Below are 224,803 nucleotides of genomic sequence, written 5' to 3' on the forward strand. Positions count from 1 at the left end.
ATACCTACTATTTGATAAACAACTATAATAATAATTTTATCACTATGATAGAATACTTTTGATGGTATTTTATTATGGATTTAAATTTATAAGATAGAAAAGAAAATATTAAAATAATTCATTTAGAGTTTATGAATTTTTCGAGTAGTGGGATTATCATTATTTAGTAGTGGTTTTGAGCCATTGTTTTTGACTTATTATTAATTTTAATACCAAAAAAAAAGAAAACAAAGATCAGCAAAAAACATTGGATTGCATATAAAGTTAATTCATCAAAAAAAATCACTACTTCGACATTTGGTTACAGTAGAAACTAGAAATAATAGTAGTAGTCCTACAGTTTTATTGGCCAAAAATTAAAAAAAGGAATAAGAAGAAAAAAGAATAAAAAAATAATTTTAATAGTCATTCTAAGTATAAACATATCAAATAAGTGAATTTCATTAACATATTTAAGGGTAGTATTATCATTTTAAATGATAGGGGAGGTATATGTAATTTTTAAAACCTAAGTGGAGCTAAATGAAATTGTTAAAAACCTCAAAGGGAGGTTTCTGAAATTATCCCTTTTAATTTTTCGAAGAAAGTGGCAATTAAATAGAATTGTCAGAAGACAGACAAGGAATTTAAGTGCAAGGCCAAAGCGTCCTTGATTGACAATAAGGCTTTAGTTCTATCGATGGTTCTTTTTCTCAATCTGTGTTTTTTCCTTTTGCGGAAAATTCTCTCAATATCTCACGCGGGTGTTCACGGGTTGGGCGTAACAAATGTGTGACCCGATTCGGTCCTAGCGGTTCGACCAAAAATCGAACTATAGCTGCCTTGAAACTATAGGGTAACTATTCCAATGGTCGAGTACCCGACACACTATAGTTCAGAAAACTTGCAGGTACACGATCGAACATCTAAGTTAAAAAATTAATAATAAATAATTAAAAACTAACTAAAAGTCTAAAAAACTTCATTATTAATACATCATTCATCAATAATGACCACTTAATCATCAATCCTCACATATTCAGAGTAAACAAGTTTTTAAAATAATATTTATTTACAACAAAAAATAAAAAAATATATAATTGACAAATTTAACAACTTAACAACCTTAGTGTTGAAATTTTTTTCAATACACTTTATTTTAATTTTTTAAATTAGGAGAGTATGGGATTTAAAAAGTGGAGAGAAAAAAATTTTTTCAGTACACTTTATTTTAATTTTGTGAAGGGAGTGAAGAGGGATTTGAACTTAGGACGTGTAAGTGCTGAGATTTCAAACTTAGCCACTAAACCAAAATTTTATCAACTAAAATAATAAAGTACATTATCTCAAATATAAAAAACTTGATGAAAGATGATTAGATTTTTTCCTATTAATTTTAGTTTTAATAAACAAATTTACAAATTCACCCTTATATGTGAAGGTAGTCTTCTTTTTTTTTTTTTTTTATGTGAACCATGACCCAACCTTCTAAATTAGTATCCCAACCATAACTTGTCCCTCTCTCGAAAGCGGACTGGATACCCAATATTTTCGAGTTGGGTCAAATTTTTCGGTTTTCCAATTCAGTTTGAATAGCCCTAATGGCTTATAGCTTCTTGTCAAGATTTAAAAAATATATATATATTAGCAGAGAAGGTGAGGAATTTAAGAAGTGGGGTTAGGAGATGGGGAGATTTGAATCCAAAACCTTTAAATCTTGGTGCTTCTTGTCAAAATTTTGATTCTTAAATAAAATTATTCAGGTTGCGATATACAAGAATCATTGTAGTTCAAACTTCTCCAATTATCTTCATTATATTAATTTGTGTACACTTGATTCACAAGTCGATCAATAGGGTCTAATAAATTTTCTGAATTTGTGTTGACAAGGAACTTACCTACCATCTTCAACTTGGTATTTCTCAGTTTTGTCTACGACACAGTCAAATTGACATACTCAAATTACTCTTGGTCGTTTGCGTTTCTAGCTTGCCATTTTAGAAATTTCAACTTGCTACTGAGATTATTTTCATTCTTTTCGGGTGTTTTCACATCTCTCCAATGTTTTCCTTGTCTTTCAATAACATTAACCTTTCTTAGTCATTTTTTTCAATGAAATATAAAATTACTTTTTAAGATAAGACTTCTGCCGCAGCAGAAAGAACATTAGGGGAGAAAAGCATTCCACCATACACTACATGTTTTTGCCGATAATGCTATTTTGGCCTTTAAATGGGCAGGCACATTACCACTTCCTTTAATGTGCATTACATGTTTGATCAAACTCACCGGTCATGGCCCTGATTTCGTGAATCAATCATTGATAAATCGGTTTATTTACCAATCTTAATCTTTTGAATTCCCATTTTCAGTTACACATTATGTAAAATTATAAACCAACTAATCACAAGTTTAACCAATGAACCAAACCTCAGTGGCCATCCAAAAGGGACTAAATCCCTCTTTGATCTGTAGGTGGGCGGTTCAAACCCCACCTACAGTGAAAAAATCCAAAGGAAGTGTCGTAATACTTCTTTAATCTAGTTAGATCTGTATATTTGTTAACTCCTTACAAAATCTCTTTAGTCTCCCCTATCTGTTAGATTAGATTATAAAAATATTATCGTTACTATAAAAAAGGATAGATTAGGTTATAAACACAGTTATTTTAAACTCCCCCTCCCTGTAGAATATGATAAATTAGGTTATAGATATAGTTTCTTTAGGCTCCCCCTAGAATATGATAGATTAGGTTATAGAAATGTTATATGATAGATTAAATTATAAAAATGTTATCGTTGCTGTAAAAAAAAATGGATAGATTAAGTTATACCCATCCTTGTAGAATAAGACAGATTAGGTTATAGAAATAAAATAGGATAGATTAGATTATAGATATAGTTTATAGACATAGTCTTTTTAGACACTAATCACAAGCCTAACATATCATGAGCGTCAAGGTAATTAGATCCACCTAGTCATAATGCAAATATTTCTGTTGTAATTATAGCCGTCCATACGCTTAACGCATTTGAGGAGAGAGACATCATCATGCACAATTTTTATAATCTGAATAATGTCAAGTAATAGCAATTTCTAAATAAATTCCATATCTGGAAGATTAATTTTACATAAGAAAAGAAATAAAATTCGACTGTTTTCATGTCTTAACATCTAAGTTAAACACATTTTGTATGGTGCGAGAGTATGGTAATGGTCTATTTTTTCTCTTCAGTGAAAGCATAGTCTACTTCCATTAAAATCTTTCTATATATTGAGCATGGGGAAACTTATGATCGTATATATATATATATATATATATATATATATATATATATATTTTTTTTCATTTACAAATTTCTCTTAATATAGCGATGCCCAATGATTTAATTTAGAAAATGGCTCAAACTTATTTGAAAAAATTAACTTTTATTTTGAATTTTTGTTAGAAATTTTGAATTGCGTTAGTAACCACAATAATTAATAGATAACCACCATAGCACTGCCCATCTGTGCACACTTATTTTCATGAACTTCTCTCTAACAAATAAAATGTCAAACAATGTAACCAATTTTATAAATAATTATAGTTTTTGTATTATGTACACACACGTAGAAAATCATTATTGTGATCATTAAGCGTAAGAAAAAAGAAATAATAATGTAGATTTCTGTTGTTGGGGTATCAATGGCGGGCCAAAAATATATTGGTCCATTCGTCCGTAAAAGGTCAATATTCATCGGTCTATCACATCACTAACTAGACTATATTCCTACTAGTTGATATTTTTCTGCAACTCATCACATGTTGAGACATCACGGGTTGTTTTTCTTTGTTACGTATAAAGCGTTGACTGCGGTGCATAAGCTTGAAGTTTGACCTCATCAGCAGATATGAAAACCATGAGAATATTAACAGATAGATTTTCAGTTGGTTCAAATCACTTTCTGTAACTCCAAATATCCTATCCTTTTAATTATAGGGATAATTTCAGAAACCTCCCTTGAGATTTTCGATAATTTCACTTGGCTTCCTTGAGGTTTACATAATTATAGAGACCTCCCTTATTGTGATAAAAAGATAATAATGTCATTTATTAACTGTTAACTCATTGAAAAACTCTATCAAATATTAAAACTCTCTCACCTATTATTAACCAATAATTCAAATCGCAATCTTTTCTATTTAACTATCTATTATCTTCCTTATATATCTATTTTTCTTTTAAACTTATTTATTTATTATTATCTACCAAATGTGTAGTCTCGCTACTAATAAAATCGCCATACAAATTAAACCACCAATACTTTATATCTTGGTATCTATTCCCAATCATCGATTTTCCATTATTAGTAAATAGTTTCCTTGCGTCCATTTTTGTTTTCAATTTTTGATAGGTATTAGCAAATTAAAATTGTCAAATGAAAAATTGAGTGTTAATTTTATTATCAAATTAGATGGAGATGAAGATAGTGATAGTGATAAAAAAATAAAAAATAAAAAAAAGAAATAGAATAGGAACTAAATATAGGTTATACTGTTTTGGTTATCATGAGAAAAAAGTGTGCTTGGTATATATTTATAACTGCATTGTGTTCTATTTTTTATTTACAATTATTAATATTATTCCTATAGAGAGAATTTGATTGATTGTGTTCTCTGTGCCAATGGAATATATTGGATAGTGATATTAGTAGTGATGGTTTGGATTATTTTGTACTCCCTTTGTCCCATTTTGATAGTTCTAGTTTGTTTTCATACAGTTTAAGAAAAAAGTAGTTAACTTTATTGGAAAAATAAATTTAGATTGTTATTTTTCTAAAATACCCTTACATTAAATAGAGTACAACTTTATATTAATTAATTATGAAAAACTTGAATTGATGGTTTATGGGAACTTGAATTGATGGTCAAGAAAGAATCAATCCCCATTTTATATTATTTTACATTAAATCTAAATGTATTAAATGGGGTAGGTTAACAATCTATATTAAATAAGGTAGTTCATATTAATAACAACCTACATTGAATAAGAATATTTTAGATAAATTAAAAAATAACTATATTTTTTCAATTGAAAAGTGGACTGCAATTTGGGACTACAATTGGAAAGGAAAACAAGACTATCAAAGTGGGATGGATGGAGCATTAAAAAGGTGACAGCCATGGAATTGAAATTTAGGGATATTGATGAATATTGTAGTATATTAAGTAAAATATGATATTGTTATAAAATTGTAAATAAGTTTTTGGGTATATGATGTAGCATTTATAACTGATACAATGGTTTGCATCAGAAATTTTTAGGTAAAAGAGAAATATTAGAACAAAGATAAGTGTTTATTTAGTGGTTGGATGTTGATAAGTACGGAATAGTGGTAGAAAATAAATATAAATGAAATAGAGATTGTAAACCATTTTTTTTCCTTTACATTTTTGTTGTGAATTATAATTCAAGGGCATTGTAGGAATTTTGGAAAAAAGTATAGCCTTTTGGGTCGAGAATGTTACTTAATACTGAAAATAGGGGGTAAGTATAATTTTTAGAAATTGAGGGGAGTTTTCTGCAATTGTTAAAAACCTCAGGGGAGGTATGTGAAATTAACCCTTAATTCTAATGTTCCTGAACTGCCAAAATAATATCTGGTATTCGAACTACAAACTTGAAGATCAGAAAGGGATAACTCTAAGGATAATGACAAATTATCTGCAAAAATCTTGGAAGAGTGGAAGTAGGAGATACACTTTCGTATATAACTAACTACCACCATTCTTGAAGTTTGACCTCATCAGTAGATAAGAAAACCATGAGAATATTAATAGACAGATTTTTCAGTTGATTCAAATCACTTTCTGTAACTCCAAATATCCTTTTAATTCTAGGGATAATTTCAGAAACCTCCCCTGAGGTTTTCGACAATTCACTCGGCTCCCTTGAGATTTACATAATTACAGAGACTTCCCTTGTTGTGATAAAAAGACAACAATGCCCTTTATTAATTGTCAACTCATTGAAAAATTCTATCAAATATTAAAACTCTCTCATCTATTATTAACCAATAATTCAAACCACAGTTTTTTCTATTTAACTATCTATTCTCTTTTTTATATATCTATTTTTTAAACTTATTTATTTATTATTATCAACCAAATGTGTATTCTCGCTACTAATAAAATCACCATACACATTAAACCACTAATACTTATATATCTTGGTATCTATTCCCAATCCTCGATTTTCCATTATTAATAAATAGTTTCCTTGCGCCCATTTTTGTTTTCAATTTTTGATAGGAATTAGCAAATTGAAATTGTTAAATGACAAATTGAGTGTTAATTTTATTATCAAATTAGATGGAGATGAAGATAGTGACAGTGATAAAAAATAAAAATTAAAGATAAGAAATGGAATAGGAACTAAATGTAGGTTATACTGTTTTGGTTATCATGAAAAAAAGTGTTCTTGATATATATTTATAACTGCATTGTGTTTCTATTTTTTATTTACAATTATTGATATTATTCCTATAGAGAGAATTTGATTGATTTTGAACTCTGTGCCAATCGAATATATTGGATATTGATATTAGTAGTGATGGTTTGGATTATTTTGTATTAAAAAGGTGGCAGCCATGGAATTGAAATTTAGAGATATTGATGAATATTGTAGTATATTAAGTAAAATCTGATATTGTTATGAAATTGTAGATAATTTTTTGGATATATGATGTAACATTTATAGTTGATACAATGGTCTGCATCAAATATTTTTAGGTAAAAGAGGAATATTAGAACAAAGATAAGTGTTTATTTAGTGGTTAGATGTTGATAAGTAGGTAATCGTGGCAGAAAATAAATATAAATGAAATAGAGACTGTAAACCTTTTTGTTCCTTTACATTTTTGTTATGAATTATAACTCAAGGGCATTATAGAAATTTTGGAAAAAAGTATAGCCTTTTAGGTCTAGAATGTTACTTAATAGTGAAAATAGGGGAGATAAGTGTAATTTTTAGAAATTGAGAGGAGTTTTCTGCAATTATTAAAAACCTCAGGGGAGGTATGTGAAATTAACCCTTAATTCTAACGTTCCATGATAATATCTGGTATTCGAACTACAAACTTGAAGATCAGATAAGGATAACTCTAAGGATAATGACAAATTATCTGCGCAAATCTTGGAAGACTGAAAGTAGGAGATACTATATAACTAACTACTACCATTCTATTGCTCTGCTCCACATTTTCCATCTAAAACACCTCCTAAACCCTATTGCTCTCCTCGGGACTGTAGAGAAAGTAATCAAAAATGGCAGGTGGAGGAATTGCCCCATCCAAGGGGAAGGCTTATCCTGGAAATATGACATGTAAAGTCTTCGTGACTTGCATTGTTGCTGCAATGGGAGGCTTAATCTTCGGTTATGATATCGGCATTTCAGGTGTTGGATACTATTCTTGATCTTACATGCCTAAATTTTGTTACAACATACTACGTTTTTCCTTTTCGTGCCCATAATTTGGTAATGACACATATAGGATGCAGTCTTGATCTTACATGCCTAAATCTGTTACTAAATACTATGCTTTTCCTTTCCTTTACGTGGCCAAAATTTGGTAATGATACATATAGGATGCGGTTGTAAACACATGTATTTCGGCCATGATGAATTAAACCTTGTCAGAAATCGATTGGTGATTATGAGCTAGCATATGAACATAATTAATGACTAATTAATGGTACACTAAATTAATGGTACCATAAGCTGTGTATTATTTCTCATGATGTCTGCCTTCATTGCGTTAATCTATACCATCAAGATTTTGGTCATGAATATGGGATGGTTGGATTTGGTAGGTGGGGTTATATCGATGCCTCTTTTTTTAAAGAAATTCTTCCCGGACGTCTGGAGGAAGGAGCAAGGCATGAGTCCCTCAACAAATCAGTACTGTACATACAACAGCGAAACGTTGACATTGTTTACATCTTCGCTGTATTTTGCTGCTCTCTTAGCATCTTTTGTAGCTTCCAGTGTTACTCGTGCATGTGGACGAAGAGTCTCCATGGTGATTGGCGGAACGCTTTTCCTAGCTGGTTCTGCTGTCAATGGATTTGCACAAAATGTCTTGATGCTCATTATTGGCAGGCTCCTTCTTGGTTTTGGTATTGGATTTGCTAATCAGGTATCGTGTTCTTATAATCTCTTCTAATCGTGCGGACGTACTAATTCATTTCAATGTGATACGACTGTTGAAGTAACACAGCTGAAAAGGCAGACAATTACGGAGTACTAAAGTGGAAATGCGTATACAATTAACTTAAACTCTTACCTTAATTCTTACAAGTTTTGATACTACCAGATCATAAACCAAACATGCACCTTTTCACGAAATTGGATCAGATTAGAAATTCAGCGTTCTACCAAATAGTGCAACTAGATAAATTGTACAGAAACAAGTAACAAGAAATCTTTGCGTGTATCCTCATCATTTTAGTTGCTAAATGCACTACCTTTTCCTTTTCCTTTCATAACAAAAGATAGAATGGCTCTCTAGCACCCTAGCTAGCTAGTTGCAGTTGTAAATTTGTAATGCTGGTGTTGTCCTGAAGGAAGGAAATGAACATTTCATAGGATTTTTTGGAATAAAATTATTTTTTTCTCTTTTTCCACAGTCTGTGCCCGTGTACCTCTCTGAGATGGCTCCATACAGATATCGTGGAGCTCTGAACATGGTGTTTCAATTGTCAATCACAATAGGTATCCTTGGGGCCAATCTATTGAACTATTTTATGGCAAATTTGAAGTATGGATGGCGTATAAGCTTGGGGTGTGCAGCTGTACCAGGCATTATTTTCATCGTCGGATCCTTACTCCTTCCTGATACTCCCAACTCATTGATCGAGCGTGGCAAGCGCGAAGAAGCCAAAATAATGCTTCAGAAAATCCGTGGAATTCGGGATGTAGATGAGGAGTTCGATGACTTGGTTATTGCCAGTGAAGAATCCAAGAAAGTACAGCATCCGTGGGCAAATATTATGAAGGAAAAGAACAGACCCCAGTTAACATTTGCGATGCTTATCCCATTTTTTCAGCAATTCACTGGCATTAATGTGATTATGTTCTATGCACCAGTTCTGTTTAAGACTATTGGCTTTGGGAGTACTGCTTCGCTCATGTCTGCCGTTATAACTGGTTTAGTAAATTGTTTATCAACCTTGGTTTCAATAGCCATTGTCGATAGATTTGGAAGGAGAGGACTCTTCCTTGAGGGTGGATCACAAATGCTCATAATGCAGGTACCCAAAAAAAAAAGATGACGTTTCTTTAATGTACTGTCAGCGTAAAAGTTTTTTTTTTTTTTTTTGGTGAGAAAAACTTAATTTGACTTTTTTTTCCTGGTTATATATTTCAGCTGGCGATTGCTGCTGCAATTGGTGCTAAATTTGGGGTTAGTGGAAACCCGGGCAGTTTGCCAAAGGGTTACGCTTTAGCGGTGGTAGCAATGATTTGTGTTTATGTAGCTGGCTTTGCATGGTCTTGGGGGCCTCTTGGTTGGTTGGTGCCTAGTGAGATTTTCCCTCTCGAAGTACGGTCTGCAGGGCAAAGTATCAACGTATCAGTAAATATGATCTTCACGTTTGTGGTTGCTCAGATTTTCCCTGTGATGCTGTGCAAACTCAAGTTCGGATTGTTCCTGTTCTTCTCATTCTTTGTGGTGATAATGACCATTTTCATCTATAAGTTTTTCCCAGAAACCAAAGGAGTTCCCATTGAAGAGATGGCAATTGTTTGGAGTCGGCATCCATACTGGAGGAAGTTCGTCCCTGCACCTGACAATATTGATGATGATAGAAAGCCTGGCTCTGGACGAATTGGAATTGAGATTGTTAAGAAGGAACAAGATTGCTGAAGAAGGCGAGAGTTCAATATTGCTTTGGGTAATTGTTTGATTGTGGTACATTATTCATTATTGGGTTTCTCCTTTGGTTTTGTTTCCAATAATTTGATAGACTTTAGAATCTTGTTTTGTTCTAGCTTTTCAGATTTTCTGTGATTTTTTTGATAGATGAAATGAAATTTTTGTTAGGTTGGTCTTTGCTTTGGGTTATTTCTTTTTTGGTAATATCTAGCATGGGACTACTTTTTTTCCCTTGTAACACTTTTGACGCTTGAAGCCCTAAAACAAAGCTCGAGGATTAGCAGCCATGGGAGCAGCTATTTCTATATCTTTTATTGTGTTATGTCCCCAAAACCAAGCATAGCTGGTAGAGACTAATTCAACCAGATGAGTGTGAGATCCTTGCAACTTTTAAGCCTTTCCCTTTCTCTTTTTCCGTTGAAAGGTTTAAAGTCTCTAAAATCTAAAAAAAAAAAAAAAAAAAAAAAAATCTCTGTTGAAGAGTTTAATGTCTCTTCTTTTGTAGTTATTTCTGTTTTTGTAATTTATCTTTGTCTGTCCACTAATCATTATCATTATCATTATCATTATCATTACTATATAAAAAGTATGAATCTTGATATTTGGAAGTGCAAGTGTAAGCACTTTTTTTATCTTAGTTTTTGTTATCTCTAAATTACCCTCAAGTTTTTTAATTAGAATTATTGCATTTTAATGTGGCACTAATTAAAAGAAATAAAACACTTCAATTGATTTAATTATAATTAAAAATTGCTCATTAAAAACTGTTTACCTACCCTTGGACTCCATTTCCAATTATTATACGTATCAAAATTTCTTAATTGAAGTATGAAAAATTGTAAAAAAAAAATCAATTTCAAAAAATAGATATTCTCTAGAAAATGGAGAAACATATAAGGAGAAGAGAACCCTTATTGATCTGTATGTCTTTATACAAATATCACGAGTAAATTTTATAATTATGCTATTTTTTACCAATATGAAGAATTTTCATGTTACACCCAATGGAATTTCAATATACAAAAAATGATAACACCTTTATAACTGATATAGCAGTATTAAATTGAAAAAAAAGAAATCAGGAATAGCACTATACAAACCATTATTATTATTTAGGAATAGTACCATACAAACCCTTATTATTATTATTATTATTAATAGCAACCAATCAAAACAAGAAAATGAAAAAAATTGAAAACTATTTATAAAATGACGTAAAGTAAATAGCAAATGACTTAAAAAACTAGAATAAAATTCAAAAAATACCAAAGATAACATCCAAATTATTGATATCCTGGGGAAGACAAACATTATTGTTATTGACATAATATAGTAATGCTTCATTTGTATTGGTTTGAGTAAACCAAATCCATCCATCAAATAAGAGGCATCTCCAATAATAAAATAAGAATTATAATAAAAGTAATTTAAAATGAAGAATGATAACATGAAAATGATATCCAAATTATTTTTTGTGATGTCCAAAATACCCTTATTTTTCTAATGATTACATATATTTATTGTATTGTAGTATTAGTGAATAATGGAAGCAGTTATGAAATGAAAAGCTTTAAAATTAAGTAAATTTCATATATGGTAACAATTGTAATTAGACAGATTTAGTGCATTCCAATAATTGATAATAATGATACCAGTTATAGATTAAAAGTTGGCAATTAAAAAATAAAACACTGCAATATACAAAAAATTAATATTAAAATTGTTCATTAGCAACAATTCTCATTCCAATTCCATGATCATCAAGAAAACTAAATACTAAAACCAAAATATTGTGCTCGTATGAAAAAGTAGACTTGTTGCTTTTGTTTTGCATTGGATTGTGGTAAAAACATGAATAAAAGAAAAGAAAAATAGAAAACTTCTACTACCTCTATCTATAAAATTTCAATTATCAGAATATACAAGCCAAAAAAACTTTATATAGTGGATCATTTATACCTCTATTATTGACAGAAATAGAATTAACATAATACAAAGAATTCAAATTACATTTATGTTTATTTTTCTAACTTAATTATATTCTTCGTTTATAAAAATTGTGATGATTATGGTTTATATGCAGTAGAATCATGAATATACAATAATTTTGATAAAATATGATATTATCAATATTTGATATGTTAGAGTTCAAGTTATAAATCAAAAAGTGTTTGGTTCATGATTCCAAATTCAATCCTAAAGAACATGTCAACTATATTAGAATGTTTTCTGTCTTTTTTCATTTAATAAAATTTTTAAAAATAACTAGTTTTAAAAAATAAATAACATAAAAATACTATATTGTGATATTGATGATCAAATTTTCATAAAAAATTTTAGTAGTTAAAGTATAATATATTTTAAGATATTATAATCACGTGCAAAAAGCACGCCAGCCATTACTAGTTTTTATTGAAAAAGAAAGAAAGATCTGACATTAGTAAACTAGCAGCCATGCCGACATCACCGCGGTAGTTGGCGGTGTTCCCATGGCGGTTACAGTAGCAGAGTCGAAGAGGAGGTGCGGACAATATGGCCAATCATTGTATCCTCTTTGATTTCTAACCCAGAAAAAAAAAAAACAAATTGCATAGATTAGAGGAGAAAGATCCGAAGAAAAGGATTGATAAGTTGGGTATATGGGGCTGCTGGTTTCGTACCGTTCCACTTATATATATATATATATATATATATATATATAAAGAGAAAGGATTTCATGTAACATTTAGTATTTTGAATAAATTTTAAGTTTTTAACACTTAAAAAATTACTTAAATGATGGATTTGAAATCCAAATCATCCATTAATTATCCCTTTATTAGAGGATTTGGAATGAGGATTTGAAATTTAAATCCAACCGAATCCAATCTAAACACAGCCTAATTCTGCTAACCTCTCTTCGACAAGGACATAAGTGGGTTCTACTACACGTGTATTCAAGAAACTTGGGCGCTATCAGTACACACCCTTGGACTACTGGATAATTGAATTTTAATTTCAAAATCACAGCCCGATGTTTGATTGTCAGACGTTCTTGGGCGGTTTCAGTACATCCTTGTGGGCCGGAATGATGGCTTTCTTTTTGCGGAGGGGATTGGGTGGAAAATCAACTTCGCTTGATTGAATAAAAAATTGTCTTAAACGAATTGTTCGCAGCCTAGCCAGCATTTAGACTAGAAGAAGAAACTTATCCGTGGCGAAAAAAGGGGATTAATTTCCTGTTCAAAGAATAAGTAGAACTGGCTAATCATTATTGAATTAGAGCCGGCCAGAAGTTTCTTTTTTCTATCATCTAAGAGGTTGTTTTTGGCTTAATCTACCTAATAGAAAGAATCTTTACTAAAATGAAGCTTACACTTATATGGGAAAATTCAAACATTTTTAGGGGCTCAAATGCCGTTTCATCAGAAAATCATTTTTGCTTAGGTTAAGGTATCTTGCATAGAATTTACCCGCTTTCGCCGGTGCCCATCTCACCAGATATTACTGATGAGGGTATTAGATACAAGAAAACAAAATCAAAATGAAGCTTTGCGTTTGTATGTCTATATATATATATATATATGCTAGTGGCATGACGAACTACATGCAGTTGGAGTTTCTTGCAAGCAAAGTTTCGAGTTGACATTTAATTCCACGCATTTAATATAATTGAAGTCGAAAAACTAAAATTTGAATACTTTTTCTGTTCAAAAATTTCAACCAAAGTAATCCTAAATTGCGTTATAGAAATTCGAATCTTGTAAAGCGTATATATCGTATTATGACAAAATTTGAAGCTTCTTGATTCTGAAATATTGGAAGATATGAGGTGGTGACGCCCTGTCCGGTTAGTACACTCTTTCTAGGTTTCAACCTCCCATAGTGTTCTTCATCATGGAAAAATACTGAATACTATACCCAATTGGTCATTTCCAACTGATCTGTCGATTGTTAGAAGAGCAATCTTGGACCAAATCCTGAGATTTTCCTCGGTTTTGTGCCAATGGGCATGTAAATACTAGGCTTATCCACCCTAAAAGACAGATCCCTCGTTCCGCCTGCTTCAAGCCAAAATTCCAAAGATGCTCACGGAGCAAAAGGTTGAAATTACAGGTCTAAGAAAATAATGCCGGCAGTTACTTTTAAAGACCATTTGACAAAATCACCAAAACTAACAAAGAAAAATAAGAATTTTTTTTTTTTTTTTTTTTAAGAAAAAGGGATTTTGTTGACGAATTCAGTGGTTCTGTACGAGACTTTCAGTTGATTAAGCAGGCGATATAGCAAGAGATTTGTCGTGGCCACGTGAGATCTATATGCCTCAAGAGGCAACGTACAAAATTAGAACCAAAGAACAGAGCTAAATATGCAAAGACAAACAATAACAACGACAATATATGGTACTAGCTACTACCAACCCTTGTCGTTGTATTATAATCCAAGTATAAGGAAAATTGTAGTACGTAAAACGTTAATAGGCAGCAGCAAATTGTTACTAGCAGCGCCGCCTACGGCCAACTGTTGTGTGTGGACGCATGAGGAAAGGCAGGCAGCTTTGTTTGTATGTGAATTTTCTTGCCAGTACAAATCAAGGCGTGGATATATTCTCATGTCTGCAAAATTAATTCATGTGATGCTTTGAGGTTAAGAGTTTGTATTTATTTTTTTTTTATTTAATCTTGATCATCAACCATGATACGTGTGGCTGTTTAGTATTTTACAACATGCACGATCTGCACCGACGGCTGCATGGGGTTTAGATAGGAAGCGCAGGGGGCGGCCCAAAAAAAAAAAAACCAAATTTAGAAATTTTTTTTAAAAATTTTTCTTGAAAAAAAATTAAAACAATCAGTTATATTAGTTGGTATAGAAATTAGATTTTATTGTTCTAAGATTTTAAAAATCTTGTCCCCAAGAACCAACTTAACCAGTAAGAATATTAGCGAGGCAACCTTGAGTTCCCTCACTCTCAAGCCTTCTATTTTTTCATTTGTTTTTCTTTCTCTTACAAGGTTTAGAGTCTCCCTTTGATCAATTAAAAAAATATTTAAGAAAAAAAGATTTTTAAAATCTTTTCTATATCTCCTTAAAGAAATTAGATTTTCTACTCATATCCTTGTTAATATTAGGCTTTTGTCCCCAACATCACCTTAAAGAAATTAGGTCCCCTACATCTTTACAAAAATGTGTAAAAGATGCCCTTTGTAACTCTTAGCTCGTTTCACCAGTAATCTGATCCTTCTACCAATCTACTATTTGTTTTTTTTTTTTTTGGATAAAATAAAAAGAAAAAAGAAAGAAAGAAAGAAAGAAAAAGCCAGCCGCAGTATTCGATCGTGATGAGTGGTGGTTTTGTCTTTTTGGTTGTGCGTCGGGGAGGTCCATGGCAAGACAGGTGCAGACACCAGGAGGATCAATGCGAAGAAAAACGCCATTTTGCATGCCCCATTGCCTGAGTCAGCCATTTCCGCCGGTTCCATTGCCATTGGTTATCTTCAAAGTGAAGTTTATTATTTATGCTTTGAACTTTCGTTCGCTTTCGTGGCTGCATTGCTGGCAAGAATTATAGTGACTTGGCCGACAACTCTCAGTTGTAGACAAATTTTAGCTTAGCTAATGCTGAGGTATAGCATTAAAGTACATTAGTGTAAAAAAATTATTACTAATTCATATTATTAAATATGAATACATGATACATAATCTCTATTTAACTTTAATCATATATATATATATATATATATATATATATATGACCTGCATTAATATCTGCTAGCACAAAAAGATTATTACTATTACTAGCATCAACTTTTGTCAAATGGTACAGCGAGTGCTACATCAAACTGAAAAACTTATAAAACTTGTGGAATTGCATCCTTCAAAAAGCTCATTTAAGCATTTTTTTTTTGCTAATGCTTAATCGTGTAATCCCTTAATTAATTTGGTATTGGGGGCATGAATCGTGACACCACTAATTTGACTGATAGCGAACTTTAATGCATGATGCATGTACAGTAAATAGGATGTCGGCCTCATTCGGAGTTGAAACTAGTGCTGTTTTCAAATTTTCAACCATCGTGCCAGCCAGTCAAAGGCGAACATTTCTTGGCTTATCCTCTGTGACTTGGTGACTTCCTGGAACTCAAAATCGCTGACAACTATTACTACACGTAGATAGATAAACAGCTCCCTCCCTTCTTCAGTTTCTTTAAACCTTTTTCTGTTTTTGTGACTCCAGGTTAAGGAACAGCTGTAACTTTTGGGAGTGGATAAGAGAATTTCATCTCAATCCATTAAACGTACTTAATTGTTTGACTATTATTCCTGTAGAGTTTGAGGCTTTTACTTTTTACATGGGTCTATTCGAGCAACCGCCCAAGAACATTTTCAATGTGCCTTCTCCCCTGAAACGCCCATCTCAATGCTTAGCCGAAATGAAACTCCAAGCAAAAGTAGCAAACACATAAAATAAAAGACTTCAAGATGGAGACATGTCTCCCATACAAATTCATCATCAAATCGCCTGCTCCAATATCTAACACAACCGATATACATATCTAGAGGTGTTAATATGGATAAATGGTTCATAATTGATTTTGACTTAATGAATGATAGATGAAATTTATCCAATTTATTTAGATCCATTTATAATAACTATCAATTATTCATTTATAATCCATTTAAATATTTTGGTAATTTTTTTTTTTGGTCAGATCCCTCGGCATGCAGTAGCCACTTGGAGCCCTGACTAATCCGGAGTTGAGCTAGGTTGCACCCCATGAGAGGCGCAAGCTCTTCCAGCACCTGTCTCTCTATTCATAAGATTTTGAACTCGAGACCTTGCTTAAGGGGAACCAAGCGCCTTGCCAGTCATACTAGGTACAGCACTTGGCCTAACAGCAAGGGTGATCCCTCTCATTTCTCAACATCAGATGAAACTTTCATCATGAAAGCATTTCCTTAAATGCATGCCGCAATAGCATAAGATAGAAACATAATTTTTAAGTAAATGGATATATATGGTTTTTGTGGATAATTCATATAAATCCATTTAATTTAATGATTTTACTTTAGTCAATCATTTAAAACCAATACTATAAATGGATAATCCAAATCCATTTAATTATGGATTATATGGATGGATAAATGGAACTCAATCCAAATTGCCGCCTCTATACATATCCATAAACAAATTCTTCTTCTATATATCTTTTTTTCATCTCAACTGGAGTCATATATATCTCATCTTAGAAGCTGGTGATCCAATTTCCCTGTTTGCCGTGCTAGTAATAGTGATTGAAAATGTTTGGTCAAAGAACGGAAGCATGCTTCCGAAAAGACTAAAATACAATGGCCAGGTAACAAACATCCATTCATTTTGTGCGTGCAACAGCAGTCAACCAAATTTCAAAATCTCTATCAAAGCAAAGGCCGACCATAAAAGGTCTGTATGGAAACACCAACAATTTTTGTGTTTGTACCCCAACAACCCATTAAACCCTTCGGCCTATAAAAACCCCCTCAAATTCCAAGCCATCCAAACTGCCTGCAAACAACTAACACCCGCATCTGTCTTGGCGGTGTCCCTCTTAAGCCTAGAACCATGTGCCCACCACCTTCCCCTACGTGCAAATTTAACACAAACATCCCAAACCATACCAATTTCAGTGCAAAATTATTGCAAGAATCAGATATGTTGACTCCTTTGGTCTACGAAAACCCAACACTTAAACCCCAAGACACCCTAAGCGCCAAGAAAACTCATCTGTCCTTGGCAATTACAGAAGCCAAATGCATGGCAAACATTGCTATTCCAATGATACTAACTGGCCTGCTTCTTTATTCACGTTCCATGATTTCCATGCTCTTCCTTGGCCGCCTTGGCGAGCTTTCTCTGGCAGGTGGTGCGCTGGCTATAGGCTTCGCGAATATCACCGGTTATTCCATTCTCTCCGGCCTTGCCATGGGGATGGAACCTATCTGTGGCCAAGCCTTTGGCGCACAAAGATATAAGCTTCTTGGCCTGACTTTACAAAGAACTGTGCTGATGCTTCTCTGGACATCTATCCCAATTGCCTTGATATGGTGTAACATGAAGAGAATTTTGTTAGTTTGCGGCCAGGATCATGCAATTGCAACCGAAGCTCAATCCTACATTTTTTATTCCCTCCCTGATCTCATTGCTTTGTCGTTTCTCCACCCCTTGCGTATTTATCTTAGATCACAATCCATAACAGTGCCTTTGACTTTTTGTGCGGCACTATCAATTCTTCTTCACATCCCAATCAATTATTTTCTTGTAGTAGTGCTCAATCTTGGTATCAAAGGTGTTGCCATTAGCGGGGTGTGGACCAATTTCAATCTAGTAATATCCTTGATCATATATGTCACATTTTCGGGCGTTGCCAAAAAGACTTGGGGTGGCATATCCTCTCAATGCCTAAAGGGATGGAGAAGTCTCATGAATTTAGCCATACCTAGTTGCATTTCAGTATGCCTGGAATGGTGGTGGTACGAGATCATGATTTTGCTCAGTGGATTCTTATTAAATCCCCAAGCCACCGTTGCATCGATGGGAATTTTGATCCAGACAACTTCTTTGATCTACATATTCCCATCTTCATTAAGCTTTAGCGTATCAACAAGGGTAGGAAATGAGTTAGGCGCTAGTCGCCCCGAAAAGGCTAAGCTTGCAGCCATAATTGGCTTATCTTCGAGTTTCATGTTGGGATTGTCGGCCCTGTCTTTTGCTATTATGGTAAGGAACGTTTGGGCTAGCATGTTCACTCAAGATGCAAGCATTATTGCCCTGACGTCCATGGTTTTGCCCATAATTGGACTTTGTGAGCTAGGCAATTGCCCTCAGACAACAGGTTGTGGGGTTCTGAGAGGCACGGCTAGGCCGAAAATGGGGGCTAACATCAACTTGGGATGCTTTTATCTTGTGGGAATGCCTGTTGCAATTTGGCTGAGCTTTTTCTTGGGGTATGATTTCAGAGGACTATGGGTGGGACTGTTGGCAGCTCAGGGCTCTTGTGCAGTGACCATGTTGGTTGTTTTGGTTCGTACAGACTGGGATTTACAGGCCCAGAGAGCCAAAGAGTTGACTGCAACAATTGCCAGTTTTAATCCTATTGACAGGAACGAAGACGAAGATAAGTTGAGCAGTGAAAAGACTGATCATTCTTTGGATTCCTCGGACTGTAGACTGATTGATTCTTCACCTGTTTGATTAATCATTTCATTTGTTTATTCTTCTCACTTCTCAAAATACATGTACAGAGATTTAGGACGAGATTTGGGTAGAAGCAGCACCAATTATGTGCTATTCGCGTCTTGTTTCCTTGTAGCCTGTTTTGCTTCTTCTTTTGTATGGTTTCGAAACTGAAGTTTTGTCATTGTTTCAATTCGAATTAAGTATATACCCACAACAGAGGAATGCAATTTTCTCATTCATGCCACTGTCCAAATCTTTCATTCATAATACTCTCATTCTTTTTCATTTTTTGAGGTAAAACAATTAAGGGTGTTGTGGTGTTTAGCACTCACGTGCTTCAACTACAATTATCTGCATCGGCGGTTAGACATTTTTCTCTCTGTTACTAATAATACTAAGAGCTTGTTGTCATTTGCTACAGATTTTGCAAAGTTTGATTATGAAAATTGATTATCATAATCAAGTAATGCTCCGGACTACCTCAAAAGGTTAATTTTATGAGTAAAATCAAGATTAGTTGTATATTGAAAAAAAAAAAAAAAAAAAAGAGCCTCGAATATTCGAGCAAAAGGCGATGTTGATAGCCAGATAAAACTGAAACCGGCGCTAGGCGGCTTGGATAAGGTTCAAGGGAATATAGGGAAATATGGGGTCTCCAAATCTGTAGAGAGGAATATGGGAATTGGGTAGACCGTTCAACCTTTGCAGCTGCCGGCCACGTAAACGAGTGAAGGACCGACCAGCCAGCCAGCCAGCCTGCCTAGCACTTTCAGTTTATATTGGATTTTGAATCATATGACCTACTTGGTTTCTTCTTAATGTTTTTTTAAACAAAAGTTTGAATGGATTCAATTTTGATTATTACTTTATAAAAGTTTGGATGGATGGATTAAATCCATCCAAACTTTTATTTACAAAAAATTTAAAATTTTTTTTTTATAAATCGACCATCAATATGGCTCTCGTGGCAATAACACGATTTCAATTTCCAATGCCAGCACGGCTCTCATGTCGACAACAACGAGATTCAAAAACCTTTTATGAAAAAGTGTCCCGTTCTCCTGTCATGTTACATTTTTCGTATTAAGCATGGAATGGATCCTTCCTTGGATTGTTGCACTGAACCCGTCTCCCAACTTCTGTTTATCGTGCGTGTACCCGGTTTTGGAATTTTCGAAGATGCCTGTTAAGGCAAAGACTAGAATGACAGACATCAAACAAACTAATAATTCTTCTCGTCTCGTATTCATGCACTTGGAAATTTGTTACCCAATCTCAGACTAAATTCTAACAATTCTTCCAAACAATCATACTAATTTAAGAGGAAATGAGTTGTTTTGCACTTGTATCAGCAAGGAAATATATAAAAATAATAATAATAATAAAAGAGAAAAAAAAAGTCGTGCTGAATCTTCCTAAGTATATATTCTCAAAATGTCTCTTTGACTTTTCCCTATTTGGGATATAGTCTCGAGCCTAATGATAATACAGATTCTTCAGTTTAATCAAAATGACAGGGCACTTACAAGTGTAATAATCTCTGGTAGGCCCTTTGAATCATTTCACCTTCTCTCTCGTTAATTCATATAATTTTGAAATTGCAATTAAATTAGACACGTTAATTGCTAAATCCATGTTTGATTAGAAAATAATCTCCTTCATCTTGTGATTTTTCATTCTCCAACAATTTTGTTTGATAAAAATCACATTAACCTCTCTTTTTTTTCGACAAGAAACGGATTGTTTTATTAATAAAATTACTAGAATTCGCGCGTTTAGCAGTACTAATTGCTTTAACAAAATGTGGAAGCGAGTTCCATAGAGAATCAACGAGATTAATTTGTCAACTTTAGCATAACGCGCAAAGGCATGGGTAACGTTATTAGATTCTCTGGCTAGGAACCAAACATACATCAATTTCATTAGATCTAACATCACTGGAATGAAAAACGTGCATTGACTGATTCAGTCATCACAGCTAATTTGTTCGACTTTTTCAGCCTCTGATTAAGGCGAAGGACCGATCCAATTAAGAACCCTCAACCTGACTGCCTGCCTGCCATCGTTCTAAACTTTTTTTTAATAAGATCGCATGAACATGGACGCAAGCAGAAGACAACGTTGTATGGAAGGAGACAAAGTTTTATTTTGTTTTACAAAGCTGGCATGAATAATTCATCAAAGCTCACGTCCTCGTCTGATAACATAACAGTAGTATTATTTTGTTTGCTTTTTTTTTTTTTTATAAAAAAAATACACTTTGTTTGTTTGTCACTCAACTAATCTAATAGTAGCAAAGAATTAGATAAGTTTGAGATACCAAATTGAAGAAATTTAGAGGCTTCGACTTTACTGCTTCTGGTACCTCCAGCTCAATTTTGTTTGTTTGGATTTATTCACTTTTCGACATGTATAAGACGTTTTAAAAAAAAATTACTGGGTCACATACAAACAGAAACAAATTCTCTGAACATTTACTAAAATATATATAAGTTGTGATTAAAAAAAAAAAAAAACTAATCGACATTTAAAATATGCAATATTGAAATTCTTCGTCTTTAATTGAATTATTTATAGCCCCAAGCTTTGCCTGATTAATATACAAAAATACTACACTAGAAATAAAAACTTTGATTTGCTTTAATTATAATGTAAAGAAATATAAAGCCATGGTTTGCCATGTTCTCTATACTATACGAATACCGCATGTCTCAGTTGAAGACTCCACCAAAATTATACCGGGTCAAGAATTCTGTCTTTAACTATTTGGTCGGCTTATCCAAGACATAACAAGCAAGAATCTAATAAACATTCTCGACTGGTGAAAAAGAAGAAGAAGAAGAAAAATGGGTCGGCCAGCAGCAAGCTGATGAGAAAATGATTCGGCTTTTTTTTTTTTTACTTTTAGTAAATACTGTTTGACAAAACTTTTAGTTACATCATCATTCCTTCGTCACGCTTAGTGTACGTTAATTGTAAAATGAACATTTGCACAAAATCCATCGCTAATCATCAAATTACACTTTACCCCCTTGCAGTTTAGTATTTTTGTACATAACTCCCATATGGTTTCAAAAGTTATATATAACCCCTTTATAGTTTGGATTAAAGTGTCAAAGTAATGGAATTTGCAATTCATAACGGAGTCACCTAAAATGTTAAAAATATCCTTATATAAAGTTGAAAATTATTTATTAACCACAGGGGGGGTTATGTGTATATTTTGAAAGTCATAAGGGGTTATATGGTAAAGTATTAAATCTTATATGGTAAAACATAAAATCATACAGAGTTAGTGTGTCATGTATATTATGTTTATATATTTTGGTCACTTCAATCATTTTAATTTTTAAACAAGGATAATTTCGACATTTTTAAAGATTCTATTACGAATGATCATTTCCGTCATTTTAATACTTTAATCCAAACCATGATAGGAGGGGTTATGTACAAAAAATACTAAACCATAGGGGGGCAAAATGTAATTGCCTTATACTAAAATACATAATGATATTTATACTCAATCGATCATATACCTGATAGTTCTTATACCCTTAAATTGATATTCAGTACCTATTTAGCTTTTTCATCTTAAGAAAATGGAAAATTATGATGAAAGGTAATTCTTTATCCTTTAGTACAGAACTCGTAAATTCTTTATAATCATAAGTTTGGGAAGGTTCGAATCATAAGCTTGCATTAATTTAAATTGAAATAATATCGCTGCAACAACTGAATTTAATGCTTGCAACTTATCGCCATTTTAACACGATCAAGCCAATAGTCCTTTTTTAACAAATTAGATTAAATTATACATAAAATTACCGTGGAAGCAAATCTATGCATTTTGGAGATAGAGAAATTCCTGTGAGGTGAGGTTGGCTGTTAATAAAAACGCCGCCACAGTCTCACTTGTAATTGTATGATTATGACATAAGCAATTCATTGTTAACTTTGAAAAGTATTGTGGTTCAGAAAGACGAAATGATAATACGTGGGGTTGGGCTAAGCTGTAATGACTTTGTCTTTATCCGTTGTCTTCATAAAAATTTTGGAAGATAGTGAGAAGCTAGTTGATTGCATACTTTTCTTTCAAGAAAAAGAAAAGTCGCCTCCGATACAACTATACGCAGTCTTATATAAGAAAAGTAAGAAAAAATGTGCTTTGTTTGGATAGAGTATTATTCCAAATAATTATTTGAAATAATTGCCGTAGCACTTTTTGTGATGTGATGTATGTGAGATAAAAAAACAGTTGAAAATATAAAAAGGTGAACTAGGAAATGTGTTTATGATGCAAGCAAAAAAAATTTTTGAAAAAATTTGCTGTCTTAATTTACTTTGCCTTTAATTTACTTTGCCAATAAAAGCATAATAATATGCTTGTTTCAAAAGACTGAGGTGGTCAACATAACTAAATCAAACTAAATGAGTCATAAATATGAAGGGGAATTTTCTTCGTGCATGGTCTTTTGGAGACTACTTTGAGAGTCAAATTAAGGCTAGAAAGTAATCCCAAACCTCATTTATATCTTACCAACAGATTAAAGCTAGATGGTCCTGTCCAAGAGGTTATTTGGAAGGCACATATATATATATATATATATATGTATGTATGTATATATATATGTATATTTGTTTGTATGTATATCTGTGTGTGTGAGAGAGAGAGAGACAGATAAGCAAGTGATAACTGATAACAAGTGATAGCCTGCTTGGAATCTTTACTGCCAAACGATACCCGTGATTTTCGACTTTTCATTGGAATCTTTACTCTAGTTGGGCCGGCCCTGGACGTTGAAAACTTGTCTCTATACATTGGGTGCCTATTGACTTCTCTATTTTGGACTTGTCGCCGTACTTGCAAGTTGCAAGTCCCATCAAATTGGCTGATAAGGGCCCAATCCTAATCCTCTGTACGTAGAGACTGTAAATTGTCACCCAGCATACCCGCCGCCCTTGTGTCGTCAGAAAATTATTCTTAATTTTTAAATCAATAAGTAAATGAATAATGTTAAGTACCATTACAGCAGCATTGCAATTATTTAGGTGTTTTGATTAGCCGGCCGCCCATGTTTAATGCTTGGAGCGTGATCGATCGGGCCTGGCTTAATATTGATGATGATATGCGGCTCAGATCATAATTCCGTTGATGTGGATGCCTAATAAGATGAAGGACTAACTTCACTTTAAAGGTCCAAATTAGTACAATCATCTCATTTTGCACCCTAAACTTCAATTATGAGTACTTTGCGCTCTGAATTCTCAATTTTGGATTCTTCGTACTTTCAACTCTAAAAATTGTCTCGTTCAAATTGAAATCAGTGACAATGGGCTAAAGGTGATTAAAAGGAGCCAATGTATTGTAGCAAAAACAAAATGATTCATTATCACTAATTTGCACCGTCATTTGTCTCGTTGATTTTGCTAATAATATTAGTAATTGTGACTATGAAAATCAATGAAAATGTGCTAAAAAGTGGCTAAAATGAGTCAAGAGATCATGGTTAGAACAAGACGATATATTGTCATTAATTTTCATAATCCTTTGTCTAGTTAATTTTGCGAATGTTGTCATTAATTGATTGGATTTAATGGGATAAGTTTGAGAGTTTAGAATGCAAACTATTCAAAATTAGGAGTTTAAGATTCAAAGTGTTTAAAATTAAAATTTAAAATGTAAGGTAAAAAAGTGATACAACATCCATTGCGAAGTAAGGTCTATAAAAATAACGTTGTTCTTTAAATTAAGAATCACGCTTCCAGGTTTCCTGCCACTTGGATTTAATGGTAATATATCGTACTTAGTAAGCAACGAATTCTGGGACGAGGGTTTAATTTATCTTGCGTCAAAGATATAAACATTCACCTGTAACAAAAACTTGCTCGCGGCCCCAACAGTTGGCCCCGAAGGGAAATAGGCAAAGCAAGAAACTTGGCAGTTTCTAGTTTCTTTGCTTCAAAGCTAACGAACAAGAATGATTGTCCATGATGAAAAAATCCTTGAGAAGCCAAACCTGAATCCAAGTTCTTCTTCTTCTTTTTTTTGCCCTTTTTGTACTTTTAACCTTGAGTTAAAATCACTGTTGCAGTTTTTGTTGCGAATCTTTTTATTTTCTATTTGCTTGCAGCATCACTTAATTATAGGCTCCAATGGGGCACCTACTCTTGCGATTAATATTTTCATTGCGTTTCATTGATTTTGCACATCAAAATGAAAAAGGAAGAAACTGTGCACTTGGGTAGAGTAAACTGGTATAATCTTGGCTTCATTGAAATTTACGGTTCTTGTTGCAGGAAATAGATTAAGGAGTACTATTAAATATCTCAAAATGGAACCCAGAATGATTAAGCTTATAATCCATCCATCATCATCATCATCATCATCATCATCATCATCATCATCATATCATGCACTCAAAAGTCAAACTTGTTCTTGTCTATCACTATGGTATGATTAGATTTTTCCCAACCTATGATCATCAAAAGATTATGCTTTTGCCCAATCAACTATTTTATCATCTTGTGCGACCTCACAAGCAACAGGGATGTTTATGGTTCTAGTAAAGTAATCATTGTATCTCCAACAATTACATTTTTATAATAGAAAGCAGCCCACATAAACCACAATTTGCTGGCATGGCCCCGTGATCCTTAATTAGACAGCACCAGAAGGTAGGTGGGCTGGAGGTGGTTAAGTTTTGTTGTTTTTTTCTTTTGCCGGGGGGGGGGGGGGGGGCGAAGTAGCTTGGTGGGTACTAAGAAAAACAAGAATATTGCAGTCCTAAAGACCTACTAACAGAACCAGTAACTGATGCCCAAAAAAAAAAAAAATCCTTATGTTACATTTCTTTTATATATATATTTTTGTATTTTAATGTTTGATAGAAAATATGTTTTACAATACTTAAAGTATACCGGACCTTGCTTGCCAATTTTGGAAAACAAAAAAAAAACATTGAAGAAAATAAATATGGAAAGCCTCAACCTTATCTATCCACCCTTTGATATGTACAAGTTGGAACTGAAAGGCCACATAAAAAACCAAATCATCATCTCTTGAGCCCCAACAGGGTGGATGTCAAAATCTAGGTACAGAAAAGAATCGATGACCACAAACAAAATGAACAGGGCTAATATGATTCCCAGTACAGTTCCATAACCAGAACAAAAAATATTTGTACTATGTGCATATATCTTTATACTGGCAGCATCTCATCCCAACTTGCTAAGAAATATTCAATGATTGGCCATGCTATTATGATGCTTTCTGTGGCTGCCTCAGCAGCAGCAGTAAAAGCCATCAAACTTTTATGTATGCCTCACATTAAAAGGTTTCCCATTTTGTTGTTACCACAACTGGACCTGGAGACCTCTGAACAAAATTTGTCTGCCTTTTCTGCTCGTAGTGATTGTGAATTGGCACCTGCATCTGTCCAGTAAACATCCTATGGTCCTCCTGGAATGACACCCTAGGACTGCTATTGTTGCCAAGAGTAGAATTTCTCATCTTCAGCATGTCTAGAGTTTCAATGTACTTCTGCACCCTCTTCACCTTCAAGTACAAAATAAGAAACCGACAATTCAGCATACAAATACCTATCTAGAAAAATACTGAAGTGAGAAATGTTGCATAATAACGACGATCATGTATACCTGCATTCTTCTCTGCAATTTTACATCTCCATCAGCAGTAATCCCATCCAGTTTTATAAGTTGTGTCATCAGAAGTTCAATCAAGTTGAAGAGAACCGATTCCGTTACCTTTTTGCCAGCAGAGATTTCTAATTCAGTTGCTCCAACCTGCCAATTGTTTAAGAAAACGACATCCTGATTTTCTGCTTAGCAGCAATTAAACAAGAGTGGATGAAATGTTGCTAGAATTCCTACCTGCTTTGCGAGCTTGTCAACTTCAACTCTAATTGTTGAAATTTCTTTAGCTGCTTTCTCCATCTTTGCATTCTTTCGTGATTCAAGACACCGTCTTTCTCTGCTCAATTCATCCTCAATCAAGACAAGTTTTGATCCACCCTTCACACCAGCAATATCAAGAAACAATTTGGAATCTCTTTCCTTATCTTTGTATAGTAACTTCTGATCTTGTGGATGCAATCCAGTTGGTGCTGCAAGCATTTTCTTCAATTCACCTGCAATCCCACATAAACTTCCATCACCACAATGATCTTGACCATACAGAAATATCCAAAGAAACAAAATAAATAATTCATGCGCCTTAATTACCAAAACTTGCTTGAGAACTAATATTGACTTCATGATAAGATGAACCGTATTTGACCCTGACTTTAATCATTGGCACTACATTGAAATTTTGGTTGGAATCTATGTTTCTCTTCTGGACTAACATCCCCCCTGGCCTAACCTCCCATCCTCCAGCCTCTGAGTTGCCGCCGCCTTTAGCCGGTGATGACATTCCCGTGACCTTGGGCTTCATTCTTAACATGTCCTTGTTCATGATTGCAGAGAATTTGGCCTTTTATATGTTAGTGCAGAAAAATGGTAGGATGATAAAAACTCTAAACAGCAAGAAAACAACCAAATCTTGATGGGAGAAGGGTATCAAGATCAAGAACTTGTCTGTTAAGCTAAGAACAACCCCGTGAAGGAAGAAAGGACCAAGTTCTGACCCACTGAATCAGTGACTGTCAGAGAAATTTATATGGATATACACCACTGGCCTTGGCCTTGTACCTAATCAAATATTCAACAAGCAAAATTTTATTGGCTCATTTCAAGAGAGGAGAAGTTTCATGGAGATTTCTAGTGAAGTTCCCTGAAGTCTTAAACAATGATAGGATCATATAAGTAGGCAAAGGCAAGAAGATAATGTATGGACATTAGAATGGATGATGAGTACTTTAAAATAGAAGCACATATATGTAGAAATAATTGGAAACACAATATATTCCTTCTTTTTTTTTTTGGGTTTTCTTTATTTCACTTTCTGCTTTTGGTTGTTGAATGTTCTTTGTTGCGACTTGAAAGTTTGAAAAAGAGGTTTTTAATTGACATTATGGGACTGTAAATTGTAGTACTCAATGCGTTATTTCAATAATAATTGTGTTAGTTTAATGTGATGAGTAAAGAACGCATAGGGGTTTTTCTTTTTTTTTTCTTTCTTTTTTGGCACTAAAAGTAGAACAGTAAAATGAAAGGTCGGTGGCTGTTCTGGTTTCTGTCTATCTCGTGATTCTTTTCGTAAGAGTTGGAGTATGGACCATATATGACTACTTTTGCCATTGTAATTTTCCCTTTTTTGGTAGAAAAATAGGATAACTTTTCATTGATAATCAACTGAATCCGCCACCAGAAATGGCAATACAGAAACAGGAGGATAATCCAACCAGTAACTTTGATTTGAAAATACAACAATCATTGTAGTGGAGTATTTCTTTTTCTTTTTCTTATTCTTTTTTTAAACTAAAGGTCCTCAGTTGTAGTAATGGGCTTGAGATTTTTCACAAGAGACAGGAACAAGAAAAGTCACCGCTAATTTAATCCAAATTGCAATGATTGTTTATATATTATTTCTCCTCCTTTTGGGATGGTTTTAAACCACCTTTGATTCATTCACCGGAATAACTTTTGTCATTTTGCTTATTCTAATCTGATGCTTTGTAGCTAATTGCGCATGGATATTAAGGAGTGCTTGAAAAGATCTAAGAATTTTACACATACAAGTGAAATCGTCAGGATCAATTATTTTGCTATTGGAGCTTTTGAGGAAAGTAAATGTTATACTACTAAGATAAATTAAACAGAGCCCGTTAATATTCCATTTTTTAAGCTAACCTTAAAAAAAAAAAAACAAGATTCCTTTACATGAATAGGGTTGACTCCAAGAGGTTTAAATTTTAAATATTCTATCTCTCTGAATAGGTTAAGTTTTGAACCAATTCTCCTCCTTAGGTGAATTGACGAGCAAACAAAGTATGCAATGCAGTTCTGGTTACAAATCAGGGGTTAAATTCTTCGCACGTTAAATCCAAAGTAGACAAATAGGGTTGACACCTAGAGGTTTAAACTTCAAATAAACAGTTGATAACTTCGCTCCAAGCAGGCAGATCCAAGGACATATTCATTCATGGCGGCTCTTATTGAAGATATCTCGACACTAGCTAGTTTATTTCACTTGTGCTCTTTTTATTTAGACAATACCAACAATATGAATTTATGTACAAATCTTAGCATTCATGCGCTGAGTATTGTCAGTGATGAGGAGAGAATTCATATGATTTCTCGTTAGTGCAATATTGCACTGAACATGTAAGAATAGGACCCGATCCAACTTGTACAGTTACTGTTTTGTTTAATAAAATTTCTATCGTTTCGGGAAAAAAAATAAAAAAGAGTATGTTAAGTTTTGGAGAATTCAAGTGCGGATTTTAATCGTCGTCTCGCATGGACTCTCACAGTTGGGTAGTTGTCCATGTTTGTGGAGCACATAAGTTGCTCCAGATACCAGCCAACCATATCAAGAAAGATAGAAGAAAAAAACGAAAAAAAGAACCAATGGGACTTCAAAAACTTTTTCTTTTGGTAGGAGAAGTATTTAGCCACTGCGTCAATGTCTCACTTTAATAGCAATTGACTTTCTTATTAAAAAGTTATATTGTCTGATAAATTTTGCATGCCTTTGTAAGTTGGTCAATCCATTCACCTCTTAAAAAACAATGCAATTGTCCGAAGTTGTGAAGAGAAAAAAAAAAAAAAAGAATCTTTGGGTATTTTCTTATTCTTGCTCTGAAATTTTCAACTTTTCTTCTTCTTAGCAGCATGAATCTCTTCTTTATTTATTTTAGGCGTGAATACTGATGTTCAAGTTTCAATCAAGTCTTTCGTTCGTTATCCTCTTACTCTTTGCTTTGAAACTTTCAACCTTTCTTTCTCTTACAATGGCATCTTCTTCAGTGCAGCAAAAACAAGGCCAATTATTTTAGTTGGTGTGTTGCCTTTCATGACGAAGGATTCTAGTGATAATCTTAAAAAAATATGGTGCTAAGCATGAACCATTTCACTAATTAAAAACTTTTTATATGTGTTGAACTTTGTGACTTTCATAGTTTTACATACCAAAATTTTCCAAAATCACTATTTAATAAATAAGATCCACACAAAAAATACTAACCAATCTAACAACTTCAACTTGAGCTATACTTGTGTTTACGCAGCATGGTCAAGTATCAATCAAGAAAACGATTGCAGTTGGTTCTTTTTATTTCTTTCCTTATCTCTTTGTTTGGCTTTTCTATCTCATCTTGAATAATATCCATGGAAGAAAACAGAAAATTTCATGTGCTTCGGTCCCTTGGCGTTGTGTAGAACAGAATAAATAAGAAAGCAAAGGAGCAAATGAAAAGTAAGTGTAAATGATGGACCCATTTGTTGCTAACTGATCCAATGCTCACAACCAACACCAAAGTTACAAGCAAACGCCAAAAAAGGTCAATTAAAACTAGGTTGGCCAAATTGACACATGGCTAAAGAAAAAGAACCCCCCCCCCCCGCCAGATTGTCCCCTTTCTTTTTCTTTTTCTTTTTCTTTTTTTTCGGAAACGATAACTGTAGTATATATTAATCTATCTTATACTAGGGGAAGGAAGTGGACCTAAGGAGGTCCAAGGATAACTCAGAGGGGACTGAATCACCACCGGATCAAACGGATGTACTATGCACCCGCCTAGATTTTTGAAGCAAATCCATATTTTAATGTGGTAATTGGTATCAAGCCTTGAAGGCTTAACGGTGGCCACCAGACTTTGGGTGATGGTTCCTTTCCTTTCTATTGGAAAAAGCCATAATCAAAACTTGAAAAATTAAAGAAAAAAAAAACGAAAAAGAAAAGGCCAGCTTTCATCCCATAATGATTTACGCCCAAGGAAAATCTGCCATCATTCAGGATTCAGCTGCTTCTCCGCACGATAAGTTAGATAGCAGTCAGCTCATAGGGCCTCCCCTGTCACTTGGTTTAAGCAAACATCACAAGTGATTTTCTGTGACATGTATCAGTCTTTCCAGAGCTAATAAATGCATGTCTTCTCCACCTTGTTAGCATGTTTTTCCAGCTTTAAGCAAAATTCAAAATCAGATTCTTGAATCTTAAAAAATTTTCCCTTTGGACAAATGTAAAGGGCCTTTAAATTTCTGGTCCTGAAGTTATTCTCTTCTAGGGTCTTGGAATATACCCTCCCAAGAACAAGTTATAAATTACAAAATGGCTTACAAGATTTTATATCAAGCAATTCACAAATTGACTCTGCAGTGTGCAAATGCATTACCTACTCCAACATTCAAGTCCCCCCCCCCCCCATTGTACTTTGTCCACTTCGAACTGGAGACAGCCATAACTAAAATGGACTATGTGTTTTGAGCAGTCCTCCGCTGGACGGACCCAACAAGGAAGCAGTTAATTGAATTGTCACACATGAAAATTCTACCCCACAAAAAAAAAAAAAAGAATGAAAAAAAGAGGAAGAGGTGTTCCTGGTCAATGAACTTGTGGTGAAGCTATTTAATGATCTGGGGACCATGCATGTAGGTGCCAATTGCCAAGAACGAGAGCAATAGAGATGCCTTATCCTTCAAATGTGCAATGCAAACTCCCTTGCAGGAGGAGTTATCAAGAGGTGGGGCAGAATCCAGTTCATGATTCGGAATTTTGAGAATGAGTACATAATTATAGTGCCTGGCATTCTAGCTCGAAGTATGGATCAAATAATTCAGCACAACAAACACTACATCAGGGTTAGATGGACCAGCAGAACATGCCTTCTGGCATATTTCTTCAACAGAATAGGCCACCAAGTCAGCCATCCAGCTGCATTCCTCAAGGCATGATTAAAGACACCAACAATGCAGTGGGTCAAAAGGTCCTACAATGCTTTCAACTTATTATTCATTCCCCTGTTAATTTGATTCTCACTTATGGAACAAAAAAAAAATGATTCTAGCATACAAGAACAGAAAAAAGAAGTTAGTCAGGTGAATTATGGGGAAAAATACTCCCACATTTCAGAAGATAGGGCAAATACACACATTAAGATCATATAAATAAGCCAAATAAAGAGGCTACTAAATGTGGTACAACTGCAAACATGTCTTCCTTTAACCCCATGCTAGGCACTAAGCCACTAAAACCTACTTGAGAGCCAAGATGAGAAAGCCTTGCTCACAGAGGACACCATTCTGTTTTCTCTAGTGCATCTGCATCTGGGAAAGGTAACAAATCATCGACAAAATCCCATCAAATAATGAGTAGAGGATAAGATTGATGGAATCTACCAGAAAGCACCAATCCCGTGAAAGTTGTACTAGAAATGCACTTACTTCCTCACTACCTTGGTCCTATGGCACAAACTGAGGAAGCCTACCACAAATACACCTTCAATACAGCTGACATGAGGAGAATATAGCACAGTTGCAAATCGCACGTACTGTCTCACTGTTTCTGGTTTTCAGGAAATTCATTCATTCTTTCTTTCTTTTACGTTTAGTTGTCGCATTGCTGAACAAAGAAATACTAACAGTTTCAACACATCTCCAATGAAAATCCAACTCACAGTTTTAGCACTCCTAGAGCTTTCTTGAAGACAGAAACAGTCTCACATTAATCGCATCATTCCGCACCAAATCCAGTTTTAGGAGTTGAAAGACTATTATTGAAGTAATCCAACTTTGGAACAAGCACTCTGTATGCGTTTCTGTAAGCGAATATATTTTCAATGAAAACAACCGCTTGACAAAAATAGCCATAAAACACGGAGCTACAGATAGAACCAGCGACAACGAACTTTTTAACAGGAAAAAAAAAAAAGAAATACAGAGGAAGGGTGGGAATCCCAAGAAGCGTACAGGAGAGAACCTTATAATCAATACTAACATCCTTGTAGCATCCTTGTAGCATAACATCCTTGTAGCATAAATAAAAAAAAAAAAAAAAACATCCTTGTAGCATAACACAGAATGTTGGATACAATCATAAAAATCCTTGCCAGCCGTCAGCAGTACTTAAGACTGTAAATAATCTTTCTGTAGCTCCCGGAACTAGTGCACCATCAATATTATGAAAAATCTAACTTCTGAAAGTAGACTTTTCACCATTACATTGTATAACAAGCTTTCATTTTCTTTCTGTCCTTCTTTTCCAGGAAACTAACTTCCTATTTTCCCTCTTCCTTGCCCCTAGCGACAATTTTGTTAATTATCAGAATTCAAAACATCAAGACAGACCAACAGAAATAAGCACCTTGGATAGGTGAACAAGTACAAGCTTTAAAATCAAATGATCTGGTCCAATTCCACAAGGATGCTTCCTGAAAAATTTTAAGTTACAATGCATCATGATTGTTTAGACCATGCTGATTGGATAAAAAATGACATTGCTGAAATGCGCCCCTTGGCTGCATGCAAAATTTTTGAGCTATTGAAACAGATGTTACGCACTCTGATCAGCAACTGACTGTCCTCCTAAAGAATCTAAAGATGCAGCCAGTTCTTACACCTCACTGTTCTTTCCTAGCTTTAGATCTGGCAGGCTTTGCTGGCTTAATTATGTTACCAAGGAGGATCAATGCTATCGGGAGAATGGTTCCAACATAGTACACACTCCCATATCCAGCAAGAGTTTCATGTAGGCTTAGCACCTGTTATATATTAGCAAGAAAGTAAAGTAAACTTGTATCCTTGGATGTACTTCATATGATAACAGCCCCTCTTCCCATGGAAACTGATAACATAAAAGAGAAAAGGTGAGGGACTCACCAAAAAACCAATACAGGAGTAGTTAAGAACCAGAAGAGTGTAAGCGAAGTTCAAGAATACTAAAATCTTCTTAAATAGGGCCGCACTCGTAGCTTGCTGCCATCTGTAAATGACTGCTCACAGACCAATAGATATTAGACATCCAGGCAAATGATGAAATACATTCCTAAGCACAATATGCCAAAGTAAAGACCATATTCATACCTCTTGAACCAGCAATAAACAAAGCAGACTGAACAAAGAAAATCATGTACCCAGGATACAATCCCTGCGACACAACAGATACATTTAATTATGTAATGAGGTGATATTCAGATTATTTATTATCTAAAAAAAGGGGGAAAATGAAAGGTCATATGGCTAGTGGACATGTTACGTCTCAAGGGAAGGGAGAAGTATTATCACCAAAATTGGGGTAACAAAGATACATTTGCTTTCGGATGGCAATAATACAAAGGATAATGCAATTAGGAAGAAAATGACCTGGGGACTATTATAAAAGAATATAAGCATCAAACACAGGTCATCATAACAGCCCGAGATCAGAGCATCAAAGATATAAAGAAATGTGGAAACACATATTAAATACAAATATAAATTGAAAACATGCCTTCTTCTCTTTATTGCATTTGACAAAGTTTCCATGATGTTAAACATGGTGATAATCAGGAAGCCAAGAACACAACCAAGGCTTTATCCCATTCAATCTCACCCTTGTACATCAGCCCTTTACTTCTATTCTACCCTTTTTTGGTCATGCTCTTCCATAAGCAGCAAGACCACATGTTAATTAAATTACTAACATTCCACTGTGGTTTTAGTCCATCTTTTCCTCCAGCCTGCAATTGTCGTCCTATAACTCTTTCCAACATTGCAACTTTTGATTATATGGAAACATCCGGATTTCCATATCAATTTGTTAAGTTATCTTCCAAAGATAACAACTACATTCTTTTCTTATATCACAATAAAATCAGTAAATAGGACCAAATGGATGGCACCAAAATGTGCTCCATGCAGCTCAAGAAACAATAACATATTGCATCGACCAATATTCCTGATTCAGGAAAGCCAAGTATATAGCCAAATCATAGAAGATGGCCAACACAAGCAATCAAGTTTTATTTGCCAGTACCCTACAGAATCATGTTGTTGAAATTGTTAGCATGCACAGGTTATCAAAACTAATTAGACCATGCAAGAAAAATAAGCTGCCCTTGTTGGATTCAGCTTTTCTGAAGCTGATTAGAAAAGGTGATCATCCAAAAGGTGAACTCCAAAAATTTGGAATTACGTTTCACTTTTAAAATTTCTCCAACCTAAAAAGCTGTTTTCAAAACTAACTAGAAGACTGCTCCTCATAAATAGCCTTTCTGCATAAAATCGATTCTGTTACTCAGATGCTTTTAGCTTAAAAGAAACTATAATTAGCTGATTTTAAGAAACCAAGAAGAGAACCTGTATTTAGCTAATTAATATATATTTTACAATAAGGACCCATGCACCTGTTAGGAACATAAATGTTTAACTTCCATGAATACAACTACTACCAATTCCGATAGTGATATATGATCAGAAATATAATACTAAACTAATGAAACCATGTCTTCTCAAAAGAAAGGAAATGAAAGAAAAAAACTATAGCTCATACTTACATGCCATACAGCACTGACAGTTTGCGTAGCCAGCAACTGAAAGAAACCAGCTTTCTTACCATCCTGGACAAGCCGCTCATATACATCTAAAAAACAAAATGGAGATCAGGCACCAATGTGGCTTCTAGCTTTGCTTCCAAATTTGTGTAATACAAGATGGAAAGCATGACATGCATGATAATATGAGCTTATACATAGAGGAATTAGCTTACGAGATGGATATCAAGCTCATAAATTTGGTTCTTGCAGCAGCGAGCAAAAGAGTAGTTCCTTAATACTTGTGACCTCTCCAGAGGTCTAATTACCATGGCCTTGAAAAGTTATGTTCACTTAAAACGTTGTTGCATTTAACTCTAGTAAGGAGGAAAATTAAGGCATTATATTCTTATCATTGATGAAGTTCCTTGACTCTCATAGATGGTATTGAAGCCGATAACATGAGGAACAAGAACAGTAATCTGCTCTCAAGCGAAGCAGATAGCTCAAATATCCAACTCAATTGCAGATGATAAGAGTGCATTTCTAAAATGTATCATTCAATCTCAACTGACCACATGATTCTTCATGACTAAAATTTAAGATATATCTACAATTTCAGCTCCAAACCCTTAGATAAAATAACTTTGTATATTAAGCATGTCTTCTTAAGTATCATAACCATGTAATTTATTAGATAAGCGCTACAAACTCCTTTCTCAATCTGGTTAAGTTAATAAAGTTCCAGATATAGTTATAAAGCCCTCCCTTTGATTTGCGCACTTCAAACCCCTTGCCAGCCTCCCAAAACCCCACGCCTCCTAAAATGCCCATGTAGATATATCATATGTCATATATGTCAAATGTGGGTCAACAGTAAGCCATAAGCTAGCTTTACTTCCACAACATAATACACAAGGTCTAGAAGAAAATTTAACTCACAATGCCTTAACCAGGTGCTGACTTGTATATTCCATACAAGTGGTAATTGAACTGCACTCTTGGCAAACTCAACACCCAATATGTCAACATTTTTGGCACGGTCCCATTTTGGCTTGGGAGGTGAAGAATCTGACCAGCCGCTGAACCCCAAACCAGAAATGATCATTGATGCCTCTGAAATTGACCAAATGAAATAATACTTCCACCGAGCAGTAAAGCCTGACATGTATTGATAGCTCAAGCGCTTCCAAAATCCCCATTCTTGGTATATTGGCTCACTAAATCGGGCAAGAGGGTAATGGGGAACCAAGTACAAATACAGGCCCATGCACATGGCAGCTTGGACAATAGCTCTAATTGTAGCTCCATAAGGTGATGGTGATCCTTTCTCTGAAGCCTTCCAGATCTACAAGACATAAAATTGTAGGCAAATACTGATCAAATTATAACTAAATAACAATGACGCAACTTGATTTGTTGGAGCATAAAGCAAAACTTAGCACACTTACCCCTTTCCTCTCTGTCCATTCAAGATAATCCTTCATTTCATAGACAGGACCAGCAAAATGACTACCGCAACAGAGACAATAACCAAAGTACTCTAAAAATGAAGGCAACTTTTCCAACCGATTTTTCTTCTGTGCCTCACGCAGATTTTCTTCTTTCAATGATCCATCACCGTAATTGATAACACATGAAATTATTTTCAAAGTGATCACCATTAAGGCTCCTGTCAAATGAGAAAATGAGTTTAATTGCTTAATCTCGCATTGCAAACTAAAAAATTCTGCCAAAATAACATCATAAGACTCAATAAGATTGCCCTGTTCTCTGTAGCTTAAAAATTCAAAGATCTTCTGCTTTCAGCTAATCTTAAGCTTAAAAAGAGAGCACATTCTAAAGAGCAATGCCTAAGGTGCTTTCAGAAACCGCTTTAACTTTCCAAAACTTGGACACGAAAGCATGTTATGAACAACTTTTACAAAATAACTCGTGTAATCTTTAATGATAGGAACCCCATAAACAAATGCTAAAGTTCACCAACATTAGCAACATAAGACATGTTCGTGACTAAAACTTTGAGCTCAAAGCATTTCTGAGCTTCTTTCTTTTCCCTTTTTCCTGAAAGTAACTACCAACAACTCATGGTTGATATTCTTTTCGTCATTTGTACTAAGCACTGCTAACTAGCTATGTCCCTCAATGGTAAAGATACAATCTTTAAACAATGCAAACTGAAATAGGCCTTACCTGTAGCATCAATACCACCTTCCTTCCATGCATCACCACTCATATAATATACATGGCTAGACACGCATAATAAACAATCGTTAGTCTAAAAAATTGCAAACAGCAAGAAAATCAAAATTCACTACTAAAAGCATGCGAAGTTGTAACCTTTTCGTCCTCCGCTTAATCCCTCACTCAATTTTAGGCCAACATGGTTTCAAAAATTGATCCAACACGTCAACTTAAGCAAAACCCAAAATCAATTTTAAATAAATCCCAGCTCAAAAGGTGAACAGTTAATAAAAAGATCAAAACTTTGACAACCTGCATGCAATTGTTGCTAGAAAAAATAAAATAAGAAGAGCTTACCATCCAATGAGGTAACCAAAGGCTACGAAAAATGTGATGATCCCACAATGTTTCCGGCTGATGACCATGGAAGCGTAGCCCAGAAGCATGGGGACCAAGAAGTGAAGGTTCGACGAGAACCCAAACGACAGATATGACAAAACGGCGCCGGTGACGGCGGCGTAGAGGTGTCTTCCGGTGACCCCAGGAACAAACCGGTGGAGGAAGCTCACAGGAATGGTGGCAACGAAGCACAATAAGAATCGGAGCACCGGCACTGAAACTCCGATCGCCGACGCCATGCTTTCCATCTCCGGGAGCTCCATCACGGGATCCGAAACGGGTCAAGTTCGATCCTTCGTTTCTTCTGACCGCTGGGGATTGCGGAGGGGAATGGGTTACAAATCACACGACGGGACGAAAGAAAATTAAGTTCAAGTCACAAGTGAGAGAGGATCTGATGTGGGGTCCACTTGTACGTCTTGGTGGGAACTTGAAAGATGGTACCAAAGCAAAGTCTTGGCTTGAGTTTATTTATTGGAGAATGCAGAGGAGAAGAAAGGGGGTGGGGTCTTGAGTTTTCGAGGGATTCATTTACCAATCGTTTGGTTCAGGTTGTTGCCCTTAGATGGACCGGATTGCTCATGCCTGGCGATAGCAGCGGTCCAGGTTGTTTTGGGGATGGCATTGTAGCATTCTGGATGGGCAGGCAGTTTAGCTGCCTTGTGGATTTCTTTTTTCTTTTTTTTTTTTATATCTAAATAAGGAAAATGGTTCTTCCTTCATTGGTTTGGTACCAAAGTTCACTTAGCACTCAACTAATAGATTCAGTTTACAAGTCGGATCCTTGAGTCATCAACTCGTGTTCTATATGGTCTATTATGCTTCTATAGAAGATAATCCAAGCATGTCTTGTAATTGCATCCAATGTCAAATTTCGGATGAAATTGGGATTTTTCCCATTTTAGAAGTCAGAAACAAGCCAAGTTGGTCGCATGGTCAGGTGGTTTTCTGAGCCCTTTTTAAGCAAAGATTTTGGCAGACTAACTTCTTCACCTTTCTGTCCGTGAAAACTCTCTGATTCTCAGAACAGACGGGTTCTTTTTCAGGGCCCAGTCCAGCAGCAGCTATCCACTCAAAACAAATTAAGAAGATTTTTTTTTTTTTTTTTTTATAAAAAAGTTTGAATGAACACACGCCTTTTGTGAGAGAAGGGTCCGTTCGTGTAAATTAAGACAACTTGTATCGATGCCCAAATCAAGAATATGGTCGGATCAGAATCATCAGATACATGTCATGCGTAACACATGAACCTGATTTTTCTCGAGCGGAATAGTATTGTGAATGCTGCTATATATTATTCATATTCACTTACGCAAGAGAAAAGGGCTGGCTGAAGTCATTTTATTCCATTGTATCCCGTACGGCGCGGTGCTTTTGAAGTTTGGTGAACCCGTCTTGCTAAAAAGAAAAGAAAATGTTTTTGAATCTTTGACAAGGACCATAGGTTGGGTTAGGTGAACCTATAAATTATCGAACAGATTATTGAATCCGACAAGCAAATTATTGCAAAGCACTTGGCAATGCACCTGCTAAGCGAAACAAATGAAGAAGGCGTGAAAAGAACTAGGAACGAGACACATTAATCACATGTGAGAGAACTAAGTACAACAAGAACTCCTTCCAAACGTTGTGAATGTGCTTTGGTTGCAGTTGTCACTCTCGTATTCAACGAACAGCTCCATTGGGAAAAGGAAAAATCAGGAATTCAACCTTATCTGACCAGTGACCACTTCATCCGAAATTCGTACATTCATGACTCGCGAGCAAGTGAGGTTGCCTGTGCAGTAAATGCTTCCCCTTCGAGTATATTTCTTATCCTCATTTATCATCTAGAATCAGAGTTGGTAGTTGATCCAAATTGAAACTACCACCGAGGAAGATCTTTGATTGAGTTGGTGAACAAAACTGTTTTCATTCAATTTTCACTCCACCTGGTTGGCAAACAAGTTCAATATTGAAACTACTACCGAGTAAGATTTTGATCGAGTTGGTGAACAAAATTGTTTTCATTCAATTTTCACTCCATCTAGTTGGCAAACAAATTCAATAGTTTCTGCTATCAGATTTAAAGTTCGAATCTTATACTTGACAGTTGGGAATGGAAAGGATGTAAAAAGGGACGTGGAAAGGGGTTCCTCTTTAACTTTGGAAGTATTGTATATAAAGAACTTTATATAAAGTGGGAATGCCACTTGAATTGTTGGTGGTCTTTCGTCCTCTACTCCTGTGCAAATCACGTGGCGTGGAAATCATGCTGCTGGTCCTGAGTGGCTTGCTGCCTTTTTGCTCCTCCATCGTCATCCACCGTCATTTTTTGCATCCCTGCTTCTATTTTTCCCCCCCGAATTCAGCTTGCTCACTATCCATTATTTGGTTCTTTTTTAAATTATATACCCATGTTGTTTCTTTCCGCTCCTTCTTTGCTTTTCTTAATGTATTATATATTATATTATTTTACATATTATTATATATACTTATCTTCTATTATATTTATTATTTTGTCTATATTTTTTATATTTGTTATAAATTTTTTTAATATGTTTTTCACTATTCGGTATTTGCTTCTTTTTAAATATGGTACCCATGCTTTTTTTTTTCCTCTCCTCCTTTAAAATAAATTTTTGTATTTGTATGACTTTTTATATTACTTTTTTTTACTTTTAATTATTATTTTTACATATTATTATATATACTTATCTTCAATTATATTTTTTATTTTGTCTATATTTTTTATATTTGTTATAATTTTTTTTAATATGTTTTTCACTATTCAGTATTTGCTTCTTTTTAAATATGGTACCCATGCTTTTTTTTTCCCTCTCCTCCTTTAAAATAAATTTTTGTATTTGTATGACTTTTTATATTACTTTTTTTTACTTTTAATTATTATTTTTTCCTCTCTCCCGTTTTTCCATCTTTACTGTTATATTTATTCTTTTGCTGTTACTGGCTGACTATTTTTTGCCTTCTGCGTAATAATTTTTCGTATATTTTCTTTTCCCAATTTCTTCTTACCTATGATAATAGTGCTTATTATTATAAGCCTGGTACTAATGATACATTAGTATTATATCTTATCTATATTATCATGAATATATTACTAATCATAATGATAACAGTACTTATTATTATTATAAGTCTAATACTAATAATAGATTAGTCTGATCACGCTGAACACAAGACATTAGTAGTCGAGTCAGCATAAGCAGCCGCCTTGCCCGTTTCTTCTATTGGTCGGCAGTCATCTCTCAGCGTACGCAGCCTGCACTTCATTACTTTTTGGTGTCTCCATGCAACATTTGCACGTCTCTAGACATGTTTTCCCAGGTTCTCATGCATCCGAGAGCTTCCAGGTAATCATTTGAGTTTCTTCCGCTTGCATTTCGGCCTCCTTTCCTTCTTCTTCTGCTTCTTTACATGCATTGCTTGCACTTCTTCTTCCTCCAGCTTTTCTCCTTACCTCTGTTTCCTTGTGCGTCTTTCTTCAAACAGTGTTCTTGCTGCTTTCCTGCTACTGCTATTACATCTGCTGTAAGTGCTGCTGCAATTTCCCTATCCCTGTTCTTGTAGTACTGTTTGTATTTTCCCCCCTATTCTTGCACTTATCATGCTTGCTGCTTTGTTCTCCGTGACGATGCTATTATTATTCATCTTGCATTTTTTTTTTCGATTCTGTTTGTTCTACCATTTTCATTTTCATTCCACTGTTATCTCTTGCTGTTTTGTCTTTCATTTTTGCTTTCGGTTGTACCCAATTTTTTGTTGCCTCTCTTCCTTTTCGTCGGCTTTCATGCTTAAACATTGCCTCTTTTCTTTATGATTCGCATGCTTTGTTGGTCATCTTCGTTTGCATGCTATTATTGTTTGTACACTTTTTAGCTTTCTGTCGTTAATTGCTATTTTTCGTGGCCCTCTTCATTTCCTCCATGCTCTGGCAGCTGCAGGTTGCTGCTTATTTTTCCTTGCTTCAGGGAGGGGTACTTAACATTTTGTAATTGTAATTGAGCCGCTGTGTCTGCTGCTTTTTTGTTAGCTCTATTCCTTTATTCTGCTTTCCTGCTAAAACATTGTCTCTGTTCTGTATGTTTCGTATGCTTTCTTGTTGGTTTTTTTGTTGTACTTGCGCCGCTAAGTTTTATATTGTCTTTGAACCGCTGCGTTTATTGATTTTTGTTGCTTCTGTTCCTTTTTATCCTTTTTCCTGCTAAACCATTGCCTCTGTTCTGTATGTTTCGCCTGCTTTCTTGCTCAGCTTCGTTTGCATGCTACTATTGTTTCTACACTTTCTCTTTCTGACATTTATTGCTATTTCTTTTTGGTGCCCATCTTCATTACCTCCAGGTTCTGGTTGCTGGAAGTTGTTGCTTACTTTCCTTGCTTCAGCAGAAGGTACTTAACGTCTTCTTTTCCCAAGAATGCCTCAGTTGTTATGTTTACTGCTCCGTCTAACTGTGTCTCCTTTTAGCAAACATTTATTAGCTGCTTTGTTCTCTATTTCTGTTTATATGCCACGTTAGCTTCTTCTGCTTTTATTGCTTGTCTGATGTGCCTCCTTTTCCGTTGGAAATACCTGTGGTCCGTTTATGTAGTCCTCTCGCAAATCTCATACCATACCATACCATGGATAGAAATGCAAAACGCCGCAAACGTTATGCAGAAATGCCCCCAGAAAGGAAGGATGAACTTTTACGCTGCCAAAGGCAAGCTAGCGCGCGTCGTTACGCACAAATGCCACAGGATAAAAAGGATGCTCTTTTACGCCGTCGGAGGGAGGCTAATGCTTCAAAGAAGCAGAAAATGCCCCCTTCTGCCTCTGATTGTGTGTCAAAACCCGGCACTTCTAGGAGAAAACGTCCAGCTAACGCTCAAAAAACTCCGTTAGTTCCTGTAGGGACAGCCATTAGTTCTCCTGATGCTTTTATACACCCTGCTCCTGCTCAAAATACTGATCCTCTGGTCAGTGATGAGTTAGCCAGTACTAAAAATGCTGATCTTCTGGTCAGTGATGAGCTAGCCAGTAGAGCCTCACATTCTTTTGCCATTCAGTCAGAAGACGTGCTAGACCGCACCTGTTCAGCTCTACAAATACTTCATTGGAGTGTGAAAAGCATGCTTCCTCCTCTGTTCATGCAAATTCCGTTCCTTCTAATGGTCAACAAGGTAGACCTTAGCTTTAGTTTTTTCCCTTTGCGTTTAAGTGCACTTTACTGATCCTAATTACTATTTTTTCCCTTAGCATCTAACTGTTACGAATTCATCTGTTACATTTCATCTTTTTTCCTTCTACTTTGGTCTTTTAGACACCTCTTGCAATCTATCTCTACCTCTTTTCCCTTCACCATCCATCCATGTTACTCATTCCTTACAACCTACAACTTCTCTCTGTCTTATTTCTTTTTTAAAATGCTTAGCTCATTTTCACTCACAGGAAATGCAGCTTGCTTTACCACTGTCAAACGTGCTTCCCTGACCAGAAAAACATCCAGCTCAGGTTGCATTTTAATTGTGTCCAGTTAAATCTTTTATCATTGTCTTTTCAAGCTTAGTTCTTGTCCTACTTTTCCCTGGAACAGCAAGAGTCAACGAGTACCCTTTCTTCCAGGTCATCAGCGAAACTCTAGGAAAACTATTCGCTCTCGTTTAGAAAGGATTCCTGACCGTTCTTTGCTTCTCCCTGAATCTCCAAGTTGTCAGTATTGTGGAGCTATAAGGTTCCATTTAGAACCTCCTAATTTCTGCTGTTCAGGGGGGGAAGTTTCGCTTGTCACTTCAACAATGCCTTATGATCTGCGCCGCCTCTTCATCGGTGATGATGAAGAATGTGACCATTTCAGGAAGAATGCTCGTACATACAATAACAATGTTTCTTTCACTACTTTTGCTGCAAAGTATGATCCAGAACTGACGAAAAATAAGCACGGTGTTTATACGTTTCGCGTGCAGGGCCAAGTATATCACTTTCTTGATAGCTTGGTGTCACACCGTCGCAATCCATCTGGTATTCAGTTGTACTTTTTTGATACCGATGAGGAACTTGCAAGGAGGCTTGATGTTTCCTCTCGGCTGCGCGAAAACACCCTTAGATTGCTTATGCGCATTTTAGCTAGCAATCCTTATGCCAGGTTCTTTAAGGATTTGCGTCATGTTCCTGATCTCGACCACCATAGAATTGTGCTTAATTGCAATCCATCTCTTGATCAGCGTGTATATAATCTTCCATCAGCTTCTCAAGTTGCTGCTATATGGACTGAAACTGATGATGAATCAATAGATAAGTCTGTCCATATTCAGGTTTATAGTCATTCCGATCAAAGTCATATGATTAAGCATTATTATGCTTGCTATGACTCTTTGTAGTACCCTTTATTATTCCCTCGTGGTGAGTCTGGATGGCATCATGGAATTCAGAGGATTACGTCCGAAAATAGGAAACGATCACGTCATGTTTGTGAGGATGATATTCCTATTGATCCAGCTTCTATCAGTGGTCCATCTGATCTGATTAATCTGGAACAAAGAGGCAAGTATAAGCTAGACACCTTGAAAACATGTTTTTAATCTTTTCCTAGCTCATTGTCTTTCTGCCTCATGCCATTAATACGTACTTCCATTTAATTCCAGTCGCTGATCGTGGCAAGAAACAGAAAACTAATGTCACAGCTAGGGAATACTACTGTTATAAGTTTCAAATGAGAACTGATGATGAGTCCATGTTGTTACATGCCTTGAGATTGTTACAGCAGTATGTTGTTGATATATACGTTAAGATAGAGACATCTAGGCTTGATTTTCACAGAAGAAAACAAAATACGATTCGGACTAAAGCTCTCCAAGGAATAATGGATAGTGTCTCTTTAGGCCAAACCTCAGGTTCTAAAGTTGGCCGACGAATATATTTGCCAGCTTCCTTTCTCGGAGGGCCTCGGGATATGCGGCGTAGATATCTTGATGCAATGGCTTTAGTGCAAAAATTTGGAAAGCCTGACATTTTTTTGACCATGACATGCAAACCACTATGGCCAGAAATTCAGGCAAATCTGAAATACAAGGAAAAACCTCAGGACAGACCCGATCTTTTTGCTAGAGTGTTCAGGGCAAAGTTTGAAATGCTGAAAGCAGAGGTCATTACAAAGAAAATCTTTAGAGCCGTAGCAGCCTATGCTTATGTCATTGAATTTCAAAAAAGAGGTTTTCCTCATGCTCACCTACTACTCATATTGAAACCGCAGTTTAAGCCTCTTAACCCAGAAGCATATGATAAAATTGTTTCCGCTGAGCTGCCTGATCGTAAAGAACATCCTCATCTTTATTCTCTTGTTGTAAGGCACATGATACATGGACCTTGTGGACAAATGAACAAAAATAGTCCTTGTATGAAAAATGGTGTTTGCAAAAATCATTATCCAAAGGGGTATTCTGAGCATACGACTCACGGTGAGGATAGCTATCCAAATTATCGAAGGCGAAAGGATGGAAAAAATATTAGAGTCAAAGGCTATGATTTGGATAATAGATGGATCATCCCATATACTCCATACTTGCTAGCCTTGATCGATTGTCACATCAACGTGGAAATCTGTTCAACTATCAAGTTAGTTAAGTACTTATACAAATACATATTTAAAGGCCATGACCTTGTCAACTTCCACATCATAGCTGATGAAACACCTCAAGATGTTGATGAGATCAAGGAGTTTCAGCGCGGTCGATGGGTTTCTCCTCCGGAAGCTTTGTGGCGAATTTATGCATTTCGATTGAATAAAATGACCCCTGCTGTTTACAGTCTTCAGGTGCATCTTCCTGGTCACTAATATGTTTCCTTTAATCAAGATTATGATCTTTCGCAACTCTTAGAAAAAATTGATTTCTCAAAAATTATGTTAACTGAGTTCTTTAGAATGAATCGTGTCAACAACAAAGCTCAAAACCTCAGATGTTTGTATAAAGATTTTGCTCAGCACTTTGTTTGGACACCTGCTAAAAGAAAATGGACCGAAAGAAGTAAGCAGAAAGTTATTGGCAGGTTAGTCACTGTTAAACCAAGTGAAGGTGATAGGTATTATTTAAGGCTTCTTCTCTCCCATGTTCGAGCTCCTACCTCATTTGATGACTTGTTGACTGTTAATGGATGTAAACTAGCTTCATTTAGAGCTGCTGCTTTAGAACTTGGCCTCTTAGACTCTGATTCTTACATTGAGGCTACACTTGAAGAAGCGGCTGGTTTTCAAATGCCTTCTTCACTGAGATTTTTATTTGCTACTTTGCTCTTGCATTGTGCTCCAGCAAATCCAAGTCTTCTGTGGGAAAAATTTGAAGTGGAACTTTCTAGGGACTTTGAACGAGCGCAAGTACAGGCTCATTGTTCAGCTGCTGAGATAAGACGGAAGGTTTTGTTTGATATTAACAGATCGCTCCAACATATGGGGAGGCATATCAGTGAGTACAGGTTAGTAGCAGACGATGTTACTTTTAGCTGTCATGAGAGCATGACTAAGGAAGTTGACAGTGAAAAGAGTATTGTGGTGTCGCCGGAAGATCTCTTGATATCTTCAAAGTTAAATGCAGAACAAAAACATGCTTATGATTTGATATTGCAGACTGTTTTTTCATCCAAAGGGCAGAGCTTTTTCATTGATGGCCCGGGGGGGACGGGAAAAACCTTTTTATATCGCTCTCTTCTTGCAACACTTAGATCACAGGGATACATTGCAATAGCTGTAGCAACTTCAGGAGTTGCAGCATCGATTCTTCCTGGAGGAAGAACTGCTCACTCCAGATTTAAGATTCCATTGGACTTTTCCAAGAATAAAACCTGTCAGTTGAGCAAGCAAAGCAGCATGGCTCATTTAATCATTCAATGCAAGTTGTTCTTGTGGGATGAAGCGTCAATGGCAAAAAAGGAGACTATTGAAGCATTTGATGAATTACTCAAAGATCTAATGGAGACTGCTGATCCTTTTGGAGGCAAGGTTGTAGTTTTTGGGGGCGATTTTCGCCAACCTCTTCCTGTCATTCAAGGAGCTACTAAGGACCAGTTAATTCAGGCTAGCCTCCTGCATTCTTCATTATGGTCTAAGATGCACAAAATAAAGCTAACACAGAACATGAGGGCTGTCTTAGATCCTGCATTTTCACAATTCTTGCTCGCAGTTGGGGAAGGTTCAGAACCTGTTGATACAGATAACCAGATTTGCTTGCCAAGTCATATGGTTATACCATTCCACAACATGAAAGAGTCTTTTGACAGGTCCTCTATATTTCCTGTATTTCGCGCACACTCCTGACCTTTTTTCATAAGTATTACTACATATTCTTGCACAGACTGTTAACAGAACCTTTTATGACCAGGTTGGTAGCTTACACATTTCCAGATTTGAAACTCTATTCATCTGATCCTTATGAAATGATCAGTAGATGTATTTTAACCCCAAAAAACACCTCTGTGGAAGACATCAATGATGTGATGATTCAGAGGTTTCCTGGACAACTCTTTACTTATACAAGCTCTGACCAAACTGTTGATCAGAGATTTCAGGCAGATTACGAGGATTTTTTAAATTCTCAAAATCCAAAGGGACTTCCTCCACACAAACTCATGCTGAAAGAAAACTGTCCCTTAATCTTGCTCAGGAACCTAAATCCAGCTGAAGGATTGTGCAATGGCACGAGACTTATCTGTCGACAGCTAAAACGGCACACTATCTGTGCTGAGATTGCTTTTGGTCAGTATAAAGGGGAAACAGATTTTCATTCCCAGAATTCCATTGTAGACACCTGATAATGAAAAAAATGGCATTCCATTCATCAGAACACAATTTCTAGTTCGCCTTTGTTTTGCAATGACAATTAACAAGGCTCAAGGCCAAACTCTTGACTATGTTGGTGTATATCTAAAGGAACCCGTATTTTCTCATGGCCAATTATACGTTGCACTCTCTAGAGCAAAAACTGCTGATGCCGTTAAAGTTCTCATACTTCCAGGGACTTTTGCTGAAGTAAAAACTGACTGTAAAACAAGGAATATTGTGTTTGATGAAATATTGCAATTGTCTAATTGATCATTTGCACTCTTCAGAGGTATCTTGACATTTAATTGTTATTATATGTTGGTTTCAAAACTTATAATTTCCTCTTGCCTTCGAAGCAGCAATTCCTTGCTTATTTATTCTTATTATTGCTACTGATTATAGGATGGCCACTGTATTATCTATCGCTGATGTTGAGGTCGGGATGGAGAAGTGGACAGCGAAGGTTACTGTCCAGGAGAAACAGCAGGTTACCTCAGCGATTAGCACACCCACTAGGAAACAAAAATTTATCTTTATTGATTCTGAGGTATTTATTGCAATTTACGTTTTATACTTGTAATGCTATCTGTTAAACTTAGTAGTATACATACTGCTCATTTGTCCGCCAATATGATGATTATTTTTCAGGGATCAAAGGTTGAAGGAATCATCTTTAATTCTGACATTGCTATAATGAGCCCCAGAATAGAGGTTTACAAAAAATACCTCATCTCCAATGCTCAGGTGAAAAAGATCCCTGATAACTTTAGAACCACTGAGCTGACAAAGCAATAGATAATCACCAGTCGCACTATTATTGAGGAGATTGTAGATGATGAGGATGTTATAGTTGCAAAGTTTACGTATACCAAATTTAGGGACTTAGCACAGTACATGGATCGAAAGGACATTTCTGTTGGTCGGTATCTTTCTTTGCAATCATAACTGATCTATCTTAGTTATTATATGTTGTTAGGCTTACTTTTACAGTTCCTCTCACTAGATATTATGGGAGTTGTTATTGCTGCGTTGGATGAAAGGAATGTCACAATTAATTCAAAGGAAGCCCGAGTCCAGAAGCTTGTCATTGTTAATGAAGAGTAAGAAGGCTTAATCTTTGTATACACTCACTATCTGCTTTTACGGATTAAGGCATTTTTCAACAAAAACATAAACACTTGATCTGTTTCAAATATTTCAGATTGCAGACACTTATGCTGTCTATGTGGAATGCTTTTATTGATAATGAAGGCTCCAAGATTATCTCGGACATTCAGAACTGTCCTGTTCTTATTGGAAGAAGGCTAAAGGTTCAAAATTATAATGGTCGGTATAACAGTTGGCACTTACATGTTCTGAACGTATAGCCTTTTTCTATCTGTGCATTTTTCCAAATCACATATTGCTTCCCCTTTTCTTTTTTATAGGCGTAGCTCTTTCTACTTGGTTTGATTCAGCAGTCCTTGTGAATCCACCTATTCAGGAAGCAATGGAGCTCAAGAACTGGTTCTGCTCTTACAATTTTCAGTATTTGCTGCTTAGAGAGTTTTTAATTCATCTGTTTGTTTGACAGTCAGAAAGACTTAAGAGCTGGTTTCACTCTTATAATTTTCGATCTCAGGTGCATACAAAAAAATGATATGTTCCCTATTTGCCTGACCGTTTTAGTATCCTATATACAGGGCAAGTAGAAATGCCAAATGCCTTGCAGACATTGTCGAAAAGCGAACTTACAATCGCTACAATCCTGATATCTCTTGCCAAGCAGATCAAAAAACTACTGATATATCAAATATCAGCTCAAAACACAAGGTACTGTCCTGATTGCAGCCTCATCAGTAGCTTTCAGCCTACAAATATTTTGACTACTTCATGTACTGACTATATTTTTAGAATGTGTGGGTCAAAGCATCGTTTTCATTTGAAAACATCTTCCAAAAATTTTGGTACATCGGGTGCGAAAAATGCTTCCGCTCCACGTCTGCGGATTATGGTGCTCAGTTCATGTGTAATACTTGTAAACAAAAGCACAAGGCTGAACCAAGGTATAATGATCGTTAATTTATTTGTTACTTGTCATTTCTGCTGCTACTGCTCATTATATAATCATTTTTTTCCCTCTGCTGTGCCTTATATAAAGCTTGCATACTTAATAGGTGTAAATTTGATGTTGACCTCTCTGATGCCACTGGAACAGTCATAGCCACACTGTTTGGTGATTTAGCTGAAAAACTGCTAACGTTCACAGCAAAGGAAGCAATGGAGCATTATTTTCAAGTTTGCTCTTACCGTGCTGCATCAGTACATATGTATATATATGTCTTTATATATATATATTCTTTTATTTTGTAAATTGCAGAATACAGCCTTACCTCTTGAAATTCTGCATGAGGACCTAAAATCAAAAAAATTCCTTGCCTGCATAAGACCTGTACAAGTTCCCTTGGTTGATGCAAAACAACGCTTCACAATGGTATACTATAAAGAAGTTTCTCATGACCAAGTTTCTATTACAGACTCCGGTGAACAGACCTTGATTTCTCCTTCAGCAGGTTATGACCTATGCTTGGTCATCTTTGCTTGACATGTGAATGAATTACTCTGCAAATAAGAAGTGCATTCATTTCATCTGTACTATGTACATATTTGTTTTTCTATGCAAGAGACACCTCACTGAATCAGGTATGGTTACTGCTTTTCAGCAGGCGAAACGTCTTCTTCCAAAGCTAAAGTTTGTCTCCTTCCAAAGCTAAAGTTTGTCTCCTTCAAAAACTTGACGCGTCTGCTGAAAATATGCAATTAAGCTCTGAAGCTCTTCAGAGCAGCCCCAGGAAAAAGCCCAGACAAGCTTAGAGTAGTTCCTTTTCCAAACAAGGCATATTGTTTTTGCTGGACTCTCTGTTATCTGTCATTTTTAGCACATTTTTTTAGCACTGTCATGCTGCTAATGTGCCTATGAAATGCTATGAAATATCCATGCGGCTGAAGTATGTATCTGTGCACACTGTTAAGCATTGCCTATTAAACTAAATGCCTTTTGCAACTTAGTTTCAAAGTAGCATATTCTGCGTGCCTTCATGCTGTTTCAAGCTAACATTTATTGCCAACAGCAACACTTTTTCCCATTCAATATATTTATCAAAGCTTTCACTTTCCAGTCCATTTCTTCTGAAATAATGTGCCATAAAGTAATGTGAAATGATGTGCCATGAATTAACTGTTGCCTCCAAACATCAAACCGCATTGACCCTTTCCAAGATTGTCTTTCTGCATTCATTAATGATCTTACAGCTATTAGTTCAACCACTTTCAATGAATACACTGGTTACTAGATACTTTTACAAACCAGTTTTTGCTGCCAAAGCTTGTTATGGAACCTGTATATATATGACAAGAACAACCTACTAAAATCTACAGCCTCAGAAGGCCATTATAGTTATATAATACTAATAACAAACTAACATGGAGTTCTCTGAAAGCGTTGGATCCTCCAGTCTTCCACCAGATATTACCGGCAGGACGGAATGCTGTTTCTTCTTTAGGAGTATCAGTTCTAAGCAGGTAATTTTGCTTCTATATAGTTTTGCTTCCTTGTGCCATATGATTTCTTTGGTGATAACCAAAGATTTTCAAAATAATTAGATCTTCCCTGCTCAATTTCTGCTGCTTCTAAGAAACCACCAACAACGTACCATAACTATTCGGGAAGGATATAGAACATGGACTATCAGTATTTTAGAAAGTTGGTTTGGAGAAGGCTGGCAAGACTTCTGCGAGAATAATATCATCCGGGAAGATGACACAATGTTCCTTCGACATTCTGGAAACTTGATGTTCGACGTGCTCCATTACTCAGCAACAAAAACGCATGACTACTTACCTTGGACTCATCCACTACCTAGTCTGTTAGATACTCCAGAGCATGTTATGCTAAAAAGTTAGTTTTTCTCATGCTTAAACCCTTCCAGCTTTTTAGCATCATTCTTGTTTTATTTGCCACCTTTGTACGCTTACCTTTTTTAATTATACACAGAACAAAGAATGCAGTGTCAGAAAGTAGCATCGGCAATGAAACCAGATTTTGTTCAACACCTCGCTGATGGTCTATCATTCTATGAGATCTTCACTGAGCAAAACCAACATCATTTTGTGAGCTTTAGTTATCTCCTGTTCTATTTTTTCATTCACTGCTTTCTTTCCCACTGATAATTCTTCCTTTCCCTGTACAACAGAAAGTGCCCAAATTTGTATCCTTCTTCATACATGGTGACAAAGCTCCTCTGATCACCCTAAGAACTGGAAACAAGACAATCACTCTTGGAATGCGTCGGAGACAGTTTACAACAAATTGGAACACTTTTTGTTTTGAGCATCAGCTACAATTTGGCGACGCTTTAGTATTTATCCCTGAAACAGAGTTCTGCTATACTGTCCTAATATTCGACAAGCGTGGAGTCGAAAAGCTATTCCCTTGGTACAACAAGTTCTGCATCTTCTCTGATGCACCAACCAGTAGAACTTAGCCAGCTTCTTTTATATTTGTTCTAGGAGAAACGTTGTCCTTCTTATATGTTCACTAAGCATATGAATGCCAGCTTTTATTGTCCTTTTTTTCCCATACCAAATTTACCTTACCAATTTATCTAAAACGTGCCGCACATTTATTTCAACCATTTAGGAAATTTCACCCAAATTAATTGCCTTTAATTCTATTAGTTACAGGAAATTATTTTGCCTGCAGACAGTTATCCATCCACTTTAATTCCCTACAATTTTTAAAAAATCTGTTACCCTGAGGGTGGAACAAAAAATTACGTTTATTACATTCTACCTTAATTATCGACTTTTTAATTAATGCCAAGTTCTCCATATCGTTAATTTATACATGTAAAAAAACATTTCTACTAACTTTTGCCTTCTTAATTCAGATGGCAGTATCGTTTCAATTAGTGGCTTGTGTATTCTTTTTTTCATCTTTATAATTATCTCCCTTAATTTTTACACAACATATTGCAATTACAAATTATACTACTTTATTAAATTCATACTCTGTAATGCTCCTGGTGGGCATTACATTAATTCTTCACCGTGCGCAAACACGGTATATTTCTGCTAGTTTTTATATATAGGGGGTGTATATATATATATACATATATATATACAGACACGCACATTCAATAATTTCATCTTTTTTATTCAAAGTGTGGGGAAAGGTGGGAGGATAATATATATATATATATATATATATATATCCATTCAATAGTTCCCTGTTTTTTTATTCTATTACAGTGAGATTGGTAATTAAAGCAGAAAGTGAAAGAAACTGAACACTTGATGCTATACAGAATTGAGAAGATATAAGGAATTCTTTCTACTTAAAATTTCATTCTCTTTTTCATTGTACCAAACATAATTATCCTCTCTTTTTGTAATAGAAATTTTACAAACATTGAAAGAATTCTTTACACGGCGTTGGGCCGTATGAAAGTTTTTTAATTACCTTAAAAAATGGAGGTATTGGGCTTATATGGGCCGCTTCGTAAACACAACGAATTTGTCCAAAACTTCTGAACTCTGATTCAAATGCTGCCCTTGTGCAAAAAGGTTTGGTCCGAAATTTCAGACCAACCATTGACAAGAAGCCCATCGCAAATACGGCGTCGTTTGTTGATGAACTATTGCTTCTTCTTCATGCGCAGGGCAAAAGAAACATCGATGGATTGGGCAAAATTAGCGCTTCTCTGAAACCTCTAAACCCTAACTTCTATTTTTATCCCCTATCCACTTCTTTTTGTTTTTTCTTTGAATAGTGCTGGATTTTCAGTTCCTAGTTACTGAATTCTACTAGAAATTAAAATGACAAAACCGGATTTAGCAGTCGCGACGTCAAGCAAAATCAAGTTCGACGATAGCGATGATGATCACGATTCTACCTCCGAGGATGTATGTATAGCTTCCTGATTTCAGATACGTATATCTTTCCATTCTCTGGAATTGTGTAAATAATACTATTGAATAAATTGAAGGAAGGGGAAATAGAGAAGGAGCTGGCGGATGTGACGTTCGAGGAGCTGCAGCGAGCCAAGTCGGACGGGTCGGAGATGGTGTATAGGAAGTTCAAATCGGAGAATAAAGTCGGTGGAAGAGCGAATAAGAATAGGTTTAGTATTTTTTTGAAAATCTGTTTTTTTTTTCGGTTAATTTTTTTTAAATTCTTTTTGTATTCCATCCATTTTTAATGATTTTCTTTGCTGGAAAACCTGTGGCGTTAACTTTTTGAAGGCCGATGGAAATGAGTAGTAAGAAGCCGGTTAATAGATATAGAGAAGTCATCCAAGTTCCAAAGAAGGTGAGAAGCAAAGCTGAAATTTTGTACGAGTTTTTGTTACATTACTGATGGTTTTCCTTGTTTGGACTAAAATTATCGGAGAAAGATACTTTTTGTTAGTCAAGGGATTACTCTCATACTTTGTGAAGGAAATGAGGGTATAGATTCTCTATATGGGCAGTTGCATGCTAGGCATTCTACATTTTCAGCTGCAGCACACATTTATTTATTTATTTTGGGGCGGGGGGTGGTGGGGAGCTTTTTGTATTGTAGGTGGACCCCAAACCTGCTGCAGGTATTGCATCCTGCGGCAATTTGCATTGTCGACTACCTAGCTTAATATCTCCCTTGTTGAGGAGCTTGTCTCATTTCCTAATTTGAAATTTGTTGCTTGTACCCATATAGGGATATCTTAATTTATCTGCTTGACACAAAAGGGTATCATTTTGTGTGGAAATTCTTTTAGAGAGCCAATTTGATGTTTCCTGCAGTGAAATTAAGGAAATTAAGAAAATCATATATGGTATATATTTCTTTTGTCTGTTTTTCCCTTGTGTTGTCAAAATGATTGGAGATTGTATAATGCATGAATTGTTAGTTTCAGTGGTTGGACTGTCATCTTTGATCAGTTGATTGTATCACATAGGTATGCTAAATAGGTCTAGTTTTACTGGTATATATCGCTGGAAGCTTGTTATTTCCAATAATCTGATTTATTGGAGGATAAGAAGATCCTATTGGTTGCCTTTTTTGTTCAGGTTGTACGTGATCCTCGCTTTGAATCATTATGTGGCAGACTTGATGTTGAAGGGTAAGCATCCTCCTCTCTTTCCTTTCATATTGTTACCCTTTTTTGGGACTAATTAGGTTTTGATGATTTTATAAGATTGTAAAGTTGTAGCCTAAAGTTGTATCCTGAGATATGCGTAGAAGGTTTGAGTAGAACTAATGAAATTCATCATACTTTGCCTTTCTACAAAAAGGATCTTTTTTCGAGGGAATCGAATTCACTATCTGATGAATAGAAAGAACTGAAGATGCTTCTGGCAGGATGTATCGATTTCTTACTGGATGTTTATGGAAAACTAAGCCTGAAAGTAAATTAAGAAAGCTACAGAGCTTAAAATCTAGTAAAAACCGAATATTTAATTCTTTTTTTCCAGTTTTATTCCAAGCAAGCTTCTTGATGAAGCTGAGAATATATTTGTCTTTCAGTTTTTTATGCCAATCTGTCAGTCATAGCGAGACTTGGAGCAAGAGTAAGTGGGGTATATAGCTAATTTTATATGCTCTAGCACATTCATGTAATTGAAGATCCTTGTGGTGCAGAATAGGGGGTGGGGCTCTCTCTTTTTTTTTTTTTTGAGATGCCTTTTGTATGTCACAGCTGAAAATTATGCTTGTGTCCATCATGACATGGTAGTTTTCGTTATTCAGTCGAGAGATATTGCTAGGACTCAATTCTAGCTGGCCATAATAGTTTTCCCTTGAATAATTTGGTTGGAAGCTACATCTGATATTAATTTTGGTAATATGGACTTGTTACTTGCTTTCTTTTGAATAACAAACATCATATATGGATGTTGTAGGTTCAAGAAAAGATATGGTTTTCTCTATGAGAATGAGCTTCCTGGTGGAAAAGAGGTATATTTTGGATATTGGGAAACCATTGAATATCAGATTTCCTTTGTTTAACTGCATTCGTCATTCTAGGCGCTAAAGAAACAGCTGGAGAAATCAAGGGACCCAGAATTTTTGGATTGTCTTAGTTCTCTTTCGACATTTTTCGCTCGGTGCATCAGTTTGTTAACAAAAATGCTTTACTTATTTCGTGTTTATTTTTGCTATATATCTTAGGATAAACAATTGAAGAGTGCAGTATCAAGACGCACTGACAGAGAAATTTTAGCTGAACACAAGAAGAAAGAGAGAGAAGCTGCAAAGCAAGGGAAAAAACCATACTATCTGAAAAAATGTATCTCCCCTTTCTCTGTCTCCCCCCTCATTACATACATGCATGCACAGATGCCATTACCCACCCACTCACTCTCTCATTGCCCATTTCAGAAATAAATAAGCATCTCCTTTTCTTTTCGCTACCAACCTGATTTGTGACCGACGTAATTCTGTTTTTTTGTTGTAGCTGAAATACGAAAGCAAAAGCTTATTGACAAATACAAGGAACTGAAGGTACATGTCAAAAAAGTCTTTGATGACATGACAGATGTTTTGATTATGACACGAGGAATTGAAAACCTAACCTATTTGTTATCTTTCAGGCATCTGGGAAGCTTGAATCTTTTATTGAGAAAAAGAGAAAAAGGAATGCTTCAAAAGACCACAGATACATGCCATATCGCCGTTTGGAAGGAGGAGACCAATAATTTAAAAATGTTATTGGAACAACAGAGCCTAGTGTATGTGATCTGATAGGCTTGAGAACTTTGCTATGCCTATTAAGGTTGCAGGAGGGACGAGCATCAGTTGATGTTTTTGTTTTTGGCTCTTATTCGCTTGAAATAAGCCTTTTGTTGTATCGTAGTAGATTAGCTGTTTATAGCTAGCTTTGAACTTACATGTCATGAAAGAGCCCGGAATGGCTTTTAAATCCAGAAACTGGCTCCAAGGCTGAGTATCTTATATGTTCTCGACATCAAACTATTTTTTGCCATTCCAGCTTGGACTAAATCAGTATTGCCCATAATTTTTAATGTTCTTGCCCTCATTTTACGAACTGAACTTTTTTTTTTGTTTCTGTAGGCTATAGATGTTATTGAACAATTTCCTCCCATGTTTTGCTCACCACTCAGTTTAGATTGGTGCAGGCTGGTTCTGCCTTAAAGTTTGATGTAATTATAAGTGGAGGATGTTCAAAGTGGAATATGGACGAAGGGTACTTGATCGGACCATGTTAGGGAAATGTTATTAAACAGTTCTTTCTTTGGTTTACTTTTTGATCCAGGATACATGTAGACGTTATTAACTTTATATATTTAAGGTGCCAAGTCAAATGAGATGAGGACATATGGATAAAGTAAATTTAAAGTAAGAATTCTTTACAGGTAGAGTATCTTATGGACAACAGTAAATCTTTTCAAGCATAAATAAAGTGTGAACATATTGATTCGGTTTGTTTGTTGGACGTACGAATTTGTCTCTGGGCATGGAACTTATCTTGGCCAACTTTCTTGAAGCAATTGACATAAACGAGCGAATTGCATCATGCTATGAGTTAAAAAACTCATAAAAAGGTAATATGACGAAATAAATACTCATTGACAATATGGAGGCTTTTTTTGGTGGCTGAATACTACTAATTCATAAAAAAATAAATATTTTTTTGAAATTAAATTTTAAAAATTTTTATTGAAAATCTACAAAACTTAATGAGCAAGTAGTATATTATATACCCCGGAAGGACAGAGATTTAAGATTTATGACATCAGCCGTCCAATCGGAAGATGCGTTATAAATTTGTCCGACTCACACCGCATTAAGAACCTCCCGGTGCATTTGGCCTCCTATGTGACCGACGCGTGTCTTTATCAGTACCCTCCAAACCACTGTAAAGCATGGCCCCATCTACCGGCAATGGCCGGTCACCCCTCTCCTTCTTACACATTCTCATTTTCCCTTCCCGCGCCTCTTATAAGACGACACTCCCAACGCTTACTCGGAGCAGTGGACTATGGAGTTATAGACACCTTGGCGCGCAACTCTCCAAACCTTTCAGTTTCTTAAGGTTAGCATTTACTTGTGATTTCTTTTTTCTTTTTTGGGGGGTTAATTCTTGTTTCTTGGTTCTTTTTAGTTTTTGCTTTGGATGATGGGAGAATGTAAAAGCATCAAACAACATTTTCTTGAAGTTACTTGATTGAGTTTTTCTTTCTTTCTTTCTTTCTTTTTTTTTTTTTGTTTTTTGGTTGATTAGGTAGAGAAATATTGAGCAAGAAATGAAGGTTTGGAATTTGTAGTTTTTTAGAAAGATTTAAACGATTCGCTAAGAAGAAAATAATGGGTCGTACTTGGAATTGAGTTTTGGTGCAGGGTTAATGTATACAATGAAGGTGAGTTTGAAAATTTATTTTTTTTGGGGGGAACTTTTTAGTTTCCTTGAAATAACGATGTGGGTTTTGCTTGTATGTGATAAGTGGTGCTGAGGAGGAATTTTGTCATATTCCATTTCGGATAGGTATATAGGATTGCATGTGTTAATTGCGAGCTTCGCATTTTATAATCTTTTAATTTCTCTGCTTTTCATGTGATCTTTTAATTATTTTCTAATATGATCTTGTCTCGGGTGGGATGTCCTCGAGCATGTTATCGAAGAAAAAATTGATTTTTATTTTCTTGAAGGATTTTCCAGTAAGTCTTCAATTTCTGATAAGTGGCCGTGATTATGTGTCTGGTTGATATGGCAATTTTTTGTAGTGCCTTTTTGCAAGTATCGTATTGGTTCATTGAGCTTGGGGTCATCATCAATCTGCATGCGTGTAGATGCATACCTGAATTCCAACCACCAATTGGCTATACCTGCTGCAGTACATAGTAAGGAAAATGATGTTTTTCTCAAGTCTTCAAGTGCTAGCATTTCACATAGAAAAGAAGTTGTGGGCACTTTGCCAGGAGACTCGCCACTTTCAATATTTGAAATAGCAGAATTGAATGCAAATATGGCCTCCAGGAACGAAAATCCAACTAGTCTTGGCAAAGCTCTGAATACAGTTGACATAAATTCTTTGCATGCTGATACCAACTTGTTGCCTAGTGGAGCATTTTTGGACAAGACTGGCAATGCCAACATGGAGCCTTACCTTAACTTACTCTCTTCACTGGTGCCATTCTCATCCAGAAATTTAAGCGGTTTACCATTGGAAGCTTCTCCTGTGTGCCATCAAAATACTCTTGTGGATCAAAGCAACCAACAAGGGCATAAAAGGCGGAAATTACAGCAAACGGCAGGCTCTAGTGCTCTCATTGAACCTAAAACACAAAGCCACCTTCATTCACTTCCTATTGGGATACAACAGGAACCTAATACTCTGAAACAGGCATTGAACAATTCTAGTATGAATTTAAATCCAGCTTATTCATTACAGCAACAAGCGGTTCAATGCCTACTATCAAGGAATGACATTGATCAATTGCAAGATAATAGTCCACAGCTGAAGGCATTAATCCAGTATCAATTGCAGAATCAATTTCTAGATCAGATTCTGCATTCTAGTCCAAACTTGCTCGGAGCTCATTCCCCCCAGTCAGTACAGCAGATGAAGAATCAGTTGCCATATCAGGCCACTCATCAAACTTCTTCCATTCAGTCCACCGGTGATGGGATTTGTTCCCAAAGATTGACTCAATATATACATCATCTGTTGCATCGACCAAAGGTTGTTATTCCAAATGAGTTTCTTGCTCATTTATTTTATTAAGGAAGTTGTTTGGCATTCTACAAATCCATCTCCTCATGCATCCTCAAGATCATGTATCATATCTTTCGTTTCCCATTTCACTGATTGTCTTTCTGAAGCTTGATGGGGCTAAGTTTGATATCATCGTTTGCAGGATAACAGTATTGTCTACTGGAGGAAATTTGTGTTAGAGTTCTATGCTCCTGGAGCTAAAGAAAGATGGTGTTTATCTTCATATGAAAATGTTGGGAAAAATGTTCTTGGTGTTCTTTCCTTGGGGACTATGGTCAGTATCCATACAATACATGCAATCTGCCTCTAGGCTGACAAATTAACTTCAATGGTTCTCTGTACTCAATTTATGTCAATTTCATGCTTATCCATCAGATAGCTTCTTTTAGAAAATTTTGCATATTGTGCTTCTTAAGTTTTTTGCTGCTTATTTGCTTCTCAGGATAGCTGGTGCTGTGACATATGTGGTACAAAATCAGGAAAAGGGTTTGGTAAGCAAACTAGTTGTGCATTTGTAGTCCCAATTTGAAATAGTGAACAGAAAAATGTTCTATGGACCTCACTATTCTGTTGTGCTGCAATGAAAAATTATTTGTATTTTACTTTTGTCTTTCAGTCATTCCCTCGACCTGTTCATTGCAAATGTTCATTCACTTAGAAACCTAGCATTTGCTTTAGTGAGTAGAATGTGCAGTTTATGATTCCTCTTTACTTGTTCTTTTCTCGATTGGCAGAGGCAAGTTTTGAGATACTCCCCAGGCTTTGCAAAATGAAATTCGAGAGTGGTACTCTTGAGGAAATTCTCTTTCTTGAGTTTCCTCGAGAGTGTAGGCTTTCTTCTGGCATAATGATGTTAGAATATGGGAAAGCGATACAAGAGAGCATATACGAACAATTCCGTGTTGTCCGAGAGGGTAAACTTCGTGTTATTTTTAGACACGACTTGAAGGTGAGCTACTTTTCATTATGCAAAAGGCTGCTAAGCTGGATTTCCATTTCTAATTTCATTTGATGATCATCTTCAGATATTATCCTGGGAATTCTGTGCACACCATCATGAAGAATATGTGCCCCGTCGATTAGTTGCACCCCAGGTATGAAATTCTGTCAGATAGTCGCAAGATTTTCCTAACCTAGCTATTTTACACGTGCAAGGAAGAAGCTTTCTTCATTTTCTGGGACAAATAAAACTGATTTCAAAGACTTTTCTGTACACACTGAGGCTGCAATTAGTAAAGAGAAACACTAACCGAAGCAGCTGAAAAATTGTTGTTAAATAGTTAGATGAAATGGTTATAACATCAGGGGTCTCCACCAAATTTAAGTGTTAAGTGTAGGATATCAGTATTTTGCAATTTGCTTGCTTACTATAGGATAAGAGTTTGCTTTAAAGGCTTTGTCTACCTTTAATTTTGTTTTTCAAGCATTGATCTGATAAACATGGAAAATGATTTGTAAATGAGAGAAAGATATTAGCATCTAGTTCTTGCATAATGAGCTTTAAACAAAAATCTATGCCATTTTTCAGGTTAATCAGTTAGTCTATGCTGCTCATAAATATCAAAGCTCCCATGGCAATCCTGCACCTCGTAGGGTCCCAGCCGCGGAAGTGCAAGGAAATTGCAATATGTAAGTACAACATGTTGACTTATTTATACTAAAATCCAAGCGTTTCTATCTTGGAACAAATTTGGCAAAGTTGCATCTGGTAAAAGGAAACCTAACCGATCCTGCTCCCCCACTGAACCCCATCCTTGGGTTGACCAAAAAGGAAAAAAACTAACTCAAAAGAAGAATACATACATAGGCATACCATTCACATAGAAGGATAAGAACAAAAGAGAGAATCTCAGAGCACCACCAGATATATTTGAATGAGGGATGTACTCTGCGATTTCTTAATGTGCTGCAGCATTGTTTAGAATCCATGAACCTATTTATGATTGATGAAATGCTGGAATTGTGAACATACAAACATGAAGAGACCATATGGTGTTGGGACTTTTTTTTTTTTTTTTTCAACGTGTGACTTGTTTGTGCTTTAGCTATCTTTTAAGATATTTTGTTGATAATAATCAATGCATGAAATAGTAGTCATAATTCTGGGAGTGAACTAGTAAGTTTAAGAATATTGCATATTATAAGAGGCTACAACATGCTTTGGTGTTTGCAGTTGATGAGCCTCTCTGAGATGGTTGTGTTTCTGTGTCCCTTTGTTTATTTGTGAATAACACATTTTGCTTTCTATTGAGCATTTTACAAATATGGGAACAACTGTTAAGAGGGCTCAAACACCTTCCCAACTGTTAAGAGGGCTCAAACACCTTCCTCTTTGTCTAGGTTTCTTAAATCTGTGCATCAACTAGCAAAGCATTTGGATTTACCAATTCTGAATGACTTGGGATTTTCTAAAAGACACGTCAGATGCTTACAGGTAACTTCTTGACATTTCTTTGGTTTAGACCGAGATTTGTAAGTGAATTGCTCTGTTTCTTAATGTTTTATTTCTCGTTGTGTGCTTTGATTCCCATCAACAGATCATTGATGTTGTCAACAGCATGAAAGATCTCATGGATTTTAGCATTAAAAGAAGAATTGGACCAATTGGTATGCCCATGATACTATCCTAAGCATTTTTTTTTTTTGGCTAGGTTGTATCTCAATATAACTGCAGGCTTTCTATCCATTTTGTGGTGAGGGTTGGGGGGAGTTGTAAAGTACAGTGATGTAAGGGGAGATAAAGTATCCTAATAACTGGAACCAGCTTTGATAGTCCAATCTATGCGTCCCTAGAGCTGTTGCATTTTGTAGTACTTGTTACAATCATGTTTCCTTTCAAGGTATATCTTGTTATCAGCTGTCCATTTGTCATAAGCTTGTTAATGCAATCTTTCTTCTGCAGAGAGCTTGCAGACTTATCCTCATGCAGGCACCAAGACAGATATGTGGAGAAATGTACAGAATGTGAAGCAGGAAACATTGAAGCAAGGGAGCTCTCAGGACATGCAGACAGATGGGATTAGGTCAATGGCCATGCGTCTTGGTCCTGAAATCCACCATAGTGACGCCCATATGACCGGTGATGGAGTTTTGTCTGGCTCAGGAGATGTGGGATCTATGTTGGCTCATTACCATCAGAAAACAGCATGGGGAAATATATTAAACACAAAAGGAAGTACTACAGAGACAGAGCAGTCATGCTTGATGGGCAATTTTAGCCAAAGAGCTACATCTTCTCCATTTCTGCGTCAGTCCAATAATCCTGCACCACTTGACAACTCAATGCTCAGTAGGTTGCCCAGTGCACGGACTTCTGAAGCAATTAGTGACATAAAGAAACAGATGATAGATAAGTGGCTTCAGGAGATGGTGGCTGAGAGCAGAGCCAAAGGGCTGCAGAATACACCTGGAAAGCAGGACCAAGCCTTGCATGAGTTCAACGCAAATATCCTCAGTGGCTTGCCTACTATTGCCAGGGTTAGAGGTACAGCGAGGCCAGGTTTTGGTTATGGTACAGATGCTGCCCCAGCACAGGCAAATCTTTTGGCTGATGTCCCAGGGAGCGGTGGCATATCTAGGACTACGTCCAATATTAATACTCTCAAAATTAGTGGCAGCAACCCGAGTCCTGCAATCAAAAGAGAACCAGACCTTCCGGAGGTTCCTGAAGCTTTTATGGGTGGTCAGTTCTCGAAAAAGTGACTTGTAGCTATGCATATGGAAAGCTCATACTCATCGAGGGAAATTCATGATAGAAACCTTTGTGGAGTATAAATTTTGTAAATGGGATTTCATAACTTTGAAGTTTATGACATATCTTAACTGTTGGTCCGAAGTGAATCAAACCTGAATATAGTAATACCCATCTTTTTCAACCTGAGGCTGGAGCTAAATGTCTGGTTGTTGACATTCTTTTTAACTGCTTTTGTTTTATTTTATTTTTTTCAAATTCTGATGAATTTTCTTGTTAAGTTTAGATTACTAGGAAAATGATTGCTTTGGCTGAAATATCAGCAGCAGCCTGCAAACTAGAACTTGGATTATGATATGAGTTCCGGCCTCTGCGGATGGTGAATGGCAGCAAGCGTCCGCTGTTCTACATGGTTTGATGCACATAGCATTGGTATTTCTCTATACTTGCACGCTCTGCAAAAACAGAGGATCCTAAGAAGCGAATGTCTTCGATAATTCCTCTCTTGTGATTTGCTTTTTGGGTACAAAAGGAGCATTTTTGGTGATTTTGAGACATAAAGCAGAGTATATAAGCTGCCAGGGTAAATTAACAATCATTTGCTTGAAGATGAAATGCGATCTACCAGGACGAGGGGTCTTTTTTGTTTCTGCGATACCCATTGGAGCGAATATCTCGATGGTTCTTCCGTCATATATATATATATATATATATATGTATGTATATGTATATGTATTTTTTTTTTTCCCAAGCAAGAAATTCATCTAAGTCTATGCCAGGGTAAGTCTATCCAGACCTCCTTGACTCGTTACATGATACGTTGAGATAAAGGGATCTACCGACGCCAGAATCTAACATATGTTCACTGCTCTAGATCCCTTAGTTTACTCCACTGGAAGTTCATATGCACCGAAACAAGTAATGCTAGAAATTAGTGCCTGGATTCCAAGCGTCCGGCACTTCTGACACCACATTTTTAGGCTGAAAAAACTCCCAAATATAGAGTAACTTTCGGCTTAGCTTCGGGTGGAGTTGTTAGCACAAGTGACAGACGAACCATTTAAATCCACAGCTGTAAGAGATCCAAATCTGATTCATCCACAACATACGGGTAAATAATGCTCGGGGGTGATGGCACTTTATTTAAATTACAGGAAATCTAACATCAGAAACTTGTTAAGCTCGGAAAATCAAATCCACTCATTTATCTCATCCACAATTTTGATCTCTTAGAAGACCAAGTCATATTTATTGGATAGACAGAAAGGACTCTGCTAAATAGACAGGTAAGCTCCTTCTCAGGCGCTTAAAGTGATTTACAAAGATAAACACAAAAATGCCAAGGTATTAATATGCACATTGCCTTGGCTACTTAGGACTCTATTGGCTGCCATATAGGCTGAATCTAGGACCACAATCTAAATTACCAAGAGGGTTACTGCATTTAAAAAAGGCTTAACCTCTCCTTGAACTCAGAGGGCTACTGCATTTGACAAAGCTTTAACCTCTCCTTGAATTCACTAGGATATACAAACACGGAGTCCACACAAAGACCACCTTTTGTGTGTGTGCAATCAATCTGTGTCATTGAAAACTCGACCTTCATTGATGTGCTAGGATCAACAACAACAAAATCTCCCGCATGGTAGTAGATCCATCTTCCTGGTTCATTGATATAGCACTGTGTTGTGCCCTGCTGACCATCTGAAGTAGAAAGTTGGAACCTTACTGGCTTTATATCCCAACCATGAACATGCTCGGTGTTACAAACCCGACGACCAAATCGCTTCGAAGTACGTCCTAGTTGCAGCCGGAAAAAAAGGCTATAGGACCCTGCTGGAAAGGGAAACTCAACTTCTCCATCAACTTCAAGCCACCAGATTTGCTGGAGATATGCAACTGAACGGAATCTATAACAAACGGACGTGGTTAGGCTGTAACAATTGTGTAAGAAAGAACCATGAAGAAGTACATAGATCTCAAGAGCTACTAGACCCTTGTAAAAAAACAAAATTTGGAACTGTAGCCTCTGCAGCTAACTAAAGCATCTTTTTTCCTTGAAATGTTCTCATCATTCCTTTAGTAGATTATACAATAGCAAGATTTCCAATCATTATAAAGTGAAGTTTAGGTCCTGGTATAATGCTAAGAACCAACTAGCAAAATCGAGTATGTATACAAAGAAGGACATTTAGGAGCGCGCAGAAGTTTATGTACTTCATTCAAATAAGACTTGTCAAACCATGTAGAGGAGAGAGGTTAGGGTTGGGTGGTAAGATAGGGGGGAGAGGAACCGTAAGTAGAAGGTCCTTTCAATACCTCCCAGTTACCAAAAAAAAAGTATTGCCAAACCATGTAGACAGAATCAGACTTGAAGTCCAAGACAAGATTGCAGAGCATATGTACCCGAAAACCACATAAAACAATGAGAAATCACATGCTTGCAGAGCAACACTAAAGATGATAAAACTAGCACGGAAAGGGGGGAAAAAAGAAGCAAAGAACCTTTTACTGGGAGGATTTCAACCAAAAAATGCCGAGCAGATAGTTGAAGTTCGATCAGCTGATTTAAAAAGATGCATCAAGAAATTGTACAAACTTCAACTTCTGCTATAAGAACAACACACGAACAAAAACTCCAGATTCTCACCTTGATTCTTCGGTCTGCAAACGACTCCAGTATCTCCTATCACCAATGCCTGTTATGGCCAGCCCATTTGAAGAAATTGACAAACAAAACTTTCCACTACTTTTATCCAACCAGACCTTCTGCCAAAAAAATACATCAAGATCAATAACACAAGACAATATTTCATGTAATCTTGATTCCACAAATTATATCACAAAAAATCATCTCTTGGAATAATAACACACAAACAAGGGAAAACCCAATAAAGAACCAATTTGTTTTTATCATTTCTATTTTTATTTTTTATTACTAAAGATCAATACCAACTCAAAATAAAAAGCCCAGAAAACCAACAAACAAATACATAGGCTTCATAACAAATTCTTGTACAACAACAGACATGGAACCCAAATTAATTTAAAATAAAAGAGAAGAAAGTTGCTTGAGAAAGATCGAACCTTGGTGCCACCATCGAAAGATTTGGGTCTACAGAGCCTTGAATAAATGTCCCTTTTACACAAATTCTTAGGAAAATCATCACAACCCTGTTTCCAACCATCATCTGCAACTCTATCAATAACAGAACCATAATTGAGAGGCAACTTTGATTCCCAAACAAAATCAGCAGAAGAAGCCCCCCTAAAAGCCCTGTTCAACATTGCAAGCTTACAGATCTCTGGAGGGTCTAAGTACAAAAGAACAGAGGCCACACAACTCTCAGGCAAGTCCCCTAAGCCTAGCTTTGATGCTGGAGCTGCAGGGGTGTTTGTGCTTGAAAATAACATGGAAAAAGCAGCGCCCATCAATCAAGAATTTAGCCCCCAGATTGAATTTTTCTTTTCTTTTCTTTTCTTTTTTTTGCTGATTTTCTCTGCTGGTATTTCAGCTAGATCAATTGATTTTAGGTCTGCGGAATTTTAAGGGATGCACAGGATATAAAGAAAGTGGAGACAGAAATTTGAAAGGGAAATGGGACGAAGGAAGACAAATTGTGTCAGACTGCCAGTTAGATATACATAGTGACGATGCAAGGGAATTGCATATGACTTATTCTACTTGATTTCTTTTATTCTTCTACTGTGTATATATATATATATATATTTTTTTTTTTTCCCCCTTTTGTCGCGTTTTCCATTTCTTTTGTTTTTCTTCTTTTCTTCTGTCAGGAAAAAAGTTTGGTCCGGATGGCTAACCTGGTACAAGTGCCTTAAACATGTTTCCTGCAAAATCAAGGATTTAAATTCATGCTATTGAAGCATTTAATCTTTTTTGTTGATAAAGGAAAAATCGGAGGGAATTGAATTATCATCGGAGCGCAAGTCAAGAATTTAATTTCTTGATCTACATCTAAAAGAACTTAAGTGATGGCTAATTACTCTAGTAGTAGCTGATTTTTTGTTGATCATCACCGGGACAGACATCTATTTGCTTCCATTTCTCTGTCTTTATTTCTTTTCTCTACATTTTGTCATAACAATTAGGAGTTGTAGTTTTATTTATGAAGAGAGGAATATTATATTTGCTTGGGCACATAGAATCCCAGAATAGCTTTTTCATGGTCTAATATTCTTGTCAGTGCATTTTGCTCTAGAATATTTTGTAATCTTTTAATGGGCAAGAGCGAATGTCTAGGACTAATTTAGTTCTAGAATTCCAAGAATAAATAAAAGTGCTTTGAGATGGGCATAATATCTAGAATAGAATTAAGAACAATTTAGATCTATAATTCATAGAATAAATAAAAGTGCTTTGAAATTCATGTGCCTTGACATGACATGATTTATAGCAGCCTTTTAGTTGCTTGATTTTCAAGTGGGCAACCCAGAGTTTTCATGTACACTGCTCTGCCTAAATTGACGATTCATGAACCTCTAAATTTCTTAAAAAAAAAAAATGAATCGGGTTGGAGTGGGATTAGTCGGACCCGTAAGGATTGACCCGGACATCCATTCCGTAAAAAAAAAAAAAAAATGAACCTCTAAATTTCTATATGTTTCCTAGTAGTAGTATTATTATTAGGCTGGCATTTGGACATGTCTCACGTAAAAATGGAATCGAGAGAACAAAAGGATATGTTTTCCTACCAGATGCTGTTAAAATCTGTAGGACAGAAAATAAAGAAAAGATCAAAAGGGTTTGGTAATGGTGGCGCACATGGAAAAAGAAACTGGCAGCAGTTTTTAAAAGGAAAGTTGTTGTAAAATCTCAAATAATAAATTTAGTGTTTAACTACCCGATAGTTAGTTCAATAATTTGCAGTTCAAAGCATTTCCTGCCGACAATTTTCACTAACTTCATCGGTGTAATTACGTTTCCATCCGTGTTGTACGGTACCCACTGAAAAATTGGATAAAATTCAAGATGTTTCCTTTTTTCCGTCTTAGAGGATACGGGAATTTGTGGCTGTCATTATTGATTTCATGTTGGGCTAAACAAACAGTACTCAGATTTTAATTGCAGACTAGAATAATAATATGATTCTATATGCACCCAATGTTAGTTGCCATTCTAATCATAATCAATTCAGGTATCAATAATGAATCTTGTCACACTAAATTTGGTGAGTCCGAATTCGGCAGTCGTGTTGTAGGCTTTTGAGTCATCTAAACGCTATTTCGTAAACACAATTTCTAATTCAACTTTTTATATTTTCATTTCACATATATCAAATCACAAAAAAATGTTACAGTAACTATTTCAAATAATACTCTATCCAAACTATTCATTGAAGTGTAAAATCATCGATTATGGTGACTAATATCTACGACAGAAAACGATGACAATTCACAGCCAGTAGTAGCTGGCTTAATGTTCCTTTTGATTTGTGTATTTGATCACAGATTGAGAAAATCATGACTATGTCATAAAAATATTATACAACCTCAAGATGGAAACTACCCTCCAGATGTTCTAGGCAGAAAGCCGTTAATTTTGAGGGTATTTAACAAATTATGAAAGAAATTCTAAGCTAGGTTTCCAGTGATTTAAAAAAAAAAAAAAAAAAAAAACTACACAAACGAAACGTTATATTCCATTTCATATTATAACTTACATACAAGCCTACAGCTTCTATGAGGAAATACTACTAACTTTTTACCTAATTGTTGCTATACGATAATTAAGAATACAGAAGTCCATGAAGAAGATACTAGATCATATACCTGCCCAAGTAGCTAGTTTGAACTATGAAGAATGCTCCATTTAGAAACATTTGTCAAAAAGGGATGCTTAATATAATAGCCCTTTCAATCTCTCTCTCTCTCAATGATTTAATGAGTTAAAATCTCATTCTCAATGCGGATCCCAGGTTGTACGTATCTATCTATATATATATATATATATATATATATATCTATGTGTGTGTGTGAGATATAAAAAGAATTCCACTATAGATAGTACTAGGTAGGATCCTAGGTTGTATTATTGTATGGCCTGATCAGTCGTTTGGGATAACTGATAAAGCCATATTTAAAGTCTAAAGCAGTTCAAGGCATGGTGATGATCTAATGCCCAGCCACCCATCGTGTGCCTGAGTCAGCAGAATTTGTCAACCACATGAAGTGGGTGGATTTTGCTGTGTTCGACACGCGGAATCCATTTGGTGCGGTCTTCCAGTTCCAGATGGATGATAAGGAGAAAGTGGTCAGCACAGCAGCAGTAGTATTACTATTATCCTTCTGATATTAATTAGTGGATGAAATAGTTAATATGATATCCAAACAAATTTTTTATTTGTAGGAATGTACTACTTAACATTCTCACGTTGCTGAGCACTACTTAATATAAGGTTATTTATTGATGATTACTAGTAGTAGTCTTTGATCATTCTTCTTCTTGGGAGTTTCCGTCAACTGAAACAGGTGGGCAGGAATGCCCTTAAGCTTTAATGGAATCTTGAAATTATTGCCTTTTTGCTTTGAGGGTTAAAGAGTCTGAGACGACATTCTAGATTGATGTAGAAAAAAAGAATTTTTTTTTTCTTTCTTTTTAGGTGTTTACGTGGAGAGACAAAGCAGCGATTAGTAGTACCTTATATTAGTCATCAAGATGCTAAGTGCTTAGCACATGATGTCGATTTCTTTAGCTACTAATTATTAAGTAATTAATTGACCGACCGGTTGCCCTGCAATCCTTCCTGGACCACGGAGAAAGAATCAGAAAAAGAAAAGAAAGCCATGCAATTTTCAGGCCAGTAGTAGTCAATACATTTGATTACAGGCCCGCCAGCCAAATAAAACTTCGCCCGCCACAGGTGTGAATATGAAAGCACGAAGGGAGGGCACCGGGCATGGCAGCGGTCAATACGAACGAACGGTGGATAGCATAGCAGTACTTCTTGTTGATGTACGTCTATTCATCTGACTTCTTGTAGGTTTCTCTTGTAAAGACACTTATTTGGAAAAATTAATTAAAATAATAGTAGTATAATTATATTGATTGAATTTGATCGGTTCAATTAATTCTTTGGATTATTTATTGAATCTTTGGGTTATCCATTGAATCGAGCCGAAGCCATGATTGATTCGTGATTCGATCGATCGGACCGATCCATTCAGTTCATTTTCCAAAACATTGATTGAAAGACGAATCAACCTATTTGAAACTCAAATTAAGTTTAATTCAGCAAGAGTTTGTTCGAATCTAGTTTGTTCGTTAGTCAGTCAAATCAAATTTGAACAGTATATCGTATATGATGAACTTTTAAGTTTTGACTCAAATTCAACTCGATATATTAACATATAAATGAAATTTATATGTAAAAATTCAAACTATTTGAACTTGACTCGAATTCAAGTTCGTTCGAATTCAGTTCAAGAAGTAAACAAGTCAAATTTAAATAAAATTTCAAATTCGTAAAAATAATCGAACAAACTTGAACACTAGATATTATCCCGGACATCCAAACTATCCTATTTATTTTGGGCTAGTAACTAAATATTCTTGCTCATGTCCTTGGTCTTCATCTGATAATTATATATATTACGTACCCAATCATATCATCTTAGTGGTAATCGCATTGGAAGTGATGACATATATAAGATGTGTGGTCGTTCTTACACGGTTGAACTATGAAGATCATCCGCCATAGAATTGTCCATCAGAAATATCTTGCAAAATATGATGGTAACAATAAGCTACCAAGATGTCTATTACGTACCATCAAGTTGTCTATTATGTACCGTCTGGTTATCTGCATGCTCGACAGCCTGGGATATATATAGACCTCGCAATATCACCTATTCTCATTGGTGAACTCAAGACGAAACTTTTATAAGCCGTTAATTAGTTGCTATAAGATGTTGTACATTCATTCAATCCCCACGTACCTTTCAAAGAGTACAAACCCACGTCAAAATCTTCAGTAGCCAACCTAGCTGTAATGAGCAGAAAACGTTGTACGATCAAAAAAGACGCTGCAATAGTACTGGATTTATTTAGATAGTGTATTATTTAAAATATAATTTGGAATAATTAGTGTAGCACTTTTTGTGATATGATGTATGTGAGATAAAAGGTGATTGGGAATATAAAAAAGTAGGTTGGAAAATGTGTTTGTGATGCAAGCGAAATATTATTTGGAATAATTTTGATAGTGTGCTTTGGCAAAAGGGGATTCCTGTACTAAAGAGTATTTGGAAGATGAGATATTTATAAACCTTCCGAGAATAAAGTATATAAATGCAATGAAAGGTCATAATTTTTAGTGTATGTATTTATATTATAGATTAGGTATAGATTAGGTATGATTTAAATGTATTAATCAGTGTCTGTTAAACATTCGTTAAAAAAAAACCCTTACAAAAATTCTAATAAAAGTTGAAAAAGCAAGCATTTGAAGAGTTAGGAAATTCAAATTTAGTCTAGTAAAACATATGTCCATGCAAAAACTTTGGCTGCTCTTTTCAAAAAAAAAAAAAAAAAAAAGGCTGCTAATCCCTCGTTAAAGTTGCAACGTAATACAAGTTCAAGGATTCAACGGATGTGATTAATAGTTATCCAATCAGGAAGGCAAATTTCCAAGTCTATGACAGACACAGCTGTCTCAGCAATCACCATATGTATCTTTCTATTGGACGGACGTAGTTGTCTCACCATATATTATTATATTTATATCTTTGTACGCGAAAGGCAAGTCTTCATTTCTATTCAAATTGGAAAAGATAATCAAGTGCAGGGTTGATTGTGAAATTAGCGGTAATTTAATAAATAAAAAAATAAAAGTTTTAAGAAGAAAACAAAGAAAAAATAAAACCCAGAGAAGTAACCTGATTTACCAATATACTTTTAGGGAACTAATATTTTGTGGGCTTGATTAGGACACCAAGTAAGAAGTGTGAGTGTGCCTAGTGATGTTTCAAGCAAGACTTAAATTGCTAACAAGTGAGATGAGTCGACTAGCAACGGGGCTTGATAGGCCCAAGTTTTTCTTTCGAAATCTCACAAGGGATGGGGCTTACTTTCTAATTAAAATCGGGTGAATACGAAAATCTTAGGAATTTCCAAGTTCCACCCTTTATATACAATTTTTCATTCAAAAATTTTGACACTTTTCGTTAACACATCTCACAATCACCTTTTTATCTCATCGGATATACCTATGACGATCTCCTAACATCGGATAAAAGGCACTTACTCAAATGGAACACTTTACTTTTCACAATGGAATATTCTTTTGTCTCTTGACAACATCCAATACACCCGTGACCAACCGAGCTACCCATGAGGGGCGCACATAACCTATTCAAATGCAGAGTTGTTAAGTGTGATTGTGGACAGGAGATTCAGTATCCAGGGCAAGGTTTAGGGAATCCACCACAAGCTCCTAGCAATTTAGAAGTCCCTATATTAAAAAAAAAAAAAGCACAATAGTAGAAACACAAGAAAAACACAATAGGAGAAAAACTGAATGAATCCGTTTCAAATGGTCAATAACCAGCCTACTAGCAACAACAAGGAGAAAAATAAAATTGTTCAGTTAGAAAAGATGCTGCAAAAGTGTGCTTTTGGAAAGGGAATTTATGTAATATAAATGATTGGAAAATGATATATTTATGAACCCTTTTAGCTTCTTCCATGTACATAAATGACAGTAAAATTTATAAAGCGTGAGCAAGCAATTGAAAAATTTACCCAAACCCAAAATATTGAGGTTTCAACTTTCAACTTAGAGAACAAAGACTTCTTCAGAAGAAACGGTAGAGAATAATCTTTCTCATAGGTTTGCAGGAGAAAAGAATTACCGAAAATTTTAGCCACCGATGCATAAACTATAAAAAGCACCTTCTACAAGGAAAAGCTGGTTATTGTGACTAATGAAATTTGTCATAAAAAGTATGATACAAGTCACAAACAGATTTGTGATCTCCTTATGATTTGCAAATAAGGATCACTGACCGAATAATAAGAAGATCAATTGTGACTCACAAATAAATGCTATACTATTAATTGTAAATCAAGACTATAATTTTTTGTGACTTAAAACCTTACATACTATCACTAGTTTTATATCATAAAAAGAAAATTTTTTCCTAACTCGTAGCAATCTATTAAGTCACCAAAACTTAAATTTTTGTCATAGTGTATTATAGATGAATCCAGTCATAAGAAAGACAAGATATATCGGACAATTAAGGTTGTCCACACCTTGTACCAGTAAAGCTGTCAGCACAAGCGGTAAATGTCAGAAAACATTACTCCCTCCGTCCTATTAAAAAGTATCATACTTTTCTTTTCGATCCGTCCCAAAATTATGTCTCTTACTAAAAATGGATAAATAAATTTAGTTTCTTTCCAAGCATTGCCCTTTGTTCACATGGTCAGAAGAGGTTTTAATATTTATTGTGGGTCTCAAATGATACATCCCATCTTTACCAAGATTGTTAAAATAGCGGAGCGTCTTTTGCACGAAACTATGATAACTCTAGAGCTTGAAGCTACGTAAACTTCAAATGGTTATCAATAGATTACCAAAGCAATTAAGAGCCCACAATTGCATTCATTCTTTCATCGTAAACTGGTTACAAATAGGGATATGAAAGAAAACCAAGCAAAATTAAGTGACTGTTGATATAAAAAAAAAAAAAACACGGTTTCCGAAGAGCGTCAAACTTATTGGGAAGGAAGTAGTAGTATGAACTATCAAGTGTCAACTCTGATGGAGATGCTTTGTTAAAGTAAGATATTGGAATCTATCACTGCATTGAAAACCATCAAACAAGTAGTTGTTAGCACAAATGGTAAGTGCCAAAAATATATCAGTAGTATTAACTCTAATGGAGATTCTTTGTTAAGATAAGCTACAAGAATCTATATACACTACATTAAGAACATCATATTAGCTAATGATTCACCACTCGAGTAATATTTATTATCTAAATGTTGTAATGGCTGCAGTGACAGTAAACAAATCTGACTCAAATAGTTTTCAGCACGGAAAATGATGTCCAACATTTACTGTTTTTTTTTTTTTTTTTTAAATTTCATTCGAGGTGAGTAATGAAATATTCTTGTCCCTGTCCTTGCTCTTTCATCTAACAATTAAAATGCATACTTGATCATATAATCTTAGTATTAATCACGTAGAAGAAATGAAATACTACAAGATTGTGGTCCATGCAAAATCAGAATTCGTGACAGATCGTTATCTTACAGGGTTGAACTTCGAAAATCATTCTTCGAGAAGGCATCAGAAAATATCTAATAGAAATATGGTGACAACTCACCAGTCACCGCGGGGAAGCAGCAACTCATTCTTGCAGATATAAACGTCGCAATATCAGCTATGAGAAATGCACTCTGATACGTAATCTCTGACAAAAACTTATAAGCTGTTAATCAGTCGATGTAAGATGTTGTACCTTTCAAGAGCACAAACTTCGTGAGCCCATATTGAGGTTGATATCATAACAATGACAAGAACTGGAAAGCGGGTTTGTATATGTAGACAAAAATATTTGGAAAATGAGATATTTATGAACCCTTTTAGCTTCTTCCATGGACAGGTTAAAAGTTAAGAAAGGGCAGGCAAGTTTTTGACTACCATTTACCCAATTTAGTCTAATCAAATTGGAAAAATTAGTCGAGTGCAAAGTTAAATGTGTCAATTACAAGTGATTTTTGGTAAAGAGAAAAGGAAAAGATGGAAACAGAACGCAGATGATGAACAAAACATGCACGAGACAATTGCTTCAACATTGGACAATGATCAAGTAGAGGGTCTTTAAGCTTCTTAATTAACATGCAGGTTAACCCCTGAGCTAATATAGATATGCTTTTATGGGTATTGATTCTTGATATTGGATGGAGTCAAACAAGGATTTTGGTTAATGTTACAGTTGAGTCCTGGTGAGTATTGAGTGTTTATTGATGGCTTAAGCACGATGACTTGAATTGGGTGACATGTAAGATAAAATGGGCCTACTGGCAAACTGGGGTTGCAAGTCCCAAGTTTTTCCCAAACAAAGTTCACATGGGATGGGTTGGACTTTATAATAAAAACATGGGCCAACTTCGAAATCTTTTTGTTCATTTCAGTTTCGTCATCCATTTAGTTGCAAACAATCGGGGGAGGGGGAGGGGGAGGGGGCTCTGGCAAGGGGCAGGGAAGGGGAGGAGGAGGGAGAATGAAGGAGGGGAGTGGAGGAAGAGGGAGGAGGCAGGAGGAGGGTGGTGGTAGGTGGTGATGGGTGGTTTTTTTTTTTTTAAATTAAAAAATTTTAAAATTTTTAAAAACACCCTAATAAACGACTACAGTAAAATTTTTTCATATACAATAATATAGTACAATTTTTAAAATATATCTCAAAAACACCTAATCCAATAAGGGTGGATGGCTGCGTGCATCTGATCTACGAGAGGAGTCTTTAGGGGCATCGTGGCATAACCGTCGAGGTGAAGTCGGGGCCTAAAAGATCAAATGGAACAGTACATAGACAAGTAAATCTCTTATGAATTACAAGGTACTCCCTTAATTCTTAATAATTAAGGTATTCAGCATTCAAAGGGAAGTAGACTACTCAAGAATTTTACGCCTCTTCATTTATTGAATCAGATATTGAATAAAGAATTAAGAAAATCGAAATAAACGAAAAATGTAATCCATGAAGAAATCTTGCTTGGTCTTTACTAGGAACTTGAGTAAGGAGTAGATCTTTTTATTGGGGGGTTTTCTAGAACGAACCCCTTTCTTTATTTTCTTTATTTGGTGGTGGAGTGGGAGGAATTTTTCTTCCCCCGTTATAAATGGGGCGAGGGACATGGGAGGATGCTCTCGCCCCATCTCTAGTACCAATATAAAGTTCACAAGAATAAATATCTATATATAATTTTCTACATATGTACACACACATTATAACTACATATCAATAATGTATCCATATATCATATAGTTTGTATGATAAAATGATTATTTGATTATTTTTAGTTTACTTGGAACTTTTTACATATCGTAAGTTATTTACCAAAAAATAAAAATAAATATGATGGTTGTGAGTTTAGATTTGCTATATACATTATAGGTTCACATCAATAATATATGCATATCTATTATAATTTGAAAACTTAAAAATCATAATATTTAGATAAAATGATGATTTAGTTATTTTTAGTTGATTTCAATTTTGTTTTACATATTGTAAGTTATTTAAACAAATATAACGATTATAAGTTTAGATTTGCTATTCAAAGTAGAGAAATGAATTCAAAAAGATCAAAGTGATTTTTATGATTAATTATTTTTATTAAGTTTTGCCTAAATAATTCATAGCCACTTAATTAATTAATTAAAAATATTCTATTTTTTATTATTAAATACGTCTGAATATATTAAAGTGATAAGAGTTTTCTGACTATATTAAAATCTAAATCCATTAAATTTAACTGCGGGATAAAATTATCAAACAGCTCACCCTCTTGCATCAACTTACTAATCATCATGAAATGCCAGAGCTGCCTAGTGTGATTCTGAGCAGGAGACTAGTACTTAGTGGAGATTCCACCGCCAGGAGGATTCTGCCACAAGCTCTTGGTAATTCATAAGACGATAACATATATATATGAGAATGAAAGGCCAACTACAAGAACCACAACGGCAGAGGCCAGAATACTATATCGAATGCACGATGATGACGAAGGGCCAAACAACCAACTACTTTAAACCTTCACTAACCTAACACGACTACTATTTCCATTGGTGTCAAATAAGAGGCTCAGATCAGGCGCGGCAAAGAATAGTACTCTTTCTCATTGGTTTGATTGCAGAAGAGAAGAAAAGAAATAGTACCTAAAGTCAAAGCCACCGATATTTAAAGCACCTGCTGCTGGGTACGAAGGCATTTTGAAATCAAAATTCAGAATTAACTATCGAAAGAATCGTAACCAAGACAGGATGAACCGAACAAGCAACGTAAATGTCAAAACATATCATTGTCAAGTCCAGTGGAGATGCTTAATTTGCTATGATAGAATAAACTAGCATTGCATTGAAAACCATCAGATTAATTAATGATTTAGAAACCGAATAATCTAACATGCGTGTAGGTGAAGGTGTAGGTTACATTATCTAAATAACGCCAGGGCTCCAAAGACTAAAGAAATGCCATTTTTTAGTCCGTCAGCACTGCTCCATACTTCATCCCGTGCACAAATTTAAGGAACATTTAATTTCTTTTGATGGAAGCCATGGCTCAGTTTCCAGACATAGAAGCAAACTATCTATTGCTTCCAATCTTCCTCTTACCATTACTCTATCTCATCTTCAAGCAATGGAAATATCCTTTTGCAACAAAGTCTCCGCCAATTCCACCAGGGCCAACTCCATGGCCTGTCTTGGGCAATATCCCTCATATGGGAAGATTACCTCATGTCACACTCTGCAATTTTGCTCAAACTTATGGTCCACTGATATGTCTCAAGTTAGGCACTCAATACACGGTCGTGGGATCATCCCCTGCAGCTGCGATTGAAATCCTGAAAACTCATGATCGGAGTCTGTCCGCGCGATATGTTCCCAAGGTAGTTCCTGCTAGACAGGAAGAACTCAACCGTTCATCGATCGGATGGACTGAAGTATGCAATGATGGATGGAAGTACTTGAGGACACTGTGCAGAACCGAGCTTTTCTCAGTTAGAGCATTGGATAATCAATCATGCTTAAGAGAGAAAAAGATCTCGGACATGGTCGAGCATTTAAGGGCTAAGAAGGAAGGTCAAGTTGTGGATATCGGAGAGCTAGTATTTGCGACGATCTTCAACATGTTGAGCAATGTAATGGTGTCAAGAGATCTTATCGGCTTGGAAGAAGAAAGTGCTGGTGAGGGGATGAAAAGTCTAGTGAGAACAGTCATGGAGGTGGCCACTGCCCCAAATGTATCAGATTTTTATCCACTATTGTGCAAGCTTGATCTTCAGGGTCTCCGGAAGAAGTCAACTAATCTGGGAATCAAGATTCGTGCTGCTTGGGAACCTATCATTGAAGAGAGGAGGCGACAGGGTGCCCCTTTGACTTTGAGCCAAGAAGACTTTCTGGACACCTTGCTTCAGAATAATTTTACAAATGAACGAATTCACCAATTACTCATGGTCCTCTCTCTCTCTCTCTCTCTAATGCAAATGCACACTCACTCTATCACTAGATCAAGAATCCACAAAATTTCTTCATGTTCTTCAAGCATGGCCTACTTGGCTACCTTGATTCATATATCTCTCCGGGTTTGCCTAATCCAGCTATCATATCTCTCTAGATTGGTTAATTATCGAATCCTTGCTCTTTCATACTATCATCTTAGGACTAACACGGACATAGATATTAGCTAAAGCTTATATATGGGATTAAACTTTATATTCAGTAATGATGCAGTAGTTTTTATTTACTTGAATAGGTCTTAAGATATATGAAATTTGTCCCTGGAGTTTTGTCTGCATAATATGATGAATAAATTTAGAGTTGAATCTGCAACTAGAGCTGTCTTTTAAAAAGATCACGCAACACTTCAAGCTGTTGAGCTGTTGGTGTATAAATAATGAATTTCTCATTGTTTACAACAGCCAGAGATTCCCATTCAATTGCAAATGCAGTAATACATTATAATTTTGGTGTACTAGGAATTGTTCACTGCTGGGACAGACACTAGTACTTCAACAATTGAATGGGCAATGGCAGAACTAGTGAAGAATCCAGAGTCTATGATGAAAGTGCGTGAAGAGCTTGGAAGAGAAATCAATCAAGATTTGCCAAAAGAGTCTCATCTAATGCAACTACCATATCTGAAGGCCTGCATTAAGGAGACCTTCAGGCTGCACCCTCCTGCCCCTTTGCTACTTCCACACCGTGCCCCTGAAGCATGTCAAGTCATGAATTACACTATTCCTAAAAATGCTCAAGTTTTAGTGAATGTTTGGGCCATTGGACGAGACCCTGGAATTTGGGATGAACCATTGAAGTTTAAACCTGAGAGATTTCTGAGTTGTAGTTTGGATTATAAAGGGAATGATTTTGAGCTCTTACCGTTTGGGAGTGGAAGAAGAATCTGCCCTGGCCTGCCCATGGCTGCTAGGCATGTTCCTTTGGTTCTTGCGTCGCTGATCCACTGCTTTGATTGGTCACTTCCCGAAGGAAAAGATCCTCAGCAATTAGATATGAATGAAAAGTTTGGTGTGACATTGGAGAAGGAACAACCATTGCTTCTCATCCCTAAAGCAAGATCATGATCAATCAAGATTCTGCATCATCTCTTTTTGCTTCCTGAATTGAAGAAAATCTCTTCATGCATTGTGGCTCTTGTTGTTTCGTTCGTAATTGTTTCTCTTCGTGCTTTATTATGTCAACCTGCATTGGAATAGATCGTATTCTGCAAAAATTATGTCAAGTTACTGAGATCAAGAAACTTTTAGTTTGTAATAATTTCCTCGACAAAACTTTGATGATATTTAAACTGCAACGTGCATGGGGCGGCGCATGAGCCTGCCAACAGAATGGATGAGAAACCTGTTTTGAAATGCTTAAAAATGTGAAATCTGAAACCAAGAACACAAAAGAAATAGTACGTCATTTTGTCAATTTATCTTATATCCATCTCAATCAGAAAAGGCAAAAGATTTTTTTTTTTTTTTTCCAAATAGAGTAGTAGTCCATAAAGCAAATGAATGGCAAGAATTATGTCAAAAAAGGTAACGGTGCATAAAGAAAATGAACGGCAAGAAACAGAGTAACATTCCATAAACAAAACGAATGACAAGAAATTTTTTTTTTTTTTTTAAAAAAGAAGAACGACAAGAATTTTGTCCAAACGATATTGAATAAATTGGGCTCATTTAGGCCTAGAATGGAAGGAAAAAAAAAAAGAGAACAGACTTTTCTCTTGATTACGAATCTTAAGTTGAAAAGACAAAAAATGGAAGAAACGAATAGTTTAAAGAGCTTAACATTCTAGATGAAGAGATTTATTGAGAAACAGTGAACTATACACTTTTTGGTCGAGATTCTGACTTTGCATGAGAAAAACATTAGAGAATTAATGGGTGTTTTGGAGTTGATACTGATAAGTTTTTTTGGAGAACTTTTCCATATAATTCCTTAAATACGTTTTCGTTCCCATTTTGTCAATTTATGCATAGAATCATGAATTTGTTTATCATATTTTAAGTTGAAAATACAGGCGGCATAGAACAGTTATCTCTCGTTGATTTGCAAAAGAGGTTTACTAGTGCATGGAGAGGTAAGATTGCGACTCCATTTCACTATCCACTTTTTGATGCTTGCAACATTGTCCACAAATGCAATGGTATCTTCTCAATTGCATATTTCTACTAAAAACGTAAAAAATTGAACTTTTTCATTATGCAAGAACTTGCTTGTCCATATCGATCCACCTTAGCCTTTTTCAAGACAAGAAAATCTTTAAATTGGAGGAGCGCAACCGAGTTCCAAAACTCAAAAGCCCTGCAAGGGATACATTGTATGGCATTTTCATTATGTCTGGCATTTGTAAATTTGCATCAACTGCCAAGTGGAGTCCAATCATTCAGGATATGACTGCTTAGCAATTACCTCTGCAGTGCATATTATGCCGTAGGCTGGTAGGCGTCATTTAGTGGCAGCTAAGAGAGTAGCAGGTCCGCCAGCTGCAGAATATATACACCAGACTTGGTGAATCTATTTTACAAACACTATAGCAAAAAGTCTTCAGTTGATGCAAGTCATGGCTCAGCTTTTTGCAACAGGAGGTAATTATCTCTTGTTCCCAGTCTTCCTCTTACTTGTACTCTTTTTCATCTTTAAGCAACTGAAACATTCTTTGGCATCAAAGACCTTGCCAATTCCACCAGGGCCAACACCATGGCCAATCTTAGGCAACATTCTTCACATGGGAATATTATCTCATGTCGCTCGATCAAACTTTGCTCAGCCATATGGTCCTATAATATCACTTAGACTAGGAACTCAGCATGTGATAGTTGGATCATCACCCTCAGCTGCAACAGAAATTCTTAAGACTCGTGATCGGATTTTATCAGCAAGATATGTTCCTCAGGTGGTGCATCTGCTACAGCAGAACTCAATTGTTCATCAATTGGATGGGCAGAAGAATGCAATGACGGATGGAAGTACTTGCGTACCCTGTGCCAATCTGAGCTCTTTTCAGGTAAAGCACTAGATTCACAAGGCTGCTTGAGAGAAAAGAAGATTATGGACTTTTTGAGGGCCAAGGAAGGTCGGCTGGTGAGCCAAGGCGAGGTGAACATTGTAACAATTTTTAACATGTTGCACAACATATTGTTGTCAAGAGATCTTGCTGGTTTGGAAGAAGAGGGCATAGAGAGTGGTATCAAATCTCTTGTAACAACAGCCATGGAAGTGTCTGCTGCTCAAAATGTATCAGATTTCTATCCATTTTTAGGCAAACTAGATCTTCAAGGTCTTCACAAAAAGACGTTAAAGTTTCTCATCAAAATTCGATGCACGCACCCCGGGAGCCCCTTATCGAAGAGAAAAGAAGTAGAGATACATCAAAGCAGCAAGATTTCTAGCACCACCTGCTCAAGAACGGTTTCACCAAGGACCGAATCCACCAATTGTTTCTGATTTGCACCAGTAAGACATCCATACAAGTCCTACACAATGTCATATGTCGACAGAGTCCTAGTCTATAGTCTATACTGATACTAGCTTATCAGGGAATGTAGGAATTGTTTCAGGCGGTCACAGACACCAGTACCTCTACAATTCAATGGAAAATGGCTGAGCTTGTAAAAAATCCAGAAAAGATGAAGCAAGTTCATGAAGAGCTCCAAAGAGAAATCAAGCATAATTTTCTGAGAGAATCACATCCAATGCAGCAGCTACCTTATCTTGAGGCCTGTGTTAAAGAAGCTCTGCATTTGCATCCTCCTGCACCATTGCTACTTCCTCACCATGCTCATCAAACATGCCAATTAACGCATCGTACAATACCTAAAAATGCTCAAGTATCAATTAATGTTTGGGCTATTGGATGAGACCCTTCATTATGGGATGAACCAGAATTCAAACCAGAAAGATTTCGAACTTCTGCTTTGGACTATTAAGGGAATGATTTTGAATTCTCTTAATGCCTCCTTAAGCAAATAATCTGACAATGCTGAGCCGCTGCTTGACTACTTCTATTGATAGTTCAGTTTTTAAGGTAGAAAGGAGTCATTTCATGACATTAATTTTTCTTCCCTTGCTATTTTTCATCCTTAAAAATTCAAATCTTAATCTGCATCAAAACATCAAAGCTCCCACCATGACTGACTCCAATACCTAATTGGGTTATCCTCTTCATCTGGGGAATGCCTAATGTCCTTCCATCAAAATTTACTTGAAAGCATGGTCCTCACACGTTACCCAATCTAGGAACTCAGTACATGATTGTGGCATCATCATCTCCATTGGCAAATCTGGCAATGGAAATCATGCGGTATCATGATGGGGTTTTGTCAGCATGATTTTTTCCTCATTTATTTCCACTTACTGAAGCTGAACGTAACTGTTCAACTATGGGATTGAAGCCTATTTGAAGGAAGAATGTGTTGATGAATGGAAGAACTTGCATACCTTTGCAGAAATAAGCTTTTCTCAAGTAAAGCACCAAGACCAATTAAGAGCTGGTCTATATTGAATAGTTGGTCTTCACGACTTTCCCAAAATCAGGGTCTGCTGAGAGATCCTATCAAATGCGGATGCTATTTCTTCAGGCTGGGGTTAAAGAAACATTAAAGTTGAACCATTTCTGATTCTTTCTCGAGTTCCTGAAACATTCCAGGCGATGGATTACACGATTCCCTAAAATGCTCAAGTAGTAGTGAATGTTTAGGCTATCAGATGAGAGTATGAGACCCTTCAGTATGGGATAGCCATTAGAATTCAGAAAACTGAGATTTCTTAGTTTTTCTTTTTTGACTTCCTACCCTTTGGGACTGCAAAGAGAATCTGCCATAGACAACTCATGGCTGCAGCAGCACATATTTTCTTGCTCCTGGCAGCATTGGTTCAATTCTTTGATTGGTCTCTTCCTCAATTGATCCGAGGCAACTGAACATGAATGCTAAGTTTTGATGCAACATTGCAGAAGGAACAATTACTAATCGTCATCCCTAAAGCAAGATAATGAGCAGCAGAGACCTGGACTCTCTCTCTCTCTCTCTCTGCGTTTGAGTTCAGTTGTTAATAAATATAACGAATTGCCTTTTTTGTCTTCCTCCATCCATGTATCTATATCTATGTAACTATGAGCGTTTGATTGATTTGGCAAAGTTTATGTTCTTTTTTAGCAGAAAGACAAAATTTTCAGTGTTTACAGACGCTTGTCACCAAGCATCTTGCATACCTAAAATTTTAATTTTAGAATAGAATCTCCAAAAACTTCAAATTAGATTTGATGTTAATGTTTCAGCTAAGTTGAATGCTGCAGCTTCCTTTTATGGCTGGGACCTTGTTTCTGATTATATCTAAAGGATATATTTGTCAGCGAGCATTTTAGTGTTCTGCCCTGAATGATAGAAATGTTGGCTCAGTACAAACTTAGACTAGCGACTGCATCAGTTTTGATTGTCAATGCGCATGTATAACTATGACTTGGACTCCAACTTGTGAGAATCAGCAGTTTCAAAGAACTCTGTCTCAAATATCATTTCATGCAATTGATAAGCGACTGTTTGTCTTTTGATTTAAACATTGGCAACATAAGTTTCTGGCTCCAGTACTGCTTTGCACAATTGTATAACTTGTTCTTTACTTTAAAGAAGTAAAAACAATCACTCATAACAATATAGTCCTGTAAGACTCTTGAATAAGATACCAAGAAAATCACTTTATTTCAGACAAGTGTAAGGATCAACTACTGCATTGCCAAAGAATATATGCTCCTGGCAATTTGAAAAAAAAAAAAGAAAAGAAAACGACTCAAATTACAGTATTGAGAAAGAATTCCAGATTACATAAAGAATCAAAGAATCAACAGCAATGTAATAGCAAGACTATATGGTGAATTCTAGAAATCTGCCTAGTAACTGCAAAGCTGTAGGACCTGTATCATAAAAATGGTTCTTGCCTAGCAGAAGGCGTATCTCTTGACTCTCATCTGCAATAAAGAATGAAAGAATAATGACAAACTCCTCTACCTACAAAGAATTGGCTATCCTGTCCTGTATGTGACAAATGACAGTTATGTTGAGTATGAAGAATAATCAGCAAGATATCAATCAACTCTCTGAGAAAACGATGATGAGCTGCCTGCAACGTCAATTGACCACCATGCTGAGATTGTGTAAAGAGGCTGATCTAACCAACTCAATGTAAGTGCTGCTCCATCCTCACCCTGCTTTTCCACCTTATAATTCTCAGAACCATACATCTTCAACAGCATTCGACTCTGCAGTAATTCCCTCTCCCCAGTGTTTAATGATCGAAAACCACCCTGCTCCATCATCTTCTGCCACTTCACAAAACCTTGATGCCTTTCAAACCTTTCTTGTCCTTCGCATGCAATGATGTTCCTGATTTCACGGGCGAACATTTCCTCAATCTTCATCCTAATTGGACTATCTGCTGCAATGTTTTCTTCAAGAGAGTCAAAAATGGCAGAATAATACTTCAACGAATTGGTGAGCCTTGTTTCAAAGCCAGGACCATTGTGCTCAGCTTCTTGCTCTCCCATAAGAACAACTGTGGGGTTTGTGCTACGAATTAGCCCCAAAAAATCCCTCAGAACGCCACCTGTACTATCATAAAGCATCTTGTGTAACTGAAAGATGCAGTTGACGGCCACACTTTCTTTCTCCTTAACATGAAGCATCCAGAGCCTCACATCTTCTAACCTATCAACCACTGGATGAAACTCGAAAGGCAGATTTAATGCCTCAGCAAATCCAGCTAGCCTATCTCCCGTTTCAATCAACTCCTGTTTGGATTCACCTATACCAGTAATCCTTATATGGCTGGGAGGATTTGTCCTAGAAGCCAAACTCTGAAACAGACTAGGCCATTGAAGCCCTTGCTTGATGTCAAAATCTATTATGTGAACCCTGTCCTTTCCTTCAAAAGCTCTCAACAGGATCTCATTTGATGTAAAATGTATAAACCTTGGAATTGGACTGACCTGATTCAAAAGCCTCAACGAAGTACCACAATCATCATCAACACGATCAAGATCCCGAGGTGGTGAAATATGAAATATATGAGGCCAAAACCTAGCAACTCGCAGAGACAAGGCCTCGGTGAAGTAAGCAGTGAGGCGACTTATAGGAGATCCCCTTGGAGAAGCGAGCTCCCCTAATCTGGCTATAAAATGGTTAATGGCCAGAATGTTCTTCGAGGCAATTGCATCAGCACAAGCTACTAGTAAGCTGACAAGCTCAAAACCATCATGTTCCCTGTGGTTGTCATCGTCATTTTGGCCTGCTACAACCTCAGCAATCTCACTTGTATTAGGCCGTTTAGAGCCATTGCCAATCTCATGCTCTGTGGGATTCTCGTTTAGCCTCAGAACCAAACCTTGACTCTCCGATGAAGTACTTGATGCAGAAGCCTCTTTTGCTGGACCCTGACCAGTCTCCACATTCTTGTCACCTAAGTCTGTAATTTGAGTGACAACAGATTCCACCCAAGGATTGTTTGATAAAGGCAAAGGCGGTGATATGACGTCGCTGGGCACAAAACACACACGGTCCTCATCTCCAGAATATGAAAGAGAGAGAGGAATTTGTGGTGAACTAAGCCCTGCAATCAATGGAACCGATCGAGGCACATCAAAAGGCGGTTGTTGCAACCAAAAACTCCCACTTCCCAATTGGCCTAAAGTCAGCTTCTTTTCTTCCTCTGGAAAATCTTGGGACTTCCCATTTCCCCTTTTCCTCTTAGCTCTAATCATACAGGACTCATCATCATCACCAGCAAAAGGACCTTGCTCTGCATACCTCTTCAAGCTCTTGTTTTTCTCCCAAAACTCATTTCTGTTCTCTTTCCTACTACCCTCAATATATGCTCCAGTCTGTGCAGTCGTAGCCGAAGGAGGTAACCTGATGTTCTGCTTAAGGGAACAGCTACTGGTCTTGGCTTCAATAGGCTTATCAACAGAAAGGCCTACAGGCCTGATGGTTTGGTTCCTCGGTGTATCTTTTCGTGTGAAACTACATGGCAAATCCAATCTTTGTGTGCTCATTGAAGGGAAATGACAGGCTTGGAACTGTGCAGGTGCTTCACTCCTCAATCTATGCCTAGGTGACAACAATGTGGAAGAGCACCCAGCCAACATTCTTCAGACCCTTCCTCCAATGTTCCTTGATTTCTTCTTTTTTTTCTTCCTAAACTCCACTCACCCTCCACCCTTGACTTCACTATGTTTCTCTCTATTCCTCTCAAAAGTTTTAAATTTAAAAGGATGAAGTTTACAAACACCTTTGGATAAAATTCTTTTTCAATTGGTATAAACTTTGTTCAAGTAATATTTGTTTTTGAAGAGAAATCAAGAGAAACAGAATAATGCGTCTCTACACAATGTGAGTGTGTGAAGTTTCAAGAAATCAAAAACAAACAAAAACAGGAATCCGATGCCAAAACAAAATAACAACAGAATCAGTGAAAATCTCTACAATAAATGTTTGTGTGTCCTATATGATGAATAAACATGTATGACAGTATATGTGCAACAAAGAATAAAATCAGCAAACTCGAAAAATTCAACGGAAAGAATCAAAGAATTAAAAGACAAATAATCAATCAATATACCTAACAAATGACCATCGGATTCCACAAAATCTAAAACAAACTCATTGGAAAGAAATGTACTTTTTATGCTGATCGATACTCAACCCACCAATGCAAATGCAAACACCTCCTAGCACATACAAGCAGCTGAAAAAATCACAAACTGGGAAGCACAGATCGTCTTTTAACACATTCAAATACTCCATGCTAGCTGAAACTGATGTAAACCCAGAAGAAAACAAAAACCCAGAAAACCCCTCCTCCAGAATCCCTCATACATGCAAGAAAACAAGTAAAATGATCATCATATTATTCAATAAAACTGTCACTTCTCAGAACCCCACAACCCAAAAAGCCATAAACTAAAACAGGGCCGAGTTTTTATATATATGGAGACAATCCTCACCCCTGGCTATTTCTTTACCATCAGTAGTCACTAGGCAGATGATTTTACCTAAGCATCGGGATAAAAAAAAATGATGGCTTGTTGAAAAGCGTTCGTCGGAGAAAAAGTTTTGAGAATTGTATTTTGTGGCCGTTGGATGAAAATCGAACGGTGTAGATTGGTTTAAAAAAAAATATGACCGTTGTAAGCTTGTCGGTAAAATATGACCGTTGGAGGGAGTTGGAATAGTTGTACGGAACCGTGGGTGTGCGTGTTTTTGTTAGATTTGATCACGTCCCATGCACGTGCGTGTCTGCTGATATCCGTTCAACTCGACCGTTAGTTCACATCATCATCATATTGCCTTTTTTTTTTCCCTTTCCTTTGTGAAATTTCCAAGAGACAAGAACCCATCCTTTTTCTTCTTGTCTCTTAAACCAAAAAGAGAAAATTTGAAAAGCATTTCTAATGGTAATTTTGATATGTCAAAGTTTCATATATCTTGATTATGAAATGAAAACAAATTTTGACATGAAAATTTACTTCTAATTTGAATCTTATTGTTGTTATTTTGTCTTAGTTTTTTTAAGAAATTTATCTGAAATATAATTGATAAGACAAAACTTGTCATGACTGTTATTATTTTGCCTGATTTTTCGCAAAAATCTATTTGAAATACAATTCACAAGACGTAATTTGTTGCGATTATGCTAAACATTCATTGCATGGTTGCATTATTAGGAATTGGGACATGTATAGTTGGCTATTGATGCAATTTGGTACAACTATTATATTTCTTTTAGGAGTTTTTGATGTACACATATTGTTGTATTTATCTATTAAGTTAATATATAAAAAAAAAGTTTTAAAAGAGTGGAAAAGGAGTAAGAAGGGGCGAGAATATTACGTACCTGCAAAATCCGTTAGAATAGTTATAATGCAATATAAAGTGAAATCATATTAATCTATGAGAAAGTAGTACGAGACACTTTTTTTTTTTTTTTCCTTTTCTTGTTAATAAGCACGAGATGTAATTAATTAAATAATTTGACCCAAGATCAATTTGGAAATTTTTTTTTAAAAAAACGCAAGCATATTTTCGATTCTTGGGTGCTGAATGCTGATTAAGCTACCGGGGGCGCACGTGGATCATATAATGAGTGCCAAGTCATCAAAAAAAAGTGTTTCCAGTCAAAGTGAAAAGGCAGCACCCAATGACAGTAAAGTCTGTGTCCAATCTGGTGTCCAGTACCCATCAAAGTACAACATTCCAAGCTTAGTGGGCAGTACACCACATAATAAGCAACAGGACAGCAATCGGGGACCTTCTGGGATGCGCCCCAGTAATTTCCGCAGCAACACGCATTCATTGGCTTCGTCATGAAAAGACAGAATGAGGATGTCCCTTTTTACTTTTATCGTTTTTTGTTGATTGTCCAGTGCGAAGGTAGCTGCTTGGTAGGCATAATATATGCTCTGTCCTTTGAACTGTTTCAGGGCAGAGAAACGCAAACATCTTTCTCGTTTCTCATCCATCTTTCTGCACCAAAGTTGTGTTGTCATTTAAAGTTTTCTTTTGACTAATCAGTCGGCCATATGAATATGTTTTTTTGAGTATATGTATGAAGATTGGACACAGGGACCTATATAACTTTTTCTATAGGACTATTTTGATTAGGCCCGTATAACTCGTTGCAGATTGGTCATATTTTTCCTACAATAAACTCTATGAACACTTGGCATATTATCTATGTCTGCAACTTTAACAAATCCAGGTGAATTGAAGAAGAATTTTGCATTTCATGTATGTTATGGTAAAGATTGAGTTTGCTACGTAGGTAAGCATGAGAATGATGAAAAATTACTGACGCAGAGTTTGCAATAGGCAGGTAACTCCTACCCCGGCAAGTTAGAGAACATCGTTGTCAAAGATTTTGCGAGCAGGAATCCACTCCCCCGCCCTCTTTTTTAACCCACTCTTTCCGTTTGAAGTCCATACGAAGACGACGAAGGAATGAAGCCGAGTAATGGTACTAAGATGCAGCAATCTTTACCCACTCGGTTACACCAACCTTCCAACTCCGGTTGCCAGAAACTTCTTCTTCCTATAATGGAGAATAACCACCTCAAAAGGGAAAAAGGAGAACTGTTTTTTAGGGGAACTTTGACCCTTTAATGAAAACTCTTAACACGCTTTTCCTTCAAATATAATTATAAAAAGGGTCACTTTTTTATACAGCCTTAAAAAGAAACAAGTCTACGGAGTATTATCAGAGTCCGATGCCCCGCAAATTCATCGCAGGTGCTAGAATGGTCATTGTTTAACTGCTACGAAATAACCAGACAAACCCCCCGTATTACTTTTACCAACATGCTGCAAAAAATATCTACAACAAAATCAACAACGGGTTTCGAGATCTAGACGGACTTATATGGCAAAGATAAGAAGCAATTTCGAGGCTAAAGAAGAATCCAGATTATTGCAGGTAATCATCATGTTATAAGTATTATAGGATCCTGGGACACTATCCCAGGCATGTAGCAAACACACCACCATTGATGAGAAACTGTTCTATAAATACTACTACTATGAAATTTCGGAAGTTCTAAATTTTGGTTTTAACTACTCCCCAATGGGTTTTCGAGCACCGTTTGAGCCAACAACATGATAGTATATCCTGCCGATGTAACCAATAATTCCATGATCAAACATTAATCCGCAAAAGCACAACCCAGCAAATGATCCAACACTCCACCCATAAACTTCAATACCAGGTAATATACTTCTCGGTTCAAATAAATTTTTCACAACTTTACAAAATCAACCAGCTAGATTAACTCCAGAAACAAGGCTTCTTGTTTACTTGTTAAGCCAAGCTCATTTAAGGTTAAGCCACTCTCTCCGTCACTAAAAGCTTGTCGAGGATATGGTCTCACCTGCACATACAATAACAACACATTAAAAACTTGTATAATATAATATGGCTGGTTACCCTTTTTAGTTTAGCTTTTCCTGGCAGAAAAAGACCAGGCAAATCAAAAGATTCTACGCCCTTCATTGGCAACATCCTTGAAGATCTGATTTAGTCATATATACGACTTATTCAGCAGATAAGGCAACACCAGAGAGAATCAAGGAACCACTGGAATGAGATTTACCAATCTGTAATTGCCAGGTTTAACCACTCTGCTGATATCAATGAAGTCAAACAGGCACTGCAAAGGAAAAGGAAGAAAACAGGTTAACACATTACAACAAAGAGAGCAACAAGTTTAGACCACTGAAGTATACCTGTAATCTATCAGATTTAAGAAACCGTCGACCCCTGCGGCTTCCATCAGGCATCCGCACAAGAAGCGTGACAGCATTCTCATCATTGGATGGTGGTTCCTGGGGAAGAGAAGCTTCTTTTGCAGCTAGTTGTCTATCAACTTCCTGGTCAGCAAATAGAAACCAATAAGAAAACTCTCTCCTTTACAGTTCCCAGTAAACAGTATAGCTATATATATCCATTCGAAAAAGTGAAGCTAACACAAGACCTAAAACTAGAAGAATATTTTAGATCAAAGAAAAAACATTTCAATGACATCACTACAGAGCAATGATCAGCAAAAACCTAAGGATCTTAAACATCTCACAAGGAGAAAAATTATAGCAAACATCTCACAAAGAAAAAAAACTATAGCATAAGAGTGGAAGCAGGTAAACAAATTTTCATGCATCAGGTCAAGGCATGAGTGCACAGATGCATCAGGCATTTTAAAAATTATGTAATTTGTTCTTTGATAATTACCATTAGCACCTTTTACCAAACTTGTGTTGCTTGATGACCCATATAAAGAAAGAGTCAGATAAACATATACCTGTTCTTCCTCCTGTTTCTTACGAAATTCCTCCTCCTTTCGCCTCTCTTCTGCAATAGCAGCTTCAGCTTCTTCCTTAGCCTTCAATTCCTTTTCTCTGTCAGCTTGCAATGAAGCAAGGTACTCATCATCCTGCTCAGAATACATATATATTCAGTAATTAATATTTTAGATTGAAAATGTAAAAGCACCTTCAAACTCAAAGATCAAACCTGTTGTTCCCGTAATAACCGCTGAGCAGTAAGGGATGGTGATGGAGGACGAGGTACCCGCTGGGTATAAGGATCCATACTCCTGTTTAAACCATTCTGCATCATATGATGAGGTGCATATGGAAGACGATACCCACTCCCTTCAGGAATTCCACCAAACATTGCAGCTTCAAGCATCACGGCTTCATCATGTTCCTCGGATGAGATGCCACCCCACTTGAGAGACAGTAAATAATAAAATGACACAATGATGCTAGTTAGCTTACGTACTTAATAAGATGTTTAGCCATATGAACTTGAAAACAGATGCAAGATACCTCATCAGAGGGGAAGTCATTTCCGTCGACCCGTGGAGCATTAAGGCTATCATGGTTCCTGGGACTTAATCGAGGGCTAACATCAACTTCTTCATCATCTCTGCCAGTGTCAGCAGATCCAATAGATGCATGTCTGGCCCTGTGCCTGACCAGTGGTGCCTCTTCTATATCTTCGCCTTCTTCATGTGGGACAGAAGAAATGCCAACATGCAACCTAAATTCTCATTGAGACTCTCAATTAAAAATTGAAACATGTAACCTTAAAGGTAAAGAATCAACATTCAGAACATGCAATCAAGCCCCCTTTCCCTGGTGCTTGGAAGTCCAACACAAAGAACCAACCAACACACAAGACACCATATGCACATACATATTCCAGTTAGGAGGAAGAAGACATCCAAATTTAGGAAGTATAAAGATAGCAGTTTGCAATGTAAAGCAACAATTGAAGGTTATACCTCCCATTTGAAGGGGACGATGATTTTGCATGATCCTCCACACCAGCAGATGGAGTATGACCTGCCACTTCTGATACTCCAACTTCTCCTTCCAGTTCGCGTAATGCCTTCTCTCTCTCTGCTGTCTGGATTAGCTTCATGTCAATGAGAAGAAAAAACTATAGTTACAAAAATTTGTACATCATAAAAGAGCAAACCTTCAATGACAATGACATTGCACGGGCAAGTTCAGGATCCTCCAAGTGAGACTGCTGGTGTTGAGGCATGGAATCCCTTGAAACCTGAAGCAAAACAGAAACCTGTCAACATTGAAACTGAAAACAAGTGAAGGTCAGAGAGACTTGATGACATACATCCTGAACTTGAGATTGATGGTCTGACATTTTGGCATCCCTCTTAGAAGCCTCAATGGCAGCTCTAATCATTTCTTCCTCTATATCATTGCTGTAATCAGGCATGTCATCAATGCCAGGAGCAGTGGGCCTAGAACCAGGAGCATGGGAGAAGCCACCAAATGTATTATCACTTCCCACATTATGCCCAGTTGCTCTCTCAACTGGACCAGTTGGTACATTTTTGTCATCATCCTCATCAAGGATAACATTGCCACGAATTTCAGGGCCATGAGCTTGTGCAGTTTCAGTAACATCCTCTATAATTGGAGCACTATCTGAACGACCAGACTGTCCATTCCCATCCTTAACCTCTATTGGAACCTCCCTCACTTCTCTTGGATGGGAAACAAAAGGATCTCGGTTTGTAAAATCAGTACCACTATCCAGTATACTTCTCCTAAAGTTAGGATCAAGAAGAGAGAAAGGATTCAAGTTTCTGTTGGAAGATAACAGAGAGAAAGGAGGTCTTTGGGGTTCAACTTGGGCTGCATCGTCAATGTCCATGACATCGTCCTCCATTGCAGCAACAGGAGTTTCATGTGTTCTGCAGAAAGAGATAGAACCAAATTCAGGTAGAGATTTTCGTAAAAATACATGTTCACTTCACCTGCTCCTTTTGACTTTTCTTTGATTCCTCTCTCCTTTATTTCATGTCTTTTGCTTGAGTCCATGCATGTTTTGTTTTACTTGTTTTGAGTGAAGGTGAAGGTGAGGGTGAGGACCAGGTGGAAGACTGGAGTAAAAGGGAAGAATGAGAAAATTAACACCAACATGTTCCTATCCCCTTCAGCAAAATGTGCATTGACAGCTTGATTAAGGTCTCCCCCATGCTCCTGAGAGTAACACACAAAACCGTCAAGTTAACGGTAAGAGAAGAGGGGAGGTGGTGATTGCAGAAAAATTCAGGGATTGAAATTGTACACAGACAGATACCACAGGCATCTAGACAACTCAATGTGGGTTGTGCCGTATAACTAGCAGACACACACACAACAGCACAAGAATCCACACAACAAGGATACACAAATAACAGTGGGAGACAAGGATAAGAAGGACAATAACTTTCACGCTAGTAAAGACAGACATCTTTAAACACCGGTTTTATGAACATGCATTAATAGCTTATACCATATCTGTTGTTCTGTTATGGTAGAATTAGAAACGCGTACAAGTGACCATCTACTTACCCACTTTCCGTAATGATGCCCCAAGAGGATGCTCATTACAACTTTGTCCAATTTTGGCATCTCAGAGAGCAAGTGTCTAGAATTACAAGAATACCAACCAATCACAACTCAACTGAAAATAAATGGACCGGCAAGTTCACAGTAAGGACCGATAGACTATATACACATAATAGCCTATTAACTACGGCCTAATTAGCTAACCAATATTGACGGGCCAGACAGTAATGGCCAACATATGAAGTAACAAACAAACATAATCAGACAGCACGTGTATATGACATGACACTACAAGGCAATGGTGACAATTCTACGCACATAAGTATGCTGACTTCAGAGTAACTTCATAGCAGCATAAGACATATATAGATAATCAGACAAGTATGCATATGGCCAGCACATCAATCCCCATGCAAAAGGCACGAAAAGAACAAACAAATCAAACAACAGCAGATAATGACATACTAATTATATACGACAGTTAAAAGATGGACACATGTACATCAAGAATTTGACATGAATTTTAAGTACTTAAATGTCCATCGTCCATCATTCTGGTGTAACTCGCTATAGTCCTACATATACATGCAACATTGCACACACTTTTGAAACACAAAAGATGCGTACACATTTAAATTGTACAATTTGAGAGTTGGACATGAAAGGAGCTAAATTTTTAGTTACATTTTGATACTCTTCTCCAGTATACGGCGCAAGCACGTTAACCTTAAGCCTACACACAACAAATTCATCATCAATCCAACTCGCATCTATTTCTGTTTTTCTCAAGTTCTAGACTTTTATAAACAAGTTCAAAGAACCTCTAAAGAAACAAAACAAAACACCCGCCCCCCCCCCCCGGGGGGGAGGGGAGGGGAGCCCTAAACACACATTAATCATTGACAATGTAATTTCAGCACGGTAATCGAACCCAATCACAGCTACCCAAATAAATTCCCTGAACTTATACTCCACGAAACAGTTCCTTACACGTACCAACTACTCCTCCTTAATCAAACAGCAACTTCATAACTAAAGATTTCTGCTAATACTTTGCTTCCAGTTAGTCATTACTGCAAATCATTCTTTCAGCTATTCCACTTAATCTCCCATTTATCCCCGTTTAATTTCTTAAGGCACCAAAATTAAGTATCTCAACCTTAATTACATCCGACTTAAGTTAAATTTCCAGAAAAATTACAAATTTCAACTGCAATCAAAACACATTAGTTAAATTTACAATTTTTATCAAAAAACTAGCGAGATTAAAACCCTAATCATCTGTTAATTAATGTAAAAAAATGAATTAATATTAAATCAACAAAATTCAACTTAAAAACAACGAGTAGAACGAAAAAAAATAGAAAACAAAAATTAAAACCAGTAAAGCAAAAATCAGATGCAAAAAGAAGTAATTTTTACCTCAAGCCTTTGAATTGCAATGGATTCGTAAACACCGGTGATGCTCATAAACATCTCAATTGCTTCCTGATTAGGTCTCGCCATTTTTTCTGAAATTATTTTGTTATTAGATAGATATAAAAATGAAGGTTCTGCCCAGTAAATTAAAGGGACACAGGGAAAAAAGAGCAGGCAAACCTTTTTTTTTTGTATTTTTTATTTTTGGTGTTGAGTGGATATTTATAAGTGCAGGAGTCCCCTTGGTACGGTGGATGGTAGTTTTGTAAATATGAGAAAAGTCACTACCCCTTGTAAAATATTCCAAGCTTCCACCGTTCCACGCTTCTCCTATTCTTTACGGGACAAGAAAAAGAGATCAATGGATGTCTTGGGGGATAAGTTGCTTCGTCGATGCGAAGGGGGGGAGGGGGCGATATTTTAGAATTGAATGGTGGAATTACAACTTTGAGACCACCATTTATATTTTTGACAAAAAAAAAAAAAAAAGAGACCACCATTTATATGATATTCTTTTGACTTATGTACACATGTAATCCATATATGATAGTGTAAAGAAATTACACTGAAACATGATTCTCGTTTTGATTGTTATTTTTGTGAAGTTTATATATATATATATATATATTGTCATAATTTGACATACATAAAATAAAAAAAAAATGATCACAAAATGTATTTACAGAAAACGTTTCCTTTAAAAATAGCAATCACCTTTGATGGACAATAACAACTAGTAAAATTGCTTAGATTTGATGCCTCTAGCCGAAACAAGAAAATGTAAAATCCTTTTATTTGGTTTGGCAACAACTAAAAGCCGATTACTTTCGTTTAGCATTTCACATCTAATTATTATTTTGCAACAGCTACTCCCATTATCACTCACTTGTATGGCTGTTCTCAATTGGTGTAAATTTTGCAAGAAAATGATTGAAACCTACTCATAAGTAGATTTTATACTTTACCTTTTCTTTGTCAATTTAATAATCTATATATGAAAACAAACTAGAGCCAAAAAATTAAAATTTAATCTTTATATAAAATTAAGTGTAATAATAATCAAATAACAACATAGGCCTCGTTTGGCAAGTGGGTTTTTTGAGTATTTATTTAAAATTTTACTGTAACTTACTGTAGAACTTGTAAAAAAAGTTTTTGAATATTTTGAAGTATATAATTTAAAAATTTTTAACATTTTTTTGAAATTACTGTAATTAAAGTTTTTAAAAAATTTGTAACTGACAAACTTGGCCAAAAACTTGCTTGTTAAACAAGGCCATAATTATTCAACTCACCTTACACGTGTTCGCACAAGATGGTCTGTAAAAACTTGTGTGGACAACGAACTTGGGCTACGAACAGACTGGGACACTGAGAATTGGGCCATTCCTAGCCCTTTCAAATGGACATATTCATCCTCTGGGCCAACGAAAGTTTTCCTCTACGAGGTGCAAAATCCGCAAACGGCGCCGTCCTGCTACTTTCATCTTCTGTTGAATCACAGCAGCCGTGAAAAGCCCCAACGGTGGTAAATAGTAAGACACCGCCGTCGGAAAATCAAAGTCCTGCTGCCTATACGACACCGTCACAACTCGAACTAAACTAACGAGCATCGTCAGTTTTCAGCTGAACCAAATGGAGAAGACAGCTGAAGACAAGAAAAGGAAGCCTTCCAAATCGGAGTTCGTGTCCGGGTGCGGGTCTGGATTCGGATTCTGGAAATGGGCCATTGCTTCGGTGATATTCAGATTAATTCTGATTTATTTTCCCGGAAACCTCAACTTAGCTTCTCGGCCCGAAGTTTCCACTCCTCTCACCAGCCTCCGCCGCTGTACACACTTTTTCTCTCACTCTTCAACTCTGTGTTTGTGCGTGTTTCTTCAGTTGATTTCATAATTTTACTTTAAATTTTTTTTTTTACAGTGGCAGAGGGTTATTGGTTGAAGCAGTTATCAATGTCGCCCTATGCTGGTTTGTTTCATCCTTAAAAAATAAATAAATAAAACTTTTAGCATTTTCTGTAGAAATTACTTATCTTTGTTAAAAGTTTTGAGTAATTTTAATTTGCAGGTTCAATGTATCATGGATCTCCACTATTACTTTCCGTTCTCGGACCTCTCACTATGAAAAGGTAATTATTCAGCTTCAATTTTTACTCTCTTTTTTTTAAAAAAAATATAATGTAGCTAGAGTTTAATATTAGACTTAGAACAAAAATAGCAGTGGAATTCTTTTTTTTTTTTTCTAATGCGTGAAAAAAATATTGGTGCAGAATTGAAGGACAGCCGAATTATCTTATATGCAGGTATTATCTCTTCGCTTCTTACCTTGGCGTATGTGTGTGTATACACACACACACACATTCATCTTGCAGGAGCTATTAACTTTATTTTTTTATATATGTAATTTTGCTTTGTTTTTCGGTTCTGTTGTCGTAGCAAACTGGAATTTATGTTTCGCTTAGAAGTGAAAGATGAACTAAGTTAATTGATGCTCAGATTGTGCTCACTTGAAATTGGTTTGTCTAATATTTACCATGCAACTTAATTTCTTTAATTCAGAGGTTTAAAGTAAAAAATGTCGTGAGTTGTTATAATTGTTATTTTCTATGTTCTGGTAACTGCTATTCTTAAGTATAAACAGCAAGATGGCATCCAATGGTTTAAGAGACAACTTGCATATGGTTCTATCCAGCTGCTCATTTGGTTATTTGTTTTCAAATTTGATTTGGTTGTTTATCTGTCAATTTGAAGTTTATTAACATGGTTAATATCGACTCAGTTTCGGCTATAGTTTGGTTTCTGTGGCTGCAGATTTTACCTCTGCTATGCTCATTCGTCGAATTGGCCAGAGGCTCCTAGCTGCATATGGTCAGAATCTAAGGTCACTTGGTCTTGCAGAACTGTTTGAAGGTTCTGATATGGTTAATTAGCCATTTTTTTATGCCTTTTCTGCATTCTTTTATAAACCTTTAGCTGTTCTTGCGGTCTATTTGTTTTTATTTTTCTTTCCTTTGAAACAAAAAAAACTAATTGTTGCTATGAAAATATCTCCAGGATCTCTACCTTCAGGTGATGTGGCTGCTCTTGTGTATTTATGGAACCCTTTCACAATAGTAACATGCTTGGGTTATAATACAACGCCGATAGAGAATCTTTTTATCATCTTATCCCTCTATGGAGCCTGTACAGGTACGAATTGACTATCTTTTGATGGTTTGCTGAAGATATAATATCAGTGTCTTGTCGATTAATTTCCCTACTAAAACGTGTGAGGCCTGTTGCAATCTCATCAAAATTTCTTAATGCTCGCTCCATCCCATTGTTATTGTCATAGTTCACCTTTTTCCATGTCCCAAAATTTGAGTCACACAACAATTTTTTCTCCAACATTCCATATGTAAATTTAAAAAAAAAAAGTATGATGGACCCCACAAAAGCAACAAATATGCGTCCAAAAGAAAAGATGCATGGAAGGCACCAGAAATTTCGGTGGCCATAGATAGGTGCATGTTTACCCACAGCCTGCAAAATGGCTTTTGTTTTGCATGGAACCCCAGAATCTTTTTACATTAACATAGACAGCAATTAAGCTTTGGTATCGGTCAAAGGGGCAAAGTTGGAAAAAGATATCTCACATCTGTGCATAATAAGTTGGAATCCCCATAAACATCCCTTACATTGGGACAGAGGGAGTAGTTATTTCTTTTGGCAGACTCTATATCTGAGAAGTGAGGCTTTAGTAGCTTTCTAATATCTCAGAAGACCTTGTTGGCTAAAATCAGGGGTCATCGTTAAACATTCATGTCTCATACTTTTGAGTTTTATTTTGAAAATGAGAGGCTGTTTTGTGTTCATTATATGAACTAATGAGTTTCCTTTGGACGTAAGCCCTTAGGTTTTGTGGGCTTTAGTTTCTACTTAAATGGTTCTGTATTGATAATCGTAAAGTTATGTTGGTGCATGTGGTATTAATATCATCCGTGCATGATTTATGAGTTTATGGAATTGATTAGATTGCTTAAGGTGGTGTAAGCAGGAATAGCTCCAGTTGCCGCTTTTGGATGGGTTGTGGCAACACATTTGTCTCTATATCCTGCAATTCTGATCATACCAGTAAGCTTTCGGCGATATTCTCTTGAAATTATAACTGATGTATGTCATTCTGTAATCATGAAGGTTTGTCCATGTTTTCTTTTAGATTATTGTTCTGTTAGTCCGTGGTCTGGATGCACCACCAAGGAAATTGTTTTTACAACAGCTCTCATCGAAAGCTGGTAATGACAGCTCAAGTGATAGGCATGTTGAAGCTTTGAAAGCACAACCAACTCCTTTCTCATTGCGACCTGTCTTGGCCTTCATATTCTGGTCCTTGTTATGGGCATCATATGTACTGATTCTGTGTGGTATAGCATTGAAAAATTCTGGTGGTCTCTGGGAGATGTTCGAGAGGTATAAATTTATAGTGAAAATGCTTGTGCTTTGATATGACTTATCTCCACAATTAAGTATCAATATTTCAGATTCATGCCCTTATTTTAATAGTCTTCCTATATGTTTATGAAAAATGGATGTTTGAGATTGACTTCTACTTTTCTTTTTGCTCTTGACCGAACTAATGTTGTTCTCTAAAAAATTACCTTCAAAGTTCTCATTTTGCACAGACTACATTCAAGCATGTGTTCTATACCAAATTTGAAGAAAAGCAAAAGCAAGTGCTTTATGACTAACCGCTGGGGTTGGCCCAGTAGCTGGGGGGTGGCTCTGAGAGTCTTTCCCGCTACTAGGTTCAGGGTCCGAATCCTGTGCCTGGCAGTTGGGGGTGGGAGAGTTAAAACAAAAAAAAAGTGCTTTATGACTAACATCATGGGACCATTGAAACTCATTACTCTTAACTGCTTGAAGTTCATTCTGCAATTTATGCTTGCTTATCTTGCAGGACCTATGGATTCATTCTCACTGTAAAAGATTTATCTCCAAATATAGGTGTACTATGGTAAGTGCACTGTAACTAGTTGTGAGTTTGTCGCTCCATAAATAAAGGCTTTGGAGTGATGTATTTGTGGAATTTTGATGCAGGTACTTCTTCGCAGAAGTATTCGAGTTTTTCAGAAACTTTTTTCTAATAGTTTGCCATGCAAACATTTTGTTCATGATCTTGCCCTTGGCCATACGGTTATATCACCGGCCATGCTTTCTGGCTTTTGTTTACATGGCAATCTCCTCCATTCTTAAATCCTATCCTTCTGTGAGTTCTCAATCTCTGGAACAAGAGTGGATGCTTGAAGAATACTTGCTTCAGTTTTTTGAATATATTGGCTGGTTTGACAAATATTAGACTGAATCCTATCATCTGCTTTAATTCATTAGGTTGGAGACTCAGCTCTGTACTTGGGTTTACTGGCATTGTTTGCCAATGAATTGGCAGGTAACTGGTATTAACATTGTTTTTACTATCATTGGCATAATTCATCATTGTAACATCTGCCTGCCTTGCAGAAATGCAATTTTCATTCTTCCTCTTTTGTGGATATGTCGGAGTATCCCTACTTAGTCCTGTAATGCACAATCTATGGATATGGAGGGTATGAATTTAATTAAAGTGAATAGTTTTGATTTTGTTTCTTGGGTTATGAGATTTTATCAGAAAAGGTTAAGAAAATGTATGTTAGTTCCTAACACAAGAAAATTGCAGGGTACTGGTAATGCAAATTTTTACTTTGCAACTGCTATGGCGTATGCTTGCTTTCAGGTTATTATTAACTCTTTCTCTCAAATAGAGACTCGGATTCAATTTTTCTGATATGTGCCATCTTATTGAGTGGTTGAAATCTTCCTTATCTAGCTTCTCTTTGCAGTTAAATTTTGATTTTTATGTCTATTTTGAACGTGGTAAAACATATTTTGCATGCAATTTCTGTGCAGCAAACTGTCTTGTCATTCGCAATGAGAAACATAAGTGCCTTTGAAATTGATTGTTTCCATCGCTTACATCTTCGTTGGATTTGCTTGTTTGGGAGGAGTGCGGGTCAGGGTATGGGGTTGGGTGAGCTCAGGGGTGTTTTCGGGGATATGGCCTACCTTATCATGCTCCTGAATCATTTTTGCACGCAAGTTACAGAGGTGAGCTCAAAATTGGTTTGAAAACAGTTGGTTGGAAACCTTTTTGGTATGGCTTATTAATTTCATGTGTTAATAATTGTCATGAAAACAACAGAGGTGAGCTCAAAATTGGTTCAATAAAAATACTTGGATGGAAACCTTTTTGGCAGAGTGTTGTTCTTGTGATATTGCAGCATGTGATTCTTGGTTGTTCAAGGGGTTTGTGTATGGTACTGCAATATAGCTTTTGTTTCGGATTTCAGTCGGTATGTTGATATGCCGCCTCTAACCGTGCAGGTTGTCTTGGTAGTTGAGAGCGTGTCCTCCATGCTCAACCATGATAGAAAGATCAGAAAGCTAAGTACATCAATGAAAGCTTGAGGTGCATGATGATTTCTCCATGGAAACATATGACGTATTTTCTGGTCCATTGGCGCATATCATCGCATCGGGAATGTTTCTAGACATGCCTTCAGCACCATAAACTTTCGTGTCATCTACGATATTTTCCAGTTTTCTGGTCATGGTTCGTAATTCTGGAAGAAATGATCACAAGATGGCCCCTGATATATCACTGATGTTAATGTTACCACGAGTACGATCAGCATGTATAGGTTCATGCTCTGATGCTGAAGCTGCATTGAATTCCTGAAATACGGGTTTTGAAATTGAAATTGATCCTTTTAATTCTACTACTTCTGTGTGTTTAAGGATTTATTTACAATATGTGAGGCCCAATTCTAATTCAACTTCCCCGAGAAACCACTAACTTGTGGGTTTTTAAGATTTTAGCAGATAGAGAGAAGGGGGAAAAAAAAAGAAGAAGTTTGTAGACGTGGTTTCGGTTTCCACAGATAGTTATTTAGGAATTTATGCCTTTGTATTAAAAAAAAACACATTTAAGGCCAGTGGAACGGCCTAAGCAGGATTTTTAATTGTTCGCTTGAGATGGCTGCAAGAGGAAGATAGCTGCGACAATTTATTCTTGACCGCTATTAAGTTTACATCTCTATCCTGATACCTTAACTAAACATTCAGCAATCCAAGCTACTTGTAAAGATTCCAGAGCTCTAGATAATAGCATGCCTTATTTCGGGATATATATGCCAGCGACCCCTTGGCCTGCGTTCTGTTTCTTCAGCTGAAATCAATCAAACAGCACGATATATTAGAGAATCAATCTGAATTGGTTCCTAAATTTACCTTTTTTTCATACACAGATCTGTCACCAACCACTTTCATGATCTGAAATTCTCTCCACATAAGTAATCGTAAAGCACTAAAAGCTCACAAATTCCACATTCATCACAGGCTTTTAGGATTGAGGCTAAATCACATCCACTTGTTCAACTTGGCAGCCGCATAAAAGTTTACCGTGTGCCGTTGTCATGCAAGTCGCAGCCTCGATAAACCGCGCCTGCCATTTGCCACCAATTTGAAACCTTAGGATTGAGTCTATGTTCTAGGAATTCTGACTCTCTATTACTACTTGTTTTTGTTGGTATCTTTAAAAGACAACTTCTTGTTCCAATTCTTTTGATTTTCTAATGTAATGACCAAATATGATCTGCCATAATCGTGAAATATATCAGCAAATATGTATATGACGAGAATATATATTCCATTCAAGTTAATTTGTGATGATGTTTTATTCTACATGAGAAGAATAATTTTGGTGTGTCAATAAAAATTTGCTATGGCATTAATATATGAGTTCTCACAATAAGACCAGTATTTTTTAATCTAATTAGTTTACATTTTTTAGTGTAGGTAGGAGGATTTGAACCCGAAAACTCTCACTTACATTCCCTTGCTCCTGAACCACCTAATGCATTCTTAATCTAACTAGTTGTTGAAACTCATCTCTATGACCAATTAAAGTGTGATAAAGTACACTATAACGTATGTTTACATATGTGCGTCCGTTATTTTTGGATCAAGGTGTAACCAACTATTCAATTATTAGTAAATTAGCGATAATTAGCAAATAGATGGTTAACTAGAAATTCCAACGAAAGTAAATTAACAAAGCAAATTTTTTTACTCAGCATTTTTGAAACTGAACAAGCAAATATGATTTGGGTTAGACTTCAAAGATTTCTCTATTTTAAAGTTCTCCAGTGTCTATTATACGATTATTTGTACATTAAAAAGCACATTCAATGGACATCAAATAAACGAATCTGTCACAATAATTGCCTGAAAGTGCAAAATAATTGTTTGAGATCTCTAAGTCATTGCCGACTACCAGATTCGAAGATTTTAGTGAACCACTTTTGCGTGTGTGTGTGTGTGTGTGTTTTTTTTTTTGGGTAAGGGAAATCCAAGGAAAAAGAATAGAACAATGGCCAAAACGATTATTGTGTCTTATGGTTGTGACAACATGACATAGAAGACTTGAATAATACTTCGGTTTATCCTAAATCAATTATCTTCGGTCACTATTCAAGCTGCAACAGAACTGCGCCTCGTTTCCCTGATCTTATAGATGCCATTGCTTGGACAAATTGTCGAACTCGGTACTGGTTGGCAATGGGGATGTCTCGGTTGCTATCAACTAAACCTTCACTTCACATGTAGATGTCGTAGTTCAAAAATTGGTTAAAATGAGCCCCTTTTTTTTTCTGGTCCAGACAGATATTCTCAGGATGTTATACTTAACCTTTCCAAACAAAATTAAACGCAAGTTACTAACATGACTAAATTCGCTTATGAAGTAGAACAAAATATTTACTGTTTGATATGATAATATTGCCATGGTTGTACTGCTTGAAAGCTTAGCTACAAAAATTTCTTAGTCCACGCGTATACATACCTTACTACTCGCTCTCCACGCTTTTATAGAACGTTGAACAAGGAACAGAAGAAGGGCCCTTTTGCTCTGTAAGTTTTTCAAGACATTGGTGCTCCTTCCGTCCCATTTTATATATCTTGGTCGCTATTTTAATTTATCCCAAAATATTTGTCACGACGTAAAAATTGAAATGAATAATGCCCAACTTTCCTGTTGTACCAATTATACAATTTCCAAGAAAACACGTTCAAGTCATGTTCTCCTAATAAATAATGTCACAAATCATTTTTGTATCTTGATAGTTGCGCTTTTTTCAAACATTCAAACTCACCTAGCAAAATATTTAATGTCAATTGAGGGGCGATAATGGAAAAAGCTTCTTTAATGGAGTAGCTGATATATTTTGGTCAAATTTTATTTTTCTTAAACTGTGTGCAAAGTTAAGTTAACCGGGACAGAGGGTAACTTTTAAGTTTTCTGTTTCTAAAGTGGAAACTGCAATAAATGTTCATTTTAATTTAACAAAACTGCTTGCAATAAACAAGTACGCAAATCTGCAGTTTTCAGATATAATGCTTTACACGTCCTTGAAATCAGCACGAGCAGTATTTTTCTATTGCGAGATGAACATGCAAAAGGGAAAAGACGAGAGAGCAGTAAGTTCATCACTGAAAGACATCATGATTAGTTCGAAGATGCCCTCGCTTCAAATATCAGGCAGAAGGATAGCACAAGTAAATAAACTTTTGCAAATAATCCACTATCCTAACAATAGATTGAACCCAATTAAAAGGGATTGCTCTGATTGTATAAGGCTCCCCAAGATTTGTTTTGCTTTTCCATTTCCACTTTGAATATTCATTAATTTTTTCGCCTGATTTTGCATGAATTTACAGAAAAAACTAAGTGATGAACATGTCTTCCTTTATTTTTTTTTTTTTTTTGAAAAAATTCAAAATACTACTAGGTTCAAGAACCACTCAGATATATTTTGGGGGGTAAATACTAGTTCAGTAGTTAACCTTTTATGCTTTTTTTTTTCGGATAATCACCGCATTATGTTGATTTAAGAGACAGGGCTATCTAGCTAGCTAAGGCTAACAACCTAGACCAATCTCTGCTCAGACAACAGTTTGTCGTGCTTCGGAATAAAATGGTCAATCCTCATATTCGGGGCGGCATGCCAAAAGCTGGACATCTGTTTTCTTGGAGATGAGAACAGCTTTCCTTGATACCATGATAGCAAAAACAATTAGCACTTTGACTACCTGAAAAGATCAAAACATACAGCAACCAGATGTATTAGTGATTTACTCATACTAGATGGTCACTTAATTCTTAACACATGGCTCATTTGCTTTAATCAAAAGAAAGAAAAAACATAACAAGGATTCTCTCCAAGGAGCATAATATATCCTCACAGGATTTTGTTTGGTTGGCAAGAATCACCGGACGAGATCAATTGTTGAATGATGTTGACCTTTTAATAAGGAATGAAAAGCATCTCTAAGGATTTTCTTAACAAAGATTTTGTTTTTTAACATATCAGGAATTGAAGAGAAAGTGAAGTGAAAAAGAAAGAGGGATTTATCCAACGTGTGTCGAATTTTCAAAATGTAGTGCTAATTTTTTCGAACTTAAGAACCTGAGAACAGGTGAGATGCAAACAGATAAGGCTACAATCTTTCAGTCAATAAAACCCATGTCATCATGTTTAGAGTAGATTAATCTGAGTTTGGACTGGAATTCGAGCCTTAACGAGGGAGTGAATTGAAAGAATAATGATTTTAAACATGATTTGATGTCTTAGGACCTATGTGTCATAATTTTATATTTCCTCTCTTCTCTATGTTTACATGATTTTGCTCCCACTTCCCTGTTCCTTAATTTCTTACCACTTCCATAAGTAATAGTAAGTCACATAGAGGCATGTCTTATTATTTCATGGCGTTTTCTAGCAGTACTACTATGATTGTAAGTGCAGTTGAATGTTAGTAGCATTATCTTTGGATTCAAATTCAACTTCAAAGTTTGACTCAAACAGAACCCTAATCCTTTACTTCTGGGACAGTCTAATGGTTTAGGTTTCACAAACCAATTGATGGTGCTGAAAAAGCTTAACGAGAGCGCGCGCAGCCACGCACTGTGTATCTGTGCATGCATGTGATTTCTGCCTCCAATGCAGGCATTCTGAAATAATCAAATACAGACTGGATTCGATGCCGAAGAACGCCAACTTGACCCAATGCAAATCATGGAAAGATCAATAATTCCCTTCATTTGGCAACACACAAGTGCTTCTTATCTTGGAGTTGGAATGATATTATCTGCTCATCAAAGTATTAGTATGTGATTATACACACTCTAGTCAAAAAAAAAAAGAAGAAAAAGAACTTTATGTTTATACAAATGGGCATGCATAGACACAAAATACGTAAATCTCATATTTTAATTATTTTGCGAGTCAAGAAATAATACAATAATTAATTTGAGAAGAGGGTTTCCTCCTGGAGCCATTTTCCTGAAATATTACGTATCGTGCATGGAGTAAAAGTGCTCATCCTTCACTTTTCAGCCAAGTGATGAAAGGAGAATAAGTGGGAAAGATGAGTTGTCAAGTTTCTCCAAGAATTTAGGTGCTAAATTGATAAATAAAATGTGGACTGGAAATCATAAGTTGATCATATATAATTGAAGATTGCCTCGTCATCATAATCTTATACATGTACATGAAGCAAACAATGTGGCCTATTGACCAGGATCATTGTCGCAGTTTGTACAATAATGCAGTCCCCGTGCACACAAGGCACAGACAGAAGGAACAACTTTGTCCTCAATTTTCTCCAGTTTCTCTTCCCTCAATGCATTTTGAGCCCTTTGTATTACTGTAATTGAATATCATGGGCTCGTTTTGCAGTTTGCATCAACCATGACATGGATTTAATGAGAAGGGCTTCGAATCATGCGCTCACGTTTCAAGGGCAAGTCAATATTCACTCCTGGATGCATGTAGATGAATAAACAGTAAACTACTAGCCTAGCTACTTGCTAACAGTTACTTGTAAATCAAGACTTGAATTTGGTTAGTAAAGAAAGGAAAAGTTGAGAGCTCTCTCCAACTCACGAGTCACGATGGTTGCAAATGTAGCCCTTATTTGGCAAGCAAGTTTTTGGCTAAATTTGTCTGCTATAAGTTTTTTAACAACTTTACCTACAGTAATCTCAAAAAAAACTTTTCAAAGTTTTTAAACTATACATTTCAAAATATCCAAAAATTTACACACTTCAAAAATTTTTTCTACAACTTCTACAGTAAGTTACGGTAAAATTTTAGACAAATATTCAAAAAACTCACTTGCCAAACGAGACCGTAATTTGTGTAATTAGAGCACATGAATGTGTGAGCAAGTATAGATGTTTTTCTGATTCAATAGAAATTATGTGTAAATAATTAATATTCACATCAAATTAGTTGATATACACACTAAATGATTGTTTTTATACATTTTGCTGCATTTGGATGGCCTGCCTTGACAAAATAATATTTGTACTTTAAAACATAGTACAACATTTGAAGTAACCCTCCTCAAAAATCTTAAAATATCCACCTAGAGAGTAAAAACAGCTAAAAGAAATACAAAAAGATCTCCCAAATTATCCAAAACACTCACACATTAATACACCTTCCTCTTTTCCTCTATTAGAGGATGAATAGTGGTTGGCGACTCAGAACCCCAGTAGATGATTTACTACTTAGAATTAAAACGTCTCACTAACTAAGTTCTATTTGATTGTCTTATACTCTAAAAAAATTTTTCCCTTCCCTCTAAACCACCAAACCTACCTAGCTATCTCTCCACCACTTTCCGTTACCCCACCCTTCCCTCCCTCTCCTTCCTTCCTCTTTTCTACTCTTCTCTTTCTCCTTTACTCGCTGCCCTAACCCCTCTCGCTAAATTTGGTCAGGATGAGAGAGCGAAGTGGAGAAAAGAAAAGAGGGAAAGAGAGAGACACGGTGGAAGGTGGGAGGGAGTGGCAAATGGAAGGAGACAGGAAGGGACAATCGTATGGAGTGTGTGAGGAAGGCAACTGGAGAAGGGAAGAGAGTGTGAGTTAGGAGAAGTAAAGGGCCGGTGGGAATGATATGGAAGAAATTTTACCACCATTTTAAAAACAGTTCAAAAACATTTTGAAAACACTTATAAAATATAACATCAAATGTGCTTAAAAATTTTACATTTACATCTATCGTTCAAATTTTATAAAGCTCGCAAAATATTTCCATCCAACCGGAGCCATACTTGGGAAAGTACAAGTGCTGTCGTTATGGAGGGAGAAAAGTTTCACATGATTGTGTCCACTGTTCGTACAATATGCAGGAATCATTTCAGACAACTCAAACCTAATGAAATATTCGATTTCCCTTGCAAGTGCAACTAGTGTAGTTTTCTCTTCTTGGATTATTATCCCTTTTGGTAGTTTACTACTAGTAGTTATTTGGGTAAGTTAATTTTACTTAGATATGCCCCTAGCTACTTTTTGTTTTATCCACGACATGATGTTGGTAAACACCCCCAAGAAGCCATGGAATTTCTTTTTCAAAGATTCTACAAGCTCAAGAACTAGTTTAAAACACTTTGTTATGGGATTGATTCGTGACGGGGGAGGCTTGCCATCTCAGCTGATCATATCACATATGGCTACCCTGGTTGTGTGTGGGTCCTGGCCATCAGATTTGTGCACCATACCTACAAGACAGCTAGGACTAACTTAGTCCAACAAGGCATATACAATTATACCTTAAACCCTTTCTAATTAGTCTTGGTCCAGAGAATTTGACTTGATGGCGACTCTTAATTTTATTGAGGCTCAAACTAAGAGGTAATTAGCTGGCCATTGTTGTTCCAGCACTCCGAAGGGAACCTTTGCCTTTCTAAACCAAGGGCATCAGCAGTTAAGCAATCTGTGTCATCCTCTTCAGCATTGATCCATTCAATAACATGAATACCACTTGAAGTTTCTTGATTCTAAACTTCAAACAAATCACCGATTGCAAGAACCCGCGTGGTTTTTTGTTTGAATTTCTTGCTTAAACAAATACAAGCAGTATGCAAAAATGGGGTGCAGCTCAGCTGCTGAAAGTTCAGCAGCACTGGATGCTTTATGCAATTCAGGACGAACTTTCTTAGCACAAACAGTTGAGGGATTGTTGTATTTCTTATATGATTTGATCGTATACTCGTATAATTTTCTATTTAAACGTAAAGCTTCGTTCATATTTACCAATTCAACATATCAGCTATTTAAATTCACACCAAATTCATAATAATACAACAATCCTATCAATTATACCAAAAGCTAACCGTAGTTGTGATGGTCACTTACCAATACTAAGCATTGTCAAATCTATGTTATTGCTTTTAATCATTCTTATAAGTCAATCAAAACAGTTCTCTCTTCTGTCTCAATATGAGACAATTTTGGGATCTCAGAGGCAGTATACTCGAACTTCAAAGACCAAATTATGCCTTTTGACTCTTAACAGTTTCAGGTCTATACACGAGTACTAATAAAGAAAGCACTAGAACCAGTTGCAGACAAAGTTTTTGGATCCCCGAGCTCGTGCAGTGTTAAGAGGCCTAATACAGGTTTAAATTCCATTCTCCTCTTGGCTAATTAAATAATGAACAGTAATGCAACATGTCCTCAGCATTTAGTTGGACAAATACAGTACTATGACCTAAATTTTCTTAACAAAAAGCTAAAATTTGCCTAAAATGGCTGGTGGTGATGAGGCACAGTAACCTAGTTATGTCTAGTGGTTGAATGGATACAAGTTAAGAGCCCGTGGCTCAAAGGACTAAAGGGGCGGTGCTCTATGTGTTGAAATGTGGTTTTAACTTCGATTAACTTGGTTTACCCACAGTTACAAAACTAAAAAAGATTTTAGCAAGATTTGAGTTCGTACGGAAGCAGATGCAGTGGTTACCTGCATATCCACAATACTTCGTCTGGAATCACTGCTGATGTAATTAAGATTCCGAAATTGACAATGTGAGGAGTACAGCTCAAGAAGATCTAGGATGCGATCTAATTCTTAAAAAACTAACGAGGCAAGATTAAAAGGAAAGAAAGAGAAAAAGAAGACATGTTCGAATCCGGGTTATCTCCTTGGTAGCATCATTGTCAGGTAGTTAACAGCAATGTATAGTATTTAGCATCAGATATAAGGAAGATTTTTGTGATGAAGTTAAAATCATTTAGATTATTGTACTCATGATTTATGGAAGATTGGTTTCATACTTGTTTGAAACAGTCTCTAACTTCTCAAATCTATGGAAAATGTCATCTGTTTCTGCTAAAGCTCCTTAAAAAAATGCCATTATCCTGCCTCGTGCTCCATTTTTCGTGAATTATGATGACCCTGCACAGTTCATGGATGATAAATCAAAGAATGCGAGAAAGGAGAGAGAGAAGAAGAGAAAGAAAGGAAACATCCAGTAAACTTCATCATCATGCTAGGCTATTACACAGATTTTTATATGTGCCTCCGTTGACGAAGGATAAGTAAAGAAGTAGTGTTCTGTAGACAAAATTATTCCTGCAATTCTCTATTCTATCTCCAACTACTTGTCCAGCTTTCTGAGCAACCAACTTCTTACACCAAAAAAGAACCAACTTTCTTAATCTTATTTTATTACTTCCTAATTCTGGCTTGCCTATTTAAGTACTCCAATATGTGGATACTGGAGATATTGCACCAGCAGGTTTTTCTCATTCTCTATCTTCTCTCTTTAGTTCTAAGTAAACTCCCCTCCTATTGCATTGCACCCTCTCTTACTCTTCTTTGGATACGAACCTATTATTCAGTTCCTTGGCAAACAGCATTGTCCTGCTGTTTTCAAGATATTCTCTTCCTTTCTGTATTGCTTTCCTTAGCTAAGATGTCAGCGGCCTTGTGCATTGCAGCAGCTTTCTTTGTTCTCATCATTGCACGTTGGGTTTACAACTGGAGAAATCCCATATGCAAGGGAGTACTCCCTCCTGGTTCTATGGGATGGCCACTTCTAGGCGAAACTCTTAAATTTTTTTCTCCCAGCACTACTTTCGATGTTCATCCCTTCGTCAAGGAGAGAATGAAGAGGTAAGATAAATGCGTATAACTACATTTACTTTAGATGTAGTATATCATGTTTGGGAAATGGGAATCCAATGACACTGCCGTTGTGATTTGTGAATGTTTTCAAATTTGATCCCGTATTCTGATGTTTTTGTTTCAGGCACGGTCCAATATTTCGCACTAGTTTGGTTGGACGGCCTATTATAGTATCTACAGACTCAGATCTTAACTACTACATCTTTCAGCAAGAGGGACAATTGTTTCAAAGTTGGTACCCTGACACTTTCACTGAGATCTTTGGAAGGCAGAATGTAGGTTCATTACATGGTTTCATGTATAAGTACCTTAAGAACATGGTGCTGAACCTGTTTGGTCCTGAAGCCCTTAAAAAAATGCTCCCTGATGTCGAACAAGCAGCAACTAGAAAATTAAAGAGGTGGTCGAGCCAGAAATCTGTTGACATGAAGGAAGCAACAGCAAGTGTGAGTGCTGCTTCCACTTGTGGTTTATTGAACTTACTGCAATTCAGTTCAGCTAATAGTTTATATACTCTGGTGTTTATGCAGTTGATATTTGATCTGACTACAAAAAAATTAATCAGTCATGACCCAGAGAAGTCCTCAGAGAATCTAAGGGAAAACTTTGTAGCTTTCATCCAGGGTTTAATCTCTTTCCCTGTAGATATTCCTGGAACAGCCTATCATAAGTGCTTACAGGTATGTCGCAATGTCACATTTTACAACTGCTTTTTTTTTTCTTTTTCTTTTTTTCCTTTCCAGTATGTTTCCTATTGATTGCAAGAATGAGTTCTGCAAGTTTAAATTATCTCTAATCAATCTTAATGAGTTGTGATTGAAATCAAGCAAATGATTAATTAGTCCGTTTTTGCCCAATCAGGGAAGAAAGAAGGCAATGAAGATGCTGAAGTCCATGTTGGAAGAAAGAAGAGCAAAGCCAAGAGCGCACCAAAGTGATTTCTTTGATTACGTCCTCCAAGAACTTGGGAGGAAGGATACAATTCTTACAGAGCCTATCGCTCTAGATTTGATGTTTGTGCTACTCTTTGCCAGCTTTGAGACTACATCCCTGGCACTGACTTTAGCCGTAAAATTGCTGGCAGAGCACCCCGTGGCATTAAAAGAATTAACGGTAAGAAAGAAGGTTTAATTATTTGGTACAAGTATGAAAAAAATATCTAACAATAATCCATTAGTAAGCACTTGTGTTGTTGTCTTTACTAATGTTCTGTTTTATTTTGCAGGAAGAACATGAAGCAATAGTTAGGAAGAGGGAAAATCCAGATTCTGCACTTACATGGAGTGAATATAAGTCAATGACTTTTACATTTCAGGTGAATAAAGCACTGTCAATTTCACTTGTTAACTTTTTAAAAAGAATTGAGCAGTTCATATTCTTACTGACCAATCTAAACCTGCAGATTATCAATGAAACAGTCAGGCTGGCAAATATAGTTCCTGGAATATTCAGAAAAGCACTACAAGATGTCAATTTCAAAGGCATGCACTTCAAATTGATTGTTTAAAGCTCAAGAATGAAAGTCTCAGATTCCCATGTAAAACTCACGTTCAAATGCAATAATATTGGTGCAGGTTATACCATTCCTGCTGGTTGGGGCGTTATGGTCTGTCCTCCAGCTGTGCACCTTAATCCTTCCAGATATAGAGATCCCCTTGAATTCAACCCATGGAGATGGGAGGTGAGAGAAACTCTGAACTAATGCATCTCTTATCTCTGTTAGCTGTCTAGGTTATATCTGCAACATCTCACAGCTAACAAGGAGTGACAAGTTTCTATTCAGTTCCAAGCCTGTCATGTGAAAATTCTGATTACGCACAAATTCTTTCAACCAGTTTCCATCTCTCACATCTTACACGATTCATGAAATCTAATCTTATGCAGGGGTTTGAATTGAATGGTGCAACTAGAAACTTCATGGCATTTGGAGGAGGCATGAGATTTTGTGTTGGAACAGAGTTCACTAAGGTGCAAATGGCTGTCTTTCTGCACTGTTTGGTGACTAAGTACATGTAAGAAACAACACTATCTCTGGTTGATACAGCTAATCTTAGATATGGAGAAAGGAAACTAACTGATTCCCTGTTTGAAACTTTACCTTAGGTGGCAAGGAATCAAGGGAGGAGATATTCTACGAACTCCTGGTTTACAGTTTCCAAATGGTTACCATGTCCAGCTTTCTGAAAAATTCAAACCAACAGAGAAACCGACAACATATGTGAAACGATGAACAGATGATGATGCTCAGGCAAGTCTTGATGATGGCTAAAGGCATACGCAACCATGATGCTCAATAGTAATCTTCTCGATTTGCAAAGAGATGATAAACAAGTCTGAGGAAGTTTTGTTCACCATATACATCAGTTTTGGTGTTCATAGAATTGTATGTGTAAAATGTAGGACCAAGAAGTACAAAGAGAAAATAGGCTTCTCCAAATCAACTGTAATATATTTTCGTCAATGTAAAAGTTCATATCTATGTAAGAAAACTGTTAAAAGCGATACATGCATCTCATAATGACTTCCATAAATCCCTTGTTACAGGTGAAGCCAAATCTGCAATTAAACGTATTCCAACCAAACCCCCTCCAACACCTGCCCCCCTCCAAAAAAAAAAAAAAATGCAACCCGACATAATGGGAAAAAAAGAGGCTTTCTCCCCAGAACCGTTCAAAGGAAGCAAGAATAACTCCTTAGTCCTTCCAAAAGGAAAGCGGAGGAGGACCTAGACAAATTCCAATGTGATAGACCGATATTCCCAATGAGAATTGTCAAAATGATGTTTCTTTCAGTCTTTCCACTTGCCATGAACATTATAATACATATCATCCAAGGGGACACTTGTATGCTTCAACTTTTCTCTGTTTCCATCATGGTACCTCTTGCCTTTAGTAATTCCTTCAATCATTTCAATTTCTTTTGCTCGTCTGCGGTGACCAAACTTGTCATTCTTCACTCTACCAAAATGACCTTGGGATGAGGTGCCTGAACTCTTTGTTTTTCCATGTTTGCTGTGCCTGTCTTTATGAACATGGTGAAGATGATAATGGTAATCGATATCTCCCATTAAATGATTGTGCCTGTGAAGACTGTGAGTACTGCTCCGCCTTTTATGTGGATGATGTCTGTCAAACCCTTCTTCATGCTTCTTTCTCAAGTGCAGTTTTGACGAGTTAGGAGTATCACCACGCTTCCACTTGCCACCTCTTCTTCTTTCTGGAGTCCAAAGATGGTCTTCTAACCAGTCATACAAAGGATCAAATAGCCCTTTATGATGTAAAAGCCAAAAGAGCACTACAACTGCATTGAATATGAGCACTATACATATCAGATCCTTCATGTGAATTCAAATTTAAGCCTTTGTAAAGCTCTCCATTAATAAAACTGGCTACCTGTTGGAAATAATGCCAATAGAAGACCAAACAACACCACCCAGCTCATACAGATGTATTGTACATGACATCCAAAGTCAAAAAAACCAGAGCATTTGTTTCTGCATCACATTAAGCACGGTATTGTCATTAAAAGCAGATGGAGATTTACAGATAAAGAGCAACTAGAAACCTAGCATGATTCTTTATGCAAAAATATTACTATGAATTCTTAAACAGTGTCCATCAGTTATTCATAAAAAAATGAGATTGATTTAATGAATTTGAAGATAATCTTGTAACTTCAAGACAAGTAGGTAGGGCCTAGGTCAATAGGATGCATTACATTGCCCAAAAAGGAAATAATTGAAAATTCTCAACCATGTACAGGAACCTATTATAAAAAAACGTAAAGCAATTGAGCCATGCAACAACAGAGAATAATGAGTAACCAACAATTGGACACCAGCTACTTTCCTTATTTCTGGTGCAATCAAACAGCCACATGGCTCTCTGAGAATTATCATACCTGCAACTTTTTCCAGTGATAAAATCTTTTAGACCATCCCACAATTTGTTCCAAAGCTCCTCGACAGATTCAAAGAAACCATTTATACTCGTCTTCGGAGGTTGGAATGGAATCTGAAATATGGAGGGAAAAAAACAATGCATTTAGTCAATAGTAAGAGCAAATAATCACATGCGATAATCTGGCAATGCACGTAATCATCTGTTGTGATGAACATATTGAAATGATAGAAAGGCAAACACAGAACCAAAAGAAATTGGTAAAATGGTTATATTTGCCAAGAAATTATCGAATAACTGATCAGAAAATTATGTGGGTTCAGATATGGGAACTAATTTTTCTTCTCAGACACTAACTAGTGTTGTCTAAAGACTCAAAAAATTGGTTGGTATGACAATATGAAAATGAGAACCTTAGTATACTGTAAACATTAAAATTTCTGGACTTGAGTGGAGGTCAATCCAGTGAACTTTTCAGATTCCAAGAATAAAAATTACGCAGAGTGGTTATATTAGAGAAAGGACCAATTCATGACAGGGGAGAAGTTGTTAACTGAAAGCCTCTTTATCGTGATCCTTTAAAGATGAAACAGTGCCTCTTCTTTTCTTTTCTCATATTCTTGCTCCATGAGGAGCACAACAGATCAAAATCCAGCCACCATAAGCCTAAATGAGTTTTCAAATCTTAGCTATCCCAGTAAATGACACCATAACATGATCAGTTAACAGTGGAATAAATCATAATCAAGCTGAAACTGTGGCACTTCGACTTTTTTTTTTTCTCAAAGTAGTTTGATATCCTTGTATTCCTTTTTCACTATTTGTTACTCGCTGAGAACCAATATTGGTTTATTCTAGTTCTGTCTCAGACATAGAAGATGTAACCCTCATCTATAGCCAAACCTGGGAGCCATTATCAACAACAGTAGATGTTGTTGTGAATTGGCACTCAGCTCGATCAACTTCACTAAAACCTGAGTCCTTTAGTATGGCTGCATTCAAACAAAATGACTTGAATTAAGCACTTAATAACATATTATGCAACACTTTGCATGGATAAGTTCAATTGACCTAAAATAGGAACCGAACCTGCACAGACATATCTTGATGCTTGATCAGATGTTGGGTAAAGTTTGAACGATCTTGTCACTATTTCATTTGGCTTCATTATGTAAAATTGTTCCTGTGACAACGATAACATTCAAAATCTATTTATACCGTCGGCAAGGAAGCAGTATCTAAGCAGAAACCCAACCATATATTGTTTAATAAGTACCTCCATTTTGCTGACACCTGTTGAGCAATCAAACTGCAAGATGGAAAAAGGAAAACAAAGCTTTAAGATAAAAATGTTGTTCAAACAGATCTTATCCCTGAGAAGATGTTTGCTTATGATAAATAAGACTCTCCATTGTAGATATGCAGCCTAACTTCACAGAGATACCATAACGGAAGCATACAAATAAATTTAGAATAGAGTAAACTACAAACATCTTGTACTGACAAGTCCTAGACTATCATCAGGAAAGGAAAATCTATTCAATATCAACTTAGCATAAAAAATAAGTATACAGAATAAGTTATTTACAAATTTAAAATTCTTTACCGCAAAGTCAACCTTCAGTTCATGGACACATACAAAAAATTTTACAGTACAAGAAAGAAAGAAAGAAAGACGTGTTAGAAAAGAATCCAACCATTATCTGTAGTCAAAAACAAGAATGTCAAAAGTGAAATTTAGGAACACTATCCACACAATGAATTTCCACACTGTATGAAACCACATCAAAATTGGGCACCAAAGTTACATTTTAGAACCCTATCAGTAGTAGCATTTCTTACCTCCTAGTATATAAGATGAAAGTCAGGACTTAAATAAGTGTGAGATAACTCATTTACCGTTAGGCTGTAGGATGCTTCTACTTCACCAATGTTTTTTGTTGTGATTGTTGCTGTCCCAAATTGAGTCAGGGCTTCAAAAGTTGGTACAGCAATGTTTAATATTTTCCCCGGACTCCTGCAAAAGATGCAAAATTAGAATGAAATATTTTATGATCTTTGTCGCCATAATTCTGCCAATTACTTCAAGTGCAAAACAAATGGGCATCAGGTAATAAGCCAACCATGAAAAACCACTAATGTACTTCCATGCTTAATTTTACCAAATTAATTTGCCAATACTTCATGTGAAATAAATGAGCATCAAGTAATAAGAGAAGTATGAACAACCACTAATGTATTACCCATGCTTAATATTAGAACATGCCAACTGAGTTGAGCTGATACACATAAGGACATAGGCTAATAAAATTAAGGATATTTACCTCTGGTAGACATATTCTATATCGTCAGCACTCAATTCAATCAAGAGGTTAGTATTCAGAACCTCAGTGATTCCTATGGATAACGCCTGACCACCTGCATTCTGAAGATATTAGTAGATTATTAGGAGTTTCAAAACATAAGCTTCATACTACAATTGGAAACCAAGTATTGCTGAAACATAACTGGATGCTGGTTTATCCGTTCAAACCTTCCTTGCACAGAATAAAGTGGCACCTGATTTCTACTAATTCTGTTCTGGTCGGCCTGAAAGAAGTAAGAGACTCCTAAATATTTGAAAACAGCACAAGCAGTAGACGAACAGAAACTGAAAGACTAACAAAGCAAAAAGACCAGTCCCAGCTCAGCCAGTCAATCAGAACTCAATGTATACTAAAAGAGAATCGTGGTAAGATAATGACAGCTTTAACAAGAGGCTTATCACCATATCACATTTGAAATGCCAGCCAGCAACTAATTGAAAATCACATTGTTATTCAGTTTGAACAGCAAGATTGTTGAGCACTGACAGTTACTCGTTTAGAGAAATATGCTATTTTGAGACAGATATAATCCTTCACAAAATGTGGTTAGTATCCAATTTCAGAAGCAAAATGAAGATCATATGGTTCTAAAGAATAATCTTCTTACATCCCAAAAGTTCCAGAGCTGATTATGAAGGCAACTCCAATATGGTGAGGAACAAAAATCTGGTTGTCCATTGAAAGCCCCGTAGCCAACACCAATTTTATCACATTCAAGACCATCCAGCGTAAACCTGACTCTTTCAAGCAGCATCCACATAGAAAAGTTGTTTCCAAGATTCTGCGGTTGACCATGGCCACCCTTTAACAAGAAAAATTCAGACTATTGGCCATTTAAGAGCAAAAAGGACATTAGAGATGTAACCTGATAAGAATTCAGTCCTTGAATGCTGTGTACAAGTAAACACTTTAACTAGTTAGAGACTTATTCTTTTAGGATGAGACAAACAATGAAACCAAAGTAACATGTCAATACATGCACAAAATCCTCTATATCTTTTTTCTATATGTAGATTTACAATATTAAATAGGAATGATTGCAGTATCATTTAAAACCACTGAGTATTGGTGTCCAGTTTTTACTCAAATTATCATATTTGCAAGTGCTTCTATGGTTAGCCTATCCCCTCACCTTAAACTCACTACAAATAATAAAAAAAAGGAAGAAGAAGAAGAAGAAAACACACTCCTGCATCTCTGATATCAGATCTTTGCCCCACATAAATTGCATGTCTTTCCTAATAATTATCAAAAGCTTAAATGCGAATAATAGGACACAGAAATGGCAGGTGAACCAACAGACGAGCAAATGACAAAATAAGCATCAATTCATTCTTGCGATAGAGGCTAAGACTGATTCACCGTATGACTTAAGTGCATCTATAACTGTTAAACAGTAAAAGCAATACCTGTCTTGGGACAACAAGATAGTAATTCTCAAATGATGGAATACTTGTGTAACCAACATAATCTCCAACAAGATTAGCCTTCAGAAAATTATCACTTGATGTTGCAGTTCTATTTTCAGGACCCAATATCACTTCCTGACAGCAAAGCATCCCCACCAGCAAGTAGGAAAAGGTTAATTTCCAGTAAAAGAAAGCAACTGTGAAAATACATAGGGTAATGAGATCAAATCATATGGAACTACTGTATTTTAACATTACTAGTGGATACTTACTGATATTCTAGATCTCGTCTTAACTTCGACTTGTATAGTAAATCCAACTGAGCTCTGTCCAACACCAAATACATGGAACCTAAGTGTAGAGAATACCTGATTATTATATTATCAACAAACCAAAGAGTAGATAATTATAAATGCTACACCAGTTGGGAATCTAATTACCAGTCAAGTACGGGCTATTTTAATGCTTTGAAGAAAAAATGACCTTGGAAGCCAAAACTTACAATATGCTGCTTTGTACCACAAAGAATAATTTGGTCTCAAATGTCAAGGCTTAACATGTAGTATGCCTCTAATTCTTCTTCAAAACATAATCAAATATATTTTGCTAAAAACACAGGGACCATACCAATCACCTGGAAACCGAAGACAATGTGCTGTGTTTGCCTTCCCTTTTATCATCTTGTCAACTAATAGAAGAGAAAGTAAAGATCGCATCAGTCCATATTCTTGATCTGCAGTCGTTAAGTAATTGCAAAAATCTGATTTAATATACTCACAAAAGTTTCCGCAGGAAGAAGGCACCCTACGCTGGTCTCCACAAGGGCAACAGGTAGGCTAGATGCAGATATGACAGTAAAAATTACAGCAAAAACAGAAAAGAAACATGGAAGAAAAAGGTAAACTAAATAAGCTAAAATAGATTCCACCAGAAGGACAAGCCACTGTATGAATGGCCCAGTCAATTCTTTGACAGTTGTATATGGAAAAGGCTTAGCTCGTAAGTTCCTTGGTCAGCTTCATAACATGTGAGTTTAACGTACGCCTCTCAAAATGGAAATTTATTTTGACCTACAGTTATTACCTCTGCAAATCATATCCTTCATGCACTCAAGCTTAACATTCAAAATGTTATCCAAGAACAATATTCTGATCATGAAAAGGACAGCACATGCTTAGAGTTCCTTGTGACAATATTATGTAATGCACCCTTTACTAATAGCAACCTTAAGAACAGAAATACTCACCTCTTTAAGAAAGGTTCTATTACCATAGGCTTTGTCCAAGCTACTAGGGTCAATTGGAACCTTAAGTCTCCAGGAGAAAGCTATTCAACATTATTTAGTTGATTACGATGTAGTATCTTATGAATTTCTGAAAAGGTCACCCCATTGTTAATCCCATGCCTCTTGAATATTATACACAGATGACATCTGTTACTTTCTAGACAGTTATGTTCTTGAGTCAAATAATGGCCAGGTAGAAAGCTTTTTATTTAACTATAATTTGAATGACAACCTAAAAGGATGAAGGTAGTAGTAAGTCATTAGAGAGGGGAACCTACTATCAGCTGACCTATGTGTCCCTAATGCATATAGACATATTTACGTATTAAATACAGAAAAGTAAAGAAGCTGAAAGTTCCACAGGAGTATTGGGAAACTTGATGTTGAAGGTTGAAGATGCCATCTTGCTATATGTGCATTTGAATGAGAATATCTATATGCAGTCCATTACACATTTCCAATTAATTCTTTTGTACGTACTACCATATTGTAATTAAGCAGTTCTAATTCTTTGTGTAAACAGTAAGTAATAAAATTTTAATTGCCTCACACACTGTAACAATATTGCAAGCAGCTGCAAGACATATTTTTGTGTGGGGCACTTGTGTGTTCGACAGTTCATTACCATCTTCATAATATCATTACAATGAGATAATCAAAATTCATCCCAAATGTTACCTGAGTGTGCTCAATGATATGCCCTTTCTCATCTCGCAACCTATGAAACAAATCAAGAGAGTAGTTGGGTGACTCATGTAAAGAAATGAAACCACTATCTAACTTTTGGATAATAGCGGTAAAATGTACAGCTTCCCAATATAATATTGGGAATGCATATGCATGCTTAAGAAAGTGTCCAAGTTTATCCTGCTGTGAGAATGAAATGAATATCAGGCAATGTCTCATACAGAGCAAATAAACTCAATCCTCACAATAGCTAATCCTAAATGAATTTTTCTTTGTCATATTAAATCTGAGAGCTTGAAGAAAACTATCAAAAGGGGCAGTTTTTCAAGTATGAAGGTAAACAATAAAACTAAACAAATGAAAGTTTAGATGTGTGATCAACTTTCTATGCTATTCATGGTACAAATTAGCGTATGTCAATCAGAAAAAAAATAAAAAAATCATCACCACGTGTCCACAAGCATAATCAACTCAATTGCATGCTCAATGTTTGTCAAGTTAATAGATACAATCCACTCAAATTTGCCAATGTTGTGTCCCAAACCCTTTCCAAACCTTGATTTATCAGCTGATAACCACAAATTTTGTAAGATAAGCCAAAGAACTTCAGCTCCATGCAAGTAAACTAATCCTATCATACCTACAAGCTCCAAATCCTACTAGAAAAGGTACTTCAACACTACATTTCTAAGTAAAAGGTAAGATCCAGGAAACTATGGTAGATATTGTCAAATTGCTTGCCTCTCACATATCTGCACGACATCTGCCCCAGCATCTGGCTCACATTTACGAGTCTGAACATAATACTCCACCGGCTTGTAAGCAACATCCTGGAGAGAAACTTTACTGCCTTAACCACCAAACTAATTATATAAGCAAATGAATTATCTTTTCATTTTATTCTTTTTCTACAGAAAACATCAAGTCCTAGACATGCTTGGTACACACAACAAGAAAGACAATAATCCACCAACTTACTCAATACCTTTTAGTTGGCATAGATCCCTATCCACTATCAAGTACACCTAGTAAAATATAATTCTAATGCATGCAGAGTTACTCAAATTAACACCATAGCTAATGCAATAACATAATTTGCATCCATTTTTTTTAACTGCAAAATACACTACAATATAGCTTCATAAGCACCCACAGCCACCAATAGTAAAGTTATAGTAAATATCATAACCAAAGCCAGATACATCACATATACATATATTTATGTGTCTATGTCTGTGTGTTCGTGTATATATCCCAAAAAACATCATGCAAAACAGGGCAATCATTTCACAACCAATCCGAACACAGAAAAGAGTAAAACACAAGCTTCCTCCCTCCCTGTAAAACACAGTTCTACTCATTACCTCTCTCCTAAAAATTACTTTTACCATTTTTCTTTTAGTTGCTGAAGAACTTATCCCCTTTCACTATTACCATTATAAGGTTTCCTTTCACCCTGAAAACAGAACCTTTACCTCCCTTTCCAAACCCCAATTTTAAAAAAAAAACTTTTTATTTAAAATCATATTCAAGACTAAAAAGAAAATCCGGAGAAAATCATCCATAGCTAGTTTCAAATTAAATGAACAAAAAGGAAATTAGACCATCTAATATTTTCCTTTTATGGGGTTGGGGAAGAATAAAAACCAAAGTACATACTCTTATATAAGTCAACTCGTATAAAACATAGGCAGCAGATTTGTTAACAGTAATCACAGGTGGGACCCTGAGAGTCCTCATGTTGCTACTTGAATTCTCTTCCACTTCAACAATCTCGGCTACCATTGAAGCCTCCCTCCCACTCTGCAACTCCACACACAAACACATTAAAAAAAGAAAGAAAAGAAAAAGAAAGAGACCCACGATCAGAATTGTTAACTTACTGATTCATTGGGGACTGCTAAGTCAATAACAACCTTTTGGGTGCAATTGAGGTTGTCAATGGAATCAGAAGTTTTTTCACACTTTACAAGTTTGGATTTTGATAGGATTTGGATTGTGGAAATGGGATGAAGAGAGAGGGAGGAAGTGATTAGAAGTACGAGGAATTGATAGAGCGGATTCATCATTGCAGAGAGATGTGGTCTTTGGAACTGTCAAAACGGTGGTGTTGGATTTCTTGCGAGAAATTTTTGGAAAAAGAAAATTAATAAACGGGTTTTTGGCGGGGAATAACTGCTGCACCCAACGGTTGGTTTGGCTTTAGGATTTTGCACATATGCACCCTGGAGTTTAGAGAATTGGAATTAAACCGTATGGAAGTTTTGATGTTCAAAAAAACAAAAAAACAAAAAACTTCTACGTTGTGATTATTCATGATGAAATGATGAGCATGTCATGAATAATGCTTTATACATAAATATACGAATACGGCTAATAATACTGAATTGGATTAAGTAGATGGAAGGAAAATTAACAAGTCACCTACCCCATGATTTTATAATTTTTATACTTTAGTGTGATGAACAGAATCCCTGCACGAATTGTACTGATAAATAACAAAACTGTTGTAGCATAAGCAAAGTTATTTTCCGGTACGTAAGAGAATTAATATGTGAAGAGTTTATGCATCTGTTGATCTACTATCCTTAATGTTCAACTAATGTTAATTACTCTCTACCTTTTTTTTTTATGGATTAACTTTTTGTGCATGATTTGAATTTTAAATTTGAATTCATGTTATGTGACATAATTTAAACCTAGTCATGTAAAAAAAATTATACATTGATAGTAAAAAAAAATTATCCTTTTTTATCATTATTCAGCTAATTTAATGTGCTAATAGAAGTTATAGCCAGTAACTCAGTTCTTCTTCATGTACATACTTTTGATTTCCATTTATTAGTGCGTTTGGTTTGGTAAGTTTTATACTGAATGGGATATTTTAGAAAATAACTTCATCTTGTGTTTGGTTGGAAATAGGACGAGGCAAGATTACTTATTTATATACCAAAATGCCCTTTTCGACAGACCTATAATTAGATGGGATTACTTATTTATTTTTATTTTTGCGTGTGCATGTGTTTATGTGTATGCGTGTATGTTTGTGTGTGTGTGTAATGATCAATTTGAACGTGAGCTTGATATTAGTAAATAACGCACATAAGTGAGCTTTATATGGTCACATAAGTTTTTTTTATTTTGGGTCAAGTTTAACCTTACTAAATGGGTTCACAAGTCTTAATTTACGTGTCTAACCTTTATGAATTAAATTTGACCAAGAAAATATGGTTATATAATTAACTAGTAGGGCCAAAATAGTATAAAATTTACTTTTACTTTTAGTAAGGGTAAATCAGTCTTAAATTTTACTGTAACTAAATTAGTCAAAAAATTTTAATTTATTAATAATAGGGGTCGGTTAGTCCAAAACTTAGTTATTTCAATACAAGGGGCAAATTAGTTCAAAAACATAAATTTTTAATTAGTAGGGGCAAATTTTTCCAAAAATTTACTTACTTAAGTGATTAATAAGGGAAAATTAGTCCAAAATGCAGACAATATTAGAGAGAGAGAGACAGAGAGAATAGATTTATATAGTTGTTCGAACGAAACATCATTCTATTAGTAAGAGCAAATAAGTCCCAATTGTTATTATCCTACCTCTTATTAATTTCGAGGTAAGTCATATCACTTCCCCGTGAGATTATCGAAGATTAATTCGGTTAGATGGAAATTATCTTATCCCCAAACACGGGATGACATAGGTGATCATTTAATCCATCTAATATGATTGGTAAATTTTTAATAGTTAGCAGATGAGGTGGCAGCTTCATAAGGCCTAGCAAACCACATCGGCCTTGTATAGAGAACTGGTATGAGATTGTTTGTAAACTAGACTACAAAAAATTCAGCAAAATGCCCCTTGAACAAGAGTATCTATTCACTGAGACAAATCACTCAGATCATGCAATTCCCTTCTTTTTTTTTTCCTTTAACAAAAAATAAAAGTTGATAAACAACAAAAGATGTTGAGAAACATCTGAGCTACTGCTGGGAAATCACTGGTCTTCTCTCAATCATGTCGTACTGCAAAACAAAGTTATCCTGCAAGACAAGACAACAATCAAATCAACTTGTATAATTTTAATATTCAGAGCATTACAGAAAAAGACCTTTCTCACTGTCTCCCACGTATTAGGATCAAAAGAAAAGTAGCTCCCTCTCTCATAAGTGGGCGTCTTAACAAGAGGCTCCATATTTTTTGTCCTTGCAAGCCACAAACGAAGCTCTCTATGGTACAACCATCCTCTGTTGTATCTGTGACACAATGAGAATTAGATGCATTTCTTAGTCCTTCAATCTTGGAACACTTAAATGTAACTCAAGAATACAAAAGGCCATTCCAAATTACACGAGCCTTTTAACTTATCATCTAGCATTTGTATCAAGCAGAAAACAAAAGCCAGATATGGCATGTAGTGGAAATGTACACATTTTCTACTATTCAATTTTCAGACTACAGTTAAGGATACTCTTTCCTCTTCCCAATTACAAGACACAAAATGTAGTAACTGCAACAAGAGACTTTATTAGGGCTGAAGATGAATAGAGGGGATGCAAAAGATGAAGCAAGACTTCATATCTGTTTAGAAGAGAAAATTTCCTTTGGTTGATTCACTTCTACCGGATGATAAATGGACATGGGCAGAAGCGCTCATCAGTTTCTGGTATTTCATTACTTTAAAGACAAAGGATCTTCCACCACCCCTCAACATGAACCATTTCCTTGAGCATGCATTTTTTGTGGATTATAGTCAATGACTAAATACACAAAAAAGTGAATTTTCTATTTCTTAATTTTCATCCACTTTGCTTCCAGCAAAGCGAACCAGGTCAAAGTAGAAGTAATATAAAGCTTTGGGGCTTTTCACTTTTTCTACTAAATTTGGAGGTTTCGTCACTGAAAACGCTTTTTCAACCATCAAGAACACTCCACAAAGAACCAAAACATTTATTCCTTTTCCAAGCAATCATAAATGACTACTTCTATTGGCAGTATGTTACATTGCAAATGATGAGAAAAGTAAAGGACATACAGCTCATTTGCAGCATAAAGTTGTGCCTCATCTTTTGGCATGCTGCAGACAAGGAACAGTAAATAAGAAACACATCATTCACAAACCCACTAGATAGAATAAAGTGTGAGCGGCTGGGAGGTGAACTTTTACCTGTAGAAAATATAAAACAACGTCTCTGGCCGGAATTTTGAAAAACAACTTTGCTGCACCCAATGAGAGATAATGAGATCAGTTTGTATTTCACATAAAAGCTTAACATGTCATGTCAGAATGCTCACTTTCAGTGCCAGAAGTTGCTCAGCGTAATAACATGTTGGGATGCTGTACTCAGGCTCTCCTTTGGCAGGCTCTTCAGACCATGGAGATGCAAACTTTTTGTGAATACTCTCTGATGAGTTCAAATTTAAACCAAGAGTGGTTAGGTCAGTTCCCAGAGCAAGTGACGTCAAGGGAGGGTCAACCATCTTTATGATGTTCAACAAACCAAGCATTCCAAATTTATCAGCAGGAGCTGATGTTGCCTGCGTTTTAAAATCCTGATCTCTATATGGAGTGCCCATGCGAAAATTGGAGTGCTTTTGGAATTGTTGATACTGCTGAGTAAGTTGTTCATATGGCGCCATACCAGGAACTGAGTTGGACAAATTTGTAGGGCCCGATCCAGAGGCAGGCTGTCCGACACTTCGAGCCTCAAGCAATGAATCGAGAACATTGAGTAATCAATAATCTTAGATATTACTGAAAATTGATAGAAAACACCCTATTCTGAGCACTATGCAAAATATAGGCAGGTAGGAGTACCTCAGGGTCATGGAAGTGGATGTCCTGATAATTCTGATACTTGGAAGGTAGAAAAGACAGCCCAGAGCCATTGGTTGAAGAAGCATGTTGCTGTGCTTGCTGATAATGCGATGAGCTTGCTCCTCCAAAGTTTACACCTGCTGACCTTCCCAGCTGCAAGGTTACAACACAATTCCTTGACAAGGCCCTCAGAATAAGCAGGAGGTCTCTGAGATATTTGGGAAAACTGCACATTCTGTACTAGAACTTACGGGCATATTTTGGGGATGCATCATAGACGACATATTGTGGATCTGTTCTTTTTGATGAATGTTCATGGGGAACTCAACATTGCCACCTGTTTCAGTGATACGTGACCATAGACAAGGCTAGTCAGTGGATGAGGAAATTACTAGTTGCTTAAAAAGGACATTTTCTTATTTCTTTCAGAACAGGTAAGATACCTAACTGATACCTATTTTTATTAAGTATAACCTCGTAAGAAACATTATCCACACAACCACCCAAAGAAAGAAGCATATTGAGAAAAATAACAAAATATTTATCAGATAATAGGTCTGCCAGATTGCCCAAAGGTAGTAGATTATTAAAATTCTACAAGATAACAGGATCACCAAGCTGAAGTCCTCGCCGTTAAGATTCCCGAAGGCATATTACTCAGACCAACCAGAAAACAAAATCCATATAGAAACAGTGATTCTTTGCTTTAATGTAATGCACTCCAGATTTCTTACTACATCCACTGAACACAAGAATATTACTAAGACAAAGTTCAAATCAGCAGTTAAAGAGCACATAAACAAGTCCATTTGAATCCTAGTAAAAAAAAAAATCTGGCATGCTTAAGAACACTGTACAATTTTTTATGGGGTCATTACAATGCTTAGATGACATTCAATTAATTTTGAGCAACAAATGCTACATGGTACTTCAAGTCAAGAAAAAAAATTAAAGCACCTTTATATCCCGGCAGAGCAGGAAAATCTTCATTCTGAATGCTGAACTCTTGATTTTGTTGACTGAACCCAACATTTTGCTTTCGAAGAAAACCTGCATAAGCACACACAACCCTCTTCAAATATCAAAAACTGAAGAGGAAATCGCAGAATTGAACATATCTGGTTTAGGCAGAAAATTCAACTACCTATCTGTCCCTGAGAACCACCAGTGGAAGATGGACGTCCCGCAAGCTGGGGGAAGTCATTCATATCAAAAGTGGTATCCTCATGAGCATTCAAATCATTTAGCAACAAAGAAGTATAAGGACCATTCCCAGCAGGGAAATGGTTATGGGAAAGCGGCACACCAGAAGCAGGATAAGAATTGCCTAGCATAGATACCACCTGTGGGTCTGAGAGTTCAAGACGTCACGAACAATTGAAATTTGGACATCCACTATAACTTCTCAATAAACACAAACATCTCAACACTAAAAGGCTATATAAATAAACATGCACGATTGTTTCTGATTGTCTCAAGTCATGTGCAGTAAATCAGTCAAGCCTGATGTAAAACATAACAGTAGACACCACAAATGGAGAGTGTTCCCTCCATCATGCCCATGCAAGAAAGACAGAAAGGGAGAAATTTACAGAAACAACAGGAGCTGTTAGCTCAACACCCTTTCTCATTCTAGGAACTTGCAAATGCAAGCACAAAGGGAGTGATTAAAAAAATGGTCAGCATGTAATTAAGGTTTCTACTTCTTGAAGATACCAATTCGAATTCCTGTACTTTCTTTAACCGACTATTTCAAGATCCAAACTTAGATTACATAAGCTCCAAATATATATTATGCTGCCTGCTGTATTTAGTTTCTGATAACTCAATGAATTGAGATGTACCTGTCAAATTTAAGCGAGAAGCAACAACAGCCAAGTTCGATCCTCCTCCAGAGCCTAAACCCCTGGCAATATTGCCCCCACTAACATAATTAGCCATAGGGTTTGCCACACGGCCTGAATTTCCTAGATTTGGTAATGCCCCTGAACCTGAAATTACTCTACTGCACCAGTTATGCGGGGAAATAGATACAGGACAAGAATAAGGTTCACCAATAACAGTCGTTTTTGCAAGAATTCATACCTCCATTGTTTGTTACACCTGGATGCCCATGTGAGCTCGCAAGAGAGAGCTGCATTCAAAAAATATCACAAATTAGAGAATTTGCCTCTAACGGGATGCGTTCCATGTCAGTGCATGCATATGCATGTGTAGGGGAGAGCAACAAATTAATGGTAAGCATTCAATAGTAGCAAGACACCATAAACCATCAAAGTTGGAGACCTGAGAAAGTGCAGCCGGGAGATTATTTATTGTGAATCGCCCACTAGACCCACTGCCTGAAACTTGCTGAACGCCACCTGGTGGTCCAGAAAGCATTGCTGAATTTCTTGATCCAAATGTACCACCCATGTTGGAGATGTTAAAGTTCCCATGGATCCCATGGAGCCCTTGCATGTTTCCTGCAAGTTGCTTATAAATAACTAAGTCATTCATGAGAAGCAGAAAGTTGATCATTCAAGCAACCCTATACCGCCAGAGTGATTCAAAACAGTTACCAGAACCAGTCTGGGATGGAAAAGCTCTTCCAGTAGCATCTGGATTATTTGAATTTGATCCGTTCATTCCAGACTGCATCTAGACATTTCAAACAAATTTTAAGAACCAAACCAAAATACAAAAATCGTGCATAAACTGAGCAACCTCGAATTCCAATTTTGCTTCAAGTTCTATTTTCTGGAATCATTCATCTAACTTCATATAACTCAAGTCATAATTAATTCTAATTTTGCTTCAAGTTCTATTTTCTGAAATCATCCATCTAACTTCATATAACTCAACTCATAATTCTTGGTTTAGCATAAGCAAAACTGCAAGGAAACTCAATATCAAGCACTTCTGCACAACATAAGAGAAAGTTTCTTTAAAAAACAAAGGCAAAAACATTCTGTGAAGTGGAGCAAAACTTGTAACAAGGTAGTGCGAAAGAAAGAGTACATTGAGTAGCCCCGACACCAAAAAATCTTCTCAATATCAACTGCAGGGCATAGTTCTTCACCTAGAGTTTGTTTTTGATATTCTTATCAGACCTTGTCACAAACAACTGCAAATGTAAGTGTTAAAGATGCAATGAGATATAATTGATAAAATATGTAATGCATAAAAACAATAAAAGCCAACATTACACAGAAACCTCAATTTAGCTAGCGAGCAACTTAATGAAAATGTTGACATTATTCATCTACAGTTATTGTGCCTGAAGCCAAGATAGGAAATGCCTCATCAACACAGACACCGGCGTGCATTATGTAGCTGTCAATCTTCAAAAGCCACAGAAACTAACATCGCTGAGCCAAAAACAGACACTGATTTACATCATTTCTGCCTCAGAAGTATACCTTGAACTATGGCAAATACCTTAAGATTGAAGGAAATGCCCGTAAAGCCAAATATCTTAATTATGAATTAGATACAATCTATCAATCTTTGAGAAAGTACCTCATATTAAAATCAGGAAGGATCTATTTAATACCACTATAATGAAACTGAATTCAACACAACCATGTGTCGTTTGGACTAGCTTTTGTTATGGTATCCTATTCAATTTCTTGACAATAAGTCTTCAAATCTGTTTCCTTCTTTTGAGAGAAAAAGAAAAAACCAAAGAAAAATCTGTTGCAAAATATACTTCTTTTCTTGATTTCACCTAACAGAAAAGGACGAGTTTAAGCAAGTTTTACACTTTCCAAACGGAAAAATGAAAAAAGAGAACCACAAAAAAACCAAAAACAAGTAAACCCCAAAAGAGTAAAGCCTTCAAAATTAGTCTGTTTTATTCTGTCACCTAGCAATTTTGCATGCCATGAAATTCAAATGAAATGCGCATGCAATCGAAAATAACCACAAATCTTTAAAGGAACAACCCAGAGATGGAAAAAAAGAAAATGAAAATGAAGAATCTAACTTTGATCATTCCATCCCCTTAAGAACTTTCCCAGATTAAACTCAAACAAAATACAGAAACCAATTTCACCCAAAAAAAGAAATTGAATCTCGACAATGTAAAGAAAATGCAGATTTACCCTGATTACCCCCCACCCCCAAAACAACTCTTATCCAATCTAGATAATCACATATATCTCTTCAGAAATGGGGCCAAAAAAAAGAAAAAGAAAAAGGAAAAAAATGCTCAGCCGATGCCCAATTACCCATGCCCATCAACACTTGAACAAGAACGGAAAACGAAAAACAAAAAGCAACATGCAGATAAGAATTTCATCTAAAAACCCAACAAAACATCAATTAGATACAGCAAACCAAGAACAGAAAAAATAAAAGTTCAAATCCTACACATCAAACAAGAATCAACTTAACGAACCCAAAATTAAAGACCCAAACTTTCATCATTTCCTACACAGGAGAAAACCTCACAAAATCAACCCAATGTGTGCTCCCAAAGCAAGAAAAAGTTTTTGTGTAGATAAGTTAATTCTTTTTTCTGTAACGGAGAAAGTTACCTTAAGCGGCGACAAGAAAATCAACCGAGAATGCGAGAATGACGGTGATGATGAAGTCACCAGAATTGGACTGAGTTGAGTGAGGAGTGAGGAAGACGGGAGTTTATCTTTGAATTGCTTCAGAAAAGGAGCCCAGCAATTGTACAGCTACTACTGCTTGCGGCTATATATATATGCATAGTGAATGCTTGCGGTTGCGGGTGGCCAAGAAACGGGTCTAGCATGTTGGAGTTGTATTTTGGATAAATTTGCAGTGTGAGTACTTGAGTTTTTATATATTTCTTAATTTTACCCTTTTAAGTTTTGATATAGACAATTCTTGATCCTTTATACTTATTACACTTCAAGGAGATGAACGAGTCTCATTGATTTGAGTACGATGGAATTTAAGTTTTGTTTGGATCTCTGCACTATTCAGGGTGCGGAGTCAATAGATTAAGTTAGAGGTTTCGAATTAGACACCTACCACTTACACTAAAGAAATGAAACAAAAGAAGAAGAAGAAGTAATACAATGTTTCGATCGAAAAATGAGTGAATTGAGTGATGATTTCGGAAGTCTTAAACAATTTTTCATCACTAAACGATTGAATTCTTTTTTTGATTCAGTATTTAAGGACATAAACGAGCCTAATTATTGAGGCTTAGTGTCAGGGCGTTTAAGTTCGATTTATTCTTTTTTAGAACTAGTTTAGGGTTTAAGATTGGATTAAGCGCTGTTCAAGGTAATTCAATCTATTTACAAATAAATAAATCTTAGTTTAAAAACTTGCTTTCTTTATATGTGTTTCTTTAAATGTATATGCCTATTATTTTCCAACCATTTATAATGAACATGTATCACCATCAATCCATAAATGAATAAGTGATGGGAGTGTACAAAATACAAATTTGTTTTACACATGGAAAGTTATTTATTTTGATCCATTTAAAGTTTGAACTGCTTCTTTCTCCATTTGCAAAGAAGAATTTTTAAAAAAAAAATAAAGTTGTACTCTTTATAATCTTTTACTGACATGCATATCAAATGGTTTTCTTATGAAAAATTCACAAGGTTGCTGTAATAATTGAAATTCCCTTGAGATTTTTGAAATTCTTATGATGTTTCTCTATATTGATAACCCAATTGAAATTTGCTAGCATAAGAAGAAACACAACTTTACAAGGATCCAAATTTTACAAGTCCAGTGAATAAGAGATGGGAAGTCGTTGAAAATTAAGGTCTTGTTTGGATTGCGATTTTCCGTCAGAAAATTATGTCGTTTTCCGTGATCACATTTTCCTATTACCTTTTTCCCTCACATACATCAGATCGCTATAGTAAGGCTTTGTTTAGATTGCTTGTTTCCGTCCGAAAATATTGTCGTTTTCCGTGATTACATTTCCCTATCACCTTTTTCCCTCACATATATCAAATCGCTACAGTAATTTTTCCATGAAAAATGACGGAAAATGCAATCCAAACACAACCTAACTTTACATGGCTTTTGGGTAAGACAGAACTTTCAACATGGAAGCATCAAGACTTTTAATTATACATACAGTAGAATAAAGAGAGACATACTTCATGGTAGGCAAAATCGAAACTTGTTATTCATTTTTAGAACGTTTCATTACCTTTTACCCTACATAAGGTACTAAGTTATGACAAGCAATTGAAGTCGCAATATAAGTACTAAAAATTTTAGGCTAATGACACTAGCACTTCAAAAAAAAAAAAAAAAGAATTTTTTAATGCGAAATTGCCTCTATATGCATTTAGGGATAACTCTCTTTATTTGTCTCTTCAATTTTTCTAACACTTACATTAGCTCTAAATTGTTGTATTATTAAAAGAGTAAATCTTTCCTACACTGATGGTGTATACACTATCATCGTTTAATTCATGATATGTGTGCAAAAGTTGAATTTAAAATTCAAATTTTTCATAGTTATCATTCATTCAATGCTGATAATATATAATGGAGGAAATTTCTAATAGCGATAATTCTATACATACGCGTGAGTATGAAATATTTAGTAGTTCTTGAGTAAAGTGTTTGCCTTCATAATTTGGAATTGTTCATTGCTTTTTAAGTTGAGCTATACAAGTTTAACCAATGTCATAGTTTTTTTTTTTCTTTTTGTCATTTTTAATAATAGTGAATAAGAATGGAATTCTTGGAGCTTGTTTTAGAATGTTAATATCATTTGCCAAATTTTATTCTCAAACCAATAACTTTGAATGGTGCATGAGTTCACTTATATGCCCATTCCAATAATTTAATGACAAGATTATTGAGTTAAATATTCAATCTTATATGCATTTGTTTGATTATAAGGAGTTTATACATCATCCTATTACTGTTTTTCAATACCATGTTTTCTTTCTTTCCTTTTTTTTTTTTTTACAAGAAAAATTAATCAGCACTAGATCTTGACCAGTATTGCCACCTTGGAGTTGTGAAACAATTAAATTATTGGTCGAGTGTACGTAACCTTAATAAACTTTAATAATGCGTGAGCAGCTTTGTCCATACGCAAGAGAGCCATTCCCAACCCTGCAATATTTCCATGAATAAAGGGCAAAAGTAGAACAATTCTTGGAAGATATCTTGTCCGAAACACAAATAAAATATTTTATCACAAAACGAAAATATATATCACAAGACGTACATTCATTTATATTCTAGTGAAGATTAAATAACAAGAAATATGATTTATTTCCTATTTTACCCTTCGAGAGGGTTAAAATAGCAAATAACAACTGCTATCATCTGATAGCATCCTTTTGCCGGCAAGTGATACGTGGCAGCAACCAAATCAAAATGCAGAATAAAATAGTAGTGTTAGTATTCAAACTTCAAACACTAATTAAGAAAAGCCTTCGCCATTGGCCATACACAAACCACTTGCGCAACGCTGCTTGGTCCTTACTCCACCAAACCTTCTCCGCCTACGGCCACAATGGACGACGGAAGCCAGTCACACGAGTCTGATATCTACGCTGTTCTGATGGATCGGTTTCATAGTCTCCAAGCCAGCCACGAGAAACTCAAAGAACAGTTCAATATTCTCCTGCAAGAAAAGAGCATTGCCGGTGGATTTGGAAGTACAAGTAGTAGAGTTGCACGAGTGAGAAACTCGGTGGAAGAAGTTATGAATATGCAAGAAGATTCGTCAGGTGAGTTGGCGGGGGAAGATTCCAGCTGGGCTAGCTATATTCATGGAGCTTACTATTCAGGGAGTCCGTACAAGAACGTGTTAGAGTGCATGGGTCATGCAGTTCATATCAGTCGAGCTGGCTCTGAAGAGATCATTTACTGGTGACTAATTACTTATAAGATTTTAGTTCAGTAACTAGATATCGTTATGGAGTTACTAATTTTGTTGTTAATATGACTTTTTCTTTATTTAGTCATGCATTGGTCGAGCATTTTCTCTCGTCCCTCTTTGTCCTTGATTCTTTCTTTATTGAATTTTTTTTGTTGTTTACCTTGTTGATCTGGCAGCTATATATGTTCTGATATGGGATGTGAAATAAGTTTGTTGCTTGCGTACAGGCACTTAATTTAGTTTTTTAAGTTTTTCTTGAAGCCTTTGTTGAGATGTTGGGTTCTATATATCTTAGGCATTTGAAATCTTGTAGCACTAGGTTTCTTAATTTAATTCCAATAGACCTTTGTAACTTAATGAATACTAGGTAGACTTGAGAGCTCAGATCAGTTTTGATTTGTAGTCTACTCTAACTTTACATGCTGTCCTGCGCTCTTGATTCTCTATTCGAATAATGCGCTAGCGGTCGAGACTGAGAATACAATAACTGGAGCGTGGACTTGATAAATCTAGTTATGTTTATGATTGCTCCATGCTGTATATTTTTCTATTGATGTAGCAGACTAGATCTTGAGAAATTAAAGAAGAATCTGCTGGATAAAGTAATTGAGAGGCAAGCTAGATGAACATTAATTACTGAGTTTGTGAAAGATTGGAAGATAGGAACTGGATAATTTTTAGCACAAATATTGATAGCCATTAAGATTTTAGCAGTAGTCTCCTTTTAGATATATAGATACTTGTTATCTCATCCAAATGCACGTAGTAGTAGTATTTTAAGGATGCTAGTACAAGGTTCTATTGCTATAAAATGACATATTGTATCTCAGCCTCAAGCATTGGAGTTACGGGTGCTAATCACATTTCCCTATGACTCGTACTTCATTTGGCCAAGCCTAAGGCTTGTATTGGAGGATTAATGAGGCAGCACTGTGATATAAAGAGAGCAGATGCTTGGCATTCCGTTGGATTAATTGCTGTAGTTAGTTTTGTCCGGATGATGTAATCTGCATGTTCTTCTATTTTTGCTTGCTTATGTTCTATAAGGGAAAAAAATTCTCCCTTGCAGGAATTCATCTGCTGAAAAGCTCTTTGGATACAAAGACTACGAGGTATTGGGACAAAGAGATGCAGTGCTGATCATTGATGAAAAGCGTCATGCATTGGCGCGGAAAATCATGGACAGGTTGAGCTTTGGACGGTCTTGGGCAGGTCAGTTTCCTTTCAAGAAGAGATCAGGCCAGATCTTTGTGGCAATAGTTACGAAAAGCCTGCTGTATGAGGATGGCGAGCTTGTTGGCACCATCACTGTTTCAAGTGATGCAGCTGTCTTTAATAATCTACATTTAGAAAATACAAGAGTAGGCCAAGACCCTACTGATGGTAAATCTAGAGGACGAGGAATAAATCAGAAAAGAATCCAGTTGCGTGCACAACCACAGATTGCATCATCTGTTTCCAATCTGGTGCTTATTCTTTGTTATGGCATTAAGTTTCTTTTCTGCTCCTCCCACTTGTTTTGTTTTGGTTGAATACATTATAATTTACTAGTTTCACTGCATTAAACAGGCCTCAAAAGTATTATTGCGGAAGCATGAAGACAGTGGATCTGATGGAAGTTCCAATATTAGGGAAAAGGAGCAAAATGAACTGGACAATGCATATCTAAAATCTGAGAGGCCACCTAGAGCACCAGTAAGATTTGATTCAACTTGCAAACTTTTCTTCAATCTGGCGTGAAGGAAGAGTTATGAGCTAACATCAATTTTATAGGCAACAAGACCGCAAGTTAATTGTAAGTCTCCCAATGCGAAGAATAAAATTGATGGAGATGGCTTTGAAAGCGAAGAATCCACAAGTGGATTTCCTCAGCCATTAAAACTTGTATTATCTCCTTCCCTCATGTAATTGTAGTAAATATCAAATTGTTCCATTCTTTGGTACTTTTTCAGTGGGGATTCATTTGAAGCATCATTTATATAATGAACAACTTCCTTATGTCTGTAGGCCGAAAAGGTATTAGCGAAGCTTCACATTGGGGGTATTGCCAATCTTAATAAGAACAAAGATGCAGTTGTCCAATGTAACAGCTTGAATGGTATGTCATGCAGCAAAGTATTGGTCGAGTCATCTTCACCTGGAGCACCACAAGCAACACAAGCAACTAGCTCACATAACGGTATTGTTGATGATGTGAATCACAATGAAGAACATGTTATAAAAGGTGTCTCTTCTGCAGCAAAAGGATTGTCGAGAAGATCACTAACAATATCTGATGATTTGACAGAGGACTTGTATCCTATAACTGCACCTGTCCGAGTTTCAGAACAGTTGCAGACGTCAGACTTGCAAGACTTGAATACAAATGGGCAGAATTTGGAAATGGAGATTGAGGATACACTACAACCTCAACCAGATATTCAACGGTTCCCGAACTCAAGGGAGGATAGTGGAAGCAGCATTGGTAGTCCATCAAGCAAAGGTGATGATGAATCAAACTTGATTGTACATTGTGAAATCCATTGGGAAGACCTGCAATTACGAGAGCAAATTGGCCAAGGTAAACTTATAGGATATTGCTTCTGCAAAAAATTGAAGATGTTCTCTGCCTTAATGACCACAAGTTGGCCATGTTTGGCTAGTGGACAGTATTTGATGATGAAATTTGAACTAAAGATTGCACAAAATGTTCCATCTTTGGACGTGCTTGATGAGGGGAAATCTGGTACATACCAAAAAGATCCTCACTGCTATGAAGTCCAACTGATTCAGTTTTGGATCATAGATATCTGAATCCTTCACTCACATAAAACACGAGTTTTCTCCTTAGTTCACATGAAAAAAATTGCCAAACATCCATCATGTTACCTGATTTTTCCCGAATAACTCAGATACCATATATCGTTGGTCTGCTCATGGTTGACTAGAGTCCTTTTTCTCGTTTAGGTTCATTCGCTGTTGTGTATCGTGGAATCTGGAATGGATCAGTATGTCTTCCAACTCTAAGAGTTCCTAACTGTGATTGACTTCTCATCAGGTTGACATGATGGTTCTCTGCATGCCTTTTTCCTTTCTTAGGATGTTGCAGTTAAGGTTTATTTCGGGAATGAATACAATGACCAGACTCTACTCAGTTACACTCAAGAGGTATTTGATGCAGGCAGTATGTCCATGACTGTTGTAATTTTTGTTCTGGAAAGAAAATGTTCCTTAATTCAATCTCCAACATGCACTTCAGCTTTATATAATGAGGACACTGAGACATCCAAATGTGCTGTTGTTCATGGGGGCAGTATGCTCACAAGAAAAACTGGCTCTGGTAACAGAATATTTGCCAAGGTATCTGGTAGTCTTCTGTGAAATTGCAACTCTATTGACCTTCAGCAGAAAATGTCTATCAGTAGTAGAGCTCTATTTTCCAATGCTTGAATCAATGTGTCTGTTCCATTGGCAAACTGGTGCTACTATCTTGTCTGGCACATTGACTATGGTCTCTTACCAGGGGAAGTCTCTTTAAAGCACTACACAAAAGTAATCAGCAATTAGACATCAGACGTCGTCTGAGGATGGCTCTTGATGTGGTTGGTTTCTGCTTAAAATTTTCCAGTTTCCTCCATTTACTTTTAATCCTTGGGATATGTAACCTCATTAAAATTCTTCTGAAATTTGTAATTGTATATTTCTCCTTTGGCTGCAGGCAAGAGGTATGAACTATTTGCATCACAGAAACCCACCAATCGTACATAGAGATCTCAAATCTTCAAACCTGCTTGTCGATAAGAGCTGGAATGTCAAGGTACTGTTACCTGATTTAGCCTGCGATTTATATGTTTATTGAAAAAATGATTAGAGTTTCGTTTTGACAGGTTGGAGACTTTGGCCTGTCAAAATTGAAGAATGCGACCTTCTTAACAAACAACTCTGGGAAAGGAACGGTAGATATCCTCATATTATTTCCTTTTTGTTCTTTTGTATACCTCGATCATTCTATCTGTAAGGTAATTTTTTTATCTACACTTAAACTGTTGTTGCTGCTGCAGCCTCAGTGGATGGCTCCCGAAATCCTTCGAAGTGAACCTTCAACGGAAAAGTAATTTCAAATTATAAGACTTTTCAGTACTCGACATTAAAAAACTGCAATTTTTTATCTGTTGTGATTATTTGTCATGCTTTTGCCACTAGCGATTCCTAATCTTTATGGTCTATTCTCTGTATCATCTAACAGCAGGATGAGGGGGGAAAAGAATCAAAAGAGAGAACTAGGCTGTCCCAGTATTGAGAAGTTGATCATACTGGACTAATATTACCATCTCTTATGGTTCATAAGAGTTCCTTCCTTCTTTTGCTTTTTGTATGGGGTTAATTTAAACATTTGAGAAACTAATGCAGAACATAGTTGGTGAAGTTAAGAAGCTTTTAAAGCAATTCATTTTATCTTAGGCACATGATGTTAAGGAGGTTTGGCAACTGACTTATTTTCCCGTTGTTTTAATAATGTGACAGGTCAGATATCTACAGTTTTGGAGTCATACTGTGGGAACTGATGACTGAATCCATACCATGGAAGAACCTGAACTCGTTGCAGGTAGATGTTGGACAAAGTTTATTTCTCAATTGCGAGTGCTTGTTTTTTGGCAAGTCTTAGTCTGAAGAAGCAGATGTTAGACAATAAACAAAAGAAATGATATCTGCAGTTTCTCTCGAGTTGATTCAATTCATTAGTACTTGTCTTTTCACTTAACAGGTTGTCGGAATTGTCGGCTTCATGGACCGCAGACTGGACCTTCCAGTAAACCTTGATCCCGAAATTTCATCCATCATCCATGACTGCTGGCACAGGTTTTCTCTTCATTCTGTGGTGTCCTTCACTTTTGTGGTTAAATCATGGAAATGAACATAGCTCTCATATTATGCTAACTCGTGAACTGATGCAGCAAACCGGAAAACCGTCCATCATTTCAAGATATTATCCAGAAAATAACAGATTTAATTCAAACTGGGCTTTAAAGCTGCTGCAGGGCTCGCGCTCGTGTATAATAGTAGTAGCAATACAAATGCAAGTCTTCCAAAAGTGTGGAGGAACTAAAACTATCGCCAGACTTAACCAATAATATGGTGTACAAGTCCTTTAAGTTCACACAACATATTTGTTGATCGAGAGTTCCCATCTTTCTCCTTTCCCTCCTTTTGTTTTCGTGTCAAGGAAAGATGAAAAAGGCTTTTGGAAAATGGAAATCAAAGAGATAAAATAGTAGCCTTAACAAAGAGTTGCATGAGAGTTTGAAGGACTTCATTACAGTTAATGACTTTTTGATTTCATTGACTCCCCCTTTCATTTGGTTTGTATGCGACACCAGCATCTAGTGGAATGGAAAGATGCATGTAAAATTGTGGTCATTGTATATTATGAGGTTATGAATTCTTTTCTTTCAAAGAAAAGACAAAGCGAAGTTAGGAAACTCAAAAAATTATTTCTATACAGTTCAAGCTACATTCCCATGGCTTTTGCATGAGCAAAACCTCAATTTTGACCTACCATGAAATACCACCTTAAATCAAACTAATACTAATACTAAAGAGTTACTACCCTTTTAGGGTGAAAAAAACCAGTTGACTCTCGAACTATTGAATTTGTACACTTTAAAGCCTTCAACTATTATGTATGTACTTTTAAATTTTTTAACTTCTGTAAATGTATATATTAACCCTTTTCTTTATTTTAATCGTCATTTTTAACCGAGTCTACCTCAAAACAACATAGCATCAATCGTCTTCTCCATTCAATTATGCCTGTTTATCACGATAACTATTTTGATTGTAGGTGAACTGTTATTAAATAATAGTTGATCACTAATCTATATTGTCAAATTTAGATGAAATTACACTTTTGGATTTTGTATTTTGCATAGATTCCAAATTTGGACACGATTTTTTGTGAATCTTTGAAATAACAAAAAATGTTATTTTACCACCATTTTATGATTCCTTTATCAAAATTTTCAAACTTATACAAAAGAATTGTATTTCTTGGAGTGTGAAGATATCAAATCGACAAGGATTTCATTTAAATTTTCGCGACACAGCTTAGCATATCATGATCATTTTCGATTATTTCAAGGCTCATTTAGTGTCAAATTCTCTAATATTTTATATCATTGAATTGCGAAAATATATATTGTTTACTTGGTCATATCTGCATTGAACAGAAAAAAACCTCAATTTTAAACTCTTCGATCATTTTTGCATTGACCCTCCAATTTGGACTATTCCTTTGTACTTTGTTAATATACTAGGTCTTCAATTTTTATTCATGATGTAGGCCCTGTTTGGTCCTTGAGTTTTTTATCAAGTTTGTCAACTACAAATTTTTTAAAAATTTTAACTACAGTAATTTCAAAAAATTTATCAAAATTTTTAAACTATATACACTTTAAAATATTTAAAAATTTACACACTTCAAAAAAAAATTTAAAAACTTCTACAGTAAATTACAGTAAAATTTTAGATAAATATCCAAAAAATTTACTTGTCAAACCGTGTCTGCAGTTTCATTGACTTTAATAGCTTAACATCCTGGCCCAAAAGTTTGCTTTATAATACTCTGTAGCACTTTTTAAAAAACAATTCTTAAAGGGTTACTCCTCATTACTAGATTATTCCAAGAAATTCACCAAAAGTTAGAATTGGGGTGGGACATTCTCAACATTTTAGGCAAGAACCTTGCCAAAAAATCAGATCTCAAAAGGTCAATCAAATGGCCAGCCAGCCTACGGGCTACAGGGGCCAGAAATGAGACAGACGACAAAAGAGAGTAGAAAATCTTGCTATTAAGTGTTAATGCAATTTCTGAATCAGGCAATCTGGCGTCTCTGTACCTTCACCGCCGATTAGTCTTTCGTGAAGGACATCATAGGGTAGGCAGCATCCCCGTAACAATCGAGCACCATACAAAAAAGAGGTCAGCTTTGGTGCGTCAGAAATTTTTATAGTCTCAAAGGGGCAGATGGGACGTCTCATTCAAGACATTAGCCATTTCCCGTACAACTTGAACAAGCAAAGCCCCATCGCAGTTCAATTTCCCACCTGTGGATTGAGAACAAAAAAAAAACGAAAGAAAAAATCTCATATATGACAATATGGCAATTTATTACTAGTAGCATTCCTATAATTACCATGCAAATAGGGGAGGAGGGGCTGGAACGGCTGTCTCTGACAATCGTTCCAAAAGGTTTACGGGTATGATTAGGTCAAAAAAATTTGTGCGACTCAGATTACTCCTTGTAACTCGATTTTCACGTCGTGCGGGATCTATAAAAATGTTGTTCTAGTGTTACTCGCTGTTGTTCTATTGTTACGCCTTATACAGATGATGTTACACCGTGTGTAAATGGTATTACACCTTCCGGAACGATTGCTCTGACAGCCGTTCCAGCCCCCGAATCCGCAAATAGGATAGTGACGTAGTACTAGTTTGTAGTTCTGAGCTAGCGTCTAACTCTGAATGGACGAGGCGACTAGTTTAGTACTAGTTAGTTTGTCGTTTGGATGGTTGATTATTTTTTAAAAAAAATTTAGTCATATATTTTTTAAATTATTTTTTTATTTTATATACATAATATCATAAAAAGTAAAAATATAGTTGTATTATTCTAAATTCTTTTAAGATAATCAATTATCCAAACACATGCAAGTTAACCACGGATCTTACCGAGAAAACTAGGCTACCAACTTAAGCATTATTAGGGGATTTTTTAGTATAATCATAATTGATGGACCTAGATAAGAAACTTGTCTAAATGCTACTATTGAGGAGGGATTTGAACAAGTTGTTTCTGAATAAGGAAAAAACTATAAATTTAAATGAATTAGAAGAAGGCGATCAAGCAGCATGAATTTTCTGCTTCACATAATTAAAGCGTAAACAAGTGTCCACCCATGATTTCTTCGGCAAAAGATGAATGAAGAACGAATGAAGCAGGGGCACCAATTATAAAAATTCCAAAGTTCTGGTGAATAAAATGGATTGGAGAAATTTTTGATGTAACCAGTGTGTTTGAATACTCGCAACTCATTAATTGAAAAGATTATTATATATTACAACACTCTTAACACTTTTATAGATGTGATTTATGTGAAACGTTAAATAATTTTTTTCAAATATTGAGATGTCCAAATTATTACCTGCATAGTATCGTTAAACCATTCTCAAGGATATACATATATTTGCGGAGTCATACTATTTATTACGCCTACTAGCTTACATTAATAGCTCAAAAACAAAGCTAGTTAAACTTCGATCACTTATTCTCTTGTGGAATCATACGTGTTTCAAATAGGGATGCTATTGAATCGAGTTGCTTGCGAGGGGTTCGTTCAAAAGCTTGACTCACACTTGATTTTGATCGAATGCGAGATGAGTACGAGTAGCTCGATAATTATTCAAGTCGAATTCGAGTATTGTTGTTTTTTTAAGGTCGATAACTCGTCGAATCCTATCGAGTATAAAGTAATTAATTAAAAATTATATATTTAGTTGTTACAATTTTACTCTTTTAAGGCTGAAAATTATATAAGTTACTAGAATTATTCTTTTAGTCGTGTCAAGTATTCGAGTTTAATCATACTGACAAGAAAATCGAGTATAATCGAATCGTCTCGAGTTTTCGAATCATTTTTCGAATTCGAGTTCAAACTCCACCTTTGCTGCTCGGTCGAATTCAAGCTCAAGTAATACCTTTTTACTATCGAATAAAGTCAAGTATCGAATCAAATTCAAGTATTGCGATACTCGTGCTTGGCTTGATTCGATTACATGTCTAGTTCCAAAGTAGTACATTGCTCTCAAGGGATCAGACATTGAACGACTAGCTGTCCAACAAGATCGAGAACAGCGTGCACGTGGAATTTGGACGGCGAACGTCTCCTTTTGTTGACCGGATATGATTTCTTCATTTCACACTTGGCATCCAACAGAAATTTATGCACGGGGCTGCCTATATACGACTCTGTGGGCACTACTTAGGAGGTTGGTCGGAGTCTTGACAGAAATGATTGACGATCAAAGTGGGAAATAATTTTACCACTTGAAGACTCCATGCTGAAAAGATCACCAAGTTTCTGGCTGAAAAGTTCACAGCGGAAAAGCTTCATTAACTGTATAAAAAGGTTAGTAACTTTTATGGAGAGGTCGTATCTGTTATCAATTCGAACTTGCAAGTTGCTCGGTTGATAATTTGATTTAAACTCGTTTTGATCGAATTTAAATTTAAATTTGAACTACTCGAAAGTACTATTGAATCAATTTTGCGTTTAAAAATCTGTGATATTTGAGAACTCCACAAGTTTTTATTGAGTATTGCATTAGCTAATTAAAAAATAAATATCAAATATGATTATACATGTATACATACACGCGTAGAAATTGCCAATACAGACTTAACATTGTTCTTGACATGTTTGAACTCGAGTAGCACTCATGTCTTTCGAATTTAAGTTCAAGTTCCAATAAGATATTACTCGAAATTGATTCGACTCGACAGCACCCTTAATTCTTAGGACTGTTAATTTCACTGTGCGATCTAAAGTTATTGATTTTCTTTTCAAAAAAGAATCTTCAATCAAGGTAATTGTATCACCTCTAGCACTAGTTTTATAATCTTTCGTTGTGACGAATTGAAGCTAATAATATAACAGGAAGAGGATTGTTAAAGATCGAACTGTAGACAGCAAAATTTTACTAACACAGCGTAGTTGAAACTTGTACGAGCCAAATCGATGTCTCTATGACATGGCAACGGTTTTATGTAAAAGACCAAAATGTATGATTCATGTTAACTTTTCACGTGGCGATCATGTCTGAGCCAAACTTGTACGAACCAAAGTTACTTTTATGGGCAAATCCATTTGTCTTCTGACGTGACAATAATACATGTAGCAACATTTGCAAGTGCGTTACAAGAGAGATGTTCACAATTTATTCATGTTTTAATACTAAAACCATAACTTATTAATGTATCGAATTGTGAATTTAAGAGAGATGTGAATTTTGTTCCTTCAAACGTTTATAAATCAACAAATTAATCATTAATTGTGAACTTCAAATAGTGCATACTATGTAGCTTCCCATGCAAGGCCAACCCTTTTTCCCAAAAAAAAAAGAAAAAAGAAAAAAGAACATGAGCTGCAGATATCCATTTGGAGACAGGAGAATCATGGATCGGATTTTTGTAGTAGTAGGAAAATCAAAGGTCCTCCTTGTTCAAAAAATTCGAATGTATTTGGCCACATTGCAAGAAGATCACGGCTGTGTATTGAATTGGAAGTACAAACTGAGTCCTAGGCTGCATGGGTGAGAAGAACAGTTTTGTCGGCGGGTGTACCCCAGTAATTTGAAGATTCCCTTAATTTGTCGCTCCTAATTTACGATGTTGATGTGAACTTCTTCGTTTGTTTATGAGAATGATCCGTGATACCAAATTACTCCTCTTTTTTTGTCTGGTGGTGGGGTGGGGGGATCATCTCTCAGGTCTCACCACGTGTATTACGCCAAATCCAGAATGTTAACAGTAGTATAAGAGTGATACAATTTACTTCATAAGATAAAAGGCAACGTGTTGTAGCAATTAACAACTCGAGTTATGATGCTTGTTTGATATCGGAATTCAGTATTTTAGTTTAATGAATTCAAATTTTAATATATTTAGATGCGTTTAATAATAAAAAATTAAATAACTGAATTAATTAAATGATACTGAATTTTCTAGACAAAACTTACTCTGAAAATAAGTGATAAACTATTCACTTATCACTAAATGTGATATACGCTCAAATGTATTTGATTTAATGTTTAACAATTCAATAAGTTAATGGATTCAAACTTCAAATTTTAATTTTCAGATTTTAATTTTATCAAACGCGCAATCATGATCATCAAATTGATCATGACAAATTTCATTTTATGATCTTTCTTATCAAACAAAATGAAAAACTGAGGCTGGAAAGGTTCCATTATTGCCAAAAACTTTAGGTAACTTTAGCGGATCTGTTTGGATTGTAAATTATTTGAGATATTTTTACTGTAGCATTTTTTGTGATGTGATGTATGTGAGATAAAAATGTAATAAAGATAAAAGGGTGTGTTGGAAATTGTAATGATGATGTAAGCAAATATTTGGCAAACTTGTACTAGTAAAATAGTAATGGGTGGGACACTCCATTATAATGAAATCTTTGAGTGCAAAATTTCTAAATTTATCGATAACAACGGAGTTGGTAAACCCACGACACCTTGAGTTGATACTTGACACATTCTTAATCAGTGAGAAATTGATGTTCATTAGGGATCAAGAAATGGTTATTTAGGTTCCAATGGTTTATTGAAAACCTCAAGAAACGAAAAGTTAAAATATAACCTTCTGGACTTGCTAATTTCAATCACCTTCCTAATTCCCAAGATGGAACGATCGGTCAATCTCAGCTTTTCCCAAGAACCAAACCGGTATAATTTCTGCCAACCGTAGAATATATCTGCAAACACCTACGTACGTACTACTTTTTGGTTGAAGTTGAACACACTATTTTATACTATAACCCATTGATAATCCCAAGTATCATTCTTTCACATGAGTAATAAATTAATACAGCACATCTACAAGAATTCGAGCTTTCACATTTGACTTCGTAGTATTTTTTTTTTCTTTTCCGAGTCCTCAGTCCCCACCTCTCCACTGTTTCATGTCCCCTTAATTATTTTCTTGGGGTTTTAGTCCAGTTTGGATGGTTGAATTTTTCGGGAATTTTTTTCCCCTTTTGACCAATTTTTTAGTCACTTTTTTACGTTATATACGTCGTATTGTTATAATATATCTTTCTGTAAAAACTCTAATCATTTTCTTGTATGTATGTCTAATTTAGTTAACATTTGGATAATCTATAGTAATTTGACTTTTCTAAGTTGATCTACCATCAAAGGATGCATACAAAATTATAACCTTAAGTTTGAGTGAAATTCTTTAGTTTGAGTGACTAATGATGAACACTTGAATTACCAAAAATCGGCTTACTCTAAAACTAGCACAAAATGTCGGATAAGCAATTATTGGAAAAAAGAAATTTAGTGGTATATTTTAATTATTATTTATCTCAAAAAAGTCATGTAACAAAAAAATAATACATTTATTACAAAAAAGGATAAATAGCAGTACCGTCCTTAACTTTTGGTCTCAAAATCTTTTTGCCCTTGCCCTCTAATGTTAATTATTGAGCACTTTGTCATCTTCCATTAGTCAGAGAGTCAAGCGAAATATGTTTAACCGTTTACAAATTACTGAACTTTCGAAAATGCCCCTAATTTACTTATTAGATTTTTTTTAAAAAAATTACTCTTGTCCTAGTAAATTCGTTCTTATTGTAAATAAAGACGTTGCTTTCTCTTCTTTAAAGCAAAACCCCAACTCTATATATGGGTTGTCATGTCATTTTATTTTGACAAATTAGTGGCTAAAAATACCAAACAAATCAGTGGCTACTAATCTCCTTTGACTTCAAGATTTTTTTTTTATACGACCACTTCAAAGCTTTACATGCCCTAGGAGTTTGTACAATAAATCAATCAATTTCATGCAAAAAACTCAATGGTAATAAAATTTGGGAAATTTTTCCTAGTGTTTAGCCAAAGATTTGTCATTTAAAAAAGGAGATAACATCCCAGTTATAGGGGTTGGGTCTTTCCTTTAAAGATGACAAAGTTTATAAGAATAAGGAATTTATTAGGACAAAGGTAATTTCGTCGAGAAGTTTCAATAGGTAAAAATAAGGGCATTTTCTAAAGTTGAATAATTCATAACGACCAAACATTATTGGTTTTGATTAATGAAAGGTTAAAATAGGAATAAGAGTAGGCTAAACTAACTATTATTGCCGTCTTAAAAAAAAAAAAAAAGAGACTGACGTAAGGAGTTGAGGTGCTAAAAAATAAATGTTATGTTTTAGGACCAAATGTTAAGGGGGTTACTGCAATTTACCAAAATAAAATAAAATAAAATCTTCTTGCCAAAGTTCCAAATAAGCTTTTAACAGTTGAGTTTAAAGGGGGGTTAAGGGTTAGGTTATTAGTTCCCCGGTGGCCTCAAGAGTTGCGGACTTTTGAGGTTTACCTGATTAAGGATTAGTAATTTAATTTTGATTTCTTCGTTGTAAGTTGAGTTATTTGCAAGGATGGGCCCCACGCAAATTTATAGTGTCCAGTAGTATAAATAATGGAACACGTATCGAGCTACCTTAGTTATAGAACAGTGGCAGTAAAATACTCAACGAGCTTCATATCGTTCGTTCTATACCTCGTCCGGAACACACAGTAGTCACACACTACCCACTTCCCTCTCCCACGACATGTATCCAAACAGGGCGGTTTCTTAGTTTGCTTGACACCAAAATCCCAAGATGAAAAAGGCTTCAAGGTGGCTCCGAGGACTTCTCGGGCTGAAAAAACCCGACCCCTCTTCGTCATCTTCTCAGGCTCCCACCACAGCCACGTCCAAGCCACCGCCCAAGAAGAAATGGAGCTTTGTCAAATCCTACAGGGAAAAGGACAGCAACGTCCCCATCCCCATGGAGAACAAGTCTCGAAGCAGCAGCGCCGTTGTCGGCCCGGCTCAGCCGAGTGATGATAATGATGATTCCGGCAATCATGCTATTGCCGTAGCTGCTGCCACGGCGGCTGTTGCTGAGGCTGCTGTCGCTGCCGCCCAAGCCGCCGCTGAAGTAGTCAGGCTAACAAGCAGCGGCAGAGCTGCTTCTGCTTCGAACATAACCAGAATGACGACGTCGTTTGCGAGGGGGGATTCTTCACCGGCGCATGTTGACGAGAGTGGCGCAGGCTATGGGAATCGTGGAGAGTGGGCAGCCGTTAAAATTCAGTCCCATTTTCGAGCGTATCTGGTTGGTTAAGTCTCTCGCTCCAAAATTTACATGTATACCCATTTGTTCGCGTTTGATTTACGTATTGTTCAAGGGCATAAGCGACTTTCTGCACACCATTTCTGGGACGTTCTGGTATATCAGTCCGACGTCGTGTTCCTGTAGTAAAGCTTCGGGAGGACGACGACGTCGGAGCTTAACAACAAATGGGTCAAAAAACGTCTTCTCAGTGACTGGTCCGAGTTGTCTTGCGGTGTCGTTTTGCCTAATGCCATTAGGAGTTATGCAATATATATATACATACCCTTCTAGCAGTACTAAAATATAGCTAATTGGTTTTCTTCTGTGCCGAAAAGTCAATTAGTGTTAAATAATTCATTTACGTTGGATTGGTTTTATTTTATTTTATTTTATTTTTAAATATAAATATATAGAAATATAAGATTTGGTGGGGGTGGGGTTATGGTGGAATTTTTTTCTTTTTAACAAGTAGAATGTGGACTCTGGGACCAAAAACAATTCAGTTTGTTTGTTTTTTCCTTTTTTTAATGGATATAAGTTTGGACGGGGTGGTCACAAATTTGTACATTTTTGCCTGAGGAATTGGGCATGGTCCAATAAGTGTACTTGCGATATTAATGTAGTTGGTTAAAGGCTTATTCATCCCTATTTCCTTTGGGGCAGGGGAGGTAGATTCGAATCAGATTGTTTTTTACTCTGATCCGTGTTTTTTTTTTTTTTTCTTGTACGTCAGTTACATACTGTGGGTAGACACTACTGTTACGTTTTATTGTGTCAGCATTAGACACTACTGTGCAAGTAATAGTGACTATTCCCCAAAATCTGAAGCTCATCTGTATGTTTTTCAGTAGTCTCAGCTGATGGCCTTTAGTGGAGATGGGCATTCTCTTGTCTGAGTATGGGAGGTTGGGGAATGGAAATTGCTTGTGCATTTTTGTTGATTATGGACAGAAGGTTAAAACTTGGAATCTGAATTGACTTGGGGTCAATTCAGAAATGTGCTGCAGTTGCAGTTGCAGTTTTTTTAAGCTGTGGTGGTTGATGACTTGCTTTAATTTCTACAAGTCCCATCAGTCCTTTTTTTACTTTCTAGTGAGGGAAGGGGGAATTGAGGATGTTATAAAGTCAAGTTGAATTAATGAGCTGTTGTGATAAAAGCAAGATTTAGATCAAGATGGATTGAGACTTTGGAGCCCAGGAATTATATATATATCATCAGTTGCATTAGTCATCGGGCGGGTGGAAACAAAAATTGACTTGGACCTGCACCACAGATGATTCAGCTTATATTAATCAGTTCAGACTAATTAATATTATTGCCACTTGCTGATGTTCCTTGGTACATAAAAGTGAAGTTCTGCATGAAAACTGTCCCTTCTTGTTGTTATTGCAGAGTTATGAATTGCAAACTACTACCAAAAAGTTGAAATAGTTTGAATGTTCTGATGTATCCCTTCCATCTCTAAGATGATTATTTTGGGATAAAAAGTTGGGAGATTGGATTTACCTCTTAATACTTTGTCATCCTGTTGTCCTTTCTATCTGCAGTTTCTTGGACCACTTCTCTTTGCATGGAAACTGGTGTCCCCTGAGATGTCCTTTTTCCTTTTTTTTTTTTTTTTTTTTTTTTTTCCCTTCTTCTTCTTCTTCGATTTTTATTTTTAATGTCAAACTTTTGCTTTTAAGTCTCTGCCCTGTGAAGCTTCTAATCTTTCATCTTGTTGAGTAATCATGATGCAAGTCAATCTCAAGAAGTGGCACTTCAGAGTTTATTTGCGTTAGTAATATATGGTCTTTGGCTGACATTATTGATCAACTTTTTCTTGGATGGGTATTTGAAGTCAAGAAGAGCTTTACGAGCACTGAGAGCACTTGTGAAGCTTCAAGCATTAGTTCGAGGTCATATTGTGAGAAAGCACACTGCAGACATACTAAGAGAAGTGCAGGCACAAATGCGAGCAGTGTTGCGAGTCCAAGCGCGGGCGAGTACGGTCCGTGCTCAAGTCTTTGAATCGCCCCACAAAGCTAATCACATCCATTACCCTGTAAGCAAAATTTCCTTTTCCCATCCAATGGTGCTAGTTTTCTTTCTTTATTTTTATACATAAAAGAAGTGTTCTCAAAGGTCGCATACGTGCTACTTTTGACTGTTAATCGACTCCACCACTCTAGACCTGCTTTTTTACACTGATTCTGTATATGCAGCATGTTGTAAAAGTAGTCCTTGATTTCAATAGGAGAAGTAGGTTGTTTTTAACTACTTTTCTGCCAATACTTGATCTTTTACAATGCTCTAATATCCACATTAAGTTCCTAATCCGCACTTCTTTCATGAGCTGAGTTAATGGAAGAAATAATTTCCATGTCCAAACTTTCTTGTATCTGAAACCACCGTTTCTTGTTTAAAGATGATTTTAGCTGCCAGGAATACTGCATTTACTCTGGATCAACAATACGTGGAGGTACCGCATTTTGTTATTATTAATTGGTAGTAAATTCAATGTGCAGGGCCCTGCAACTCCTGAGAAATTTGAATGTATATCACGGGCCAAGAGTATGAAACTTGGTGAAAATCTGCTGTTCAGGGTACGAGCTGGAACTTCCCTGTTTTTCCTTTATCTTGTTAGTGTTAAGCTATCATACATTGACGCGTACTTTGTCAAGATGATAATTTTGCATTCATGCTACTGGAACCAGAGAAATAGCTTAAAAAACTGGAAGATCTCAAGCTATCAGGACTCCAGAATGGATATCAAGTCATGGGAACACGAAGGATCATCTACGAAAACTGGCTTCAGAGGTGACGAGGCGAATGACAAGGTTCTCGAGATTGATACTGCGAGGCCTCAAACCAGGCACAAAATTAGGAACCTTTTTCACTCTTCTCATCTCAGCATTGGCTCGGACCAATGTAGTCATAGCTTCACCACATCAAAAGACTCCACAGTTCATCAAACGGTCCCAAGTCCATCTTCTTGCGAGGTCCAATCCGTGAGCCCTCTGAAGTTCTCACACGATGTCGAGGATGATCCTTTCTGCACAGCTGCAAATAGTCCACTGCTTCACTCAGCTTCATCTAAAGGCGGTTCAAAGAGAGGACCCTTTACCCCAGCCAAAAGTGATGGCTCAAGAAGCTGCTTAAGTGGCTACTCTGACTGCTACTATCCAAACTACATGTCCTGCACTCAATCTTCCAAGGCGAAGATAAGGTCCCTAAGTGCTCCTAAACAAAGGCCTCAGTACGAGAGATCAAGCTCAACTAAGAGGTTTTCAATGTATGGCTATGGTGAACCAAAATTCAGCAATCCTCAAAGGGTTTCTGCATTGCATGCCAGCTTCACCAGCAAAGCTTATCCAGGGTCCGGACGATTGGACAGGCTTGGCATGCCCATTAGAGAAGAAGCCATTGGGTTCAGTGGAGGCCAGTGGCATAGATTTTAGAGTACTCTTATTGACTTTAGCCACTTTCCTTTTTTTTTTTTTTTTTTTTTTTCTAGTATGAGGTACTGGCTGACAAAAGGCTAGCTTAGGTCGCTTTTGTAACTTATTTAAAATTTATGAAATATTGACCGAGAGTCAGATCTGGTACAGTAAAGATCATGGTGATTATAGCTCCAACCAAGCAAAGATACTACTCTTCCTCGGGACCGTTAGGTCCTGGGGTCGAACCTCCGCAGCAATATCAGTTCGCCGTGCATCTAACGTGCTAGGTCTGGTTGGGGCGCTGGATCGGGTCGGAGTGGGGATTAGTCGGGCCGCCTTTACGGACTTGACCCGGACACCCCACTCCGTCGAAAAAAAAAAAAAAAAAAAAAATAAGATGTACTTGTGATGAAAGGCCAGAATGTAATCTAAACTAGTCTTATTTCAATGACTCTTATGGAATCTGATAGCCTTTTTATACAGGAAAAATGATAAACTACGTTTGATTGATTGATTGACTACGTCAAGAAGTACATAAAAGATTGGACGAGGTATTCAAGGAATCCCTGTTCCGTTCTTTTATGTTTCCTCTGCTCCCTTCTGATAATTGTCACGGCGAAAAACTGTGGGTACAATAAGCCAGTGTGGTCACCGCTCCAGGCTCCCGTGGACAGGCCAAACCAGAAGGGCATGGTGATTAAATAACAATTAATGAGTTGACGGGGTGGAAAAGCTGGTTGGCGGTCTTGTTACGCTCTTTGTTGCCTCAACCAAATGCATTTAATATGTTGCTGTAGCAGACAAGATCAAATGATCCATCCAGATTCGGGACGTCCCATCATTTTCGCCCTTTTTGTTATGGAGTATGCTCGACGACGATATCACCGTCATCTGTATTTTTAATAATATAATAATGAGATGGAGCTTTTATCTGCCATCAGCACATCAGACTGCGAGTAGACTAGGGACCAGAGTGAATCTTTGAAACTTACATACGTTTTGGCAAATTGATGTTCCAAATCGGTTTAGGGCCCATTTGGCTTTTTATTCTCCAAGGAGTTTCGTAATTCTTAGAATGCAAGCAAAACAGACTTGTGACATTTGAGAGCTATGCATAATTCAACCTCTCAAGTCAAATGCCACGTAAAAGTGAAAAAAAATACCTATTTGCCTAATCTTTTAAAATATTTTAAGAATCTCTTTTCGGGCCTTTTATGTTCTCTCTTTTCGATCCGTCAATCATATCATATGAACTACACTCCATTTTGATCACACTTGGAAATAAAAAAAAAAAAAAAATTCCAATGGCAAAATCATCTTGGTAAAAACAAAAAACAAATAAACTATTGTAAAGAAACTATGAAAAATAGTTTGAAAAAAATGACGCGAGCAAAAGAAGTGTATCAGGCGTGCGATATACGATAAACTGATAGCAAACACTTAAATAGACCCGACTTATATATATTATATGATCCAAATTTTGTCACACCATCTCATCAACCAAAGAATTAAAGATGCGGTAAAATTTGAGTTACATGATATATAAAACCAAATTTATCCGAGTTTTTGTTTAAAATAATAAAGTAATGCTCTCTCATTATTTGGCCTTAGTCAGTCCAGGCTCCTGCATACAATAAAATTCAGCGTTTTGTAAGATGTCTGAAGGCTCCACCCACAAACACTGGTGTCGTGGTGTAGTTGGTTATCACGTCAGTCTAACACACTGAAGGTCTCCGGTTCGAGTCCGGGCGACGCCATATCATTTTGCAAGACCTTTCTTCTGGTCCCGGCTACGCCACACCTTTTTGCCAGACCTTTATAGAGATTGAACGAACGACTTATTTTTGATCTATCTTAATTTTTTATCATTCCAGGACCTGCCCAAACTGAAATGCTGATAAATTTTTTCGTAGAACTGATTCCATGGGAACCAAAAGAGAAGGCAACAAAGAACGTACATTACCAAATTAAGACTAGGAAAGATAAAATTCATGTACTGAAAAATTTCACGCCAGTGTTCATGTATAGATCACTTGTAAGTTTAATACATATCAGAAACCCAATATATATATATATATATATATATGCATAGGACTGCAGAACTCCAGCTGAAGGTAAGACATTGCTGTACAAGAATATAAGCAATAAAGCATTAAACAAATCCGTAATCTATGAACAAAGAATTTTCAGAATCAGAGAACTCTGCCCAACTCTTCTTAATTGTTACAGCTCCATTTCGATGTGGGCACACAGCTCAGGTAATGGCACCAGCTGCAATGATCATTCCCATTTTCTCCCCTGAAGAGCATGACCAATCCTACCGTGAATCTGCAGCATGCACAAAGGCATGTTAACAAAGTAAATATGTATGCTCTACCTATATCATGTCTATTAAGGACAATCACAATAAACTAAAATCTCTAAAGGAGAAAGCCAGTGGCAAAGCAGGAAAGTCTATCGCTATTCTCAAGAAACCTTATTGGCGGATGCCGTCCAAGCACAAACTGACAAGTATATGTCCCATTTCCTGTAAGCATCTATAATACAAATGAGATGACCAATAAAAACTTTTCTAGGATGTTTCATTGGGGTAGTTCATTCACAGCTTTATAGTTTTAACAGCCAGCGCAAGAAAATGAAAGCAGCTCTAGATTCATTTGACAGGAAATCACTTCAACCTCAGGTAAAAAAGGGCTTACCCAATGATCAGTAAAATCAGGGCAACCAGCACGAGAACATACTGGTAAACTGCATATTTTGACTTGAGACGAGCACCGGGTGGAAGTTGGCGGCTTTCCAGGTAACCAAACTGGGGCCGAAACAGTAATACAAATCCAAGGAGAAACCCCGAAATGAAACCTCCAATATGAGCAAAATTGTCAACATGAGGAAGTATGCCAAGAGCCAAGTTGATGACGATGATGACCACAAGGGTAAAAAGTGCTGCAACCTGACAAAAACAAAAGAAATACTTAATGCAGGAATGCTCGACAGAATTTCTCACAAACAATCAGCATAATCACTTGAATGAGACAAATGAAATCCAAATGGATAAGTTAGTTTGCCTGTTTTATTAGATTATCACGTGATTTACTACAAGGATAGACATTCCCAACCAAAATTTGACAAAGGCATCTGTTTGCATCTGTTTGTAACAAGGAATAAGTTTCATTGATTAAATCTTACTAATATGATTAGACTTTAGACCAGAGGTGGCCTTTGTGCTTCATGTACCGTTATACAAAGGGGTGCACAGCATGAAACATAATCTCCTTTGTCCCATAGAGAAGGAAGAGTGTAGAGACCAGTATAACAGCAAGAATTTCAACATTAGTGGAGTTAGCAGATCAAGAAGAAGAATGCTGCTCTACCTTATTGCTATAAATGGTCCAGTTAGTAAGCAACTCTGATAGCATTGCACCAAGAAGACCAAAAAGAGCACCAGAAGCTCCTACAGAGATACTGCGCTGAATGAAAAGGCACGAGAGTATGCTCCCACCAATTCCTGAGAGGAGGTAGATGGCCCCAACTCGCACTGTGCAATCCATTTTTTGAAAAATGTTGTAAGAATAAATGTGAATAATTGACAAAGGTTAAAAATAATAGCAGAAGAATTTGTAAAATAATCTCAATTGTGGTACCAACCACAATGAAATCTTATAATGAGCATAAGACTGCCTTAGACATAATTTTTCACAGTAAGAGGTCCTGAACAGTTTGATTGGCCATAATGTTTTGATTGACAATCAAAATAGAACTGATAATACTTTTTCCTAATTCCTCTGACAGGTGTTTAGATCATCAAAAACATCCCCAAGCCTATTTAGATTGTGTTTTAACAGGAAAAAAGTATACCAAATCCAAATTGTTGCTCAAGCCGAATTCCAATAAACACCAAGCTTAACATGTTGGCAATTAAATGAATCACTCCTGCATGCAGCCAGATACAAGTGATAAGTCTCCATGCCTGACGCTGATGTGCTACCTTGCTCCACTCCAGTGCACCCAATTTTTCCAGTCTGAAACATGACAAAAAAGTTAATACAAGAACAATGATACCGCTCTCTTATTTTTTTTTTTTTCCAATTTTTCCAGAGGGGTTGCCAAAACAAGGGGGTGGAACCAATGGGCAGGACCAGTATGCCAGATAGTGGCAAATAATGGTCTATTACAAGCAGTTAGATTTTCTGAAAGCACTAAGCATATAGGTTGGCATATTTAAATCAAGTATACTCAGGACATTGTCAATAAATTAGCATATTAATTACAGTGTGTGCTGCAGGTGGTTTTGGGGTTGCCATACTTCAATCTACTGTAGCTCTGGTACCACTCTAATGGAGCCCAAAACAATCAACAAACATAAACCCACAACAAATTCACAAGAAAATTGATAAAGAGGCAAAGAAAAATTTCTGCTATTCACAATATGAGGCAGAAGGCACTGTTACATAAAAAAAATGACTTTGAATTTAAGTCAATGAAATATATCAGAACTAGAATGCCTCTACTATAAGCAAGAGAGTTTTGAAGAATCAGGAAAAGTATGAAACAAACACTCTGTCTTGAAGGATTAAAATTACAAAAACCAATCTAAATGCCATGCTTTTATAACATAACTTAAAAACGTGGAAAACATGACACCACTACCTAAACTACGATCAACAAACCAAACTCCAAGAAAAAAATCCTACACTAACTCGTATGCCCGTCATTCCATCTCGTCTGCCTTCATCTATTATTGTTATCTTGGTTTGAATAGAGTAGGCTTCATTGAGACAATTGATTAAAAAGTATAAAATATATTTAAGAGACCTATCATGAGTCTCTTTGGAATCAGAATGATACCCCAAAACATGGTTTTGCAATTCTACAAATCAACGCAGTCCACTATTTGAATAATTCAAGACCAGAGCAAGATAGTTATCAGCTATGGCTAGTAGTTGAACTCAAGGGCTTAAATAAGCATCAAGTACCTTAATTTTTCTGAGATCAAACAAAAGGCTAATCCACTCCTGAACCTAACTGAACTTGTCACATTGAAGTTGCTAGATGAAAGAGCTTCTATCAGATGATACCCTGTTGCTCTGATGGACTGCCTAATGGTTTAGTACAATTTTTAAGACAAAAAACAACCTTATCGAAAGAACTTGTATCCGGCCTCAATCAGAGATGTGAAACAATAAGTTTGGTGCCATGGTTATTGCATCTCCTATGAGTACAAATGAGTAAAAGTTATTGTCTATGTATGTCTGTAGCTACAAAGTGATTTTTGACGAAAAAGCACTAATAACCCCAAAAGCTACAAAGTGGAGAAGAACATGTTACCAGAACCTTAGCAAACGTAGAAACAAAAATTACAGTCAACTGACTCTAAGGCGTTAGGAACCTGAAAAGCCACAAGCATTGCATAGTTCCTAGCCCTCGATGGTTCCAAGGGAATATGGGAAGCAAATTCTAGAGATATTTTTACCAAAGCTGTACATCAGATTCTTGACATTGGCAGGCTAAAACTCATGCTATTAAATCTTATGTAGTTAATCAATGAACCAGTATCAGTGAAGCATATTTCAGTGAGCTCTAGCCACTAGACTTAAAACAGGATTTTATGTCACCAACCGTTCCGAACAATGCACATCCTCAAACCAAATCAGTAATACAACTATCAATAGTTCTAGAGAAGGTCAGCATAAGATTCTCCAATTAAATACCTTTTTCTTTTCAATTTTAGTTTTCGTTTATTTCCTTATACTTTCATTCGAATTATTATAAACTACAGGCAAATTACAACAAAGGGTCAAAACCAAGACAAGAAAACTAGACCTATCTGCTCATAGTCATTTAAAGAAACCTAAAAAGTTCGAATTTTTCTTGGAATGAAGAAGAAGGAGCTCATCCAACTCGATTGCTTTAGTCCCAGAAAAGAAAAGACCACCAAAAAAATTCAAAACCCAAATCAAAAGCATAAGCCCACCAAGTCAACTACTTTCTCATGCACAAAATCACTAGAAACCACCAAAAAGACAGAGAGTTAAACTTAAAGTGGAAAAACAAGGAAAAAAAAGGATCCAAGGAAAGGGCGTTACGTATTAGAAGAAGGGCCAAAGAGAGGATTTTCGTTTAGAGGCTGAAAAGAAAGCCTTCCAAGAAACTTTGCCACACATTGCCCTCTAATCCCATAATTATTCTTGGGACAATTGTTGATAATCATGATGACAATGAACATAGCAACATTAGCTACCACTATCATTGGAACTAGCCATGAAGTCCACTGGCTCTCTGATGTCTCCACATAATAAGGTTGATAGCTGCTAACGTTATTGTGGGTTCTGCCCTTTGCTGCTCCTCTACTCTCCAGATCTCCGTTCCGCATCATCTTTTTCCCCTGTTCAACTCAAGTTCCAAGCTAGACCCTTTCAAGAATGCTCCTTTCTAATCTTTCCGGGAAGTGGGATTGCTGGAGATGTATATAAAAAGTGATGGAAACTTGGCAAGAAGTGGTAGAGTGGCTTGGAAGTTGAGATGGTGGGAGATTAACCTGAATGCAAGAATTGGCAGAAAGAAAGAAAGAAAGAAAGAGGATTCAGTAACAGGGAAGCGAGTTCCAGAACTTGGAATGTGGGGATAATTTAGTAGTTGCTAGTCTAAATCGATGTTAGGTGAGCTGTAACTTATGTTGGATTGGCTGAGGAAGCCAAATGGCCAAAAGATAAATTATTGTTTACTTTTATAGATTTAATAGTTTTCCCTTTTTTTTTTGTTTTTTCCTGCAAATATATTATATTATAGATCGTTAACTTTTATAGAAGTATTTTTCTTTATTACTGTGCAAATTATTTTTAACTTTTTATATATTTGGCAATTTTCTTTATTTTTATTCGTGTGAATACTTGATTCTTTCTTTTGCATTGGCTAAGGAAGCCGGATGACGACCTTCCAATCTCCTTTTTTTATTCTTTCTAGTAGAACAAATTGTCCCTTCCACTCGTTAAAGACACGGGAACACGTTTGTCTGCAATTTTTATGCACGGGAACACTTTTGCAGCTCAAGTCGCTTCTTTCCTCGAAAGTCATTTTAGTAAGTTGGCACTTTTTTGAATCCAAATGTGCACTTTGCTATGTGATCTGCTGATCTTTTTCTGAAGCTAGAAACAATTCTCTTGAGAGTGTCATATGAATTCCTCAAAACATTTTACCGAATCATCTCATGTTTGAAAAAGCATCCATACAATATATGCAGTAAAGCAGCTGGAAATCTATACTCGGTTTCAGATTGTACAAAATGTGCTTGCTTGTGATGTAAGGTAAGCTAAGATTTACAGGCCTGCGAATTTGCTGAGTTGGTTGGTACCCTGTAAGCCAAGACAGCTAAGTCCAACCTACATACAACCGAATGATTGTTGCATATTGTTATCAGATTCAGAAGCAGAAGCATGATGGACTTCTGCTTTAAACTTCTAAGATTAAGATAGCTCTGTCAAATAGCACTTAATTCGTTGACCATCCTGCAAAGAGACCACATCTGAGAAATTCCATTATCAAACATCAGTTGAGGAATCCTTGTCATAGATGAGAGAAGCCCGCAAACAAGAGCTGGGATTTTGTTGTCATTCCCCGTTGATTTTGATATGTTTGGCCAGGCGAAAGTGGTCCACGCGGTTTCTGGTGTGGAACGAAAGTCATAGTAAGTCGGTAGCTATCCTACCGATTACTACTTACTACTTCATATTGAGAATTGGAAAAGGACAAAAAAGTTGATAATAATAATAATAATAATAATCATACAACAACAAAGTCGTGGGATTAGACGAGTACCAGTTTCCACGACGACTCAAACAAAGATCTCCATGCCAATTAAATTAATTATGGGTTTTCTAGCGGGTGCCTTTAAAAAGTACTCTCGTTAACGCATCTATCATTTCTCTAATCTAATATATATATATATATATATATATATATATACACACACAAATTAATAATAATTATTCTCTATTATATTTATATATTTTTAAATTAATTTTATATTTTTAAAAATATAATACTTAAAATATATTTTAACAAAGTGCTTTATAAACACCCGTTGAACAAACCGATTAATTATAAGCAGTTTGTTCGCTAATGCATACTCTAGAAGAATCAAAGTATCTCAAGGAAAGGTTTCTTGGCTCAATTAATATATATTTTTTAACACCTTTCAATTCTCAATCATTTCTTCCCCGTATAAATATAAAAGTTCAAGAATCATAACTAAGAGTTCTAAGTAATAAATTTCTTCCTCCAACTGTCACCTTTATTTCCACTCTCATATTGGCTGCCTGCATACCTATTTTTTTTTCTTTTTTTTTTCGGAGACGACAATTGTAGCATATTTTAATCTATCATACACTAAGGGAAGAAGTGGACATAAGGAGGTCCAGGAATAGCCCGAAGGGTACTGAACCACCACCGAACCAAATGGATGCACTACGCACCTGTTTGAATTTTTTGAAGCAAATCCACAATACAACATGGCAATTGGTGGGACCCACCAAGCCTTAAAGGCTTTGATGGTGGGCTGGTGGTTGCCGCCGTCTGTTTGAATGGGATTGTTTTTCAAAAACTAATTTTTCTAATACAATAAAAATTTTTAAAAAGTACTCTAAAAGATAATTTAAAAATTAGTTTAAATTTTTTAAAAATTTTAAAAAATATTTCAAAATATATTCTAAAAACTCTTCTACTCTTAAATATTCCAAAATAATCTAAAAACTCTGCTACAGTAAAATTTTTCAAAAACACCTCCAAAAACAGCTAATTCAAATGAATTTGCTCTGTTTCCTACAAGGAAGCTGTAGACAGTTCCCGCGTTTAGATGGATCACCGTATCTCACGTTGGTTAGCTATCGATAGATCCCTTGAGGGCTTAACATCCACGCGTGCTAAGGACTCAAAAGCCCAACCCAATAATCAATAAACAGACTTTATTTATTAAGGTTCCTAAAACTGGCTAATGTCACAATCGCACAACGCAGCCAGCTTGTTGCCCACGCTACAACCATAAATAACCCGACTTGCTCTAAATGTCCATTTCATCCTATCAAGAACAAGAGCAGAAAAACATGGGAGTGGATCAAAGGGCAGCAGCGCCGCAGTAATTATAGGAGCTATATCCATAACAACAGGAATGCTGCTTTATCATTAAGTAATCCAATTATACCCACTCAAAGGCAAGTTATCAAATTAACAGACATGCCATGTTATTTTTCCAGATTTCTAACATGTGAATATTTCATCATAAATCAACAGAAATGTAGAGAAGCAGATATACTGGTTTCCTCGAAAAAGATCCACTTAAAATTTTCCAAGTGCAAACACTTAAAACATGAAGTCCAATGCATGTGGTCAATTAACCAATGGTACAGCTGCCGGAGTATAATTTGTTCGAACATCCAACCCAAATGTGCAAGAGAGAAGATCATCTTTTCCCACCCCCTCCTCCAAGCTTAGGACCCTTGGGTGCAGCGCCCTTAGACAAGCCACCCTTCGTAGACTTCTGGGCTTTGGCAACTTCTGCTTTCTTTGCCTTCTTTTCATCCTTGGTTTTCTTGATTCTCTCCTTGATTTCACTGATCACAGATTCCACAGTCATAATGTGTCAAATGCATGATTTATCCCACAGAATATCCTATAGTCACTTCTACTTCTGCAAGCACAAAGTTATCTACAAATCATATTGCACGTACCGCAGAGCAGCTTCACGTGCTGCATCTCGGACTTCTGGCTTCTCAGTTCTCTTCTTTTGGATAACTTCCAATGTGGCACCAACTATGGACCTTGAATAAGGTTTCTTTGTAGTTCGGCGCCTTCTCTTCAAGATTTCAGTAGTAGTGTCCTACAAGATGTCCGCCAAGGAATCAAATAATTCAGACACAGAAAGAATACCTGGCAATGTTACCTCAGGAGAAGCAAAGTCTTCTCTCTCTCTCTCACACACGCACGCATGCATACATGAGAAGCAATCTTCATGATACAAACAAATAAATAAAAAGCAAAGGGATCAACCAGAATCATGAACTACCTTCTTGTGTTGTTTCCGGTACATTGCAGTCCATGTAAGCTTTGATGGCTTCAAGCGGTTGTGAAAATACCTCTTGCATTTTGAGTTGGCAAAAAGGAAGACCTTCAATTAAAAGAAATGTTAAAAAAGATAAGAAAAGAAATTCCTCAGTCTAATACACAGTAGGAGCTAGAAGAAAGTCTAAATTAATCCATCCCTTTAAAAACATAAGAGTAATGAGAAATTGAACAAATTCAGCAATAGTAAACAGACGATGCCATTTTAAGTGATTCTGGTAAATGCCCTGAAATTACCTGAGAATCTGAACGAACAAACCTGATGCCCTTCCCAGGGTAGATCTTTGCACCGCTAAAGCGGCATAGTTCAGTTCTGATGAAACACGATTAAGCAGTTAAGTACTCAGATAAGTTTTAATAGAGCAAAAAGTACATAAATATCCTGGGAACCCAAAGAGCCGCTGTTGAGTAAAATTTAGAGGTAAAATTGCATAAAAGAAGGGCCAATGTGCACAGGACTATCTAAGGGCTATATCGGACAAGGAAATAGAGGTTAAGACTAGAGCACCTTTAAGAAGCCGCCCCTTTGGTTCCATATGCAATAACACAAAAAAATTGTGGATCAGTTGAATAATATTTTCTCCCCTCCCTTTTATCTCCTCCCTTAAAGTACATCTTCAGAGTGACTACTACTATTGGCTTGGGATGAGGTTCAAACTCCACAATAACGGCAAACCTCCTTGGCCCATGCAAACTGGAGACTCACAATGCCTAGTCCAATGTATTTGGTTGCGCCAAATCCAACTAATGGCTGAGGTTATGGTAATGGAACTCTTAAGACTCTCATCAAGTATTAGATCATAAACCAGGAAAACTAAGGACTAAACAAGATTCCAAGCATAAAGGGCTACTTTGCATGTTACTTTTGTCACAAAATCAGAACTTTCATTAGCAAGACTTCCCAAAAGTTCAGACCTTTTATTAGCCAGACTTCTCAGTAATTTCGAAGCCAACCATTCTTGTACATCGTTATTCTTCTTCCATGGCGCTCCATTTTGACAAAATCAGGAAAGGAAAAAATGCAAAAAGAAACCCACCCAACCGTACAGCATGGCTGCCTACTTGGCCATCTTGAGGTACTTAAAACACAAAAAATTCAACTCAAGCTCGAAAGGAGCCATGGACACTTTCAAGCTTAATAAACTTTAATAAGACGAGACCAATAATCTCATTTCAGAGTTTTTTCCTTTAAAAAGGCCTCCATCCCAATACAATGACGAAAATCACAACCCCATTTTTTTTTTTTAAAAAAAAAATCTTTTATCCGAAATCAGATTTAGTGTTCGTATAGATTATGTATCAGCTAAAAAAAAAGTCAAAAAAATTGAAATAGACTAAATGCTAAGAAATATCATACTGCAATAAACAATCTAATGCTCTTGAAGTTAACATGGGAAAAAAACACAGAGAATATAGAGACTGAGAAAGCATACTTGAGAACCATGGTGATGAACCTGCAGCTGAACTCCCTGTTGCACTTTGTTAAACGTGGGGACTGGGGGCTTGGGAGTTGGGACGGCCTGAACCCTACACCCGCGTCCAAGAAAGAATTTAGTAGAGCCTTCCCTCCTCTCAAAATGGGCCTTGGCTGGAGAGATTTATGGATCTCAAATCTGGGCCTTTTGAGGAGGTAAACCTTTAGCCCAGTCTTATTGGATCTCTATTGGCAGGCAGTAGACGGATGTCAAGTTAGCGGGCATGGCTGAGCCCAGTGTCAAAAGTTCAGCCCTGCAACAGCAGACGATTCCTATGCATTCTGTAAGTTTGTCCGGATCTTAGGTCAGGCTGCGACTTCAAAAAGGGAACAGAAAGGAAAATCTAAAGAAAATCAAACATGAAAAATAAAAGCATAATAAAATTTATGGCAGTTTTTAACTGCATTTTTTTAATCTCTATTTTGTTTTTATATAAAGGAAAACACAAATTAATATAACGCATTTCCTATTTTGTGTCCTAAGGGTTCGTGACAAGCACAGAAAATAGAGGGAATAAACCTATTATAAAATTCAAACATATTACTGTTATTATCATCATCTATCCTTGAATTACGTAAATTTTTACTTATAAAATTATAAAAAATTAAACTTTTATCGTCAACTAAATACCGGGTTTACCCCCCAAGCATATGCCGTTTAGCACACAGAGAAGAGCCCTTTAAGGTAAATAGTCTTTTACGTTTTGTCCTCTTCGTTTACATGTTAAGAACAGCCGCGCTGATCTTTTTCATTTATCGGATTTTCGTGCACAGTTCGTCTGTCTTCTCATTAATTTGCTCGATTGGAAGGTGGAACCAAAGAGGTTCCGCAATAATTATCATCATCACATATCTTCATTCATGATCAGAAGACAAAAGGTGCCAAGTGCAGGTGAAAGCATGATTCATGGCCAGGAAGTTAACAGCTGAAAACTGCTTAAGCAGACAGTGGCTCCAGGTCTTCCAAGGGAAACTATCATATCATGTACATATAACTCTAAGCTGCTTTAGCTGTATCTCGAACGAGAGCAAGCTTAGCAAGCAGACCGCAGAGCTGAAGATATGAACCAACTCCATCACAGATCCTCATATGTGCAAATCCAGTTTCCTGTGAACAAGGAGGACAGAATGAGAATGAAGCTGCAGATAGGGCGGGCGGAGATCAACAATATGGATTATAAAATGCATACCTTCATGAATTCCAACTTTAGGTATTCTGCCATGTCATAGTTCTTTATGACTCGAAAAAGGGTTGTAATTATATCAGTAGGAGAATAACCCAGGTCGTAAAGCTGCTTTAGACCAGCACATGAATCATCAAATTTTCCCTCGAGAAGATTGCGTATCATACTCTTCACATGCAAGGGATGGGGCTGGTCACAAACCTACATATGCATCCAAAAGAAGTAATGAAGCAAAGAAGAAAAATACTATTGGCCAAATAGTGATTATAAAAACTAAGCAGGAATTAAGGTGTAAGACTCGTAACCTTGAAAACATTTTCTTGGTTGACAAACCCAAATCCACTATTTGTTGCTTGCAAGTTATTCAAGGCCTGTCTCATATCACCATCAGCAGTGAATATAATCGCATCAAGCCCTTCTGGAACATAAGGTACCTGCTATGAGTGTCAAAACATCAATAATGTATTGCTGATACTCATAAAGCGATGTCTCAGATACTGGTGATTCTCTGAGGCTCTCTCTTTCCTTCCTTTTGATAAGAAAAAACATGAGTGACAAACTACACCGGGTTACATATTTCCATATTGTAATGTTATTTGCAGGAACTTTAATATACTAATGAAGTAGAAGAGCAAAGAATGGCCATTTCCTTAATTAGAAATTGGTAATGAAGTGACATGAAGCTAGGAAGTGATTTTTAAGCTGAACATGGACAGACATCATGTTCCTGTTTGACTTTACAAAGTAAAGAGCATAATTTACAGTGGAACTTATCACGGCAACATAAGATGCACAATATGACAAAGTACAAACAATGCATTAAATTACACAACAGGAAATGTGTTCTAATCTGTACCAGGCATTCATACTGAATGTACCTTTTCTGCTGCAACCACTACCATGAGACGACTGAGAATCTCTTGATCAGTTAATCGAGAAAAGCGGACAATGGCACACCTACTCTGAATTGGTTCAATAACTTTTGATGATGTGTTGCAAGCAAGAGCAAAGCGTGTGGAGTTTGAATATATTTCCATTATCCTTCTCAAAGCTTGCTGAGCTCCAGATGTCATGCTAATTTTTCAATAAAGCAATACAATCTCTCAACCAATTGAACACAGAGGATAGTATGACTGCTAAACCTATAGACTATTGAATGAACTTGTAAAGATAGAAGAGGAATAAAATCGTTAAACGAGGGGAATATCAATAGGCCAAGAACACCAAAAAAAAAGGAAAAACTAACCTGTCTGCTTCATCCAATATTATTATCTTATGACGGCCCGCAGATAGAGTGACTTTTTTCTGTGCAAACATTTTGATTTTGTTTCTAACAACATCAATACCCCTGAAGAAGAGGAAGGGTTAACATAATACAAGAAGTGATCAAAAATCATTTTATAAGTGTTTGACATACCTGTCATCTGATGCATTTAACTCTAAAACTGCCTCCTTGTAGTTTGGTCCTAAAAGTTCATGTGAAAGAGCTAAAACACTAGTGGTCTTACCCGTTCCAGGTGGACCCTAAACAAAATGCATTCCAGAAGGCTCAGTACCAAGTCTCCTTTGTATTTTGAAATAATGACCAAAAGCAAAGATAAAGAAAAATGCAGTTTATATGTATCCCAAGATGTTCAAGTGATTAATATTCTCCAAACATGTTTAGGTCAAAAAAGGGTTATCTTTTCAAGAAATCCTAAATTGCTAGGAAATTTTTGTGGAACTAAGGAATTTAGTATTACATAATCTCCCAATTAATTGTAGTGTTATAAACCTCGACAAAATAGACGATGAAGCAACTAATGCCTGCTCTTCGTATTTGCTGATGATATTTTCAGATTCAAGTGAATGCATCCATACCCCTTAAGTAGTGCAATGGACATTTACAGCAGGCATGTAGAAGTCATTAGCAAGTATTTACAGGCTTTGATCACCGTTTATTCCTTTTCAAGCAATTTAAACAAAAAGGAAATTCTCCTATATTCCATCTATTGAAGAGCTTGATTTTCCTTAAAACTCTGCACCACAACTATGTACTAAGTTGAACAGTTAAACAGTATTCATCTTTTAACACCTTAAACAAGTCAGTTTATGCAGTGTGAATACAATTCTAAGGCACACACCCTTCAGTAATGTGAAGCAATACGATTTGTCCCATTGTGACAAGAGAAATTTACAGCTTTAAACCAGGTTTGCAATATGCAGACTCTCAAATTGATTTCATGCCTCCAAAATAACAGGTAAAAAGAACAGCCTGACAGATATTCATGCGTTTATAAAACTTTCTTACTCATTCCTAGAAGTCTGGTCATAAACGAATTATGCTGAAAGATATAATGTAGCAAGAGGCATTACCAAGCATTGTGTTCAAAGCCAAAAACTTTGGAAGATAAATTCTACAAATCCCCACTTTATTCATATTTTCCCTCCTTTCCATAGCCTTGATTTTCCTTGTAGCACTCTCTACTAAACTCTGCGTCGAATCAACTGGAACCCAATTGTTAAGGGTCTCAATTTCACTCTCCCCTCGCACCCCTGACCCTCCCCTTCAAAAGAACTAACAAAAAAATGATCTTTGGTGGGCTACAACCCACGAACTAGCTCAGTAATTTTCACCAATTTGAGTTCCAAAAAAAAAACCCATATGAAATATGAAACAAAAGAAGTAATAAAAACGTAAATGCAGCGACTTTTAGCATTCTTAGCAGGGATTGAGGGAAAAAAGAGATAAATTCCTAAACAGAACACAAAAAATAAGTAGGGGGCCGAAGGGAGGGATTATCGCTTACGGCCAAGATGAGGTTGGGCATGTTGCCATCGCGGGCGATGACTTGGAGCCTGGCTACGGCGTCTTCGTTTCCGACGATGTCAGCTACTTTAGTGGGCCTGTACTTCTCCACCCATGGAATATCTGGGCCCGAACTAGAAGTTAAAGAAGAAGAAGAGGATGCCATTTTTCTGTTCCTTGAATCTGAGCAAAGATTTGCTTCACAAAGCTCCTATCCAGTAATATTCTTGATCTGAGAAACTAGCCAAAAACCCTCGGGTAAGGTTGTCTAAAACCCTTCTCAGTTCCCCACCAATTTCAATTTGGAGGGAAATGATATGGAGCACCACTTCAGACGACGTCGTTCGAATGTTGTGATTTCTTTTTTTTTTTTTCTTTTGTAAACAAAAAAAAAGGTTTTAGCTTTCCTTCATTTTTTTATTTGTCCGTACTTTCTTTTTATTTTAACTTCTCTTATTTAGCACAAATGATTGCCCAAAACATGTATATGCATTTGGTCTAACTTATATGCTAGTGTCTATTTCACAATTTGTGGTTAGTTTATGATGTTATTGAGTTGTAATCTGATCTCATCATTATTGAATTTTGTTGGTAATTACTTTCTAATTTTATCGAATTTTAACCTATGAATATTAATAAGCCTTTTTTTTTTAAAGCATAAGTGAGAGAATTTGAATTTAAAATTTCCTACGCTACTTTATTTCGAACCGTTCAATTCATCCCTCTCCTTAACGAGTCATATAATCTTGGCACGCACGGTGAATTTCTTACTTCTTTCTATTCGCATTCTTGGACCAAGTGCTATCATCAAACAAAGTTGATTTGTCATAAATTAGGCACTTTGTAAAGAAAGTGGCATGTTTCATTACTTTAAGCCCTTTTCAAGGGTAACGTTATGCATTTCTCTCACACTCTTTCATGCTTTCTACTAATAATATAATATAATATAAAACATTAAACATGAAATCACGATTGAATCCCATGTACTGGCAAAAGTCTGCATTCTTGCCAAAAGTTTGTTACATTAGCCTACTCAGAATTTGACTCATCAGGATGATTTTGTTACAGAACAATTTAAAATAAAAGTCATTGTAATATTTAGCTATTGACAATAATGTGCACATAGTCCGAAGACGTGTTAGTCCAAATCCAGAAACACGTCTTCGGACGCTGGGGCCAAAAAAGAAAAAGGCAAAAAAAAAAAATTAAGAACGAGTAAAAGAGGGAGAGAAAGAAATTTGACTTTAGCTTTTGAGCTTTTGATTTTGGCGTTCCTCGATAAAGTCATGATGCGAATCATATCGCCAGTCGGGTGCTTGCCGGGCGGACACCACTACCCAATACCAAGTCCATTAGCACCATTTTGTTGTTCAAACCTCGAAGTTGGGTTGGCAGCTCGGCATTTCCGCAAACACCTCTCACTCGTTTTCTTACTACTATTCTTTCCACTTGCTTTCAGAATTAAGTCTCCAAGTTGCCAGCTTTCTGTCGCCGCCTCTCTTTTTCGTACTCCGGCCGGTGATGGAAGCTTATTCTCTGCTGGAACGCTACCGTTTAGATCGTCGGAAGCTTCTGGAATTCATATTATCTTCAGGATTAGTTAGAGAAATACGAACTCCGTCAGGCTCTTCTGCTTCGATTTCTGACGTTAATCTTGATTTTATCAGTGCCGACTACGTTCTCCAGTCCATTAAATCCAGTAACAACCTCTCATTTCTGCTATTCTCTTTAGCGTTTATGTTTATTAGTAGCAGTCTTTTTTTTTTTTTTTTAAATTTTTCTAGTGTGTATGGATCTTTTTGAGTAGGTGGAGTGCTGGATGTTGCATTAGCAACTAAGAAATACTATGAAGAATCTGAGCTGCCAATAATGGTAAGCCAAAGTTCCTTTTTTATTTTGGTTTTTCTTAAATTGATGTACTTGCTGAATTGGATAGTTTACTTAGTTTACTCTTACGAGTAAACTATGTTTATTTGGTTCGATTTCTTGGATTTCAATTTTGCTGTTTGGAAGGATCTTGGTTAGTTAGTTGCACGCCTGCTAACGTACTCCAACTGATATATTTTTCTTTACGGCTAATCATATTTTTTTCTTTACAACTTAGTTTTAAGTGTATGGCCCAAAAAAGATAGGGTCTATTAGCTGCAAAAACTAGGTCATGTTAGTGTAACAGGTATGAAGGTCAATTTCTGTTTGTATATCTGAGAAGACTGGTGTTTACAGCTTCTATTGAGGAAGGCTAGCAAGTGGATATTTTGGCTTATTTAGTGTGAACAGATTCCGTGAACTATGAAATGCACCTTGCTTGGAACTGTAAATCTGGTGTCTGGTAAATAACCACTTTCATTGTTTGCATTTTCATGTTTTGTGTTTACTAATAACATAGATTCAGTGTGTGTTTCCTGCGGTTGAAGGATGGAGAGCCTAAGATGTTCTGCCATGGGCATTTGGTTCTGAGCATTCTCTTTTTTTTGAGGTGTTTAAAATTGAAGTACTGTTCTGTACTGGAATCAGTTCTGCATCCACCCTGTTATTTATCTAGTAATCAGAGAAATTATATTTCTGATATATTCATTCAACTGCTTCTTCTTGCAGATGGACTTGCATTCAAGGGATTTCTATTTTCTTCTTACAGATCCACAATCATCTGGATCTCCTCCTCGGCGGCCACCACCTCCAGTTTTAGCCAATTACTTTGACAATGGTAGATCATCCACTTCCAGCCTGCGAGATCGTTCAGCTTGTCATAGAGTTTCTGTATCTGGTGTTGAATCTGGGGTGAACCATGCAAATGTAGCAAATACTGTTTCGGAACCTGTGCTTATGGTGGACGTTCCAGACCTTGGCTTACCAAGCTTGTGGACAGGTATATGTTTCTGTTTCAAAATAAACTTATCATAACCTAAATATGTAAAGAAAGAAGATGCAGAGAAATGTCCCAAATTTCTTCTTATTTTGGAGGTTGAAAATAACAGTGGTGTATTTCATTTTAAGTTCTTATCACTTCTTGGTGTGTATTACTGCTCTTTAGATATCTAGACTTTTGGCTTGTGAGTAAACTGATAATAAGTTTAGGGTTTGTGAAGGATTACTGGACGATGACTTGCGGGAATCTGCTTATGAAGCATGCCTTGCATGTATGATGTTTTCTGGGTAATCTCCTCTCTCTTTTTCTTCGTGTGCATGTGTACAAGTGTATGCTAAGTTTTTGGGTGCTTTTGGTTCACATGTGAACTGCATTTTTTTTTGTTCCTGTGCTGCTTTTTGAACTGGTTAATTTTATGTAAGATTCATTTTTTTCGATTCTTATGCACTTTGCATATCTTTTCTTGTAAAATCAGGATTGACATTTCAATTCAGAGTAGAAAGAAAGACAAGAATCCCAAATTTCTGTCTGGGTTGAAGACCAAAAAGGGTAAATATCTGCAGTCTCAATCTCCTGAAAGGCATGTAGAATTCCTGGATACCATTCGCATGCAAATGCAAGTAAGTTTATTGTGCCATTTTATATTTTGGTTGCTATTTAACTACTGATGGCTCTTTTTGCCATGAAATGTCTTTAATCTCTGTGTATTAGAGTTTCACAATTCAGCCTCTATGACGTTGATATACGAGTAGCTAAATCTTGGTTTTTTTTTCCAATTTTTTTGGGTCAGATTTCTGAAGTAATGGATACCTTTGCTAGGCGACGTCTGGTGCAGTTTGCCTCAGTGAAAGCATGGGGACAATTTAGTGTTCCAGAAATTGCATTGGGTTTTTTGAATGGCACATTCAGATCTGACTTCCCAAGTGTAAAATCGTATACTCATTGGAAGAACAGACAAGTAATGATTTTTACTCCATTTTGCTAACTTATCAGTTCTTGCTGCTTGAACAAAGTTATGTCTTTCGTGTTACTTTGAGCTTATTGCGTCCTATACTCCACCGTAGGGACTCATCACGGTGGACTCATCATTCTTTTGCATTTTTGGTAGCTTAATATTCCTTCTGTCTTTTCAATCCTCATATCGTATAAAAGTTTGGTTTCTTTTTGAAAGAAGTTCTTGATAAATTTGTTTGATTTTCTAATTTGAATTTTTGATTGGTCTTTATCTCTACTTTTGGTCATGCTGTTGGTTATGGGGTAATGTGCATTGAATTTCAAGAACCATGAGCCTTGGGTAGATGTCCTTTAATCCATATTTATAGCCTTTGACTAGAAATTGATGTTAGCAAGGAAAGCTTTGCATGCTCAGATGGATTAGTTCTTATGAGTGACACTTATTTTTTGGGGTTGTTTTTCTGGTGAATAAAATCCCTGGTGATGTACTCTATTATGATTTCTAGATGGATACAGGGATTGAATAGTTTTGTTGGCCAGTATATAAAACAAATATTCACATCTGAGGAGATTGTGTAGTTTTCTTACAGTGGGGTCATTGTAGCTAAGTGAACTTGTCACTGATAAACCCTGTAGCTAAGTGAACTTGTCAATAACTTGTTGACACATGTTTCCTGTTAGTGATCTTGATTGAAATGCCATTCTTATAGGCTGATATTCTTGAGGGATATTTTTGCTTTGCAAACGATGTGGCTGACAAGCAGAAAATTGGACAATTGGTTGCAAAAATTAGGAATTCTGAGGTATTGTTCCCCCTTGGCAGATTTGCTTTTATGATTCTAAAATCTGTTCTTTATTGGAAGCAGCCATTATGTATTGCTGTAGGAATGGGACAATAATATGTCTCCTTCGGAGCGGAGTGAGATCTTATTAGCTCTGAAACAATATCTCTGCGTATTATCATCTAAGCCCGGACGATTTGGTATTCAAGGAGAAACATACTATTGGACTTCTGCATATCACATGAATATTAGGCTTTACATGAAGCTACTGTTTGGCTTATTTGACATTCTGGAAGATGGCCAGCTTATAGAGGTGAGACTGTGTTTGTTTTTTAGGTTGTACTATCTTATATATACATGACGTACACTCTTCTTACTATGGTTTGTACAGGAAGCTGATGAACTCCTTAAGATCGTGAAGCTGACTTGGCCTTTGTTGGGTATCACACAGAAATTGCATAGTGCTTTGTACGTGTGGGTGCTTTTTAAACAGGTATGCATTTTGGTAAAGCTATTAATTTCCAAACCCCGTTAATTTCTTTGATGTTTATTTGAGTATGGACATATATTGGGTTTTCTGATGTGGTGGGGTCCGCAACTCTTGGAAAATATAGGTCTTGCTTGTGTCTTCTTCTTGTATAAGTAAGTTTAGCTAACAAGCCCTCCATGTTTTCATCTCTCATCTTTACTATGATATAAAATACTTGACAATCATAGGAGAATAATGTCATTTGTTTGCTCTTGGCATGGATATTTGCTTGCATATACTGCCTTGATCTGATATTTCTGCGTGGTGCTCTTAATTCCTATAAATATGAATTTATGTGCAGTGCACTTAATTTCTATAATTCTCCAGAATGCCAATTGCTGCTTGCTTCTTTCCCACATTTGATTACATACAGTACTGATACAATACAGGTCTTGCTTGTGTCTTCTTATTGTATAAGTCAGTTTAGGTAACAAGCCTCTGTATTATGATCTCCTCTCTTTACTATGTAATAAAATACTTGGCAATAATAGGAGAATAATGTCACCTTTTGTTCTTAGCAAGGATATCTGCTTGTATATTCTGCCTTGATCTATTATTTCTGTGCAGTGCACTTAATTCCTATAAATATAAATTTATGGTCTCCAGAATGCAAATTTCTGCTTGCTTCTTTCTCTCATTTAAATTCATGGAGTTCTGAAATGGTTTCTTTCTAATGGAAGTTTGTTGGGACAGAGGAGACTATGCTATTAGAGTATGCTATTAGAGTAATGCAGAAATCGCTATTCTCTGAAGCTAGTGAACCGAGGGAAGATGAATATATCTGTAGTTTATCATGTTCAGCTACATCTGGCAGCAATGAATATAAATTCAACTTGGTGCAGTCTATATTTTTCTCAATTGGCTCTTGGTGTGAAATTAAACTGCAAGATTATCATCTGCATTTCTCTCAGGTGATCTTGAGATGCTCAGATGTAAAATTTTGTCAATTTTGAATTTTCAAGTTTGGGGTCTCTCATTTATGAAAGACTTTTCAGCTGAAGAGACCATTTTTTGTACCTCAGAAATCTTCTCTCTTTAAAGGGGTGATGAACATGGCAGTCAAAATTTGCAGAGTTGATGCCAGCAAGCATTTTAAGGTAATTCATTTAATTCCAAATTGTTTAGTTCAGGTCTATAGTGAGTTCTACTTCGATTGCTTTCATATGTTAATAATTGTGTGAGGGAAGGATTTGGCAGTTTCAGGAATTTGATTTTTGGCTCCTTTGGAAATGTTACAGAGAGAGGTTTCCCTGCTAGTTGGATTGTTGGTTTGTGACTTCTACCATTTCAGGTTGCTTCTCTGTGTGAGCGCATGCGCACACAATGGCATGCCTGTTTTACTTTGTGGTCTGTCCCAAATAAGAAGTCTAGATGCTTACTGTATTTGTTCCTAATCCCTTTTCTTTTCTACCCCTTATTCAATTTGTAGGGATCTGCTCAAAAAAATGTAGGGATCCTTAGAATTATGGAAATATTATCTTTTGGAGAATTTTTTTTATTGATGCTATCACATATTTTAGCTGCATGTTACTTAACATTTTCTTTTTCATTCTTAATTAATGGGTTACTTCTATATTAAATTATTTGATGATATTAGAAGACAAATAAAGGTGCAATTTCCATGATGAACCACTAATCAATATAAGATCTGATTAGACAATCTTTCATGCTTGCAGTTTATAGAATCTGATGATTTGGGGGAGAGTACATCGAGGAAAGTGAAGGGATATGTTGATCGGTCGTTGGAAGCTGCATGCATGAGGGTAAATCACGTAAAATGGTTTCAGATATTTACTTCTTTAGTGGATGCCTGTTACTATTATTGACAAAATAGTGTGGCAACATAGTAATGCTTAAAAGTTGATGTCTTGGTATTTCAGGTGATGGATAATATATATTTCGGATCTGAAGTAGATAGGACACATCCCTTGGCCCTCCTTGCAAGTGAGCTTAAAATTATTGCTGAGAGGGAGCTCAGTATGTATTATCCTGTCCTATGTCATTGGTATCCTCAAGCTGGCATAGCTGCATCCATAAGATTGCACCGTTTTTATGGCGAAAAACTGGTTGGCAGTTGTTTAGAGCTAATCCATTTTTGTTTATCCCTCTTGTGGCTGGTTGATGTTCTCTAATTCATGTTTATGACTTTCAGAGGCCATTTCTCCAGAGTGTATCATACCTTTCTGAAGATGTTAGAGCAGTACTTCCTGCAGCCAACGAATTGGAGAATTGCCTTACTGAGCTTTACTGCACTGCATGTCAAGAAAATGGCTTGACTTTGCAGTTCAGTGAAGAATTTATCCATTATCAGGTCTATTTATATAATTTAGTTGACACGCTGTAGTCAGCTTCTTCTAGTGTTAATGTCAATTAGCTAGGCTTTAGGAAACATCTATATTTATTTTTGGTGGAATATTCTGCAATATTGTTACATATCCGATTTTCTGAAATTGCTAGATAGGAATGTGGCGTCCTTTGTGTGACTGTTTACATCAGAATCTTTTTAGATTACAACTTTTTAGTGTGTGTTTTATGTGCAGAGTTAAAGTGCTTGCATTATGCATAATGGATATTGATATTACTAAAACTTTGACACCTTGTCAACGATGCATGAGAACTTGTCTTAGTGTTGTGCTGTAAAGAATGTGTTTCATAGAACTAATACAAGTAATTAATGGTTCTGTATTTTTAGCTTCCTTTATTTTGGTGTGCAAAGTGAAGTTTTTTGATGTTAGGCTTTACTTATGTACTGATGGGTCCTTCCTAATGTGCAGATTGGAGAAATTTCGAGGCCACTAATCCTTGATTGGATTATTGCCCAGAATAAACGTGTCATGGAATGGACTGCACGTTCTTTTGATCTTGAGGTTTGTCTGATACTATGTTACATTCCTAAGAGCAAAATACAAACTTATACTCCATAGTCCAAAGGGTTAAAAAGATAAATTTCCTTAAGTAAATGGGCAAACCCCTTTTGCCTGCTCCTTATGTCTTTTCGTTTACACTTGTAAAAATTGTATTAGTCCTCTTCTTGGATCTGTTTCTTGGGGTGGTTAATTCTGAGATTACATTTAATTATAGCTGAAATAGTTGCTCCAACCTTCATTGAATGCCTTAATTTCTTTTTCTGATGCAAATTTATGTCAATTGTCTTGATTGAAAATCAGAACTACCTATTATTCTTTCTCTAATAAATACTTATACACCAAAAGGAAGTAGTGGCCATACTTGGCCACTATTCCCTTATATTTCAATTAAATGATATGATGGGCCTAAATGTTTCCTTGTTCTTTAAACAATTTCATAGCTGCAACTCTCTTGTAATACTCCGTGCGTTATCAGACTTAGACATTATGTTTCATGTTCAGTCAGTGTTAAGCTGCAAGAAGGTTGGTCTACATGAATTAAGCATTTTACAAGTATACAGGATGGCTGTAGTGTTTCGAGTTACAGTTTACTTCTGCAAGTGGAGTTGTGATCCTATTGTTGAGTGTATTCATATTGTTACCATTTGCAGAATTGGGAACCTTTGTCACATCAGCAAAAACAAGCACCTTCAGCAGTTGAAGTGTTTAGGATCATAGAGGAGGTTTGTCTTGTTTGCTAATGCATTTTTGTCTATTGCTACATTTTCTTATTACTTGCAAGGTAGAGTGGTTTTAGTGACAGATGGCTTATAGAATGGGAATTTTGTACAGATACTGCATATTGACCTTTATTTTTGCCTTCATTGGGATACGTTGTTCTTTAATTCAAGTTTTCTCCCCTTTTTTCCCACATTTATTCATTAATAAGTAGCATTCAGTAGTAATTGGAGGAGTTTCAATAGAAAGGTCATTAATTAAGACACTTATGAAGTTGGTGCTTTGTGCATTTACTTGTACTAATAAAGTTTTCTGTTTCAAATGCAAATGTAACAATAAGAGAGAGATGTTCAAACAGAGGGCTAAAGGCTGAGGGTTCATAGGAAGACAACAAAATGTTGAAGTGCTTTTGTTGTAAAGCTTATGTGAATTTGTAAAAGCCTCGTACCAATTCATGCTCAGTGTTTAAGGAGATCTCTGCAGATGGCATCATTCTTGTCCATATGTATCACCCAAGATGTGCTCTCTTTGAATTTGACAGAATTTTTTTATTGATAAGGGCGAAGAAAGTTTTCAAGTCATAGTGAAGATCTTATCGGTTTAAAAGTTCCAAATACCACATTCATATCCCCTGGTATATGCATTAAATAATGGTAATTTTCCAGGAATATTTGAAGCCTTTTATATGGTGCAGGTTTCCTGCCTGGGTTGGGATTCCCTGCCCCCCCCCCACCCAACCAAAAAAAAAGTGAACTCCAAGCAACTTTTCTGAAATTAAAAAAATATTAATTTTGTTTCAAAATGATCCCAATGCCTGCACTCCAAAATTTCAAAAACGCTGGTTATAGCTTTATTATAATCTGTTGAGAACAAGTCCCGTGCCTGGTGGTGAAATGTCAGCAACGAACACATTTGGTCGCTGTTACACAACTGTGAAGTAGAATCACTAGGAGTTTGCATTGGGAACCTTACTTAGCTTGACTATTGATGTTTCTTGAATCTCTAAAGTTCAAATTTCATGTGATGTCTCTATAGTTAATGTTCACTGAAGTATATCAAGGTTTCCATTTGTCTAGGTTATGGTACATAATGTGATGGTTTCTAAGATCAAGGGAAGTTTGGTTTATAAGTTTGTTCTTGTCCTCTGTTTTGGTCTTGCTACTCAATATACAAGAATAATTCAATTATTGGCTGCCTCAGTTGAATTGTCCACTTTCAGTTCTTTCTTTTCATGTTTCCTTCTGCGCCTCTTATTTCAAAATAACTTTGATTTGCAGACTCTGGATCAACTTTTTCAGCTGAGACTACCAATGGATATTACACACCTGCAGGCTTTGCTTTCCATTATATTTCATACTTTGGATGCTTATTTACAGAAAGTTACAAGTGAATTAGGTATGTAGCAGTTTGCATGTACTTTACATATATCTGGATATTCTTTCCTATTTGCTTGCTTACAAGTCTTCGTATCTTTTGAGCCTCTTTTGCACTTCAGCAGGTTAAAACCAGTTAGATATGTTCCATTTGCATGTTGCACGAAATGATCCAGTGGTTCTGTCCCCATAGAGTTAGACTTAATTGTGGATGTGAAACTGTTGTGGCTTCTTTCTTTAATGCCTCTCTGTATTTGTTAAAGAGAGGCATTATAATCTGTTCTGCCCCTTTATATCTGTACCATAATTTGGACTTCTTTCCTTTCGAAATCTTTACCAGCTTGGATACCATCTGTTGTAATAACACCAATCGACAATTCTCGTGCTTTTGGAAATAAACTTGATCTGGAAGATGCTGTTTGTAGGATCTTTTTTGGGTAGGTAAGATTTTATTAATACCCAAGAAAATACAAAATACAAGGAGCGTTCCCCAGGCACAACGCAATCAACAAATCACAGACTTCCCAACAAAAACATGCTACAAGGACGATCATCCTACACAGTACACAGCATGTTCATTTGTAGGATCTTTTTTCATTTGTCCCGTGGTTGTCTAGATTTCTGTCGACATACAAATCCTGGAGATAATTTTTTTAAAAAAAATTCAATATTTCAGAATATTTGGTTGAATCGCCTAGCATTTAAGTGTCCTAATGCATTTGAGATTGTGGGTGTAAGTTTTTGGCTACTAAAGTGATCTAATCTATATTGCTTTTATGTACTCAAAAGAGTCAGATACATCTTGCATGTAAGTTTTTTCAGATCTTGTCTGAGTAGTTTTTTATTGGCTAAAACTTGACCTGTGGTGGATGTAATGTTCCTACCTTTTGCCTAGAATTTCAACAATATATTTCAGCTGAATTTGAAATTCCTAGTCACTGATATGTATGAAGTTCTTCTCTAATATGCAGTTGGAAAGCAAAATCTCTATCCACCTATACCACCTCTGACTTATTACAAGGAGACGACATTTCCGATAGTAAAGAAGAAGCTAGTTGAGTCTACTGTGCTCGAGGATGAAGTTACCAATAAATTGAATGAATTGACAACATCAAAACTCTGCGTCAGATTGAACACTCTTCAAGTAAGCTCTAATCTATTTCTCTTAATTGCTGGTCACCAGTCATTGAATTTTGCGTGCAGTTATACAAGAAGAAAGCTTTTTTTTTCATCCGAAAGTTTCCCTATTAATGCATTTTTTATTCATGATGAATGACGAAATGGAGTACAAGCTAGTGGCACTGGTGAATTGCATCAGTACCTTTCAGACAAGATGCAGTTCTAAACTTGGTTTGGAGTATCCTCTGGGGAATTTCAGTACCCAGAAAATGTAGTTCTTATGATCTCCTAAACCTGAAGATTGATATAGCCAAAGCATTTAAAGGACGAGTTCATCTTATAGGGAAAATAGCCTAGGAATTCTTCTGAAAAAGATTTAGGCCTAAAGTTTGCCTGAGGAACTAAAAGATGATTTTTGTTGAAGGATAATACACTTTTGAGTATTCATCCAGTTATAGTGATCTGCATTAAGTTAGCATGCTTCGTGGCGATAGATTCTGTTGGTTTTGTCTTTGTATATTTATTTTTCAAAAATGAATAAGTATCCATTTGCCAGGGTGTTAATGTGGATTCTTCCTGTGTTTCTTCATCAGATATTTTGTTCATTTATCATATCTAAATTAAGAGAATGGTGCCAAGTGGATGCAGTAACAAGAATTCTTAGTAAATAATTTCTGAAGATTGGTTATAAGTTAATGCCTTTTCTCCACAAGTTGGTATCTGAATGAATTAAATATTCTAATTCTAGTCTTACATTTCTTCTTTATCTACTTCATGTGCAGTATATTCAGAAACAAATTTCTGCACTCGAAGATGGCATCAGGAAGTCTTGGTCATTTGCTGGGCCATTTGATAATGGAGAACATTGTAAGTTTCAAACTTGCAAATATTTGATCCATTAATTGTTATTAAGTTTTTGGCAGAAAAATAAATAGCCACTGAAGTTTTCATATGGTGTACTGTTAAGCCACTAAACCATTTCAGTTTTCAGTTCACCTGCTGAACTATTAAAAATTATGTACATTAGGGCCATTTTGGCATGCCTTCTAATTTTGTTGTTGGTTCGGACAAAAAGAAGTAAAATCTAAAAGGCACTGATTTGAGGAAGTTATTTGGAAGTTGTGATATCCTTTTCTTTTCGTTCATCCAGCAATAGAGGAATCCCCTGAGACTTCTGGCAGAATTTTAGATACCTGTAGTGAATCAGTTGATGAGCTTTTCGTTGCCACCTTTGACTGCATCAGGGATACTGCTGCTCATGCTATCAGAAGTATCTGTGAGTTTATTGGTAAGTAGCGCATCATTTGTGTATTTGTAAAACATAACGACAGAGTGGTGATCTTCTGTCATATCCAAATTTATTCATCAAATTTGTATCTTAATCAGAAAATGTACTTCATTTCTCACTGTTTTCAAACAAAGTAGTTGACTTTGTTGCAATTTTCCTTTGTAACTTTTTATTGAATGTCCCAATTCTCATGACTGAACATTTACTTCTACATTTTCCTGGTTCTGGACAACAAAATTATGTCTACATGACAGTTTGAGATATTGTGACTCTTAATGTCTTCTGTGAGATCTTACATTCTTGGGTTTCTGTTGTGCAACAAATGATAAATTGACCTTGTGATGCTGCATAGATATATAGTTTTGAGATTTTTCAGTATTTTAAGTTATCATTGGATGGTGTGAAAATTCTCTTGTATCTTCACTTGATATGGTTTGTAAAATATAACTGAAAGTTGGTTATAATTCTCTAGGCTAATAAATCTAATAACTGACAGTTTTCAATCTTAATGTGAGAGTTGTTATGTGCAGATACATAGAGTCTTCTATATATATTCAATTTTGCTGTATAAGTTTCTCAAACAAACTTTTCTAAACTTAAATATTGCTATGGTTTTTAAACCTTGAAATTGTTCTCATTATCTCCATATGCAGAAAGCAAAGTCTTGTTATTGTGGTGCTAATATGACAAACTGATTGTCATTACTATTGCCTAATGCTAGGGGTAAGGGTTGTCTTCTGGGATTTGAGGAAATCATTCCTGTACCGTTTGTATCATGGTGGTGTCGAGAATTCCCGTTTAGACAGTTTACTTCCAAACCTTGATGGCGTAAGTGCTTACAACTTGTCTCCTAGCACTTTTATCTTTTTTCCTGACTTGCTTTCTATGATTACCAAATTGCAAATTATTCACCATATGGCTGTGTCTCATTCATTTGAGACATTTTTAGGATTGATTTTATTCTTAGAGGCATCCTTGCAGGCCCTTAATCAAGTCTGTGGTTTGATTGATGATGCACTACGAGATCGTGTAGTCTCCAGCATTTTTAGGGCAACCTTGGTATAATGTTGTGCTCATGAATCAAATTTACAATCTTCCTTTTGTTTTACCCTAAAATTTGTTTCATCCTTGTACAGGAAGGATATGTTTGGGTGTTACTGGATGGAGGACCTTCATGCGCATTTTCTGATTTAGATATTCCTTTGATGGAAGATGACCTCAACATGTTGAAAGTGAGTGTCAGAATGCTTTATATTTTACTTGTCTTCTTTGCATCCTCAAGTGTTCATCAGTCTCTTCACCTAGCTCTTCTGATCCCTCTATTGTTTGTATTTTCACATATGATACACCCATTTTGGTATTGGATACTGTCAAATCATAGTAAGAGACTTTCTTTTGCCTTCATCTGTGTAGTGGACTTTATTTTCCCATATAATCTTCCTTTGACCTAATAAAAATGAATACATTAACTGGGATACAAATTTGAAAGTTCTTCAGGAGGTGAAGGGATAACAGGTAATGAGTGGTAGAATACATCTCCGTAGCATAAAACAACCTTAATGGTTATCGTCTACTTGGTGCATTTCTAAGATATTGTTGAGTCTGCTATAAATGAAAGATCACCTTTTGCTCACAGGAGTTACTGTTTTTGGAAGCTACGCAGGGCAGAACTCTCTCTACATTTGTGCAAATGCTTCTTAAAATATAATTACTTGTAATTCTCTCCACAAATTTGGAAGTTACAGAAAAGGAGATTTGTCCTTAAGATGATTTAGTTAATGCAATTGCTCTTTCAGTCCTCCAAAGTAGATTATTCTGCTGCATTATTCTCCAGGACTTATTCGTAGCTGATGGAGAAGGCCTCCCTCGTTCTTTAGTCGAGGAAGAAGCAAAATTTGCCCATCAACTTCTAAGCCTGTTTTCCCTTCAGGTATAATAATGCACCGTTCTGTTCCTTGTGGACTTGATTAGCTGGCTCATATTGTCATCTTCTTGTTAATCCTGCTCTGAACAGGCTGAATCTGTTATCCAACTGTTAATGAGTTCGAGTCAACACATCTCAGTGGGACTAGAGGTACATAAATCTGGTCACAGGTGCTTGGGTGATGCCGATACACTGATACGAGTCTTATGTCACAAAAAAGATAGAGAAGCCTCAAAGTTTTTAAAGGAACAATATAAGCTTCCTGCATCTTCAGGTAACTACTTGTTAAGCAAACCCCCCCCCCCCCCCCCTCTTCTCTTTTTTCTTTCAAACCAAGACAACTAAACTTTCAGTTTTTATTTGTTGATGATTACTTTTTGCTTCTAATATTTCTGTCTGTTTTGGTATGATTTGTTTGGGCTTCGGATTATGTTGTTCAAAGCTCATTTATACATTACCCAACTATTTTTGTTCTTTGCTGGAGGTCAGATTGTATCTTGGATTGCATAAAATCCTGGCATCTGGCTCTCAGTTCCTCTGTCCACTTTAGTTCTGCTAAGTTCTGTATTTCTGATATGTAGAATATGACGAGGATGGAGTGGAGCCTAACTTCAAATCAGTTCTAGTGACGGATCTTATAAGGCGAAGTGCATCAGCTCGTTGGTCGGACAAGGGCCACAGTAGCTTCAAATCTATTAAGAAGAAGCTGCAGGAAGCTACTTGGAGATAAAAGGCTTGGGTTATGGTTAAGCCCACCCGATTCTGAAGCAACTCAAAATGATATAATACTACTCTAGCCTGCCTGGTGCACCTCAGATTAAAGCTATCCTCTTCATGTCCCAAACAAGATGGATTTCATGAATCTGGCAGTATAGAAAAATTTGCTTTGATGCGTGTGAAGGCAGCGTTCCAAAGGGATCTTTCAGCTGATTCATAAAATAGATTCTTGGGGGGGCGCCCGAAGGCTTGTTGATGCATCTCCCGTAGGAAATCTAGCAAGCAAATTTGGGCGTGTTGTTTCTTGTTTCCTGTTTGTGTGGTATTCCATCTTCATTGTGATTAATTTTTTTCGAGGGTAGGACTCCTGACCGAACTTCATATTGAACTAGGCAATCATGTAGACTTAGGGTGCATTTATTAATTTATTAAATTGTTGAGTATTAAATTTTAATATTTGAGCATATTTTGTATTAAATGATAAACGAATGATATCATTTATTTTTCGGAATAAAAAAAAAAAGAAGACGGTGATCGTTGAATTATGATAGCCCAGAAAACCTCCAAAATTTGATCACGTCGCTCAAAAGCGCAATCTTGATGCGTGTGGTGTGGCAGAAATCGTTGACGATCAGGGGTGTAGGAATTGAATTTATGGTCCCAACGAACTGACTAGGGACTAATTAGGCTGGAAAACATATTTCTTCCAACTTTTCAGTTTGGGCAAACCTAAAGAATTGGAAAAAAAAAAAAAGAGAGAGAATTTCAACTTTTAGAATTGGACGATCAGTGGATAAATATTAGATGTTATGTGGTATGGATACATAGCACGTTATGTAATTGTGTTGTTAGAAAACATCAAATTTACATGCAAGATTGACCCTGGCATGGTAATTTTGACTTTCTCCGCTCTGACAATTCCTACAACTAGAAGGATTTTAGAGCTGAAAGTACAAGGAATTTACATGAAGCAGCTTTCAATGAAAAGGAAAGAAGAGCATGCAAATCTGTTAGAATTTGATGGGTGATGGCAGAAACTGATAGCCCTCAGCTTGTGAATGATGGCACGCTCCGCATCAATAGTTATTTGCATTTCATGTGTCATTACTTTGATGGAAGCGACCTTTTCTGAACCTTCTACATTCTACAACAACGCAACAGCAATGATTAACCTTAGTTCAGATTATAAATGTTCTATTATTCCCATTTTCCTTGTATCTATTCATCTTTATCAGGACAACAATTCTGGCATACCCATTTTGGTTTACTGCAACAAATTTCAGAGAGCAAAGAATCAACAACTTTGTACATGTGTTCAAAATTGAGCATTACTGGACCCAGTGCCAAAGGGACTGGGGGAAAAACCTATTGCTTCCCCAGTCCAATGCAAGAGATGTAGAAATGTATTTGCAGGGTGCACAGAAACCTGATTCTCAATTTGTTTATAATGGTTCCGATGGAAATTGTATTGCCGAGTAAATTACTACACCTTATCTCTTCTCTCTTTCTGATCTTACTTTGGCTGTGTTTCCATAACTAAGGCAGATTAAAGAGCAAGGGCATGGAAAAGCTTGGTTTCCGGAGTTCAGTTCAGAACCAAAACCCACAGCTGAGGAGCCCGATCTCAGACCTTATGCTTTGCTACTCGAAGTCGAAGGAGAGGCAGAACTGCCTGAAAGAGCTTTGACGGACATTTACAGCTCTCCCAATGATGTCATCAGAAAAGCAAAAAGAAAATGTCCAGGGAACATAAAGGAGCTTCTACTAAAATCCATCAGCCACAAGGGAATACCTGAATTTGACAGCGATGAAATTCCTTGCGCAACTTCTCAAGAACCTCCAAACTGCTGGACTCTTCCCCATAGTCACACTGACAAGTATCGCCATCTCCTTCCGTCTCATCTGGTGTCCATTTAGCAACTAAATCTGAGTATTGCATACATGTACCACTGACGAAACAATAATCTAGTAAACAAAACTAGGAATTTAGTACTTGAAAAGAAATGATCTATTGAATGTCGCCTCGCCATGAGCACAGCTCAGTAGTCGTCAAAATCTGTTCGAAGAATCCAGAAAGTAATCAAATTTTCAAAAACCAGAACTGATCATTTTATACAAGTCTGCAACAAAAAAGGTTCCATTGCCAAGATGAACCCAAAGATAAAAAAAGGATGCAAATGAAACAACACCATTAACATCGATCCACCGGTTTTGTTTTGAGGTAGTGTACCGGGGTGAAATTTTGTGGCTTTGAGGATTCAAGGGGGGCAGGGGGTAGTGGTTCAGCTTCCAGAAGAGGTTGAGCTGTTGACGTTGGCGGCTCCTGGGAGGGAGGGGGAAGGAAAACATCTGAAGGCGCTAATGTTTCCAAATTCCAATTTGACGCGTCCAAACTTGTGTATAAGAAAGTCGTATAGATATAAAGGTTTAAGAACCACGCCTAACAAAGACGCGAGACTTCTTGATTCTTGGCTTTTAATGGGAAATATATATATATATTCCTGAATCTTTTAACTTTGCCCCAAGATATTCCTGAAAATTGAGTTATTTTTTCCTTTTTTGTGATAAAGAAAGTAAAATTGGGACATATAAACTCAGAAGTTGGGACCTGATCAGTGTTTCTATTCCTTCTTTTGAGATGTCTAGAAACTTATCATCAATCAAAAATTCGGTTTCAAGTTTCCAAGTGGTTAGTAATGGCATTCAAAATTTGCTTGATGCTTTAAAAGTTGTAGTACTCCATAATCACTAGACTACAAAATTTACGACTCCAAATTTCTTGATCAAGAAATGAGAGTTCGTTCAAGTGGACGGGACAGACATGGAACTGGCAGTCTTGCAGACCAATTCGTTGTTTTCAAGATTTATGCAAGCCAAGTCAACAAGTGTCGCAGCATCCACCTACAACTCACACTAGGTAAGAATTTTCAATAGACCAAAAGTATTAATTAGCATTCTTGTGAAGATTGTTGATTGTACGTAACAGCTCCATTGTCTCAGTATCTCACGCAATAATTACCGCAACCAATGCTTTTTCCTATACTAAAATTGCAAATTAAGTCATTCCCTTACGATATAAAACGAAATTACATATTATTATCATGGAAGGCCAAAAAAGAAAAATGAAATTAAAATATTCTTGTATAGGAAAAATTATGCGGTTTGGATATTATATTTGATCATTTGCAGCTCTTATTCCTAAAACCATCCAAAGTCAGGCATCAGCCATAAAGCCTTTTCTTTTATCTTTCTAACTCGTAATAAAGCAGCCACATCACGATATGCTTTTTCATTTCTTTTTCTACCTTCTTGCCTTCTCAAATTAATTCTACTCGATCGTTGGGTTTCTGTTTCTTTGTTACAAGGTAGAACGAGATGTAGGGTAACAGGGAAGGGGGAGGGGCGATGTACAAATCCCTCCATACCAGCCTGGCTGGTTTGTGAAGCTACTAGCATCACCACTTTACCACCAGTCACCACCACAGTACAGGTGGGAAAAGGAAATACACACGATTACACTTATCAAATGTACTGTACTCCATATGTGGCTTAAGGCTCAGTCAGACTGTCAGAGGTGGAACTGGAAACACACTCCACGGGGATGCCCACGACCATCCGAGACGCATTCATCTCAGGCCAGTACTGTGTATCGCTGCATGTGGAAGACCATTGAGGATGTGCCATTGGAAGTGGAACTGTACTTTCCAACTTCACAGCAACATTGACTATCCCGTGACCTCTTGAACCATCTCTAGCCCGTAGCTGGTAAGCCAAGTGACGGAGGGATCCTGCCGGCAAAAGCCCATCTAGGATATCCGTCACCGGAATTTGACACCACCCTAGATGAGTATAGCCTGTAAAGAAGAAGTTCTTCTTCTTGGTGTATAACTGGAGGCACATGCAGGAGAAGTGAGCATCAAGGGGTAGCTGAAACTTTTCACCCCATGTAGGGTTTACACCTCCTTTATCATCCACTTTTGTCCGGCAAACTTTGCTTAGTTTCTTACAACTCATGTTCGTAGCTGCTGCTGGTGGTCTAAATGCGAAAGGTGGGGTTGTGGTAATGGTTGCAAAAGGCCGAAGACGGCGGGGAGGGAAGAGAGTTGAAGAGGAGGAGGCTTTAAGGCCTTGAGCTGATATTACAGTGATCTCCAACATTGAACGCTGATTCATCAGGAAAATTTGCACAATTCAATCGATTGCATGTCGGTGTATGCAGTGAGTGATCGAACTTCTGCATTGATGCGCAACTAGATATACGCGAACGGGTTAAAGACTTGGGTAAGTAAGAGTTTTCCAGGGAGTTTCTTTCTGGTGCTGCTCTCTCGCTGCAGCTTCCTTTGTGGAAAAAAAGGGATGGACGTTGCTTAGAGGACAACAGCTACATGATCATTTATGGACTGTGGTGGGGCAAATTGGCAATGTGTCATGCTCATAATCGGCCCTCTTGATGTTAATTTGCCATTAAGAAGCTGTTACAACAATTATTAGATTTTGTTGTTATTCAGCCGAAAATTCTCAAGTTGACTCGTTCTACGTGACTAGAGGTACATTCCTTCATGGAATCAGGCGTTCCAAATTAGATACCATATTAGTCTAACCAGCTCTAGTATAGCAATAATGTAGCCCTCTAAAAGTTCTTTTTTTTTTTAGACAAAAATATCATTATTTTATTAAATCTACATTAATGGCTGAAATTATATCAATCACAACTATATATAGTTATGAACAGATTTGAACAATAAATACTGCATGCTACAAATCTGAAAATTTAATTAAAAAATTAAACCGTGAAACTGCAAAAATACTAAAAAAAATTACTTATATGTATAAAGACCTGGGCATACTTATGCCTCCGAGATTGCAAATTAACTGTTTTAATTCCCAATGGTAAATATGACAAAAAAAGTATAAAGAATCCCAAATGTCACAATCAAATCTGAAAAAAAAAATAGATTTAATAAAAGAAATACAAGAGCTATAGAAAGCTCTTACCAAGAATCCATAGGAGAATAATAAAAAAAAAATTCTCATTAGAAATCTCTAAGAGAGAATAAACTTCTTTGAATCGTAACTAAGTTCACTAAAAGAAAAGGATAAAGACTACAAAAAGATGCTTTAAAATAGATAAAGCATCTTTATCTACTGACTTGATGGAATGGCAATAAAATCGATTCATTGACTTCATGGAATGGCAATAACGCCCCCATCGTTTTTGGGCATGAAGATGTAACCAGAGGATTGTGCACCATACCAACGATCGATGATTTTTGTACTTTCTGTAACTCTTATTCACACGAATGGAGTAATGAAAAATCAAAATTTCAATCTCTAAAACTAAACAGGCTGGAATGGTTTATTGCAAGCTGAAAGTGACTCTAAATATCTTCTTTTTTTTTTTGTCGCAACGATAACAATTGTATAACCTATTTTAATCTAATCTAAGGAGAGGAGGAGGGGAAACCGACGAAGAAAGCCACCTAAAGGTAACAGCCACAATTAAGTGATAAGTTTAGTAAAAAACAAGAATTGAACCTTGACTTTTCACTTTTCCAAAATTTTTTAAAAGTCAAGCACCCGATAATTAAGCTATCTACAGATTAACCTATCCAAGCAACATCTCTTACTACTGTACATCTTAGAGCAAAAATCCAATCGCATATCCGCACTACGTAACGAGAATCCTGCCATTAAGTTATCAACCAAATTGATAGCACATCCATCCCCAACCCATGATTAAGCTATCAACCATATAGCATATCCAAGCTATAAAGATGACTATTACTTGCAAAAAAAGAAACAAATATACACATAACCATTATTGTGCATGTTAAAGCAGAAATAAGTCAAGAATTTCGATACCAGCCCCCGGGAATTTTTCACTCTATAGAGCACTTTCACTCTATTGTCCATAATTTTTCCAGACACCAGCCCCAGGAATGCTACTTTGATATTTCCGTGGCCCACAATCTCTCAAACAAATCTACACTAATTCCCCGACTAGATATTCTCTGATCCACTGCGAGTAAATAGAGTAGAACTACCAAAATCAAACTATACACACATTTCATCATGTTGTACACAGTATCTCATTTCTGACCTGAAAATAAAAAAGAAAAATAAATATTCTGTTCAGCATGTAATTAGTTCTTAATCTTGAACAGAAACTCCAGTCATGTTTATCTGTTCATTCTACTCAAAAGAATTCTGCAATTGGGCTCCAATCCAGCTTCTTAATGAAAGGCTTGAAATTCATTTCGCAACTTCTCCAGAGCCCAAAATTTATCCACCACAAATTGTTTCCAAAGCCCAACTTCGACTCTTTGACCTTTCAGTTTCTAAAAATTTTCCACTTTCTTCAGCTTTCCGGTGGACCCAAGCCGTTTCAATTACCTGCCAGCCTATCTTTTACTGTCCTTTTGGATCTAAAGAAAACCTTGGGGCCTACCACGCCAGCTTCCCCAGGTTCCAGAAAAGACCAGAACTTCAGAAAATAAACCTTTGCGCACCACGTGTTCGTTATCCACGAGGACCATATCCTACTTTTCTCTGTCCTTCCTCGTAGTTCTTATGCGGTCCCCACAGCATACCCCCGATTAACTCCTTGCTCCACAGAACAGAACACAGTCAAGTCAACTCTCGCCCTCCGATTTTCTCCTTATCGAAATATCTAACCACGCTTGATCATCACGATGATTATCAACTCTGCAATCAGACGGCTCTGATTTCCCTTCCGATGCATCCGCCTCCTTATGATCCCTCCCTTGTCTCTCATTATCTTCGTCATCGCTTCTTCTCACGCGCTTTACCCCAAGTGAAACCCCGAAGAGCCTCGGACTCACCTCCTCCTCCTCCTCCGCCTTCACTGCACCACCACCCGCGGCGCCGCCTCCGTCCATCTCCACCGTAACCCGTCTTCCCGTCATCAAATCCAAAGCTCTTTCTTCCGGCAATTCTCCTCCGCTGGTCTCCGCCTGATTCCCGGCGTAATTTGACATTAAATTATAAATATTGCCACACAAACCCCGCAGCCGATTCAATTCTCGATTTAGCTGCGCGTTTTCTTTTCTCAACCTTTCGTTCTCTTCTAGAATCTCTGGCGTCGTTGTACACGTCGTCGGCAGAACAGTAGTTGCCACTGGCGAAGAATTGGAGGATACAACCTGCTCGTCACCAGAATTCGCCGGAGATACCACTCCCATCGGCGGCGGAACCGCCACTGTAACAACCGCCTGTGCATTCGCAATAACTGCAGCTGGAGGTGTTGCTACCACCGGCGAAGGAGCTGCCGGAGAGATTTTCCGGCGTTGAATATCCCTTAGTAATCCTTTTTCTCCTCTACGAAAACAATCATTTGCAAACTCCCATCGATCAGGCACCACTTTTCTAAATCCCTATTAATTCATAAACAATAATCAAATTAAGCAATAAGCACTAATTAAATACTAATCCTAAAAATGTAATAAGGAAAAAATTAAATTATTCATGTTATTGTAGCTTACGTAAGTATTGAGTTGGCGAACGAAGCTGGAAAAATTGTTGTGTTTGAAATATTTGGGAAGCAAATCTCTGGCGAATTCAGCTGCACGCCAAACAATAAATGTGGTGCCGTCTTCGTTCCACGAAATCAATTCGTCGATGGAAGGATCATCCACGAGTTGATAAGTTTTGGTGAGGAACGGCGTCGGAAGAGTCCTCTGAGACTCGCCTCCTCCTCCTCCTCCCCCCCCTCCGGTGGGAGATTCGCCGGCCTGTTCAACCGGCATTGGAGCCATAGAATCCAGAACTGCTTAATTATTCTTTATTTCACAGATCCAAATCCTAAAATTCAAAGTTAGAAAATAAATAGAAGGGAAAAAATAGTAGTTAACATATTCTCGAAATCAAAATACCTCCTATTACTACTACGATTTATCGCAAAAATGAACATGATAAACATAACAATAACGATGTGAGTTTTGTTTTACAAAACAAAGGGAAAAAGAAGGAACAAACTATAAAAAATTTTCAAATTAGAAAATATACAGATATATGAAGGAAAAAAAAAGGTGGAAGAATCTTATCTTACAAGGAGAGATAGAGAAGTATTCAAGAGCGTTAAGGTTTCTGAACGAGAAGCAATCTCCAAAACCACGGCAGCAGCTCAGAAATCATTTGACGGAGTGAAAGATCAGAGAGAAGATAAGCGTTAGAGGGTGTTTGTGCTGTTTTTTCTGGATCTTTTTTTCCTTTTCTGTGTTTTATTTCTAGAAGGTTCCGGAGGAGCTGTTTGGAAGAAAGGCGAAGGAAAAGAAACGAAACAAAGTGATTTTACGTGAAGAGTTTATTTTGGGCCTTGATGTTGCGGGGTGGCTTGGAGATGGAATTTGACAGGAGCCAGAAAGAGAAAAGAAATGGAATGAAAATTAAAATGGGTAATTGTAGGACCCGGTTAGTGTTGGGTAGGCTGTGAGAGGGATGTTAGCGTGCTTTTGTGACTGACCGAGTAATAGCCTTCCAGAAAGTTCTGGTCAATTCCGTAATTTTCTTAACATTATTTATGAATTAATTTTTTATATATTAATAATATATACACTATCAAATTTAAATTAATATTAAAACCCACACACGCCGTTATATTCAAGAATTATTCCCTTTCTTCTATAAATTTTTCAGTTATATATACATATATATACACACACATTTATACATATATATCTATATATTAGTAGGTTTTTCTCTTCTTCTCGACGAATACTTTTTCTAGAAACCTTGTTTAAAATGTAATTTTTTTCTAAAAAATTTTTATATTTTTTTAAAATATATTTATCAATTAATTTTCTATCTTGCATACATCAAATCATTTAGTTCAAAAGATAAGTTGACGTCAATTGATGTAAAACTAATGATTTGAAATTTTGGTTGCTAAAAAAAATCTATGGATGGAACAAGGATTCATTTTTCCAATACATTGGGTTTTACTTGGAAGAGGGAAGTTGCGTGTCCGAAATCAGAAATGTCATGGCAAGCTTTATTAGTACTAGCATTCTTATCGTGTTATGCATGGATTTATACTTTAACCCTCAAATTAAAGAGTTAAAATTTGAAGCAAAAGAAAAAATTCTTATAACTTTCCGTTAGTTTTACACTTTTAAAATATATTTATATTTGTATCTTCAAAATAAAATCACTCGATTTAGTTATTTGTTATATAATTTTAGATTGAATGGTGTCAAGCTCTTTTTGAAAAAGTTTATAATTGATTCCATACTCATCCTCCAGTTTACAAGATAAATTTTGAAGCAAAAGGAAAAGAATCCATAACCTGCAATTTGGTTTAATATTTTTAGAATATATTTACTTTTTACCTCCCAAAATATGACAATTGTATAAAACCAAGAATGGAGCATAGTGGTTGCAAGTATTGGCATCTAAAAATATAAATAAAAACTAATAATATCTTACAATACCCCTAGTAATCATAAAAAAAAGAAAAATATTTAGAATACAAAAATGACATAGTAGTGTTACATATTTACATATGAAGAAAATAATAAAAATGCAAAAAATAGTAAATAATACACAAGATTATTCTTATTGAATGAATTTTACATTCTTATTCAAACTGAATTAGGGTGAACTTTAGATCATATATATACAAATTTGGTAGATATTATTTATGGTCAAATGTTATTATATATTCATCTTAAACTATATCGTTATTTTTTTATTGTTTTTGTGAGATTAGTTTTTTTAATTTTTTATCAAAAATAAAATTCTAAATAAAAATTTCCAATTTAAAGGACCAGTATGAATTTGTTTTTAATTTAGTGATTTCATAATTTAGGTTTCAGGAATAGTATGCTGTTGATTTTTTAAATCTATTACTAATGAATATTATTTGGATGGGGCTAAATCCACACCCCTCAATCTAAATCTACACTCCTAGCATTAAGATGACAATAAACTCCATAGGAGTTCAATCCAAAAACTTGTCTTTCATATAACAAGAGATGTTTAAAAAATCAATTACAAATTTTAATTAATTGAAATTATTTGATACCATCATCCTAATTATTGATTTGCTAGTGTTTCCTAAAATTATACTTCATTCAACTATGAAGTGCAACGTGCCAAAAAGGTTAAAATATTTTCTTAACACAATTAAAAAAAGTTCTCACCTCCTTACATGATAAAAAGAGATAAAAATGTTATCTCCACTAAATAAGATGCCATCAAAGTGAATCAAAAAAATTTGTTATAAATTTTGAGACTATTCATAATGATATAAATTTGAAATCCAAATTAGCACCATCTATTTTCACTAAAAAAAGACAGTTTTTTTTTTATTGAAAAAGTTTCTATCAAGCCCCATAAATGCTATGGGTTTTTTCATCAACTTGGTTATAAATCGCTTTGTATGGATTACTATTTTTTCCAAAATGATTTTTAGCTTCTTAATAAACGCATCTTTCAATTACCTTTATTTCATATATATTGATTCATTATAATTTTTTTAAAAAAAAAAGAAAATAACAATCCAAATGAGAATCTTTTTCTTTACTGGATGGGTTTAGCTTGTATTATGGAAGCCTTATGAAGATTTAGAGCCACCTTTGATTTTTTTTTTCCTTGGGGATTGAGAAGCAAAATAATCAAGGCTTAAGCACGTATTAACTCTCCAAATGTGATCAATCAAATTTCCATTCCAAGCCTTTTGTAACGAATAATCCATAACCGTGTGTTGCCTGGAGTTCACGGTATGATCTGGTTACCAACGTGTGGATTTTGATCGTGGAGCTATGCATTTAGCCCCACCTGTATTATTTCTTTTGTATTGTTCTATATAGCTTATCATTTTAGTTAGGATTACCAAATTGAAGATTATAATATTGTTATTTATTTTTTTACTTTTAGTTGGACTAATGATGTTTCATCTCTTTTTACCCTCCTATGAATAAACTCCAAATCAAATTCCTTTATAGACACTTCTTACATTTTAAATTCAAAAGGTATTAAGGGATATTTAATAATTAAAAAATCAAAATTCTATATAAAAAAAAAATAATGAGTTAGAAGCCTTATGATTTGATTATCCTAAAAATCCCTTCTACAGGTTATATAAATATGGTTATAGATTATATCATGGATAAGGATAAAAGGATGTTGATTGTTGCATTTTGCATACAACGGATTTTTCGTTGCTCTCTCTCTTTACCATTTTTCTCCCTTTTTCTATGCTATTTGATCCTGGTATTTGCTTGTCTTCTTTTTTCTTTAATCTTCAGTTCAATATATGGGATTTTAACTTTACATCATATTTAACTACTCGTCAATACCATCAACGCTAGGTGTGCGACGGTATTCAAAGTTGTAATTAGCTATTTTGACAGTTACTTAAAAAATAAACCTAATTGTTAAAAAGCGAGTGAACTTGAACGAACAAAAATGAATTTTCTTTTTCATGTCGGAATAAGTGATACACGAGTTTTTCTATATAGCTATATGCAATTAAAAATGTAAAAGATAAATTATCTTTTAAGTTTTATTTTTTTGAATAAGCATGTTATGAATTTCAATTTTCATTAATAACTGAACTCGTATGCAAAATCACTCAATCAATTGAGTTTGAGGAAGGTGTATTTCCTGTAAATGTGATAACAATAACATGATAAATGAGATGACAACAGCATAATGTTTTGATGGCATTTCACTTGAAATTGTAAAAGTTGGACAATTCAAAAGACAACAAAAATAACACTATTTAAAAGCCTCCCTAGTCCCTAGTAGTAAATAAACGAAAATTGGATGAGAATGCATAACAATTTTCACGATTGGGCAATAGTCGAATATATTCAGATATCATGGACACATGGTAAAAATAGAGAATTGAATTCGTTACCACTTGCTCGTGCGCGCGATCATTTTAGCCTTGAGGCCCCTTGACAACGTTTCGTCTTTGTAACTGCAGCATCGCCCGGTGCCACTGCCATGTTCTTCTACTAGAGGCGACTTCGACGGGAGGTACTTTACTGATTCCCCCACCCACCCTCTCCTTCCTCCCCCCCCCCTTCCTTCCCGCCGGAGTCCCAAAAAGTTCTAGTTTTTGTGGGATTGAGATGCTCAATGCTAGCACTCTTATATGCAAAGTACAATATTGGTAAATGATTTTTGCTGCGTTGTCCTCCACCTGTTTGGGCAAATGCCACAATCATTTATGCTTGGCTTCAGGCAACATTGTATTCAGAATTTCGTGCCCTGCGTTTATAAAGATTAGAGTTTTGTAACTTTTTAGTTGTAGCTTCACTTGTCTATGTTGAGTAGTTTCAATCAAAGTTTGGACTGAAAAAGCTTCATGAAGTAAGCCATTGAAGGTTCGTTTTTCTGAGCTATTGAAACTTATTGGCTAAGCATACTTGAAACGTTAATCAATTGGATGCTTTTGTCTACCCGTTTTGGAAAAGAGACAAAAACGTAGCGACTACTGAACATAGCCCACCTAAGGTCTTTCTTAATCTTGCTTATGGTTCCCATCGCCTTCCCCTTTCTTCCTTCCCGTTCTTCTGCATTCCAAGAAATTTGTTTTGAAGAAAAGGAACAGAATGGGAAGATTGCTGAATGATATATGAGTGAAGTTTTTAGGTGCATTGATATGTTTTCACTTTGATGCTGCGTTTTCAGCGAGTTAATGATTAGCTAATTCATGACTTCTGAGCCCTGCATCTCTGCTGTTTAAGATTGAGTTTTCTTTCATTAATAAATTTGCTTGTAGCTTCATTGATTTTTTTGCTGTTTAGATGGCTGATTTTTAGCTGTTCTTACTTCTTTAGGAGGTGGCAATTGAAAGGCTTTGAACTCCTTTTGTAGTTGGATTGAGTGTAATGAGTTGACTACATCCTTGCTTGCTAGAGAGGGACTTAGAATGATGCCAGCTTTAACAGCAACAAGGTCATGCTTTCTTGTTGGCAATTATCTGTCATTAAGAATATTTTCTCGGCTTCAGAAGACAGTTTCATTTCACAAAAGTCTTCCAGTTTTCAGTAAGGTTGGTCACGAGACTGGACCTCTTACGCTAACAAGTCTCGGACTGAAGAGTGAAACTGAAACAACTACTGGAAATGAGAAAAATAGACTCCAGCATGGGGTTTCTACACTAGAATTCCCAAAAAGTAAGAGGAAGAAAGTTGGTAGTAATAGAGAAAAGTTGGTTGCAGCTAAGAAGAGTCCAGACATTCCGGCAGCCCCTTTTGCTGCTCAATCTTTTTCTGAGCTTGGCCTTCCTCCTTTGTTGGTTGACAGGTTGGAGAAGGAAGGATTTAAGGTCCCAACTGATGTTCAAGCTGCAGCAATTCCCACAATTCTAAAGCGTCGCGATGTTGTGATTCAGTCTTACACTGGTTCAGGGAAAACATTGGCATATCTTCTGCCCATTTTATCTGGGATTGGCCCACTGAAGGAAGATTCTTCAACTTTTGATGAGCCTAAGATCAAATCAGAGATAGAAGCAGTTATTGTGGCTCCTTCCAGGGAGCTGGGGATGCAGATTGTGAGAGAAGTTGAGAAACTATTAGGACCTTCTGACAAGAAACTGGTTCAGCAACTTGTGGGAGGTGCGAACAGATCAAGGCAAGAAGATGCCCTTAAGAAGAACAAGCCGGTCATTGTAGTTGGGACACCAGGACGAATTGCAGAGATAAGCGCAGCTGGAAAGCTTCACACTCATAGCTGTCGATACCTGGTCTTAGATGAAGTTGATGAGCTCCTTGCTTTCAATTTTCGGGAGGATATACATCGGATTTTAGAGCATGTCGGAAGACGATCTGGTACAGGTCAACAAGGTTCTAATAGATCTCAGGGTTGGCAGCCTGAGCGTCAGACAATCATGGTCTCTGCTACAGTGCCATTTTCTGTGATAAGGGCAGCTAGGAGCTGGGCAAATGATCCACTCCTTGTCCAAGCCAAAAGTGTTGCCACACTTGAATCTGTCTCTCCCTCTGGACCCATTAATTTTCCAGGGACTACTTCCAACTCAAGTTCAAGCTCAAACTATCAGAAACTGCCAGCAGTTCAGAGCCTACCACCTAATCTTCAACATTATTTCTTTGTTACTAGGAAACAACACAAAGTTGATGCGTTGAGGAGATGTGTGCATGCTTTGGATGCTAAGTCCAGCATAGCTTTTATGAATCACACTAAACAGCTAAAAGATGCTGTTTATAAGCTGAAAGCTCGAGGGATCAAAGCTGCAGAATTGCATGGAGATTTAAGCAAACTTGCCAGATCAACCATCCTAAAGAAGTTTAGGGATGGGGAAGTTAGAGTACTGCTAACAAATGAGCTTTCAGCTAGGGGTTTGGATGTGCCAGAATGTGATCTTGTAGTTAATCTGGAATTGCCCACTGACTCGGTTCACTATACACATCGAGCTGGCCGAACAGGTCGACTTGGCAGAAAGGGTACTGTTGTCTCCATATGTGAAGATCCAGAAGTATATGTTGTGAAGAAATTACAGAAGCAACTTGGTATCCTCATTCAGGGTTGTGATTTTGCAGAGGGCAAACTTCTTGTTACTGAAGAAGAAAAGATGCTAAAATCTGTAAGGCAGTGAAGTAATAGAATTTTCAGTAAATATCTTATAAGAGAATTTTTGACAACATTGTTTTGGTTTTGTTCTGCTTGTTTCTTTCGACAAGAAGTTGCAGGTATTTTGTAAGGCTACTTAATTGAATCTGTTATTAAGGCTTAACTGATTTTTCATTTCAAAGAACATCTTTTGGGTAGTTCACATACGTACATGCATGCATACATAACTGTTCAGCATTTACGTGTCTAAGTAGAAGTCTTGTTAGAATTCCTGCGCACATAAATGCTCGGTAATCATCATATCTAGAGTCTGCTCTGCTTTCCTTCTTCTTTGATGATGGAGCAGGCTGTGAGAGAGCGGAGACAAAAGGAAGAAACGGGGCCAGTGCCTGGAGAACGAGACTGTGGACGTCCATCTCTGAGTCGTCGAAGCAACTGAATATGAGAATGGCGATTTTGGCAGAGGCGGCTGTGCTGGAGAGTTGGATGCAAGAGTGGATACTTTCGCCACGGCCCACCGGTGCACAAGAAAACACTAGACTGCCGCTTTCTTTCATTTGCTTCTCTCTGCTCTCTGTTCCTTTTACAAGTTGAGATTCCTTTCACTTAAAGACACAATTTTGGTTTTGTATATGTTCAAAAATAAGGTCAATAAGGACGATGTGGGAAAACAATTGTGTACTTGGGGCTTTTGGTTGATTCTAATGCCCAAGTTGCATTTGGAAATGCTTATGTAAGTAGAGTTTTGATCATTTCTGTACCCCAATAGTTTGCAGGCATGTACTGATTAATGGCAGTTGGTTTAGTGTTATATTGTTTGTCAATCCAGCCGTGCTGCATGAATTTTTGGGAAATGGCGTGGTTAGCTAACTTATAAGACGAAGGAAAACATGCACGTCAACTCTTCAATGAGTTTATAGGGGCTTAACACCGGAAATAAGTTCGACAGACAAGCAAATGAATATTTGATAATAGATGTCATCCAATGGTTAAGGTCTTTAATTCTTTTTCCCCGGGATGTAGTTTTGACTCTCATCCTTTCATTTTGTTTTTCTTCACTAATTAGTGCTTCCCTTTTAAAAAACAAGGTTGAAATATCAAATTTTGATCAAGGAAGGCCTCGACAACTTTCAGCTTCAAGTGTCGGGGACAGTTTGCGGTTCAAGTGCTATATAAAAAATATGGGATAATATCATAAACCTCCCTTGAGGTTTCTCATAATATCACTTAGCACCCTTAAAAGTTTAAAAGTAATCACTGACCTCCCCTAATAATTACAATTTGACACATAATGCACATATCAAATAAATAAATGGAGCTCAAAAAAAAAAAGTCACTTTCTTCTCTTTCCCTTTTCTCCAATATTCTCCTTTTTTTTTTTGGATGACTATACAATTTTTTATTTATAAATTACAATAAATTAAATTTTATTTATCTTTTACTTTTTTGTAATTGTGATAGAATGGGGTATGATTTCTTTGTTTATTTTGAGTTGATTTTTTTTAACGATTAGTACAATTTAAAGGTTTGGACCATGAGTTGAGAAAAAGTTGGGAAAAAAATATAAGGTTTCTAATAAATCGATTTTAAGCATATAGCGTCAAATTGGTGCTAATGTTTTTCTTTACAAATATTTTTTTATTTTCTAAATTTATATTTTTATGGACTATAATTTTGTGATGTGATGGTACTACTAAAAATTGTTTTTTAGGTGATGATTTTTCTTAGCATAAATAAAGTGATTTATGAGTATTTTTATTCAATAAAAATGAGCAAAAGGGCAATTTAGAATTTTTAAAAATTTTGTCACACAAATAATAAAAATAATGAAGGTAAGTGATATTTTTAATACCTCAGAGGCGCTAGGTGATATTAAGAGAAACCTCAGGAGAGGTTTCTAATATTATCCCAAAAAAAATTTAGAGAAAGGGTTGGTAACTTGGTATAAATGAGGACTAATTAATATTGATAACAACATGTGCTTAAACGCTGCAGGAGACAAAATTTTTCTTGTGATTGTTCAGTGTTAACTTATATACAGATAAGCAACACAATTAAATTTAGGCGTCAAGGCCGGTGGTATGTTTGGTAGGATACATTCTTATTGAACGTCTGCACCAGCGACTTCATCTTTTTCGCCCTGTGCAAGCTGGGGGTATGTTTTAGACTTTCAGAATAAGCATGAGAAATAGAAAACAAATCCACCAGAAATTCTGAAATATTTTGCAAGATTCTGGTGTAAGACATAAGTATAGAGTTAAATATCTGTTTGAAATATTTCTTGCCTTCTAGCATCCAAACCACGGTAACTGCAGAATTAAGCCCAGAAAATGATCAGAGTGGAGATCAGAAATCAAGTTGATTTTCGAGCTGATTTTGCTTCGTTCAATGAACAGAAGGACCATCACGTTTGAGTTGATTTTGCTTCCAAATATTCTTAGTATTAACACAATGCTAGGAATTGAACAACTACTACTGATAAAGTTGGGATAAAGAGGTATCAAGAGTCAAGGCTTGCCCTCGTAACCCCATGGATTCAGGCTTGCCCACTTCCACTGATCTCTGCACATATCATCTATGTTGTACTTTGCCCTGAGGAGAAATTACAAATAGCTGTTAAAGACTCGCATAGCATGATATGCATAAACCGAAAGGTGGAGGCATCATTACAATACTAAACAAACACGAATGCCTGTCTGTCCAAGAAAAAGAAAAAACATCAAATTCTTGTTGAAATTCTTATAGCATCGTATGGTACAACAATTGGCAACTGGGATGTGAACATTTTCCTTTTTAGATTCAAGTTTTCAAACAAATCCAAAGCAACTAGGAGGAAATACAAGAAATGAGGTAACCTCGCAGCCAGAGAGAAGGAAAATGTATCAGAATTTGAACGACTTAGTTGTTTTCATCACCAATGTAATGCAACATAGTGCAAAGCAACTTACTTCCAACCAAGCTTTTTCTCAGCTTTCTCTGTTGATGCATAAACTGCAGTGGCATCTCCTGGCCTTCTTGGACACAGTTTGATGGGGATGTCCTGAAGGTAATAAAGTAGTGCAAAAGTCAGAAGCAGCTTGAACATTTACCAGATATGCATTCATGCCTTGCATTTGCCTGTTAGCTGTTATTTGTGTGCGAGTGAGAGTGCGTGCACGCGTGAGAGAGAGAGATCACCTTTCCAGATGCTCTTTTGAAAGCAGCAACCATTTCGAGGACAGATGTACCTTGGCCAGTCCCCAAGTTGTAAGCATGACAACCTAATATGCAATGTTCATCAGAAAATGTAAAACAAAGTGAAACAAAATCTCAAAATGGTCATCTTCTAAAATCACATTAATACTATTACATATTGGCTCATAAAAAGCAGTGATTAGTTTTAATTGCAGCCGGCAATAATCTTTATATACAGAAGGATCTACGGACCTTTAAAATCCATTCGAAAAAGCTTCTGCAAGGCAGCAACATGACCATCTGCCAAATCCATCACATGGATATAGTCTCGTATCTGCTAACCAAGAAACTACTTAGCTTTTGTACAAAACGTTAAGCCTTATAAAAGGCAAGTTTATTTTAGAGCACTTTAGAGCAAGATAACTGCCAAATCATGATATCAGGTGAGTTCACTTACTGCACTACCATCAGGTGTGGGATAATCATGACCATAAACATTTAACTCAGGTAGTCTACCAACAGCTACTCGTTCTATGTAAGGCATGAGATTGTTTGGGATACCCTTAGGATCTTCTCCAAGCCTACCACTCTCATGAGCCCCAACAGGGTTGAAATATCTTAGCAAGATAATTTTCCATTCTGGATCTGCCTTTTGAATGTCTCCAGCAATTTCTTCCAGGAATAGCTAGAGTACAGGCAGAAAACCAAGTAGTATAAGTACTTCTGCCATTCTGAACCAGAGACAGGGAGACTGCTTTCATGAAGTTCTAAGCAGACGACTATATCACCAAACTATAGGGAGATCTATGAGAATACCTTTGTGCGGCCATAGGGATTCATAGCCTTCAAATCAAAATCTTCAACACATGGAATTTTTTCAGGTTGGCCATATACAGTGGCAGATGAAGAGAAAACCAACTGCATACAAAAACAATCAGATTAATAACATAAACAAAAGACCAACTGTTAAAACACATTAAGCAAATTAAGCGACACTAGGCATCTTCTATGCTAGTACATCAAATGAACTAAGTTGATGCCTCATTTCATCCTACAAAAAGAAACCAATTCATGCAAGCTACCTTCAAAGTGAGGACGCAAGAACGAACTCCCAATTTAAAATGCATCATCAAACAGGGGATACTGAATGTTGAAATTAAATTTTCAAGAATAAATATCTTGTTAAAATTCTCCCAAAAAAGAAGAATATGACAGCTTTGAAAAAATCATAAAATTCCATCTAGGCACCATCCTATTCCCCCTTCTCATCTATCTCTTCGGTCTAAGTTGTGAGTAAAGGAATATGTGGAAAAAAAAAGGGAAAACCAAATGCACACACAGCATACCTTCTTGCAGTTGTACTTTGCCATGGTCATGTACAAATTGATTGATCCAGCCAAATTGTTGTCAAAATAGCGCATAGGATAAGCAACACTCTCCCCAACAGCTTTCAGGCCAGCAAAGTGTATAACAGCATTAAACCTGATAAAAAACACCAATGTACCCCTAATTATATCATAATATACAAAGGCATATGCAACAGAAGATTAAAGCAAATGTGAAAAGGAATACAAGTGTCAAATTCATTGCAACAAGTAAATTACTTTCGTTTATCCACAAAATGAAATATACATTTAACCTACTTGTTTTTTGAAAATATCTCCTCCAAATCCTCCTTATTTCTAATATCACCCTGCAACCACGTAAAACATGACCAAAATTCAAGATTAAACACCCCTCACTTCGAGCACCAAAAAAAGAAAAGAAAAGAAAAGGACAACCAAATTTTCTTTGATAAAGAAAAAGTTTTCTTCAATTGTTAGGACTAACAAGTATTCTGCAAAATTTAAAACCCATATAAAGAAACCGATAATACCCTGTTCAAAGAAAAACTTAAGAACATTAATGCAACACTAAAAATTCCATCATTTCTCGAAACATAAGGAACTAATAATAAAACAAAAGACATAAGCTTGCTCAAATACAAACTAGATACAGCTCAGTGCTATTAAAAATCCATCACTTCTTGAAAAGAAGATTAAAGATAGAAAAGGAAAACCCAAGACACAAAAACATGGAATGGGTCATGAAGAGTAAGCATACCAGATAGAAATCAAGATTTTTAGACAACTGGGGTCCCGCTAACTCTCTGACTCGAAGAACAGCCTCTTCGACGGAGTTATCGAGGTTGTCAATGATTGAAACCTTAAAACCTTCTTTCAATAGCTGCAGAACAGTATGAGTTCCAATGAAACCAGCCCCTCCTGTCACCAAAATCCTATCTTCCACTCCCACGGCCATTCTTTCACAAGTAAAGCAAAAAAGAACCCTTCTTGTCCTGTGAAAAACGTTTGAGTTTGGGAACAAAAAAGTGTCTGAAATGGGGAGGCTTGAAAAGGGTTCAAGAGTATAATACTGGGTAACCGATGGAAATGGAAAAAAATAGTATGAAGAAACTGAGATATCTGTTCGAAGCAACGGATAAAAAGATGAGCCAAGGCACAGAAATTAATGGGGAAGGATACGTAAGCATGTAGGACTAGTACTTAGCGATATATATATATATATAGTAGTGTATTAGTTGAAAAATGTGAAGGGACAAAAAGATGAGCATGAATCATGATGATGCTGTAGCGGTGGGATGGATAACGGCTGAAAGCTGTATCCTTTTCAGTCAATTTCCAAAAGGGGGTTTTGTTTTGCATATCACGTAAGTTCCCAGATTAGATGGGTTGGCGGGATGTTGATGTCAGATGCCGTGAATGAGTGGAGGGGTTGGGCATAAACTACAGCTATGGCTTCTTGACAACTGATTAGGAGTTAAGATGTGGGGAATTTACACAAATGATGGCTAATTCCTATGCCTACCTTCTTGCCGAACCTTTGGTTTGTTATTGGTCTGTAGAGGAAATTGTGGAAAAATTGAATTTATTGCAAGCCGAAATTGATGGGATGATGCCTATATCCGAGTTTTTTTTATGATTTGGGTAATCTTGGGTGTTAGCTAACACCTCATGGTAACTAGTTAATTAGTTTTAAAAAGTAAAGCATTGTTTAGATGGTAAGTTTTTAGAGTTTTTATTAAAATATATAATGTGACAGTGTGATGTAATGTATGTAAGGTAAAAAAATAATTAAAAATGTGTCAAAAGAATTTTTTCGCAAAAACTCATATTCTAAATAATTTTTAAGTTTGTAATCTATATCTATTAGAGATTTAAAATCCTTCTATGATATCTTGGAATATGATTCGATTTTTATCATCGGACCAAAGGAGTTGTTCGGATTGCATAATCTAGAAAGCTTTTGGAGAAAAAAATTATTATAATGTTTTTAGAATATTACGTATGAAAAAAGGTGGCTGAAAAATGCGTAGAAGAAACATTCTCGAAAAATTTTTAAAAAATTCAATATGGCAATCCTGACAAGAATATTTCCAAGTAATATATGATGAAGTATCGGTCCAATCTTTGTAGTCAACATCTCTTGGATGGATAGAATAAGTTTGTAAATGTGAATAAATTTATGTTAAGTGCAAATTAACCCAAAAAACCAGTGTTTGTCCATTAGAGGAAAAAAGGTGGATATAATAAGTTTATACATGTGAACAAATTTATGTTAAGTGCAAATAAACCAAAAAAAAAAAAAAAACATGTGCTTGTCCATTAGAAGGAAAAAAAGGGAATTTGAAAGTCAATTTTTTACACATATGTCAAGAATTCAATGATAATAATATATACACTATAAGTATATATAAGATTTACTCTTAACGTATGTCATCTCCAACTTCTGAAAAGTGTGACTAAGAAAAGTATGAACTGAATCTTGGAAAGATTAAAGCATTTCCATTTACGGCCGAACAAATTTTTCATTATATTTAAGGATTAATTTTATATATACTGTCGGTGTATACACTATCACCATTAGATATATAACACATGCAAAATTTGAATTTAAAATTCAAAATTTGCATATCCAACCATGATAGTGTATACACTGACAGTGTATATAAAATTTACTTATGTTTAAAGGATATGAATTTATTACTTCTAAATAGTACATATATGCTTTAGAAAAAAGAAATTGGTCATTGGTATAGGATAAAATTTTGTACGTCAAAGTTAAATTTTCTCAAAATTAGGAGTGAATGGTCGACGACTTGTAATCATTTGGAAACACACATATCGAGGAAACTGATAGGACTAATAAGTAATGGTTTAAATTTAAAAAAAAAAAGAAGTACAAAACACGTAGTATAAGTAAAGAGAGAGAGAGACAGAGAGATAGTTGCTTTATTGGCTTGATTAAATTGCTTTTAGCAAGAATAAATAGCTAATTGCCATTGGCCATTTGGTCCAGTGGTCATCACCATTAAAGGTGATGCTGGAGGTCAGGGGTTCAATCCCTGCCTCCCACAAATTTGCCACAATTTGTGGCGGTCTTAATTGACATTCATCGATGGAGTCTGTACTCACATCGAACCCCCTCCCCTTCCCCTTAGACTAGGCTAGATTAGGTTATAGGACATCTATCGTTGCGACAAAAAAAAAAAAAAAAAAAAAAAAAGCTTATTAATAATCATAAGATTGAAGTAGTAAAAATGTGAAAATAAATAACCGTAAGATTAGAATACATGACATCAGCAATCAACAAACTCCACCTTTGGTTATGTGTACATCTCGCGTGCACGACTATATAATTATGAAATTGGAGGCATACGGGAAAAGTAAAAATGGCATGAATACATGAATCTCTGCGGACAAATGAAAATGGGAAAAAAATAAACCGATATGAAAATGATTTGGTGCACTTGACATGAAAATTGGAAGAACTTCATTTCTTCTCTATTTGTCTTCCCGGTTATGTGTACTGAACCTAAGCATGACATTTGGTTTTCAGTCGATGATTATTTTCAGGTTTTACTTGTTTCAGAATTTTACATTTCATATAGGTATGGTGAAGCCCCTAGATTGGCTCGAATGATTTCGGAGTAGCATGTTATAAGGTCGCGTGTTCGAATCACCTCTCCTACTATCTTATGTATTCTTGAGAGAGGGGATGCACAAGCACAAAAAAATTAACTGGAATACTTTCTATGTCGACAACAAAAAAATAGGTCTGGTGGAAAGCCTCTCTATTAGCTATTAGATACAGTAGACTTGGGATTCCTTTTGATTGCGTAAAGGTTGTCCTAACACCTAAAAGCAGGATGCAACTTGTGGGCCATTCTTTTTAATTTAATTATCACGGTTCGTTGTTCGTTGCACCAGACAGCAATTTATTACCTAAATTGAGAGGCATCCCTCAGAATTATGAGCCAGTGCCAACAATAGACCACTTGCAAGCATCAAGTACCTTAATTGAGCGGACAGACCTAAAAATCTAGACCCCACGAGCTGCAATTTGCAAAAGAAGCTGAATTTGATCTTAATTTATTGGCCACAGATAAAACTGCAGAACCAACACATATACAGAGTAAATATCAAACCAGCTCAGATCAATCCACAGAAATTATCCAGGAAAACTTATAAAAAGCAAAAGAAAGACGATGTATTCAATATTCTTCACCTTGGTATACTATGAAGGGCTTATTGGAGAAGAGAAGCCTAACAAACTTCTCTAATTATTAAAGACAGTTTCTAAGGTTCCATGAAACTAGACATGCCTCATCCCCGGGTCAAATTTTATTGCAGTCATTTTCCAATGGAAACTGAAACTATACTCGAGTAAAGATCAAGTTTTGCCTCTTGCAAACACAGGGAAACCGAGGAAACAGGAAATCTACTTCTTCTGCTCAGTCTGATACTAAGTTGCTGTTTGTTTCCTCCTCCCAGTTGCGTTTCACTGGCACTACCACTATGAAACTAACTTCTTAGAGATCGCCTTGTTCCTTGTATGGCATTTGCTGCTGCTGGATTTGTTAGACCTGTAGAAAGAAACTTGTTGATAAGATCTATCATTGGTGTGGATGGTGGAAAGTAGACAGATTTAGAACACAAAAAATACGAACTTTAGGCTTTTACACTAGACTGCTTGTCTAAACTTTATTTCTCCAAGAAGCATTTTTCTCTATTTGTAACCCATCCTTAAAACTATTACATCCGATTCAATTCAACTGCAACTTTGTAAAACTATTATATCCATGAGGAATCATACAAACAATTTGAATGCAAACTGACCTTTCCAGTAACTGTGAGAATGTCCACCAAATTAGGCCGAAACTGTTCTTCCTGAAGTTCATTTTTATGTCACCATATATTCAAACCTACGAGAAGTTAAAAAAAAAAAAAAACAAATGGTATTTACAAAAAGGAGAGAAAAAGAGAAGTTCCAATACTAACCAATTAAATTCTTTTAAGGAGTCAAATTCATTTTTCCTCCAGAGTTAAGTGCAGATGATGATGCACAGATAGGGGTGGAAAACCTAACAGCAGTAGACTCCCATTCCCTATCAGAAGCGAAGTCCAATCGTCTTTCTAGAGATCTTCCAGCAACTGATGTTTCAGATTTGTAAGTGTTGGAAACTGAAGTGCCCTCCAATTTTGATGAGCCTGTGCTATTTATCTCCTTGCTCTGAGATGAAGATGAGGTTGTATTTCTAGGGTTTTTGCAACAAGAGGCTTCATCCCTAGCTTCTCTTGAAATTTTCTTTCTTATAATTGATGGAGTATTCTTGTAACCCATAGCAGAGTTTCTCAACAAAGACTCTGGACTGCTACTACCGTTACCAGAAATATTTAGCACTAAACTAGGAGGGGTAAAGTACAATAGCCGATGTTTGGAATGATTGGTGTGATTGTCTAGACTGATAATCCCATCACTTTCAGCCGAGACTAGGTCTTGACATTGAGGTGGATCGTAACACAAAAAGCTGGACAGCCAATGATCCTGACAAGGTGTAGTTTTACAAACTTTGTTTTTCTTGCTAAGCTGACCATGATCCTTACTATATCCATAACTTGACAAACTTAAAAGGTCAGTATTTGGTAAGAGGCCTGACACATGCCTGGTCCTCTTAGGAGATTCAAAGATCCTCTCAGGAGATTCAAAGATCCTCTCACACTTAGCAGGAGGAACGGCAGAGGAAAAAGCATAACCTGGTTCAAAAAACATTGCACTAAATCATGTGATAGTTCGAAAAAGGAGATATATAGAGAGGATTGAGTTTTCTTGGAAAAATCCTCTTGCCTGGCGAAGGATTGCCATGCATATCTGCGGGAACAATTTCCGTGCCACCAACTTTGAACCTACCAAGTGAATTTATTAGATTGCCTACCCCTTTGTCTGAAGATCGCCAGGTCCCATGCAGATGAGTTTTTGACTCTAGATGGTCCATATGAAAAATAGTGTTTCCAAGAGATAATTCTGTTGAACAGACATGAGCAACATTGTCCTGACCCCTTTCCTGAAGGCCACTTCTTTCACGAACTTTCTGGGACAACAACTGATGCTCAATGGAACTTGTTCTCTTTTGAGTAATGCAGGAACCATCAGAAGTACTCCCCTGTGAATCCAGCTCAGAGCAACAAGGCAAGTTCAAATCGAACTTTTTCTTTGCTGAGCAGTTCCAGTGATTTTTTATTGCATTATCAGTCCTGTCAACAACCCAAAGAGGTGGAAGGGGCATGAGATCAATAAAGCATGATATGGTTTTGGTTTATGTAACACAAAAAATTTGCTAACTTCTAATAGTGTTGTTGGGAGGGGGGGGGGGGGGGAGTTTACCACACTTTGACAGAAAATCTAACTTAATAATGCATACGTAATGCATACTGTCTAATTCAAACTTGCACAGTAAAAGATTTAGAATGCTAACCAACGATATTACTAATCAAAATTTTTATCATGCAATTTACATGAGTGCAAGAAAAGGCAATTTTAGCGTCAAGGAAGTCTGTCTCATGATGGACAAACAATGTCATTGATTTCTATAGGCATTTTATCCCACCAAAAAAATAATATTTTTAACAAAATTAATATGTAATCACATATCAAATGCATGATCAACCATGCTAACGAAAAATTTAACCCCATACCACAGGGGCTCAGAAAACATCAGGAAATCCAAATACTTGATCTGTTTATTCCAAGAGTTGCATTCATTACAAGTAACGTAAAAACTCTACCAGCAGCAAGCTTGTTAGATTTGAAAACACTGCATTTAATCACCGCTAAGAACCTGAAGGACATCTCACACGTCACTCATTTATTGTTAAAACTGGGCAGAGTTTACATGTTTAGATTGATTACATAGCTCTGATGTAAAATGTGCTACGATCACAGAAATCAAAGTTTGAAATTCCAAGTGAAGGTGTCAATAGATACCTTCCAGGAAGAAACCTGGCTATTTCTGCCCACTTGTTGCCATATATTTGGTGATAATAGGATAGTATTGCTTCTTCCTCTTCAGTCCATGCATCCTTCTTTATTGCAGGATCCAGATGGTTGTGCCACCTGAAATTACATATGACTTCAAAAGATTGCATATATACCAGTCTTAGGGATATATGCCCATTGACACTAGAATATTCATGGACTTTTCTCATTTGGCTAACGAAGAAATCGAGGTGCATACATAATACATAATCCTTTTGGCCACAAAAGGGATAAAGGCCTCTCTCTTTCAAAACTCAAAGAAATATTTCCAACTGTGTCACTTCTGGCTTTAGCTGCTGGAATCTACAGTGAAAACAAGACTTGGAAGACCAGATGTATATGTCAGCCTCAACTGTCAATTTCATGTGATTCAGCTTAAACTGCCGATACGGTCAAGGTCAATACACAAAGGATAAACACAATTGACTTAACTTTAAGCAAGGCAGCTTGGCAATTCATAAAACCAATTGAGCAACCACCAAATTACATGACCTGGAAGGTCTCATTTACACCGCAGAAAACGGATTTGCGGAATGAAATGGACCAACCAAGAAAACAACAAAAGACTTTGAAACAAAATTTAGTTTGATTTGTGTCTACTATGTCTCTTGAGACGATTTTCTAATTGTCAATTTAACACTTTTACATGCAAAACTTAAAGCCAAAAGAATGAAACTTTTAAGCTATTCACCACATGAAAAGTTCAACAAAGGCAAAGAGAAGATAAATTTAAAAAAAAAAAAAAAGAAAGAAACATATTACAAAAGAACAAAAAGCCAACGATCCTCAGCACCCCATTCAGCAAATTGCTCATGGTGTTTATCAATAAAATGTCTCCCCACAATGGTAAATAGAAATATCTAGATAGCCGAATTGATTCTATAGAAAAATTAATAACTAACATCATCTACCTTTCCCTGCATTGCTTGCCAATTCGACCTGGCAAATACTTAGCGATAACAGACCATCTCTTGGAGCCAAATTTCTCGACTAACTGAATAATCTGTTCATCCTCCTAAAGGTTTGAAAAAGAAATTTAGACATTACATATCAATAACAAAAATAAATAGATAATAAATAAATAAATAAATGCATGTTCCTGCTTTGGATAGACACAATTTTAACCTCTTTTGTCCAAGGGCCTTTGACAAGTTCAGGATTTAGAACCTTCTGCCAGCGGTGCAAGCACTGAACATCGGTCCTTCCGGTCATGCATTCAGCTGTGCAAGGAGAAGACAGTCGCATCGATTTTTTTGCACTCTAAATTACTACAGGACAGGTAGCATTACCTCATGGCAGTAACAATTTTTTGTGCAGATTGGCAGAAAGCTATTAAATTAGTGTGCTATTTACCTATTCTTTTCCAATTCCTCCCATTGAACCTCTTAACCACTTCAGCCAGCAGATTATCCTATTAATACAACAGAAGTTAGACAGAAAAGCACATCTGATATTGAGGTTAAAAATGGAAATTCAGGCATAGACTATCTCAAGGCATGCAAAATTCAAAATTTCCAGTATATAGCCGATGAAGAGATCAGATTCATTATGACATAATTATCATCCTTTTAAATTGTGTTTCACTCAATGGAAAACTTCTCCAACTAGCTTGTCAGAGAAATCTGAATCCATTAGAAAGAACTTGACATGAGAAAAATCAAACCTTAATTAGCATCTTATTTTTCTAAATACATAATTAGCTACATCTTAGGTATTTCGCATATTGGATACGGCTTCTACAGGGTCAAAACTCATACTAGTCAGACAGTCCTTGAAAAATTCATCCATCAAATAAGCCGAAGAAATAGAAAGATTAGTCCTTTTTTAAAGTTCAAAAAAGGATAAAGAACTAAATTTAATAATCTACATCCATAGGACATTTGAGAAAAGTTGAAGTAATAATTGCCATCTACCAACCTCTTCATCTGTCCAGCCTGCCTGTGAAGATCGTCTTGTTGAAAAAGAACTTGTTTGACTAGTGAAACTAGAAGCCAAAAATTAGAGAAAGTCAAATTTTGGTTAGCCCAAATGAAAGTAAAATAACATAATTTTCTGCCCAGATACATATTATTCATTCATATCATGGATGCTTCTAATAAATAACAGCACCTAGTCAACCATATAGAAATGATTTTACTAAAATAGTCATGGAAACCCTTTGATCAAATTTGGAAGCCTAAAAAGAATGCATCAATAGAACACTAGAGACATAACAGTCACAGAGTAACTTTGAACTTGATAATCTTACAGATAATCCTCGGCAATGTGGGATTGGTCAGAAAAAGTAACTGAAATCGCAAGACCATAAACCCGTGCAACCCAACATGCAACATAAACGCACCTTGAATCAGAGGAATATCTTGGAGTTACACAATCATAGCTACTATCTGAAGCCGAAGAACATGAACCAAATCCAACTTCTTTCACTAAATCTGGACAGCACGTAAATTCGACCATGATTTATTTGGCTACCAACTTTAACACAAAAACTGCAAAAGAACACAAGTTAAAATGCAGAGTGATCATGTATTCTCATTATGGTTAGTAGTTAGCAAAATTTACTTAGAACGATAGGACAAACAGAAAGGATCAAACATAAACACAACTGCTATTCATATTAAACAAATTCCCTTCTCATGATGGTAAGAAATTAACACGACTTACCTAGAAAGATAGACACCCAAAAGAAATAGCACACAAATGAAACCGTAATTGATCTAAAACAGATTCCCTTCTTATCATGGTAAGTATTATCACTATCCACCTATAAACTCAAACTAACCAAAAGGGAATAAAGATCAGTGAAACTGCAATTGGTCTTAAACATATTCCATTACTCACCATGGTAAGTAATTGACATGATTCACCTAGAAAGTTAAACCAACCAAAAAGATTAAACACAAACAGAACCGCGATTCATCCGAACAGATTCGCCTTTTCATCATGATAAGCAATTAACACTATTTACCTTGAAAGAAACCAACATAAAGGGGATTACACATAAAGAAAACCACGATTCATCTTAAATAGATCTCTTATTTCCATCAAGGGACAGAAGCTGCATGGTAGAAGTGAAGTGATCGCAGCAAATTCAAACAATTACATTATAATCAAAATTAACTTTCTTTAAAAATTTTGATGTAAGAAACATCATCATCTTCATCCCACTTCTCCAACATTTCTCAGTGACTAAACCTCAAAACATCAACAAAAGCATAACACAACTCAAGTTAGATGGTGCTGATCACATCCAAATACGAAAACAAAACTATAAGAGAGAGAGAGAGAGAGAGAGAGAGAGAGAGAGAATTAATCTTTCTCAATTAAACAATATCTAATTGCAATTATAAAATATCAGAAAAACGCAAAAAAAATAAAGAAGAACAACCACAAAGCTACAAAATCACAACATTTCTTAGTGCATAGTAGAAAAGAATATAAAAAGTTTCACATTTTCCATGCTCTTTAACTAAAAGAAAGGCAAATAATCAAAACGTTTGGATAAAAAACAATTATTATGGTATCCTTTAACATTCCCTACATCTTTGTCAGCAGTCGAACAGATTAAACAAAACTCTGAACCAGAAAGCCATCAGAGAAACAAATTCAGAATTAGCATAAACCGAACAACACAAAAAATTAAGCGTCCAGATCAACAGCTTACATCCGTTAATCCCGAAGAAACATGAGAATTGTTCACATAAATAAATCAATAAAATCAACCGTTAAAATATACCAGACAAAAAGACATAAGGAACAACAGAAGAGCCCAATGAACGACTTGAGGAAGAGGGATAGGGTTCAATCAATGAAGAGGAAGAGTAGAGGGGAGAGAGAGAGATATATTGCAGCAAGAGAGACAGAGAGAGAGAGTATTTGCAAGTGACGCGAAGTAGCGGGAAAGCACAAATAATAAAAACAAGAGTCCAAACGCAACTACTGTACTGATTCCACCGCTGTACCAGTAAAGTATTTTATACTGTACTGTACGCTGTGAGTGAAGTTGTTGTAACTGGTGCGTGGGTGAGTGTGTGTTTTTTACGGTGTAATTTCAGAAACCTCCTTTAGGTTTATTACAATGTCACTTAGCCCCTCTAAAGTTCAGAAAATATCATTTACCTTCCCTATTTTCGAACTTTTGTAACATTTTTACCTTCCCTATTTAAGGTTTCTTTTTGTTCTTGTACAAGTTCCCTAACGGTTCAATTTCACGTAAGAATTGAGTAATGACTGAAGCTGTGTTTTCGTTCATTGTCTCCTTTTTTTAATTTTTTGGCTTTGTATTCTACTTCAAGTGTTCATATGTGTGTGTGTGTATATATATATATATGAAAAGAAAAAGATTACATATATAGGGAGTGATTTTTTTGGATGCGTTGAGACTTGAGATAGGGAGTGATTACTGATTATCGACCACAATTAAGGACTTTATTTAAGGTTGAAACAGCTAATAAAGGTAAGATAATAAAACAAAAAAAAAAACACACACACACACATTTGTGAGTTAAGGCTTCATAAATATGATGAAGATATCTATCTTATATATAGGTTGTGGTTATCTTAGTATCTTGCATATTGTCAATCTTAACTTAATAGTTTAATGGAATTAAAAAATCTTAAATACTATGAAAGCCTAATTCTGAGTTTTATCTTTCTCTTCCCCAACACTCAAATCTATCAAAATTTTGGAGCATTAACCGTTATTGTTTCAACAGTTTCAAATTAAATAGTGTGGAAATTTCATATATATATATATATATATATATAACCTTCTTTTGTTTTTAAAGTATTCGGACATAAACCTGAATTAACTACATTCTTGAGCAGAATAAACACTTATCCATCCGACTCCCATAGGAAGTCTACTAGTGCATCTATTAAAATAATAAATTAGTTACATTTTGTAGAAACTCCTTTGCTTAATCCTCATTATGCATCCTAAGCTTCTTAAGGGGCAATTGCTCTCCTTCATATGTGAGATTAAGATTTATAATGATTATCAACTCCAAAGTGTTATCGAATCAATCATTTCACTGTTACTCGTAGATTTGGATAGCAGGAGTAATGCCAATTTGATTATTTAGAGCTTGTGTAAATCGAGTTAGATGTTTAAAATTAATGAAAATCACTTGTTCTAACTAGAGATGCAATTGAATCAAGTCGAGTCGAATTCGAGTAGTGTACTATTCAAGTTCGATTTGAGTTAAAAAATTTGGACTCCAACTCTCAAAGCTCGATTTTATTTTGCTTTATTCGAGTTCAAACTCGAGGTCATGCAAATCAAGCCTAATCAAACTTAATTTTGAGTTCAATTGAGTTTAACAATATAATTTATATTTTATATAATTTTAAATAAAGAACAAATAGACATTTCATATTAATAAATTAAAAATAAAAAACCATATATATATATATATATAAATAACTTAATTGATCTCGATTAAACTCAATGAACTTTCAAATTTCATATATTAGACTCGAATTTGAGCTACTGCTCAAACTCGAGTTTGAGTTCGAGTTTTGACCGAATAAGTTCTCGATCCATTTGCATCTCTAGTTTTAAGTTCTAACGATTAATGAATCTAAACCATAATATTTATTTGTGAAATTAATAGAATACTTCATATTAAGTATAATTTTGTTATTTGAATAAATGTCTAGCAAGTGTGATAAATACCATCGAAACGTATTACTAACAACTTGGTTTAAATTTGCTTTAAATGAACCGTTTATATTATATTACGAAATTACAATGCGTAACGTACATTTTTTATTGGGGCGTTCTCGGTTTCTTAAACCATAGCAGCCTGTTTTGCTAACATAAATTGGATCGATAGGTGAAAAAGAAAGGAGTTAGTTTATGGTAAAAGTCACCCTATGCTACGACAACTGGAATTGTCATGGTGGCCGTGAGACTTAAGGCACACCAACTCTGGTCGGTTCAGTCCACTTACATTTCCATTATTGGGCCATTTGAGGTCCTCAAAACTTTTAGTGTCGGCCCAGGCATCGAAGAGCTCTTTGCCTGCCCTCGAAATAGATGGCTTAGTCCAGTCATTGGCTGGATACCCTTTGTATTTTCCGTGTTTGTCCAATAGAGCCGACTTGGTTGATGGTAACATTTGTCAAACAACAATGGGTCCCTTCGCTTTGGACGGGAAATTATATGAAAAAAATTATCTAAAATAGCACTATAATACTCTTTGTGATGTAATATATATGAAATAAAAAAATAATTAAAATTTATATTTATGATGTAAGTAGAATAAATTTGGATTTTTTTTTTTGCAAATTTTGGTAAATAGACAGACCTATTGAGATCATAATATTATATAACTAGGGGTGATGTTAAACCAAGTAACTTGACTCGACCTCGCAAACTATTCAATCAACAGCTCGACTCGATCTCATTTTGACCGAGTTCAAATTTGAGATCCAATATTTTGTACTCAAAGTCTCGAGCCTAATCAAACTTTTTATAATATATATTTTAAACTTTTTATAATTATTATTGTGAAATGTCATTAATATCCTTTATTTAAAAGTATATGTAAAATATTAATTTTTTATTACGTGAGTTCGATTAGACTCGAATAGGTTTGATTAAATTCGATTACACTCGAATAGATTCAATTGAACTTAATTTGACTTGATTCTGTTTAATTAACTCGAGCGGGAGTAAGGTAAATTGAAATCGAGTTTGAACTCGAACTCAATTTTTAAAAGCTCGACGAGTTTGAGTTATTATTTTATCTCGAATCGAGATCAAGTAGTACACTATTCGAACTCGACTCGACTCAAATGCACCCCTAATGCAACTCTCAAGTCACTAATCGAATTCTGACTCGACCCAAATGCGTCCCAATGCAACCCTCAAGTCATTCCTTTTCTTCTTGAAAGACTTAGAGTCTTAGTCTTCTTTAAATTTTTTTAAAAAAATAGTTAATTTTAGCTACACCATAGCTGAATATAGGATTAAGGCTTCCATTGGGTTAAAGGCAGCACAAACAAAAGAACAAGCATTTAACAAGAACAGACAACATGGCAGACATAGAAGTCTTTCATCACAAATGTCTTTCCACAAGATTATCCTTTAGTGTGTGCGGATGGTGGAAAGCTTCGCCTCCTTGATACTTTCACTAATTCTACATGGCAAATCTCCACATTCTTTGCAATCTATTGGCCCATCGGCATAGAGCAATTATATCGAAGTTATTTTCAAGAAAACTTTCCAAGTCCTCCATTAACAGAAAGGTGGGTAGGCAGTGATCCAAATTTTCTCAACATGAAATAAAGATACGAGTTAGACAGTAATAAAGAAAAAATAAAATAAAATAAAATGCTCAACAAAATGGCATTGCTACATCCAATTTTCTCTAACTGCTTACTGCAATTGTAGAAAATAGAATTACTCTAAAATGGAAAACAACTGAAGAGTTATAACATGGTGAAACAAAGAAGAGAATACATGGGACGGAAATATGAAGTCTAGTTATAAAAGCACAACGCCAGAGAAGAAAAAATTCACTTATAAGATACTTCATATCCATTTCCTTTAGAATAATAATAATATTACTAATAATTATTACAAGAATAATACCACTTTTTATGTTGAGCTAAGCCCATTAGTTATGTAATTCATCATTTTCTCTATTCGTAGAATAAAATTTTGTGATAAAACAAAATCTTTGCATCTATAATGCACGGCAAAATCAGCCCTTCAAAAAGAAACTACAAAACTGTGTGAGTAGAAAGTGTCCCCTAATAAAACGTTTGGATTACCATCTTATCAGAAGATGAAAGCTCTCAAGCTAATATTCTATTCGTGTCATAATCAAAATTTTTTTTGTTCTAGTTTTGATCTGCTTCATTTTATACCATTAGTTTGAATGACGCACAGACTACAAAAGAAGAAAAAAAGGAAAAAAAAAAAAAACATTGCGATATTTTTCCCTAATCCTTATAAATAAGAGGGACGGAAACAGTCCAGTCCAGTCATCCATAGCAGCCCAAAGTAGGGACAGATATAATTCTTCATTCGTCATCTTCATCATTTCATTCATTTGACTGTTCCAACGATCCTTATTCCACGGGTGACCGGCAATTGCAAGGTTCAACCATTACGACTCCGCCTTGTCCTATCATTATTATTTATGGATATACATCTACTGCGCCAGAATTAGAGTACTACTTTTCGTCTGTTCATACCTTGTGGGGGGGCACTTCCAGGTTGGACTTTTCCATCCTCGTTATTTGTGTCCATTTCCTCACGTAGCTAGAGAGGTCCACCAGATCAAGCAGAAGTTTTGAATCTTTAATATATAGTAGCTAGAAAGATTAGTTTTATTATTTGAATCTTTAACGGTAAATCCCAATCAAGAAAGGAAAGATTTAGAGAAAGAGTAGTAGTAATGCAATCTAAAGTTATTTTTTAAACAAAATTGCAGATAAGCACAAGCATCTTAGTAACAGTTTGCCAGAGTTAATGAGGGTCCACCTTGATTATTTTGGACTACTTTTAGTCAATCTATCCGGCTGTTCAATACAAAATTTCGGATTTACCAGTGACATTACACACTTTGGCCCTCCATGCCATTGTCGCCCGCTACCCTATAAATACCCACCCATTTTCTTAAGCCTTGCTCATTCATACAAGCACGACTTTCTCCATTCCTTAACCATGAAAACCTTCAATTCTTTCAGCATCTCCACTCTTCTCATCATTGCTTTCCTCTCAGCCTCCGCCCATGCTGCCACTTTCGACATCCGAAACAATTGTCCCTACACAGTCTGGGCTGCAGCGGTACCTGGCGGTGGTCGAAGGCTAGACCGAGGCCAAACATGGACCATCAACGTGGCAGCCGGCACAGCCGGAGCTCGTATCTGGGCTAGAACAAACTGTAAGTTCGATGGAAACGGCCGTGGCAGCTGTCAGACCGGTGACTGCGGTGGAGTTCTTCAATGCACTGCCTACGGTAGACCACCTAATACTCTAGCAGAATACGCACTGAACCAGTTCAATAACCTGGACTTCTTCGACATTTCCCTTGTTGATGGCTTCAATGTGCCGATGGATTTCAGCCCTACATCCAATGGCTGCACCCGGGGCATCAGGTGCACCGCCGACATAAATGGGCAGTGCCCGAATCAGCTTCGAGCTCCAGGAGGTTGCAACAATCCATGCACTGTTTTCAAGACTGATCAGTACTGCTGCAACTCAGGCAGCTGCGGGCCGACCGACTATTCCAGGTTCTTCAAGACTAGGTGCCCGGATGCATACAGCTATCCGAAAGATGACAAGACTAGCACATTCACTTGCCGAGGAGGAACCAACTATAGGGTTGTCTTTTGCCCATGAAAAGATCCTTAAAACAAAGACTTGCTTGAGACTAGTTAAATATTTATACATGCATGGCACAATAATTTGCTGGACACAACACATAATGTCATCTGCAAATGCAATATTCAGTTCAAATAAAAACTATGAACTGATAATAAAGTTAATAGCTACTGGATGTTCGTGTTATTTCTTACTCTAATAACCTGTTTAATATTCATTGAATTATTTCTTTTTCCTCGATCGGTAGTTTCTTCCTCTCAAGTCGAATGTGTGAGTTATTCGAAAGAAAAAATGGTTCAATTTTTTTTGAGGCAAAAAAAAGGTTCAATATTTTAGTTGAATAGAAAGAATATACATATAAAATTTGAAGAAGAAGTGGAAAATCGAAACGATTTGAAACTAATTCCCCCATAAGAGAAATTGATAGTCTTTTACAACAAGGGATTCAAGTCCACACAATTTTTTTTTTCACAGCAATTGTTTTGTTGGCGCAGGATTACCCTAGTAAATTGCCTACAAAAAGAATATGGTCTAGCCTATTTTCTATCTCAATTTTCAGTTTAATTCTTACGCAAGACCCTATTACTATCCTGCTCGGGTGATCGAAGGCGCGTTCATCAATATGAAACTCTATAGTGGGTTCTCTATCTCACAATTGCAATAAAACATTATAAGCGACAAACTCTTCCTAAAAATGTACATCTCTTTCTCTTTAATTTATGTGTTTTTTTGGTGTGAACACGTTTCAATGTACAATTTTTTTTATGGCGGGTTCAAGAGAAGATCCAAACCTTATAAGAAAAAAGGAGAAAAAAAAAAGGATTTGAGATTCGAACTAGAGACTTCAAAATCATCTTGTTAATGTCTCTAGACCAACTAAATTGGATTTTCGGGACATTCAATGTATAGAGTTTGATCCATTTAAATATGCATATTCATTTGCATTCACATCTACCTTGAACAGATAACAGGTCTCGATTAGTATAGTATCTTCTTTTGTGGTAATTGACCATGCATGTTAATCCCACCCTTTTGCCAACCATTATCTCATATCGGTCTAGGCAGATGAATATGCAGTATGAACTTGATTCGGGAACAGTCGTTTCCTCATCTGCTAGATAAACTCTTTCCGTATATGGATTCTTTCATTATCAAGAAAAATTTTGTCGCAGCCAACACAGTAGGACATATCTGGGCTAGAATCAACTGCAGCTTTGATGCAACCATTGAAAGAAGCCGACAACCACAATTTAGTGTCTCAAGACTTTAAAGTCAAAGTCTTGGGATTACCAACAGCTCAAAAGGCACGCTGTTGGCGCCAAACTGGTGATTGCAATGGTATTATTCAGTGCACCACCTAACACCCTAGCGGAATACGCAGTAAATCAATTCAATAACCTAGACATCTTTGACATTTCTCTTGTTAATGGCTTCAACGTCCCACTGGAGTTTAGTCCTACATCCAATAACTGCAGACTAAGAGAGTACTGATCGACAAGCAGTCCTAACAGCCAATATATGTCCCTAAGTCCGGATCACTTCAACGAAGCTCACTTAAAGTTGAAACTAAAAGGCCAAACAATATTCATTTTCCCAGTCAGTCCTCCGAATATGCTATCCAGAAAGTATTCTTAAAACGTGCTTAGTTTGGATGTATAATCTTGAGAATTAGAGTATTTAATATGTCAATCTGGCAACATAATATTTCCTACTAAATCGTCTTTCCTCGTTTTCTACTCATCTAATATTTGTCTGGACTCATCAATGTGAAGTTTAATAAACAATACAATAATGTGATTGTGGCTGCTTCTTCTTTAGCTATACAAAGAATTGCAAAATCCTACTCAAAAGTTTATAATCACTAACATGTTTTTGTATGTACAATTTTTAGAATAATAGAACACACGAAAAAAATTGTGGAGAATTTTATACCTTTTGCTTCATTTTCTCTTTGAGAGAGATTTGTTTCCCACATGTTCACAAGAGATACTTTGAAGAGCAGTTTAAGATTTCAATTGTATCAAACGCTAGTCATTATAGCTATTATCCTAGGAAATTAGTTATACAGTGGTAGAATTAAAAATTATTCCAGTTGAGGCACAATATAAAATGAAAATAGTTTAGTTCGACCAATAGAATTAGACATTAAGATCCACATCCCAAATAATATATGTACTCACTAAATAACACAATATGAAAGCATTAACTTTTTCATATTGGAAATCTCTCTAGTAGACTAAACTTGTATTTAATAGAATTGGGTTTGTATTTTTAGGCATCGTCAAAGTAATGGATTGTGATTTTGACTTGATTTTTCTACAAAGAGTTATCATAATATATGAGATTTTTAATACAGATTTTTAATATATGAGATTCTTTTGACGAAAAAAGATGTTGTATGTAATCTAGTAAGAGCAGTTCTAATGGTTTTCATGCTTACTGGATCATCTAATTCAGGGATCGACTAATGGTCATGTCATGGTAACATTATGATGTCATTTGATATTTTAGTTGATTGTTATCTGACAAGAACTTTCCTTACTATAGTTTGTCAGAGTAACTCTAAAGTCCAGATACACTGGAAGGGAGCAGCTGAAATGTTTTTAAACTCATGTACTGGGTACCTTGACATGTTTGCCTGCTTGCGCTCCACAGGCTAGGATAGAGACAAATAAGCTTGCGTTCATTAGTGGAAAACTGCTTAAGCAGAAACTATGGCATAGTTGGAAGCTATTGGAGTCAAGAGATTACAGGGCATAGTTGATGAAGCAGAGCAAATGCCTCAAAAAAGAAGGGGTGGCTTTTTAGACTCTTTGTCTCTATGCAGGAACCAATTACCGAAGAATGGTTGAACCACTTGACACTAGATAGACAATACATGGTTTGGGTAGGAGAAGAAAGGTGTAGCCCAAATATTTACATTGAGTGGAAAAATCAATTTCCACTAGTATTGTTATTAAGGAATTTTTTTTCTTCGTATATACAATTTCCTAAGATTTTTATTAAAGCTAAACAATGGAATAAAATTTTCAATTCTCTATAAGAAGGAATATGTGATTAGAATTTGTAAAAAGTAAAGGTAGAGGTAAGAAAGACAATATTCCAAAGTTGGAAAATATTTTCAAATGTTAAACAAACACCAGAAAATGAAGTTAGAAAATATTTTCAATAGGCTAACCAAACACCCGAAAATGATGAAAAAGAAATGATTTTCCTGAAAAAGTACTTCCATGGAAAATATTTTCCCAAGAAAAACATTTTACTCCCAACCAAACGGACCCTAAGATCCGCATCCCAAATAATAGCAAGTAGATCTGTACGTACTCACCAAATAACTCATAACTTTTTCATATTGGAAATCGCACTAGCAGACTAAACTTGTATTAATAGAATTGGGTTTGTATTTTAGGTATCGTCGAAGTAATGGATTGTGATTTTGACTTGAATTTTCTACAAAGAGTTATTATAAACACATATACATACAATATATATATATATGTTTGCATACAGATTTTTGGGGCCAAAAGAAAGTTTTTTTTTTTTCTAAATTGCAAGTTAAATTTTATTTTTCATTGGGGGCACACACATAAATTTTCTGGGTGAAAACAAAAATTTTCTTTGAATTTTTGATACTTAAAATTTTAATTTATTTTCACCAGCATAAACAAAACCAGAAAATTTCCTTAAAATAGGAGAGAGGGGTTTGGAGTGAAAAAATTGTGTCATTTAATGTATTACCAAATCTATCCTTACTTCTAAAGAGAATTACATCACTTTAACTCATATTAATTTGTTGAATTAGCTATCACTTCCCTAACAGAAAAATACCTTTTTTTTTTATAAAAAAATAATACAACAATTTAACTATTTTAAATTACTATTTTTCAACAAAAAAATAATACTAATCATTTTTTTATATCTTTTTATTAGTAGCACACACATTGGGTGTGCCTTAACCACAAGTATTAAATTATTTGTAGAGACAAAAGGTCGAATTTACAAAAAGAAAAAATTTAACTTCTAAAGAGAAAAATGAAGTAATTTTCCACAATTTGGGACGGCGGTCCCTCCCCACCAATACCACCCTAGTTCCTCCATGCCGACTGACTTACTTACGTGTAGATCCTCCTATGTAGTTATGATCAGCTGATTTTTCTGAATACTTTTATTCTATGTTTTCCGCAATCAGTGACCTATCGAAGAAAATTCTACTCTACGTGGCAAAGAAAGGCAGCTGCTGCTTTCAAGCGGCGCTGAGGTGAGGACCGTTGTGATATCTCGAAATGTAAAATCTGCAATTTTTCTTCCGCTCGAAATCTCCTGAAGTCTTCTTCGTCTTCTTCTTCCTTTTCTTTTAGCTGCAGCTTTCATTGCCAGTAAACAACTGACTGACGTGCCAGCCCTGGAATTCTTATCCATATGATAAGGAGTAGGGGTGGCAAACGGGTCGGTTCGGGTTGGCGGGTCGGGTTGAGGCTTAAGTATAACAAAGAACCTGCTGACCCGAACCCGACCCGCCAACCCGAAACGGGTCAGGGTACATGACACGAACCGGAAAATTTCGGGTTGACGGGTTGGCGGGTCGACCCGAAATGACCCGAAATTTAATTTTAATTTATTAATTTATCACTGTAATTTTTAATAAAATCAATTTTTCACAAAATTAATTACATCATCAAGTAATAAAAATTTAAATAAATAATTTCTAACCAAATCTAAAATAAATTAGACACCATAAAAGTGTTTTATCCCAAACCAAATATAAAATAAAATAAAACAGCATAAAAGTAAAAAATAACATAATATATTATTTGTCCAAATACAATAATTTTAACTTCACACAAGTTAAATAAATTCATTTAGGATTAAGTAATTAATGCCTTTGGAAATAAAGAATAATTTAGTTTAGTTAGATAAAATAATTTTTATGTTTATTAAATTAGTTTAAATTCGTAAACGGGTCACATCGGGTCATATCAGGTCACCACGGGTTGACCCGAAATTGACCTGTTTTCTTTTCGGGTTCATCGGGTTCGACCCGATTCTGACCCGAACTCCCAAAACCTCAACCCAAACCCATTAATTTCGTGTTAGGTTCGTGTCGTGTTTTTGGGTCGTGTCAGGAATTGCCACCCCTAATAAGGAGAGTATATACGAACAAATTAGTCAATATGTCCAGAGTCTTTCGACCTAATTCGGCCGAACCCTTGGAATTCCAGTGGACAAGATCATGTGCAAGGTGTCCTTTTCTTTTCATCTTTTTTGTTTTATCTTTGCTCTTCTTCGAAGGTGGGGAAGAAGGGGAAGGTGGTTGGGTCCGCGGGACAAAGGCTTTTGCCATTAATGCTTGAGAGTACGTAAGATTAGCTCTCCTTTGTGGCTTGTTGTCCCTTGTTTTTTGTCATTGGAAAATTTTTATAGCTTGGACATGTTATTTTTAATGTTTTTGCAGATTTGTTGCTCTTTTTTTTTTTTTTTTTTTAGTTTCTAGACCCTTTTATATTAGTTACGTGTTTGATTCTTTAAACTACACCGCCCTTGAAACTTGTAGAAACACCTCATTCAACAAGATGGATAATTAAAGAAACAAAGAAGAGAATAGATATTCTTGGATAATAGTAGTGATTATTGAAAGTCAAGATGGATTAGTCTTAGCTTAGAGAGAACTAGATTGCCAATAGAATTCCCTTACCGCCACGGGGCTTGTTTAATTTTGACCCTTTCGTATCCATTTCCTTTAGATTAATAATAATAATAATTACAAAATAAGAGGATAATAATACCACTTCCTATTGCTGAGCTAAGATCATTGGTTATGTAACTCATCATTTTCTCAAGGATTGAGTAACGCACTAAAATAGATTTTTAAAACTTCTTTCCAACACGGGAAGTGGATTTACATTCATGTCACATAATTTATTGTTCATAAGGGGAAGGATATTTTTTGTACACATAGAATAAAAATTTGTCACAAAAAAAATAAAAAAATTTACACCTACGACAAAGTTAGTCCATCAAAAGGAGCAAAACTATGAGTGGAAAGGGTTCCATGATGATAAAACTTTTGGATTATCATCTTACAAAAATTTTCTCTCATTCTGTGAAAGGTCTCAAGCTCATATTCCATTTGTGTCATAATCAAATTCTGTTTTTTCTAGTTTCTCCTCCAGTTTTATTGATACTTAAACCACGAAAGATGAAAAAGTGGGAACCAAGGTAACATTGCCATACTTTTCCTAATTCTCGTCAGATGGACAGAAACGGTCCAGATATCGATACCAGGCCAAAGTAGAGAAGATAATAACTTAATTTATCATCCTTTGACAATTTGACTGTTCCAACAATCCTTCTTGTTCCACGACTGACCGGCATTTGCAAGGTTCAACAATTTACGCCCCAGCATTGGAGGTAATACGATCGAGTTGATATATTCCAACCTTCGTGTCAAGCAGAAATTACTGAACGAACGAAGCTTAATTAATCCGTGATGCAACACGAGCATATTCTACAGAATATCCAATCTCAAATATGTCAAGGCAATAAA

At 36.1% G+C, this 224,803-nt stretch overlaps 29 protein-coding genes and 1 non-coding gene across 33 annotated transcripts; 16 read left to right on the plus strand and 14 right to left on the minus strand.

The window, feature by feature from the left end:
* The first annotated feature begins 7,247 nt into the window (after positions 1–7,247).
* Positions 7,248–10,030, plus strand: LOC113781315 (sugar carrier protein C-like). The gene is made up of 4 exons (XM_027327233.1): positions 7,248–7,418; positions 7,835–8,160; positions 8,651–9,274; positions 9,391–10,030. The coding sequence occupies exons 1-4, from the start codon at positions 7,289–7,291 to the stop codon at positions 9,886–9,888; spliced, it is 1,578 nt and encodes a 525-aa protein (XP_027183034.1). The 5' UTR covers positions 7,248–7,288; the 3' UTR covers positions 9,889–10,030.
* A 7,496-nt stretch (positions 10,031–17,526) lies between these two features.
* On the plus strand, positions 17,527–19,108 carry LOC113780880 (protein DETOXIFICATION 49-like). Its single transcript, XM_027326660.1, has one exon. The coding sequence runs from the start codon at positions 17,570–17,572 to the stop codon at positions 19,106–19,108; it is 1,539 nt and encodes a 512-aa protein (XP_027182461.1). The 5' UTR covers positions 17,527–17,569.
* Positions 19,109–26,061: 6,953 nt separating this feature from the next.
* On the minus strand, positions 26,062–27,940 carry LOC113779883 (BAG family molecular chaperone regulator 1-like). The gene is made up of 4 exons (XM_027325649.1): positions 27,335–27,940; positions 26,984–27,240; positions 26,750–26,896; positions 26,062–26,648 (listed from the first exon to the last, which is right to left on the minus strand). Exons 1-4 carry the CDS (start codon positions 27,564–27,566, stop codon positions 26,421–26,423), a joined length of 864 nt encoding a protein of 287 aa, XP_027181450.1. The 5' UTR covers positions 27,567–27,940; the 3' UTR covers positions 26,062–26,420.
* Positions 27,941–33,111: 5,171 nt separating this feature from the next.
* LOC113781009 (lysophospholipid acyltransferase 1) lies at positions 33,112–38,609 on the minus strand. Its single transcript, XM_027326830.1, has 8 exons — positions 38,044–38,609; positions 37,696–37,751; positions 36,954–37,174; positions 36,445–36,850; positions 35,527–35,612; positions 34,076–34,139; positions 33,872–33,984; positions 33,112–33,753 (listed from the first exon to the last, which is right to left on the minus strand). The coding sequence occupies exons 1-8, from the start codon at positions 38,346–38,348 to the stop codon at positions 33,613–33,615; spliced, it is 1,392 nt and encodes a 463-aa protein (XP_027182631.1). The 5' UTR covers positions 38,349–38,609; the 3' UTR covers positions 33,112–33,612.
* A 7,374-nt stretch (positions 38,610–45,983) lies between these two features.
* Positions 45,984–47,863, plus strand: LOC113780881. The gene is made up of 2 exons (XM_027326662.1): positions 45,984–47,332; positions 47,434–47,863. The coding sequence occupies exons 1-2, from the start codon at positions 45,984–45,986 to the stop codon at positions 47,861–47,863; spliced, it is 1,779 nt and encodes a 592-aa protein (XP_027182463.1).
* A 3,472-nt stretch (positions 47,864–51,335) lies between these two features.
* On the plus strand, positions 51,336–52,396 carry LOC113780882. Its single transcript, XM_027326663.1, has 4 exons — positions 51,336–51,434; positions 51,516–51,810; positions 51,907–52,022; positions 52,106–52,396. The coding sequence occupies exons 1-4, from the start codon at positions 51,336–51,338 to the stop codon at positions 52,394–52,396; spliced, it is 801 nt and encodes a 266-aa protein (XP_027182464.1).
* Positions 52,397–53,592: 1,196 nt separating this feature from the next.
* LOC113779663 (ribosomal RNA processing protein 36 homolog) lies at positions 53,593–56,935 on the plus strand. Its single transcript, XM_027325338.1, has 8 exons — positions 53,593–53,816; positions 53,900–54,033; positions 54,156–54,222; positions 54,960–55,012; positions 55,791–55,845; positions 56,059–56,176; positions 56,345–56,391; positions 56,481–56,935. Exons 1-8 carry the CDS (start codon positions 53,730–53,732, stop codon positions 56,583–56,585), a joined length of 666 nt encoding a protein of 221 aa, XP_027181139.1. The 5' UTR covers positions 53,593–53,729; the 3' UTR covers positions 56,586–56,935.
* A 947-nt stretch (positions 56,936–57,882) lies between these two features.
* Positions 57,883–63,499, plus strand: LOC113781189 (probable transcriptional regulator SLK3). Its single transcript, XM_027327067.1, has 10 exons — positions 57,883–57,943; positions 58,633–59,591; positions 59,767–59,898; positions 60,067–60,115; positions 60,359–60,573; positions 60,650–60,718; positions 61,153–61,253; positions 61,965–62,058; positions 62,162–62,231; positions 62,527–63,499. Exons 2-10 carry the CDS (start codon positions 58,689–58,691, stop codon positions 63,324–63,326), a joined length of 2,433 nt encoding a protein of 810 aa, XP_027182868.1. The 5' UTR covers positions 57,883–57,943; positions 58,633–58,688; the 3' UTR covers positions 63,327–63,499.
* A 992-nt stretch (positions 63,500–64,491) lies between these two features.
* Positions 64,492–66,994, minus strand: LOC113779602 (F-box protein PP2-A12-like). Of its 2 annotated transcripts, none has more exons than XM_027325245.1 (3): positions 66,403–66,994; positions 65,966–66,081; positions 64,492–65,225 (listed from the first exon to the last, which is right to left on the minus strand). In XM_027325245.1, exons 1-3 carry the CDS (start codon positions 66,745–66,747, stop codon positions 64,796–64,798), a joined length of 891 nt encoding a protein of 296 aa, XP_027181046.1. In that variant the 5' UTR covers positions 66,748–66,994; the 3' UTR covers positions 64,492–64,795. The 2 variants fall into 2 exon arrangements, with proteins under 2 accessions (XP_027181046.1, XP_027181044.1); XM_027325243.1 differs by having other exon boundaries at positions 65,966–66,084.
* Positions 66,995–77,623: 10,629 nt separating this feature from the next.
* Positions 77,624–79,790, plus strand: LOC113780883 (probable (S)-N-methylcoclaurine 3'-hydroxylase isozyme 2). Its single transcript, XM_027326664.1, has 2 exons — positions 77,624–78,523; positions 79,046–79,790. Exons 1-2 carry the CDS (start codon positions 77,624–77,626, stop codon positions 79,649–79,651), a joined length of 1,506 nt encoding a protein of 501 aa, XP_027182465.1. The 3' UTR covers positions 79,652–79,790.
* Positions 79,791–81,629: 1,839 nt separating this feature from the next.
* On the plus strand, positions 81,630–82,438 carry LOC113780884 (corytuberine synthase-like). The gene is made up of 2 exons (XM_027326665.1): positions 81,630–81,989; positions 82,127–82,438. The coding sequence occupies exons 1-2, from the start codon at positions 81,630–81,632 to the stop codon at positions 82,436–82,438; spliced, it is 672 nt and encodes a 223-aa protein (XP_027182466.1).
* A 1,810-nt stretch (positions 82,439–84,248) lies between these two features.
* On the minus strand, positions 84,249–87,501 carry LOC113779056 (scarecrow-like protein 28). Its single transcript, XM_027324473.1, has one exon. The coding sequence runs from the start codon at positions 86,713–86,715 to the stop codon at positions 84,661–84,663; it is 2,055 nt and encodes a 684-aa protein (XP_027180274.1). The 5' UTR covers positions 86,716–87,501; the 3' UTR covers positions 84,249–84,660.
* Positions 87,502–90,013: 2,512 nt separating this feature from the next.
* LOC113779539 (plant UBX domain-containing protein 8) lies at positions 90,014–95,580 on the minus strand. Its single transcript, XM_027325133.1, has 11 exons — positions 95,405–95,580; positions 93,570–93,631; positions 92,757–93,342; positions 92,601–92,684; positions 92,404–92,528; positions 91,946–92,159; positions 91,629–91,844; positions 91,417–91,548; positions 90,845–90,988; positions 90,712–90,768; positions 90,014–90,489 (listed from the first exon to the last, which is right to left on the minus strand). Exons 1-11 carry the CDS (start codon positions 95,486–95,488, stop codon positions 90,382–90,384), a joined length of 1,812 nt encoding a protein of 603 aa, XP_027180934.1. The 5' UTR covers positions 95,489–95,580; the 3' UTR covers positions 90,014–90,381.
* Positions 95,581–96,819: 1,239 nt separating this feature from the next.
* Positions 96,820–102,286, plus strand: LOC113779024 (phosphatidylinositol glycan anchor biosynthesis class U protein-like). The gene is made up of 14 exons (XM_027324431.1): positions 96,820–97,232; positions 97,325–97,372; positions 97,472–97,532; positions 97,674–97,706; positions 98,195–98,313; positions 98,458–98,592; positions 99,440–99,516; positions 99,602–99,852; positions 100,340–100,396; positions 100,480–100,648; positions 100,771–100,828; positions 100,900–100,985; positions 101,096–101,152; positions 101,800–102,286. The coding sequence occupies exons 1-14, from the start codon at positions 97,037–97,039 to the stop codon at positions 101,881–101,883; spliced, it is 1,431 nt and encodes a 476-aa protein (XP_027180232.1). The 5' UTR covers positions 96,820–97,036; the 3' UTR covers positions 101,884–102,286.
* Positions 102,287–111,240: 8,954 nt separating this feature from the next.
* Positions 111,241–113,682, plus strand: LOC113780885 (cytochrome P450 87A3). Its single transcript, XM_027326666.1, has 9 exons — positions 111,241–111,440; positions 111,577–111,898; positions 111,983–112,132; positions 112,314–112,565; positions 112,678–112,767; positions 112,855–112,933; positions 113,027–113,133; positions 113,337–113,464; positions 113,556–113,682. The coding sequence occupies exons 1-9, from the start codon at positions 111,241–111,243 to the stop codon at positions 113,680–113,682; spliced, it is 1,455 nt and encodes a 484-aa protein (XP_027182467.1).
* A 558-nt stretch (positions 113,683–114,240) lies between these two features.
* Positions 114,241–123,164, minus strand: LOC113780886 (protein HAPLESS 2). Its single transcript, XM_027326667.1, has 18 exons — positions 122,982–123,164; positions 122,758–122,901; positions 121,840–121,928; positions 121,090–121,129; positions 119,905–119,962; positions 119,754–119,814; positions 119,399–119,477; positions 119,127–119,261; positions 118,325–118,519; positions 117,860–117,940; positions 117,676–117,776; positions 117,251–117,368; positions 116,628–116,660; positions 116,441–116,534; positions 116,255–116,343; positions 115,353–115,465; positions 114,845–114,945; positions 114,241–114,752 (listed from the first exon to the last, which is right to left on the minus strand). Exons 1-18 carry the CDS (start codon positions 123,162–123,164, stop codon positions 114,241–114,243), a joined length of 2,226 nt encoding a protein of 741 aa, XP_027182468.1.
* Positions 123,165–124,862: 1,698 nt separating this feature from the next.
* Positions 124,863–131,563, minus strand: LOC113779790 (probable NOT transcription complex subunit VIP2). Its single transcript, XM_027325509.1, has 14 exons — positions 131,441–131,563; positions 129,482–129,560; positions 129,207–129,385; positions 129,006–129,054; positions 128,765–128,911; positions 128,065–128,271; positions 127,878–127,970; positions 127,172–127,257; positions 126,921–127,073; positions 126,398–126,808; positions 126,270–126,322; positions 126,138–126,179; positions 125,214–125,358; positions 124,863–125,145 (listed from the first exon to the last, which is right to left on the minus strand). Exons 2-14 carry the CDS (start codon positions 129,558–129,560, stop codon positions 125,086–125,088), a joined length of 1,704 nt encoding a protein of 567 aa, XP_027181310.1. The 5' UTR covers positions 131,441–131,563; the 3' UTR covers positions 124,863–125,085.
* Positions 131,564–134,385: 2,822 nt separating this feature from the next.
* Positions 134,386–139,761, plus strand: LOC113780887 (serine/threonine-protein kinase EDR1). Its single transcript, XM_027326668.1, has 14 exons — positions 134,386–134,744; positions 135,824–136,220; positions 136,324–136,449; positions 136,762–137,314; positions 137,701–137,741; positions 137,833–137,901; positions 137,993–138,093; positions 138,257–138,335; positions 138,452–138,550; positions 138,621–138,689; positions 138,795–138,844; positions 139,258–139,339; positions 139,499–139,593; positions 139,689–139,761. Exons 1-14 carry the CDS (start codon positions 134,386–134,388, stop codon positions 139,759–139,761), a joined length of 2,193 nt encoding a protein of 730 aa, XP_027182469.1.
* An 8,297-nt stretch (positions 139,762–148,058) lies between these two features.
* Positions 148,059–152,325, plus strand: LOC113781496 (protein IQ-DOMAIN 14). 2 transcript variants are annotated; one of them, XM_027327442.1, is made up of 4 exons: positions 148,059–148,692; positions 150,534–150,737; positions 151,201–151,278; positions 151,390–152,325. In XM_027327442.1, exons 1-4 carry the CDS (start codon positions 148,195–148,197, stop codon positions 152,131–152,133), a joined length of 1,524 nt encoding a protein of 507 aa, XP_027183243.1. In that variant the 5' UTR covers positions 148,059–148,194; the 3' UTR covers positions 152,134–152,325. The 2 variants fall into 2 exon arrangements, with proteins under 2 accessions (XP_027183243.1, XP_027183244.1); XM_027327443.1 differs by having other exon boundaries at positions 150,534–150,683.
* A 1,473-nt stretch (positions 152,326–153,798) lies between these two features.
* Positions 153,799–153,872, plus strand: TRNAV-AAC. The gene has a single exon. It is a non-coding gene; the product is annotated as a tRNA-Val (tRNA).
* A 224-nt stretch (positions 153,873–154,096) lies between these two features.
* On the minus strand, positions 154,097–158,791 carry LOC113779588 (RHOMBOID-like protein 2). The gene is made up of 5 exons (XM_027325220.1): positions 158,199–158,791; positions 155,971–156,134; positions 155,487–155,650; positions 154,815–155,065; positions 154,097–154,443 (listed from the first exon to the last, which is right to left on the minus strand). Exons 1-5 carry the CDS (start codon positions 158,486–158,488, stop codon positions 154,332–154,334), a joined length of 981 nt encoding a protein of 326 aa, XP_027181021.1. The 5' UTR covers positions 158,489–158,791; the 3' UTR covers positions 154,097–154,331.
* Positions 158,792–161,422: 2,631 nt separating this feature from the next.
* Positions 161,423–163,732, minus strand: LOC113781205 (60S ribosomal protein L24-like). The gene is made up of 5 exons (XM_027327081.1): positions 163,659–163,732; positions 162,463–162,538; positions 162,170–162,271; positions 161,835–161,983; positions 161,423–161,717 (listed from the first exon to the last, which is right to left on the minus strand). The coding sequence occupies exons 1-5, from the start codon at positions 163,667–163,669 to the stop codon at positions 161,567–161,569; spliced, it is 489 nt and encodes a 162-aa protein (XP_027182882.1). The 5' UTR covers positions 163,670–163,732; the 3' UTR covers positions 161,423–161,566.
* A 751-nt stretch (positions 163,733–164,483) lies between these two features.
* Positions 164,484–167,995, minus strand: LOC113779938 (replication factor C subunit 2). Its single transcript, XM_027325730.1, has 7 exons — positions 167,673–167,995; positions 166,301–166,407; positions 166,130–166,231; positions 165,762–165,957; positions 165,189–165,317; positions 164,890–165,084; positions 164,484–164,807 (listed from the first exon to the last, which is right to left on the minus strand). Exons 1-7 carry the CDS (start codon positions 167,835–167,837, stop codon positions 164,697–164,699), a joined length of 1,005 nt encoding a protein of 334 aa, XP_027181531.1. The 5' UTR covers positions 167,838–167,995; the 3' UTR covers positions 164,484–164,696.
* A 1,000-nt stretch (positions 167,996–168,995) lies between these two features.
* Positions 168,996–183,317, plus strand: LOC113781732 (protein unc-13 homolog). Its single transcript, XM_027327715.1, has 26 exons — positions 168,996–169,370; positions 169,479–169,543; positions 170,267–170,537; positions 170,758–170,824; positions 171,013–171,157; positions 171,328–171,495; positions 172,202–172,294; positions 172,377–172,586; positions 172,665–172,766; positions 173,483–173,713; positions 173,825–173,899; positions 174,479–174,565; positions 174,683–174,868; positions 174,955–175,113; positions 175,577–175,669; positions 176,320–176,391; positions 177,664–177,781; positions 178,731–178,903; positions 179,661–179,745; positions 180,029–180,166; positions 180,888–180,994; positions 181,148–181,225; positions 181,303–181,398; positions 182,001–182,096; positions 182,181–182,364; positions 182,672–183,317. Exons 1-26 carry the CDS (start codon positions 169,193–169,195, stop codon positions 182,818–182,820), a joined length of 3,426 nt encoding a protein of 1,141 aa, XP_027183516.1. The 5' UTR covers positions 168,996–169,192; the 3' UTR covers positions 182,821–183,317.
* A 3,039-nt stretch (positions 183,318–186,356) lies between these two features.
* LOC113780889 (BON1-associated protein 2-like) lies at positions 186,357–186,965 on the minus strand. The gene has a single exon (XM_027326669.1). The coding sequence runs from the start codon at positions 186,963–186,965 to the stop codon at positions 186,357–186,359; it is 609 nt and encodes a 202-aa protein (XP_027182470.1).
* A 1,595-nt stretch (positions 186,966–188,560) lies between these two features.
* Positions 188,561–191,172, minus strand: LOC113779833 (heat stress transcription factor B-2b). The gene is made up of 3 exons (XM_027325570.1): positions 190,876–191,172; positions 190,310–190,628; positions 188,561–190,201 (listed from the first exon to the last, which is right to left on the minus strand). Exons 2-3 carry the CDS (start codon positions 190,580–190,582, stop codon positions 189,440–189,442), a joined length of 1,035 nt encoding a protein of 344 aa, XP_027181371.1. The 5' UTR covers positions 190,583–190,628; positions 190,876–191,172; the 3' UTR covers positions 188,561–189,439.
* A 3,581-nt stretch (positions 191,173–194,753) lies between these two features.
* On the plus strand, positions 194,754–197,543 carry LOC113781604 (DEAD-box ATP-dependent RNA helicase 47A). Its single transcript, XM_027327563.1, has 2 exons — positions 194,754–194,810; positions 195,617–197,543. Exon 2 carries the CDS (start codon positions 195,709–195,711, stop codon positions 197,392–197,394), a length of 1,686 nt encoding a protein of 561 aa, XP_027183364.1. The 5' UTR covers positions 194,754–194,810; positions 195,617–195,708; the 3' UTR covers positions 197,395–197,543.
* Positions 197,544–199,560: 2,017 nt separating this feature from the next.
* On the minus strand, positions 199,561–203,090 carry LOC113779641 (bifunctional UDP-glucose 4-epimerase and UDP-xylose 4-epimerase 1-like). The gene is made up of 9 exons (XM_027325301.1): positions 202,647–203,090; positions 202,187–202,236; positions 201,890–202,025; positions 201,360–201,461; positions 201,001–201,228; positions 200,796–200,877; positions 200,547–200,629; positions 200,318–200,409; positions 199,561–199,961 (listed from the first exon to the last, which is right to left on the minus strand). The coding sequence occupies exons 1-9, from the start codon at positions 202,842–202,844 to the stop codon at positions 199,877–199,879; spliced, it is 1,056 nt and encodes a 351-aa protein (XP_027181102.1). The 5' UTR covers positions 202,845–203,090; the 3' UTR covers positions 199,561–199,876.
* Positions 203,091–205,945: 2,855 nt separating this feature from the next.
* On the minus strand, positions 205,946–212,784 carry LOC113781079. Of its 2 annotated transcripts, XM_027326921.1 has the most exons (11): positions 212,656–212,784; positions 211,261–211,408; positions 210,837–210,903; positions 210,273–210,330; positions 210,045–210,139; positions 209,831–209,934; positions 208,869–208,997; positions 207,732–208,138; positions 206,885–207,640; positions 206,723–206,773; positions 205,946–206,469 (listed from the first exon to the last, which is right to left on the minus strand). In XM_027326921.1, the coding sequence occupies exons 2-9, from the start codon at positions 211,374–211,376 to the stop codon at positions 206,898–206,900; spliced, it is 1,719 nt and encodes a 572-aa protein (XP_027182722.1). In that variant the 5' UTR covers positions 211,377–211,408; positions 212,656–212,784; the 3' UTR covers positions 205,946–206,469; positions 206,723–206,773; positions 206,885–206,897. The 2 variants fall into 2 exon arrangements, with proteins under 2 accessions (XP_027182722.1, XP_027182723.1); XM_027326922.1 differs by lacking the exon at positions 212,656–212,784 and having other exon boundaries at positions 211,261–211,456.
* A 4,792-nt stretch (positions 212,785–217,576) lies between these two features.
* Positions 217,577–218,445, plus strand: LOC113779742 (thaumatin-like protein). The gene has a single exon (XM_027325445.1). It carries the CDS (start codon positions 217,600–217,602, stop codon positions 218,275–218,277), a length of 678 nt encoding a protein of 225 aa, XP_027181246.1. The 5' UTR covers positions 217,577–217,599; the 3' UTR covers positions 218,278–218,445.
* Positions 218,446–224,803: the final 6,358 nt, after the last annotated feature.

The sequence above is a fragment of the Coffea eugenioides genome, chromosome 8, assembly GCF_003713205.1.
Source record: "Coffea eugenioides isolate CCC68of chromosome 8, Ceug_1.0, whole genome shotgun sequence".
Lineage (NCBI taxonomy): Eukaryota > Viridiplantae > Streptophyta > Magnoliopsida > Gentianales > Rubiaceae > Coffea > Coffea eugenioides.

Coding starts and splice junctions, on each gene's coding strand:
- LOC113781315 (XM_027327233.1), top strand. CDS start 7,289: ATGGCAGGTGGAGGAATTGCCCCATCCAAGGGGAAGGCTTATCCTGGA. Junction 8,161..8,650: donor GTATTGGATTTGCTAATCAG/GTATCGTGTTCT, acceptor CTTTTTCCACAG/TCTGTGCCCGTGTACCTCTC. Junction 9,275..9,390: donor CACAAATGCTCATAATGCAG/GTACCCAAAAAA, acceptor TATATATTTCAG/CTGGCGATTGCTGCTGCAAT.
- LOC113780880 (XM_027326660.1), top strand. CDS start 17,570: ATGTTGACTCCTTTGGTCTACGAAAACCCAACACTTAAACCCCAAGAC.
- LOC113779883 (XM_027325649.1), bottom strand. CDS start 27,566: ATGAACAAGGACATGTTAAGAATGAAGCCCAAGGTCACGGGAATGTCA. Junction 27,241..27,334: donor TAGTTCTCAAGCAAGTTTTG/GTAATTAAGGCG, acceptor GTGGGATTGCAG/GTGAATTGAAGAAAATGCTT. Junction 26,897..26,983: donor TTGACAAGCTCGCAAAGCAG/GTAGGAATTCTA, acceptor AACAATTGGCAG/GTTGGAGCAACTGAATTAGA.
- LOC113781009 (XM_027326830.1), bottom strand. CDS start 38,348: ATGGAGCTCCCGGAGATGGAAAGCATGGCGTCGGCGATCGGAGTTTCA. Junction 36,851..36,953: donor AATGGACAGAGAGGAAAGGG/GTAAGTGTGCTA, acceptor TATGTCTTGTAG/ATCTGGAAGGCTTCAGAGAA. Junction 33,754..33,871: donor ACTCCTGTATTGGTTTTTTG/GTGAGTCCCTCA, acceptor AATATATAACAG/GTGCTAAGCCTACATGAAAC.
- LOC113780881 (XM_027326662.1), top strand. CDS start 45,984: ATGAATCGTGTCAACAACAAAGCTCAAAACCTCAGATGTTTGTATAAA. Junction 47,333..47,433: donor ATGAAAGAGTCTTTTGACAG/GTCCTCTATATT, acceptor TTTTATGACCAG/GTTGGTAGCTTACACATTTC.
- LOC113780882 (XM_027326663.1), top strand. CDS start 51,336: ATGGAGTTCTCTGAAAGCGTTGGATCCTCCAGTCTTCCACCAGATATT. Junction 51,435..51,515: donor GGAGTATCAGTTCTAAGCAG/GTAATTTTGCTT, acceptor CAAAATAATTAG/ATCTTCCCTGCTCAATTTCT. Junction 52,023..52,105: donor AGCAAAACCAACATCATTTT/GTGAGCTTTAGT, acceptor CCTGTACAACAG/AAAGTGCCCAAATTTGTATC.
- LOC113779663 (XM_027325338.1), top strand. CDS start 53,730: ATGACAAAACCGGATTTAGCAGTCGCGACGTCAAGCAAAATCAAGTTC. Junction 53,817..53,899: donor ACGATTCTACCTCCGAGGAT/GTATGTATAGCT, acceptor AATAAATTGAAG/GAAGGGGAAATAGAGAAGGA. Junction 55,846..56,058: donor AGCTTCCTGGTGGAAAAGAG/GTATATTTTGGA, acceptor TATATATCTTAG/GATAAACAATTGAAGAGTGC.
- LOC113781189 (XM_027327067.1), top strand. CDS start 58,689: ATGCGTGTAGATGCATACCTGAATTCCAACCACCAATTGGCTATACCT. Junction 59,592..59,766: donor ATCTGTTGCATCGACCAAAG/GTTGTTATTCCA, acceptor CATCGTTTGCAG/GATAACAGTATTGTCTACTG. Junction 59,899..60,066: donor TTCTTTCCTTGGGGACTATG/GTCAGTATCCAT, acceptor TTTGCTTCTCAG/GATAGCTGGTGCTGTGACAT.
- LOC113779602 (XM_027325243.1), bottom strand. CDS start 66,747: ATGGGCGCTGCTTTTTCCATGTTATTTTCAAGCACAAACACCCCTGCA. Junction 66,085..66,402: donor CTTTCGATGGTGGCACCAAG/GTTCGATCTTTC, acceptor TTTTTTTGGCAG/AAGGTCTGGTTGGATAAAAG. Junction 65,226..65,965: donor TTGCAGACCGAAGAATCAAG/GTGAGAATCTGG, acceptor CGTTTGTTATAG/ATTCCGTTCAGTTGCATATC.
- LOC113780883 (XM_027326664.1), top strand. CDS start 77,624: ATGGCTCAGTTTCCAGACATAGAAGCAAACTATCTATTGCTTCCAATC. Junction 78,524..79,045: donor GAATTCACCAATTACTCATG/GTCCTCTCTCTC, acceptor TTGGTGTACTAG/GAATTGTTCACTGCTGGGAC.
- LOC113780884 (XM_027326665.1), top strand. CDS start 81,630: ATGGACTTTTTGAGGGCCAAGGAAGGTCGGCTGGTGAGCCAAGGCGAG. Junction 81,990..82,126: donor GCACCACCTGCTCAAGAACG/GTTTCACCAAGG, acceptor CAGGGAATGTAG/GAATTGTTTCAGGCGGTCAC.
- LOC113779056 (XM_027324473.1), bottom strand. CDS start 86,715: ATGTTGGCTGGGTGCTCTTCCACATTGTTGTCACCTAGGCATAGATTG.
- LOC113779539 (XM_027325133.1), bottom strand. CDS start 95,488: ATGGCGAGACCTAATCAGGAAGCAATTGAGATGTTTATGAGCATCACC. Junction 92,160..92,403: donor TCGTCCCCTTCAAATGGGAG/GTATAACCTTCA, acceptor ATGAGAATTTAG/GTTGCATGTTGGCATTTCTT. Junction 91,845..91,945: donor ATGACTTCCCCTCTGATGAG/GTATCTTGCATC, acceptor CTGTCTCTCAAG/TGGGGTGGCATCTCATCCGA.
- LOC113779024 (XM_027324431.1), top strand. CDS start 97,037: ATGGAGAAGACAGCTGAAGACAAGAAAAGGAAGCCTTCCAAATCGGAG. Junction 100,649..100,770: donor TTCTTAAATCCTATCCTTCT/GTGAGTTCTCAA, acceptor TTAATTCATTAG/GTTGGAGACTCAGCTCTGTA. Junction 100,986..101,095: donor ACAATCTATGGATATGGAGG/GTATGAATTTAA, acceptor AGAAAATTGCAG/GGTACTGGTAATGCAAATTT.
- LOC113780885 (XM_027326666.1), top strand. CDS start 111,241: ATGTCAGCGGCCTTGTGCATTGCAGCAGCTTTCTTTGTTCTCATCATT. Junction 112,768..112,854: donor CAATGACTTTTACATTTCAG/GTGAATAAAGCA, acceptor CTAAACCTGCAG/ATTATCAATGAAACAGTCAG. Junction 112,934..113,026: donor ACAAGATGTCAATTTCAAAG/GCATGCACTTCA, acceptor ATATTGGTGCAG/GTTATACCATTCCTGCTGGT.
- LOC113780886 (XM_027326667.1), bottom strand. CDS start 123,164: ATGAATCCGCTCTATCAATTCCTCGTACTTCTAATCACTTCCTCCCTC. Junction 119,963..121,089: donor ATATCATTGAGCACACTCAG/GTAACATTTGGG, acceptor ATCTGCATCTAG/CCTACCTGTTGCCCTTGTGG. Junction 117,941..118,324: donor AGCTCTGGAACTTTTGGGAT/GTAAGAAGATTA, acceptor TACTTCTTTCAG/GCCGACCAGAACAGAATTAG.
- LOC113779790 (XM_027325509.1), bottom strand. CDS start 129,560: ATGCAGTCTGGAATGAACGGATCAAATTCAAATAATCCAGATGCTACT. Junction 129,386..129,481: donor TCCATCCCAGACTGGTTCTG/GTAACTGTTTTG, acceptor AGCAACTTGCAG/GAAACATGCAAGGGCTCCAT. Junction 126,809..126,920: donor TCCACTTCCATGACCCTGAG/GTACTCCTACCT, acceptor TCATTGCTTGAG/GCTCGAAGTGTCGGACAGCC.
- LOC113780887 (XM_027326668.1), top strand. CDS start 134,386: ATGGACGACGGAAGCCAGTCACACGAGTCTGATATCTACGCTGTTCTG. Junction 136,221..136,323: donor CATCATCTGTTTCCAATCTG/GTGCTTATTCTT, acceptor TGCATTAAACAG/GCCTCAAAAGTATTATTGCG. Junction 137,742..137,832: donor GTGGAATCTGGAATGGATCA/GTATGTCTTCCA, acceptor TTCCTTTCTTAG/GATGTTGCAGTTAAGGTTTA.
- LOC113781496 (XM_027327442.1), top strand. CDS start 148,195: ATGAAAAAGGCTTCAAGGTGGCTCCGAGGACTTCTCGGGCTGAAAAAA. Junction 148,693..150,533: donor CCCATTTTCGAGCGTATCTG/GTTGGTTAAGTC, acceptor GGGTATTTGAAG/TCAAGAAGAGCTTTACGAGC. Junction 151,279..151,389: donor GTGAAAATCTGCTGTTCAGG/GTACGAGCTGGA, acceptor TACTGGAACCAG/AGAAATAGCTTAAAAAACTG.
- LOC113779588 (XM_027325220.1), bottom strand. CDS start 158,488: ATGATGCGGAACGGAGATCTGGAGAGTAGAGGAGCAGCAAAGGGCAGA. Junction 155,651..155,970: donor TGAGCAACAATTTGGATTTG/GTATACTTTTTT, acceptor TGGATTGCACAG/TGCGAGTTGGGGCCATCTAC. Junction 155,066..155,486: donor GGACCATTTATAGCAATAAG/GTAGAGCAGCAT, acceptor TGTTTTTGTCAG/GTTGCAGCACTTTTTACCCT.
- LOC113781205 (XM_027327081.1), bottom strand. Junction 162,272..162,462: donor TTGTTCGTTCAGATTCTCAG/GTAATTTCAGGG, acceptor TTTTAATTGAAG/GTCTTCCTTTTTGCCAACTC. Junction 161,984..162,169: donor ACCGGAAACAACACAAGAAG/GTAGTTCATGAT, acceptor GACATCTTGTAG/GACACTACTACTGAAATCTT.
- LOC113779938 (XM_027325730.1), bottom strand. CDS start 167,837: ATGGCATCCTCTTCTTCTTCTTTAACTTCTAGTTCGGGCCCAGATATT. Junction 166,408..167,672: donor TGCCCAACCTCATCTTGGCC/GTAAGCGATAAT, acceptor CATTTTGTTTAG/GGTCCACCTGGAACGGGTAA. Junction 165,958..166,129: donor ATATTGGATGAAGCAGACAG/GTTAGTTTTTCC, acceptor TTGAAAAATTAG/CATGACATCTGGAGCTCAGC.
- LOC113781732 (XM_027327715.1), top strand. CDS start 169,193: ATGGAAGCTTATTCTCTGCTGGAACGCTACCGTTTAGATCGTCGGAAG. Junction 171,158..171,327: donor CCATTCGCATGCAAATGCAA/GTAAGTTTATTG, acceptor TTTTTGGGTCAG/ATTTCTGAAGTAATGGATAC. Junction 179,746..180,028: donor ATTTGATAATGGAGAACATT/GTAAGTTTCAAA, acceptor TCGTTCATCCAG/CAATAGAGGAATCCCCTGAG.
- LOC113780889 (XM_027326669.1), bottom strand. CDS start 186,965: ATGTTGGAGATCACTGTAATATCAGCTCAAGGCCTTAAAGCCTCCTCC.
- LOC113779833 (XM_027325570.1), bottom strand. CDS start 190,582: ATGGCTCCAATGCCGGTTGAACAGGCCGGCGAATCTCCCACCGGAGGG. Junction 190,202..190,309: donor TTCGCCAACTCAATACTTAC/GTAAGCTACAAT, acceptor ATGAATTAATAG/GGATTTAGAAAAGTGGTGCC.
- LOC113781604 (XM_027327563.1), top strand. CDS start 195,709: ATGATGCCAGCTTTAACAGCAACAAGGTCATGCTTTCTTGTTGGCAAT.
- LOC113779641 (XM_027325301.1), bottom strand. CDS start 202,844: ATGGCCGTGGGAGTGGAAGATAGGATTTTGGTGACAGGAGGGGCTGGT. Junction 202,237..202,646: donor AAAATCTTGATTTCTATCTG/GTATGCTTACTC, acceptor ACGTGGTTGCAG/GGTGATATTAGAAATAAGGA. Junction 201,462..201,889: donor CAAAGTACAACTGCAAGAAG/GTATGCTGTGTG, acceptor TTTTGTATGCAG/TTGGTTTTCTCTTCATCTGC.
- LOC113781079 (XM_027326921.1), bottom strand. CDS start 211,376: ATGGTCGAATTTACGTGCTGTCCAGATTTAGTGAAAGAAGTTGGATTT. Junction 208,139..208,868: donor GCCAGGTTTCTTCCTGGAAG/GTATCTATTGAC, acceptor GGTTGTTGACAG/GACTGATAATGCAATAAAAA. Junction 207,641..207,731: donor GCATGGCAATCCTTCGCCAG/GCAAGAGGATTT, acceptor TTTTTGAACCAG/GTTATGCTTTTTCCTCTGCC.
- LOC113779742 (XM_027325445.1), top strand. CDS start 217,600: ATGAAAACCTTCAATTCTTTCAGCATCTCCACTCTTCTCATCATTGCT.